Consider the following 288358-nt stretch of genomic DNA (forward strand, 5'->3'; position numbering starts at 1 on the left):
TAATAGTCAAAATTCTCACTACGCCTTTATCACCTATGTATGACTCGAAATTGAACTGGCTGACATCGGTGATGGAGTGGTTAGCACACCGAGCCAGAATGCCAGAGGTCCTGGGTTCGAATCCCAGACTGGGCATTGGTGATCTTTGTGAGTATCCCATCATCATATCATCACTCATCCTCATCTTCGCGATTAGCCAAAAGTGGCAGAAAGTGAATTGAAGACTAAAATTGGTAAACGCTGTAAGTGCCACAATAATTCAAACACCGTTTTCCACGTTAAACTGTGAAATGTGCCATGCTTTATAATGTGGTAAACGGGGAGTAAGGGGTGCTTGTTCCACGTAGTGCACCCAATAGTCAACCTCACTTCCACATAGTACACCCTGGACTGCAGACTAACGAGGCTCTGGCGACTGGCCCCATGGCCACTATAATTTTGTTTGTGTTGTCCTGTGTTTTGTCCTTATTAGTGCTGAGTGCTCCTTTACAGCCTCAGCTTTTAACGAAAGTCAGAAGATTTTAATATTTTATGATTTTAGTTATGCAACGTTAGAGTTGTTATGTGTAACGATAAGGGGCTGGACCCCGTATAATGTGACGGGTGCAAAATAGCCTTAATGCTGATGCACCCAAAATTTTAAATTCAAATTCAAAATAATGTGGTAAACGTGAAATGTGGCTGGTAGCCCTCTAAGTAATTCAAAGGGTGTGTAAAGAGATCACTAGTGTGCATGTTCTTATGGGCTGATGTTCGGAACGATGCGATTTCCCAACACTTTCGATTTTGGCACTTACAACGTTTACCACTTTTAGTCCTCAATTAAAATAAACCATATCAATCAATCGAAAAGGACTGCTCAGACTACATGAGTTTCGCAAGTCTCAGATTGCAAAGCAACGAGTTGGAATAATACGTACTAATGGCTAGGGGTGGGTGGGACAGAACATTTTTTGGTTGGGACGGGAAATATTTGAATCCCAACCTTCGGGCGGGAAAAAATTGCAATTTTCCAACCAAACCAGGAAATATTTGTGACGGGAAATATTAAAAATTTTCCGATGCTGGGGAAATCACAAATTTTACACGTCATTTTCAAGACACTTACAATGCAAAAAAATATCAAGAATTAACCACTTTCAAAAATTACCATTTGGAAGTTCCCAACTTTTCGGGATCCCGAGTCAAAAATTACCATTTGGAAGTTCTAGACTTTTCAGGATCCCAAGCACTTGGAAAATATAGAATGGTTATTTTAAAAAGTCGTTACTTCTCGAAGTTTTCTGCATTGAAAGTGTCTGGAACTTTTTGGAAAATGTTAGTTTTTATTCCAGAAATAACAAATAACCTAAGGTGAAAACAACGTGTAGAATTTGAGATTTCCAGAGCTTCAGGAAATTTCGAACATTTCCCATCTTGAAAATTTCTGGGAAATTGAGAGTTTCTCCTGTCCCGAATGTTGGGATTTAAAATTTACAGTCCAGATCCCACCCCTACCAAAAAGAAAAATGTCCTGCACACCCCTACCTACTGATGACTCAGTCCGGAAAGTGATCTTGTTCAGCTCCCAGATGTTAGGTGAGCATTGCTTGAATACTTAACGCGTCCCAAGTGATATGATGATCCTTATGTGTTTATGAAGCATATTTGCTATGGTCGATGCTATACTCTTCCCAAAAAAGGAGGACATTTACCGATTTCTATGAAATCTGCCCAGATGCCAGACAGACACCTAAAAAGGAGGACATGTCCGGATAAAAGAGGACATCTTGTAACCCTGCATATTGGGATCAGTTACCTTACATTTAAATGCTTCCAAACCACTCTACAATGGCTTTAAATACGCTAATAAATAAAGTGTTATGTCTTCAATTTTGATTGCTAAATCCACACTACACTAGTTTATTCAATATGTTGAAAGTAAGTGGTGAAAAAAGAAAATAACAATTTTACACAAAACATTTCCCAAAAATGAGACCAGTTGGGAAAAAAGAATGCTATTTGTTATCAGTTTTCAATTCTGTATCCGCATCCCAAAACTTGTGTTTTCAAATGTTTTTTCTTTCTTCTTTTGCATAATTTCCAGGTCAGTAAGATTTCTGAAATTGAGGCTAGAGTAAAGTTTTTAAAAACTGTAAAAGTGTATTCTCCCATTGAAAAAAAAAGGACAGTGCTAATAATAAACCAGGTTACAAGAAGACCAACAAGCACATGAGTGAGTATTGTACAGTTCAAGAACAAACTGAATTGATGTTAAATGAAGGGTTTATTACTTTAAAAAGAACATGATCTTAACAGACAAGTTATAAAAATTATTAATGGCAAAGCAATACCAAAGGCTGAAATAATTCATATTCTATTCTATTTATATTCACAGAAAGAAAAATATGTTTATCATTAAACGTAAACAAAGATAAGGTAAATACATAACCTGTGAATGCAAGATTCATAAAAACTAAATAAAAATACTAATTAAACAGTTTTTGTGTTCACTAAATATGAGCTCAAACAAGTGTGTTCACAAAATATTTGCAGGTGATTATCCATCTTTGCTGAAAGCTATATTTAAATTTAATGCCCTTTGTTTTAAACATGTTTGAAAAAAAAAAATCAAACTGGACAATTATTATGCCATTTTTTCAGGTCACAAAACATCATTAGGAAATATAAATTGTGATGTTACAAAAGGAGAGTGGTGAAAACTTAAAATTATCACACAAATACTCCCAAAGTTGTTCCCGTTCCATGATTATTGACAGTTTCGTAACTCATTTAATTTTGTGTTATTGTATTTATGTAACAAATGTTAATGATTATAAATTCAAATATTGTAAATGCTTTGATAAGTGTTATACAGGCAGCTAGCAAGTTATTATATATCCAATTAAAACAAAATCTTTCTTTGGTCAGTGAGTAACCTGTAAAGATGATGTGATGCTACAACCAACTGTTTCTTTACTGAATCTAGAGTATATTGCGATCTTAAAAGACTATATTCATTTCTCAGTATTTCTGTAGCCGTCTTCAGCTTCAAGAAAATGAAATGAATTGGTGATGTAAAATGGCAAAGACACTAAAAGTCAAAGTCATATGCACAAATACAATATAGAATTGGTTTCTTCAGAATTAACACACCGAGTTGTGAATACCAACATAAAACATTTTACAATAACAATGTGTAGGCCTTTTAGATGTGGTAATTTTTTTTAATTTACAATTTTGTTTTGCAACTTAAAAAGAGTGGACACTTGATTAAATGTAACATTTTATGGCATTGGTTATACCCATTTCAGGAAAATATACTTTCTTCACTAATAACTGAGCTTTCAAAAATCTATTGACTTCTAGAGTGCCTTTTTATGTGTGTAGACTTTTATACCTGCTAATGGTTTCACGAAAACATTGTTATCTTACATGCATGAAAACAATACCAAAAAAACCTAAATGTACAAACATGGAAATCAATGGCTTTTTACCACTAGAACCATCATATGTATCACCAACATCAGGACATGTAAATGTTAACATTCAGTGGTATTACAATATCATCTCTAACAGACAAATTCAGCTCTCTCATATGTGAAAATATGGATGGTTACCAGTCAGCTGACAACTGCATGTCTTCATATCTTCTTGTTCTCTTCAGTGGCCTGTGGGATAAAAGAAGTATGTTAACATTGAAAAAATCAAAATTATTTAGGTAACTTCTTCATATTACGGGAAACTTTATATTATCAGTTTTGTTTCTACATACCGTTTATAAAACTATTGATAATATCTAGACAACAGCAAAAGCAAACTACACAAATATCCATGTGCATGCTCCAAAAGGAATTATAAGCCTATCTAATTGTTCAGATTGAGGAATGTGCTGGCGGTTTTTCAATTTTTTCAGCTCTAACAGTATGCCATCTAAGAGGCACAACACATAATCTTAATAGAGTTTACAATTTTACAATTAGTTATAATAATAATACCAGTGGCAATAGAAATGACAATACTATAAATCTTTCCTGGTTCCTAGATATTACATTTTCACATAATTTACATTTTTCACCCTGGTCTCCTGAATATCATAAAATCTAGATTCCACACTCACTCACACACTGTGTGTGTGAGTGCATGTGTGTGTGTGTGAGAGAGAGCGAGAGAGAGAGAGAGAGAAATACACAAAAGCAGACACAGAAAGTGAGTAATATTTATAATTCTAGTCCACTTCTTGCTGATGGTGCTATGTAGCATCACAAATACAGAGCATTTCAAAAGTTGTGCATTCCAAACTTTATGCATTAACATACATATGATTTTATTGTAATATAATTAAGCCTTGTTTCCATATTAAAACCAATAAGTTGCTGACCAAGGCAGTTAACGTTACGTGTTAAGTGTTTTTATCTTAATAAACTGCCTTGGTCAGCAACTTATTGGTTATGATTTTATGACGAACTCAAATAATAACGTAATACACAGGGTGGCTACAGACAAGGAAAAATGAAATTCCTAACATTTCCAGATACATGTGCGAGGAATGCAGTGTAGCTTTGTGCATTGATCCATGTTTCAGGGCTTATCACACAGCCAGTAACATATAAACAATGTATTTCACGTTTAGTGGGAACACTTATACACGTTTTAGGACTAATGACAGAGTCCCTATAATATAAACAATTGTTTTCAAGTTCACTAATTAGTGTTTCAGTGCTATTTTGTGTATATTATCATTATTAAAATAACTTATCTTGATTTTTTAACAAATTCTATTAGTAATAATTTACTCATTGATAGCACGAGTATACTCAGGACTTTATTTAGAGGCTTTTCAGATGCATATATCTCATTGTTGAGTAGTCAACAATCAACATTATTATAACCATTTATAATGTTCTTAACTGATTATTTCAACTGAGTAATAAAAAAATACATTAAAATCTAAACTCTTTTAAAAAAAATTCTGTATCTTAAAGTGGTTAACATACATATGATTTTATGACCCACTCAAGTACCTATATTAGCTTCCACGAAATTGACTTTATTTCTCTATGATTTGCATTCAAACTGCAAAATAGTGAATTTGGAAAATTATTACTATTCACAAGCTAGAGAGGAATTATGGGTTTTCATATGCAGCAAGATTTTCAATAAAATATTTGATTTATTTTTAAAGTTACAACTAAATTAGATTAGAGTGAAGTGATTGATGCAAAAACAAATTTTGTAATTTTCAATCTCTTTAGCCTTTATTGATATTATATGTTGATATTTCCACTGAAGTTTGGAACCCTCTGCTTGCAAGAACCATGCATGCAGAATCATTTTTCAATGCACGAACCTACTTCTCTTTACTATGTAAAGCAAGCAACTTAACCCTTGCACACAAGTGAAACAATTGAATCATACAAAACAAAGTGTCATATTTCCTTACATTATCAATGGGACTTATCTTTCAGTACAAACATTCACAGTATATCCAAGTGAAATACTGTGAAACTGCCAACATGCAGTTATACCATTATTACTGGCGAAAATGCAAGCCATTTATGGAAGGGGAAACTACTGCAATGTAAAGGTGCCTGATTTTGCTAATCAAATATTAAAACAGGAACACGCTGATGATAACACGCTTCCAAAAGTTTATGTATGAGGAGCGTCCAGAAAAAAGTTCCAATGGTACCTGTACACGGCACTAGTGGCCGGAGCGCAACATGCATATGCAGGCAGGAAGAAGTGCCATGTGGCTGTAATCTGGTGCAGTAAAACACAGCCGTTTTATGTGTTTCAGGACAGTTCTAGGTTAAAGATGGCAGCTCTCATACAGTGTCCCACCGACTGTGAGGTATGTGTGGTAATCAGATTTTTGTATGCTCAGAATCTGGCATAGAGCCACCAGCAATCATGTAAGGAGTACAGACCAGACATCATGAGCGATAGTACAGATCAGACGATGAAAGTCAATCCAATGTGCACAACCCCATACAGCTGAGTACATGCACACTCTTTTACATGATTATGCTGAAAATTAGATTAGGAGTCACTGTAACTAATGCTTTCAATTTCTACTGATATTCTTGTTTTATTTATGCCTAATCAGTAGGGACCTTGATCTTTTGTTATTTTTCTTCCAAATTGGTGTTATTCTTTTTACTACTCAGCTTTATTTTTCCCAAAAATAACATATTCATTTTAGCACATTTTGTGGCAAATATACCTAAAATTATACCTTCATGGTGTTTTTAAACTACTGTTTTAAATTGTAGGTCATGTGGTGTACGTATTTTCTTGACAGTTTGATATGTTGAAACCGATTTTTGAGGAAGTTATTTTTCATTATTTCTCACTCGACCAATGCCGAAGTTATGACTCCCCTGTGGTGGTAGTTGAGCACTCGATCTCCACCAAAATCACACCACTTAGTTCAGTGATTCAAAACACTTCTTGTGCGACAAATACTGATGATGTGGCTACTGTGTGTACCCCGCCGTTTTGTCCTGTGGTGCAAATTGTTCTGATAGAAGTTGAGAAAATCCTGGGAAATATTTGATTGAATGATTGAATTTGATTGAATTATTTCAAGTACCTACAACATGCATTATTGTTTTCTCTTGGATAAAATGTTGGAAAACTTGTGTGTTCTAGATGCAAAAATTTGTCACATTTTTTTCTTTAAGCCTAAAAAAGACAAGAAAGTTGGATTTCGAGGCATTTTTCGTTGTTTAAGTACATTTTTAAAATTTGCGAAAAATGCCAACAATTCACATTTTATGCCAAATTCTCGTTAATTCACTATTTTGAACAGGTGAAAAATGTGTCCACACATCACTGCACATTCATAAACACTACTTCGCACATTTTTCACTGTTATCACGTTTCTGAAAAATCAAGGTCCCTACTAATTGGAACTTACATTCTGAAGGCCTTTTGTATAAATCAGTAGATGAAAAGTGAAAATTTAGCAGGTCTGGCAGAGAAACATCAATTACTGAAGAAAGTGATATGCTTTTAGGATTGAATGATTCCAGTAATTATATTAAATATTTTCGTATTTATTATTATAATTTTATTTCATAACATTGGACATTCCACGATTTTAAACAGACAGGACAGAAGGAGGTGGGGGTGACATGAATTGCAATACAAGTGTTGCAGAAAATTTGAGGTTGAGAGCATCATGCACTTGTCAAATTTATATGACGTTTACCAATGGATATTTCTGTTTTACATTTTCGTGACATTATTCAACATATATATCCCGATTTGCTGGATTCTTCTTGACATGGAATTATAGTTCCATGTCACTGTAAACGAATGTTAACCTGTCCAAAACCAGCATTACGCCTGGATGATAATAAAAAACCGTCATACACTTTTCTACATTGAATAAGATTAAGTGAGCCAGAAGAGTAATAAAATTCCAGCAGCATATTTGCAGTGGGGCAGCAGACTAAGGCTCAATTTTCGTTGGATGTTGAATCCAACAAACATCATAAATGACAAAAAGTGACATACTGGAACATCCAAGAAACGTTGGATTGATGAGAGCGCAATGCGTGTGATTTTTGTCAGATGTCGCAGAATGACAAGTATTGAACTGCTACATTCGACAAAAATCGCATTCATATAAGGAGCCAAAAAGTTTGATCAATGAAATGTTGTACCACACCAAAAAACTCGGTGTAAAAGCTATGTTTATGCATGTAATATTTGTCAGATGTTGCAGTCCGAACACATCCAACAACAATTAATTTCATAAGAATGGCATGTATGCGATTTTTGTCGCACATTGTAGTGAACATTTTGTCGAAGTTCAACATTAGTTGGATGGCGATATCCAAAAAAAATTGTATGCATCAATGGAGCCTACATGTTCATCCGACATGTACCATGACATTCAACAAATTACAAGTTTGCTTAGCACCCTTTTTGTTTCCATGTTCCTTCAGAATGTCCAGACAAAATGCCATTGTATGACGTCCAACAACTATCGGACAGTACAACAGTGATAATGTCCATCCCCATCCCCTCCACCCTCCATCTGTTAACTGTTCTGCCCAATTTACTACTTCCATACAGATAACAAAAATGATAATAATTCAATGTATTTTCCACATGATATTTAGAGGCTTATCAAATGTGTCTGCCCCTCTGGAAATTTCTCTCCCTCTCCCTCCCTCCCCTCCCCCATCAGTGGTTTCTCTTCTGGTGCTGTGGTTGTGTTGAGCATAAAAGTGACCTAAAAGTTGAAGCCAAGATTTAGCAACAAGATTTCCTGTTCCCATGCAGCACTACATAATGACATCTTTCAAAGCAAATGGCTCGCACATTCATTCCATCACCTATTAAAAAAAAGTCAATAATGGCAAAATTCCCTGACTTTTTTTGACCTCTAAAATTCCCTGACTTTTCCCGGTTTTCCAGGTATGACGCCACCCTGATTACAGTAACTTTAGTTTTACTAACAACACGTTTTAAAAAAACTACCAATGTTATTGAAACCGGATTCTGGCATTAGACTTAAGGATACAAATAGGTTGAAATTTCCATGTAATTATGACAAAACACATGTTGGGGAAAAAACGTGAAAATTTCATGAAATTCAGAAATATTCCACCCGAGTAGTGGAAGTGTATCGGATCTAAGTAATCCTTGTAGGTATGCCTAGTATTTAACCTCAGTTGTGACATATTTTGATGATTTTTTTATGGATTTTATTGCGTTCGACGATGTTCTAGCCCTATTTTTTTCTCAATCTCATTTTTTGGAGCCTCATCTTTGTAGGTATGCCATGATCTTATGTGATATAACTTAACCTATTCATTTTTTTACAGCCTTTTATGGGTTAAAATAACCTACAAAGTGTAAAAATGGGTGTTCTATGCAACCCTTGTAGGTGGACCTAGTATTTAACCTCAGTTGTGACATATTTTGATGATTTTGATGATTTTTTATGGATTTTATAGCATTTGACGATGTTCTAGCCCTATTTTTTGCTCCATCTTATTTTGGGACCTTTTTTTGTAAGGTGGTGGGCCCTCAACGTAAACGCCTACGATGTATTTGATTTTTTTTTGTAGGTGGGATGGGCCCTCAGCGTAAACGGCTACGATGTATTTTTTAATAATGTGTGCGAGCCCCCCCTTTTTTTCACGATGTATGTCGTGGCAATGGGTTCAATGCACCCCTACTACTTTTGGAGGGGTCCACAGTGGGGGCTCGCAGTGTTGGCAAGTTACTTCGCAAAAAAATTCACCATATGATATTTCACAGGCGAAGCTAACCTACAAATAGAAGTTGGCACTACTCAGTATTGCCATAAATTTCTATAGCATAGTGATTTTTTTTTTATGTGTGAAGAATGTTTGAACCTACGGTCAGTATAATTTTTATAGAATTATGCGATTTTGTTTCTTGTATTTAAAACTGTTCAGTCAATCTTTCATCCTTGACATCATACACAAAAGTTTTCTCTGCAATAAGGATGATGCTGCATAGAGAATTGGCGGGTAAGGCATCGTGGAACTCACAGACAATCTTGATGTTGGTGCGATCGTTAACAACCACCTGCTTTCTCTTCGATGTGTTAATAACGAACATGGGTCTGCAAGCTATGAACTCATTGGAGTTGTAGTACACGTCCACATTGCCGGAGGTCACTCTCTTGTAAGCTGTGTATGCTTCGTACAGTTTGAGGTAGTCATTGTTTGCAATGTCCAGGTTGTATTCTCACACGGGAATATCTCGTTCCTGCCATTTTTGAGGCAGATGTTCTTGATCTTGCAATTGTCGAACTGGCTCGAATCTTTTTCTTGGTTGTTGTCCTCCCCCGTCTGGAAGAGCATGACCACAAACTCTGGCATATCGTACCGGATGCTATTAAACTGTGTGGGCACGTCAAATTCAAAATGGTTGCCGGAAGCAGGTTTCTGCACGCACTGGAAACCGTACAATTGGATGGGTACTTGGGGATTCTTCAAAATGTCTGCTTTGTACTTGAGAGCGTAGTTAGTTTCGTATTCCACTACGGGCATGCGCAGCTCCATGGACTGGATGATGCACTTGGCAGGATCAGGTAGTGTGTTGGGAAGTGCTGAACCGTCTGCACTTAAGGTGCTGTAACGCATCAGCGCATTGTTGTCGTTGGCGCTTCTGCGAAAAGTGACACGCAAACCACCTTCCACATAATCTCTGTGTAGTCGGAGAAGAAACCAGTAAGCAGGCGAATGGGAAACAGTACTGTGTGACTTTGAGTTTTGATTTTTGTACCTGCTTCGAATCCCCCCTGCCTGGTAGTATGCTGCATCGGTCTTGGAGAGTTTCAGTGTTCCCACAGCTGTAGAGGTAATCCCGGGGTAGTCAACCCTATCGATGACGGTGCCATGCTTTCTAACTTCCACCTGCGAGAATAAGTACGGCACAAAATTATCTACAAGTCTTAAATTTGCATTGGCAAGAAATGCTTCGCCATTGTCTCTCTTCACAACATCAAACTTGATATACAAATCAGCTCTGTGAGGGTGAATGAATCCATCCCCGACGTCCACGTTGTATTCTATCTCTCAATTCGCTTCGTTAAGGTTGGCAAACGTGCGATGATTGGGAGGGAAGGACTGCAACTTGTAACTTTCGATTTGCTCCATGATGGTTATTTATTATATGTTAATCTCCACGACGGCAGTGATCGTGGCTCCTGCAAAATCAACCACCTCCCCCTTCTCGTTGGTAATTGCCAATTCTATGTTGTCTATGCGATTACGAGATACAGGAAAGTATATCGGTGGGGAGGGTGTGTAGATAATTGGCTCCATGAACTCAGAGTTTGGTTTGAACGTAGCGATAATACCTGTCTGCTTGTGACTCCCTGGGACGCCGTCCGAGGATTTGGTGATCATACCTTCTGCCACATTGCAATGTATGTTCAGAGTCTCGATGGCTAGAAATTTAGGAATGTTTCCACCAATATGCTTGATGCCAGGTTCGAGCTTTGTGTTGTTCTCGAATCCCAAAAGCTCTCCGATGGTACCCAGGTCTACGGTTTCCGTGGCAGACACCAGTTCCACCCTGTGAGTTACAGAATTTTGCGACAGCAGCACACTTCTTGGTAATTGAGCGTGCAAGGTAGACAGATTGTACTGGCCAGGGGTGATGCTGATTTTTGCGCTGCCAATTTTGATGGTATTGTTGTGTACCGTCACATTAGGTATCAGGTACATGCTGTAGAATGCACGAAGGGCAATAGATTTAGGATAGATGATATCGTCATGCAATGTGAGTTTCAGAAGCGAAGTCTCGCTTGGAGATGGAATACGCCCATAGTGCTTTAGGTGCCACAATGCTTTCCGGAAATCCTCGATTGTTGGGTTATTTAATTGCGAGAGGAAGACAAGCATGGAAACGCAGAGATGGCCACAGTTCACATCGCTGAAACCCTGAATACGTTCGTCATTGTAGTAGAGGTTGATAACACTGAGATACTTTAACAACCCAGCAGGTGGCGTGCCTCCGAATGAATCGAAAACAAATGCTTTGTCGTTGTTGGCTTTGAGGTAGCATATCCAATGGGTACCTGGATTTTCGTAACTGTCTAGGTTAACCACACGACACTCTTTTTTCTTCACAACAGAAGGTAGAGATTCAATATCGAAGTTAGACAGGGGTTCTTCTTTTTTTTAAACTTTTTCAAAGCTTCGAGGTTGTTCTTTCGCTTTTTGGTCACACCTTTCCCCTTCTTCTCCATAGCCAGGTTGTGGCGTTTCTGCTCTTCTAACTCGGCCTTGTTCTTCTTTGCATCGATGACGGTCTTGGCAATGGCAGCACTGCCTCCTGCCAAGCTGCCTACAGCACCCAATGCTGCCAAGATAGCCGGGATACTGAATATGAAACCTCCAGTCTTCTACTGCTTTCGTGAAACCTTGTAACCTCCTCAACTGAGGAATGCTAAGGAGCAATTTCATTCCATGACCTTTTGCCAAGCAGGAATGTTTCTTCTCGTGCTGCTTTTTGGTGAGCAATCCATCAAGAGCTCCGAGAGACTTCAGGTTTGCGTAGGGTATTTGGTAAACGACTCCTTTGGGCTTCATGGTGATAGTATGTTATTTATATATATCGTGAAATGGTAAGGCTTTGACCCCCTAATGCAATGAAGTGATGATAGGTTGGTTATACAAGTTGCTTTTTTTTCACAGGGTGTTATTTATTTACAGCCCCCCCCCCCCAATTTTCGTTTTGTGTTCATGGCGATGGTCGTACCCAATGCGGCAACCCGTTCACCTAGCGAGGCATCTCTGCTGACGAGTCTCCCGAAAGCTGCATGCTCCAACTTCCTGTCGGCATCATGACGTGCGTCGAGATCTGTGTGAGTATTGTAGGCAATGTTGTGATCCTTGCATGCTGCCTCCAGTGGGTTCACACCCTTGTCTCCTCTCTCCAGTCACTGTTCGAGTCTTGTACCCGGACCGCAGTACTGGTAACCTGGCAGGTGCATTTCGAAGGGTAGCTTGTTGATAATATCGTTCAGGAGACCTCGACCCTCGGCTACATTCCAGAATATGGGAGGCAGGGTGTTGATGATTTTGATGAGGTAACCTATACCTTTATTGTCGTTGACAATGAAGTTTGCTAAGCATGGTGCTAATCATGTCCATGATGCCCACCTTCTCGTTGTGGAAGTTGTGATTGCCTGCATTTTCTTCGCCTGCGATAACCAGCAATCGATCTACAAGCTTCCTTACGTCGTCTACCCAAACAAACTCTTTAGGAAGGGTATTGTAGAGTTTGACACCGCTGCCAGTCTTGAGCTGGGTCCATATTGGCTTGATGAGGTTCCTGTACTTTTCTCCACTGCTAGATTTCACGCGATTCTGTGTTGCATCGTTGTTTTGGTACAGGGCATCCGTGATGATCAAAATTTCTGTGTAACTTTGGTAATCTTCGTCTGCATAATCTTTAGGTTGCTTCTTAGTGATAAGTTCCCACAGTCCCATGGTGCCGGGATACCTAGTCCAGCTGTACTTCTTGCCCAAATTGATTTTCACGTCGTCACCCTCGAAGGTGACTTTCGATTTTCCAATCTTCCAAACCACACCCTCGTTATGTTCCATGGTCGTGTACAATCCGAATACCTCGTCTCGGAGCTGGAGCAAGTTCGAACGGAGTAGTGTGAATGCTGGATATCAGTGTGGGTATGGTATAATTTCGAGCAGTAAGTGGCACAAGCTCGTTGATTAACTCTTTGTTTTGCTCGGTGACATCTTTGATTTCTTTACCAAGTCCACTGATGGCATCGATGATAGGTTGGTCCTGATGCTTTTTCTCTTCATAAATTCCGCGATTCTCGGATTTCCAACCCTTAAACCGTTTTGCCAGGTAGCTACGCAGCTTCAGGTTGTCGTCTGCAAGTTTGCATTTCATTTTTTTTTGTATGTAGTAATTTATAATAGATCAAGACGTTTCTTGTAACGTTGCAACGTTTAGAAAATTATTAATTTTGTTTCTGTATTTTCCGTTATTGGGTTTCCTCGTCATGTCTATTGTGACAAATCCGAAATCATCTTGGTTCCAGCATGAAGAGCAAAATTTGGAAAACTGATTGTAGTTTATGTCCCCACCTACATAATCATCGTAAGCATGTTTTAAATTGGTGTAGTCTTGACGAAACAAACAAATGAAATTAGCATTGTCTCGGAGTAGCTGCTTGGGGATTTTGGAAAAAGTCTGACCAAGGTAGAAGCAGTCCATGCCTCTGTGCCGAGCCTGAGTAAAAAAATTGCAAACTTCGTTCTGGTTCTCCAGGATCACATCATCAAAAACCACCACCGAATTTTCGAGACAGCAGTCTAGTGGTATCACTTCAGAAGCAAATATAGCTATGCCTAGTCCCTCGTACAGTTTCGACAGCTGGCGATACTTCAATTGATCCAAACTTTTGGAGAAAACATACAGGTGCCTGTTCTTCCAGTTTAACCAGTTGGGTGCAAGAAGAAAATTATCAATAAGTAACGTTGTTTTTCCACATCCAGAAGGTCCAACAATAAGACAGCGAATGTTGTCGGGCAGAAGCTCGCCATTTTTCCTATCCTGACGTTCCGATGGGAAATCTGGCAGTCGCCGTACCACATCCCAAGCACCCGTTACACAATCACCTCGTTTGCGTCTATCCAACTTTTTTCCTTGAGTCCCAGCCATTTCACCAACAGTTTGTCACCTTTTCTACGTAATACTTTTTCAATAAAATACGTGTCGGGGTATTTTGTTTTAGAAAGTTCCTCTTCGTAAAATCTTCCCTTCAGAATTTCGTCGCGATTATCTTTTATTATATACGTGTGACGGTTTCCGGGTAAAACTCGAACTACGGTGAAAAGTTCCGTACTCCAATTTTTTGTGAAGTCCTTTTCGAACGCACGCTTTACTGATTCTCACCTGATCGCCAATTTTGTATTTTGGTTTCTAGCTTGTAAATTTGTACTTTTGACAATAAACCGTAGAAATTAAACGCCGCTCGTCAGATTTGTTGACATCAGCTGGTTTCATGTTTATCGTGCGATGCAAACTGTGATTATAGCTGTTAATGAGTTCCGGAAGCATGTCGTGCCACTTGTAATTCCCCTGAAGCGTGAATTGTTTCCACATCCGTGTTTTAAGAGTTCGGTTGAAACGTTCCACTATGCTGGCTTTGATGTGACTAAAGGTGGAGTAATGTTGAATATTTTGTTTTTGAATAAATTGTCGAAAGTCAGGGTTGTAGAATTCTTTTTCGTTGTCTGTTTGAAGAAATCGAGGTCGCCTGCCACTTTCATCGAAAATACTTTTGAATGCTTCCACTACACAGGTTCCTGTTTTTGCCTTGAGGGGTAAAGCCCACGCAAATTTTGAAAATGTGTCTATAACGGTGAGAAGATACTTGTATCCCTTGTTGATTTTATGTAAATTTTTTAAGTTGCCACTGCTCATTTCTATGCCGTTGGTCACTACCGCCAGTCGTTTGTAGTTTTGCCGTGCAGGTTTGTGCAGCTCGTTCACAATAGCCTGCCTAGACATTGCGGGAAAATAAGAATATAGCTTGGATGGGATTTCTGGCTGCAGACAATGCCGGGTTTTCTATGTACAACTTATCACCTATTTCTATGTCAATAATTTGAGTAGCATCTTCGGCATAGACAGTCTCGCGTGTTTCGGGGTGGGTAAAATCGACCAACTCCACTCCTCTTATTTTAGGCTCGTCACTGATGTTCGTCACGGTCATGGTTGGGTAGTGAGTTGCGTGAGGCAAAGACCAGTATGAAACCTTGACGAACTGAAGTGTGCCAGCGATGAAAAACTGGTGATAGGCTTTGGCAGGAGTCAGCATGTAGAGTTTGGCACCCGGATGGAAGAGCGAGGAAAATTCCCTGTTTGGAATTCTGTACAGTTTGATGACAACAGTGGACTCGAGATTGTTGATGCTGGCGTTCAGGGTGTTTACATTGGTTCGAACCTCGCTCTCCATATCCTCCAATCTACCGTTCACTGATTCCAGGTGTTCCTCGATAGCACGGACAACAGTGTCGTAATCGGGCTTGATCTTCACATCGACAATTAGCCTCTTGAATTTTTCGTTTAACTCGTGTAGTTGGGTACTGAAATTGGTTATGGCCGATTCCTGGCTCGCCTCGATGCTGCCAATTTGCTCTTTCACATTGGCGATAATCTGCTGTAGACTTTCCACGAGTGTCAACTTGGAGCTCTGGGTTGCGAGGTCGTGGACCTGGGTTCTAATTTCCGCAAACAAGCCATGTAGCTCGCTTATGTTTCTGGTTGGTTGGTAAGGTTGCAACAGACTCCCGAAGCAATTCAATTTCGGTTTGGATGTTTTTGATGTCGTCGGATTTGAGTATTCGGTTGAGAACCCTCTTCACGCTTTTCAGTTCCTGAAAGGTAGGCAGGGCGGCCACCGTGTTTTGGAGCGACTCCAAAGCTTTTTTCATCGCATCCAACTCCGAGGCAGCAGCAGCAGCACGTATGCCTTCTTGTAATTGTGTTATGTCATCCTGGGTGGGGGTAGATTGTTGCAAAGTTTCCAACTTAGCCTGTATGTCGTCGATGAAGTGATGAAAATGCGACAACTCTGATTCGGTGTTTAGATTTTCCAACTTGGTGATCTGCTGTTGGACGCAGGCCAGAGTATCCCTGATGCCAGGCAGTTTGGATTCCAGTGCTTCGTGAACGTTTGCCAGATCATTTTTGATGACGGCGAGAGCATCCTCAATATGGGCTATGGTACCTTGCAGCTTCCCGAAATCCTCGTAGGTCTCAAGTTGGAGTTTTATGTTGGCAACACTACGGGCAATGGCGTTCAGCTCGCTGGACGAAGGTAGATTGTCGATGAAGTCCTCTAGCGTTTGGAGTTTAGTTTTAACTTCATTAATGGCTGCATGCAAAGCGTCCGTTTGAAGCTCAGCCTTGATGCTTTCCAACGTAGGAATTTCGAACGATTGAAACTGATTGTGCAATTTGGCAATACTGGCATTCACGCGATCGTAGTCATCTTGAGTCTTGATGCTCTGGATAATGTTTTGCAGTTCAGTCTGGATGGTGGTCGTTTGGTCCTGCAAGTGTCGCTTTAGCTGTTCCACATTGGAGGTCTGCGCTTGCTGCAGCTTCAAAAATTCGTTCTGCAGCTTGCCTATGCTCAGCGCCAAGTTGTCAAAATTGTCTATTGATGCGAGGTCGGTGTACTTTTGCAGCAGCGATTTAAGCTCGGCATCAATTTTGAGTACGGGGTCCAGGCACTGAAACTGCAGGCTGGCTATCTCTGATTGGAGGCTGGAGTTGAGCGTGGACTGCAGAGCCTGCAGGTCGCTTCGCAACTTCTTGACCCTGACGTCGAGCATGAGTAGTTCGTCACCGTGGTCGTCGCGCTTGGTGTGACCAAAAATATCGTTAGGCATTGTTACCACTGTGGTTATTTATTATAGGGTAGGTGATTTTCATTTCTATGAAAAGAGGGATGAGTTTATCGTAGTCGTTCAAGAGCTCCACGTACAGGCGATCGCCAGCAGAGACATCGTATGTTGTAGTCGCATCCATCCTATCATGCTTGATGCGATAGATGTTCTTGCCAGAGGAAACCTTGACCTCCCCTTTGTTCTCGGGATTCATGTCGAACTTAAGTTTGCCAGAGATGAGGAACTGGTAATAATTCAAGTTGTTGTTGAATACATAGAAAGTTTTGCCCACATCCTCGTCGTACTGGGTCAGAATGCTATTCAAGTGTATAATTAACAGACCGTTAAGTTTAGATAGCATGGAAGGCAGGAGTTCGTTGAAACTCGACGACGACGTAGGCTGGACGGACACTTCCATAGCTTGCTTCCTGAAGCCAAACAGATTCATAGGCATGGTTATTTTATATGCTTGTGTTGATAGAAATATTGCCAGCCGTAAGATTTTTGTTAAGTGCACTGCATGCATTTCTTACTACTATCTAAACGATAGTGCCCCCAAGGCAACGTGTGGATCCCACAAGACAAAATACATCTTTTCTGATCATGTGGATCTAATGCTACTTTCCTAACTTTGTTTGTTGTAATCACATGGTCTACACTTTGGATTCTTTTTTCCATTAGTAGCTGCTTCTTCAATTCCTTCACACAATCAATATAGTCTTGAAATGAAAGTTTGTTTTGTACAGTATATTTACCAACACCTTTAGCTTTCTTCGTGATGCTGCTCTCAGTTCTAAATGTATACATTTTGGAACGCAAACCGGCAAACTCGAGAATGATGTCACCGTTACACTCGTCTTTCAATTTACCTACAACTTTTTTGTTAATAGATGGAATTCCAAATCTGTTAGGTTGAGGGTAGGAAGAAGTATCATAATAATCAAGCAAGGATGGATTCTTTACATCTTCATATAGATTGGATGTTTTAATGCTATAAATAAAACTGTCGGTGTCCATGTAAAGTAATGAAATGCTATCGTTGTAGAAAGGATGCATAACATTGTAGTGAATTTTGAAACATGTGAAGTTTCGATAAATCTAAAACTGTTGGTCCCACATAAATTGGTTTTCGGAATTTTATCACTTTTATATCTAGATTGAAAAGTGACAGATTCTCGTTGTAAATTTTTCGTGACTTAAATCTAGGATCAGCCACCCACTTACTGCATTTATTTTCATCTGAAACCAATCTCACATCCACGTGATTTCTCACGTTCTCCATTGTCTTGCCATATACAGCATTATTCATCAATTTTGAAAAAATCTTTGTCTAAATCGGAAGTGGCAACTGTTCTATGTTGTGTGTTCGTTTCAATGTATGGTTTGAGCCACTCGGAATGTTTAAACCTGAGGACTCTTCTAATATCTAATACTTTAACACCCATCACAATCAAAAACTGTAGACTTTTGTAATGGAGAACATATCTTTCTTTTTTCTCCAAAGTTAATAAAAGCTTGCGTTGATTAGAATTAGGTGGACATTTAAGTTTGGGTGCAGGTGGTAAATCGGAAAAAATATCATGCAAATTGTCTGGAAATTCAATATCCACTTCTGCAAAGAAACCAAATTCACAATCGTCAAAATCAATAATATTTATGGAAGTTGTTTCAATCCATTCGCAACCTCCATCAGGAAGTTTCTGTACCATAGCATATCCATAGAGATTATTAACGTCAATGTAAAAAATGTAATTTGATGGTTTATTTGCATCATATTTTTCTTCCATGTGCATGTTGTTGGCTTCCACATGTCTCTGTACACATTGCACCATCCCACCTCGAATTATTTCATCTTGTCCTATGACAATGTAACCAAAACTATTTGGTTCATGAAGCTGGTATGGCGTTGTGGAGGACATTTTTGGATTTGGTTTGCAGGAGGACAGTGGCTTCAGAAATGATTCCAAATCTGCAACGATAATGGCTGGATGTTCAAACAAAGCCTTGTACATTTTGAATTCTTTGACTTCGTTCTTTTTGGGCATCAACATTCGAGCTGGTTTGTTGTCACCGCAATATATTTCATGTTCGACACGTTTTTCAATAGCAATTTGCCGTGCGGTATATATTTGGTGATTGAATTTTCTTCGATCATTAAACGTGGTCAAACCTCCATGTGATTATCATATTTCGTTGCTTGACTTCTGATTAGTCGTGATAGTGAACGAATAAGGCAGTAATGGTGAATATTGTTGTTTGAAATTAAAAGAAGATTAATTATATGAGCATTATTATCGTTGATATCATTTATCCTGATGGGATGCACAAGTTTTTCTGACGTATAAGTATATACATTAATAGCAATGCGTTTTCCATCAGAATCTCGTGCGCGCCACTCAAACTTTGATATGTCTGACAATGCCACGGGGTATTCAATGCTAGCATTACATTTTCAAACTCTGTCTCGTACTGCTTGTAATGATAAACTTGCTCTGGATTATTTTTCCAATAAACAGGATACAGAGCTGCCAAGATGCACCAAAGAAAGCATTTTGAGTCGTTATTTTGAATATTTAACACTGCTTTCTTGCTTTGAATGGTCGGTGGTAGAGGAACGTAACTCGATGCAGAGAAAGGCATGAATTTGTTCACGTAAACGGTTAATGTATGAGGACTACCACATAAAGACCATCCCGACCCCATAGCCTCGAAAGTGTCATGTTTCATAATCAACTCATTTGACAGATTAGAGTAAAACTCGTCCAAATTTTCAACATCTGCCAAATAAAGAGCCTGGTTTTTGGTACGATGATAAAAAACTTCTGTTGTACCATCGACTTTCTCATATTCGGAACATAAATCAACGAATACTTTTATGGAATTATTTTCAAGATTACTTTTCCAAGTATTCAGTACAAAAGTTTTCGCTTCACGCAAGAAACTAGGAATGTCACGTCCTGCTTCCGACGTAAATGATAAATCCTGAAGTCGACCATTAAATGCAGACCTAACTGGTTTATATTTATTATTTAATTTAATTTGTTTTGGAGCAGAATAATAATTTTTTTTTACAATGTTCCTTCTCCGGTTGATGGTTTGCAAATTTTCAAATGTCTACTTAGATTTGGAATGCTAATTTCTTTTCCACATTGAACACAGGCTTTAGAAGGTAACAAACGATTTGCTCCATTACACCTTGTCTTATGTATCGATAAATTATTCTTTGAAATTAGTTTCCCACAAGTGACACATTCGATCTTATCATTCTTACGAGTAAAACAGGTAAGTGATTCCATTTTTTTATATGCTTAAAAATATGACCAAACAAACGATAGAAATTTCAGATATGTTATTTATATAAAATTTAAATTTTTTTATATAAAATTTAATGGGATATCACCAACCTGATAATACTATTCCCTATGAAAAACTCTATGACCTTACTTGGGTTTTTCCACCAAATTATATGCTTCTAGTCTCCTATACTTTGGTGGAGCCCGTTCAGGTTCTATCCCCCGCGATGTGGGTTCCTCTGCCGATCCAGCAAAGGTGAGAAATCAGCACTGTGCTCTGACATATATAGATTTATAGAGCCAATAGAAATCTTGCTTACTTAAACCAATCAGAAAACACCACGTATAAATTATTAGCCAATCAAAATCTCTGTTATTTTAGCTATCATATATAAAAAAAATGCAAAATATCCCAGTTTCAATTCGATCCATTTATCCGAATCGAAGAAACCGACAATTCACATATCCCCATATCATTGTATGCTTGCCCTATTAGCACCTCTTTTGCTGTTGTGCTCAATTAGTTTTCACTAATTGGCGATTTTCTTGAAGAGGTCTAATAGAACAAGATACGGCGGTATGAGAAATATGTAAATTAAAGATATTTTAGCGTTTTATGCCGGCTTAAGCTAAGTTCATATTGCTAGAAGGCCTTCGTCGTTGCAAGTCACCTAACCCATTCACTGGCAATAAAAGTTAAAAATGTTGACGTACTGAAAAAAATAACTTGTCCCCCTCAAGCATTCATCGAGTTCCAACATTTGCGCATAGATGGCTCTGTTATTGCAAATAAAACAACTGACTGAATTTTATTGCCCAATTCACTTAACATGAGGTCTACTGCAGTGGAGGTGTGTGAATGGAGTGCTAAAAAAGTTTTGGGAAGGTAAAAAAATCAGTATGATAATGGGAATGTTGGTGGGTTGGAGTTTAAATTTTATACATGTGCACAGGGGACACTTTTTTTTTTATCTGTGAAGGTTCTAAGGTGGGTGAACATGATGGAAAAGCACTAGTATATACATAGACCAAAGTTACATGGTTCTAGGTTCCATAGGAGTCGAGATACTCAATGTCTTATAAAATGTCTTAAGACAAATATCTTAATCTTTAAGAAAGTCGACTTCCGGTCTGTCAAGATGTTACTTCCGATCTGTCAAGAAAATTTTCTTAAGACAAATATCTTAAGACGTTTTCCAAGACATTGATTTTCTTGGCTCCTAATTGAGCTCGGGTGATGATTTTAGGTTTGTTGGATAGAGTCTGATGAAAACTTCTCGACTAGCAAACAAAATTAATTCCATCCCCTCAAGTTTCGGAAATACAGACAATTTTTTATTTTTTTAAGAAACTTGATTTGCTGGCTTAGTTTTGACCCTAATTCGAAAATTTTAATATCATTCGATAAAAAATTAGAAGTACTCTACAACCTTTTAGACAGATGATGATTAGTGCTTGCTGGTTCCGAGTTATTTTAGATTAAAATTTCAAGATGTAATTTCTAAGATGTTTTGTAATTCATAAACTATGGGCTGTAGGAAAACAATTCTTGCTTTATCTGCTATTGCTCGATGAGTTCTATAACTGCGAGCCCCGACCCCCCCCTACCCTCGCTCCACACTGTGCCAACTTCTATTTGTAGGTTAGCTTCGCCTGTGAAATATCATATGGTGAAATTTTTTGCGAAGTAACTTGCCAACACTGCGAGCCCCCACTGTGGACCCCTCCAAAAGTAGTAGGGGTGCATTGAACCCATTGCCACGACATACATCGTGAAAAAAAGGGGGGGCTCGCAAACATTATTAAAAAATACATCGTAGCCGTTTAAGCTGAGGGCCCAACCCACCTACAAAAAAAAATCAAATACATCGTAGGCGTTTACGTTGAGGGCCCACCACCTTACAAAAAAAGGTCCCAAAATAAGATGGAGCAAAAAATAGGGCTAGAACATCGTCAAATGCTATAAAATCCATAAAAAATCATCAAAATATGATACAACTGAGGTTAAATACTACGTCCACCTACAAGGGTTGCGTAGAAACACCCATTTTTACACTTTGTAGGTTATTTTAACCCGTAAAAGGCTGTAAAAAAGTTAATAGGTTAAGTTATATCACGTAAGATCATGGCATACCTACAAAGATGAGGCTCCAAAAAATGAGATTGAGAAAAAAATAGGGCTAGAACATCGTCGAACGCAATAAAATCCATAAAAAAATCATCAAAATATGTCACAACTGAGGTTAAATACTAGGCATACCTACAAGGATTACTTAGAACCGATACACTTCCACTACTCACCTGTCTCCTCCTAATTGCCATCAATTAAAAGTAACAATTCAATCTCATAGAACAAAAAAAATGTAAATGCAATTCACCAAAGTTTCATGCCCAAATCTTAATAATATTAAGTGAAAGAAGGTAAGATTTGCAGTTGGAATCAATTTTCCGGAATTCTTGCATCTCTTTCCAAAACATGCTTCTTTCTTTTTACATGATTAGTTTAAACATTTTAATCGGGACATTTAATGTACAAACTGTAATTTAAAAAAGGTAAGCATAGGGATTAAAAGGAATATACAGTCTTGACAGAATTTGTGAACTCACTCTTTCCCAATGCTCTTGCCATTCCATAACAAAAGTGTTACCATGTGCATGCAATTTTACAATTAAAAGTCAATTTTTGGTGCAAAATTATGAATTGTGTTATTTTTTATGTAAATGGATGGCAAATATTCAGGCACATCTGCTGATGAAATTTCAACCTGATAGTGTTTGGCAGTTAAGTTTATATTCCCCTAAAATAGTACTTTATCACTTAACCCATATAAACGCCAGTCACAAACCCATCAAATGCTGCACATAACTCATATTGGTCACAATTGAAAAGAGTAACAAGCAATCAGTCATCGAATAAAAAAAATAAAAAATTTATTATACAGTTTTTTAACTGAAAAGTTCATTTCTGCAAAACAAGAATAATGCTGACTTTTCCCAGTTATTAATTTGTAAACATTGAAAAATTTAACGGATCCAGTTATTAATTTGTAAACATTGAAAAATTTAACGGATGAGGTTTCATAATGCAGAAAACTTGGTTTAAATAATTCTTAAGGTGTTCATGTTACAAGCGAGCAAAGTGTGAATTGTGCAACTTTTGAAACACACAGTACTTCTACAGGCAAGTGTTCCAGAATTTTCATTCATCATAATTGCTCACAAAAAATCTAGCAAGTTTCACATACAGTCCTTCCTCCTGCATGAGCACTAAGAAGTTGAAAAACTCCCCCTCCCCTTTCCATTCAATGCATTTTCCTTATCTGCATTTTTAGGGAAAAAAAGTAAATGATCATATAGTTACATGTTGGGTCAATCATCAGTAGAAAGAGCTCTTCTTTCTTCATACATTGGGTTGCTTTGTGGAATTCTGTAACTTCATCTTCAAACACATTCCAAAATCTTCTTCCTTCAGGTACAATAAAGAAAGTCTAGAGGAAGCAAAAAAAAAAAGGACATACTATGTCAAATTCTTTCAATGCCAACTGCATGGTTAACTTGTAAAGATAGTGACATTACTCCAAATTCACATTTTCTTGCCTAGTTGAGGATTTAAATTGTACAAAGCATGCCATACACATACATGCAAGCTAACATAATACTGCTTGAATGACTTTTACATCCATTTATGAAAATAGAAAAATGTATCTCTCTGTCTCATACAAGCGAAAAGATAACCGCAGATTTAGAAGTAAAAAAAGAGATTACTTGAAAAGCAAAATTAACGAAATTGAAACAAACAGCAAAAATAAAAATATCAGAGATTTATATAAAGGTGTAAATGAGTTTAGAAAGGGGTGGCAACCTAAAGTAAACTTGATAAAAGATAAAGACTGTGATTTTCTAGCTGACCCAAGCGATATTCTAAATAGATGGAAGAACTACTTTAATGACCTTTTAAATGTCCAGGTAGGAGATAAATCAGAAGTAAATGAAGTCCACACAGCAGAACCTTTAGTTCCAGAACCTAATGTGACTGAAGTTAACCTTTTGCCGCCCAAGGCCTTTTTCCCAAAAAATGCAGAGTTTCAATTAAATGAGTGTAGACCGGAGGCTAATTGCCCTAGAGAGATGAGTGTTATACCGTTGTACGCGGAATGAACCACAGATTCAGACTATATGAATTTTTTGCAAATTCGGCATATATGTGGCGGGGGGGAGGGGGCTAACTCTCAAAATTCCAAAATTTTGGAAAAAAAAATTTGGTTCCCCCACCCTCCCCCCAAGAAAAAAGTACATGACAGTGTCGACATGCACATGGAAATGGTCGCTCACATGTAAGGAACACAAAAATATTTGCATTATTATCATATGACCAATGTAACTTGATTGATTGATTGATTGATTTAGTTTATTTTACTTCGCGTTTTGTGCCTCTTGGCTAATTTGCGAAGATGGGGATGAATGATGAAATGGATGAAAATGGACATTCACAAACAACCATACCCGACCGGGATTCGAACCCGGGACCCTTGGCATCGCAGCGCGATGTGCTAACCACTCGGCCATAGGGACTCGGCCATTGTAACTTGAGTTGTACCCCCAAAAGGAATGGCCACAGATTCAAGCTTCAAAATGCAGCGGTACCTTGAAATGACTATAGCTCAGAAACTAAATGCCCTAGAGATATGAAAGATATACCGTTGTACGCAGAATGAATCACAGATTCAGACGATATATAATTTATGCACATTCGGTGTACATATGGAGGGGGAAAAGGGGTAAATCCACTCAAAAATACTTTTCTTTAAAAAAAAATGGTGTTTCCCCCGCCCCCAAAAAAATGTCAAAATGCACAAAATACAAAATTTATGCAAATTTGGTGTATATATGGAGGGGGAAGGGAGAAAACCCCCAAAAATTATTTTAAAAAATTGTCACTTCACAAAAAAAATGTCCTCGCACTTGGGCACAAAACAACACCTACGCACAACATTCACGGACGAAAAGCTAGAACGTAGTAAAAAATGAGCGCCAATTCTTGCAGCTGCTTGAAATTCTATTTTTAGACAATGCTCGGTTGGCCGGTCTTCCTTTGTCGGCAAAAAATTGACCTTGAAAAGAGACGCAAAAGAGAGTCCCTTTTCCCGCCTTTCCCCCTCCATTTTCATGAAGACAAAAAAAAATGCAAAAAAAACATTTCTGTTAAATTCATGTGTTAGGAACAATATATAAAAAAATCGAAACTCTAGCCAAAAATAGAAAAGTTATAACGTAGAAACTACGACCTTGACACAGCATCTCGATCGAGACGCTTGCTTCTGTGAGGGTTACTTTTGGGTTTGGGTATCTCGTTCGAGACGCTTGGGCGGCAAAATGTTAAAGATGCTATTAAAAGGCTAAAGAATAACAAAGCACCTGGCATTGATTTAATACCAGCTGAGTTAATAAAATATGGTGGAAATTCATTAATATGTCAAATTCATAAATTAATTTGTTTAATATGGAATAAAGAAGAAATCCCTCAACAGTGGAAGGAATCCATAATTGTTCCTGTGTTTAAAAAAGGTGATAAAATGAACTGCAATAATTACCGTGGAATTTCTCTACTCTCAACAACATATAAAATATTATCTAACATTATTTTAACAAGACTAACCCCATATGCTAATGAAATTATAGGTGATTATCAATGTGGATTTAAACGTAACAGATCAACTACAGATCAAATTTTTCACATCAGGCAGACACTTGAAAAAAAGTGGGAATATAATCAAAATGTCCATCAGCTATTCATTGATTTCAAAAAAGCATATGATTCGGTCAAAAGAGATCAATTATATAATATATTAGTAGAGTTTGGAATACCTAAGAAGCTTGTTAGTATGATAAAAGTATGCACCAGTGAAACAGAAAGTAAAATTCGTGTGGGTATTAATATGTCTGACAAATTTACATTTCATGATGGGTTAAAACAAGGAGATGCATTATCTCCATTGCTCTTTAATTTTGCCTTAGAATATGCTGTTAGGAAGGTAAAAGAAACTAAAGAAGGACTAAAATTAAATGGTGTGACTCAGTTGGTAGCATATGCAGATGATGTAGACTTACTGGGGGATGATGTGAATACAATTAAGAATAATGCTAAAATATTTTTCAAAACTGCTAAAGAGATAGGTTTGGAAGTTAACAAAGAGAAAACTAAATATATGCTTACAGGCCGAAACCAAGTGTTAGGTAATAATCAAAATCTAATTATTGATAACAACTCGTTTGAACCAGTTTCCAAATTCAAATACTTAGGAGTAATATTAACAAATGAAAATTATATTAAAGAGGAAATAAAAAGTAGGCTTAATTCAGGAAATGCATGTTACTTCTCTCTTCATAAACTTTTGTCTTCTCGTTTAATATCTAAGAAACTAAAAGTTAAAATATACAAAACAGTACTTTTGCCTGTAGTATTATATGGATGTGAAACTTGGTCCACTACATTGAAAGAGGAACATAAATTGAGAGTATTTGAAAATAAGATCCTTAGGAAAATCTTTGGACCTAAAAGGGATGGGGAGACAGGTGAGTGGAGAAGGTTACATAATTTAGAACTACATCATTTGTATTCATGTCCAGATATTATTAGAATAATTAAATCAAGAAGACTTAGGTGGGCAGGCCATGTGGCATGAATGGGAGAGGAAAGAGGAGTTTACAGGATTCTTGTTGGGAAACCTGATGGTAAGAGACCTGTAGGAAGGCCAAGATGAAGATGGAGGGACAACGTTAAGATGGACCTAAGGGAAATTGGTAGGGAAGGAAAAAGAGTATATAGAACTTGCTCAAGATAAGGACAGATGTAAGACCTGTGTTGCTGCAGCCATGAACCTTCGGGTTTAAGAAGGCTAGGGAGTTAGTTAGTTAGTTGTCTCATACAAATAAGCAGACTGCTTTGTGAAATAAATGCATAAATATTGCCATGAGAAGCACATAAACAATTTTCCTAACCTCAAATTACCTCACATATTTTCCATTGCTTCAAATCTGTAACCACCCACATATGGACCAGTATGCTGTCCTACACCTTAAGCAGGGAAATGCAGTTTTCAATCTATTAATACACAGGAATTTTAAGTTTCCATAATTTACCCCCAAAAGTACTAGCCATGACTGCCTGCTGATGCACTTGTTCGAAAAGGGCATATCAAAAAAGTCCCTCCCCCCCATGAACGAATTTCCTTTTACAAATTCAAAAGCATTCAGTGTGCAAGAACTGCATAATGGTGCTAAAACATCCTACACAAATAATTATGGCTCTTTTGAGGAGCACTCCAAGAGGGCTCCTTATCTTGTATCAAAATAAAAGAAGTTCAGCTCTTTGCTTGACGCAAAATAATCTAACATACTCCCTCTGTCCCATAATTAATGTCCGGTACACTTTGTTTGTTGTCCCATAATAATTGTCCGATATGCAAACTGTGACATTGGTGTATATGGAAGAAGAAAATGAAACACAGGAATAAGTTTGTGGCTTGGCTCCTCTTCTCATTCAATGCCTCCCTCAATTGTCAAATTTGCCACAGAAAGGTGTGCTTCATTACAACTACTGTTTTACATTTGCAGTCCCAGGCTTGTTGACCATCTTGTTTAACAAGTGACTTGCATTGCACAAAATGTTAGGACTCCATGCAGTAATCTTACCAAAATTATGACTACTAGTGCTGTAAATACATGAACAATATACAAATATTTAAGCACATTACAGATTGTTTTCTTATCTGTGCACAATGCTTGAAGAAATTACTCTTCAAAATAATAAAAACTTATGTGTTGAAGTAGAGTATTTTAACCTTAGGAACATTCAGCAAATATCACTGTTTTCATACATCTTCAATTTGTTCCAACGAAGATATTAGGAGTGTACGTATACTCACCTCAAATTTATTGTAAATGTAATTTGCTCTAGTCCGTATCTTCTCGGCCTTGGAATTAAATACAAACTGCAAAAAATAACTAGTGTTAAAAATAATGACATTTCACTAATATGTTAATATTTAAGCATGATTTTAGTACAGTGTGAAAGTAATTTCTGTATGGAAACTAAGTGTGGCTACAGTGACGTGAAATAGGCATAATTCAAGTTTCTACAGTGATGTGAGGTGACGTCGACACTTGGGGTATGAATCGGTGGTGTGCCCAAGAGGGCCTAGTATTCCTAAAAAAAAAAGAATTTCAAAGACATGAAAAGATTGCAAAACGAGGAATGACTACTAATAAAGAGTACATGTAACTTCCACCCCCTTTTGAAAATCAAAAATAATTTGATTTGACTACTAAGCCAGAGATCCCAGGTTCAAATCTCGCCTTGGCCATGGGTGTTCTTTGTGTGTCCCTTCATCAATTTTATCGTATCATCTTCGCAATTAGCCAAAAGTGAAATAACCAAATCAAACAATCAATCAATGATTTGATTTATTTTACTTAGCATTGTTCTTCTGTCATATTTCATTAATCGTGAAGATGAAACAATAAAATTAATGAAGGAACAAACACAAAGTACATCCATGCTCAAGTAGAGGTTCGAATCTGGAACTCCTGATGTCATAAGAGAGCTGTGATAACTACAAACCCACGGGTTGGTTTATTTGGTGTTTTAAGTCCACTTAATGCACAGAAAGGCTAATCGGGACTGGATCTACAGTTTAAATTGGGATCCGATCCACTATGTGCCTCCACCGGGTATCGATCCCAGACCACTTGCACTCTCCCACTGAGGTTGGCCGACAACAAAGACAATTGAATATGTGGGTATCGGTAAAGCAAACTGCATTTTTCTTCAGTGGTAATTTTCAATTGGATTCTTGAAACACAATCTTTTACATGATTAACGTTTTTTTTTTTTTTTCAAAAAAATTGCATTGCTTGATTCTCTAATTTTTCCATCTCACGATCTCATTACTGAAGGATCAGTGCTCAAGCCCTGAAAGCACGGGCTTTCGACCATTGCAGCGGGGGTCAAGGGAGGTAGAGGCAGAAATCTTCCCTTTCCCTTCCGGTGGCTGTTCCTACCTGGAACCGGTGAGGCAGAGGAAAAAAACAGCTAGAGTATCTCCTTTCAGTCTTGCCCACTGAAAGCACAGAGGGACGAGAAGTGCAAGAAAAAAAATGTGTTGCATATTAACTGTGGCTTCAACAAGACAATAAATATTGTGATTTAAAAATAATTAGAGATGTGAGATTGAATGATCTTATTTCTGCTAGACTAGCTACTCGTCAGTGCACGTCACTGAGATTCTATTAGTGGTAAGGCAAATTTTATTACTAAGGATGTACTAACATTAAAAACTAACCATTTTAAAAAACAAAACAGTATTCTAAATGTTGAGGGCAACTAATTAAAATTCACATATTTTGGAAGTCATTACATACTGCTGACTTATCTTGTTGAAAGTTGACAATACATGATCTATAAAGTGAAATTACCATTATGTATATGACTCACAGTGGCAAATTCTTATTCAAAACAAGTTCTTCTACATCCCGAAAAAAGAAAACAAAATATTTATTAAAGTAACATCAGTGTGTAGAAAAGAAATTCAAGAGTAAATTGGAAAACACTACAGCAAAAATTGGGAAGTAGTATCAAGATTTATGAAGGCTATATTTTCCTAATATGTATAAAACAAGAATAATTTCAAGATAACGTTATGGTTTAGAGAATTTCAAATTTTTCAAATGTAGAAATGTTGTACCTGCACTGGTACTATATATCCAGAATGAAAATGTGTGGTGACTGTGGTTAAATCTGGAATTAACGATGGAATGTGAAATTGTTGGAACATGTAAGAAAGGCACTTCACACGTACAATACAGGATATGTGTCACATTAGAGTAGATGGGACAGAATAAGTTACCACAGAAGTTTATTTCTGACTTGTAAAACTTGAAGTACACTCGAGCTTGTAAAATAAAGTAGTAAGAAGCATTAGGCAGATTAACAAAGTTTGCAAAATTACTAAAGACCCTTAAAGAAAAATTACAAGTCAGCTTATTCAGTGAAGGAAATAGGGAAGTGGTAAAAAAAAGTGGCATAGTTGTCTAAGATTGTAGGTTTGAATCTCTTGTGAATCTCTATTTTTGTTTTCATTTTGAAAATATAGAAATCTTGAATTTAGTCCTCAACGTCGTTGACAACCGCCATTTGTTATTCTATGCAGATGATCTCCTGGCATGTCTGATAACATACCCACTTCCTTGAAGATATTGCATCACACTTTTGAAAGACTTAGGCTCATTGGATTAAAAGTGGCTCCTAAAAAGGCAAAATTCATGTACCATGATATTCTCTATCTTGGACACCATTTATCCGAAAAAGGATGCGTTATTTCACTTAAGATGCTAGAAACTGTACCATGATATTCTCTATCTTGGACACCATTTATCCGAAAAAGGATGCGTTATTTCACTTAGATGCTAGAAACTGTTAAGTCATATCTGACACCTACAAGCAAGAAGACTTTACATCAATTTTAGGGCCTGGCAAATTTGTCCCGTCATTATTCTCCACATTTTTCCAAACATGCATCAGCTGTTGCAAAACTGCTGAAGAAGGAGAGAAAATTTCGATGGACAGAAGCACAAAACGAACATTCAATGCTTTAAAACATTCATTAATCACGAGCCCAGTATTAGCCAGATACGACCCCTCCCTTCCTATTCACATATACATGGACAGTAGCAAAATTGCTCTAGGGGCTGTCATCGCTCACAAAGATTCCCAAGGAAATGTCAAGCTGATTGCATATGCTGGTCAAAGTCCAAGAAAGTAGCAAATTCAATGATGTACACAGGATCTTCGGTACATCTTTCAATGATGTCTTTCACAATGTCTGCGACATATGCCTCCTCTGCTGTTAAAGGAAATGGGCTACTGGCATTAAATGCCTGTATTAAAAGTGTGACCACATTCACTACATTCAACATGGTACCTCCATACAGAATGGTTATCCTTATTTTCTTCTGTGAGCCTTTATATATGGGGTCACACACACAGAATTTGGATTCATGATGTCTTATCGTGCATACTATCCCACTACAGCACACCTGATAATTATGTTTAACAGGCCTCCTGGCACCATTTCACCTTTCCTTACTCTTATCTCCTCTGCTTGTGAGGTATCTCCTGACAGCTGCTCATAGGTGATACGTCGTGGTAGGTGCGTTGCACATGATTTGTGTCAAGCATGTGTCGTGTGTTATGTAACGCATTTTGTCACATTGTATGCTCTCGCGTGGCATATTTGCATTTCTTCGTCTCGTCGGTGATAGATGTTTGCCAGTAATATGCACTCCATATCTCAAATGCTCCACTTGTATATCTTCCAGTTTTTTTTAGCCAAATCAAAGAAACACATATTTCTTCCTTTGGGCCCTCTATACACCTGCCACCTTTCATGGAAACTTGAGGGGGACAGAGGGGTCAGATCCCCACTTCAATCTGTCCTCATCTTGACATTTGAGGGGGGGTTGCCCCTAAAACAGTTTTTTAGCCGAAACAAAAAAAATGTATTTCTTCCTTTTGGCTCCTCTATACACCTGCCAAGTTTCATGGAAATCGGAGGGGTACATAAGGGTCAGATCCCCACTGCAATTTGTCCTCATCTTGACATTTGAGGGGGGTTTTGCCTTCTAAAACAGTTTTTTCGCTGAAACAAAAAACACATATTTCTTCCTTTAGGCCCTTCTATACACCTGCCAAGTTTCAATGAAATCGGAGGGGGACACAGAGGTCAGATCTCCATTTCAATTTGTCCTCATCTTGACATTTGAGGGGGGGGGGGTTCCCCTAAATCCATTTTCTAGCCGAAACAAAAAATCACTTATTTCTTCCTCTGGGCTCCCCTATATACCTGCCAAGTTTCATGGAAATCGGAGGGGACACAGGGGTCAGATACCCACTTCATTTTGACATTTGAGGAAGGGTTTTGCCCCCTAAAACAGTTGTTTAGCCAAAACAAAAAATACGTATTTCTTCCTTTGGGCCCCTCTATACACCTTCTAAGTTTCATGGAAATCGGAGGGGGACACAGGAGTCAGATCCCCACTTCAATCTGTCCTCATCTTGACATAAGAGGGGAGGTTTTGCCCCTAAAACAGTTTTTTAGCCAAAACAAAAAAAAACACGTATTTCTTCTTTTTTTTTGGCCCCTTTATACACCTGCCAAGTTTCATGGAAATCTGAGGGGGACACTTAGATAACCTCCCTTGTTAGTGGATGTGATGCAATTTGTTCTCCCTTATATGAAATTGAGGGATCAAACGGGAAAATTACCTTCCTGCAGTCTTGAAAGTGAATATGAAGAACATGATGACACAATGACTAACAACTCTGATGGCACTGACGTCAGTGTTTGCAAGTCACCAAGCGAAGTTTGGGATATTCTAAGCCAGCCAGAAACTGATCTAATAAATCAAAATTCAGATGCCTTGTCTAAAAGAGGAAGGGAACGTCTTAAGACTTCAGTACACGATCCTCTTGAAACAACAGTAATTGACTTTATATCTAAGAGAACAATTGAGAAACCAGAAAAACCAGATTTAGAGTTCTTCAAAAGTATCTTACCGGACATGACAAGTTTGAATGCTTCTCAAAAAAGAAGATTTAAATAAAGAGTGCTGCAGCTTCTGGATGATATCGCCAATGAAGGGACAGAAGCCAGACTTTCTAGTGCATTTTCTACTTATTGAAGATCCTCAGGAAATTTGGAGGCTTTCTATATCAACCATCAGCAGAACCCCGGACCATATGATGCTATGTGCAAACAAGGGACAAGGGTTGACTTTCACGGTCCAAATAACTATACCGTACCTAACCACTTTTAAAGGTATGAATTCCATGATGCATGGAAGAATTTTATTTTTGCAACAATGCACTTATTATTTACTACAGTTTCAAAACTATAGCCTATCTATATTTATGTGAATAGAAAGAGGAGAAAATTCTAGATTGTTTATGCATTATAATATAATGCATAGTTTGTACAAAAAAGTAACAGAATAATTTCAATGTTTTCATGGATTTTCTATTTTTTAAATATTTTTTAATTTAGTATCAACAAACATAACTTCTGATATTGAATATTTGATATTAACATATAGATTTCTCCAGTTTACTTCTCTACTTCAAATGGCAGCAATGATAATTTCACGATTACACAGTCCATTTACAGTCTTTACTGTTGCTGATCGCATTCTTCCATCTCGTCCGGCATGAACCTCTACCACTCTCCCCAGTTTCCATTCTTGTGGAAGGATGTTATCTTCTCGTACAATGACCATGTCACCCTCTCCGAAGTCTTGATGTTTCAAGAACCATTTGGGACGCTGCTGAAGTCTGGACAGATACTCCTTTGACCACCTCTGCCAAAAATGTTGCGTAAGTTTCTGCATTAGCTGCCACCTTGATAATTGATTAAGAGGAGTCTTGTTGAAGTCCCTTTCTGGTGCCGCAACTAAAGAATCTCCAATGAGGAAATGACCTGGAGTTAAGGCTTTCAAGTCATTTGGATCCTCCGACATTGGGGATATTGGTCGCGAGTTGAGGCACGCCTCAATCCGCGTGAGAACAGCATACATTTCTTCGAATGTGATAATTGTGTTTCCAACTACTCTCCTCAAATGGTGCTTTACAGACTTTACACCTGCTTCCCAAAGTCCACCCATATAAGGAGCTCCTGGTGGATTAAAATGCCACTCGATCCCACTGGAAGCAATGAAATGCGATGTGGTTTCATCTCGTTCTGCTTGTTTTGTCATTTCAAATAGCTCCTTCAGTTCCCTACTTGCTCCAATAAAGTTAGTACCACAGTCCCTATACATATCACTAGGTTTACCGCGACGTGAGATGAATCTCTTGAGGGCCGCTAGGAAAGCCGCTATAGATGCATTGGACACCAGCTCTAAGTGGATAGCCTTAGTACTGGAAAAAACAAATAAAGCTATGTATCCCTTGTATTTTCGAGCACTTCTTCCAACCATATACTTCAAAAGAATGGGGCCAGCATAGTCTATACCACAGTGTAAAAACGGTTGACTAACAGTCACTCTTGGCAGTGGCAAATTACTCATTATCTGTTTTGATGTCACGGAAGCATATCTGTGGCAGATGACACACCTTCACAGCACTTGACGAACCTTCTCTCGGCCATTTATTATCCAAAATGTTAGTCGCAGTGTTGACAGGACAAACTGCGGACCTGCATGTAAGTTAATGATGTGATCGTGTGTGATTAACAGCTCTGTTAATTTGTGTGATTTTGGTAGCACAATTGGATGTTTGACGTTATGCGGAAAATTACTATGCTCCAATCTTCCTCCTACTCTAATAACACCCATTTCATCAACAAATGGATTCAAGTATTGTAATTTGGTCTTTGAAGGTAAGGCTGCTCATTTTTGAGGGCTTGAATCTCACACGAAAATTCTTCTTGTTGGGCTAGTTTTACTAATGCTAACCACAGCTCTGATGCGCACAATGGACCACGAAGCTTGTTGTCCCTATGCTTTGCGTTGAATGCAATGCTCCTACACCATGCTGCACCCCGCTGGAATTTACTCAGTGACGAGTAATTCTCAAATAATGTATTTTCTGCTGTCCTCACCATTTCTACAGATGACTGTCTCTGCTCTGATGTCACTTCATCAGTATCACATGTGTAAGACTGCTCCACTGGCAACACTGATTTTTTTAAGAATGGGGGGCCAGTCCACTATAATGGATGATTAAGTAAAGCCGAAGTCGAGATTCCACGGTTCGCACAGTCTGCTGGATTTTCCTTGCTAGCAACGTACACCCACTGTATTTCTCCTTCTACTCTCAATTTAGTCGATGTGCTGCTTTCATTTGTTACACAATGATGTGGAATATAATAAGATGTGGGGGGTACCTCTGCCACTGGTGTCATGTGTTGCAAGGTGAGATATTCTTGCATAAATGCTTGGTATTGTTGTTGTTTTACTGGATCTTTGTGTAATCTTTGCTCTTGTGATAACAAACACTTTCTTGCTCTCTCTTTAGAGTACCCCAATTCTTCCCAATTGCTCTGAAATGGCAAATTTACGATGTAACGTCCATTTGTTTTGCGACGATGTGTAGTTTCAAAATGCTCTTCACATAAGCGCTCTTCTTCTGTTACGAACTCTCTCTGCGGCAATTCTTCAATCTCAGAGAATTTTCTTAATGACTGGTTTACATTATTTTCTTCAACTGACACGTGAAGAGAGGTGAATGAATGTTTTGAAGTTTGTTGCTTTACTCCTCCGCAAATAACCCAACCTAAGCAAGTTTGAATTGCAATCGGTTCTCCTTCCTTGCCTTCTCGTTTTCCTCCTCATTAGCAGTGAAAAGGAGGTCAATCTTTCCTCTTGTATGAAATGTGGGATCAGCAAGGTCAAGTCCACGTACGTGACTCCAGCACCCGGTGTTTTGAATAGTCACATGTGGCAGTGGTGACGTAATCCTTTTCACTACCAACGCAGAGGTTGTGCAGGAATGTTTACCATCTCGGGACTCAATCGTGATATCAACAGCTGAATGTGACTTCCCAAAGTTAACAGAAGAAATGCCTGTTACTGACACAAACATGCTCTTTCTTTTCAGACCTAACGTTTGAACTGCATTGGAACTAATTAACGAAATCTCACTACAACTATCCAATAATGCACGGAAAGGCTGACACTGGTTATCTTTATTCTTTATGTTTACAATTGCTGTTGGAAGTAACACTTCAGTGCTCGATTTCCCGTGATCGGTCGCTAAATGTGACGTCACAATCTGATGCGAAGTTGCCAAACTTCGTTGGGGGGAGGGGGTCACTTCACGATGAAGGGATGTATGATGTTGCTTATTGCAAATACAGCACAAACTAGCACTGCATTTACTCACCTTATGAAAAGAACTAAGGAAATTATAGCACAAGCCAATACTTTTCACAAACGCCTCTCTCTCAGACTCTGATAGGCTATTATATTGATTACACTTATACAGCGGGTGGGACTCCTGGTGACATTTAGGGCAACACACTGACACATGAAAAGAACTCACATTTCTTTTGGCACTGGAATCACTAAAGGGTTGTTTCACTGAGTATCCTTGTTGTTTGGGGAGTCTAGAAGATGCTGACAATGCTCTCGCTCTCGTATCGAGGAAGGCTCGTAGCTGCTCAAACGTCTGAAGTTGATCGGCTGACACACTAAGCTCCCACGGTATGGAAAACCCAAATTGCATCCCAATGTTGAACTGGAACTTCTATAACTCTTGAGTACACAAACACACTCGGTTGTTACGTCCTCGAGTTTCCGCAAGGCAACAGCTGATTCTGTCTGGATGCAAGGTTGTGACACGAGTCGCTTGATCATGTCATTCACAAGAATGTGCCTTTGCTGATATCTATTGTTCAAAATTTCCCATGCTTCTTTGTAATTTGTGTCTGTAATCATAATAGATTGCAGCAACAATGCAGGTTCACCACGTATACTAGACTTCAAATATTGAAGTTTCTGTGCTGGGGACAAAGAGTTATTATTATGTACAGACGCAACGAACAAATCACAAAACGACAGCCATTGCTGTAAGTTTCCCATGAACACAGGCAAGTTCAACTTAGGTAGTCTTACGTCACTACTGGCTTTAACCGACGATGCACTGGCAGCCATTGCCACGCCCTGCTGCTTTTGAGCACGATACAATGTCACCAACATCTGCTCTAATTGGTCTTGACTCGAGCTGATTTCTGCATCAAACTCCGCAAACTGCTCATCACTGCACTTGGAAGACAGATCATGTAAGAGTTTCTGAGTGTCCTCTGTTAATTGCACAGTTTTGTTGATGTACACAGTAATGCTCTCTTGTGAGAGATCGTCTGACGCAATCTTGTTTTCAACACGCGTAACTTCGCGTTTCAGAACACGTTTGCACAAAAGTATCTGCTCCATAGTTCACAACACTAATTCTAGTCCAGACACAAAAGTCAGAACACACCCGGCATGGGAGATCATGCACAAAAAGCTGCTGGTTAAGTCAATTCACTATACTTGGCATGTACTGTGCAATCCGGGTTTGGAGGACCATGAAGCGGCGTTACACCAATAAAACACCTGGCATAACTTTCCCAAGTCCAGGAGTGTGTTGATCTTGTGTTGGGTTAAAGAATGAAGTCTCTCATAGCTCATGAACACAAACATATATTATAATAACGGATATTATACACAAAGACACAGGTTATACGACGATGAAGTACCACCACTTGTGGTTGTGTCGCACTCACTCACACCACACACACACACACACACACACACAAAGACACTCGAGTTCAGTCAGTCCTATTGCATCATGCATATGACACATACTTCACGTGGCAGACCTCCCTGCCATCTAGCGAGCAACTCTAACATCATTTTTAAATTATAATTATATTACAGTACTGAACAGAATAATTTCAATGTTTTCATGGATTTTCTATTTTTTAAATATTTTTTAATTTTGTATCGTTCTTAGCTATGCATCTGTGTACAGATTTTACATTCTTTATAGCTGTATGTCATATTAAATATTCTTATTTTGAAAAGTTAAATACTGTACGTAAGTTCTATGTTGAGTCACACAAGTAATTGAAAAAACATAGATACGACTAATTAATGAATTACCATACTTTCTTCTGATTTCCATTCATTTTCAATTATTTTCTGTATGATCCTATACTTCATGCCACTGAAGTACCCAGGTTCGAGTCGTGGGCATGGGTGTTTTAGCGAGTGATCCTTCTTCAATTTCATCTAATCATCACTCATCCCCATAGTCATGATTAGCTGAAAAGTGGAAAAAAAAAACGTGAAATAACCAAAAATAAAAAAATATAAAAAAATAACAATTACAAAAGAGAATTGTTCTTACCTTAAAAAGATGAGTAGTCCTTCCTTGACACTTACAGATCTTCTGTAATTTGTATACTTCGCTACATTAATTAAAGGTTTTACAATGGCTACAAGATCACAAAAAGTATCTTGACGCATACAGTAAAGCATCTGAAATTTATCTGGATGAACTTCTAATTGTATTGACACTACATATGCACTGTGAATTCCAACATTGTTTTTGAGGTATGGATGGATCCATCATCTTTTCTTACGTTTTCTTCTCATGACTAATAAAGTGATTAGAGCAATTATATCGGTATCATCAACTGATGCCATCATCCTATGGATAGTGCAGATAATAAACAAGTGTTTATCTGCCGTGTGTTGCATGTCACGTGTCTCTTCAGTGTGAATTTCCCCTTAATCATGTGGCAGGAATTGTACAAAACCTGTTAATAGTAATCTTACCTTCTCTTCTACTGTCATGTTCCACTCTTCAGTGTTTCCAACATATTTCCTCAGCTGAAAGAGAGAATATCATATTTATACCATGAAATTGTAAAATGAAATTCCAGAACAACTGTAAAGTTATTTTCATTCTTACACATTTTAATTAAGGCTATGAGGGACAGTTTCTGTGTCTTGACTTGAGCTTCTGAAATGAATCTAAAGCATCAAAGGTTGGGGAAGGGAATACACAGCTGCTTCTCTTAACCCTTGCTCAAGAATATAATATATACAGCACACAAGACATTTACCAATAATGAGGTAACTACTCTCTTGGTGTGTGTCAATAAATCTATTAATAATGAAGTAAGTTAAATTTTTAAAAGTCATACATTCTGGCTGACCAACTCTTGTTCAAGACGATAATGTCAAACAGTAAGTCTGAGTCTTTCCTGTCTTTGGATAAGCATGCCTCATCTGTTCTTGATGTGATGCCTACATTGGAATGAACTCTGCTACAACTACAAACACATTTCAGTCTCATTTATTTCATTTTTATAAGCCACCATAGGCCATTTTATAACACAGAAATACCATACAACAAAGTATAGCTGACCTTTAAATCTACTTCAACACAGTTTGTTCACAGTACATCTCATTTCTCAAAGCTTTTCAAACATGCACTATATTAAATATATATATACAAGGTGTACAACTTTGCTTCCGCCGTTTTCCCCCAAAAATATGACGCTGTAATGAAAAACATTGCTTACCCAGGCATTATTCAAAGTATTGTCCATCGCTGGCCACTACTTTCTCCCATCTTTTGGGCAGCGTACGAATGCCGCGTCTAAAAAATTGTTCATTTTTGGAGGCGATCCACGAATCGATCCACTTTTTGACTTCTTCATAAGATCGGAAGTGTTGGTCAGCCAGTTCATGAGCCAATGATCTAAACAGGTGATAATCAGAGGGAGCGATATCTGGAGAATAAGGCGGGTGGGGTTAGAGGCCTGCACAAGACCTGGAGCAGACCCGTTCGCGAGACATCGCTCCTGAAATGCCATGCAACCTGCGCAACACCCTCGCTTGAGCACGTTGACTGACCATCTGCCCAGATCGTTCTTGGCAGGTATCGAAAACCCGCCGGGTACCCGCAGTCGTAAGATACTTAGTAGGTCTCAGTGCGTTCATTCAATCAACTGCACGCCCCTCCCTCTGCATGACGTAGTTGCTTCGACTAGAAACTGCACCGGGCGCACACCTGTCTGCAGTGTTGCCAACTGCAATATATTTTCACTACTTAGAAAAGGGAACTCAAAGCTTCGTAAGCCACATCGCCAATGAAATGAGATTTACGAATGTTGCTACTCCCCCCCCCCCACACACACAGATTGAAATAGGTTTTCCGTGGCACAGGATCCATAAGTACATGTCGTAAACAACCAATATACGTATAGATATATAGTGATATAGGGCAGGACTGAAACATGTCACGTTCGACGCTGAGGTCGCGAGTCGAACAACACACTGTTCTACTGCGAACACCAGGGCCGTAGCCAGCCATTGGCCAGGGGCATTGCCGTTACCCTCGTTTGGGGGGGGGGAAGTACTTGGATAAACGTGCCAACAACAACAATCACAATAATAGTAATAAACGTAGCATGGAAGGCATTATTATCCTCATAAATCATGCAAAAAGGGGGTGGAAGTCGGTTCTCACGCATTTGTGTTGAAACAGAGGATTAGAAATATTTTTTTCAGCACGTCAATTTCACATTAGCTAATAATGGAAAACAATCACACAAACTGTTTTTGAAAGAAAGAAAATGCATGATAAATGCATTCCAAATGTACATACATATAGCATGTAAAATTTCCATCTACAATATTTACTTTTCACATGGAGCGACGTAAAATAAGAAATACATATGATAACACTAAATTCTTTACATATTCAAAATTTCATTAAAGCATATATATTATATAAATACATTACATAATCAATTCATCCAACTCATAACAAACCAACATTAATAGCAAATAATATCACGGGCCGCCATGGCATTCTCTGTTTTAAAACTTTTCTCACTTAGATCGTTCGGCGCCAAGGGCTGACTCCCGCTACCCCCTTGCTACGGCATTGAACTTGACGAGACTGTATAATATTTTATAATATATTTCTACTTTCATAAAATTTGAAATCAAGGGGTTGCAATTACCCCTCCATTCATTAGTTTTCAGTGAGGAGATTTTTGTTTTCTCGATCATTCATTTAGTTAAATGAAGCTGTAATATTGCGTGCATTTCCTGGCAATAAGATAAAAACTGCTTACAATGAATTGAAATTGCTAAGTATATAAATTCTCCTTGGAGGAGAGAGCTCCTCCTAGGACTTCGTAGGATTTACGAGCTACGTAAGTAGGCAACACTGGCTGAAGCTGTCCACGTGGTGAAGAAACGCCTGGAGCGACACACTGCCGGAGGGCTGTTTCCTTCCAGCAGGTTTTGCAGGCGCCCGGGTCTTGTTGAATGCCCAGTTACCTTGTAAGCGCAGAGTGCCTTGAAGACCAAGAACCCGGGTAAAGACGCAAGTCGACTCGTTGCCGTGGGCAGGCGAGCAGGTATACCTGTCCTCTCATGAAAGTGGGCAGCGGGTAGGTAAAAGGCAGACTATGCTGGCCTCTGGGTGGGGTAGGACGTCCCATCTTAATGTTTCCAAGTACGTTTTCACCACTTTGGCAACGTGGGGTCGTGCGTTGTCATGCTGCAAAATCACTTTCAGAAGTTTTGAAATGGCTTGCTGTGTCACTCCCAATGATCGTGCCAATTCTTCTTGAGTTTGACGCGAGTCTTCACTCAGCAATGTCTCCAATTCTGCATCTTCGAAAACTTTCTGTCTTCCACCACCATGCCGGTCTTCGACGTTAAAGTCACCGTTCTTGAAGCGTTGAAACCACTCACGACAGGTTCTCTCACTTATAGCGTCCTCACCATACGTAGTGGAGAGCATTCGATGAGCCTCAGCCGCAGTTTTCTTCATATTGAAACAAAAAAGCACGGCAGGGTTGCAAGGAACACACAAATTTTGTGAAAAATGACAAACTACCAACCACATTATTAGCTGTAGAACGAAGTGAGAAATGTGTCCAGCAAACTGAACATCATAGCCTACCAGCCAGAAGATCAGCAGTCATCTCAGGGGAAGGAGGAAGTGAACCAACGATATGAGAAATGGTAAAAATGTATTCAAAATGAAATGTCAATGTCGGATTTTGTCTCGGCCTACATCTAAAATATCAACAACAATAAATTTTATTGGACTTACTGCTTACACGTGGCTGTTTAGGTCCAACTACATGTCAAATATTTGCAAATCTTGTAGCAAGGTTGATATCTACAGGTTTGTGTCCAGATGCCATGCGGTATTTTTGTGCTGATAACGGAAGTATCTGAGGTTCACCTTGTTATATTACGGCTAAAACATGTACAACCACAGTAACAATGTTATGATGAATCAGTAGCGAATATATTGCCCTGTTCAGAGTTGCAAACTATTACATGTGTATCCGGTGCATAGATAAACACAGTCGGCAGAGAGCTTGTATTACTACTACTTATATCCCTGTATTTTCAACCATTTTTGCCACGTGCCTCATAATGCCATGAATATACATTATATTATGTGTTGCTTACCTTTGGAATTGAGTTCTTTCATTTATATTTTATCAACTGTTCAGTGTGTCACAGACAACTACAGATCAGAAGGACGTATTGGATAGACTAAATTGTAGATGCCAACTTGTTAACTAGATTTGCAAATATTTGACATGTAAGCTGAGACAAAATTCGATATGACCACTTCCACTTGAATTCTATTTTCTTTCTACTATTTTTCGTATCGTTTGTTTACTTCCTGTTAGGTTAAAGAAAGTGTTTTCTCGTTTTGTGTTACGGTACATAATGTGGCTGATTGTAGCTATGTCATTTTTCACAGAGTATGTGTGTTCCTGGCAACCCTGGAACGCATCGCTTCATGAGGGGATATGACGTCACAAATGCAATCAAATGTTGTGTGTGGTTGCCAGCATTCGGGCAGCAAAATGGGCTTTTTTGAACAACTGTAGCACCGAAATGACGCACCAACGAGGAAAATGTTACCGAGAAAAGTTGTTAGTTTTGATGTCCTCTATACGTTTTCGTGGTCCGTGTGTGCCATTAAAATGACACCCTGTATATATACATATATACACATATGGTTAGCACATCGCGCTGCGATGCCAAGGGTCCCGGGTTTGAATCCCGGTCGGGCTTGGTTGTTTGTGAATGTCCATTCATCCATTTCATAATTTCATCACTCATCCCCATCTTCGCAAATTAGCCAAGAGGCACAAAACACGAAGTAAAATAAACTAAATCAATCAATATATACACATACATACATACATACATACATATATCAAAGTATTCTCCGTGCGCGCGGAGGCACCGTTGCCATCGTTCTGGCAGCTCCCGAATTTTTTGGCGTAGAAAGAACTTGGTTGTTGTCGTAGCCACTGGAGGACATCGCTCCGCAGTGCTTCATCTGTCGTGAATTTCTTCCCTCCCAGATGGTCTTTAAGGGGTGCAAACAAATGATAATCACTGGGGGCTAAATCCAGACTGTAGGGGAGATGGGGCAGAACTTCCCAGCGCATGTCGGCCAGAGTTGTTGTTTTCACATTGGCCGTGTGAGGGCGGGCATTGTCATGGAGAAGAATGACATTTCCAGACAACATACCAGGTCTTTTCTTGCGAATGGACTTTCGTACAGCACCACTCAACAATGTGGAGTAATACTGGGCATTAATCGTGCTCCCTTTGTCCAGAAAACCCACATGGATAACGCCCTTCATGTCCCAGAAGACACTTGCCATGACCTTTCCAGTGGGCGGCTGCGTTTTGCTTTTCTTGGGGGGCGGGGAACCTTTATGCCGCCACTCCATGCTGCGTCTTTTGGTCTCTGGGGTTGAATTGTGCAACCATGTTTCATCACACATGATGATGGATTGCAACAATTCATCACCTTCTGCTCGAAACCGATTCAGAAGCTGTTCACAGACCATCCTGCGTGTCCACTTCTGATCAAATGTCACCTAGCAGGAAACCCACCTTGCACAGATTTTGCGTAAGTGGTTGTGAATGATTGTCTCAACACTCCCGACACTGATATTCACCTTGGCAGCAATATCCCGCACTGTTACTCGCAGGTTCTCAAGAATCATTTGCTCAACACGTGTGATATTCACTGGTGTGACTGCAGTCGGGCGAATGTGTCCATGCGCTTCATTTGTCACCAGCTCCCATCCTTTGTGAAACTGCTCACACCATTCGTACACTCTTGTCCGCGACATCGTTTGTTCACCATACTTTGCTTGCAATCGTCTGAAAATCTCAGCTGGTTTCACTTTCTCCTTCACGAGAAATTTGATTACACACTGCTGCTCCACAGCCACAGACACATGCCGCCATGTTCACTGCAACTGCTGTGCATGCGCGAAATACGTCATGCCGGGTGCTAGTTATTCGCGAAGGAATACATTACGTCACCCACACGTTTCATCATGATCCGGCTATTCATCGATTTTTTACGTACGAAAATCCCAGTCAACCTTGAATGACCCTTGTATGTATGTATATATATATATATACATTGTCAAACTATAGCTTAAGTGATGCACCAAAATATTTAAGTCTCTTTTCTTAATCTCCAGAAATGTAGTTCAGGCAGAAATTTGAAAGTGTCATCAGAATTTGGAGATGCATCAACACACAAAAAATCAATATTTCATCAGCCATCTTGAAATGCTTTTCATCAAATGCAAATGCAAAACAAAATCAATTATTCGATGGGTGTATTTAGTTGAGAAATGGATTTCAGCTTAAAACTCCAAATTTACTACAGTTATTGTGGTCTCAAAATTTATGACTTACTCCCACCCTCCTAAACCATACACCATATTACAGAGTTTTAATTAACAACTTAAAGCTCAAGTGATGCCCTAACATGACTTGAGACTTGAGTAATGAACATGGAAGCTCAAATAATAGTGTAACTTTAAGCTCTTGCAAGACATGTTAAATCAGTCTGTCATCCATCATCTTCAAACATGGCGACCAATTTTTCTCAAATACCATATGACACCAATCTCTCAAGTTATCTTGGAACTCTAAATATTACAACTCAAAAGCTTTACATTTATGGTAAAATGTACATATATGATTTCACCACCACTTTTCTCCTAAATATTTTATTGTAAAATTCTGGACCGATGAATTCTACACAATAACAGAGTTCCTTGTACTCCGAAAATGCATTCTAGACAGTTATGACCATGTTACGATAAGGTGTGTAGTACATGTAAATTCTGCCATTGTGTGAGGGCAGCACTGCCAAGAGGCAACAGCTGACTGGCGGGGTCGAGTGATTCACGTCAGACACTTGATGTACAGACTGTGAGCGAAACACTATCTTTTTCTGCAATCGGTGTTTGAAGTGGACTGACTGATGATAAAGTTGTAGTATTCATGTACTATGTTCTTTTTTCCTTTCTGAAATAAATCTGTTGTTCAACATGTGGGCTTTCAGTGCAGCATGGTGATAAGTGGTGCCTGAACAACAGACTCGAACAACAAAACGCAAAGTATTTGGTCGTTGCGAATTGACCGGTGAAGGAAGAAGTTGATTTGATAAAATGAAGGTGAGCAGCTATTCCGCAACATGTAGTGTGATGGTCGCGAATGTTGAGGAATATTGCAGTCAAATTATAGTTTAATCTGGACATTCAAAAAAATGAAACCAAACTTGTTGGAGCATACAGTACTACTTGAGATGTATTTCTCACAAAAAGTTCCAAAGAATCCCATTTGTGGGTTTCAGAGATATGACATAATCAATATGGCCACGGTTAGAATTTGTAGTGCAATCATTAACCCTTTAGTGCTGGTGCGGAGTGTTGTGAACACCCCACATGTTAAAACCTAACTCTCCAAACTGAGTAAATTTCACTAACTAGCTATAATTTTTGTTACCTTCCTATTTGAATCTTATCTTAACAACTAACCTAGAATCAATTTTATCACTATCGCCACTGTTCAGTAATTACAGTAATAAGTCCTGGGTGTTCCTAACACCCCACGCCAGTACTAACATTACATAAGTATTTTGTGACACATTTTAAAAATAAAGTTCTATCTGAAATAGCCTACTACGATAATGTGAATGAACAACAATGGGTTAAAAGAATAAGCTAACAGGCGAGCCAACAATGAGCTGCAATAAAATAGAAAGATGTCAAAACAAAGTGTGTCTGCTAGTGTTGCCTGATAAAGATGTGTCTTAGTCATATGGGTACGATTTGTCATGACTGCTATAATGCTAAAGACTTAGAAACAAAATAAAATGCCACAGCAACGTCAATGAATGTACTTTCCCAAATTATTGTTACATGCATAGTGCAGTCAAAATGGAAAAGAAAAGAATGAGTTTGTTTATGTTCTGTAATCACATAAGCCTATAATGTCCTCTAAAAGAAATTTTTTTTGAGAACGAATAGAGAATAATTTAGTAAAATTTGGTTATAAAGGTTAAAATAAATATTGTAAACACACTTTAACAAACTATTTTAGTAAAATGTCATTGTAATTGTTTGAAAGTTGTGTTAAAATAACATACACATTGTAAAAACATAATGCAAGTCAATTAAAGTAATCATTTCCAGGGGGGTGTATAGAACACCCCGCACCAGCACTAATGTTTTGAAATAGAGCACAAGTAGTCAAGGGTTAAAAGTGTATAACTTTTCACAGGATAAAGATAGAACCTTTGTTTTTGCATCAAATGAAAGAAAATCGATTGGGCAATGTACTGAATAAATTATATTATAAGTACTGGATACATTGTCTGAAACATATTAACATAGATGGAGAAAATTATTTTTTCATTACTTGTTTTAACGTTTTTTTTCATAAATTACTTATTAATTATAAAGTACTATTGACCATTTTGACATTATCATTGTAGACAGTTATAAGGACTTTACAACGCTACCTGGCTCTTTTCGCTACTATTAACCATAAGGGAGTTATTTGATTTAATGTAGTGGTCGCTTGCTAGCTTATATACAGCCATACTAGTGCAGTTGGAACATAAGGAAATCACCAATATGATCAGGTTTGGAATCATTCACTGTGTTTTGGAGGTTCCAGGTTTCAACAGTGGCACCAAAATCAATGCCAGTCTTCGAGTCTTTGAAAAAAATACTAGTTGTCTTTTGACAATCTCTATATATACAGGGTGATTCAAAAGTTCGACATCATAGAGGAACTCCATTATTGGAGCAGATAGCGAAAAATGGAAAGTCATGGGAAATATGCAGTTTCCAGTCAAAGAGAAATGGTTAAATAAATGGTTAAGTTCAAGTGAAAATCAAAGGCAAAAATAGATGACCTTCGAAGAAAATGTAAGCAATATTAAGATTACCACAGCCGTATAAATGAAGCAGTAATAATGCACGTACTTACTCCAAAGACAACAAAAACGTTTTTGGAATACTACATTGTCTTCAAGCCATATACCGTGCGTTCATTTCGATCTTCAGCCGAGAGATCGGGAAAAGCGTGGCGGGCGGCGCTGACGGAGATGCCGACATTTGCGGCCTGTAATGCCCGCTTATTTTTATGGACATATGCAGACATTTATATAAATATTGCAAAACGAGCACTAACCTGTGTTATAAGAGTACGGTTTTAATTTTAGTAGCTTAGTGGCTGTATGTGCTGATGATTTTGACACGCCCATCTCCTGTGAAACACGGCGTAGAGGTTTGTTTGGAGAACGTTCTAACGCTGCACCAATTTCATCGAGTTTTGCTTTAACGATCCAGTTTCTCGTAATTTAAGGACAAGATGTCTAACCGTATCTCTATGTGAAGGTGAAACACCTGGGAATTTCTGTACAAATTGCCTACACACGTCTCGACACGAGTCTGTTTTAACGTGTCATACATAAAAATTCTTTGTTCCAACGTGAACCTTGCGGCTGGCATTCCAATTGCCTCACTGACACAACACACATACACACTGCAATAACACAATCAAGTAACGGCAAGTAACCAAGAATAACACTCTTGCGCACAGTACGAAATTAACATGCTCTTGGTTTACACCACTCTGCTCGCCACTATATTCACAGCTCTTGTCTTCAACTCGTCGCGAAGGAACAAAGAATTCGAGCTCGGAGATTTCGTATTGCAAGGAAGCTCACGAAAACCATTGACATTTAACGGTTTCGTCTGCAGCGTAATCTTGATACAGTGTTGCACATTCGAAACCTCCAAACGATCCCCATCGACACAAAACTCTTTCAAGGATATAAACTTAAGCAGGACGTTACTGGTCAAAACTATGATTAAAATGTTTTATTATTTGTGGCTCTTAACATCGCTTCTAAAGCGTATTTATTTGTGTATATAAGGGCAGAACTTCTTGCAGAATAACTTTTGCGTGTTATAACACAGGTTGGTGCTCGTTTTGCAATATTTATATAAATGTCTGCGTATGTCCATAAAAATATGCGGGCATTACAGGCCGCAAATATCGGCATCTCCGTCAGCGCCGCCCGCCACACTTCTCCCGATCTCTCGGCTGAAGATCGAAATGAACGCACGGTATTTGAAGGTTGCTGCTGAACTTAACTCTAATTGATGTGATGTTTGATGGGTATAATTTTGGCCTGATATCCGTCAGTCTAGAGAACACTTCTTGAGATAAAGGGATTGTAGCATTTTCTGTCAATTTCTTGTTTAGTATTCTAAATATGACAAAAATCCTGCATTCTCAAGACCTACGTGTTGATATGGGCTGTCCGCTCTAAACTGGAAAGTATTTGCTGTTTAGTAATTGGACTCGCAATAGATGGCAGCACCTACTTCACTACATTTGCTGTGGCTTAATCACGCCACCTGGCAAATGACGTTGTGTATGTTTCCTTGAAATGCGAGCTGAAGCAGTTCAACACACTACGATAGAACAGTATGTCTGGTGCACTAACAAGCGGCAACACGGGTTCTCCTTGTAAGATTTAGTTGCTGGTTAGTTAGCATTTGGTAATTGTGGTTGAGTTGCCTTTCTCGGCATTCACAATGCTAAGCTCAATGCACACAACAGGAACTTTGCTTCATATGCTAAGATAACACGAACATTCGACTGAGTGTTTGACTGCATAAAACGTGCAATGTTTGAAATGGTCAAATTCATGAATTGGCTATTCACGTTTTTCTTCTAACGAACTACGAAGTGCTCCTTGTATCAAGTTAAACCTATGGAAGAATCCAGTACAAGTTTGGAGGAATACATATTTCCAGTGGAATGAAGCAGATTACGAGAAGACATATTTCGTAATGTTGATAGTACCATTACACACAAAGCCACATTCAAATGGAGGATAAAGTAATCATTATATTACTACTACCAGAGATCAACTAGCACTACAATTACAGGTATGAGATTGAACTTATTACCAGGGGTCATTACCACGATGAACAGTGTTTTGAACCTACAACCTCCGACTTATCAATGATGCGTGTTTCAAAAAAGATTGTGCAAACCTCGCCGTGTAGTACTTCTCCATACTTTTCACATGCATTAAGCAATATAAGAGAGATAAAATCTAAGTACTGAAATTGTCATATAATTACACAACAGTGTGCCTTGAATTGTAAACTCAGTCTGAGAATTACGTAGTTGCAGTAACTAGTGAAAGAAACTTAAGAATACTAAAATAAATTAGTGTTGCAAGTTAATTTTGTTAAAATTACATGAACCTAAATAATGCTCAGTGTCATTGAAGTGATTAGTTGATAAAAGATAACACAGGGCCGCAAATTAAATTCAATTTAATGTCGTTTCTTGTTTAATAGGTGAACTATATTATTTGTGCCATGCTGATCACGAATATGAAATTTGGTTTTCACTATTTGGGCTTTGTCCAATATTGCATACTGTTTTATTATAATTTTTCTTTTCTTCAATCAGAATAAGTAGTTTATCACACTAAACGCATCAACATGTTTATTTTAAAATGAATATAGACAGACACAAAGGACCCATATAATATAGAAAACGACATATAGCAGTATATAATATACACACAAGAAAATCATTACACAATACATATTTTTCAGTTCTGTTTAATACGCTTTCTTCTGTAAGCTTTCCTAACTTTCTTGTGACTTTCTTCTGGCGTTTCTCTGTACAATGCCCAACAGTAGTCAGCCATCATGCTAACACTCCAATGTCCTGGATACCTTTTCTCCATATCCCTCGTGTCCTGGTGGAACCATTCACCTTGTTCCTCACTTAATTCACCGAGATTTTGTGGAAAGTTATCAAGGTGTGAATGCAAAAAATGTAATTTGAGATTCATGTTACAATCCAGCTCTTGAAATTTAAGTAACATATTCTCAACAACTTCTCTGTAATCATGACTTTTGTGGTTAACCAAGAAGTTCAACACTACACTTTTAAATGCTATCCAAGCATCTCTTTCAGCTACAGTCATTGTTTCCTCGAAGTCTTTATCATTCATTAATTTCCTAATGTCTGGTCCAACAATTGTTATGTGCCTTCACAAATTGTTTAATCAGCCCTAATTTGATATGAAGAGGGGGAAGTACAACTTTCTCAGGACTGACTAAATGTTGTTGTACGATGTTCTTTGAACCCAGGTTTAATGTTTTCCCTATTGGCCATTCTTTTCTTTCCCACTGGTAATTTCATGCCTTACTATCCCACTCACAAATGTAACATGGCTTTTTCGTATAACCACATTTTAGTCCAAGTAAAATGCTCAAAACTTTAAGATCACCACACACCAACCAACCATGGTCCTCATATTTAATTTTATTAAGAACAAGTTGCATATTGATGTAGGTTTCTTTAAGTGACACAGAATGAGCAATAGGAACTGAGGGGAACTTATTTCCATTATGTACCAGAACAAATTTTAAACTTGTTTTAATCGAGTCAATGAATAGCCTCCAATCAGTTGAAAGACAAGGAAAATTTAACTTAGTCAGCAAATCAGACACATCACAACAAAACACGAGAGAATCTTGTTTCGAGAAATAAGGCACAAACTCTTTTTCTCGGTGTCTGTACAAGGAAAATGTTGTTCCACAAGCCAGCAAGTTATTTTTGTTAAGTCTGGAACCCAGAAGCTCAGCTGATTCTTAAGATAAATTTAGGTCTCTAACTAAATCATTCAGTTCACTTTGAGTGAACGGTATAGGGTCACGAGATCCATGGGGGGGGGGGGGGGTCATAAATGTCATCTTCCATTTCACTTCCTTTCACTGAATCACTTAGTGAACCAGCATCAATTACATGCTCAAGACATGATGGAGGTGTCGGCACAGGCAAGTCTGGACCATGCAACACAGGTCTCATTGCAGAGGGAATATTGGAATACACTATCCTCTTCTTGTTTCTAATATTTCGACCTTAACAATTTCACAGGAACAGAAGTAACTATCATTGCTATGATCCTGAGGCTCGCTCCACACCATGGGTATTGCAAATGGCATAGATGGCCCCTTTCCCATGCTCCAGTTTCATAAAGATTCCACACATGATCTACATACCATGTGTGGGGCCCACAATTTATCTTGATCTCCTAGTTTCATTTTAAAGTATGCGTAACATGCTCTTCTTACAAAATATGTAATTTCCTGCCTCTGTACCTGGGGAACAAACACCACAGATGTAGCAAAATACATCTGGGCTATTCAGACAACCACGAGATGCCATGGTCACACCACAGTAATGTACCACACTGAACAACCAAATGTTAATGTAGATCAACGTATCTTACATACCATGGAAGCAAATTAGGACTTTTGACAGTTACATATAAAATTAATTTCAAATGATATATCAATGTTTTATATAGTATTATTTTCAACATTTAGGCAAGAAACATATTAATTAATTTAAATAAAACAAAACTTCTCTGTATTTAAAGCTTATTCGTCTTTATTACTTGTTGAATAATTTTGAGATGTACCAGTGACTTCTAGAATTGTAAAAAATTCTTGCGTGATGTGAGAAAACTAATGCCAGTTTCAGCATCAGCAAGTTCAAATACATGTAAAACACCCAAAATTATAAAAACAACAGAACCCATGCAGCCCTGTGTAATTCGTCGCAAATAGTTACGTAGACCAATCACGGAGATCGTAATTTTGAGACCCGGAAAACAGCTCAGCATGCTAACATGCTAAAAATACCTTCCTTACGCGAGCAACTAGTATAAATCAATATAGAATTAGAAATTAACAGAAAGGAAAAGAAACATCTAAGATATTGTTATAAAAGAGATAAAGTTAAGAAAGATTACTAAACAGGTTTGAAGAATATGTAAAACTAAGCAAGTGAAGTATGCATTATTATTATTAATTTTTGCTGGTCAAAAATACAAATGCCTTTTATGAAATATAATTATTATTATTATTGAAAAGATAGTTGAAGTGACATGTGGACGCCTATAGAAATATATTATTATTGAAGTGCAAATTAGTAATAAACTCTGTGTATTGCCAATTTGAAGTTGAATTGTTCTTGTTATTAATAATTTAAAAAGAATGGGACTATCTTAAACTGGGTATACGTCACGTACTATTGAACCACATGTGATTCCAAGTTGACCATATAAACTGTTATATGAAGGTGCACATAAATCCAGACGTGATAAGAAAAAAAACCTTCAATAAAAATTGTTAACTGTTAAACTAAAATTTTTGTATGATCATTTGACCTTGCTGCAAATCCCATTATGAAATGAGGATGACTAGATTAGTGTAGTTAGCGGTTGAGGTAAATTGCATAGTTGCCATTTATACTTGTTGCGTTTTACGCAAACTGGAAAGATTTTTTAGGATTAAACATTTCTTTTCTAGGTTGAGAAACAAATATTATTGATAGACTTGCTCGATCATCATTATATTTTTTTTTTGTAAGTCAGCATAAATTAAAAAACGGTGTACGGGGGTCTTGCACACGACTCCCCACTAATACTCGTATTCACTTAATGTTGAGGTACAGTACAAGAGGTGAGACAAGAAACTCTCCCACCGATGTGCTGGGTCGGAAACGCGGCAAGCGCATGCGCGAACATCCCTTATTGTGCACACAGGCAGGGTTGCCGAACGTCATAAATGTTGTGTGAGCACCGAGAAACAACGCGATCGACTTGCCTGTCTTCATTTAAAGGGTGTGTTTGTTTGGTGTGCAGTGTACTTGCTAGCATGGAAGCTTGCAGTTCAGAGAAAGCAAGTAAACTCGGTGGACAGAAAGTAATCCACAGCCAAGGGCAAGAAATTGTATATAATGTCAATGCATTTATGAAAGACGAGGTGGGAGTTCGTATGTCAGAAAATCAGTTGCAAAGGAGGGTGGCTCGCGCATGTGGTGTTTCATTCAGCAGTGTGAGAAGAATTGTACTAATAGAAAGTAAAGCATGCACTACGTTGAAGAAACACTTTCATACGCCCCATAAAACACGACCTCGCCGAAAAATCAAAAGTCATATAGACGAGTTCGATAAGCGTGTTGTGTTCGAATTTCACCTTTTATCCGAAGGGTTTTGAAACAAAGAATAGAGTTCCAAGGCAGTGGGTTTAAGTGGGAAAAAGCAGAAAATAATAGACAATTGCTTATAGAAAAGGACGAAATAAGAAGTTTACGTTCATCGTACCTCAAAGATATAAAAATCTTTCGTCGACAAGGACGATCCATTGTTTACGTTGACGGACTTATTTTCACAGATAGACAACAAAGAAAAAAGCTTGGGTGGATGGAACCGCGGCTGCCGTCAAAGCACCGGTGTCTAAAGGGCAACGTGTAATTGTTGTACATGCTGGCAGTTAATGTTCAAATCTGGAAAATCTTTTGGCGATTACCACCATGATATGAATGCCCAAAATTTTGATTTGATTTATCTTAGCAGAGCATGGTCATTCCGTTGTATGTTTACCACCATACCATCTAAAAAGTGAGAATCATAGAACTTAAGACCTTCTGTAAACAAAAGCACGTGTACCCTAACAGTGTTGCAAACTTATGGGAAAAAATAATCCACATAGCCTGCAAGGTGTAAAAACATTCCATTTGTCAACAGATGCGGAATAAACAGTGTATCACTGAGTGATGACCTGTTGAAAGTTATTGAATGTATGTTTTAAAAAAAGTTAAAAAATGTACATCTTGCCTGGTGGCCGATTTTCAGACTCATCACCGAAGTTCCCTGGCTCGAATCCCGGCATGGGTGTTATTTGTGAGTATCCTTTCATCAATTTCATCTGACGATCACTCATTCTCATCGTCGGGATTAGCCAAAAGTGGAAGGAAAGCAACGCTAAATTAAAAAATCAAATACAAAATGTACATCTTATCCCCCAGAAGTAAGATGGTTCCTTACCAAAGGATTAATTTTCTCTCATGTTTTACTAAAAAAACCTTGCTAGAAGAATGTGACACATGAGATAAATTACGTTTTGAAACCGGGGTTTCTTCATTAAATTTATTTCATGTTGGAAAGTGTTATGGTTTATTATTGTAGATAATGAAAGTAAGCTAATACATATGATTTCATTTACTAAATTAATAATTATGCAGCAAAGCTACCAAGGGAAATAAAACGGCAACTTAGAGAAGCATAAAAGTGGGGAACGAAGACTGTAGAATACAGAAATATTTTGAGGCAGTCACATTTTATTGTATGCTACATATAAAATAAAATGCATATTTGGGGGTGAATTTTTAAATATTGTAACATTTTTCTTCTCTCTTGTTGTGAGGTGTTCATTTTAAATCAACCTCCCTCACCCTATGGCCTGCCCTCCTTCACCCGCAAAAGTATTCCGGAGTGTGAGTATGTCACCATCCGGATGGTGAACACCTCTGTATTATAGATCGACTCCTGCGTCCCACCCCCTTCCCCATCTCCGGAGGATCATCACTGACAATGTGAAATCACACTATCATATGCCGACATCGACATGCCACTTCCGTTTCTGTACTTGACTTAGTGAGAAGTATTGTGGTTGGCAACAACCTAATAACGGATTTCTTCCGCATCATGTAGTCCGTTCTATGAAAGTACGCTAATGGAAGAAAAACGTGTAAATTACATTGGATTATACATTTTAAAATATACGAGGGTGGTTCAGCATGCTCTGCCCCTGACATAGAAGGAACCCTCATAGGAAAACCAAATCACTGCCACTTTTCAACATAGTCCCCTCCAACATTAACACACTTTTCCAATCGGCCTTCCAGTGCTTCAATCCCAGCAGAAAAAAAATATTTTGGTTGGTCCTGCAACCAAGCATTCACAACATCCATAACCTCGGAATCACTGGCAAAATGTTTTCCACAAAGGTGTTTCTTCATGTTCGGGAACAGGTGGAAGTCACTGGAGGCCAGATCTGGAGAATAAGGGGCATGAGGGACAATTTCGAACCCTGCTGCATGAATTGCAGGCAAAGCAACTTGGGAGGTGTGGGCGGGAGCATTGTCACAATGGAACAACAAACCACGGGCGAACATTCCGCGGTGTTTATCCTTGATGGCAGTACGTAATTCTTCAATTAGGGTTGCAGAATAAACACCTGTGATTGTCTTTCCCTGTTGGAGATAATCTATCAAAAGGAGTCCTTCTGCATCCCAGAACACAGATGCCATCACTTTGCCCTTTGATGGTTGAACCTTGAATTTCTTTGGGGGTGTTTCCATTGCATACTTTGGCATTTACTTTCGGGATCGAAGTGGGGAACCCACACTTCATCCATCATAACAAATCTCTTCAGAAACTTTGGCTTGTCAGCCTTTATTGTCCGCAACAGGTTCTGACTTGTCACACGCCGTGTCCTCCTTTGGTTGACCGTCAGCATTCTCGGGACCCAATGTGCAGAGATTTTTTTCATTAACAAATGATGATGAATAATTGAATGCACACTGCCAGTTGAGATGCCACGTGTGTCTGCTATATGGCGGACAGTCACTCGCCGGTCTGCCAAAATCATGTCATGCACTTTTGTAATCATTTCTGCTGTGGTCACCGTTGCAGATGAGCCACCACCATGCTAATCTTCACAGGTCTGCCGACCACATTTAAATTCACGGCACCATCTCTTCACTAGATCATATGAAAGGCTAGAGTCTCCAAGAGTTCCCACCATATCTGCATGGATATCTTTCGGTGTTAGATTTTTCTTGAGTAAATATTTTATCACTGCTCGGACCTGAGATTTTTCCATTGTTTCACATGTGGCTACACTTCTTACTGATCATCAACGTGTAACGAAAAGAGAAATTCTTGTAAATTCTTGAAACTTTGTGGATATTAGTCTAAAGAATGAACAATGTTACATATAAAATTACAGGTCTCTACTATTACTGGAAATGGGTCAGGGGCGGAGCATGCTGAACCACCCTCGTATTTTCATTAAAGGTTTCAGTTTATAAGAATAATACGTGATTATTTTATAAATTACAATCAATCACGTGAACAGCAAGAAAATAGCGCCAGTTTCGAACATGGCGACTTCCATGCATGCAGGAAGGTCTCCCGTGTTTTCAGAGTAGTCTTTCGGAAATACAGCCATTTGAAAAGTGGCAAGAAGCAGGTTGTTCTTAACGTTTATGTGACGTTGTGTCGGTGCTATCCTGAGCAAGCAGTGAAGTTGGTGTCCAAGTGTAATTGTGTGTCTGCGTCTTTGGGTTTTCGGTGTGGTGAAAGAAAGGAAAACGACCAGTCAAGTTGTGAGTCCCGCGGAAAAAAACACGTTGTTGCTCTTATAAACAAGTACAGCGATTTTGAGATAAGCACAATACAATACGAGGTGCTTTCGTATTCTTTCAATCAAAGAGCCGTCCTGTCCACTGTGGAGAAGATGTTGATAGTGATGATTGATGACGGTCTCCCCAATTTTAGCAGCTGATGTTAAATCGTCTCTTGTGCCACGTTGAGTTCCTTTTTGGCAAGCAAATTTGACAGACCGTACTCTGACAGGATGATGTCTAGCGCCGAAAATGCCTCAAGTTCAAAAAGGAAGTATTGAAGCAAGGTAAGAAAATACATTACTTGCATGAGACGTGCGTAAATAATGTGCTTATTATCGTCTTCTTGTTTTCTAATGCACGAAAAACCAAGAGACAGATAAACAATCTCTTTTTATTCCCCGGCTTATCTTTGTTTAGCTTCTGCTAAAACTGGCGGTATATTTGTTGCACAAAGGAGAAAACAATACTCCACATGTCAACAATGTTGGGCAATAATTTGGTGGAAATAAAACCAAAAGGATTGAATTACTGAAACAAATCTCTCTCTCTCTCTTGTATAACTTTGGCGCTGTCATACTGAGAGAGGAGGGGGGAAGGGGGATCTGTTAACCCAGTGTCAGATAAATTGAACTTTTGGTGTAGAAAAATATGTTCATTCTTGAACAAGAACACATATTTAATCACTTGTAGAAAATATATTCTACTTCAATGTGTAGATTATCAGTTAAAGTAAGAATACGTTTTTCCACATTACGTAAAATTAAAGGTTGCGAGTGAGCAGCATATGATGGCCGCACCATTCACGAACAGCTGGTGCGGAGTGATACGGTAATCGAAGTGAGACGGTTGTTTACAGAAGGTCGGAAGGTTCGGGATTCTTACTTTAGATCTTCTTGCTTAGTTTTCTTGTGTTCTCGTTCTGCGTAGACATTTGACTCGTATGCACTGCCAACCCTGCTTCTGTGCGTCCTTCCCCTACATATGGTTTGGGCGTGAGGCCGCGAGGAGTTTCCTGTTTTACCTATTCTACTGTACTGTGAACAACACGGTAAAAGCCTCTAAACCAGCAGTTTTGTAAGTTCTGTTACTATTGCCAAAATTTATGGGATCCCGGACCTCACTTAATATATTTGGTAGCATACTTTTATCCCTTTTCTAGTCAAGGCAAACAGAACATTACAGGATTCATGTCAAAATCACACCTTCCACGAAATTGTAATATAATTAAGCCTTGTTTCCGTATAAAAGAACACTAAGTTGCTGACCAAGGCAGTTTATTAAGATATAAAAACACTTAACATGTAATGTTTCAACCCTGTATCAGGGTCTTCCTCAGACCAAGAACAAAACTAAAGTGATGAAATAAACTACACACAGAAATATTACATACACATAGCAGGGTCACTAGCCACACAAAAATAAATCAAGTTGACAGTCCTTATCTTGGAAGATTTCTCCAAAGGAATTTAACATATCACCTCTTGACAGTTGACTAATGGGTCTACCACACTGACACGTGATTGACAGGTCAAGATTAGCAAGAGTCTGGAACCACCTGTTTACCATTACCCCACCCCTCCTGCCTCTTTGGATATGGATGAATACTTCCTCCTCTGGTCGTCTTCTTTTGTCTTCTCTTTCTTCCTTGTGCAAGCTTCTTTTTCCCCTCATTCCTTTCCTTCATCCTTTCAACTTTCTCTAACACACTCTTCCATTCCTTGTTTATCTTGAATCCTCCATTCCAATTCATGATATCTTCTCCTTTCTTTTCTATTTCTTTGGCTTCCTTCCATTTTCTCACCAGTTCTCTTTTCTCTTTTCCAATTTGCCTAGCTGAATCCCATTCTACTTCATGTCCAGTTTCTCTAGTGTGTTTGAATATGGCATTCCTGTCTCTCTTCAATCTCACATCATCCATGTGTTGCTTTAACCTGTTTTTCAGTTTCTTCTTCATTTCCCCTATATACACACTTTCACATTCTCTGCACTTCACCTCATAGATAGCCCCTTCCTCTTCTTCCTCTCTCTTTTCTTCCATCTTCTTGCTGGCTATACTTAAAACAGTGCATCCTCCCTTCCTGTAAGTTCTTATACCCACTTTCCTCAGCACCTTGCATATTTTCCCTGTGGCATCTCCCATACTTCATATTCCAAACCATCTCTCATTTTCTTTTTCTTCCTTCTCTTCCAGTCCTCTCTCTTTTATTTCTTTCCTTCTTCTGTTGATGTTGGGTCTGTCTTTCTTTTCATAGCCATTCTCTTCCAGTTGTTCCCACAGGCTATTAATCCTGATTTCTTCTTCCCCTTTCTCTGTCCATATCATCTTCATTTGGTCCATGTTCTTTTTATAAAATTATGTTTTGTTGTGTCACCCACATCACTTCTTTTCTGGCAGAACACTCCTGCCGAACACTTCCTTTCATATCATGTAGCCACAATCCCCATTCCTCTCTTCTTTTTCATCATAATATCCAAGAAATTTAATGACCCTCCCTGTTCCGTTTTGAGCTCAAGAAATATTCCTGCTCACTTATCTTTTATATCTTTAACTAGCTTACTCAGATGCCTCTTCACTCCCTTCCATATCCCAAAACAATCATCCACATATCTACATAACAGAATTAACTTATCTCCTTCTTTCACTATCACTTCCTTCTCCGATTCATTCATAACTAATTCCGCCAGCACAGGGCTCAAGCAAGAGCCTATATTCAGACCTTCACTAATCTTGATGATTTTACTCCCCACTCTGCTGTAGCCATTGTCCCAAATGGTTTCCAGTGCTTGCACCACTCTCTCACTAACCAATTCCCCTATAATGTATTTCCCCCATTTTCTTTTTCACTATATCTGCTACGGGTCCCATTTTGATGATCAGGAACATGCTTCTCATGTCTAGGCTAAACATTGTGGTTTTATCCCCAGACTCTTTCAGACCTTTTATAAGGTCCACCACCTGCTCACTGTTTTTCACGGCTCTGCTTTCTTGTTCTCTCGCTAACACTTCAATTACCTTTTTCAACTTCTCCAATGGTTCCATAATATTGTCCCTGCAATCCATCACTGGTCTCAACTTTATCTCTTCTTTATGTTTGGGAAAGCCTTTTAAACTGGGTAGTCTTCCTGCCTCCTTCCTCCTTCCTTCCTTTGGAAAAATCTTCCAAGATAAGGACTGTCAACTTGATTTGTTCTTGTGTGGCTAGTGACCGTGCTATGTGTATGTAATATTTCTGTGTGCAGTTTATTTCATCATTTAATTTAGTTCTTCATCTGAGGAAGACCCTGATACAGGGCTGAAACGTTACATGTTAAGTGCTTTTACATCTTACTAAGCTGCCTTGGTCAGCAACTTAGTGTTTCTTCCATGAGAATCCTGAGACATTTCAAAGAGTATCTATGAGTAGATGAGCTATTTCACTTCTAGGCAACACCATGGACGTCTGCTGGATTTTTTCCAGGGAGGAGTAAACAAGGTATTTTTTTTCAGGGAGGCAAAGGAGGCATATTTTCCCCCATAATAGTGATGGCCCCTCAAAATACACTGCTTCAGTCTGAAATTATCATGTTCCATCATGTGTGAAATATATATATTTTGGGTGGACATTTATTTTCCAGGGGGGGGGGGTGGCCCTCCCTTTCAGATGTCCATGGGCAACACAGTTTACAGGTGAACAGTACTGAGGAAAGATAGTCTATGCACACTTGAAGACAAAGTTTGATCTTTAAGACACAAAGAAGCAGATGGTAGCCTTCTCCTCTACATGAAATATGTAGCTGGTAATGCATAGCTACAGGTGGTGAACATTGAAACTGAAACACAGCTGATTATAATAATTGATGAACATGCCGCTGGAGGGCTCGCCTTCGCCACCTGTTGGTCATGCTCAACGTGCAGGAATTCGAGCACGTAGGTGTGTGCCTGCCAGTCACATTGGCACAATAGAAGCTGGAGAGTATATCAAATATTTGGTTTCACACAGTAGAATGAGGGACAATTCAGAGTTCCAAAGATTGCAAATTGTTGGTGCTCATTTCGCCAATGAATCAGTAACAGACACTGCGAATATTTGTAGAGTACCAAGAGGTGTATCAAGGGTCATGGCAGCATACCAGAATGAAGGACGAATTCATCCTGGAGGAGTAACTGCCGGGGGAAGTGGAAGCTATCTGATAGGGACGACAGGGTATTCAAGAGGATTGTGTCCAAAAAGTGTTAAAACAACCACTGCAAAGGTCACTGCAGAAATGAATACACACTTGATTGAACCTGTTTCTACCAAAACTAAACTATCTATCGAGAACTTCAAAGGGCCAACATCCATGGCAGGCTTGCTGTATCGAAATCCTTGGTCACTAACATCAATGTCAAAAAGCAGGTTGACTGGTGCCAGCAGCACAAAATCATAGACGTTAAATGACCTGAAATATGTCGTGTTCTAGGATGAATCCACTTTCGCTGTTTTTCCAACATCTGGAACTGTTTACGTGTGGAGAAATCCATCCGAAACATGCCAATCAGACTGCTAAGTGCCCAGAGTATAACATGGGAATGGATCTGTGATGGTGTGGGGTGCAGTGCAATATCATGGCAGTCTTTGGGACCACCGATAGTTCTAGAGGGACATGTCACTGCCAAGGACTACAGGACCATTTTGGAGGACCATTTACACCCTATGGTGTAAATATTGTTCCCGGACAGTGTTGCAGTGTTCCAGGATGATACACACTGCCAAACAGGTCACAGAGTGGTTCGACGAGCATGAACGTGAGGTTGAACATCTGTCATGACCCGTCCAGTTGCCAGACCTGAATATTATTGAGCCCTCATAAGGCTTTGGAGGATTGCATGCAGCGACGTTTCCCTTCACCAACAACATATTGCCAATTCATTGGTGTGCTTCAGGAGGAATGGCTGCAAATCCCTCTCGCTACTGTGCAGGACCTCTATCGGTCCTTGCCTTATATGCTTCCCCTGTACTAGCCACCAAAGATGGCCCAACACCATACCAATAAAGGTTAGTGTCTGCGTTTCAGTTTTAATGTGCAACACCTACCACCTCAACATCAGCATACATCGTGAACACAGATGCTGTTGTTGTGGCTCTAAAACTCTTCAAAATGAGGAAATATTCAGAAGCTTTGGATTGATTTTGGTAGGAGGAAACACAGACTAACATCTGAGATCCGCACCAATCTGCCAGTCTTTCACTCAATCACAGGATTTGATGCGGTTTCTGCGTTCAGTGGTAAAGTAAAAATGGAGCTCGGAAAATATGGATGACCTTCCATTGTATCAAGAGTAACAAGAGTATTATTTTTGGACAGTTCATTACAGAAGTGGCCAGAAGACAAATCTCTTGTTTGCATTTCAGAGATTTGGTTTTCTTCTGTGTGATAAAACATCACACCTTAACAGCGTAAATGACTGTAGAAGTGTTCTGCTCATCAAGAAGCCATTGCAAGCATACTGTCCATTGGATATGCCCTATGTCAGCATGTGTTACTCTGCATGCACTGAAGTGAATGCATTGTGTGAATGAAATCCCCTCCCCCCTCTCACATAGTCCCCTGGAGTTGTGTAAAATCTCAGTGGTCAAATATTTCAGATGCCTCTTTGACTCGAAACTGCATATTTCCAATGACTTTCGCTTTTTTGCTATCTGCTCTAATATATATATATATATAAAGAGATTATCAAAAGACAACTAGTATTGTTTCCCAGACTCAAGACTGGCACTGATTTTGGTGCCACCATTGAAACCTGGAACCTCGAAAACACAGTGAATGATTCCAAACCTGATCATATTGGTGAATTGCTTATTTTTAGATTTTGGTGGTCATATTGACCACCATATTTAATGTTATATGATAAAGTGGATCTATTAAATTCCTTACTTTATCAGTAAGAGTATTAAACTATAACTTGCATGAAAATAAGATGCCATGAACTAACTAACTAACTAACTCTCTAGCCTTCTTAAACCCGAAGGTTCATGGCTGCAGCAACACAGGCCTTCCATCTTTCCCTATCTTGAGCAAGATCTATATACTCTTTTCCATCCCTACCGATTTCCCTTAGGTCCATCTCAACGTTGTCCCTCCATCTTCGTCTTGGCCTTCCTACAGGTCTCTTACCATCAGGTTTCCCAACAAGAATCCTGTAAACTCCTCTTTCCTCTCCCATTCGTGCCACATGGCCTGCCCACCTAAGTCTTCTTGATTTAATTAATCTAATAATATCTGGACATGAATACAAATGATGTAGTTCTAAATTATGTAACCTTCTCCACTCACCTGTCTCCTCATCCCTTTTAGGTACAAAGATTTTCCTAAGGATCTTATTTTCAAATACTCTCAATTTATGTTCCTCTTTCAATGTAAGGGACCAAGTTTTACATCCATATAATACTACAGGCAAAAGTACTGTTTTGTATATTTTAACTTTTAGTTTCTTAGATATTAAACGAGAAGACAAAACTTTATGAAGAGAGAAGTAACATGCATTTCCTGAATGAAGCCTACTTTTTATTTCCTCTTTAATATAATTTTCATTTGTTAATATTACTCCTAAGTATTTGAATTTGGAAACTGGTTCAAACGAGTTGTCATCAATAATTAGATTTTGATTATTACCTAACACTTGGTTTCGGCCTGTAAGCATATATTTAGTTTTCTCTTTGTTAACTTCCAAACCTATCTCTTTAGCAGTTTTGAAAAATATTTTAGCATTATTCTTAATTGTATTCACATCATCCCCCAGTAAGTCTACATCATCTGCATATGCTAACAACTGAGTCACACCATTTAATTTTAGTCCTTCTTTAGCTTCTTTTACCTTCCTAACAGCATATTCTAAGGCAAAATTAAAGAGCAATGGAGATAATGCATCTCCTTGTTTTAACCCATCATGAATTGTAAATTTGTCAGACATATTAATACCCACACGAATTTTACTTTCTGTTTCAATGGTGCATATTTTTATCATACTAACAAGCTTCTTAGGTATTCCAAACTCTACTAATATATTATATAATTTATCTCTTTTGACAGAATCATATGCTTTTTTGAAATCAATGAATAGCTGATGGACATTTTGATTATATTCCCACTTTTTTTCAAGTGTCTGTCTGATGTGAAAAATTTGATCTGTAGTTGATCTGTTACGTTTAAATCCACATTGATAATCACCTATAATTTCATTAGCATATGGGGTTAGTCTTGTTAAAAGAATGTTAGATAATATTTTATATGTTGTTGAGAGTAGAGAAATTCCACGGTAATTACTGCAGTTCATTTTATCACCTTTATTAAACCCAGGAACAATTATGGATTCTTTCCACTGTTGAGGGATTTCTTCTTTATTCCATATTAAACAAATTAATTTATGAATTTGATATATTAATGAATTTCCACCATATTTAATTAACTCAGCTGGTATTAAATCAATGCCAGGTGCTTTGTTATTCTTTAGCCTTTTAATAGCATCTTTAACTTCAGTCAAATTAGGTTCTGGAACTAAAGGTTCTGCTGTGTGTACTTCATTCACTTCTGATTTATCTCCTACATGGACATTTAAAAGGTCATTAAAGTAGTTCTTCCATCTATTTAGAATATCGCTTGGGTCAGCAAGAAAATCACCGTCTTTATCTTTTATCAAGTTTACTTTAGGTTGCCACCCCTTTCTAAACTCATTTACACCTTTATATAAATCTCTGATATTTTTATTTTTGCTGTTTGTTTCAAGTTCATTAATTTTGCTTTTCAAGTAATCTCTTTTTTTACTTCTAAACGTGCGGTTAACTTCTCCCTTTATTCTATTATAATTGTTTAGATTTGTATCATCAGAGTTATTTAACCACGTAAGTCTAGCCTGATTTCTTATTTCTATTAGATTATGACATTCATTATCAAACCATGGATTACTTTTTCTCGGTTCATGGTATCCTATACTTTCTTTAGCTGCTGATTCTATTGCATTACGTATGTGCTCCCAATTCTTATTTACGTCTGTTTCATTTATATTTTCATCATCATTTAAATCCTGCAAAACATCAAATCTATTTGACAGTTTAATTTGGTAATCTTTCTTAATTTTTTCATCAGTAAACTTTCCTGTATCAAATTTTAGAACTTTTAGATTTTGTTGCTCATGATTTATCACTGAGAGTCTTTCTCTTAATTTAGCAATTACTAAATAATGGTCACTGGCACAGTCAGCACCTCTATGTGTACGAACGTCAATTATACTAGTATGGCTTCTCTTATCAATGAGAATATGATCTATCTGATTATGAGTTTTACCATATGGAGAAGACCATGTATATTTATGGATATCTTTATGTTTAAAAGTGGTACTTTTCACAATTAAATTCTTTGAGGTTGCAAAAGTAATCAATGTTATACCATTATCGTTACTTAATTCATGAAGATTTTCTTTACCAATCGTGGGTTTAAATGTCTCTTCTTTGCCAATCTGTGCATTACAGTCACCTAACAGAATTTTCATATCATACTGAAAAAATTTATCAAAGACCTGTTCTAACTCTGTATAAAAATCATCTTTAGTATTATCATCTTTATCTTCCGTTGGTGCATGTATGTTTATTAAAATAATTTTACACCACCTACCCTGTAAAACTGCATATGATATCCTATCATTAATAAATTCTACTGTTTAAAGAGCCGAGATAATTCTATTATTTATGAAAAAGCCTGTTCCAAAATTATGATTTTCAGTACCACCATAGAAAAAAGTATAATTTTTAGTTTTACAATTCCCTTCTCCTGGCCACCTAACTTCCTGGACAGCTACTACATCTAATTTATACTTAACTATCTCATTAACTGTACACTGAAATGCCCCAGGCCGGTAAAGGCTCAGAACATTCCAGGTGCCTAATTTAATATCCTTATTCCTAATGTAGATCTTATCCTTAGTCCAGGGACCTCCCAAAGATGCCATGAATGATAAAAAAACTGTAAAAAACTGTAATGAAGTAAAAGAGTTCAGGAATGGTATTTATTCGTCATGGCCGCCATTTTGATGACATCATTACCAAAGAATGAGAACCTAAAAACTTGTAGTCTTGAATGTTTTATTCAGGACTCCAAAGGGAATGTTCTCTGCTAGAATTGAAATAATCACAATGCCTTATGTTTGTTTCAACCACATTAGTATGGCTGTTATCAGCTAGCAAACAACCACTACATTAAATAAAATAACTCCCTTATGGCTAATGGTATAGAAAAGAGCCAAGTACCATTGTAAAGTCATTAAAACTGTCTACAATGATACATGTGAAAATGGTCAATAGTACTTTATAATTAGCATTAAGTAATTTACGAAAAAAACGTTATAACAGGAAATGAAAAATCAAATTTTCTCCACTTTTGTTATATTTTAGACAATGTGTCCAGATCTTATAACATAATTTATTTGATAAATTGCCCAATCGATTTTCATTATTTGGTGCAAAAGCGATTTTGAATGTCCAGGTTTGACTCCAAAATTACCTAATTTGAATGTACTAGAAGGTTGTTGACTACCAGTTACGTGTTTATAGTGGAAAGGATAACTAGGCCACTAGTTGCAGCAAAATGCTGGCAAAATCAGATATTGAACAGACATTAAATCAGATATTGAACAGTCATTAAAGCAGTTGGAATCTCGACTATGAGATATATTGCAGCAGCAGTTGTCTACGTTTGGATCCCAGATTACTGGCTTGCAAGAAAATGTTGCCTCTCTGAAAGAGAATGTCACAGCGAGGGAAGAAAAGATTGATTCTCAGCTGTCACCATTGGGTTCAAAGTTTTCTGAAGTGGAAAAAATTGTAAGTGCAGCAGTTGGAAGTGTAGAAGAAAATGTTACAAGGAAATTTAGGTTAGTCGAATACTGTGTTGCTAACGTGAAGGAGAAAATCGCCAATGTAGAAACGAGTGTTTCGCATGTTGATGAAAATGAGTCTAGAAAACTAGATCAAATTGAATCTAAAAGTTTAATGATGAATTTGTCCACCTTGAAGTGAAGGTTGAAAAAAGAGTTACTGATTTATGTGTTCAAACTCGTGAGTCTTTAACTGATGTAAAGAATAATTTTGTGTCTTTTCGTAATCAGAAAGAAAAATTGATGAGGTTGCAAAAAAACTGTTCCGATCAAAGTAACAAGTTACAAGAAAGGTTGAATGAACAAATTAAACCAAATGAGCTTGAACTTTGAGAACTAAAGTCCATTATCGGTGCTGACAAAGTTAGATAGGAAAGTGAAATTACTAAAATAGGTGAACAGAATGCTAGTATTGTTCAGTTACAACAAGAATTCTCAGAACTTTCAATGAAGGCAGTTCAAACAATACAGGACGTGAGTCAAAGCATTCATTCAGTGTCAAATAAAATTGCAGGATGTGAGATTACATATAAGGGTTGTGTTCAACAAGTGACCGACATTGCATCAAAAGTAGAAATATTACAAAATAAATTTGTTGGCTTTTATTATCAGTTAAGAGATTTTTCGAAAGAATTCAGAGCATTGCAGGTCATTGCTCAGCAACAAACTAGCAATAGTCAAGTGCAAAGCACCAGTAAACTTAGTGATTTAAATAAAAAAAATCCTAGTAGTACTGCTAATCATGTAAGTTTTTCAAGATCTAGTCAAATAGATGAGATATCCAGTAGAAAAACGTTCCAACATTACATTTAGAAAGAAAACTACTGGTCCAAGGTCTGATACTGAAAGATCAATAGTGTGCAAGAAAAAACAATATAGACTTAGTCATTCTTTAAGACCAAGTAGAAATAGTATTAACAAAAGAAAATCTAGTTTTAATGAAGATAGAAAATCTTATGTAGCTAGTGAGACCAAATCTGAAATTAATATAAGGTCCAAGGTGTCCAAGGTGCTAAGATATTCTAATATAGGAAAGTTGCCAAATTTCAATGCTACAAGGACAGATTACTTAGCATCTCTGTCTTTTAACCCTTCAAGCCGGGAGTTAAATACCCATCAGCCGCTGCGAGAGGCGGTAATTTTAAATCACCAAAACAGCAATTTTCGCATAATATCACAAAATTGAACATATCTTAAAAACCATTTGCTCAATTACAATGAAATTTTCAGGACTTTTAAACAAAACTTCACACTACACAAATATATATAAATGGTGACATTTATACTATAATAACAAAAATAATAATAAAAATAAGAACTTGCATGTTGCGCTTACAAAGTACTCCTTCTGTCTTGTGTTCTTCTTAGTTTAGAAGTCCAACGTTGTGTGTTGTGTTTAAAAACAACAAAAAGGGATCAAGAACATTATTGACTGCTTTTTGGGGACCGCACAATCCACAAAACGCAAGTTTATTTGCTTTGAAAGAGTCGTCAAATTCTTTCCAGTTCCAGGTTACATTTGACGACACAACAGGTGAGGATGTAATGTCATCCAATTCGCTTTCGCTATCACTGACATTATCTACTTCGTGTTCTGCATAGTTTACTTCACTTTCACTTGTAGATAGAAATGAAGAAATTGAACCTTCACTGTAACTTTCCTCTAAAAACGTACAAATTTCGTCCGCTTCGATGCCCTTTACCTGCCCATGCAACGCCAGCTTGTTTTTTTACGTAATAAAGTTATGCAATCGCACATAATTTCATGGAATTGGTAGGAAAACCAACAGATGGCAGCACATTGTAGTCTACTCTTGAGTTACATGAATTTTCGTTCATGTGGGAAAACAACAGATGGCAGAATATGCATCATTTCGTCACTACTATACGGGACGTATACGTATACGTCGAACCGCTTCTAGAAGAACTATGAAGGTCCGTACACGTGTACGTCGAACCGGCTTGAAGGGTTAAAGAAATTGAAGATATAGCCTGAAAAGTTAAGTCCCGCTATGCGCAAATCACTGCAGAGCACTTCCTATTACGTCATCCTCCCTACCACTCATCTACTCACTGGTCTGGCGTTGAGAGTACCAGTGGTGCCAACTCAGCAAAATTAAGCTAAAACAAATATGACACACGATTTTCACTGTTTAGCATGACAGTGCATGCAGGCTCCTATTATATCAGTGGTTAATTTTATTTAATCCAGCCTGTGAAAATGCATGCGGTGTGCCGATCGTAAACTGTAGTATTACGCACGTGCGTTAAGGTTTATAATGAAAAGAAACTACAGGGCGAATGACTTCATTTTCTGAATGTGACATCGAGCAGTGGCCATTTCTTTTTTTTTTTTTTCTTAACGAGTGGGGTGGTGGTTAGTTTGTTTATCGTACAACAATCACTACGAGAAGGCAATCTGATAACACACTTGCCTGTGTTCTTTTCTAAAGCATTGAAATGTTCTTGTTCTTTACTCTTGGCTGTATATTTTTGAAATGCAAGCTCCTCTTTTATATCTTATCGATATCAGTATGCGAACAATATTTCACCGTTGATTAACCCAATCTTTTTTTATCTGAACAAAAGGCAATTTTACTTAAAAATTCAAAGTGTACCTTATGCGAAACAGTATGCGATTGACACGAAATTTAGAAGCGTGGGGCACACCATAATACGACTTCTGCCTTACCACGCAGACTTAAATTTCATTGAACTTGTGTGGGGGGAAATCAAGGGTAAGGCAAGGGAATTCATTTCGGATTCACTGGATGCAAAGAAAGAATTGCTGGGAAAATTATTTAGTGAATATTCTGTACAGAAATGGATTAAATGTTGTGAACACATGACAAAAATTGAAGATTCTTACTTTGAAAGAGATGGACTTATGGACGAGCGTGACAAACTGATAATTAGACTTGGTGAAGCCGATTCAGACACGGACACAGATTCATCAGTAGACACAGACTCGGATGAGTGGGAGAGTGAAACTGAAGAAGGAGAACTGGAAAACATTTAGAAGGTGAGTTCAGTTCTATCACTTATATATTTTTCATTTTTCTATCGTTTTATTTCATACATTTCTTATGCTGGTAAGAAATATCCATAATATAACTTAATTCATTTAAGGTTTGAAGGGAAAATATCAAAATGTATTTAGAATTTAGCGTAATCAATAGGTAGCGTAGGTGAGGGGATACTAATTCAAATTTCATTGAAAATTCTCAGATGATTCTGCTCCCTCCAGATTGCAACACTGCGAACGAACGTCGCCGCAGACAATGGAGTGGGGAAATGAGTTGTGAGGTGTACAAACAATGGATTGCAGCGTCTTGTTTTTAAACTTGTCAAGTTATAGTTTTGTAATGTCAGACATTCCAATTAACCATTAAATGATGTACATTCCCATGGTTCTTAAGGGTGTGACAAAACATTGGTTTCATCAAAACAAAGAGTTGATAGATGATTATGAAACTTTTAAAGCATTGTTTCTATATGTGTTTGAAACTCCATCATGGAAGAGTAATTGTTTAACAAATGTACTATGTAAGAAAGTTTCCAAGGAAAATTGGAAACAAAGTGAGAAAACAAAGTGAGAAATGAATTGTATATGTTCTCGTATTACCAATTTTGACTATGAACAACTTTCAAAATGAAGGTTAAAATTGGTAATTTCAAAATATTTTATAACACATCCCTCTTCTAGAATGCAGAAATGTAATATCCACCTTCACAATTCCTTCATATCTGGATCTCATTGTTTTCATATACCTGTGAAAACGATCACCTTGTTCCTCACTAACGTTTCTCAAAATTTTCTGGAAAGTGATCAATATGGAAATGGATTTTTACTCTCATTCTGCATCACAATATTTGGAATGATTCCAGTATTTCATTCAGTTTCCTCATGATTTGGAGCCTTTTTGTTGCCAAGGAAAGTTTGCATTAGAAATTCGAAAGCAACACAGGCTGCTTTTAGCTGTTCATTCATTGTACAAGTGAAATTTGTTGTCAGAGCTCAAATTTCAGGACTTTTATACACACCAGCTCCTAATTTAGCCACTCTTGTTGGTTAAATTTGGTCTTTGGGTAAACAATTGCATCACTATCAGTGAGAAGGTACACATCAAATCTAGATTCATATGGAGATGGGGTAATAAATGTTTATTTGGAGAAACATGTGGTTCATGTAGTAATTTTTTCTCACCAGGCATGAGTTGTGATCATGTTGTTGGCCATTTGCTTATGTTACAGTGATGGTATTTCACCTTATTGTTCCATAAGACACATTGGTATTCAGTGAACCCAGAATGAAAGTCCTGTAAGAATGCCCAGTACTTTCAGGTAAATATATTGCACGTCTCATGTTCTCTCCCTTCTTAAAAACTGCTTTGAGATTATCATGTTTCTTTCAAAGATACTGTGTAGGCAAGTGGAATTGAAAGTATGTTGTTATCATTATTTAAAAAAACTGGTCTAGACTTATCACTGAACTATCCACAAAAACAGTCACTCTGAGGGGCTGTACTGTGTGACAATAGTACAATAAACTAGGGGCAGACAGATTAATCAGTATGCACCAATATAGGGATATCAGTGTATCGATTTACCAGTAAAATAACAGACTATTTTACCTATCCAATATATCTATAAATCGGTATCAGTATCATTTTATATTGGTACTTTATCAGTATCAGACAACATTTCATTTCAGCCCATCCCTACAATAAATAATATTTTCATGTGAAGTAAAATATGGCATGAAACTTTTTCTCCCTTCCTGTACCACCAGAAAGACAGGAGAGCATTTTTTTTACCTTTAATCATGAACATCGCAAGTCTGCCTCAATTTTTAATAAATCCAAGTCCCTCTCCAGGGAGGCGACAGGGGTGGGCATGGGTGGGCAAGCGCCCACCCAAAAATTCCTGTGCCCACCCAATTGCCCACCCATCAAATTCAATAAGTACATATTCTTGGGGTATATGAATGATTCAATATATAAGTGTATTCTGGTGTTCATAACATGTACATTTTACTTGTGAATATTATCTATGCTAGAAAGGTTCACATATTATCAACCCATAAAAAGCCAATTCTGTCATTAGAAAGTGAAAGTAATTACTAGAGCCATTGAAACAAAAAACAACTATGATCAAATTAATACTTCTATGATTAAAAGCAGCTAGTAGGCTTAGGAGGCTCAAAATTATGCATGGTATGATCAAGATTAGATCAGAATGTAGGGTGAACTTGAGGACTGCAGCTCTGGGCCTCAACATACGTATATAAATCCCACCCTGGGTATGGTTAATAAATCTCCACATAAACAAATAAAAACATCATTTTTGTGTTACTTCCTCCAGCAACACAATAAATTATTTCCACTTTTTAATTATTATTAGAATAATTTAATCAAGAAGACTTAGATGGACAGGCCATGTGACACGAATGGAAGAGGAAAGAATAGTTTACAGGATTCTTATTGGGAAACCTGATCATAAGAGACCAGTAGGAAAGCTAAGATGAAGGGATAACATTGAGATGGACCTAAAATAAATCGGTAAGGATGGAAAGATTGGATTAATCTTGTCCCAGACAGGGGTGCATGGAAGGCTTGTGTTGTTGCATCCATAAACCTTCGGGTTTAAGTATGCTACAGAGTATAATATAGTTTTATTTGGCTCTGCATTGAAATTCCAGAAGTGTCCCTTTTTTATTTCATTACAATTTTTATATACCTGTCATCTTCAAATATCAATATGGTAGGCGAAATATCAACTTTATATTCATTTTACTAATAAGACGGAATCACAATAATCAATACAATACCGAAGTGAATAAATTTTAAGTATGGGAAAAGCTATAATTATTCAATTGCTAATGAGTTGGCTTATTCTATTTAGAAATCCTTGTTCCACACATAAATTTTGCCACATGAATCAGCCAAAAATGTCAACAAAATCTGTAGATGCAGCTGAAGTAAAGAAAAAAGTTATGTCACGAAGTATATAGAAGACGATTTTGTTAGTTTGTTTTTAAATCCACTTTTATGCTCAGATAAGCTAATCAGGACCAAACCTACAATTTAACATGTAGTCCGAACCAGTGTGCATTGTTCTTCCACCAGAGGAGGGGGGAGTCGAAAACAGGAACTCTCTATTATAACAACAGCATTATGCCATTGGGGAAAAGAATATACAGAAAGAACTCCCACCAAACATGTCATTTTATCACCACAGAAGATGCATCCATTTTAAGAGGGTGATTGGCCTGAGACAAATATTTGAAAAACAACATCATTGTTCACGAAATTAGCCGCCTTGATCAAGTAATGAAACGCTCTGCAATGGAAACTACCACCTCAACTTTCTAAGAGGTATTAACTAATGAAACTCCATTTTTGGAAGAGTAAGCAGTGTTGATTTGTTATATTTTAAGTCATTTTTCTGCTAATTTTGATAATGACGATGATAAGGTTCAATGGTGATCAGATGAAAGTAACCAAGGGTCGAAAACAAACACATTCTGACACTCAAAATACAAACCCTCATAAATTATTAATTTGACAGTGGTTCCAGGCCCCAGGGACTCGTTGCTCTGAAAGGAAAAAGTTTCCAGGGTATGCTGCACAGGATAGAGGTTGACATTCTAGTGTGTTCGAAATGGTCACACCATACAACCCAAGGCATCTATGAAAAATAGATGAATTATTACTGGTACAGTGATCAACTTCGATGAATTCCTTGTGTCCTAAATCATTTTGTTACCACAGAAAATACGTTAACATAACCATATGTGTATTGCTTCTCCCACATTACTAACATGACAGTTTTGAAAACAAATATCAACTTAGCTAATAATCTCTTCAATTCTGAAAAAAATGTTCAATCTTACTTGTTTATTACTTATGAGTGATATTTTGTCAAAATAGCCTTTCATTAGCCTATGAATACTTCACGGAATTGGTTTTCAGTGTGTGTTTTAAATTATTCCTAATAAGACACTCATTTTAATCCAAACATTCAGTGGCAGCGATTAGGAGCGGGAAGTGGGGGATGCAGTACTCCCCGCCACATTTTGCCCCAGCACTATGACCTCTTTATGCTAAGCCTTTTCTACCAAGAAAACGTATATTGTCCTTGCCCCTCAAATGTTGGCACCCAATCCCCACTACTGCAAACATTCAGATAGATTTGTCAGTTTTACAAATCTTGTAAGATAGGCAAAGTGACCCCCAAGGAGTAAGAAAACTCTAATATGTTGAAAATACTAAGCTCAGGACCATGCATTTAAATTAGGTACTTCACGATTGTCTACCATCGCAATTTCTATCATTGCCGAATACATAAACTCAAGTATGTGTGCCTTGATTTTGCAACACAAGCTAAAACCTAATTCACATTTATTTCACTGTATTAACATGCATAAAAGAATGTGATTAGAATGTATGGCTGCACATGGGTAAACACTTCCTTTAAATAATTCTGTCCATCAGAGACAAAGCGAAAGGAAATGGAATAAGATGCGAGAATAGATTAGAAAATTAAAAAAAAGAGGAAAACAAGGAAAGGAAAGGAAAAAGAAGTAAGATGAAAATCGGGAGTGTATGTGTACACAAACACATATATACTATATATGGTCTTACATTTATACTGCCCACCCTAATCTATCAATATAGAGCTTCTGCCCATCCTGTCGAAAATTTCTGGTGCCGCCCCTGTCCCTCCCCAAATCACGGAACTCACCTTGACTGAATTTCTGTCATTATTGTAACTTCCATCACTGTCAGAAGAAGAATCAAAAGATATATCAGATTCCAGATTTGCAGGAGGTGCTGGTATTGGCGTGTTCTCACTGTGAGGATTTGGGTACAGAGCACAATCAACTTTTCGTTACTTCAGTGATGCTTTCTTCTTCCTGTTTATGCAACTTATACAGAAATAAAAGTCTGTTGTATGAGCTCATGTTTCCTTCCAATACATCGGAATTCCGAAACAAACTTTTCCATTTGCCTTTTAACCACTGAATTAGGTTAACTGTACATGTGTTGCAAACGATGTGTGGTGACCATTGGCTTATCTTGGTCACTGACATGCCCGATAGCCATTTTGTAGAATGTAGTAGTGCTTCTTTGTATTGTAGGAGTGTACGTGTCTACATGTGTAGCAGAACAAGGTGGGGTTATTTACAAACCTGCATTGTGATATTGGGCACTAGTCACAGAAGACTTCAATTGTAAATTTCATAACAGAATATATGCAGACCTTCCTTCAAGCAAAATGGTTGCACTGTTATAGAAATTGAATTATGTTTAAAATATGATATTTAACCTATCAAAAAGTATCCAGGGGTCCTTTCCCCCCCACCCCTCTTGGGATTCCATCAAAGAAGGAGTCACATGCATAATAATCCTTTGCGCAACAGCCTTGAAGGGCCTTGGATTACCTACCGATTGCCGGTCTCCCTCCCATGCTTTCCTTTTTCACCTCTAAGCATGGAGATCTGCAACCAGTATTGGAATAGTCGGGGGGTCAGCTCGACGTATCCCCAGCCATTATAGTAGGTTTCCGGGACCAGATTACGCTCACTCATTCGAAGCTCCCCAAATCCCTCACGATGGTGGGTTGCCAACTGCCCTATACATAGGCCGAATAAATTCCGACCAGAGCTGGATTCGAACCTACGCCATCCTACAGCGAACAAACTTAAGACGAGTGAATGCCTTAACCCGCTCGGCTACGGAGGAGGACAGTCACATGCATATGCAAGTGATATATCTGCCAATTATGTATGTCAGGAATGGGTTATTAGATAATATTTAGTTCAGTCATCATAGAGTTGCTTGCATTTGTTTTCAGAAATTACCTCAAGAATATTCACTGTGTAATGAGATTTGAAATGTCAAAATTGTGTAAACTTTAATTCAATTCAGGTTTGAAAGACAAACTAAGCGATTATCAGATAATATTAATATATTCCACAGAGACTTTATAATTTTTAACATCAGTGATCAAAAAACATATAAGTCATGAAGTATATACTAATGAAACACGTCAAGAAATCTTACTTTAGATCGACCACAAGGAAAAAAACCTTGGGACGAAAAGTCCCCGCACAGCTTTCCATTCTTCCCTCCACCTCGGGCCATAAGGAATCATGGTCCACTCTCCCTCTCCCCTACTCGTGGGAGATCAGTGCATAAGAGTCGAGGGTCTGTGCAGGTTGTATTGCTCATGGTTCCACTATAACTACAGCATTAACAAAATTTACAAGAAAATGTGCACAGTCTGTTGTTTAATCATCACCAAATTCCATCAATTTTAGAGGAAGTATATTCTCACAGCCTTTATTCTTCAAAACATGTTTATCTCTGACCATATGCATTCTAATCACCTTACTATTTTTTAGATTTGTCACAATTGTACAACCAATCAAAAGAGTCATGAGCAGAAAAAAACATATGTTGCCTTCTGTGCTCATTATTAAGTTCCAATTAAGGTACACAACACATACAGTGTTTTAAAAGTCCTGCAAGATTCTAAAAAGCTATAACTTTAAAGTAATAGGTTTACTGCAACAAAATATTGTATTTTTACACAGAGGAAAATTCAAATTACATTCTGTCCACACTGCTGAATTACCTGTGTGTAGGTGATCATGTGATTCTAAGATTGTGTCGATGCAGGAAAGATCTGAGTGTATGTTATGACTTGTGTTTTGGTGTGGAGAAGGTTCCAAACAATGTTTATAAAAAATATCTCCAGCGATGACAAGAATCAAGTGATGGTACGAAAAGTTTAAGGCTACAGGAAGCATAGCAGATTTGCCATGTAGTGGGAGGCGAAGAACAAGTCAACTGTGGTGGATGCAGTGCAGGAGAACATGCAATGGAGTTTGAAATCATTAAACAAAAATCCTTGGAATTGGGAGTGGCGAGGTTTACGTTATAGAGTATCTTAAACAAGAAAGTGAAAGCCAGACACTACAAGTTGCGATTTGTGCATGATCTGTAGAAGGGGAATGTGACATAAGGAAAGAATTTTATGAATTAATATTAACCTGATTAAATTGTGATGGTGATGATGCCCTTCAGTCTCTCATTCTTTTCTGTGATGTAACCACTAGGGTTATAACTTTTTGAAACCCCATGTTATTGTGTAACAAAACTGATGAACTTATGTTCCTAGGAAATGAAAAAGGAAATAATTCGATTTAATTTTGGAAAAAGGTTACCCCCAAACCCAAAAATCGATTTCATTATATATGCATATATGTAGTTCATCGTTATAACGTAACATACAAAATTACAAACAAATACAAAATCACAAACTTTCAAGCAGGAATAGCATAATTATAGTGTAATCATCATGTCTTGTTAGACAAAATAAATCTGGGCTGAAGGGCATGCAATACAGTCTCCACTCAACTCTTCCCAAGCTCATCCGTCCATGGCAATGTGCCAACTTAGATCTCTTGGAGACAGATCTGGCTCTTTGGTGCACTCGTTCGGCTGTGAACTGGGATGCCCACCTCCGTGCCCCACTATGGTGCCATCACTGGTTCCGGCCCACATACATCAACTTTTGTCATAATTATACATTTTACACATGACACGTTATTGTTATATTGGCTGCATCACTCACTCCCTCTTATCTCCCCAGCTACTTCTTTATAGCGCTGTGTTTCACGTGAAATTGACATAATATTGTTATCAGGGAATTCTTTATTTTCGATTTCATACGACCATCAGTGGATTATTGAGATGGGTGATGCCGCCGGATCTAGATGGTGAAAACTAAGAATAAATTGTCATCAATTTAGAGTTAACGATAATAGCAGTGCCTCATCCCTTTGACAACTAACATTACCCTTGAAGACACTTTATCCCGCCTTCATAAATCTAGCTCCAAGTCACTTTTAACTCCATTTAAGGTGAAATTTAGTTCATTTATGCACATCACGTTTGGAAACACTGCCAGAAGGCAAGGAGAAAAGCACTGATCATATGGGAGTATGATTTGATTTGTTATCTTGGGAATATACAACTTCCGATGGAATAGAAAAAGATGTAAACGAGAATAGGGCAGTTCGAAGATGCATTTCACCAGCGGAAAAGTTGAAACTTTAATTTGATTAGCTATAACTTGATGTTGAAGTTGATTCCCCATAAGGAATACATGGGATTCCGAAAATTCTTATTCATCATATGTTTTAAACATCGTGTCCAGCTTAATTATCAACATTAAAAAAAAAACGCTTCCACTTGCAACATGGAGAGAAATTCATACTCTTGGATACACCCGGTTTTTTTTTTAGTAGCAGTGCCCATTCGGGTGATATTGAAATAAATGCACAATTGGTGCGTAACTGTATCTACTTAAGTTTCTCCATTTTACAGATGTCATTAAGATCTTGAAGACACTTGATTGCCTGTTCTGCACACTGATTTGTTCTGGGAATTCCCAGTCTCAATCGTTCTCGATTCCAAAACATTTTCACACCGTTTAATGCTTTTTCATGAACCTGCAACCTGCTACATAGCTTTTGATAATCATCGTCAGTAAACCAATGGTCAGCCCATCTGTAACAGATGAATCTACAAATTTTGTGTAGTGAGTCTCTTCTCTCTGGTAGAAGAATAAATGCCACAAGAACTAGTATTGCTTGAGAATTCCATCTTTCATTACTTAATGTAGGTATTTTCTGAAACTTCAATTCAGGAAATCATCCAGTCTCTTCAATAAAGCGGAAAACCTGAGTTCAAATAAACAGAAATTTCATATCATCACACTCACCATCCTGCTGTTTCAGTAATCTCTTTTACTATTCTCGAAATTCATCTTGAGCTGCTTGTAGTTCTTTACAAGTTCCCAGATAAATGGATATTCAATATTGGACAATGTGTTGTTTCCTCCAAGTTTGTCATCTATTATTATACAAAGCACTCAGTCAAGAACATGATGCTGACAAATGAATTGTGGTTCATCCAGTTTCTTTTGAGCAAACAGTCTTTGTAATGGAAATACAATTCCATTCTTTCTTCCAATGTTCACATTCATAGTGTCCACAACAATCATCTTTATACTCTTCCATAAATTGTATTCATCGAGAACAGCTGTTATTCCTGTAGCAACAGTATCTACTTTTCTGACTGGTAGATCTGGTGCTTCCAACTTAACTTTTCTTTGTTTATTCATCAACACAAGCACTTGATATTCTCGGTCATCAATACATTTACCATCCAAATGCAACGACCAGTTCTCTAAGTGTAGTGTTCTCTTCATTTCTCCTGTAAATTTAACAGCTTCTTTAATGGTCGACCTGTAAATACTAGATTGTGAAAGTGTTGCAATGTTGATCCCATCTTGAGATAACTATCGGCAAATGGTTGCTGCTTTGCTGGTTGATAACTTTGAAGATGTTACTAATTTGGTTGCAGATTTGATTTTGTTATACTTCTTCCTTGTCCATGTAGACTGCTCACCTGAAATTTCACTCTTCATATTCACCCTCAGTCTCTGATGGTTTGAAGTTGACATAGTAGTAGTAGTAGTTGTTGTTGTTGCTGTTGTTCAAGTATGCTGCAAGGGCATATTTCTTCATTTGGATGGATGGATAGTTTTGGAACTCGCAGCCTTCCCAGTTGTATAACCAACATGTCCTTTGCTTTCGATCTGAAGATGATATAACCTTCTGTCCTCACTGCACAGCCATTCACCATTTTATTTTGTGAGGTCAAAAACTTCATTCAATTGATTATATTTTCCTCATTTTACACATTCATCACAGGTGTTCAGCACCTTATTCAGATTTGCTTCTACGACTTGAATTGATAAGATTGGGAAATTTAATTTCCCTTGCCATAAACTTGTTACTTCTTTCGAGATTTCCTTTACACAATCTTTCCTTCTTTTCACGAAAGCTCCAAGAAACAGATCGGGACCAACAATTTGGATTTTGAGTTGTATCTAGTGTGATCACATGTCCTCTTTTATCCAGACATGTCCTCCTATTTAGGTGTCTGTCCGGCATCCAGGTGGATTTTTTTAGAAAACGGTAAATGTCCTCCTTTTTTTGAAAGACCGTAGCAATTGTTCTGCATAGAGAATGCTTCCACACATAAAGATATTCATATCCCTTGGAGCACGTTAAATATTACAGTAATGCTCACATAGCATCTGGGTGCTGAACATCATCACTTTCCCGACTGAGTCATCCCGAGCAGTTCAAAACTTCCGAATGGTCGTTTTAAAAAGTGGTTAATTCTTGATGTTTTCTGCATTGTAAGTGTCTTGACACTTCTCGAAAATTGTTAGCATTTATTTCAGAAATGGAAAAAAAAGGAAATGATGTAAAATTTTCAATTTCCACAGTGCTGGGAAATTTTTATCATTTCCCATTCCTGAAAATGTCCTGGTTTGGTCGGGAAATTGCGGATTTTACCCATCCTGAACATCGGGATTTAAAAAAAAAAATTCCCCATCCCGACCAACGAAAGTTCTGTCCCATATGTACGTATTACTCTAACTCGTTGCTTCGCAATCTGAAACTTGTGAAACACATGTAATTTGAGCAGTTCCTTTTTGATTGACTGATATGGTTTATTTTAATTTGCTTTTCTGCCACTTTTGGCTAATTGCAAAGAGGAGGATGAACGATGATATGATGATTTTGATGAAGGGACATTCACAAAGAACACCCATGCCCAGGCTGGGATTCGAACCCGGGACTTCTGGTATTGTGGCACAGTGTGCTAACCACTCCACCACAGAGATCGGCCAGTTCATTTTCGATTTATACATATGTGATACAGAAACGCATAGTGAGAATTTTGATTATTAATTCATATTTACTTTTATGAAAAGTGTAAATTCATCAATGATTTTGCAAGAAAGTATCCAGCTTTCAAAGGATGGAATCAAGGAATATGAGGTAAAGTGTACGGTGGCTGTCACTTTCCCCTGCTGTTGAAAGTGTGCTAGAAATGTTTGTGGCATTAAAGTCATTTTTTTGACCCAATCTAAACTACCTAAAATTTAAATTCGTTTTTTTGGAAATAAATTAAAGTGAAGCTTACTTGTTACATTTGCATTCACTTATGGTGATATTGCATTCTAATATCAAAGAATTGTAAAAAGAGTAAAATTCTGTGCTTCAAACTATATATATTCTTAGTTATGATTGACATGTGTTAAATAACAGATTAGGAGATTGCTTTTATTGCTTAGGTAAGAGAAAATTATTTTAAAAAATCATCAATTATATGTGAGCAAAGTATAGGTAGGTTTTTTTTATATTGATTAAATTATGAGTAATGGCAAATGAGTTGCCATTTTTTGCGATGTCCTCTTTTATATGAATTTGTCCTCCTTCTTCACCATGCTCTGTCCTCTTTTTTTTTTTTTTACATGCATGTGTCTGGTCACCCTAGTTGTATCCTGCTGTAGTTTTCCGGTAATTGTTCATCTAGTGGAACAATTCTTCCTTTCGTAAGTGATTCTTGAAATCATACTAGATTCTTCGTCCAGATCTTCTGGTTTGTTTCAGTGGTAGAAGCACTTCTTATAAGGCATTATGATTACAAATGATACTTGGTGTTTGGAATTATTGCGGAATAGTTCATACTTCAACACAATAATGGCTAAGCACACAATTATACGCAACATGCCACACTGCGACATCACAAAATGACACTACACAGCTTCAGTGTTCTAAGTTCCTTTGTTCTCCAATGCGGCACATGAACAATGTTTGCTGATATGGTCAGTCTGCACAACAGTGCTCTTTCCTTACTGTTTCAAATCACAGTCACATCAACTACTGGGCTGCCTAATGTTGTCTTCTCCCTTCCTGCTTCTTCTCTTTATTCTCAGATGTCCCGCTATTGGTTGGTGCCCTAGAACATATGTGCCAGCACTGCCTACTGGCATCTTCCAATACTACATTAAGATGACTCTGAGGGCATTATTAATCGGAACAGAGATGTTTCAGAAAAACAATTACCTCTGCTCAATCGGGAAGCTTATGTACTCTAAAATAATGATTGTTCCAAAACGTTAAAGAGGCTTCTACAAAGATCTAGAAAGTTCTGTGAAGTTCCAGTAGGTTCAAAAAAGTTCTAGAAGGCTCCAGAAAGTCATAGTGCTACTACTTGCAAAATGCATGTACTACTTATATACGAGGTTAGAAATTTCATGTTAGCGGTGACATTTTTACAAAACTATACAGAATTAAACCCTTTTGCATTACCTTTGAACAAAAGTTCTTCGATTTATGACACAGGAAATCAAGTATTCTACAAAAAGTTATAAAGTCATAACTCTAGTGGACACGTTCCATGTGTTGGAATACACACACTTGCCAAATTTGGAGGGTAGAAAATCCACATGAGTTCGAGACACATAAGTGGGATAGCACCAAGTTCAATGCGTGGTGAGCAGTTTCCATGGACCACCTCTTTCGTCAATTCTTCTTTGAGGAGGACACGATGAATGGTGTCAGCTGCCTGGACATTAGGGTGGCCTTTATTTTTCAACTATTGATATTCTCTTCTCTCAACCCCTAATTTTGTTCCATGTATAGAAAAGTGTACATTGCAAAATTTCAGCTCACTTGCACTATTTTAAGGTGACCCCCAAAGGCATTAATAAAAGTTTCAAATTTCATCAAAATTATGGTGTAGCATAATTGAAAGACAAATTTAAATGTAACTGTTTTCTGTAAACATTTGTTTACAAGAAAATTCGATCAAGATATTGAGCAAACATTAAACTCCCTAATTGCATACCTCAAAATAATGTCTAAAATGCAGATCAATAATAACAATTATAAACTAATAAGATACCAGATTTTACTGCTCCATTAGGCCAGTTTTTGTAGCATCTGGGTACTTTTGTGTTAGCAATCTGAACAATGTATTAATATTATTTTACCAACTTGGTCACAATGTTCTGATATTCTTGAATTAGCTTCACTCATCTCTCAACTATGTCGTTAACCACTACAATGTTTTTCAATGTTTCCAACCCATGTTGGAGGTTGGCATCTTCTTTTAGAAAATTTGTGTTGATTGAAAATCTTGAGAAGAACACCTTCAATCCAGTGGAAATAAAATCATAGAAGTGTTTTTATTTTAACCAGTTGAGGTCTTCACTTCCAACAATGTATTGTTTTATTTCAATTTCTGCATCGATGTCTTTCTTAGTCATTTTCAGTAGCCATTCTTTGCTTAATATCAAGTGGAACTTCATCATCCAAGAATGCAAATGCTGCAGTTTCTGGTGAGATACCATACTTCATTCACATTTTTTTCTCACAGCAGCACTACTAATTTCAGGATCTATTCCTTGTACTCTATTACACCTTTCCCAGTGGTGACAGGAACCAGGCTTGTAAATAGAGTCTGATGAGAAAAATGCATATTCTTTGATTGATTCACTCTTTTATTTTCACTCTCCAGTTTATGTTGATCTCATAATAAACATATTTTAACAGGTAAAGGTAAAGTGTTCCCCTGTGCTTAACACCATGCCATGAAGGCGTATAGGGGGTGTGGGGGTAACGCCCCACACTTTCTTGATCCGGTCGTGAGTGGGGGTGATGTGATCAGCATCGTGCCCCTGACCACCTTTACCCCCCAGGGTTTCCCCCAGCTACCCATGTTATTTGATGCTGGGTGGGTGCCGGTGCCTCTTCCAACGTTAGAAAAGTTCCCAGATTTGAACCGGCCGGGGATCGAACCCGGGACCTTGAGCATGGTAGTCAGACGCGTTACCGACTGAGCCACCGCGGCTATATTTTAAAGGCATAAATAACCTTTACTATTCACCAAGTGTGCCTCAGAGCTCCAAAAAATGCACAAATGAGAATCCATTTGGAGGACAACCACACCACCAAAGAATATCCTAGCAAATTCTAATAATTCACAGTAATGATCTCTATGATGTTTCTGACATAAATGTTCTTGAAGAAATTCCAGCATGCTGACATGGGCATTTACAGTGACATGCTCTATTCCACTATGGTACTGTTTGTTGTATATGGTTGACCAGGTTTCCTGAAATCTTTTAAACAAATTCATATCTGGTCCAGAAGTTGCACCCACTACTGCACAAAAACTACTTCTCAAGACTAATTAAAAAATGTGATGTCTACATGGAAGGTAGAGCAAATCATGATCAAACATTTTCTCAAGATTTGTACAGGCACAACTTATTCGACCAGTGTTGCTTGCAGTTGCATGAAAATACAATATCTGTACTTTTTCTTCTATTTTTCAATTGTTGGTAAATGGCTGCAGCTTAATATTCTTTTGTAGATGAGATTTTGGAATTACAGGCATACTTAGTGGTTTATTCTTTGACGTGAAAAGTAACAATTATGGCTAGTCTATCAACCTTCTCTACACAAGATAAAGCTGGAAGCAGCTTGCTATACCAATGTAACACCTTTTTGTTTGCTGTCTTTCCTGAATTCTTCTGTCAATGTTGGAACGAACTATGATTAATAATAAATTTTCTGTGTTACATCTGATAGCTTCTGCTGCAGCCATTAGAATGTGAACTACACATCCGTTGGATATTTTGTATCTGTCTAGGGCTTCAGACTGACACGGAGTGAAAAAGAAATGGAAGAAACTAAGTTCTCAGTGTGTTGTATGAGAAAACACTAAAATCTTAATGAATACAGAAGTGGCAACTTGAAATCTGTGTCTGAACTCAGGAAACTGACTTACTGGCTGTAAAACTTGAACTGTATTGACTGAGACTATTCAGTGACACAGCTGGCATCTAAGTGTAGGCCCCAGAACTATCTAGATAGTTCTAGAACCTTATGGAAGATTCTACAACCTTATACGGGTGACAATTAATTAATGACCACATTTATATTGTAAGTTTTGTGGTACTAACTTAGTTTCTCTTTTTCATTTCAGGTGAATATAAAGATCGACCTTTGCAAAATTTAGTGGCGTAACATGGAAAGGTGGAGTGCACAACAGTAAGCAGCAATAGTGGAATTTTATTTCGCTAGCAATTACTTGGTGATCACTGCTCAAAGAAGGTTTGGCGGGCATGCGTGTCCTTCGAGAAAATCAATTCTGCGATATGTTGCATTCCATAGAAACAGAGGCAGTATAATTGATGCTAAACATACTGGCAGGCAGAGATCTGTGCACAATGAAGAAACAATTGAAAGGGTGAGAGTTGCAATCACAAACAGCCCAAAGAAATCTGCAAGAAGGTTGTCACAAGAAGTTGGTGTCAATAGAGAAACAGTGCGCAAAATCCTGAGAAACGATTTGCACTTGTTTCCGTACAAACTTCAGGTATCCCATCAGTTGAAACCAACTAATTTTCAAAAACTTTTAGCGCTTAGCAACACAATGATTGGACTTAACACTAATCTGAACTTTGGAGAGAGGCTCATAATGACCCTTGAAACTCATTTTCACTTATCCGGTTATGTGAATAAGCAGAATGTGAGAATATGGACTGGAGAAAACACTAATGAAATAACATGAATGCCCTACACATAGTGCAAAAGTTACTGTATGGTGTGCATTATAGAGATCATGGATCATAGGCCTATATATTTTTTTTGAAAACTCAAATGGTGTTACTGTAATTGTTAATGGCAGTGGCGTACGCAAGGGGGGAAGGGGGTTATGGGGTTTAACCAATTCCCCCCTTGAGCTTGTGAAATGTTATGAAAAATGCTGTGGAAAAAATAATTAAATGGCCAACTTACCACAGTCAAAGATCTAGTTCAATACTATTACTATTACTACTACTACTACTACTACTAATAATAATAATAATAATAATAATAATAATAATAATTTGAATATTTTTTTCCATGCAGCACGGAGAAAAGCACAGCATTCCAAACACATGCGTCTTTCAGAGAGAAAGCCTTTAAAATTAACAAGTATTCTTGAAAACAAAATATGAGGGCAACTATGATTTAAAAGAGAGAAAACTTGTTTTGTATCTCAGTTGCAACAATGTTCAATACACTGGTATATGCAGGATTTTTTTTCGGGATGGGCTGGAATAGTAAATGTGGATAGCACATGCCTTCATTTTGGAGGGCAGTATGCATAATAAAATACTTCGTATTTTTCGAGCTTTTCAGTCTATTAAAATTGTATTCAAAGGCAAAAATGGTAATCGGGACTCACTTTAAAAGAGGTTTCTCATTTACACATTTTGATTTTTTAAAGTTCTTAACAGATTTTTATTTGAAAATTCTGATTTTCTCAAATTTCGGTAGGGGCTGTAACCCCATTAGCCACCCCTCTATGTACGCCAGTGTTCAATGAACATGTATATTTTTGTGTGAACAATGAGAATTAACTAAAGAAAGTTCTTGGTTCGTTGTAAGCTGCTAATGTATAGACAAAGGCTAGGCGGACAAGAACAGTCACCAGTCCGCCTTCCCATTGTTTACCGCAGCATGTTTGAATGTCTCTCTTTTAAAATGTCTCACCTTGTTGACTAGACATTTATTCAAACGACAATAAGCTTAACTATTGTAAAATGTTTTGTTGGTAAGAACAGAGAGACAATCCAGATGTGAATTATCGGCGACATTTGTGAGGGGAAGAAGCCGGAAAAATTCCAACCAATTCCGGGAATCAAACCTGTATCTCCCGCGTGGTTGTCAGATGCTCTACCAACCAACCAGACCACCGCACCTCCTTGGATGAGTTCCATACTTTGATTATTTTAATTTATTTTAATATATTTTCTTGTTTTTATGGATTTTCTTCACACTTAAAATGTCTCACCTCGTTGACCAGACAATTATTTCGTAACAAAGAAACAAAAAAATGCTCCCAGAATTTGATAAAAATCGAATGACTAGAAAGTGATATTGTTCTATTGCTTTCGTAAATACTATATTTATGTAGATCTCTTGTACATAATAGTAGTAATGGTATTAGTAGTAATTCAGCTAATTAATTAATTATAAGTATTATTAATTAATTGTGATGATTATTATTTAATTAAAGTATAATAAAACAATGGTAATGTGAATTTGGAGAAAGTTTTAGAAATAACCCCCCCTTGATAAAATCCTGCGTACACTACTGGTTAATGGTGATCGCTACAGACAAATGTTAAGAGCATGTTTTTTTCGTCAGTTACAGTGCCGAAACCTCAATTTTGAAGACATGTTTTTTTAACAAGAGGGTGCAACAAGCCACACTAGTTGTGAAAGAATGCAATTATTGCAACAGAAATTTCCCAATCATGCGATTTCTGAGGTTTGGTGACTTTGACTGGCCTCCTCATTCCCCAGACTAAACTGCTCCAGATTTTTTTTTTTTTTTAATGGGGTTACTTAAAGTCTAAAGTCTATGACATGAAACCAAACCACTTACTGGACTTGAAAAGAGCCATAAGAAATGAAATTGACTTGATATCAAATTAAACATTTTCAAAAGTTATGGATCATGTGTTTGTTCGTATTCAGGAATGCATACGATTCAATGGAGGATACCTCAAGTCTGTTATTTTTTAAAAAAATAAGCAGTGTTTGTTATTTTCCTGTAATTTCATAAATCATACTACCTACTCCTTTACTTTTGTAGCTGCAAGTTTAACACACATAAAATTATACTCAAAATAAATGTTGTCATTAATTAATTGTCACCCTGTATAAACTTCCCAAACCATTCTTTACTGCAAATCAAATTCTCTTTCAATGATATTCTGTACTTCTTTCGAATAAAGAAGATAAAGACAGTTTAATACAAAGAAGTATCGATTTCATTAAAGTTTGAAACTTTAAGAACTTTGGGGGCCACTTTAATATTATCTGATTGAGCTAAAATTTTCTATATGGTACTTTTACAAGGATTGGAAAAAATTTAATGGTTGGTAGTTGAAAAATATTTAAGTTTAAAAAATTACATACAACCACCCTAATGGAACATCTTACATATGTTACTTGTTTTGGAACTTCAGGGGTTAGGCATCATCAATGAGGTCCACTTCCAGCACACTTTGCCCTTAAGGTTCGTAAGTTTTTCCATAAATGTCATTCTTGCAAAAAATAGTGAAAAGTACAGGCAACATAAAATCATATCTTCTGCCAGCTTTGACGGTCCAAAATAAATAGCCTACTTTTGAGCTACATGCACTGTTATATTTTTTTAAAAAAAAAAGTACCTGCTGGCACTTGGTTTCCAGTTCAGGAAACTATCAGTTTTGGAGCTGACACCACCCACTAGGCATGTGTAACAAATAAATGAGATTTTGTAGATCTTCAATTGTCATACCTTGTAGTTTTGATTTCTGGTAGCTCAAGTATTAAAATTCTATGTTACTATATCTTCTGATGTTTTTTAAACCAACTTTGAAAAATAAAAATTAAATACTACATTTTTCTAGCTATACATGTAGCTTAACCTTACTTTGCAACGTCATAGATTGGGTCACATACGTTGCCTCGAGATGAATCTGAAAGTTGAGAATTTTACTGTGAGTTGGGTTCATACAGGGCCATAAACCGACATTATGAATGTCATAATCTAATAGAAATAAGAAATCAGGCTAGACTTAGGTGGTTAAATAACTCTGATGATACAAATCTAAACAATTATAATAGAATAAAGCGAGAAGTTAACCGCACGTTTAGAAGTAAAAAAAGAGATTACTTGAAAAGCAAAATTAACGAAATTGAAACAAACAGCAAAAATAAAAATTTCAGAGATTTATATAAAGGTGTAAATGAGTTTAGAAAGGGGTGGCAACCTAAAGTAAACTTGATAAAAGATAAAGACGGTGATTTTCTAGCTGACCCAAGCGATATTCTAAATAGATGGAAGAACTACTTTAATGACCTTTTAAATGTTCATGTAGGAGATAAATCAGAAGTAAATGAAGTCCACACAGCAGAACCTTTAGTTCCAGAACCTAACTTGACTGAAGTTAAAGATGCTATTAAAAGGCTAAAGAATAACAAAGCACCTGGCATTGATTTAATACCAGCTGAGTTAATTAAATATGGTGGAAATTCACTAATATGTCAAATTCATAAATTAATTTGTTCAATATGGAATAAAGAAGAAATCCCTCAATAGTGGAAAGAATCCATAATTGTTCCTGTGTTTAAAAAAGGTGATAAAATGAACTGCAATAATTACCGTGGAATTTCTCTACTCTCAACAACATATAAAATATTATCTAACATTCTTTTAACAAGACTAACCCCATATGCTAATGAAATTATAGGTGATTATCAATGTGGATTTAAACATAACAGATCAACTACAGATCAAATTTTTCACATCAGACAGACACTTGAAAAAAAGTGGGAATATAATCAAAATGTCCATCAGCTATTCATTGATTTCAAAAAAGCATATGATTCGGTCAAAAGAGATAAATTATATAATATATTAGTCGAGTTTGGAATACCTAAGAAGCTTGTGAGTATGATAAAAATATGCACCAGTGAAACAGAAAGTAAAATTCGTGTGGGTATTAATATGTCTGACAAATTTACATTTCATGATGGGTTAAAACAAGGAGATGCATTATCTCCTTTGCTCTTTAATTTTGCCTTAGAATATGCTGTTAGGAAGATAAAAGAAACTAACGAAGGACTAAAATTAAATGGTGTGACTCACTTGTTAGCATATGCAGATGATGTAGACTTACTGGGGGATGATGTGAATACAATTAAGAATAATGCTAAAATATTTTTCAAAACTGCTAAAGAGATAGGTTTGGAAGTTAACAAAGAGAAAACTAAATATATGCTTACAGGCCGAAAACAAGTGTTAGGTGATAATCAAGATCTAATTATTGATAACAACTCGTTTGAATCAGTTTCCAAATTCAAATACTTAGGAGTAATATTAACAAATGAAAATTATATTAAAGAGGAAATAAAAAGTAGGCTTAATTCAGGAAATGCATGTTACTTCTCTCTTCATAAACTTTTGTCTTCTCGTTTAATATCTAAGAAACTAAAAGTTAAAATATACAAAACAGTAATTTTGCCTGTAGTATTATATGGATGTGAAACTTGGTCCCTTACATTGAAAGAGGAACATAAATTGAGAGTATTTGAAAATAAGATCCTTAGGAAAATCTTTGGACCTAAAAGGGATGAGGAGATAGGTGAGTGGAGAAGGTTACATAATTTAGAACTACATAATTTGTATTCATGTCCAGATATTATTAGAATAATTAAATCAAGAAGACTTAGGTGGGCAGGCCATGTGGCACAAATGGGAGAGGAAAGAGGAGTTTACAGGATTCTTGTTGGGAAACCTGATGGTAAGAGACCTGTAGGAAGGCCAAGACGAAGATGGAGGGACAACGTTGAGATGGACCTAAGGGAAATCGGTAGGGATGGAAAAGAGTATATAGAACTTGCTCAAGATAGGGAAAGATGGAAGGCCTGTGTTGCTGCAGCCATGAAAGTTCGGGTTTAAGAAGGCTAGGGAGTTAGTTAGTTAGTTAGCTGGATTGACTGCAGATGACACACACCTTGGCCCACAAGGTCACCAGAGCTTACACCTTGTGATTACTGGCTGTGGGGACATGTCAAAACCCAGGTGTATGAACGGAAACCAACAGATTTTGATGACCTGAAGATCAAGATGCATGATGTGATTCACAACATTCCTGACGCACCGTCAGAACACAATTCTCAGACTGAAACTAAGATTGCAAGAGTATTTGGATGTTAATGGTGCCCAGCTGACAATGAACCAAACCACATCAAATATTAATTCTAAAGTTTCCTCTATGTAACAAACAACATTTTGTTATAATAAACCTATTACTTCAAAAGTTATAGGATTTTAGAATCATGCAGGACACTTAAAACACACCGTATTCCTTTGTGTGTTAGGGATTAAAGTTGAATTTCTGATGTAAAAGTAGGATAGTTATATCCCCAACTTCCACAATTTGTCTAATGAAAATTCTTCTTTACTTTCAAAAAATGAGTTCATATTCCATTGTGATAACATTCTTAAGCAATTGATAAAATAAGAAAATATTTCTACACTATGTAATATTTTAAATTTATTTTCAACATTTGCATAGAGATGAATTAATTATTACAAGCTCTATAAAGAACAGAAACTTTGAGAAACTGAAAAAAAAAATTGCCATCTAGTTCCAGGTAGCTAGCTAATGTGAAGAATTCAGTACAACGAATCTTGAATTTCAGAATTTCGTACATGTACAACATAGCTAAAATAGATTTTTCATCCAACATCTTGAAACATTTTAACCGATTTCACTCAAAATGGAATAGTAAATATCCACAGGGATAGAGGGGGCTAACTGCTATTAACTGTAAGAGCATTAGGGCAGATTTTTTCATCAGTACAGGATCAGTAAGGGATTATTTTATTCCCAACATTGGGGATGGGAAAAATTTGTCATTCCCTAACAAAGTCTGGAAATTTTCTGGAGTGGAAATGTTCAAAATTTCCTGACAATCTTGAATTCTACACACAATATCCCTATCAATTAATTGTTTCTGCATTTCTGGGGAAAATTGATTGATTCATTAAATTGGTGTTTTAAGTCCACTTTGTGCACAGTAAGGCTAATTGGGACTGGACCTACAGTTTACAGTGGGATCCGAACCACTATGTGCCTCCACCAGGTATCAAACCTGGGACCCCTTGATTACAAGGTGATGATGCTACCGTTGCACCATTGGGAGGCATATTTTTGCATTTCTGGGGAAAAAAGTGATTTTCAAGTAGTTTCAGACATAGTGCTGACAATATCGAGAAATAACTATTTTGAAACATGATTATTTGGAAATTTGCGATTTGATTTGTAACTTGCATTTATCAGGTTATGTGATAGAAATAAATTGAAAAAAGAAAAAGAGAAACATTCATTGAATATAGCCTAAATATATTCTGGCGCTCATAATAATATGAGAACTTCAACCATGTCCCCTTTGTCTGTCGTCTCTCGACCAGCTCTGATGATGATCCCAAAATGGAATAGAAAGCTCGGACAAAATCTTAAAGTAGATTTAATCATGATGATTGTATGTTTTGTGTTGTTTTTAACAAGTATCCTGGTAATATTGAAGCCATACAATATACAAGCAGGGACAATTGTAATAGCTAGTAGAAGGCTAATTGCCTCATATAATTTTGAATTGGCTTGCTACAAAGTAAATTGAAAAATATCACCAAGATCGCAGAGAACACTGTAGGGTCTCAATATCAGCACAATTGCTTCCATTACAAACACATGGTATGTAAAAGGTATAGAACAATGAGCATTTGCATACTGTTATATTTTCCACAGGCATCCAGTTCTCTGTGACAAAAGGAGCAAATATTGTTAGACATATACAATCTTTTTTGTATGTGGCAAAAGCCTACTGATAGACATGGTCACTCCTGGAGATATGTGTCTACAAAGTAATTACAAATAGATTTCACTTGTTTATTGTACAGCGGAAAAAGGTGAAGGGCAAAAAAATAATAATAATTTAGAAAGTAGTGGAATCAAACTGAAGCAACTGAGTCTATTAAACATATTACAATTTCCATCTAATGAAAAGTTAAAAATACAATTTGCATAAGATTTATTAAATTAGAAATTATTTCATTTCATACTTTTAAAGTATGTTTTACACATGCAGAAACTTATTGCATTGATTGTTCATCACATATGAATCTATAATGTGCCTCTATGGTTCTCCGATGTAAGGAAGAGACTGATAACAAAAGTGTTATCACATTTCAAAATTATAAGCTTTGTTGAACTATATTATTAAAGTATGTTCTTATTATATCTGCAAAATGTCCAATTATAGAATGACTTGAGAAAAATTGTGTAGTAAAACCCAGTACATCCATTATTTGGAATCATTAGCAAAGCTAAGGCTTCTTACAAATTTTCTCAAACTCTTTACAATCGTTGAACCTGAAAACTTAAAACAATAATTTTCAAAATTTTCTGAAAAGAAAACCCGTTTGACTGTTTTCAGGTGTTTTAAAAAAAGAAAAACATGTGGGGAATAATAAGCACAGTCAAAAAAGTTTTGCATCACCCGAGAAGTGATGAAAATAGCGTCCACAACATGCCAAAGCAGACAAGAAACTATGCAGCAGAGCTCATTGTGCGAAGTAACGTGGTCGACGTGCAATACCGATCACCACAGACGACTACCAGAGTCGGCAAGCGCATGTGTGTGTTCGAGTGTAGCACCACGGTAGTCGGCGAAGGTTAGTTAGGTGTTCCTTGTGTCCAGTTAGCGAAGGCAAGCGAGTGCAGCTGTGTGCAAGGCATGCCTAGGCGTACGATAGTGCAGTTTGATCGGGCCAGGATCATCACGCTACTGCAGACTGGCATGTCACAATGGGTTGTAGCTAGGGCTGTTGGAGTGGCACAAAGCGATGTCTGTAGGACCTGGAGGCGGTATACAGACACAGGAACAGTAGCAGATCGTCAACTGACAGGTCGTCCACGGGTCACAACACCAGCACAAGACCGCTATGTACGACTGTCAGCTCAGCGACAGAATACCATGACGGCAAGGAACATCACTCATGCCCTCCAAGCAGTCTCTGGTGTGCATGTGTCAAACCAAACTGTCCGTAACAGACTCCGAGAAAGTGGTTTACATTCCAGAAGACCTCTCCGGTGCCAGTACCTGTTGCCACGACATCGGCGCGACTGTTTGCATTGGGCCCATGCATATCGAAATTGGGGACCCGGTCATTGGGCTCATGTGCTCTTCACCGATGAATGTAGGCTATGTCTAAGGACAGATTCACGAAGAGGATGGGTGTGGCGAGGCCCTGGACTCCAGGAGCGGCTTTGTGGTGCCCCAAGGGGTCCATCCATACCAAGGAGGAGGAATCATGGTGTGGGAAGGATCATGCTCGGACGTTGAACGTCCCTAATTCCAATTAGAGGGACACAAACAGCTGTTCATTATGTCAGGGGCATTCTCCAGACGACTGTGGAACCATTTCATCAGGAAATTGGTGATGAATTTGTCTTGGTAGATGACAATGCCTGTCCACACCGCGCACATATGGTGCACGATTATCTGCAGGCAGTGAATATCCGTTGCATGCTCTGGCCAGTGCAAAGTCCCAACATGAATTCCATCGAACATGCATGGGCAATGCTAAAAAATGCCATTGCAAACCATCCTGTGGCTCCCACCAATCTTCGTGAAGTTCTTCTTGCGGCACAGGATGAATGGGATCGCTTACTGCAAGATCACCTTGATCGTCTCATCCTCAGTATGCCACAGCGTGTTCAAGACCTTTTTGCAGCCAGGGGAGGACACACCAGGTGGTAGACAATGTTTCTGGAGGATCCGCTATGACGAACAGTTTTCTTGTGACAGTTCTTTGTTTTTTCGCCTCCATCATGAATTGTGCCATTTTCATTTTAAACACATTTCTAAGAAAATTGTACGTTTTTTGTTCCCTTTTCATTCAGCAAGTCTTGTTCTTCATCTTTTCTTTTGTATTCCCACTGTCATTGGCAATAAACCTTGTGTTTCATATATGTTTTGTCATTATCCATTCTGATGCAAAACTTTTTTGACTGTGTTTAGAACCACCTGGGCCAACCCTGCAGATGACTCCATAGTTATCTTCAAGAAGTAGAATGAAATGGATATCTTCATGAAGATACTCTACAACATGCACCCGAAGCTAAAGTTTACCATTGAGAAGGAACAGAGCAGTGTCACACCTTACCATTAAGAGATTCAACAATGGATTTCTCAACACAGTAAACAAGCTGGAAGATACCAATACATTCCTGCTGTATCAAATCATCCTCCAAAACAGAATTGCTTATTACTCCATGGAGGAAGATTTCCAAGACGAAATAGCCACCATCACACAGAAATGAGTATCAATAATGTCTACACTGAACACCAACTATCTACATGGTGTAGTAAGGCAGACTCACAAACTCAGAATCCTAACCACAAAAGGTTAAGACAGCAGGGAGAATAAGAAGTGTATTGATTGCCTTCCCCTACCAGCCCTACCATCCTTCTACCTCAAACCACTTCACCAAAGCCCTCCCACCCTTCAATATTAGCATAGCCCACCAACCAAATTCTAAAATAGTCAGCAGACTTAACAAGCACACATGATACATCCTTGATGCTTTGGACAACCTGGGGGTGCATGATGTGGAGTGTCAGTGCAAGGCACATTACTCTGACACATCAATCCAATGTATAAACAATAGAATCCAATAGCACTTATACAATGCAAAAAATAAAAAAAGCACCACTGGCCCAGAAAAACACATTAAATTTAAGAACCACCAAGCATGTTGTGAACACCTGTAGTGATTTTCAGATAATCATTCATTTTCAGTAATCAAATCACGATTTGAAAATCATTACAATTCTCATCCTTTGATACAATGCGCACGCATTCAGAAATCGAGAATCTGAACGACAGCATGCAGTTTGCAGAACATTCAATAGATGGCACCATGTGCCATGCATCATTGCTGTTAATGCCATCTGTGGTGAACTCTAAAAGTTAATCCATTTTTCTCTCCATTGCTTGCTTTTGTGAATCACTCTGCAACGGATTTCCACCGAGATAACTGCATGCAGCTGCAATGGTTGGGTAATGTATTGAAGTGGAATTATCCACTTGATTCGACATGCACGTAAAGTGTATTCATTCCTTAACCTCTTGAGTCCCAAGGCCATTTTCACATGTAACCCCCTTGGTCCCGAGCCGATTTTGAGCAAAATGCAGAGTTTCAATTAAATGAGTGTAGATCGGAGGCTAATTGCCCTAGAGAGATGAGTGATATACCATTGTACGCGGAATGAACCAGAGATTCAAACTAGATGGAATTTAAGCAAATTCGGCATATATGTGGTGGTGGGGAGGGGGCTAACTGTCAAAATTCCAAAATTTCGGGGAAAAAAAAAGCCCCCCTCCCCCCCCCAAGAAAAAAATACATGACAGTGCCGACATGCACATGGAAATGATCGCTGACATGTAAGGAACACATAAATATTTGCATTATCATATGACCAATGTAACGTGAGTTGTAACCCCAAAAGGAATGGTCGGCACGCCACTGATTCAAGCTTCAAAATGCAGTGGTACCTTGAAATGGCTTTAGCTCAGAGACTATTTGCCCTGGAGATATGAACAATATACCATTGTACGCAGAATGAATCACAGATTCAGATGATATATAATTTATGCACATTCGGCATACATATGGAGTGGGAAAGGGGGAAAATCCCTTGATAAATATATTTTTTTAAAGAAAATAAAGGGGTTTCTCCCCTGCCCCCCCCCCCACCCCACCTGAAAAGAAGGATATGAAAAGTTCAAAATGCACATAGAAATTATCACTGGCATGTAAGAAACAGAAAAATATTTTCATTTTTGTCATATGACCAATATTACGCGAGTTGTACCCCTGAAACGAAAGGCTTGTACGCCACTGTCTCAAGCTTCGGAATTGAGTGAACTGCACAATTACATTGAAATGACTATAGCTCAGAAACTAAATGCCCTAGAGATATGAAAGATATACCGTTGTACGCAGAATGAATCACAGATTCAGATGATATATAATTTATGCACATTCGGCGTACATATGGAGGGGGAAAGGGGGGAAATCCAATCAAAACTACTTTTCTTAAAAAGAAATGGTGTTTCCCCCTGCCCCCCCCCCCCCCTCCGAAAAAAAGAATGTCTAAATGCACTAAATGCAAAATTTATGCAAATTTGGCATATATATGGAGGGGGAAGGGAGAAAACCCCCAAAAATTATTTTAAAAAATTGTCACTTCACCCAAAAAATGTCCTCGCACTTGGGCACAAAACGACACCTATGCACAACATTCACGGACAAAAAGCTAGAATGCAGTGAAAAATGAGTGCCGATTCTTGCAGCTGCTTGAAATTCTATTTTTAGACAATGCAGGGTAACCCGTGTTGCAACTTGTGGACACTTGTGCTAAAAAACAAAGGTTTCATTCAGTACTCTTCGAAATTCCATTCTCACAACAAAAATTCAACAACCAGTCTTCCCCTTCCCCCACCCCCTGCTTGCACCCTCCTGGAAAACTTTCATTTTGACATCGGATACTGATAAACAAGCTTCCTTTGAATGCAGTTAACAGGCGGGAGTGAAAAGTATTGCTTTAGAACAACAAAGCCCGTCTTCCTTTGTTGGCAAAAATTTTCCCTTGAAAAGAGACGCAAAAGAGAAGTCCTTTTCCCGCCTTTTCACCTCCATTTTCATGAAGAAAAAAAAGGTGCAAGAAACATTTCTGTTAAATACATGTGTTAGGAACAATATATATAAAAAAAATCGAAATTCTTGCCAAAAATAGAAAAGTTATAACGTAAAAACTACGACCTTGACACAGCATCTCGATCGAGATGCTTAGGACACGAAAGGTTAAGTGACTTTAAGTGGAATGTGAAGGTGTTTAGGAACCTGCATAGCATTAGCATAATGCTAAATAACGTGTGGGTTTGATATTCGTTGAGTTAGTGAAGCACATGTTAAATTTGGATAAGCCAACGTGAAATTGCCTTAGTTTCTATTAGGTAATCGGCAGTGCATGATGGTCAAAAGTAAAGAAATGGAAAAATGGATTGTTGTTGCATGCGCGTAGAATATTACCCACCGAGTATCAGTCATTTACTAAATTAGTCAATGGTAGTTAGACAAAAATGACTAGTATCAACTACAGTTGGTCTATGTGACAAAATATAATCAGCTGATGATACCAAAAAAAGGTTAATCATAACGTGGTTCATTTTGCTTAAGTACTCGTTGTACGTAATGAACTTATGCAGTCGCCCGAATTAAACAAGTAAATAGGGGGTGAACATTATTATAAAAAAAAAGTGGTAAGGTTTTGAATTGTTGGTCCAACGTGCATTTTTTGGCAAATTGATTAAATTGTGGAGTACCACAAAGAAGGTTGTTCAGTACTGTAATATAATTAAAAATGATGTTAGAGTTGCTCGCTAGATGGCAGGGAGGTCTGCCACGTGAAGTACGTGTCATATGCATGATGCAATAGGACTGACTGAACTAGAGTGTCTTTGTCTTCGTGTGTGTGTGTGAGCGAGCACGACGCGACCAAAAGTGGTGGTAGTCGTGTAACCTGTGTCTTTGTGTATATAATATCCGTTATTATAATATATAGTTATGTTCATGAAATATGAGAGACTTCATTCTTTAACCCAACACGAAATCAACACACTCCTGGACTTGGGAAAGTTACGCCAGGTGTTTTAATGGTGTAATGCCGCTTCATGGTCCTCCAAACCCGGATTTGGGCAATACGTGCCACGTGTAGTGAATTGACTTAACCAGCAGCTTTTTGTGCATTATTTACCATGCCGGGTGTGTTCTGACTTTTGTGTCTGGACTAGTGTTAGTGTTCTGAACTATGGAGCAGATACTTTCATGCAGTGTTGTGAAACGCGAAGCTACACGCATTGAAAACAAGATTGCGTCAGATGACCTCTCACAAGTGAGCGTTAAAGTGTACATCAACAAAACCGTACAATTCACCGAGGACACACAGAAACTCATACGTGATCTGTCTTCCGAGTGCAGTGATGAGCAGTTTGCGGAGTTTGATGCAGAAATCAGCTCGATTCAAGACCGATTAGAGCAGATGTTGGTGACATTGTATCGTGCTCAAAAACAGCATAGCATGGCAATGGCTGCCCGTGCGTCGTCGGTTAAAGCCGGTATTGACGTATGACTGCCCAAAATGGACTTGCCTGTGTTCGCGGGAAACTTACAGCAGTGGCTGTCATTTTGTGATTTGTTCGTTGCGTCTGTGCATAATAATAACTCTTTGTCCCCTGCACAGAAACTTCAATATTTGAAGTCTAGTATACGTGGTGAACCTGCATTGTTGCTGCAATCTATTATGATTACAGACACAAATTACAAAAAAGCGTGGGAAATTTTGAACAATAGATATCAGCAAAGGCACATTCTTGTGAATGGCACGATCAAGCGACTCGTGTCACAACCTTGCATCCAGACAGAATCAGATGTTGCCTTGCGGAAACTCGAGGACGTAACAACCGAGTGTGTTTGTGTACTCAAGAGTTCTAGAAGTTCCAGTTCAACATTGGGATGCAATTTGGGTTTTCCATACCGTGGAGAAGCTCGACAGTGTGTCACGACAGCAGTGGGAGCTTAGTGTGTCAGCTGATCAACTTCAGACGTTTGAGCAGCTACGAGCCTTCCTCGATACGAGAGCGAGAACATTGTCAGTGTCTTCTAGACTCCCCAAACAACAAGGATACTCAGTGAAACAACCCTTTAGTGATTCCAGTGCCAAAAGAAATGCGAGTTCTTTTCACGTGTCAGTGTGTTGCCCTAAATGTCACCAGGAGTCCCACCCGCTGTATAAGTGCAATCAATATAATAGCCTATCAGAGCCCGAGACAGAGGCATTTGTGAAAAGTAGTGGCTTGTGCTATAATTTCCTTAGTTCTTTTCATAAGGTGAGTAAATGCAGTGCTAGTTTGTGCTGTATTTGCAATAAGAAACACCATACATTCCTTCATCGTGAAGTGACCCCCTCCCCCCAACGAAGTTTGGCAACTTCACATCAAATTGTGACGTCACATTTAGTGGCCGATCATGGGAAATCGAGCACTGAAGTGTTACTTCTGACAGCAATTGCAAACATAAAGGATAAATATAACCAGTGTCAGCCTTTCCGTGCATTATTGGATAGTTGTAGTGAGGTATCGTTATTAGTTCCAATGCAGTTCAAATGTTAGGTCTGAAAAGAAAGAGCGTGTTTGTGTCTGTAACAGGCATTTCTTCTGTTAACTTTGGGAAGTCACATTCAGCTGGTGATATCACGATTGAGTCCCGAGACGGTAAACATTCCTACACAACCTCTGCCTTGGTGGTGAAAAGGATTACGTCACCACTGCCACATGTGACTATTCAAAACACCGAGAGCTGGAGTCACGTACGCGGACTTGACCTTGCTGAACCCACATTTCATACAAGGGAAAAGATTGACCTCCTTTTCGGGTGTGATATATATGCATCACTGCTAATGAGAGGAAAACGAGAAGGCATGGAAGGAGAACCGATTGCAATTCAAACTTGCTTAGGTTGGGTTATTTGCGGAGGAGTAAAGAAACAAACTTCAAAACATTCATTCACCTCCCTTCATGTGTCAGTTGAAGAAAATAATGTAAACCAGTCATTAAGAAAATTCTTTGAGATTGAAAAATTGCCGCAGAGAGAGTTCGTAACAGAAGAAGAGCGCTTATGTGAAGAGCATTTTGAAACTACACATCGTTGCAAAACAAATGGATGTTACGTCGTAAATTTGCCATTTCAGAGCAATTGGGAAGAATTGGGGTACTCTAAAGAGAGAGCAAGAAAGTGTTTGTTATCACAAGAGCAAAGATTACAGAAAGATCCAGTAAAACAACAAAAATACCAAGCATTTATGCGAGAATATCTCACCTTGCAACACATGACACCAGTGGCGGAGGATGAGGCCCCCAAGGTACCCCCCGCATCTTATTACATTCCAGATCATTGTGTAACAAATCTGCAGTACGAATTCAATGGAGAAGACGTGAAGAAAACTTTCGTGGGAAACAATGTGGCGAAGATACAGGAAGAAGGAGAAATACAGTGGGCATACGTTGCTAGCAAGGAAAATCCAACGGACTGCGGGAGCCGTGGAATCTCGACTTCGGCTTTACTTAATCATCCGTTATGGTGGATTGGCCCCCCATTCTTAAGAAATTCAGTGTTGCCAGTAGAGCAGTCTTACACATGTGATACTGATGAAGTGACATCGGAGCAGAGACAGTCATTTGTAGCCATGGTGAGGTCAGCAGAAAATACATTATTTGAGAATTACTCGTCACTGAGTAAATTGCAGTGGGTTGCAGCATTGTGTAGGCGCTTTGCATTCAACGACAAGCTTCGTGGTCCATTGAGTGCATTAGAGCTGTGGTTAGCATTGGTTGCATTAGTTAAACTAGCCCAACAAGAAGAATTTTCATGTGAGATTCAAGCCCTCAAAAAAGGAGCAGCCTTACCTTCAAAGACCAAATTACAATACTTGAATCCATTTGTTGATGAAGTGGGTGTTGTTAGAGTAGGAGGAAGATTGGAGCATAGTAATTTTCCGCATAACATCAAACATCCAATTGTGCTTCCAAAATCACACAAATTAACAGAGCTGTTAATCACACATGAGCACATCATTAACTTACATGCAGGTCCGCAGCTTGTCCTGTCAACACTGCGACTAACATTTTGGATAATAAATGGCCGACAGAAGGTTCGTCAAGTGCTGCGAAGGTGTGTCATCTGCCACAGATATGCTTCCGTGACATCACAACAGATAATGAGTAATTTGCCACCGCCAAGAGTGACTGTTAGTCAACCGTTTTTACACTGCGGTATAGACTATGCTGGCCCAATTCAGTTGAAGTATACGGTTGGAAGAAGTGCTCGAAAATACAAGGGATACATAGCTCTATTTGTTTGTTCCAGTACTAAGGCTATCCACTTAGAGCTGGTGTCCAATGCATGCATCTACAGCGGCTTTCCTAGCGGCCCTCAAGAGATTCATCTCACGTTGCGGTAAACCTAGTGATATGTATAGCGACTGTGGTACTAACTTTATTGGAGCAAGTAGGGAACTGAAGGAGCTATGTGAAGTGACAAAACGAGCAGAACGTGATGAAACCACATCGCATTTCATTTCTTCCAGTGGGATCGAGTGGCATTTTAATCCGCCAGGAGCTCCTTATATGGGTGGACTTTGGGAAGCAGGTGTAAAGTCTGTAAAGCACCATTTGAGGAGAGTAGTTGGAAACACAATTCTCACATTCGAAGAAATGTACACTGTTCTCACGCAGATTGAGGTGTGCCTCAACTCGCGACCAATATCCCCAATGTCGGAGGATCCAAATGACTTGAAAGCCTTAACTCAAGGTCATTTCCTCATTGGAGATTTTTTAGTTGCGGCACCAGAAAGGGACTTCAACAAGACTCCTCTTAATCAACTATCAAGGTGGCAGCTAATGCAGAAACTTACGCAACATTTTTGGCAGAGGTGGTCAAAGGAATATCTGTCCAGACTTCAGCAGCGTCCCAAATGGTTCTTGAAACATCAAGACTTCGGAGAGGGCGACATGGTCATTGTACGAGAAGATAACATCCCTCCACAAGAATGGAAACTGGGGAGAGTGGTCGAGGTTTATGCCGGACGAGATGGAAGAGTGCGATCAGCAACAGTAAAGACTGTAAATGGACTGTGTAAGAGACCAATCGTGAAATTACCATTGCTACCATTTGAAGTAGAGAAGTAAACTTGAGAAATCTATATGTTAATATCAAATATTCAATATAAGAAGTTATGTTTGAAGTGTTTATATATGTTAGTCTACATTGTAATTTCACTCTTATAATCATTGTGTTAAAGGTTAAAAATATGTTGAAATGTATATTTCAAGGTGGGGGAGGATGTTCAGTACTGTAATATAATTAAAATTTAAAAATGTTGTTAGAATTGCTCGCTAGATGGCAGGGAGGTCTGCCACGTGAAGTATGTGGCACATGCATGACGCAATAAGACGGACTGAACTCGAGTATCTTTGTCTTCGTGTGTGTGTGTGAGCGAGCGCGACGCAACCACTAGTGGTGGTACTTCGTCGTCGTATAACCTGTGTCTTTGTGTATATAATATCAGTTATATAATATATAGTTGTGTTCATGAACTATGAGAGACTTCATTCTTTAACCCAACACGAAATCAACACACTCCTGGACTTGGGAAAGTTACGCCAGGTGTTTTAATGGTGTAACGCCGCTTCAAAGGTAGACAATGCTACAAAAGTTGAGAAAGGTTAAGAATGTGATAAATGTCAAGAAAGGTTAAGAATGTGATAAAAGTGAAAGGAAATTAAATAAAGTAAAGTGCTTGTAATTTTTACCAAATTTACATCTGTGATTTTTGAGTTATGTGTAATTGATTGATACAAGAAACATGAACATGCATGATTGATAGAGTGGATGTATTAGGGCTAAATAAATATGTACGTATTGCGAACATAACCAAAGATAAATGCTATCGCAGATATTTGTGCAAAATTTAAAAATGTTACATTTCCTCTGTAATTTGCAAAATGAACGTCTTAATTTGAGTGTCTATGTTGACGTTTGATCAACAGTACCGGTTGCACATACGAGAGTGCATTGTTACAAAGGTATTGAGCTGGTTAGATTGTTTTGTGTATAAGATCTGAGCACATGGATGCAATCTGAATATATGTAATTAAAAGAGATTATCAAACGTTATAAGATGAACAAAAAGGAAATAAATGAATGTTTGATCATTGGTTAATTAAAATTCTGATCTTTTTATTAATTAAACAAATTATGATGATTGAATCATGTGCAGTACATGGTAAGTTGAGCAAAGTAGTGGATTAGTAATTTTGGGTTTACTTACGCATACTGAAACAGTATCTTGTTTGGCATTAATCCATACAATTTGTTGTATGCAATTTCCAAGTGCAATTCTGGATTTTAAACACTGTTATTTGCATGAATATTTCTGCTGTGGCTCAGCAAGATGAAGTTCCCATTGGAACTTTGAGGTGCTTCAAAAAATGGGACAATAACCTCAGCCACGAAATACTTGTACATTCTACTGCAATAGAAAATCTAATATCCTGGCCTCTGTAATTAATTTTGAGCTTCCCCAACTTTAAACAAGTTAACAGGCAAGTAGAACGTTACACACCATAACTAACACAAAAATCAAAGAAACACACGCAATCATGCATTTTTCTCATGAGCTAAATATTGATAATGGACTGATAATGGTCTAGTTGGTAGGGCATCTGACTGACATGCAGGAGACCCAGGTTTGCTTCCAGAAGTGGGTGATATAAGGTTGGAAATTTTTTGGCCTTGTCCCCACATAAAGTGGCTCCAGGGCTCACCCAGTCTCAAATCAATGGGTACCTGAGGGCAAACTTGGGGGTACAGGTGGCCAGAGCTTGGTGATGATCACATCACCTCTAAAATGGCCGATATCAAGAATGTGTGACTTCATGGCATGGTTATGCAAGCACAGGTAAATTTACCTTTTACCTATATCTCACAATCCATCCATATCTGGCTCACCATTTTTGAGCATAAAAATATCAAACAGAAAATACAGCATCAGCAGCACACTTTGAGGCCATTGATGAAACAGTGCAGACTGGAAGCCTACCAAATGAATAACTACAAGTTCCTATGTGGATGGTGACAGTGGTCACCAAAATTAATCGAGCAAAACAGGTATGTGAATACATTTTCATGTTTCCTTCATCTGTTTATAAATATCTAACTACAGGGAGGTTATTGCAGCATGCCACCGCTTCAGCATCGGCCGCTTGCCGGCCCATTCATGCAACAGGTGCCGGCAAATTGCGTAACAGATAGCCCGTAACAGAAACCGCTTGTTTTGTAATGTTTCCACTTTTCACAATTACAGTTACAATTACAATTGAAATAAGCACGTACCTTGTCGCACGGATGCAGGAAAAGGTGTCCTCCCAAATACAAATATTTCTGGCACCTTATTTCTGACGTCTAATCTTAGATTAGTCATCGCTACTTTATTCTCAGTTGTCGCGACAGCACCTGCAGCTTATCGGGGGTTGGGTGAGTTGTCAGCCGCGAGATGGCGCTTCATACTGCACGTGTCGGCAGTGATGCCAACCGTAGGGACATGTCCCTACGCATAGGGACTTTTCACTAAATTTCGCCCGCGTAGGAACGTAGGGACAGATTTTGCCAAATGAGGGAAAACGTAGGTACTTTTTTCAATCTTGGTAAATTACATTTTATGAATTAGTTTATCTGGATACTTTAGCGAGGAGGAGAAAAAAGAACTAACTAACAGATCTCCATCAGAATTTTGGAACATGTTATCGGTTACCAAAAACTTTGAAGGCAAGTTCCTTTTTGAAAACATTTCCACTCTCGCGAAAATAGTGCTAACATTGCCGCATTCTAACGCGGAAACGGAAAGAATATTTTCAATGTTAAGTGATACAAAAACAAAAAAGGGAAATAAAATGGGACCAAAATTGTTAAAGAATGCAGGAAATACAGCATCACCAACCAACATCTATCTCTTCACAGCAGCAGCATGTATGACTTCAAATAACATAATCAACAGTAAACGACTCAACGTTATTCATTAGGGGTGTGCTGGATTCTTTACTTTAAAAAGTCGTTAATTCTCGACGTTTTCTGCCTTGTAAGTTTCTGGAACTTATCGAAAGTTGTAAGTTTTTATTCTAGAAATGCAAAAACAATCACTTAAAGTGAAAATGACTTGTAAAATTCGAGATTTCCAGTGCTTCGGGAAATTTCGAACATTTCCCGTCCAGAAAATTTTCCGACTTGGTCGGGAAATTGCAAATTTTTCAGTCCCGAATGTAGGGATTTAAAAAAATTACCGTCCCGATCCCGTCCCGACCCAAAAAATTCTGTCCAGCACACCCCTATTATTCATTAAGGCAAGAATTTACAATACCAGACCCTTCTGTAATTTCTATGCTACGTCTTATACTCACGAAATAATTATTCGTGATTATTTATCTCAAGTTAACATGTTGGGGTGAGGGGGAAAAAATGTTCATTAACGTGTAGAAGTTGTAAAATAAGCTTTTCAATTCTCGCAATGATTCTCCGTATACAAGTATGGTAGCCATATTTGTTGATATGAACAAATTAAAATTAGTTACGCTGTCTACAGCGTTGCCACACTGTTGATTTCATACTTGGAGAGCATGGATCGTGTAAGAATGGCGGAAGAGAACAGTAAAAAAGTTGTTAATGTTGTACAGATTGTTAGGTGGAGTGTGCAGGAGGATGGCTGTGGGCTAATTAATAAACTTATGGATTTCAGTATATTGCCCAAAGAACGTGCTTACATGTGACAGCGACAATCACGATGTAGAAGAACTGATTTGATTACAGGTAAATTTGGCAACAGTACATCAATCATAAAATTGCAGGATACGAAAATGGCCTTCGATGATGAACGTTTGCCGTTAAAGTGCTACGAAAATAATATTTTTTATCGGTTCGTAATCACAATTACCGCAAAACCATTCAGGAATAGCCCCACTGACCATTCTCGGTAAGTTTAGGTTAAGTTAGGTTAGGCAAACATAGTTAAAATTTGGGCTCGAAAAAAACATGCACGGGTAGCCCAACAAACCATTGACGGATAGCCCCACGAACCATTCAGGTACGGTTAGGTTAGGTTAGGATAGGCAAACATAGTTAAAATTTGGGGTCGTAGTAATATCAGGAATGTATATTTCGTTTTTTAAGTATTGGAAACACAAAATCTTCCGGTAAATAATAAGCAATCGTGCCGATCGCGGACCACTCAATGTCACTTATTTTGCAATTTCTACACGTGACCCCCCAAATTTTAACTTCAAATTCGTGATTAGGAGGCCTCAATTAGTGAGTATGCGAAATATTACAAAAAATCGGGGAGAGGTCCTGTATTGTAAATTCGCTCCTTCATTAATTGTGGAAGCACCGAGCAGAAAGATTTGGTAAGTAAATGTGTATATTTTATCTTCTGTTTGCATGCTCATGAGGTGTTTTTTTTTAGTCACTTTACTTGGCGTAGGGACATTTGGTCAGTTGTAGGGACATTTTGACTACGTCTGTAGGGACATTGCCGAAAAATGGTTAGCAACACTGTCGGCTACCAGACAGTGAGTCTACGCTCATTCATGTTCACTTCTGTTCGCGTTTATCAGTACGCGTTTTGTTTATACTGTGTTATTGAGTTGGTGTGCTAGTGCTTTATTGTGTGTTAATTGTTATTCATTCATTACTTATGTCGTTAAACAAATATAGTCTTGAACATAGAGTTTTTATGTACGATAATTACGTGAAAACGAATTCTTGCAGAAAAGTGGTCAGGGATTACGATAGACAGGATCTCTTGAACCTAAGAAACGTGTTGTATTGCTGTTGAAGGAAGTCATTTTCAACATCTCTTATAACACAGGAGGTTAGTGATCATCATTATTATTACTTTTAAATATCATTTTACGCTTTCGGTTTGCTTTATGCGCCGGGATGCTGTCTTCCCTTTCTGTCAACTGAGGATAAAGTAGCGATGTCTAATCTAAGATTAGATGTCAGAAATAAGGTGCCGGAAATATTTGTATTTGGGAGGACACCTTTTCCTGCATCCGTGCGACAAGGTACGTGCTTATTTCAATTGTAATTGTAACTGTAATTGTGAAAAGTGGAAACATTACAAAACAAGCGGTTTCTGTTACGGGCTATCTGTTACGCAATTTGCCGGCACCTGTTGCATGAATGGGCCGGCAAGCGGCCGATGCTGAAGCGGTGGCATGCTGCAATAACCTCCCTGTATGTATAAAGACCTGTAACATGAATAGAAACTATTTATTGAATAATCTGATCAGTAAAATTATCTACAACATTGCTGATGTTATGAATTTGTGAACAGTTAATTTACATACAAATAATCTATGACATGACTTTTCATGGCCTGTATATTTTGATGTCATAGATGTGCATATTTTTCAAGAGGTGCATACTTCTAATCATCATTTTATTATTCTTTCTCCTTTTGCCTCATAGTGTCGGGGTTACCTCTATCCACTCCTTCCATCTCTCCCCTTCCTTTGCCATCCTCTTCATTTCTCATTCCGCCCGACCCTGTAGCCAAGTGGTTAGCACATCACGCTGCGACGCCAAGGGTCCCGGGTTCGAATCCTGGTCGGGCTTGGTTGTTTGTGAATGTCCATTCATCAATTTCATCATTTCATCAATCATCCCCATCTTCACAAATTAGGCAAGAGGCACAAAACGCGAAGTAAACTAAATCAATCAATCAATCAAATCATTTCTCATTCCTTTTCCTTTCTTTTGTCATATTTCTTCTATTCCTTTTTCAAATGTCTTCCAGGGTGTACCTCTTGTTCTTCTTCCCTCTGTGCTAGATTTCATAAATTGTTTAAATTGTCTTTGTGTAAGTTTCTCTTCTATTGGCTTCTGATTTAATTCTTCTCTGATTCTTTCATTACGTACTCTATCTCTTCTCGTTTTACCAACTATTCTACAGAAGCATTTCATCTCAACTGTCTTACTTCTTTTCCTCTAACTGGCCAGCTTTCACTTCCATTGACATACACTTGTAGTTCAGTCTCAGTGTTTATTTATCCTTTTCCAAAAATGATCTGGCTTAGTTGGTAATATGCATTGTTAGATTTCCTTACACTATTAATCACTTCTTCTTCTATTCTTCATGTCTGGTTTATGATTGTTCCCAGGTACTCTTATCTTTGTGTCTGTGTGTGTTCTATTCCATTGCATATTGTGTGTATTCTTTCTGTTACCTCTTCCGTTCTTCCTATTTGCATTTACCATAATTCTTTTAGCCTTTAGCACTTCTGCCCATTCCGAAACTGCCTCCTGTAGCTTGTTCTCTGTATCTGCTATTAGTACCGTGCATCCATTTCGATCTTCAGCTGAGAGATCGGGAGAAGCATGTCGGGCGGCGCTGACGGAGATGCCGACATTTGCATCCTGTAATGCCTGCTTATTTTTATGGACATATGCAGACATTCATATAAATATTGCAAACGAGTGCTAACCTGTGTTATAATTCATCATCTGTAATTCATCCAAGTTCTGCCCTTATATACACAAAAAAATACACTTTAGAAACGATGTTAAGAGCCACAGATAATGAAACATTTTAATCATAGTTTTGACAAGTAACGTCCTGCTTAAGTTTATATCCATGAAAGAGTTTTGTGTCGATGGGGATTGTTTGGAGATTTTGAATGTGCAACACAGTATCAAGATTACGCTGCAGATGATACCGTTAAAAGTCAATGGTTTTCGTGAGCTTCCTTGCAATCCAAAATCTCTGAGCTCGTGTTTTTTGTTCCTTCGTGACTAGATGAAGACAGAGCTGTGAATATAGTGGCGAGCAGATGTAAACCAAGAGCATGTTAATTTCGTACTGTGCGCAAGAGTGATATTCTTGGTTACTTGCTGTTACTTGTTTGTGTTATTGCAGTGTGGATGTGTGTTGTGTCAGTGAGACGATTGGAATGCCAGCCGCAAGGTTTACGTTAGAACAAAGAGTTTGGTTTGGTTTGAGTTGGTGTTTTAAGTCCACTTTATGCACAGTAAGGCTAATCGGGACTGGTCCTACAGTTTAAAGTGGGATCCGAACCACTTGTGCCTCCACCGGGTATCGAACCCGGGACCCCTTGATTACAAGGCAATGACGCTACCACTGCGCCATGGGGGAGGCCGTTAGAACAAAGAATTCTTATGTATGACACTTACGTGAAAACAGACTCGTGTCGAGACGTGTGTAGGCAATTTGTACAGAAATTCCCAAGCGTTTCACCTCCACATAGAGATACGGTTAGACATCTTGTCCATAAATTACGAGAAACTGGATCGTTAAATTTTAAAACACATAAGCAAAAACGACGGATTCTAACCGAAGCAAAACTTGATGAAATTGGTGCAGCGTTAGATCGTTCTCCAAACAAACCTCTACGCTGTGAGATGGGCATGTCAAAATCATCAGCACATACAGCTACTAAGCTACTAAAATTAAAACCGTACCCTTATAACACAGGTTAGTGCTCGTTTTGCAATATTTATATGAATGTATGCATATGTCCATAAAAATAAGCTGGCATTACAGGCCGCAAATGTTGGCATCTCCATCAGCGCCGCCCGCCACGCTTCTCCCGATCTCTCGGCTGAAGATCGAAATGAACGCACGGTATATGCAGATGACAAGACACTAGCATTTGACAATGTATCAGTCTCATATTCCAATTACCTACTTTTGTTCTTGCTATTCTTCTTTTTATATTTTTAGAACTTCATCCATAAATACTATAAAGAGTAGCAGGCACAAGCCATCTCCCCGTTTCACTCCTTTCTCTATCTTAAATGTGTCTTGACATATTTCCATCCAATCTTACTATTCCTTCTACTCTTTTTATATGTTGATTTTATTACTCAAATGAGTTTTCCTGAGATTTTCTTTTCTCTAATATTGTCCATATTTCTTCTCTGTGTACAGAGTCAAAAGCAGCCTTCAGATCTAAAAATGCTCAGTTCATCTTCTTTCCTTTTTCTAAGTATTTATCACATATTGTTGGGATGGAATATGCGTGATCTTGTGTTTGTCTCCCAGAACGAAAAGCAGCCTGTTCATCTCTTTTCTTAGCCTTACTTCCAATATTGCTGAGTACATCTCAAGTGCCACAGTGGATAGAAATATTGCACGGTAGTTCTCACAGTTGGTTGGGTCGTCTTTCATATACAGTGGTATAATACTGTTCTTCTCCCATTATACTGGTAATTTCTTTTAACTCCAGACCTTTTGATACAGTTTAGTCATTGCCGCCGAAAGTGTATTTCATATATTCTGGAGCTCTTTCGTCTATTTCTGCTGCCTTTCCATTTCTTACTCTTTTCACTGCTTCATATACTTATCCTATTTTAATTTCCTTTACTAGCTCTCCTATCTCATTCCCATCCACTTCCTTATCTTCCTCTTGTACTCTTCTTCTACTTCTTCCCTGTTTCCTGTCTACTATGTTTTCCAATACTCCTATCTGCATTACCCCCACACCCCCTATACACCTTCATGGCATGGTGCTAAGCACAGGGGAGCACTTTACCTTTCATAAATCTTCCTTTTCAAATTTACTTTCAAAATAACCTTTCCATGTTATCAACACATTTTCAATTCGCATTTCAAGAATATTTGGTTTGCTTCTTACACATCTTACTCTTCTTCCACCTTTTCCTCTTATTCCATTTATTATGCACAAAAATCCTTTCTTGTTCTCTTTGTATTGTGATTGCACATTTTCCCCAAATTCTTCCCATGCTTTCCTCTTTGCTTCTCTCACTATTCCTTTAGATGTGTTTCTTTTTTCCAGAAAATGTAATTGGTGTTCATCTCTTCTTGTATTAATATATTTCTTCCATGTTCTCCCGTACTACCTTTATCACCTCTTCATTCCAGCATCTACTTCCTTTCCTTCCTGTATTTACTCTTTTCTTCCCACAATACCTCTTCAGCTGACAGAGACAGAAGGACACTGAGAATGATTGTGACCATGTTTTGCATGAAGAATGGTGCAAGATCCCATTGTCCACCATCCAGGACTTGTATTTGTCCATTCCTTGGAGACTGCAGGCTGTTTTGGAAGCTAAAGGTGGTCCTGCACCATATTAGCTACAGCATTCAGGCTTTTCTTCGCAGGTGTTCCATATTTCTGTACATCCCCTGTACTTTATTATGATATTCGTGTTTTTTTTCTCTTTTTTCTTCAACTCTTCTGTTTTTATTTTGTAATAGGTCTTCTTATTTTCCTTCTTCATCCCTGTGTAGAACCGTGTTTCTGCTACTAGCAGCCTAGTCTGTTTCAAGTTCTGCTCCTCTTATTACTTCATGTCTCGGATATGTTGTCTTATTTGTTGCAGGTATATTAATTATATAATCTATGATGCTCTTGGCATTTCTTCCTTCACCTTCAAACGTTATTTCATGTACTGATTTTATGTTTGTAGAAGGAGTTTCCTATCAGCACTGCATTCTCTATGCAAAAATCTATGATCCTCTGTCCATTTTCATTTCTAATAATTTCTCCATACTTTCCTAGTGTTCGAAATCCACTCAAGTAATAATTTCTTACTCTTCCGTTTAAGTCAACCATAATTATAACTTTTCTTCCTCCTCTTTCTGCTTTTTCCACTTTATTGTAACTCTTAGCATCTTTGGTTGGTGCATATACTTGAATCAGTGTAATATTTTCTTCTAAGTCTATGTCTAGAGTTATTTATTATTCGTGAATTTACTGGATGTCTGCTGATTACTCTTCTGTTATTTCTTCTGTTACTATAATTCCTACTCCCTCTTTTGCTCTGTTTCCAACTGTTACTCCTGAATATCTCAATAAATTTTCTCCTTCAAACATTTTTTCCCCATTCCCTTTCTTCTTTACTTCACTTATTCCAAGTATTTTTATTTTGTGTCTTTCCATTTCCTTCATTATTTCTACTTCTTTAACATTTAATGTTTTGATATTCCAAATTTCTATTGTAGTTTCCTTATTCTTGCATTCTCGCCTTTGTAAGATCTGTCCGGGGTTTCCGAGGCATTCATTTCTTCTCTGAATCATCATCTACCCTCATGCAGGTGACTAGCACAGTGAAAGGAGGCCTATTGGTTGTATATTCCTTTTAGCCTCAAGGCCATGGCTGGTTTTCTGTCGGAGTTTTCTCCCCTAGTCTTCTGAGGATCCTTCCTTGCCACTAGAAAGTGGGTTTCCCAATTTTAACTACTAGTGCTCCTTCCACCATCTACGCCATGCCAAAGGCCTCCTTCTCTGCCACATCTGCCTTTGGGGTCTTCACATTACCCTGGATAGAGGCCCTTATGAAGTGCTACCATCCAGAGCCAGATCGACTAAGGTTTTTTAGAGAGGTGTTACTCCTCTGAGTTTTCTGCCTTCTCTGTCATTGAGATGAACATCCACCTTCTTCTGCCTTTGGAGCCGTTAACCAGCTCGGGGTCTCGTGGGGGCCACTCCACATACTTAAGCTCACTGGGGGGCCTCTAATCAAGTTTCCTAATTCTATTCCAGATTTTTCCAGTTATTTTAAAATAATTTTAAGATTGCTGAAAAATGACTTTACATGCTATTGAAATTAATAGAATTTATTTGAAACTCTGTTGAAAATTAATGAACAAAGAAATGAAAACATTTCTAGATGAAATCTCATAAAGAAGCTGCTTGTTTGAGAAAAAATGAAATGCATTTCCATTCTCTAATCCTGACAAGTATGCCTTTATTATAATATTATATATATAATATATATTATTTTATTTATTTTATTTTATATAAAAAGCCTCTTATTTTCCATACCTTTTCCAAGTTTTTGGATATATTTTAAAAATTTACATACTTTTCCACTCAAGGTGATTTCTCTGAATTTTTCCCTATTCCCACCAAATGATGCTCAACAATATATACATATATCTAAAAAACAGCTGAAACTTTTGTGTGTAAGGTCATGCCATAGTTGTTTCAGCCTCAACTTCTTAGCTTCTTCTGGCACTTTGATATTACATTTTATGTGCAAACACGATGGTTGTGGTTAGAAACTTTTGGTCTTTGGGTTGTTCATGGTGTACTCTGGCTAAGGCCTTTAATTTGGTCTTTGTGTGGACTTGCCTTTTCCTCGACTGGGGGGAAATTGTGACAATGCGATTTTATATGTAAAATTTCGCATCAACACAGTCCATAAAAGGAACTTACGTCATAATAAAACGAAGTTCTCATGTCCGCCGTCAGAGGGTAGCTCCCTCTGCCAGCTTCATATAGTTGTGATGCCACCTGGTGGTGACATGCTGTACTCCTTTATACGTGGAAAGTTGCTCACTTTCTCCGTCTCACACTTCGTGCTTCGATGGGACCTTGAAACAACGTACTGCAAAACAGTCAGCTGTGATCGGCTTATCCAAGTGATGTTCTCATACCTTGCAGAAAGAACTAGAAACCATTGCACGCCGAGGACTAAAGCATGTGTTTAAAACATGCAATATTTCAGGCAGTTATTTAACTTACCGTGTTGTATCAAAAGCTCCTTCTACAAATGCATGTTTTGTGATTTTAAGGTACGTAGAATCAACAGGTTGGATAATAACGATAAAAGTGCAATACTGAACTTGACATATAGGTACTCACATGACTTTTGACATTTTGTGTCTCACAATTAAAGGAAGCACGAAAACCAAAATCTTTATATTATTCAGTACAAATGCTAAAGGAGAAATAGAAAGCATAAACTTGTGATAAGCGAAGTGAATATACAGTTTTTTCTAATTGCTAAATCTATCCCGACCAAAATTGCAAAAGGCTGCCAGATTGATAGCTTCCGACCGCATGTCGAAACGATCAACATTTGATTAATTACGCCTAATCAGAAATATTGCAACGAATTAAAGGACCTAATTATCACCTTTAATTACACGTCGATTGTTTGTTCACCATTTTGAACGGAACAATGAAAGTTGAGGAATATCTTACGGAACAAAGGTTACGTAAATTTCAACCGTTGACATTTTGATCCTTAATTAGTTTCACCTGCCTGATAAAATCCCAAAAAAAGGGTAGCATCAGTTAATTGGTTCGTAACGTTCTATTGTAAGCATTCCAAATGAACAACCACAAAGAGTATTAATAGTTGCTCGAGTAAAATGTAAGTTGACACATGCCCGATTGCTTTGCAAACGCAAAAACTGTGTTGTTGTAATATTAATTGTTGGTTGAGCTTTTAGTACAAAATATTGTAATTATAAAATTTGATCTTGCTGGTCGAGTTTGATTGTTACGAGAAATATGGGCACATTACACGCACCATGTAAGATATAATGTGTGAAATGAAATCGTGTTGTTAATGCAATTTGGCGCTTAATCTTTTGGAATTACGTTGTTATAAAGTATGTTGAATCTATGTAATATTGGAGTGGCAAAACTATAAATAATAAAAGTCACATTCGTTATTATTCTTGCTCTATTCTTTGGACCGACTATTATAATTAGATAAGATAAAGATTGGTAGTAGGAACACTGACTCCACTGTATGGTAGAAGCTTGGGTAATTAATCGCATTACACGAAAGGTATTAATTCATGATAAATTGAATGCATGTTGTGTTTAATTAAAATTGTTTGTAATTCAGGTATGTGCATAAAAGCATGTTTGAATTTATCATACATTACTATTGTGGGAGGACGTATTTGGCATGGTTGAACCATCAAATGAACATTCATTTGTTTTTTTGTAAAATTAATGGACGTTTAATGCACGTGATCCATTCGGACCCTATAAAAAGGGCTTTGCACTGTCGCTGCTCACATGTGATTCATGCATCTGCTTGACACATGCAGAGTAAGGACCTTTAAGATTGTGCGTTCTTGCCTAGGATGTATAAAATTTTGTTGTTATTGACTGTTACCATCTTCGGCACTGCTTCCAAATTAATCCTGCTGGGTGTCAATAACCAAAAACCAAAGGCATGCGTTACAAAATAAAGAAAAAACTCTACACATGCTGACCAAGGCAATCTATATTTCAGTAAAAAACACTTGAGTTTAGTTTCAGCCTTCAATATGGATTGCATTTTTTTGCTTTCAGAAGACCTTGATAAAGGTTGAAACATCACATTGTTAAGTGTCTTTTCTGAAATATAAATAACATTGGTCAGCATACATAGGGTTTTTTTCTTTTGTAATGGAAACAAGGTCTAAATGAAGTACAATATTTCTGAAAGTAGCAATGACAGAGTAACAAATCAGACCTTGTTTTGTTTAGAATAGATCAGGCTATGTGTTTATGCCCATAAAGAGTACACACATGTAAGTAATTAGAATTCTAAAATATTTTTTTCAAGATAATTTAAATTCGGCTCTATCCTCTGGGGCTTTAGGGACATAAGTGGTAATGAAATATAGGCTGCAGTGCTTCACTTTTCTACACTTATCTTAAGATAAAGTGGCACACTCGTTTGAGTTAATTCCAGCTTCAGTAGTGATCATGTCTGGTGATACAGCCAAAGCAAAGGTTTGCAAAACAGCATCCCAGCAGAGGTGCTTACCAATAAAGTTTTTCACCACATGACACAGAATTTTCCAACTTTCTGAGTGAAAGAAAACTGTTAAAGGAAAGCCTCGCATTGTAATCATTAATACAATGCAGTGTAGAATGTTGAATTAGCTAGACAGGGGAAGAAAAAAGTTTTTGGAAGACACAATCCTTTAACTAATATGTATAGAAAAAAAAAACTTCCTCAATTCCCTCACTTGGATTGATTTATTGATTTTCTTTATTTAACTTCGCCTTTGGTGCCACTTTTGGCTAATTTGCGAAGGTGGGGACGAGTGTTGATATGATGAAATTGATGAATGGACACTCACAAACATACATGCCTAGTCTGGGATTCAAACCCAGGACCCCTGGCACTGTAGCACGATGTGCTAATCACTCTACCGTGGGGGCCGGCAATTCCCTCAGTTAGGGAGAAGCTCATAATTGTTTGAAATCAGGTGGGAGTGGATGGTGGTTCCATTATCCCCTTCCCCTAGCAAAACGTAAGGGTCATGTCGACATTCACTCAGTGGACCTGGGTTCGAATTCTTGCCTGGGCATTGGTGTTCATTGCATGTGTTCCTTCATCAATTTTCTCCCATTGTCATTTATCCTCATGGTCGTGATTAGCCATAAATGTAAGAAAAGTGAAGATAAATTGAGATTCAAGGTGCGGACAGGAGACAATAAACAATTCAAATCAAAAAACATGTCTCTCTTTCTCTAATGGCCTGAATGACGTGACTTAAGGATCACATTCGCTTCTTTCTCTTATGTATGCATACTGCATTTCTAGCATGTCCTTGAACTCAAAAGTAGGCTAATAAATAATAAAGCTCACAAAAACAGAACGGACTGAATCAATGTCTTCCTAGATTCCTAAAGAATGACTCTCTTCGTGAAATGAACAGTTTAAAAATATAATAATATAATCGCCGTTGCCAATAAGATTGATAGTCTGGAGCACATCATTTGTGGGTTGGAAACACTAACCTTCCATAAAAGAAAGACTTCCAATCGTTTTCATTAATTTAAACCTTTACTTATATTCTGGCCGCGGTGGCTCAGTCAGTAACGTGTCTGACTACCATGCTAAAGGTCCCGGGTTCGATCCCTGGTCGGTTCAAATCCGGGAACTTTTCTAACGTTTGAAGTGGCCCCAGCGACCACCCAGCATCGAATGACATGGGTACCTGGGGGAAACCCTGGGGGGTAAAGGCAGTCAGGGGCATGATGCTGATCACATCACCCCCACTCATGATCGGATCGAGAAAATGTGGGGTGTTACCCCCACACCCCCTATATGCCTTCATGGCGTGGTGCTAAGCACAGGGGAGCACTTTACCTTCTTTTTACTTATATTCTGTCAGCAATGTGTGTACAGCATACAGAAACTATCCGAGGAAGCACATTGCTTTCAAATTAATGTAATTAGAGAGAAGCAATATCAAAAGTTTCAAGCTGGGCAGATAAAGATGGAATGTTATGGAGAAATTGCCCAAATGGTTAGGTTTCATCACTGCAGCTTGTGCCCATGTTGGTAAAATTCCAGCTTAGTAAGCTCAAATCCTACGTTCGATTTCCTGAGTGGTTAAAATAACCTTTTCTTTTTCTGCCAAATAGGTGCCACGAAAAGTGTCACCACCATAGTCACAACTTTCGAGAAATGGTGGACAGTACAGTGTGTTGTATGGCCCATTGAGTTTTTTCAGAATTTGACACAATGTAGCAGCAACGTACAGTACTTCTTACGTGACGCAAGTGTCTGTCCACCATGTGCAAAGAGTAGGTGGTTGTCAGTGCAGCCTGTTAGGAGATATTTCCTTTTATTTGTGTTGTAGTTCTCGGCATGCTGTGTCGACTAAATTTTAGGACTTTCTAAGTTGAAATATCAAAAAAGTAATTCAATATACTATACTATTAATTCTGTCTGCTATGTCTAAAATATGCCCTATTATGAGTTTTAAACAGTAACGTTTGTTTGATTCGTTAGGAGCCATTTTCTTGCTTAAAAATGTCAGTCAGGCGGTATGATCCATATTGAAGTGGGGTGGTATGGGCCAAATAATGACACATGATTTTATTTAAGGGGACCATGCCAAAGTATAGGAAGATGCCTGCAGGTTAAGGCTGTGGAGAATGGTCTGCAGATAACATGAAATTAACCATCCAACTGTTCTGGAGAACTCATTGTCACTCTGGACCTCAGTAGAACAGTATCATGTACCAGAAATTACTTTATGCAGAAAACTCATAGTGTTAAAATTAAACCACAGGTAGAAATGAAACCTCAGCTGAGTGGTTTTAAACCAACTTTCAATGAAATGTACAAGAAAAAGCTGGTCACATGTATGAAAAACTTGCATGCTCGGTTAATGCCATTCTTGAGAAATGAATTCTTAAATCTCTCCTTTGATTTAGCAGAAAGTCTGAAAATTAAATAAAGAAAAGAAAACGGCAGGTAAAGATTTTATTTAGCATTCATGATGGGGCATCCTGAACTGTCCTATAGAAAACCGGAGTCCACTAGTCTAATGCGGGCAGTAGGCTTTAATAAATAATAATTAAAAGAAAAAAAAACACTGTATTAACACTGAGTTATTAAAATAAACAATTTTGTGTTCAAAAATATGTTATGTTTCACTTAATTCCTCTTCTTAAATTGTGGGCCATACCACCTGACACCAGGAAGTTTATCATAAATGCAGATATAAACTAAAATTTTCACCAATATATTATTTCATTTTTTTTTTCAATATATATGTAAAATAAATACTTCAATATATAGTATTGCACAATTTTACACGATTCTCTTGATTCTGATAGATTTTATATGAAATTTTCCTTTAAGAGGACCTTTCCCCTGCAGTTTGTTATTGTTCATGTTAGCATTAAGAAAATAATTATTGAAACAACTAATCTTTCAGAGCACGTAACATAATTTTCAGATTGGAACATTTTTTTCTTTATTGTGTTGTTGCTTAAACTCCATGCCTACAACCACCACTGCTACAATGTTCTGGTAATAAATCTCACCAGAAAATGAAACATTAATCCTCTTTGAAAGAAAGTCACTGAAATTAAGTGTGAACATTTTGGGTTACATCGGTAAGTTTATTTTAATGTGTTCCATCATCATACACAGACTCAGTGCACGCATGCTTCTATATCAGTAATTTCTGGATGGAAAGAGGAATTTTCTGGTAAAAATTGTAAAGTAAAGACATTTCTGCATGTCCAATTAAAAGTATTTTATATTAAAACCAAATAAAAATTACAATTAATGGACAAGAAACATTGATGCTGTATTTAGAAAAAAAAGCAAATTCATTTTATTGATAATTAGATATTTAAATTATTATCAGTATGTAAATTATTATTTGTCATGCCCGTATTTTCTCATCCCTCTTACCTTTGGTGGACTTTGAGAACCTTATTCCAATTAAATTTAATTTACAACTTTTTCTAATCTTCATTTCTTATTTCCAAACCATTTTCAATTTATTCTTATATTGTATATGCAATTCTTCAAGAAAATACAAATTTATCTTTATTTAATATTTTCCAATTTTTTCTGTTCCCATTTATTATTTATACCACCGCACCTTGTGTCTGTAGGTCTTCTTATTTCCCAATTATTATCTATTTCCCTTTATCTATGCATCTTTCTTAGGTACAGTTTCTTTTCTTTCATTGATTGATTTATTAAGTGATTTGCTTTATTTTACTTAACTTTTTGTGCCACTTTTGGCTAATTTGCAAAGATGGGGATGAGTGATAATATCATGAAATTGATGAATGAACACTCACAAACATCCATGCCCAGGCCAGGATTCGAATCTGGGACCCCTGGCATCGTAGGGCAATGTGCTAACCACTCAGCCATGATGCTGGCTTCATTCGTTGATTAAATCTATTTTTCCAGTTTTGCAACCTGCAAACACAAACCCAGCTTCAAGAAACAATTTACTGGTTTTGTCCATTGTTAGAAAATGTTTCTACATGACATCAAAGTAAATTTGTGCTTGAAACTGATATGGACACCAGTGCCCAGATATGCAGAGAATTAATTCAACATAATACACACATTGATTCATCAAATAGTGCATGAGATTTACGATTATTTTTTAAAGTACGGTTTATGCAGATATGCTAATCTTCAGTGATAATAATCTTAATGTGGTAAGATAGTTACTGATGTCTGTGTATGAGGAATCGAAGCTGGGTCCTTAACTCCACAATGTGATGTACTGGTTATAGGGGAAGTGATAATGGGAAATTGCCTTGTGTGTATGGTTCAAGTTGTTTGTATTTTTTAATTGCACATGGCCTCTGTTTCACACTGAACCAGTCACAATGATGAGGATGAATAATGGCCAGATAGAGGTCTGGCTCGTCGAAATCAGTATCCAATGAACATAATAATATGGGGATGAATAAAAGATACTGGAGCCTAGATTATTTGTTGACAAAGCAAGGTGTAACGTTCAGATAGAAATTTTGTGTTTAGGATCGTGTATATTTATATAGGACCAGCCCTGGTTAACAGCTTCACACATAATGTAGATTCGTAATATTAGGGCAACATGTCTTCAAATTAAAATAATCATGAACAACCTAAGTGAAGTGAAAATTCCTTTCTGGTTTAATTTTTTTGTCATTTTGGGGCAAACAACTACACACACATAGTTATACCTACATATACATATAATACGTATAATACAGTAAACCCTCAATAACACAAACTCGCTTAAGACTAACACTCGGTTAACATGAACAAAATGTTGGTCCCAGCAGGAATGTATTATATCTTCGGTTAACGTGAATATCAGTTACCACGAATTACGGACTGTTTTTAGATCTCATTTAACACAAACTTTCAAAGTTTTTCATAATTTTATTTCTGTTGTTCCTCTGGATGGAGATGGACCTAAAGGAAATTGGTAGAGATGGAAAAAGAGTATATAGATCTTGCTCAAGATAGGAACAGATGTAAGACCTGTGTTGCTGCTGCCATGAACCTTCGGGTTTAAAAAGGTTAGAGAGTTAGTTCCTCTGCTACGTATGTAAGAAATCGCTTAACAATCATCTTGTCAACAATCAACTTATACAGTATTGTAACCAACAGATTCAGATTAACAATGTGTTCAAATGTGTTTTTTTTCTATTCTTTAAAACATAGCCAGTACAAGTAACATCAAGATTAAAACTTGGGTGCAATTGCTCGACAATCGCGATCATCACGTCAACACTGAGCTTATACTTATTTAACCAACAAATTCAGTTGTGTGTTCAGATGTGTTTTTCTATTCTTTAAGATGTAGCCAGTGCGAGTAACATCAAGTTGCAAGCAGTAAGATGGGAGTCACGGCCAAAAGGAAGCAGACAGGTAGAAATCTGCAAACAAAACTGAAAATCCTAGAGGAAGTAGACCATGGTGCATTGAACAAAGCAACAATTGCTGAGCAGTATGGAATTGCGAAACCCACATTATCTACAATACTTAAAGGTCATGAAAAAAATTCTTAATGCTGCTGCATCAGGTTTTATGTGTAGAAAGAACTGTATTGTAACAATAAAATTTTTGAGTCCCCAGTTAACACAATTTTTTTTAACATGAACTCTTGATTTTTTGGTCCCTTGGGATTCGTGTTAACGAGGGTTTACTGTATCACGATTTATAAATAAATACATAAATGTGCCCCATGTTATTTCTCCCACACATGTGTTCAATCCACAGAAATCTTGATTCGATATAAAGAATCATTCTCTGAAAAATTTATTCTTGAATTGTGAATGCAATATAACAACATTGTAATAACAATAATGAGAAGAAGACATCATTCTCAGTCTAAGAAGATCAGGATGAACAAGTTTGTAGTTCCCACCTCACACTATCTTCTATAAGATATATCTGCTGGCTTACCAATATACATACATTGATTTGCAGATTTGATACAAATGATCAGCATTTTGAATACTATCGAAACTCTGATGTCTGGACTCACAACCAGTTTAATTATGTGTGGGATTTGTGTTGCACTCATGGGCACTCCTAGGAGGGGCAAGCATGCTTTTCTTCCCAAGGGGGACAAATGAGGCTAGTTACCCCCATTATTTGTTGCCCATTCAAACAAACACCCTTTCAGTTTGAAGTTATCACATCCCTCCTGGAGTGCCCTTACAATAAAGAACACAAATTACTGCAACTGAAATGAAATTATGTATGTGAAATTTATATATTTACTGACATTTATTTTTCAAGGGGAGGAAAGCTCCTTGCTGCTTTCGGACTTGTGTGTTTAAGCCATTCATTTGTGTTTGTGTTTGCATAACTTTCCACTTATTAGCACTCATCCTCATCTTCACGATTAGCCCAAAGTAGCAGAAAAGCAAAGTAAACTAAACAAAAGTAAATCCGTCCAAAAATAACCTAATACAAATGCCCTCTTCTCATGCCATGGGCACACAAGCTAGAGAAAGATAAAAACGAATGACTTAAGTATGTCACATGTCATTCCTTGCAGGCATCAAGAGTGAGGATCCTTCAAAGTTCGCTTCGTACGCAAGAGTGCACAGAGTGCATGCATCACGAAGATGACACATATTTACTCTTACAAATTTAGAAAACTTAAAACTTCGTGACCTGAATTTGAACCGTAGTGAGAGTTATTTTATTCTCATGGTGAAGGGTGACATGTGACTGATTTTGAAAGTGGACTTAATGATTTCAGCCAAATTTGGTGATTACAATTAATGCATCACATAAATACGAAAGCCAACAACTTCCAATGCAATAGCAAACCTTCAGATGCCAAAATGTAGTGCCACAGAGAAACTTATATTTCTGCACTTTTAGGAACAAATACACAGAAAATAATAATATTATAAATATATTTTAATTTCTTTTTAAATGCCTCTGACAAATAATTTTTTTTTCTTGCACACACAATGTATCTGAAATCTGCCTATACACCACACTTCACTGTTTCAGAGTTTAAGGCCTTGCTATTACAAAATTATAGACTTGAATACGGATCTAGGCTGATAATCTTTATAGCTTCAATTTTGACTTAATTCCACTTATGCAAACATACGCTAATCGGGACTCAACTTACAGTTTGAGGTAAATATGAACCACTGATTATTGCTTACACAGGCCTGTGAAATTGAAGTTGTTGAAAAATACAAGAGACGTGTTCACTGAGTTTTATGTTATTGGGTGTGCTGATTTCGAAAATGACCTCCATTTTTTCCCATCACGTCAGGATTTTTTTGTACAATCGATATCAATATTTTTGCGAAAATCCTATGTGAAAAGGAATTTTTGCGAACAATTTTGCATGCACTATCTGGCAACAGGGGTTTTGATTCATTTAAATCTATGTAAAATTGATGCTTGGTGATGCAAATTGATTTATTACCAATTGATTTTATTTTTTATAGGTTTAAATGGAAGAAAACCACTTTTGCCAGATCGCACGAGCCGCCTCTGGTCGAGAGAAAAACACAAAGTTCCCTTGCGTTTACACTTTTAACATCCTGTTATGGTGAAGTTTCTAGAAAAAAAGCACCAACGTATTATGTTCATTTGTGTTTATTAAGGTAACGTACATAAAATAGACGATTGACCACGAGGAGCAATGTATGTGTACATGAACGTTTGACACAAATTGTAAACTGAACAAACAACAAAATCAACACAAACAAAGTTTATATTTACGTTCGTACCCTTTTGCGTTTGAAACTTCTTTTTGACGTTCTTCTTTTATGTGCAATCTCAGATCTCTCTCGTGTTAACATCCAACAGTAGTCGGCGAGCATGTTCTTGTCCCATCGTCCTTGATATTTGCACTCCATATCTTCAATATCTTTGTGGAACCTTTCAGCCTGTTCTTCGCTGACCGCTCCTAAATTTTCGGGGAAATAGTCCACATGTGAGTGAAGGAAATGTAGTTTGACACTCATGGAGCAACCCAACGCTTGAAATTTGTCCAGCATATTCATAACAATTGCTTTATAGTCAGGATCCTTGTAATTCCCCAGAAATTTACTGACCACATCTTTGAAGGCAACCCAAGCTTCTTTCTCCTTTGTTGTCATGCTAGTCTCAAAGTCTTTATCCTTCGTGAGCTTGCGGATATCTGGACCAACAAAGATTCCATCTGTCAACTTGGCTGCGGATAAACCTGGAAACTTTTTGCACAGGTATTTGAAACAATCGCCATCTTTTGGAATAGCCTTGACAAATTGCTTCATTACACCTAATTTGATATGCAACGGGGGTAACAATACTTTTTTTGGGTCAACTAAGCTGTTCCGAATCACATTCTTGGTGCCTGGTTCAAGATTTTGTCTTTTAGCCCATTCTTTCTTGACCCAATGTTGAGTCTTTGCATGGCTGTCCCACTCACAAATGAAACATGGGAACTTTGTGTATCCACCTTGTTGACCAAGAAGCATGGAGATAACTTTCAAATCACCGCAAATGGTCTAACCGTGGTCGGCATATTTTATTTTGTTGAGGACGAGAGCCAGGTTTTCATAGCGTTCTTGTAAATGTACCAAGTGTGCAACTGGTACAGATGCATACTGGCTTCCGTGATGAAGAAGGACAGCTTTCAGGCTCCTTGTCGATGAATCTATAAACAGCCTCCAATCATCTTTATCGTAGGTGATATTAAATTTGCTCATCAATCCGGGTACATCAGAACAATAGACCAGGTTCTCCACTTCCTCAAAGTACTGAACAAAGTCCTTTTCTCGATTCCTGTACCAATAAAACGTGGTTTCTATGGCCAATAAATGTTTTTCTTTCAATCTGGAGCCCAACAATTCAGCTGCCTCTTTCGAAAGGCCCAGATCTCTAGTCAGATCATTAAGTTCAACCTGAGAGAAGGGCTGAGGTGAATCGCCTCCAGAGGGCTTATATTCGGTATCGGAGTCTTGACCGTCTTGATGTTCCGAGTCTGAAGACTCTGAAGAGATGACTGGTAATTCAGCTGGAGGCAAATGCTCTGGCACATCAGGTCCATGAGGAACAGGGCATATGGCCAATAGAATGTTCTCAGGATAAGAGATTAGCTTGTGATTTTTTTGGTTATACCCACGGACATGGCAGGCACAAAAGTAACAATCATCACAGTGGTTTTTCGGCTCCCTCCATGTCATAGGAATTCTAAAGCGTAAAGCAGTCTTCTTCTGTTGAGCCATAAGCGTAGATCATTGGGACACTGCACACACACTTTATGAGGAGCCCACGATTTGTCCTGGTCTCCGAGTTTCATGCCAAAATATGCAAGATAAAGTTTTCTTACATAATTTGTAATGCTCCTCATGCAATGTTTAAGAACACTATATTCGCTGCATATGTAATAAAAGTCATCTGGCATATTTTCACAATGTCTCGAACTCGAAGCCATGGTTCATGAAACACACAGAGGAAAGCACCAGTTACAATTGTTTTTGTGATGCAGTTTCCACTTGTCACTGTATCAGCGCACGCACGACACTACACATGAAAGACAAATTGAGACGAACTTACAAATTTCCATGTCTTTTATCTTACTACGAACACGGTAAGTACACGATCTGCTGGGTTAAAGAGCGATAAACTGAGTTCCTCATGAGGACATCTGTTTTATATTGTTTCTGCTGCCTCCAGACAAGTCGCGAGAACTCAGTCTTATGAATAACACGTTCAGGATCAATCCAGATAAAGCTAGACACAACTGGAAAGCGATTGCGATGGGGAGGTAGGGATGTCGACGGGGGGGAGGGAGAGTCACAGAGGGGTATTGTTTCACCACGGTAGAATTTGAATTTTTTTAAATTTAAATTTAAAATTTTGGGTGCATCAGCACTTAGGCTATTTTGCACCCTTCACATTATACGGGGGCCAGCCCCTTATCATTACAAATAACAACTCTAACGTTGCATAACTAAAAATCTTAAAATCTTCTGACTTCTGTTAAAAGCTGAGGCTGTAAACAGGCACTCAGCACACACAAGGACAAAAAACAGGACAACACAAAAAATTATACTGGCCATAGTGCCAGTTGCCAGAGCCTCGTTAGTCTTCAGTCTGGGGTGTACTGCGTGGATGTGATGTTGACTTTTGGGCACCTACGTGGAAGGTACCCCTTACACATCCACCACGGTAGAATGATGGTCAGGCAGAGAGGAAAGATATTCCACGCCGAAACATTTATGGTAAATGTTCATAGAAATCCACGTACAATTAAATTTTTCAAGAAAACGTGACGTGATAGACATTTTTCTTTATTTTTTTTAACTCAGCATCACAAAATACATAAAGTTCACCTATCACTTGCCTTGTATTTTTTTCATCGCAGGCCTGTGTTATTGAAACGCAGACCACTCGATTGCAAGGTGACGACTTACCACTACAGCATGGGGAAGAGCCTTACTTCTATCATGAACTTTATGAATTGTTCATTGTGATTGTGGGCACGATAAAGCTATGGTATAAACTTAAAAACAACCTTAAAAAAATAAATTCCAAGTAGTCTTGAGTAACAGTCATGTTCTTTGAATGAGTAATAGTTTCAATACATATTTTCTTATTGAATAATGCTTTCTAAAAAATTCCTTAAAACATTATTTTAAAAAAAACATCTAGAAACTGTTTACTTACGTATTGGCAAGTATTTTGTTGTTTGAACATTTCGGGGTTCCTACAGCCCTCATCTTCAGGCTTCACTTGGCACTAGTTTATCCTACATGCTGTGTCACTTATTTAAAAACAAAGATTGGCTTCAAAGGTACATTTGGAAAATAGAAATCAAATAAAATGGTGGTATAAACAGTCAACTAGCAAAGGGTTGGAACAAAAAAGGAATTTTCAAAAGGGAATGTTGGGAAAATGCATCAGGGAGGCTTATGGGATGGTAAATAAACTTAAAAAATAATGCTTACAAATGCACCTGGAGCTCAGTGGAATCTTAGGCAGGGTAACATGGAATAGGATAGAGGAAAGGCATTCAAAATATGTCGAAACCACCAAAAGGAATAATAGGGACCAAATTATGAAGAAATTAATAAAGATGGGAAGAAAGGAACAAAGAGGGGAAATGAAGGAGAAAGCAAAGAGGAAGAGGAGAGGAAGGAAGATAACTTATTAAAATTAACTAATCATGAACTTTCAAAAGATTTAATAGAAATAACGGAAAAAGGGCAAAAGTTTGCAATAGGGAACAAATGGGTCACCAAAGAGGATTTCATTATTGCGGCAGAAGAAATAGGAATACTGATAGATGATAGGGACGATAAAACTGAAATCAAACAGAGGATTCACGATGTAAGAAGGACAGGTTAGAAAAGAAAATGTAAGGGAATAAAGAAAAAAGGAGGGAGAGAATAAGGAAAAAGAAGGGAAGAACGATACAGGAAAAAATTTAAAAATGCCAAAAAAATGGGTAAACTAGTACAATGTATTTGTGATCCATTCGGATAAGGAAAATAAAATGGTAGTCATTGATAAAGACGAATACAAAAATAAAATGGAAGAGTGCTTTTGTAGTAAAGACTTTGAAGAAGTAAAGCAAAACCCAATTAATAAGATCAGAAGGGAAACATAAAAGAGTACTTAAACCAGTTTTAACCATTCAGAGATCTATAAAAAAGAAAATGATAGAAGAGTGCAAAAAAGGCAACATTCCAACAGCTTTTGGGATACCTAAGACTCATAAAAAGGGAATCCCTTTGAGGCCCATTATCCCAATGTATTCACATCCAGGATAAAAATTGGCCAAAATGTTAGTAAAGAAAATTAGAGAAGTAAGGGAATCAACCAAATATAGCATCAGAAGTTCATGGGAAGTAAAAAAAAAAAGAGACTGAAAACCTCAAGATAACAACCAACGATAAAATCAGAGGTTTTGATGGTTGATGGAAAAAGGGTTAGATGTTGTAACCACATGGGAATACGTAAGATGGTTCCATCTTGTCACGAAATACAATTATTTTTGCTTCAATGGGAAAATTTGCTATGGGTAAAGCAATTTCTGGAAGTGTGTCTAACATATTTTTACATTATATAGAGAAAACAGCTATTGAACAAGTGAAAAGGGAAATTAAATATTTTGGGAGATACGTTGATGATATGCTAGTAATTGAAGAGGAAAAAGGGTTAGATACTATATTTCAGTCTTTGGGAGGGCAAGAAGATCAAATCAAGTTCACCAGGAAAGAAATGGATGAAAACGAAATTCATTTCTTAAACCTCAAAATTATAAAGACAAAAGAAGGCCTTAGAACAGGAGTTTTCCACAAGGCCTTGTCAGGAGACTTCTATATAAATAAAGAAACACGCAAAAAGAACAAAAAGTAATGTCTTCCTAAACTTTTACATTAGAGCAAAAAGACTTTGTAATCATAAAGAAGAGTTAACAAAGAAGGAAGAATGGGTTATGAGAATAGGAAAAAGAAACTGGTATGGAGAAATCTAAATGAAGAAGATACAAAAAAGAGAGTATACAATTTGCGATAAAGAGGAATGAGAAAATAACAAAGGAGGAGGAAAAGAAATAGAGTATGAGAAGAAATGGGAAGAAGAAAGGAAATACAGGTACTTGGGGATTCCGTATTACAAAGGAGTCTCCGAATAGATTGAGAAAATAACTTAGGAGTAAGGCATAAAATGTGGGATGAGAGCCCCCCGAAGTATCGAGAAACATTTCACCGAGTATAAAAGGGAAGGTACGGAAAATAAAAAAGAGGAAGACTAGAAAGGCATTTATAGAATAAAATGTAGTTGCAACAAAGAATACATCGACCAAACCGGAATGAATATGGGGATAAGTGGAACACACATGACAAGGACATAAATGAGGGAGTCCCCAGAACAGGTCTTTCGGAACATATGTTAGAAAAATCCCATAAAATAAGGAAAAGAGAGGTTATCAGGAGGGAAAACAAACCAATAAATAGGGATGTTTATGAGGCTGCCTACATTCGTAAGTAAAGACACAAGAAACTGAACAGGGATGATGGGAATGTAGACAAAATCTGGGTTAGAATGACACAGGACTTTGTGGTGGATGTGACGTAAACTTCGGCAGGGTGGAGGAGGGGGTAGACGGAAGGGAAAAACATCGTCAACTTCCTGCATTCCAAAAAGAACCAGATACCAGCATGGGCGACTGACTGTATGCGGGACGTTTTTAACAGTTTTAGGTTTTGAATTTCTTAACGTCCTTGGGGATTCTTAACGGGAGTAATACTGATTTTGAGAAACTTTTTACCAAGGCTTAGGCATGTTTTTTAAAAATATTTCTATTTTACAAATGTACCTTTTAACCTAATCCTTGTTTTTAAATAAGTGACGCAGCAAGTAGGATAAACTACTGCCAAGTGAAGCCTGAAGAAGAGGGCTGTAGGAACTCCGAAACGTTGATCAAACAACAAAATACTCGCCAATACATACGTAAGTAAACAGTTTTTAGATGTTTTTTAAAAGAATGTTTTAAGGACTTTTTAGAAAGCATTATTCAGTTTGCCAAGAGTGAGTAATTCGCACATGTGCTATTATGATATTCTTATTGCCACGCAAACAATAACAAAGTTTCAGGCTGTAATTGGTGTAATGAAATAAATACATTATGTACAAAAAAATACATTTTCGAATTTAGTATTTGTGATCACAAAGCTGATATTCATCCAACTTGGAAACAAGCCTTGGTGCAGTAAACTTGCCATTCGAGTAATTTGTCTCTAAGGTTTCATCTCTGGCTGTTCACCTGGAAACTTATATAGTATATTCTCACTCATTATATTCATTTGCAGCCAAGATATGTCTGTAATGTGAACATGTTGTTCACAAAATGAAAGTAAAAGTTCTATGTGAAGTTTAAGGAAGAAGTTTGAATGTTTTAAACTAGTGGTAAATTAGTGTTTCCAATCATCAATAATCAGTGTGCTTCATTTCCATCAGTATAGCAAATTCTGTTATGTGACTATGAATCGTAGTGACGAGCATAGAACACACACATACATATTATAACATTCATTTCGCAAAGGACGGTCATTATTCTGGAATCTACAGGGATTCAGCCAGTACTGATTTCACAAGCCTTACTATTCTATTATTGTGCTTCATTTTATGTTATGAAAGCAAAGTGCATGTGTTAAAAAAGGAAAGCCCGACAATTTATATTTTAAAAAAATATCCATGTATTGTTAAATGAAAGGACAATTATTGACTTATTGTTAATAGCCTAGATGACTGATGGGAGGGTTGGGGGGAGGGGGTGTTTCCAACACTCACATGCCTCTCTGACTGCGACAGAAACGCATCTTGCTTTATTATTTTTCCCATCGCATATTCAGTGCCAACTTTGTGATTCTGTTTGCAAAGTGGATGGGAAAAAAGAGTTGATACATTCTTCAAGCCTTCTTCAAATACTTTTTTCTGAAAGAAAAGGGAGTTTTTTGTATATCATGTGCAGGAATTACAACAGCACCTTTTCCACCTCACTTATACCAATTGTGTTTTTCATTTATTATTTTCGTTATTTAGCGTTCCTTCTTTTACACTTTTGGCCACTCATGACATTGAAGAGACACTCAAAATATATTTATTTCAAATATATTTTTCATGATATTTTTCACATTTACATTACTTTGATTGTAGACGTGGGCAGTCCAGTTCACTGATATTTATGCTGCAATTTTTCCGTTAGCTCTTTTCATTGACTCTGAGACACAAGATTCCCTGCATGTGGTTAATAATTTTGAAAGTAAGCAACATTGCCTGGTGGTGTCTTGTGAACATTTACTTTAGCTGTACCACCAGACACGATCGCCTAGGAAGCTGAACTTCAACAAAAAAATTGTGCCAATTTATCTGAACAGAAGTGTACAAATAATTACAAAATTGGTCATATTTACTTCGAGAAAAACTTTGTTATATTTATAGTAGCAGTAATATTTCATTTCAAATTTTACACATTAAATAGCCATTGTGCATGTAGATGTTGGGTTCTTCCTCTATTAAGCCACATGGTTATGAAAGGAATCATATTAGTTGTGTCATTCTTTAAATATTACATAAAAATGATAACCTGATCTTCTGAACATAATCTGACCTGGAGTGTGTTCCCAAAGTGTTATTAAAGTCATGTGACATCCACACCAGTGTTTCAGGATTAAAACCTATTAAATCTATTGCACCACAAGAATAACATTTATTTGATTTATAAAGTTGCTGTTCATGAAATGACTACTTTGATAGTAGCAAAGAATTTTGATACATATCGGCCAACACTGATGAATTAGGTTCTTTGTGACAAAATATCTGGAAATGGAACAAAAATTGTCTACTCACCTGCTTCATGGTCTTCACAAGCTCTGGATGCTTTTTGAGCATCAAAGGAGTGATTGATAGCTGGAAGAGCTCATCCATCAGCAACAGGCATTTGTCGCAGTTTGCCTTCTTCAAGAGAAGGTTGGTTTTGATGAGAACATCTAGCTCCAGGGCACGAGATTCAATTTTGAGCGACCTAATTGGGCAGGACATTTACAATAAGAAGATAGGAAACACAAATTCTGTGAGCAGTGTACACAAGGTAAGTTATTGGAGTTTACATGTGCTGAACATCCTATGAGATTTGAGAGAATCACTGTGAAATGGACTCTACACTGCACCACATAAAATGCCAAATTACCTACCTTATATGGCAAGGGTGGTTTGAAAGGGGGAGGGAGGAGGAGTCCTGCTTCTTTGAAATAGTAATGATCTAGTTAAATTTACAAGTATTATAAACCTCCAGCACCATTTTTCAATTATACTATCATTTTCTTGCTCTCATGCAAATGAAGCAGTATTTGCAATACTTGACTAATTTGAAATTTTGTGAAATGTATAATCAATTCTTGCACTTTTAAAAAAAAGATCAAAAGAAAGATAATCTAATTGTATGCTATTTCTTTGTTAGGCATGGAGTTGTTGAAAATAAATGAATATGGATAACAATGTTTTCATATGTGGGTCATGGTAAATCACACGTAAGTTACTGTATTTCTTTAGTGTTCATGAGTATATTCACTAGAATATGTTGTTGTGATTAAAAATTTTATACCTTCTTGTTATTTGCAAAATTTGCTGTGACATGGAGGAATGATTAACCAAGCAAAATGTAAAATAGCCAAGGGTTTACTACACTAGCAAAAAGGGGCGACCATGTGACATGAGTCTGAACTTAACTCATACCTCAGATCAACATTGTGAAGTAGGCATGGGATTGAAGCAAATTCTAATTGACTTTGATACTCCAGTAATTAGATATATGTAAGTTCATATTGTTAAAGAAAAGTAAAAGTATTTGAAAGATTAATCTAAATTTTATAGCAGATAGAAGAATGCTATGCAACATGAGGGTACATATCTTGGAAAATTCTGATATTCAAGATCAAGAAGTTAATGCTGATGGAAAAACTGATACGGAATGCTGTTGTGATTAAAATGCTGATTTGAAATTGGTTAATGTCACATTTTTTTCTTAAAGGTTTCTTTTCTTGTCATAAGCTGTCTGTAGTTTGCTGGTCTTATTTATTCTACCATGTAAAATAAATTCCTTTGTAAATATTGTGAACCTGGTTACAATGCTTCAGAATTGTCAGCTTACAAAAAAACTTGCTTCAGAATTGTCAGCTTACAAAGAAACTAAGTTTTTAATTTTACTAATGTTCTAGAAACAATCAAAAGCATGCAATCAGTGGTAGTTACTTCTAATAAAGAATTAAAATCTTACATTGATGTTTCCAATGAAGAATTGAAATCTTGAATTGAAGCTTCCAATTAAGAATTACACCCTAAAATTGAGCCAAATAATTCTGATTTTAATCAGGTTAATAAGTGTTTAGATATGCTGGTATTGGAAGTTGCAATAAGAATAGAATCCTTGGAGGAAATGTGTGTAAATCCAAATGAAGTACTGAAACATAAGTTCCAACAAAATATGCAAAATTATGATTGTAAAATACCAGGGGTATTTATTCCACAAGATCTACATGAAAAACAGATAAATAAAATTTAAAGTTCACAAAGTATTGAATGCATTAAACAATGCGATGATATTTTTAAACAGCTTGCATTGTGTGTTGTACTTCACAGAAATATGCATAATGTAAATTATGATGATGCTGATGCTAATGTTAGAAGTACCTCTCATATCAAAGATTCATATACAAATTTTGAAGATTGTGTTGACAATGTTGGAACCCATCGATTGAGGGGGTCAAATGTAAATCATGACTGTAACACTGCTCATATATACGATTCTGATTTGAATAGTGCAGATGAAAGTTCTACAGACACAACTGAACCATACCTTTAACACTAACACTGGAAGCAAAATCACAAACAATCTATTTTACATAATGCTAGGAAACACCAAATAAATTCTAACTGCTCTTGTGCGAATGCATCTCATGTTAAACTCAATGAACACAGAGAACAACTTTGACATTTCTAAAATACCACTATCTGTGAATGTACATATCCTGAAGCTAGAACAAATATGATCAGTAAATCAAATGACATCCACATAAATGGAGGAAACTGTAATTTGAATTACACAAAATATCCTTGCACTTGGTGTTCATCTTCTACTAATTATTCTCAAAATCAGCATGACATATCTAATAATACATATGTAACTAATTGATTAATTTGGTGTTTTAAGTCCACTTTATGCACAGTAAGGCTAATCGGGACTGGACTTACAGTTTAAAGTGGGATCTGCACCACTATGTGCCTCCACTGGTTATCGAGCCTAGGAACCCTTAATTACAGGGTGATGACGCTACCACTACACCATCGGGGAGGCCCTATTAATTGTTATTAGTTTTGTTATCCTTCTGTTACTGTTTCAGTACATTATGCATAGAGCATTTAATTTCCACAATAATATCGAAGAGTATAGAAGGAATATCTTTAAAGAGACATGTAATACAGAACATTCTAAACCTTGCACATATTTTGCAGGTAAGCAACAGTTACCAAACATTCAAGATGGTGCATTCGTGAATGGAGTGAGTTTTGTTTCAAGTCTACTTTATGCACAGTTAGGCTAATCAGAACTGGACCTACATAGGGCCTTCCCTATGGCACATAGGTAGCAATGTCACCTTGTAAACAAGGGTTTGATACCCGTTGGATGCACATAGTGGTTCGGATCCTACATTAAACTGTAGGTCCAGTCCCAATTAGCCTTACTGTGCATAAAGTGGATTTAAGACACCAAATCAACCAACCAACCAAGAACTGGACCAACAGTTTAAAGTGGGATCCGAAACACTATGTGCCTCCACCAGGCATCAGACCAGGGACCCCTTGATTACAAGGAGAGAAGACTCGTGAATTGAAGAAGGAATTGTAATGGAGGAAGCTACATGCAGGAAGATCTTAATTTAAGCTTCATTCTGATTTTTTGCCTTTGCACATGAGAAAAGATATGCAAGTAGAGCTAAATGAAATGTCCTTGTTATCAAAATTCTCAGATCAAATTGAAACATAATATGCAAGAGAATACTTGGAGCAGTTGAATTCTACGAGTGTTAGATATGCTACGAGTGCTTGTTGATAAAATGTTGCAGAGCATTAGGAATAAATATACTCATTATTAGAGGAAAATATATTGTCAAATAACATGTTCATAAATTCTACATATTATTATCCTTATCCACTATTTCAATTGCTAAGATGTACCCAAATTTTATTATTATTATTACCAAAATATTACATTGTGTATCATTTATTTGCATAATATTATGATATCCTAAATATTGTATATGGAAATATTTATTAGGAATTATCAGCAAAGGGAATTTACAGTGATTTGGGAAACGTTGAGGTAATGCGGATCAAAGAGCAAGCCTTCAGGTTTAATTCATGAACTTCTAACACTTGGATTTTACAGATTTTACAGACATGGGAATTACTGTGAACAAAATGATAGCGGTAAATCTAATGTTACGACCTGTGTGGAAGCATTATCAATTGGAAACCGAAATAAGTCTTGAATTTGCTATTTTATTTTTTGTAAAAATATAAAACACTTATGGCCAGACCCCATGGCCGAGTGGTTAGCACATCGCACTGTGATGCCAAGGGTCCCAGGTTCGAATCTTTGTGAATGTCCATTCATCAATTTCATCACTCATCCCCATCTTCGCAAATTAGCCAAGAGGCACAAAACGCAAAGTAAAATAAACTAAATCAATCAAATCAAATCAAAACACTTATGCATTTTAATTCTGTTTAAATAAGTTACTTATTAAATTGTGATTATTTACTGACACATGGTGAATGTGAGTCTTATCAAATTAATCTCTCTTCAAAATTATATTTCAACTTGCACTGAAAAATAAAAAGTTTGTAAGGGCAAACGAAATTGTAATAGTTATTAATATATTAATGAAAGTTTTACTGTCATATTTTTAAAACTGTTGGTGAACTTCAACATCATAACTTGAATTCACACCTTTAAAATTTGATGAAACACAGAATACACTAATTTTTTTTTTTAAAAAAAAAACTACAATTCTTAATATGAAATCTTTTGACTACACTACACTAACAAATGGGTGCCGGCCATACCCGGAAAATATATCCTCTGCATTTCCAAACTCTCCAGAGCACTATAAAAGGGGTTAACAACCTGCCTCAGGAGGAGACGCCAACGAGAACGACAAGACATTGAGATCGTGTAGGGAGAGCACGACAATGCCCGATACGAAGAATAGACTACAGGGCTGCCCAGAAGCCGTGGGGCCCAAGTCGGGGCCAGCTGACTATTTCAGCATCCAGGCGATCCTGATATAAGTACCTGACCCTTTATGGTGCTAACGTATCCCTTTTATTATTCTATTAAACTGCTACAGCTTACAAAATAAAGCTCAGTCAAATAGATATTCAATTTGTGTTATGTTAATTACTTGCTCTACCTCTGACTCCTTGGCCCTTGGTAAATGGGTGCTACTCTCAAATACAGAGGGTGAAATCCGGTAAGGCTAATGTTTAACAATCCCAATTGTGTCTCCGGGAACCAGCCCTGGGACAGAACCTTAGCTCTTAACATGGTGGATGGGACCTGGGTTCAAACCCAGTAGCGAGCAGAGTAACGCAGACTATAGCAAAGACATAGATTTCACTATAATACAGTATTTTCTTTTTTTTTAAAAAAAAAAGTAAGTGCTAATATTAACGTAACATAATGTAATAAAATTATAAAACCGAGCTTAAATAAGAATACAGCCATTCATGTATCTAAAAAGCTAGTGGAATATACCATAACTTAAAGAAATAAAAGTAGAGCAAGAAATAAATCGCATTAAGTTAAACTGAGCTCCCCACAAACTGAAAAAAGAAATCAGAAAACAAATTTTAACTTTGCAAGAATATTTACTACCCTTTGTATACTTTTGTAGATATAAACTCTGTGTGTGTGTGAATATATATATATATATATATATTTTTTTTTCTTGTGCATTTAAAGACTTAGAGAAATGGCGAGTCAATATAATGGAAAACATTATTTGGGAATAACTCACAGGAGAATGGAAGCTTCAACATAAAATGAACAACTTGTAAGGTCATCAAGTCAAGAGGTTCAGAAATGACAAGAGAAAACAAGCGTTGCAGCCATTTTAACTTTCTTGTCAACATAGGTACTCTTTGTGAGCATATTGTGAAGCAACAAATTCCAAGGATAGCACATTTCCATCCGGAAAAACAAAGAGCAAAATCTGAGACAGCATGGAATGTACAACTCAGCTGCAGAAAAACATTTCCGGAATAACATTTCCCCATCAAGGAAGTCTACGGTCAGAGTTTGAAGCCCGGAAATTGAGTGCATTGTGTCAGACAAAGTCCAGCATCAACTTCTTGCAGCAATCATCCTGCCGCACATGCACCCAGAAAGGCTAGAGACAGCAAGACAATGCAAAGCCAACAGGTTGGTGAGCAAGCAGAATGAAGATCTCGCAGCCATATGACGTTAAATGTAAAAAGCAGAACAGAAAAGACAATCAGGACATTAACTGTCCTGTTGGACATAACTGAAGGCAGTATAATAACAACATTCGAAAAGGGTACAATACATACAATAGTGGATACTGGGGCTACTATATCGATTGTGTCAAAACACTAAACAAAAAGGCCTGCCTAATAAATGAAATGATTGACTGATTTCGTGTTTTAAGTTCACTTTGTGCACAGTAAGGCTAATAGGGACTGGACCTACAATTTAAAGTGAGATCCGAACCACTTGTGTCTCCACCAGGTATCGAACCCAGGACACCTTGATTACAAGGCAACTACGCTAACACTGCACCATCGGGGAGGCCCTAATAATAATAAATAAAATAAAACTAATCATGAGTGCTGACACAGGGTGGCTACAAACAAGCAGAAATAAAATTCCCTGACTTTTCCACGTTTTCCAGGACAAAATTTACATTTTTCCCTGACAATTACAAACTAAACTAAATCTATGTTTTTGCAAATAGAAATAATAAACTCTCACAGATCCACGTATGATTTTGTTAAGTACCAATATTACCTTCTATGAAATTGACTTAATTTCTCTATTCTCTATAATTTGAATTCAAACTGCAAGATAGTGAATTTGGAAAATTATTACAATTCACAAGCTAGGAAAGGATTACGCAATTTTATCATACACAGTAAGTTTAAAATAAAATACTTGATTATTTTCAAAGTTACGACTAAGTGAGATACGAGTGAAGAGTGAATGATTAAGAAATGCAATTTGTAATTTATCAGTCTCCTTATGCATTCTCGGTATTATATGTTCATATTTCCACTGAGGTTTGGAACCCTCTGCTTGCAAGAACCATGAGTGCAGACTCATTTTTCAATGCATAAAGCTACTTCTCTCTTCTCTGTAAAGCAAACAACTTAACTCTTGCATATAAGTGAAACAATTGAATCGAACAAAATAAAGTGTCATATTTCCTTACATTATCAATGGGAATTCTGTTTCAGTACAGTATATCCAAGTGAAGTACTGTGAAACTGACAACATGCAGTTATACCATTATTGCTGACGAAAAGGGTATGTAGGTATTAGAAATTTAACGCAAGGAATTTATAGAATTGCGTTATATAGGTACCTGATTTAGATAACCACACATTAAAACAGGAACACTCTAATAATAAAAACTTCTGAAAGTTCATATATGAGGGGCATTCTTAAAAAAGCTCCAATGGTGCCAATACGCAGCACTAGTGGTCGGAGAGCGACACACACACATGTAGGCAGGTAGAAGTGGCATGTTGCTGTAATCTGATACAGTTGCAATGCAGTTGTTTTAGAACATTTCTAGGTTAAAGAATGCAGCTCTCATACAGTCTCCCACTGACTGTGATGTAGCCTACATTGCATGCTCAGAATTTGGTACAGAGCCACCAGCAATCGTGTGAGGTGTGCAGACTGGACGTCGTGAGTATGGTCAGACGATGGTGCAGACAATTCACGGAAGGCCAATCGAATGTTCACAACCCCATACAGCTGAGTACACACAGACCCTTTGCATCACTTCAGGTGAGAGATCTTGAACCACTCCCTGTATAGCCCTGGCCTTGAATGTACAGACTTTCATCTCTTCGTTTAACTGAAGAGGTTTCTGGCAGGGCAAGGATTTGACAGCTACTCTGCAGTAGAGATAATGCCAGTCTTTGCTGTCAGACACATATACCATGGAGATACAAAATTTAGTGTCATGATACGACCATAGGCGTAGCTAGGGAGTGTGCCCCATGTGCCTAGGCACACCCTAATGGGCTGCTTTCTCAAAGAGAATTAAAGACAGATATTTCAATAAGAGAGAAAATAAGCGACAGTTTGTAAGAAGTTGAAAATGTCATTACTTGGTACAAACGTGTGCATTATCGCTGATGAAATGAGTGTCTATAGATTTTCGATTTTTTGATGTCATTGGAGAAAGAAGATATTTACTGCATTCTACTCTGTACTGCAGTGCCTTTCTTCTATACCTGTCACAAGCTGCATGCATGAGACAGCTTTGTCCTAGCTTACCCAAGTTAAAACTAAATTAAGAGCAACTCAGAAGCAGGATAGATTGGAAGCCCTGTTCTTGCTATTTGTGGAACAAGAAAAAGCTTAGTCTATTGATGAAAATGAAGTTATTGATGAGCAGGGACGTCGTTAGGGAGGGGCACGGGCCCCCCGAAACGTTCACGTGGCCCCGGCAAACTGTTCTACATTTGCTGAAAATTTTACTTTCATGGCAAATATTGCAAAATAGTTTATCAGTATTTTTTCTTTCAGTTAGAAACACTGTACTTAATTTGAGTGGCATGAACCCAAAACCACATTTCTTTCTAGTTTTCCTGGTTCTAGCTATAGTGGATGTCAGTGTAGGAACCTAGAACTTCGTTGTTTCTCGAAATTTTGAGGGAGCTGTCTTTCCTCCTCTAGCAGTCGCAGGTCAACAACAGGCAGGGTTGGGCGTTGAGTGTTGCCGTTGCGTCCAAACAAAGTTTTGAGCTTGAGTAGATTGAAGAACGACCGCTTGTGCAGCGGTAAACCACATATATGCAAACAGTTACAACTGGTCCCGAATCAGAGTGCAATACACGCTAAATAAGTATAATGGTGGCAGGATGCCTCATATATCCGGGTAAGGTAGTATTATTCGCACCAAACAACTATTCTACTATTGAAACAGTCTAAAACACACAACGTGTTAAAAGTAATTATCTTCACAAACTGTACGATTTCTCGAGTTGCATATTTTTCTCGATATCATGAAGACCGATTTTGAGAATCCTCCTTAACCTCCCGGATTGCGCAGTGATAGCATTGTTGCCTTGTAATCGAGGGGTCCCGGGTTCGATACATGAGTGGAGATACACAGTGGTCCGGATCTTACTTTAAACTGTAGGTCCAGAACCGATTAGCATTACTGTGCATAAAGTGGACTAAAAACACCAACTCAACTCAACTCCTTAACAAACTTTTCGAAGAATCGAAAATTTAAACAAGAACAAGTAAATACATTTTTGTAATTTTGAAGTAAATTATTATTATTATTGTTATTATTTTGGGTATTTTTGGTTCGTATGAATCAGCCTCACACAGTAAGCTTATTTTGTTGAGTCAAGTATAATAAAAACCCTTGAATAAGTCACTGGAAAGACATGTGAGGTTGTACATATATTTAAGCATCTATAAATATATAATAACCCGTGGTTCGACAGCCCTGGAAGGGCCTTGGTCTATCTCCCGACTGCCAGCCCCTCCCACAATCCTACCTAAGATTTTAGAGGTGTGGACATCTTTAACCAGTAATGGGGTGACGTGGGGTCAGCACGTCGAACCCCCAACGTTATAGGGGATATCCATAAAGAATAATTATATTCTTGTGGTAATGAGGCATTTTCCTTGTGTTGCAGAGCAGGTTCAGTTTTTGGAGTATTGCAATGTTTTACACAGTCCGTTCGAAGAATTTTGAGAATATTGATGTTTTGTCAAAGGGACCACCCCCAAATAAATATATGTGGATGTTTTACAGGTTTCATCGTATTTAAGAAGGTAATTTTTCCGGTGCAACTTTCCTCCGTACAAAATGTATTTTGCCACTCAAGCTGAAGAGCCGATTAATAGGTGCAACGACCTTGGCAGAAAGAAACTCTGATTGGCACCATGTTGACAAAAGACTCAAGAAGTCCCGCAACCGACAGAACTCGAAGCGCTCGGATCCTACGGTGACATACACTTTGGTTGAACACAAACGGATGCATTGGTAGGAAATACAGTGATTTTATGGGCCGTCCCTTTCTGGGAAGTCGGGGAACTTTTGAAAACACACTTTCCCTTCATGCACACTAGGGGGCCTAAGCCAGATGCCAGGTCACCCCTTCCCACAAAATCTTCTCTTCATCTGGCTCTGGTTATCGGCAGCGTCGAAACGCACTGCAGGTAGCAGGACTTTCTGGGTTAATTACTTTATGGTTCAGCATGGACATAGGCTTTTCAAATTGCAAGAGACAAAATTCTATTGTTTGTCCTTTTTCTGGCGGGAGATGAATGACAAAGATGTCGCGGTTCCTTCAGGTTCCCACACTCAACCCTTGTGCTCATAACCTGCAATGAAGAGAAAGGCCATAATAAGCCTTTGTAATGGGCTTTATATCCTTCCTTGGTAACTTTCCACTCATTTTCAAGAAACATCTGCTTCTTTTTGCCCTACTGTGTTGATTGGTCGACAATTGATGACTGCCAGCTAGTTCGAAGAACAGTTTGATCCAAGAAGTGGTTTCATAGTTAGCTTCTGTAAACGTGAGATTCCGGTAGGATCACAGAGTGCTTGAGATCTCATTTTCATGCATTGCGAGTGAAATTTCGATTGATTTGGTTCATTTTACTTTGCTCTTTTTCCACATTTGGCTAATTGCGAAGATGGGGGTGAGTGATGATATGATTAAATTGATCAATGGACACAACAAACACCCATGCTCAGTCCGGAATTCTAACCCGGCACACCTGGCATCGTAGCACGATGTGCTAACCACTCCGCCACGGGGGTAGGCGAAGTGAAATTTCGAGTGTGAAGCTGCCAGCTTGTTTTCGTCTCGAAAAAGTTGAAGTAGGATCGACTGATCGACCAAATGTCCAACACATTAACTTTCTAAATTGGTGTCCGACTACCACACAGGAGACCGGGCTTGACTCCCAGGACGGTTGATCTCACATGTGATGAAGAATAAGTCACATTTCAATTAAGGAAGGAAACGAGGTATGTAGTCAACTTTATAAAGTAGTGTGCATGCTCTAGAAATAATATGTTTCAAAATTCTGCTTATCTTGTGATTTTTCTTCATTTAGCCTCAACCAGGGTTGTCAAAGGTCCATCTACCCATAAGTTCTATGGGTTTTATTGAGTTCCGTTGCAGGACCAGAACCTTTCTTCTCGCACAGTTTAAATTCGGTCCTAGTAGTGTATTGTTCCATTTAAAAAAAAAGTTACTGGATCGTATTTAAATTGATCCGGAAAAAATCCTGCACCGAATTTTAATTGATCCTGGAAAAAAAGGTTCTTGGACAGTGTTTAAATTCAGCTGCAAAACAAGGTTCCTGGACCATATTTAAATTTTACCGAAAAAAAGGGTTCCTGCACCGTATTTAAATTCATGCGGAAAAAAGGTTCCTGGACCGAATTGAGGCCTAGAACCCATTTACACTTGCTGATTTTCTCTCCCAGATGTGAAATGAATTTATTTACAATACCTGAACCATTAACAACTCTAGGATTGTTAAAGATTAGGGAACGCATACATTCTAATCCCATTATAGGGCCGGAACCTTTTCTCTCGCACAATCTAAATTCGTACCAAGTTGCGAATTGTTTCATTTCAATACGGAACTTTGACCCTATTTAAACTGATCCAGAAAAAAATGTTCGTTGACCGTATTTAAATTCTTCAGGAAATAAGGTTCCTGGACCGAAATTAAATTCATCTGGGAAAATATTCCTGGGCCGAATTGAAAACTTTACAAATGAAAAGGTTCATTACGGTCCAGAACCCATTTACGCTTGCTGATTTTCTCTCCTGGACCGGAATTGGGTTTATTTAAAATTCCTGGACCTTTAACAACCCTGGCCTCCACCCGCAAAAGCAGACGCTGTGGCTGCTGCTTAGGCGGAAAAGTTGACTAGACATACAAATAAAATTTATCCAAAGGTACATAGCGAATAATAGTTGCTTACATAATAATATCATGAAATATGGAGAGCCAAATTACTTATCAAGCATTTTCTGTTATTTGCCTATCCTAGTGGGAGCGAAAATCATTTGCCCTTGCTGGTGAACTCGGTTCCTGCAAATTCAAGACAGCATTTTCTAATTTATATTTCTATTTGGGCAGACAACTCCGTGTTGAATGGCCCGTGTTCGAATCCCGGCCTGAGAATGTGTCTTCTTTGTGATGGTCCTTTCATCAAGTTAATCTTAACTCATTCTCATCTTCACGATTAGCCAAAAAGAGTCAGAAAAGTGAAGTAAAATGAACCAAGTCAATCAATAATTTCTATTTCGTTATTTTACGCCGCTTTCTCCCTCTTGTTAAATGCGACGATGGGACTGAATGATGATCCGAAGGAATAGCGATGCGAGACATGATGCAACCACACCTGTCCAAGGTCCAAACCTTGGACCTCTGGTTTCGTAGTGCGTCATGCTCATGCTTCGGGAGTGGAATCCTTTGAATTAGAAACTATAAAAGTAGGGTGAAAGAAAACAGCATTGTACTGTGCAAAAAAGCCATGTTTAGTTCCTCTAAAGAAAAGTACAGTTATTCAGTACAATTAATTTTGAAGGAAAAAGCCTCCGAAGTGTTTTTCCATTCGGTGACGCGTGGTCATCACATCCCATCTAGCTTTGAGAGTGGAATTCGCTTACATATTGATTTCAAGTAGCTTCCCAATTGTTCTCACGATGTTAGGCCATCACAGAAATTTTGGAGTTCCTACCAGGGATCGAACCTTGAAAGACTAGAGTGCAATAATTTGAGCACGCGGGAATTTTGTTGTTTCTATTGCCATCATATATTTAGTTTTGCACGCGCAAAGAAGATTACTTTTAAGAAACTAGATGCGTGCATAAAATTTCATATATGTCGTCATCATTCTCCAATGTGAACAGTACGACGCCACAAAAGACTCGTGCTTGTCCCATATAATAGTAGTTAAGGGTGTCGCCTTGCAATAAAGGCCGCCGGACTCGATTCTGGTATAAGCAATATAGATGGGATGCCTATCTTGAACTCATTACACAAACATTTCATTTTCGCACCGTTGTCATACTTGTACGTACACCTCATACCAGCACCCTTTTATATCTAAACCCACGGAAGAGAGTTTTCTCTACTTCTCAATTTTCTTTGAGCAAATTTACATATCTAAGGAGTAAGGAGTAATGACATTGTTCTTGGTGTCTCAAAAATCTAACATAAGAGAAAATACATGGAATTTTAAAGACTTTCTAGATGCCATTAAGTTAATAAGTTCATTCTACATTTAGATTCCTGAATAATGGCTGTGGATTTCGCGAGTCTATATCCGTAAATTTTTGGGGGCTACAGGAGAAAATAATGTTCTCTTCCAACATGATTTTATATATATATATATATATATACATACTGTACATATACATATGTAGGTCTATATGGTATATTAATAGTTTGTTAGTTTTTAATGGTTTGATAGAAAAAAAATCTTAAGTTTTTGGCCCCCCCCCGAACTGATCAACCTAGCTACGTCCCTGTTGACGAGTTTAAGAACGTTGTACCTTTTGACAGACATCTCTTGTTATAGATTGTGTGCATTTTGATGTATTTGTTTGTAACATTTATGAACATTTTGTGTGTGTGTAATTTCTATGCAATTTGATTTTTTCTACTACATATATTCAAAAATTTTCAGCACTGTCATTTAGTGAATTTATATTCCTTTACAAACATCAGTGCAGTTAGAGCGCCAAGTGATTGTGTTGCAAAATATGCTATTAAAAAGGCACAAGACCTCATTTTTTTCTTTGTGCACACCCAAATATAAAGTTCTAGCTACGCCTATGGCTACGACAAATGCCAGAAATTTGGTTACTCGCTGTTACTAATGTAACAAATTACAACTGATATTCTTGTTTCATTTATACCTAATCGGTAGGGACCTTGATATTTTGTTATTTTTTTAAAAAAAATAGTTTATTTTCTTATTTTTTTAAATTTTTTACTATACGATGTTATTTTTTCCAAAATTCACATTTTTATTTTAGTGCATTTTCTGGCAAATATCTGAAATTATACCTTCATGGTGTTTTTAAACTACTGTTTCAAATTGTAAGTCACATGCCTTATACCTCTTCGTGAGAGTTTGATATCTTGAAAGTTATTTTGGGAAAGTTATTTTCTATACCCCCTTTTTAATTTTAAGGTAAGGAATTTAAATAATGGAATTTTCCCCGTATATACTGAAGAGTACATAATGACCATTAGTGGCGACGCACCCAAAAAATTAAAATCAATCAATCTCACGTGACAGCTACCGATATATTATGGCACCAAAAATTGGCATTTTTTTTTTTTTTTGACTTGTTAGTGTTACGTATCCCAAAATTCGTGTTTTTGTTTTAGAACATTTATTTGCCAAATATACCGAAACTTAATACTCCATTGTGCTTTTAAACTATTATTTTAAATTGTAGGTCACATGGTCTACATATTTTCGTGACAGTTTGATATGTTGGAACAAATTTTTGAGGAAGTAAAAGTAAAGTGCTCCCCTGCACTTTTCCATGAAGGTGTATAGGGGTGTGGAGTTAGGGCCCCACACTTTCTTGATCACGGCTGAAGGTAGTGGTGATGTAATCAGCACCAGGCTCCTGGCTACCTTTATCCCTCCAAGTTTCCTCAAGGTACCAGATTCATATGATGCTGGGTGGGTGCCGGAGCAGTTTGAATAGGTGGAAAACATCCTGGTTCTCCCCCGCAGGGCATCCACCCTGGGTCTCTCGCATAGTAGTCAGATGCCCTAATGACAGCTCCATTATTACTCGCTCGACAAATGCCGATGGTGCGCACTTAGCTTGGTAATTCAAAACATATCTCGTGCGACAAATACAAAGATGTGGCTCCCGTGTGATGGTAGATATGCACTCGATCTCCTGTTAAAACCCTGCCACTTTGCTCTTTGATGCAAATGGTTTTGATAGAAGTTGAAAAAATCGTGGAAAATACATGATTTAATGTGGCTGTCGGAATTATTCCATGTACGTATAACTCTATAGTTTACTCTTGAGTAAAATGTTCGAAAACTTGCATGTTCTATGTACACAAACATGGCCTAGAAAAGACAAGAATGTTGGTTTTCATATAATTTTTCGTTGTTCTAGGATTTTTCTTTAAAAAAAATAATTGCTAAAAACGCCAACAATTCGCATTTTATGCCAAATTCACATTATTTCGATATTTCGAATGGGCGAAAAATGTGTCCAGACATCACTGCAAATTCCTAAACATAACTTCGCAGCAATTACCATTTTTCACGGTTTTGGTGTTTGCGAAAAATCAATGTCCCTACTAATTGGAAATTACACTCTGGCCACCCCTCGTATAAATCAGTAGATAAAAAGTGAAAATTTAGCAGGGCTTGGCCTTGCTTTTATGACTGAATGATTTGAGTAAATATGATATTAAAATATTTACGTATTTATTATTAGTATTTTATTTCATAATATTGGACATTAACCTTACTCAGTGAGAGATTAATGACCTTCTCTCATGAGTTTAAACAGACAGGACAGAGAGTGGCATTAATTTCATTGCAATACTAGTGTTGCAGTAAATTTGAGGTTGGGAGCATGCACTTGTAAATTTTTATAACTTTCACCAATGCAGATTTGTGTTTCACTTTTTCGTGATATTATTCAATATATATCCCACTTGGTTGGATTCTTCTTGATATCTAAGAATAGTGCAATGTCATTGTAAACATATATTAACTTGTGCGACACCAGGAATACGTCAGGATGATGAAAGAAAACCTTCGTAAACACTGCTACATTAAATAAGGTGAAGTAAGCCAGAAGTAAAAAATTCGAGCAGCATATTGGTAGTCTAAAGCTCTTCTTGTTTATGCATGCGTTTTTTTTTTTTTTGGATGTTGCAGTCCATGCAATTTTTGTCTCATGTTGTAGTGAGGTACTTTGTCGGGTGGCAATATTCGACAAAAATCGTATGTATCAATGGAACCTATTTGTTTCCATGTTCCTTTAGTTTGCCCAACAAAATGCCTTACTACGACATCCGACAACTATCGGATGGCACCACCCGCCCCCATCCCCTGCATCTGTTGACAAGTCCCCTTACTACTCACATACAGACAAGAACAAATGATAAGTCAATGCATTTTCCACGTAATATTTAGAGGCTTAACCTTTACTCCCCCGATGATACCATATGGTATCATCAGAGTAAGGTCATACTCGCCCGATGATAACATTTGGTATCATGGTGCTGATTACGAAATGAATGTGCTTTTTGGACCTTCATACTCTTATGTTTGGGTGGAACTCTGACACAGGTCTGGAGCAAGCCTTGGAAATTCATATTGATGAACAACCTCCCCCCTCTCCGCAACATAACTATGCCACATTTCCGAACAGAATTTCACATTTTGGCTCATTATTCAACTTGTGTGGCACCCAGGAACATGAAACATGTTTTAATCTCTTTGGAAACGTCTATTCTTTGAAGAGAATACTAAGGTTTGCGCCTTCTCCCCAAAATAGCAGGAGAAGATGGGGCAAACTCCAGATTTTTGTTTTTTTCATTGAAATTCGGTGGTCGCGCCCCCAAACCCCCTTCCTCAGTTCGGCATTCTGAATTGTACACGGTTGCATGCTATGATGTTTTAGCTGCAAAACAAAACTTATCTGAAGTAGATTGCTCCCATAGTGCCAGAGTTATAAAAATTTTCTGAGAAATATGCAAATTACCTATTTTTCGTAAAAAACGGAGTTTCACATTTCGGCTTATTATTCAACTTGTATGGCACCCAAAAACATGAAACATGTTTCATTCTCTTTGGAGACGTCCATTCTTTGAAGAGAATACTAAGGTTTGCACCCTCTACCCAAAATAGCAGGAGAAGAGGGGGCAAACTCCAGATTTTTATGTTTTTTCCATTGAAATTAGGGGGTTGTGCCCCCAAACCCCCCTTCCTCAGTCTGGCATTCTGAATTGTACACGGTTGCATGCTATGATGTTTTAGCTGAAAAACAAAACTTATCCGAAGTAGATTACTCCCATAGTGCCAGAGTTATAACAATTTTCCTCAAATACTGCAAATTACCTTTTTTCGTAAAAAAAAATCATATTTTGGCTTATTATTCAACTTGTATGGCACCCAAGAACATGAAACATTTTTCATTCCCTTGAGAAATGTCCATTCTTTGAAAAGAATACTAAAGTTCGCTGCTTCTCTCCAAAATAGTGGGAGAAGAGAGGGCAAACTCAAGATTATTATGTTTCTTTCCATTGAAATTCGGAGGTCGTGCCCCCCACACCCTCTTCCTCGGTTAGGCTTTCTGAATTGTACACGGTTGCATGCTATGATGTTTTAGCTGAAAAACAAAAGTTATCCGAAGTAGACTGCTCCCATAGTGCCCAAGTTATAACAATTTTCCCGCAAAGAGAGTTCGAATTTAAAATTCCCGCCGAGAAGCCAGGGCGAGAGAAATTTCTCTCTCTCTCTCCTCCTGCCATCACTGGTTTCTGGCGCCGTGGTTATGTTGCGCATAAAAGGGGCCTAAAAGTTGAGGCCGAAACTTATGAACAAGATTTCTTGTTCCCGTGCAGAGTTCCATAACGATATCTTTAAATAAATAAATAATAAAAAAAATTTTAAAAAGTCAATGAAGAAGAAATTCCCTGACTTTTTTTGACACCTCATATTCCCTGACTTTTCCTGGTTTTCCAGGTTTTCAAGGTCTGTCGCCACCCTGTGACAGCACTCATGTTGCATTGAATCATCAAGTGAAATTAGGCTTTCGAAATTGGAGGAAGATATTTCCTACATCTATTCAGAATTGTCGATATGCCACTGCCACAATTTATTTTAGGCAACAACTTATGGATCCCACAAAGACTCATGCTGGACCTACCAAACAAGAGAGCGCACATCACGCATTTCAGCCGCGGAGTGGACAAAATGTCAGAAGAGATGGACAAAGGAACCCCAAAAATATCAACGCTGACCAGCCACAAATCTGAACAATTAGAACGAAAATATGTTCTGGCTAGACACGCCACAATAAAACCAAGGGCACACCAGTTTGTGATACTTAGGGTGCACAACAATTATGATAATAGAATACTTCCAGTCTCTTCTCTGAACAAAACACTAACTGTGGGAAAATAACTTTTTATCCCTCATGCATTATTGGCAATAGATAACCCAGCTGTAAAAATTACAAATTTGTTCACACAGACCATAAAAGTACTGGAAGGAGAGGAACTTGGCAAAGTGGAAGAACTGTGGCAAGTGATTACAGACACCGACACTACAGAATACTGGAAGTGTTTCAGAGCAACTGTAGAGGAAGACACATTGGGAAAGTTATTTGATCCTAATAGGAAACTAACAGGGGAAGAGAATAAGAGACTAGAAGAAGCCAGGAAAATCATGGATTTGAATAGGATAGAGATTAATAAGGAAATAGATGACTTGTACCAGGCCAGAATACATGAAACAGTGTACATATTTGTGCAAACACGTTTGCATGGGGGCCAAAACAAACTGGAAAATGTGAATTGTACGAACATCACATTCACATGAAGGACGAAAATTTAGTATTTAAGAGACAATACCACTTACCAATATCAGCACAACCTCAGATTTGCCAACAAGTTCAAGACCTATTAGATGAGGGAATAATATCAAAAATAGAATACTCTCCATTCTGGCGATTTTTACGCCAAAACTATTTACAGTTATATTTCGCCATATAAATCTCTCCAATTTAGTGTGTTCCGCCCCTTATCAGGTTTGCTATTTACTCCTTCATTTGTCGTGTAGAAGTTCAGTTAAGCAAACTCCAGATGGCAGCACCATTTATCCTGTGTTTCATATTTGAAACGACATGTGCAAACAGTCAGTGTTCGGCAGACGTTGCCTCAAGGTCTTGCGGGTTTCGAGACTAAGACCTAGTTCACTTCCCCTTTCAAAGGAGAAGACACGTACTCACAAGAATCATGTAGTTTCGAAGAACTTATGCACCAATGACCAAAGAAGAGTGAAGCCATATATGCAATATTGAAGTTACAATTCTAGCCTACTGCTGAATTCCTACCCAAAACTGAGAGTAAGAGAACTTTTTGTCGTCCAACCATCGTATTTTCATTGCGCAGCATTTACACCACAAGAAACGAGAGTGCAGTTGCTCAGTTTGCCAGCCGTCCCTCATGATGTTGCCGATGTTATGGACATAACCATTAGTACGTCGAAGAGACTAAGAAGATTTGAGAAAGGAACCTTCGAAGTGTCTACAAACATTGCAGATGATTACTGTTTGGCTGGATTGTGGAGGACAGCCAAACTGGAATCACAAGGCACGACGATCAAGTATGGGAAACCTCAACATGGCAACGTCACGTGACAACACAGGAATAGAAGGTACATGTTATGGGACGAGAACTGTTGATTTTGACCATGTTGCATTCGACGAGTATAAAATGTCAAATTAATTAGCTTGCTACGATTAAAGTTAATCTCTCTCTAAACTTTGAATACGCATAAAAATGATTGTTAATCAGTAGGCGATTGCTTCAAAAGCTTGTTGAAACGATAATCAAAATATGCTCATGCTTTGAACACTTGTAATATTTAGTTGGAACATTCTGTAATGAAAAATCATACACTTTCAATTTGTGCATGTAGTGAAATGGTACAAACTTAGCAACATGATTTTCCAGTGGCGTCTCGTGGCCTCAAATTTGGCCAGGGCTTATTTTTTAAAGAATTTAAAATATAATGACAATTCACATGAATTATAAAAAATAGATATTTTTTTTTCTTATAGACTACAAAACTGGACTTACTTTTTTGAAAGAATTTAAAATGTAATGACAAATTACATGAATTACAAAAAAACGGGTATTTATCTTCTTCTAAACTACAAAACTGGACTTAATTTTTTTAAAGAATTTAACATATAATGACATTTCACATGATTACAAAAGAAACAGGTATTGTTGCGAAACATACCTTTCTACGAACGTTGACTCCTGTTCTTCTGCTCAGCAAATTTTGTTATTACTTATTCGTTGAAGCCCTCTATGTTTGAAATGTATTCTTTCTCTATTGTAAGCAAGTGCCAAGGCATTTGGTCTGTCTTGTCCCATTGCATTTCTTAAGCAGGTTTTAATATGCTTCAACGTGCTGAAACATCGTTCAGATTCAGCTGTTGCCACTGGAGTTATTAAAACTATGTTTGTCATTTTTACTGTTTTTGAAAAGGTACCTTCTAAATAATTTTAAATAAAAAATGAATGCAATCTACTGATAGAGTTTATGTTTTTCAACTCTTCACTACAATAAAGAACACGAAGTTACCTCTTCTATGAAGGTATAATAAATCTGGGAAGATGCCTTTGTTTAAAGATTGTTCTCTTTCATTATGTCCTCGTAGAGCAAGTTCATGTCGACCACAGAATTTTAAGCAATCGATAATTCTATTTAATATATGCCTATTTTTCCGGACAAATTCATTGTGTCTTGTAATTGACAGCCTATGTCCTTCATCAATTTGTGTTCGAACATCAACCCTGCCAAACTCACTCAAACATAGCGAATGAAAGCCACCAAAACACTACAGAACAACATGCGAGATCGAACACGACGCAACGGAAGTAGCACCAAATCAGCACTCAAATCCATTGCACTCTCCCCTCCTCTCTCTGCTAGCATGTGACCTTCACTGTAGCGTAGGTGGGTGTAGGGCACGCCTTCCTTTGCGACGTGCACCGGAAAGCGATAATTGACATCAATGCCGTTAGGAGCGCTGTCATATCCGTTGCAACAGACGATGAATTTACGTGGGTAAAAATCGTCTTTTAAAAGACTGTGTGATAGTTTTGCATTATGGTGATTGATAATTATGTGAATACGTCAGTTTTTCTTTAGGGGCTAAGCCCCGGAAGCCCCAAGGGAAGAGACGCCACTGTGATTTATGCATCTAAACTTCAAAATTAAATTGCATGTATGAAAGTGGTTGATTAGCATAAAAGTAAAGAATGAGTACGTTGTTACGATTTTCCATATGTTAACTGTCATTAAAGTTCTACGTTAAAAATTGAATAAACAGAATTAGTCTGGATGCATATTGAGATTGTTTCATAATATTACCTGCTATATTATCGCAACATGAGTTATGTACAAAAACATGAATGGTGATGGTGACGTAGATTAGTGTAGTCTAGTAGCGTAGTTAGATCAAGGTGAAAATTTTGGAAGTGTTATTTCTGGAATTGTGTTTTGTCAGGATTATTTTGCCTACTCCCAATATTATTGTGTTTGTTTGTGCGCAAACTAAAGCATTGCGATTGAGGTTCAATAAGAGCCTTGAAGAGGCCCGCTACGTCGGGCCTAAAAGCTATACAACAAAAAGCTATTGTGCATTCTACATTTAAATTTCCTATTCCCAGACCTTCTGCACATCTTCCTAATTTAACGACAAGTAGAACGTCACACCTTGGAATAGTCCTAGCCAAAAAACCACCAGGCAAATTACGTTTTTTAATCAATCATCGAGTGGTGAACCTGAAAACCAATACCAATTTTTTACCAATGGAATCAATAGATACAATTCTCATGAGTGCAACAGGCCACAAGCATTACTGTATGATGGACATCCAATAAGAATTCTTCAGCGTGAAACTAGATGCAGAAAGCAGGAACAAAGCAGCCTTCAAGATCACAAATATGGGGAGATTCGCCTTCAATTTTGTTCCAATGGGCACGAAGACTTTGCTGTTCGCGACGTTGACACACTTGACATTGGGAGACACATCCCCCCGAATAACTAAGCTGTTACATCGAAAACCTCATTGTGTTTGGAAATGAACCAGACCAATTTCTTGACATGCTGAATCTAATCCTAGGGAGAATAAGACACAGTAGGCTACTCATTTCCCCTTCCAAGTCCAAATTTCTACATTCCGAAGTGATATGTATGGGTTACAAATTGACACCATATGGTTACACAATCTCACCAAAGGTTCTGGAAGCCATCCAAAACTACCAGAGACCAATCGAAGAAAAAAAAATCATCTATGGAACTAGCCTTGTACTGCAGAAAATTAATGGAAGACCTTGCAGAAATAGCATATCCTCTCACAAAATTTTTAAGAAAAACTGAAGACATTATTTGGGACACTGAACAGGAAGAGGTGTTCAACAAAATAAAACAAATCCTAACCACAAGCCACCTCCCTTGAAAATATGACACCAAAGATGAAGTTCACATCTTCAATAAAGTCTCTAAATTTGCTGTAGTCAGAATTCTGACACAAACAATGGCAGAAAAACCTAATGAGTACCAACCCATGTGATACACATCAATAATGAATGCTGTCACCATGAGAAGCTTCATGGAACTCAATGGAAGTTGAATTACTTGCACTGCTACACACCAATCACGAGCTTCTGATACTACCTTATATACAGGAAATTTTATGTTCATACAGACTCTGGTGCACTGACGCAGTTGAGAACATCACAGTCTCTTATGGGGAAGCTCTACCGATATGCCATTACCCTGGCACAATATGATTTTGACATAAGTCACATCAAGGGAAGCAACAATACAGCGTCAGATGTTATTAGCAGATTTTCCAATGTACAAGGTGACCAACAACTGGATACACCAGAAGAAGCTTTTGTAGGAGTGACACAGACCATGGAATTCAACCTAGAAGAACAAAACAAGGATCAATTCTTCAAACAAATAATTTTAAATCTCAACGAGGACCCACAAGCAGATCCACATTTCCTCAGAACATCTTACAACTTTGAGAGAGTAAATGGAATTCTGTACAGGAAAATAAAGGCAGTAAATACAACAAAGAAACTATTTACATTCCATCAATCATGAACATGGATTGGTTTCAGAATGACACAGTTCCGATAAAGGATTAGGGCACTTGGGCTTTACGAAGATGTACAGATACGTTACTAGATATGAAATGTTTTCTTCAAAAGGTGTGCAACTCATGCGATGAAAGGTTTAGCAAATAAGAAACCAAGGACCGGGAATCCAGGAGAACTGCTGACACACATGCCCACAACCAATGGATATGCTAATTTTCGATGTATCCGGACCTCACACCATGACACAGGGATGCAACAGATACATCGCAACAGTGGTGGAACAGTGTATCTGCTACATCATCACAGACGCTATTCAAGACTAGACAGCGGAGACAATCACGTCATTTTTCCAACATGAAGTATTTCAACACTACAGTTTCCCAAGATGTATTACGTTTGACCGACATCCAAGCCACAAGTCCGAATTGCTCAATCAATTGGCTAAGGAATTCAAAATTGAACTTAAATTTGCAAACGCATATGTGCGCGACCAAATTGGTCAAGTTGAACGATCTCATGCAACCATACAATCCATTCTTAAACACTTTCTAATTCAAAACAAAACAATTAGGACAAGTATTTGCCTAGTGCCTCTTGGAGATTAACATAACAGATCGTTGATCGATGGGAATCTCGCCTTTAAAACTTCTTCATGGATCCTTCTAGATATAGATCCCTAGAAATGGATAATGAGATGTGCATGAAAGATCTGGAAATATCTAATCAGGATCGTCTGACAGTGATTAAAGAAGCAAGAAAATTGGCCACTGGAAAACTCTTGAAGCACTTTCAAAAAGACAAAGTGAGGGAAGACCCAAAATTTTCAAAACTGAATTTTAAAGTGGCTGAACAAGTTTTGATATATAACTAGAGAACGGATTTTTATGAAATTTCATATTCTCTATTTTTTACAGGACAGCGAAAAAACTTGAGATCTGTATGTCCTGATAGGCATAGACTCCATTGCGCATGAAAAAAAATTGTATTTCATAATATTTTGACAAGAGCTTAATATTTTACCAAATTCTTCATATTTTGTTTATATTTTAATGTTTTATGCCGAAGTTGTCTTAATTATATTACAAAAATCTTCGTGGAAATGCTGACAATATGTTTACGGTATATTTGTTCTTATTCCTGTTGTTTGGGTTTTTTCAAGCATTTCTGGAGCAAAATGCTGCGAAAGCATGTTGGGTTAGGCCATAAATCTATGTTTATCTTCTGCGATTGCTGAGGATGACTAGTTCTCAAACCCTTGGGGATGTTTGGGAGGGAGGGGCTAGTAAATGTAATTTCACTGTCCATCAGTTTCTGTGAATCGTTGTTTGTAGTCACTTGTGGCTGTTGTAGGCAGGAAGTGGAGAATTGTATGTTAGAAATAAGTTATACGAAGATGGCGGAAGCTGGAATTCGAGATTGGTGCTCTAAAGTGCTGAATGTCTTCTCTGGAAATTTCATTTATTTATTTGTGCAACTACAGATACAACTCAGGAGGTCATTTTACATAAAATTTTGAACAACATGGAGAAATTTGTCCTTATTTATGGCAATAAATAGTAGTTCTGCATATGATGTGCAGTACATACTGAGGAAGTAATTTAGTGACCAAAGTCGTTTATTCCATTTATATTTGAAACATGTAGAAATACTTCGAAATACATTTTCATATTTCTTCATATTTTGGCATTTTCAATTTCATATTTTCCTAAAATTTCTTTTTAAAAAATCCGTTCTTTATATATAAAACACAGCAAGAAAAAAGGGCAAGTGAAAGCGTTTTTCAGGTAAATACAAGGTACCAGTCACCATCACAAAGATACTTACCCCAAAAACAGTTAAATTGGAAATTACAAATGCTAGAGGACACACATGAACAGATGTCATAGCAGTTGAGCGATTGAAATGCTACTATCCAACACTCAAAGAACCAGAAATCTCACATAATTAGGAGGAAACTGACCATGAACAAAAAGAAAACATGCATTAGAAAAGTGTAAATGTTGTAGTTAAAATAAGCAACCAACAAGCAAAACCACAATCAACAGAGGAAAACACTTTTGCAACAAATGAAAATGACCTTCCAAAACTCAAAACAGAGCAAAGAATACATCATAATACATGTAATCTAGAAAACATGGCCGTGGACATGATCAGAGTTCCAAAAGATGAATTTCTGTCCAATCGCGGCACTCTCGCAAAATCGGTTGCAGAAACAGAGGCCTGGGTTAAAGCTAAACTTGCCAAATAGCAACACCATTACCACATAGAGAAGCTATTCATTTGTCTTCATCCGATCTACCATTCAATGGCATCATACATCTATCAATACCAGAACAACAAGATCTAGATAAACTACAGGAAGGATACAAGAACGCATTACAGTTGGCTTCCAAACTCAAAGTAAAATCTATAGCATTACCACAATTAGACACCCATGTATTTCACTATGCTGCAAGTGTTCAAATTAAATCTGTAAGAAACTATTTACAAGAAAATCCTAACACCGACATGACAATCTACTTTGTTACAAATATTGAAAAAGACACAGAATGTTACAACGACTTTTTAACATTTTATTTTCTCAAACAGTTTAGTAACTAAGAAACTAACAGTCAACCAGAAACAAACAGGAACATTCTACTTTAGTAAATTTGGCTCGTAATATTTATAACATAAACTAGAAAAAAAATAAACGAAAGTCTTACAATTCGAAGTACCTTCACTCACTTAGCATGAAAAATGAAACTGCTACTTCGTGAGAGATGCAAGTGCAAGCTTTAAAAAAAATGTTGACTCTAATATTACATCACCATACATGTCATACTACAGTAACGCACTGTCAGGGTAAAATAGGACTCACTTGACACAGAAGAAATAACCGCTTGCTCAGCCGCTATCAGTAAACCCAGGTATATGTAACTATCAACAAACACGCCAAAACAAACCTGCCTGCATTAGGAATGCAAAGCAATTTTCTGGTCAGCTGAGTGGGCTGGAAATATGACAGAAACCCTCTAAAGAGATAGGCGCTTTGTTATTCTTCGGTGAAAGATATGTTTGGAGGCGCAATCTTCAAAATAATAATGTTAAGGAATATAAACATATTTTTAATACAACACTACATATCATATTCACTTAGATTAATGTAACACTCCAAATTCTACTTCCACATTTTCATCCTTACTAAATCATGAATAGCAACTTAGCACAGGCAGGTCCAAAACATCCACTAATTGAATCTCTTGACTTCTCATTCCATAATTGCGTGTGGCACATTACCGGCCATACCCGGAAAACCTCTCCTCAGCATTTCCCAACTCCTGATAGCACTATAAAAGAGGTTAACAATGTGCCTCAGGAGGAGAAGCCAATGAGAACGTCAAGGGATCAAGATCGTGTCGCAAGAGCTCGACAGTGCCAGATGTGGAGAATAAGACTACAGGGCTGCACGGAAGCCATTGGGCCCAAGCCGGGGCCTGTCCACAGGCGCAACCTCTCAAGCCAACCATTCCAGCGTCCAGACGATCAAGAGATAAGTACCTGCCCCTTTATGGTGTTAATCCTTTCAACCCTAACTTCTCCCTTATATTAATCTATTGAAGTGCTACAGCTTACTAAATAAAATTCAGTCCAATAGCACTGAGGAACAATGAAATTTGCCGCGACCGGAAAACAACCTATTTCTATGTTTTTTGACTTGCTAAACATGAAAATTATGTTCTTTTTTCTCCACCACGTCCAGTTTTTGAAATAACACAAAATTGAAGTAAACGTGACAAAGCATTTTTTTCGCCATATGATATACAGGGATTCTTCAAGAGAACACGTGTGGCTGTTTTTCCTGCGTAATATGAAGAAAGCATTGTAACGACAAAAAAAATAGCAAACATTGTTTTTATTTTTTACCAGATGAGATAAGAGTAGAGAAAAGTCTGTTAAAGAGGCAAGGTGACTTATTGTACTGTGTCTTTATCAGTTACGTTCTGTTCGCTGGAAGTGTAGGTTGTGTGCTTCATCGCGATTGATTCGTGTGGTATTTGAAAAGAGTGCAGTGATGCCTCGTAACTGTGTAAATTCACCCAATCTGTTTTGCTATATATGTGGTGAGTTCACGACAAGATCCCAATGAAACTCAATTACACCAATAGCGAAGAAAGCTTACGAGCTATATTTCGGATGCAAGATAAAGGATGGGCTCCTCATGTCTGTTGCAGTAGATGCTCACGATATTTACGAGGGTGGTTACATGGTACCCATCTATCCATGTCATTTGCTGTTCCCATGGTATGGCGCGAACATCGAGATCACGTTACTGATTGTTACTTTTGTTTAACTAATGTTATGGGATTCTGAAGAAAATCCAAAAGTATCCTATAGTATCCAAATTTACCTTCTGCGATAAGACCAGTGCAACATGATGAGACATTATCTGTTCCAAAGCCACCATTGAAATGGTCTTTGGAAGAGGAAGCAGAAACTTCCTCAGATGAACCAATATCTTCTCTCGGACATGATCCTGACTTTCAACAGTCACGGAAGACACCGCATCTTATCACCCAGCCAGAATTAAATGATTTATTACGTGATTTGAACCTTACAAATAAAGAAGCAGAACTGCTGGGTTCAAGACTGCAAGGGTGGAACCTGCTGGAACCAGGGACAAGTATTACATTCAGAAAACGTCAACTAAAATTTTCTTCTTTTTGTTCTATGGAATACTGCAACAATGTCACTGGATTATTGCAGGAGTTGGGAGAAAACTATAAATCAGACGAATGCAAGTTCTTCATCGATGCATCAAAAACTAGCTTGAAGGCAGTCCTCCTGCATAATGGAAATTAGAAACCTTCAGTGCCGGTTGCTCATGTGAGTGAAATGAAGGAAACATATGAAAACATTGCTTTGATTCTCACAAATGTTAGCTACGACAAACACCAGTGGAAAATCTGTGCAGATCTGAAGGTACTGGGAATTCTTTTGGGGATGCAAAGCAAAGGACATGCATTACAAAACTAAACACTGACCTCACAGAGAGTGTTACACACCTGGAGAAAAAAGTGTCACTCACAAACATCTTGTCGACGCCAACAATGTGTTACTTCCCCCCACTGCACATCAAGTTGGGGTTAATGAAGAAATTTCTGAAAGCCATGAACAAAGAAGGAAAAGGGTTTGAGTACTTATGAAGCAAATTTCCTGGTGTAAGTGATGCTATGGGATTTTTGTTGGCCCTCAAATCTGGCAGGTAACGAACGATCCCAATTTTAAAGAACTGTTAAGTGAATGTGAGAAAGCAGCATGGGGTGTGTTCAAGGGTGTGCGTCGCAATTTCCTTGGCAATAATAGGACACACAATTACTCTGAACCTGTAGAACGTGTGCTGGCAACATACAAAGAAATGGGATGCAATATGTCTCCCAAGATACACTTTCTCTGTTCCCATTTAGACATTTTCCCCTCTAATCTGGGTGCAGTGAGTGACGAGCAGGGCGAGCTCTTTCACCAACAAATCACAGAAATGGAAAAACGTTATAAAGGCAGATGGTCTCCCAGTTTACTAGCGGATTACTCCTGGAACACAATCTCAGATGTTGAACACGCCTGCTACAAGCGGAAATCATACAGAGATATGTTTTGAACGTGCATTACTTTTACTGTTTACTTTAATATTTACTATTTTACTGCAACTGCCAATTTTAGTAAATGTCATAACTATCATTTACAATCTTATTTGGTATTCTATGAACCCAATGTATTACTAAAATTCACATTATTACATTAAGGTTTGGAGCAAAATGCTATATTTTACCCTTCTTTTAATGTGCGGTGAACATTTTTCAAAATGGTTTCCGCCAGAAATGGTACGTCATAGAGGATTTTAGTTATGATTTTTGAAATCAGCGCACCCGGTTTATTAAAGATCACCTATTTTCATCCAGCGGCAAAACAAAAAGTTTAAATTTCTTCCTCAGTGTAGTTATTCAATTTGTGTTACGTTAATTACTTGCTCAATTTCTGACTCAGTTTGCTATTGTTACTGTTATTATTTGCAGTCCAAGAAATATAAAATAGACTAACATGAAGACTTTAACATCAACTACTCAGCTAATACTTATGGTTTTAACATGGAAGTCAACAAATTTAGCAAATTTTGCACACACTTCAATAAAAAAAATCCATAGAAACCCATTGCTGCCCCATTATGAAATTTTGCACACAAATAGTCAATTGATGTCTTCAAAACATATATTTTTTTCAAAAAAACTAAAAAATGGTGTTTTTGAGATTAACCAAAAAACTTTTTTCGAGTTTCTTAAGAATTACAAAATTCAAATACCACAGTCATGTTGCATTTCAAATTAAAGCTCATTAAAAGCAGAAAGGAACAACACCAATTTGAGCTCTCTATGTGAAATACTTTTTGATCTAGATGTGTTTAAAGATTTCAAAATTTCATCAAATTTTGGGATTCTTGCTTTTTTGAAAGCCAATAACTCAAAAACTAAGAGGTGAAAAAATCTAAAATTTGGCAGTTTTTGTCCTCTTGATACATACAATGATTTATAAACAAAAAATCTAAAAAATCTGAATCCTAAATGTTAAAAAATAACTTTTATCCGTTGATTTGACATGAAATGAGCCTAATATATTACAAATATGTCATGATGTAGACCATGGGTCGGCAAGCTATGGCCTGTGGGCCCACTGCCTCTTTTTCTATGGCCTACGAGCTAAGAATGACTTCTTTTTTACATTTGAAAATTCTTTAAAATTTCAAAGTGCGATAATATTTAATCAAACGCAAAAATGATATGAAAGTAATATTTCAGCGTTTATTGCAGTGTATGGAAACATTCCTACGCTTGTCGATACGTATTGTGTATATAGCTGGTTACGCCCTCTAACGGCTGACTTTGAGTTGAGGAGTTGCGAGAAAGGCAGTGTGTAGTGCTCCTAGCTAGCTTCCCACAGGGTCAACGCTCCCAGCTTGCCTGCCCATGAAAAGACATTTTAAAAGATGAAATATGTAAAATCTCAATACAGGTCAACATTAACAGATGAACATTGCAATCAATTTTGATGATAGGGAGTACTAACTTTGACCCCCAATTTGGTGACATGTCGTCTCAAAAAAAGCAATTTCATTCATCTCATTAGTAAAGCTGTGTTTCAAACAATAATTGTAGTCTACTGAGTATTTTTATTACATTACAGTTATATATATATCTTTGTGTAAACTTTTTTTCTTTCATTTTTAACTAGAACTATTTAAAAAAATCTCCAGTTTGCCTCTTGGCCCAGAGAGTAAAATATTTAATGTTTGGCTTTTTACAAAAAATGTTTGCCGACCCCTGATGTAGATGGATAAACATGGTACCCAGAAATGCAATGAATAATGACGTACCTGGCATATCAAGAGACAGAAAGGGGGAGGGGGAGAGAATTTTCTACATATTGCAATGCTATTAACAGCTTTTGGTCTGTTTCCTTTGTGCTCTTGCTGAGAACTGAAAAGTTACTTATTGAATACCAGATATTAAGTAAATTACAATATTAGTGATAACAAGCTTTAATCTTAAATGTGTTACCATATTTTGGATTGGATTGATTTGGTATTTTAAGTCCACTTTATGCACAGTAAAGCTAATCGGGATTGGACCTACAGTTTAAAGTGGTTTTACCATATTTGTAATCACCTCAGTATGTTCATCTTATCTGCCAATCTCTTCATCTTCTTCATATTCTCCAGTTCTTCTTTCACATGCATCTCCCTTTCTATCATATGGTTAATATCATCAGGAATGATTTCCTCACTTTCTATCTCACGTTTCAGATGCATTGCATTCTTGGCCACTTCCATGTCCCATCGGATCCTTGCCCTCTCAGTCTAAACAAAGAGAAACAGACACTTACAAGGTATCACAACAAGATATCTGACATATGGACAACTAAAATATTAGCCTTTTCAGAATGCCTACTTAGTTTGGCAAAACAAATTCCCAGAGTATGCCAGGTAATTTTAAAATACATTTACTCTGGAGTGTTTTGACATGCTAATAAGTGAGTTTTAAGTGTTAAACTGAATTGTATATTCCAGAGAATCATGTTTATTAAACTTCATACAAAGTAAAAAATAAAAATATTCTACACAGCATAGTTTCGCAGTTTATCTTCTATCAAGAAGCTGTACCAAGAAAAAAATTAACTTACTGTCTAAAATTTTGAAAATTAAAAATAAAAATACTTGACTACCCTGAATTTATTCAGGTTTTCCAGGATTTTCAAGTTAATGGTAGACACAACTCTTTACACTGTATAAGGTCCAAAAGGAAGGTTTTGAAAGTATGCACATTTAAAAGATGTAGAAATGTAAATTTTAAAAGAATTGCATTTCTTTAACCCATGAAGGACCACACATTTCGGAAGGCAAAAGTTTGATACCCTTCAACCAACAAGTGCAGTAAAAAAAAAGTACCTCTTCAAGTAGTAAATTTCTCCAAAAGTTGCCTGACTGATCTGGAATATTTCTAATATTCTGCTTGTTCAAATTGAATGCAGAGATTTGAAACACTGGAGTATGAATACAGGGCTGTAACTAGGCTGGGGCAGGCTGGGCTGTGCCCCAGAGTCCTGAGGTAAAAGGGCCCCTAAAGGCCAGAAGACTGCAATGCATTTCCCTGACTTATGTTTTTGTTAGACTAGCAAGCATATTACAGTGACATGTGAAGCCCAAAGCTGGTGGTTTTGTATAGGTGCATGTCTGCAGTAATTATGCCATGATTTCCCACTAAAGTAGGCAAAGAATGACAGTGGGTCAAAATAATGGAGGTTTTAACACAATTAAGAAAGGATTGCAATGCTGGCTAGGGAATCGGTGTACATACAAAAAAGAACACAAAATTTTGCACCTCAAAATTGTGTTGGTCATAATTTAAATTTGGTTCTTAACCCCTTAACCGCGGCGGAACTATATATAGACTCTCGAAAAACGGGACTATTTTGCGGTGCGACTATATATAGACGGTGTTTGAAAATTAACGGCTGTTGTATTGCGGCAAGTCATATTTATAGGCCCCTCTTTTTAATGCTTTTACAGGTCTGTGCACGAAGTTTGCAAGCAAACAGTCCATTTTTATGCATTGTTGGTACCGAAAAAAAACAATTTTGTATTGTGTGTTTACCATTGTTACTATATGGACTCTATTGATTATCGTATAATGCTTTGTGTTAGGTGGCTTTTCTTTTAGTTCGAGAGCTGCTTCCCAAGAGGAAGTTTCGTTAGCTAGTGGTGTGCATTGTGCAATGGTACATATTTATTTTGTGTATTACACACAGAATTTTTGCAATGGCGGGGAGAAACCTCAGACGTACTGATATTCAGCATCTACTGGAGCATGACTTAGATGATGATTTTCTGGATGAAATCTCTGATGTTGAAAGTGAAGGTACTTGCAGTGAAGATATTGTTTCAAGTGATGAAGATGCTCAAAACGATAGGACAGGAATTGAAGAAGAAGATGGTGAAACTAGCGGCAGTGAGTTGGAAGATGAAACTGCATCTGATACATGGACTGAATCTTCAATGGTAAGCAGAGACCCTTTCCCATTCACAGGTGACAGTGGTGTGAAGTTAGTGCTTTCGAATCCACAAAGTCCATTGGATATATTTCAGTCTTTTTTTGATAAAGTTCTGATGGAATATATTGTGAGTGAAACAAATAAATATGCTAGTAAAGTAGGAGATGAGAAAAGAAGATCAGGTAAAATGAGACGGAAAAGCAGAGACCTTTTATGGAAGGACACAAGTGTTGGTGAGATGTACGTCTTCCTAGCTATCATTATTCTGCAAGGGATTGTCAGAAAGCCGACAATCGAATCTTACCACTCTACCAATCCTCTGATATCCACTCCTTTCTTCTCCAAGTGCATTAGTAGGGACAGGTTCAGCTTACTTATGAAATATTTGCACTTGTCTGATAAAGTAGAACAAGATGTGCCAACCATAAAATTTCGAGATGTGCTAGACTTTCTTCTCGGAAAGTTCAAATCCCATTACATTCCAGCTAAAAATATAAGTATTGATGAATCATTGCTCTTGTGGAAAGGAAGACTCAGGTGGAAAAGATACATCCCTCTCAAGAGAGCCAGGTTTGGCATTGAATGTTACATATTAGCAGAAGCAGAAACTGGATATGTTTGGAATCTTCTAGTTTACACGGGTAAAAAAACGACTTATCCCTGTAATATTCCAGGAATATCTGAAGAAATTAGCAAAGGATTCACCAAGCCAACGAAGATAGTTTTGAGTCTTATTGAACCATTATTGAATAAAGGATACACTCTTGGAATAGACAATTTCTATGCCTCTCCTGAGCTTTATGAGATTCTTGTCACTAACAAAACAGATGCCATAGGAACAGTGCGTTTCACGAGGAAGAACCTTTGCAAGGACGTAAATGACAAAGTGTTGAAAAAAGGCGAAACTATTGTTAGGTTCAAAAGTAAGCTCATGCACATGAAGTGGAGAGACAAGAAATATGTACATATGCTGAGCACAATTTATGATGACACGAAGGAAGAAGTCCAGGTTGCAGGAAAACCCATTAGCAAACCCACAGTATGTGTACAGTATAAAAGGTGTCACATGGGAGGAATAGATCTAATGGACCAAATTACATCTGCTTCCTCGCCTACAAGAAAAGGAGTTAAGAAATACTACAAGAAGATATTTTTCAGATTGCTTGAGATAACTCTTCTCAACAGCCACATCATTTACAGGCGCAATGGAGGTGGAAAGAAATTTCTTGATTTCAAAATGGATCTCGTTGAGCAGCTCATCAGTGCTTATGGAAAAGATGTGTACTGGATTAGAAAACCAACAGGTCCCCTCAACTTAGGAACATGTCCCACAAGGCTTACAGGAAGACATTTCCCAGTCGAAATTCTTACAGGTGATGCACTGGGTCCCAAGAAGAAGCTTCAAAGAAGATGCGTGTATTGCACACTACAAAACAAAGTTAGAAGAAGTATCTATTGCTGTGACGTATGCGAGTTGCCATTGTGCATCATACCATGTTTTAAAGAGTATCATACAGTGGAGAACTTACCAAAGTAAATATGAGCCTGAGAAAAAAAAGGACTATTGAAAGTGACATATATTGAATGTAGATCACAATTGCAATTATTAGTTTTTCTTATTGTAAGTTAGGTATATACTGACTCTATAGCAACAAAAGTTTATGTGGCATTATTGTAATCAAAATATAAAAAAAATCACTAATATTAATTTTGTAATTACGTGTATTTTGTTTGTTATTGAAGAAATAAACAAAAATTTCAATAAACAAAAAAACTATTACACATTTTACCCCATGAAAATAATTAAAAGTACGAATTAAAAATGTGCATTTTAAAAATATAAAAATAAAAATAATTTATGAATCCAAAAATTAATATATAATGGTAAATTGCGGCAGAGTCTATATATAGATTGTTTTGATTAACTTCATTTTGCGGAGAGTCTAAATATAGTTATTATTTATGATGAATTCATTTTGCGGTGGCGTCTATATGTAGACGATCTTTTTTTTGTCGAACTTCTCTTCAAGGCTGCCGCGGTAAAGGGGTTAATGCTACAGGTTGTAATCAGGAAAGAACACTGTTTTTTTTCTAAATAGTTCATAATGTATGTATGTATGTATGTATGTGTATGTGTGTGTGTGTGCGCGCACAGATGCTACCTAATGGGGACACTCCTCAGTTGTGACTCCACCTTGTGGGGACCAAAATCTGGTTCCCACAAGGAAATTGTTCCGAAAATACATTTAGAAGCCTTGGATCACTGCCTTTGAATTTTTGAGGAATGATAACGAAATTACCTAATAGGAAATCCATGCAAGAACCTGATGCATAGCATTCTTACTTGGGCAAATTTGTTTTTCACGTGCCCCCAAAGGGTGGCAAATTTCAATTCAACGTGTGGGATGAGCTTACAATTTTCAAAACCAGGTGGCAGAAAAATTGAGTCCGCATTACACACCCACACGCTCTGGTTTTATCACCCTTGTTGGTACCCGGGGGTAGTGGAGTAAGGGGGGAAGCTTCGGATGGTGGTGAGGTGAGAGGGGAGCACATACACATGATTTCTTTCCGAGTAGACCTTGTTGGTACCGGAGAATCACCTCCCAGTCAAAGGCCAAGATATTTAAGTTGTATTGGCGCTCGTCAGGAGAGGTTGAGACAGTGTCTGAGTGAAGGTCACTTTTTACCCCACAGCTTTCTGGAATTCGATTTCTGAAACACTTTTAATTCTTATTATTTGGTGTCATTGCCCTCTATCTAAATCTATGTTTTGCAACCAGTGTGCCTCCACAAGGTCACGGGTATGCTACGAACTTTTGTCTGTAGTAACAAATTGAATGTAAATTATTTAATCTGACTACCATGCGAGAGACACGGGTTCGATCCCCAGCGGGGAAGAACCGGTATATTTTCCACCTGTTCAAGTGGTTCCGGTGCCCACCCAGCGTCGTATAAAGTGAGCACCTTGAGAAAACTTTTGGTGAAGGAAGGCAGCCTTGGACGTGGTGCTGATCACTTCACCCCCACCTTTGACCATGATTAAGAAAGTGTAAGGTCCAAACTCCACACCCATTTTACTCCTTCATGGCATGGTGCAATGCACAGGGAAGCACTTTATTTTTACTTTACAAATCTGTTTTCTTATGTTTGTATTTTTCAGTCTGTCATTGTCATGACTTAAATAAGATGCCCCTTGATTGCAAGGGTTGGTTTGATTTTACACATACATACTATAATCTCTACAGGTGTTTCGGATTCATATAATCAGCTGCATGAATAGTTTCAGTAATAATAATAATAATAATAATAATACCAAAAGTACCTATAAGTGCAGTGAATTGGATTATTATTATTATTATTATTATTATTATTAGTAGTAGTAGTATTAGTAGTAGTAGTATTAGTAGTAGTAGTATTTTAAACTGATTATATTGTAACTCATTCCTAAACTTCTAATTTATATCAACAGTGCAGTAATGTATTTTTTTAGATAAATAAATTTTATGATATGCCATGTTCAGTACTGGATAATTTATGGTATTCTGCCAGGACAAGAATGTTGCGGAACATTGCTCAACCTTTACTTTTACAGATGACCGAGTATTTTGAGGGGTTTAGAATTATCAGAAGGAAAAAGAGGGGAACACCATACTTTTGGAGGTATTTTCTTATGCCCTGGTACCTGAAAATTAACTCAGGGCGTGAGTTCCGCGATTTTTCTTTTACGGATTCCCTTTTTGATTCATCCTTTATTTTATTTATTTATTTTTTTGGCTACAGTAATTCACTGTAACATTGGCATGAAGAACCAAATTTGTTCGATTTTCCTGAACAATGTTGGTTTTACATCATTCTATGAGGAGATAAGTAAGATTAAAATAAACGTTAATAATAGTAGAAGGTAAATGTGTGTTAGTGTTCAACATTAATAATATTTATGAATAGAGATACAAAATTACATAAGTGTGTAATTGGTTTGGTAATGTTTTGTTAGGATAGGTTACATTGTGTGTCGTGTGCCTTAATGTTAGTGTTAGTGTCAGAAGGAAGTCATGAGCTAAAAAGACGACCGTTAAAAGTGTAAAGTTAGAGATGCCCTATCATGGGTAAATATATGTTATCTAGTTATTTTTCCCACTTATTTCTCCTTGATTCAACCTTGATAGTGAGAAAAGATTACGATTCAATTGAAGTGAAGAAACTTCTTTTGGTACTTAATTACTAAGATGTGTAGGGAGTAAAACCACAGACTAAAAAACGAGGGAAGATCAACGTTAATACCTATTTTGTTCTTTGTCTCTTGAGTGTAAACTTACTGCTCTCTAGGACACAGCCTATATATTATGAATGTTCTGTCCCAAAAGTAATTAGACAAATTCTGAAAAAATCGTTTTGTTGAAGGTACTGGTGTGTTTAAGGGAGCTATCGAATTTGAACCTTCTCAGAACATTCTCTGCATATAAATACTATCAATTAAATTCAATACCAATTTATGTGATGTAAAAATGTGAATAGAATTTATATTTTTTCACATATGCCTTTTTGAATGTAACAATGCCATGGTACGTTTAATACTGTTGCCCAGTTGCTCGATGACCTAGAGACAGTCAAAGATGACAGTTGCTACCACTAAGTTATCCAGATACCTGTACCCTGCACCCTACCGTTTCAATTTATTCATCATTGTTGCGACCTACTAGGAAGGAATCCTTGATTCTTCAAACTGTTATGGGTTTTCAGCGACGCATTTATGCGCAGCAACCATAGGTGTAACTTAGCAGGGGCAAAGGAGACACTTGCTCCCAATTGTTTTAGGTTTATGGAGATTCACGAGATAATGGTACTTTTGTTAACCTCCTGAAACCCGAGGACTAAAGTAATCAGCAATTTTATGATTTTGCAATCTAACACCTATTTAACAAAATAGTCCTGGATGATATTTCTGTGAGCTGCAAAGAAGAAAATATTCTGCTCCCCCCCCCCCCATGAGTTAAGCTCTAAGTTTATATATTATATTCTGAGCATATGAAATAAACATTGAATATTTCATTCTGTAAAATAACGTAGAGTTTTATGGTTGACATAAAGGTATGGAAGAAATCGAAGGAAAATTAAATTTAAATAAATAACATCATAAAATCGGATCGTCTTAATGTGAACGAAAGTAAATAACATCTATTTCTGCCATGAATTCAATTTCATGAAAATTAGTAAGAAGCCTAATGCTCCTTTTGCACTCTTGCAGCTGTATTTTAGCAGTATTTCATATTATTTTTGACCGAATCGAGCGGAAGTTTACGTCCACCTTATGCTCGGTCTGATCGAACTGGAGCTACAATTCAAAGTGCGACAAGGACAACTTGAAACGTGACCCCATAAGAAATCATATCCTGGAACCTATATTTACAAGATCAACGTGCTATCGGCGAAGCCCTTACATAAATTCCTCAGTGTATGTGTAAATGAAATAGAGTAAGTTAGTTAGCATATATTTTTAACCATGTTTGGAATTACAGTTTAATGTGGAATCGGTCCTGGGGACCCTTCATTGCAGCTTCAACCACTCGCTATCAATTGTATTAAGTTTTTCATTTTTCTTGGTAAAGGATATATTTATATTTGGGTGGTCACTGCTTCACATCTCATGACAGCCTAAAAAGTTCTCGCTTTGTTGAGTCTATTCAGACGACTGCCGAGATAGTGCCGCTGACGCTTTATTCCCTGCCCTTTATTTTCACTTTTTATACACTGTTATCCTCTCGTCGCTGTTCAGTTAATTGTGAGGCCTCCTCGATGGTGCACTGGCAGAGTCATCGCCTTGTCATCAAGGGGTCCTGGATTCGATACCCGGTGGAGGCACATAGTGGTTTGAATCCCACTTTAAACTGTTGATCCAGTCCTGATTAGCCTAACTGTGCATAAAGTGGACTTAAAACACCAAATCAATCAATCAATCAATTCAGCTAATTGTGAAAATAAGCAAAGAAGAGTAAAAAAAAAGCACCTCATAAAAAAAATATCCTTCAATTTTCCGCTTCTCATTAACTTCATTCATAGTTTCCAAAAACCTTTCAGCAGACGTGAATAAAAAAAAAACGTAGGACGTTCCCCGTGATGTAAGCATATCAGAATCAGCTACCTTGTGAATTGAGAAGGAAAGTAGAAACGTGACAGGTCAGAAGTTCTGATTCCAATGCCTCGACTCCTGATACCCACACATGCTTGGAACCTAAACTCTTGTGTCTCGTTGTTGATAAAAACATAGCAGCCCCAGAGAACATTTGTGGAAGTTGCTCACAGCATGTCTGTCCACTGCTCCATTTCGACCTCGAGTTCCTTTGCTCAAATAGCTTTGAACTGTATTGTGTGATTTAGGTATATTGGAAGTCAAACGTCCCATCTTGTGAACGTCGAATTACATACATCTTTTATTGCAAAGTTGATATTACAAAATATAATTACACTTTCAAAGTACTGCTAAGAATGATGGGATAAAAAATTAATGGGAGTTATTTTCCTCAGGATGTCTAACTGCCAAGCAGGAGATCTGGGTTCAATTTCCGGGTGGGGAATGATATACTTTCGGAATTTTTTCCAGCCTTCTCCCCGCATAAAGCGACTCTGGGCTCACACAGTCTCAATCTATTGCCTCTGGCCAACCCTGAGGGTAAAGGCGGCGGCAGCGTGCTGCTGATCACATCACCTCCAAAAGGCCGAGATAGAGTTCGAAAATATATCCCCTAAATGTGCTTTTATGACACGGTGTCAACTGCAACTGCAACTGCAACCCTTTACCTCACATATATCACAGTAAACAAGCTATGTTTAATATATATTGAAAAATATAGTTCTGACTGGGTAAAGGCTGTGTAATATACCACTTTATTTTTCATGATTTTCTGTAAAGTTACTAAACATGATATTTATTGCCCATGTTATATTTATATTACATTTGGGTTATTTTGCATTCCTTTTAGGACACTGATTAGCAAAAGTCCATCAGCCCGTATGAACGATCAGTGTCTCAAAGTTACAAATTCAAAAATCTGATAGACCTAACAGATAGTAGTTAAACACATCTCTATCGGATGTGCCGTGAGGGACAAGAGTGGATGCGAGGTGAGACATCCATATCACAGAATCTGTTGATGCTACATACGCAAAAATAAACACAATTTTATGACAAAGAACATTCTAAACAATCCCGGTATAAATTATCTCCAATCCAGTCCAAAAGTCGGAAACCACCCATATATTTTCTCCAGATATTATTTATTTATGCCACAGAACATTGTTCCCTTGAGACATGCATACATTTTGTGCAATATATTTGTGCATTACATATATCTGTGCATAACAAATTGTTTCAATAATTACTACACAGACTCACTCTTTTCTCCACTGACCCAGCAATGCTCCTTCGAATGATTGAAGTGACAGACTGTTTATATCAATGCTCGGATCATTTGCTAGGACTTCATTATAAGTTTTACCCATTTTCCACATTGGAGATATCTTTACATAATTTGTTTTAGATTTTGGTACATGAAACAATCCAGGTTTCGGTCTGGGTCTCATTTGAGGTACATGATTTTGTAATGCAGATACTAACTCTACAGAGTCTATTTTGTTATTTGCAATTTTATAGTGTGCTCATCAAATTAAGATTAAACTTTTCTTCAATTTTTTCAATGTTAAACTGCGATACAAGCTCAGAGTACGGATTGAATTTAGGGTATACTTTGTCTTCTCTATACTTTATAAACCTCAAGAACTTGGACTGAATCATTTCTATTTCCCCCATATGTTTTTTTTTGTCCAAGGGCTGCCATATTACTGATGCATATTCTACGAGTGAGCGTACTATAGAGACATACAAAATTATTAATATTGATGTACTTTCTAGATCTTCCCCACATATTTTTATGAATCCTAATTTCTTATATGCTTGGTTAACGATATGATGCATATGCTCTTTAAAACATAGATTTGCGTCATATGTGACACCAAGATCCGTGAATGTAGTGACCTTAGCTATTTGTTTTCCTTCCATCTGATACTGGAAGTTTCTTCTTATTTCAGCGTTTGTTATAGACATTACCTGACATGTATCAAGATTAAATGAAAGTCTATTATTTTCGCTCCATTGTAGTAATCTATTTACGTCTGCCTGAAAATCAAGGCTGTCTTCGTCAGAGCAAATTGTTCTAAATATTTTTACATCGTCAGCAAATATAAGTCAACGTGATTTCGTAATAATTTTCAGGAGGTCATTAATAAAGAGTAAGAAAATGAGTGGGCACAAATTGGATCCCTGCGGCACCCCAGAAGGCGTAGGGTATTCCCGAGATATGTATCCTCTATAATTGACAAATTCCTTTCATTCCATTAGGTAAGATTTTAGCAGCATAATTCCTTTTTTCAGAAATATCAAAATACAATAGCTTCTGAAGTAAAATGTCATGATTTACCGAAATGAACGTCTTGGCCAGGTCAGTATAGAATACATCCTGTCTCATATCATCCAATTCATAAGCTACAAAATTTGCAAATTTGGCAAGGTTTGGGATTGTCGACCTCGATGATATAAAACCATGTTACATGGGAGATATAGCCGGTCGTACGTTGGCCATTATTCTCTCGTACAGTATTTGTTGAGAGAATTTACATTGGCCTAAAGCAATCAACGTTCTCTGCATTTGCCTTTTTTTTTGGATTAACTTTATGACCATTTCCTGTTGTACAGGATTTTGTGTATCGCGCATGCGCGAGAGGTTACCTGTTTCGTTTGTACCAGTGTCAAGTGAAGAAAAATCGTTCGGTACGAAGCCAGCTACGTGCAAGGTTGCTTCGAGGTGTTGCTTGTGCGTTTGCAGAAATGTAAGTGTATGCTGTATGAAAGCGAGCTATTACATATATCTTACTTCAACTGTATTTTTTTATTTGTATAACCCGAAATGTGTTTGATAGCTTCAGGCAGGTTGGTTATACAAAGTTTGGCGTACCCGTCACAGGGACTCGAAACGAACGGGCATTACTCAGCGCGTATGGACTGTTAAGATAGAGAGCAACTGGCAGTGTAGCGATCACGTGACCTTTGCGATTCAGTTTTTTCCTCGCCAGCTGTGTGCGAAGACGTTGCAGTGCAGTAATCATGTCAGGAAAGGCGAAAGAAATGGAGCAGCTTTTAAAGCAAATGGAAACTCGTATGTTCGAAAAACTACAAGAGCAGAGCAACGAGATGCAGGGACAATTACGAGAACAAGGTAAGGAGTTAATCCAGCAAACTAAACACGTTGAAGAAAGAATTAATTCAAGTGTGTGCAAAGTTGAAACCTCGTTGAAGCAAGAAATTGATGTCGTAAAAAGTGAAATAGTGAGAATTGAATGTAACCTGAATGCAAAAGTTGAGTTACTTCAAGAAGATTTTGTGTCGTTGGAAAATAGAATAGAAAAGAAAATAGCCGACGATAAAGCAAATATGAAAGAATGTACAGGTGTGTTCAAACAACAAGTTTTAGAATTACGTAATCATTTAGAAGGTAAAATTAATGAGATTGCAGATAATTGCAATGCACAAAACATTAAATTACAAGAAGTTTTTGACAATCAAGTAAAGCAAAACGAAACTGTGTTTGTTGAAATAAAGAAAGCAATGGATAAAGATCAGGCTAAGTTTGCTAGTTTGTTCGATCTTGCTAAGAGTAATGAATATAGTGCGAAAGAATTAAAAGTAAGGTCAGATAATTATGATGTTCATTTACAAGATCTTGCTAAAGAATTGAACGAATTAAATACAAAAGTAGGTCATACTTTTCAAGATTTGAATCAAAGTGTGCAGTCTACCAAATGTAAAATTACAGAATGTGATACTACTGTAAAAGGCTGTGTTCAGCAAATTTCTGATATTACACATAAAATTGACGTAATAGAAGGGAAATGCGTTGGCATGGAATATCAATTAAGAGATTTGAGCAATGAAATAGGCATGTTGAAACTTAGTTTAAATAACATTTCGTCTAGTATGAATGTTCCTTGTAACACATACGTAGATAGAGAATCCAGAATAGATGTAAGTTCTTTATCGAAATCTAAGAATGAAAATAAGGTATCTTTTCCGAGTAAAGTATCTGAACATATTACGTACAGAAAAAAACAAAATTATGTTGAAAAGGAATATAATCCTGAAAGTATTTCTTCAGGTTCTGAATATCAAGCAAAAGTGAAAGGAAATAAAGATAAGGCTGATATAAATGTAGGATTTCCATATGGTAAAAACACTGAAAGTAAACGTGATAGTAGATTAAGTAAAGTAAATGTAACAGAGTATAATAGTTCTGATAGTGATTCAGAACGAAGGCTTAGAAGGTCAGAAAAAAAATTAAAGCAAGGAATATTAAAATATTCTGATGTAGATAGATTTCCTAAGTTTAATGCAACAAGAACCGATTATTTAGCTTCCCAGTTCCTACAGGAAGTTGAAGATAGGTTTGAAATGTTGAATGTGTCGAGAAATGAATACATGAGATACATTCCATTGTTATTAGAAGGAGTTGCTAAAAACTGGTACTTACAAGAGAAAGCACAAATATGTGGTTATGATGAATTTAAGCTTATGTTTTTAAATGTATTCGAGAGTTCTTCATGGAAATCGACTCTTTTGGCTAATATTTTGTGTAAAAGGTATTCTAAAGAGTTAAAACAGTCTCTTTTGAGTTACTTTTGGTCTCAGATTAATCTGTTAAACACAATACAGCCTGATATGAGTGATCAACAAAAGATAATTCTAGTAGCTCAACAGTTACCTGTAAAAGTGAAAGAAGCTATTTTAAATCAGCCATACATAAGTTTGAATGTAGCAGCTGAGCTTGTAGCTAGACATGAAGCATTATATACAGGGTATGAACAAGAAACAAAAAGAGATGGTAGATTTGTAGGTGTAAGACAAGTGAAAATTGTACAAGGTGATACAGTTAGGAATAAACTACCTATAAGAAATTCTTTTCAAAGAAATTATGTGAATGAAAATAGTGGCAATGTTGATAGAGATCAAAACATGTCTAACCGAAATGGGAATGTAAGACAAAGGTCATGGGTTCAAAGACCTAACCGTCCTCAATCAAGTTATGATAAACTAAATATGCTGACCAAGGCAGTAATTTATTTTATTAAAAATATAAACTAAACGTAACGTTTCAACCTTCTAGCAAGGTCTTCTTCAGACTCTGTATCAAGTACAAAAGTAACAAGATACAAAAACAGGGCCTTATATATACACAAACATTACTCCCTCCAGACTATTTAGAAAGTTGTTTGGAACTTTCTAGAAGGTGACTTTCACTTTCACCATCTTTACTTTCACCTCAAAGGCTAAACTCAATTACTTCCATATAGAATGTGGTTGGACTTTTAATCTCATGATCTTTTTCCTTCATTTTTCTTCCTTCTCCTCTCCTCTTTCTCTCTTGTCCTTTCCACTCTTTCTAACATCTTCTTCCATTCTTTGTTTAACTTCAGTCCCCCATTCCAGTTCATTGTGTCTTCTTCACCTTTCATCTCTATTTCCTTGGCTTCCTTCCATTTTCTCACTAGCATTCTCTTCTCCCTTCCTATCTGCTTAGCCTCATCCCACTCTATGTCGTGTCCTGTTTCTCTCGTGTGGCATCAGAAAAAGTGTGCAGCAGGGGTATTCTGCCACAAAAGAAGTGATGTAGGTGAGGTGACAAAAATAAATTTTATAAAGAATATGGAGGACAGAATCAAGAAAATATGCATGAAAGAATGTGAAAAAGAAGGCAAAATAAATAGCCTATGGAAACAGCTGGAAAAGAATGGCTATGAGAAGCAGGATAGACTGGACATAAACAGAAGAAGGAAGAAAACTGGCAGGGAAGAATTGGAAGAGAAAGAAAAAGAGAGATGGTTTGGAATAAGGAGTATGGGGAGGACCACGGAAAAGATATGCAAAGTGCTTAGGAAAGCGGGAATTAAAACTTACAGGAAGGGAGGGAGAAGCATCTTAGGAATAGCGAGGAATGCTAACAAGAATAAGGAAAACAGAGAAGAGGAAGAGGAAGGGATTATCTACGAAGTGAAATGTAAAGAATGTCAGAGTGTGTACATAGGAGAAACGAAGAAAAGGCTGAAAGACAGGTTGAAACAACATAGGGATGATGTACGACTTAAGAGAGAGAGAAATGCAATATTTAAACACACAAGAGAAACAGGACACGACATAGAGTGGGATGAGGCTAAGCAGATAGGAAGGGAGAAGAGAATGCTAGTGAGAAAATGGAAGGAAGCCAAGGAAATAGAGATGAAAGGTGAAGAAGACACAATGAACTGGAATGGGGGACTGAAGTTAAACAAAGAATGGAAGAAGATGTTAGAAAGAGTGGAAAGGACAAGAGAGAAAGAGGAGAGGAGAAGGAAGAAAAATGAAGGAAAAAGATCATGAGATTAAAAGTCCAACCACATTCTATATGGAAGTAATTGAGTTTAGCCTTTGAGGTGAAAGTAAAGATGGTGAAAGTGAAAGTCACCTTCTAGAAAGTTCCAAACAACTTTCTAAATAGTCTGGAGGGAGTAATGTTTGTGTATATATAAGGCCCTGTTTTTGTATCTTGTTACTTTTGTACTTGATACAGAGTCTGAAGAAGACCTTGCTAGAAGGTTGAAACGTTACGTTTAGTTTATATTTTTAATAAAATAAATTACTGCCTTGGTCAGCATATTTAGTTTATCATAATCATGGAAACAAGGCTTAATGGTGTTATAATCAATCAAGTTATAGACTACCTAATAGAAGTGGGAATGATTCAAATATAAGTAGAAGAAGTAGATATAGTTACGATGTTAGTAATGATGACATTATTAGACATGATAGTAATGAGAGAATTGCAAGTGGAACTAGTTATCGAAATAGTAGTACAAATACAGTACCGTATAACAATATTCAAGTTAGTAATAATAGTCATAGTAGATTTATGAGAGAGTCTGTATTAGGAAATTCTCAAATTAGTGGACTGAGATCTTGTTCTGAAGACACAGAAACAGTAAATGTAGATTCTTCGCCTAGAGCGAATGCACCTTTGTTCATGCAATCACAACCTTTAAACTAAGATGCGAGTCTACTGTTACGACGACACATAGTAGCGTAGATGAAGACAATGGTGTTGTGTCTGTAATTAATTCTGACATTGAAACTCATGTAAAGGAGATTTGTAATGTAATATCTAAACCGAAGATGAGTGAAGCTCAATTGAAAACTGTATGTACGATAGATATTGATTTTTACGAGGATATATTGGAAAATGAAGCACAGTATAACTCAAGTAATATGGTGTTACCTGTGAATTTAAGAAATAAGATAAGAGGTACTACATTTCTTTTTGCGAACATTAATGGAGTAAAGAATAGATGTTTATTGGATACAGGATGTGAAATTTCGCTTATGTCAGAGAAAAGATGGAGAGAAATAACGTCTGAAGTAAAGAGTCCTAAACTTGATCTTGTAGAAGACATAATTTTACTTGATTATACTGGTAAAAGAAAGCAAAAGGTGTTAGGTAAATTCTGTGTAAATCTTGAAATGGATAACATTGATTTTCTAATCCAGTTTGTTGTTGTAAAAGATTTATCAGTTGATGTGTTGTTAGGTTTAGACTTTTTATATAGTATAGAAGCTCAGATTGACTTCAGAGATAATGCTGTGATGTTTAATTCAGAAGAAAGTTCACATTTAGTTAAGTTAATTCCAATTTCATGCACCTATGTTGAATCTGAAAATAATTTAGAAAATGATTGCCTCAGAATAATGACAAAATCTGAAATGAGTGAAACTGTTGCTAGTATTAGTGATTTAAGGAATAAGACTTTGCAAGCAGAGATTTTAACTGACAATGAAAAGGAAAAATTATTTGATTTACTAGTAGAATTTCGAAGTTTATTTGATGATAAACCAGGTCATTGTAATAAATACATCCATGACATACAACTTAATACAGATGAACCTCTTGTTACGAAACCTTATCCTATACCATATCACTACAGACAAGCTGTACGTGATTATATCAATAAGTTATTGGAATGGAATATTATTGAACAGTGTGATTCCCCATATCTTAATCCTCTTGTGGTAGTACTTAAGGCAGATAAAAGTATACGCATATGTACAGATTTTCGTAATATTAATAAGCATCAGAAGATTAGCCAGATTAGACCTATAAATATTGAAGATGCAGTTCAAGGATTTATGGATAAACCTTATGTTACTCTGATTGATATGTCAGCTGGATTCCATCAGGTATTACTCTCTGAAAAATCAAGAAAATATACTGCATTCTCTTTTGAGGGGAAACAATATCAATATAAAAGACTTGTGTTTGGTACTTGCAATGGTGTGCAGGCTTTCACCATGGCAATGAGTAGAGTGCTTGGAGATACACTCTCTGATAATGTAATAATATATGTTGACGATTTATGTGTTCGTAGTAGTACATTTGAAGCTCATCTTAAGCATTTAAGAGAAGTATTTTGCAAATTGCAAGAATCTGGTATGACTATACGTCTGAAAAAGACATATTTTTGTAAAGAAAGACTACTGTACTTAGGTCATATTATTGATAGAACTGGTATTCATGTAAACCCCGAAAGAGTGAGAGCTATTCTTGATCTTCCAGCTCCAAAAAATATAAAAACACTCCAAAAAATCATTGGTAGTTTCTCATGGATGAGGAAATTTATTCCAAATTTTGCTGTTATATGTACTCCCTTGTATGAATTATTAAGAAAAGGCAAGAAGTGGGTGTGGACAGAGAAAGAACAAAGAAGTTTTGATTTACTGAAAGAAGCAATTTCAAATGATGTTAAACTTTTCCATCCAGATATTCATCAAAGATTTTATGTCCAAGGAGACGCCTCCTTACTTGGCGTTGGAGGTTATTTATTTCAAATTGTTGATGGTGAAAAAAGGGTAATAAGTTACATGAGTCGTACATTAAGAAATCATGAGAAGCATTACACTATAACAGAACTAGAGTGTCTAAGTCTATTATTCTGTATAGAAAAATGTAGCCAATATCTTCTAGGAAGAGAATTCACAATAGTATGTGACCACAAATGGCTTATTTGGTTAAATCACTCAAAGAATTGGAACCCTCGTTTGTTGCGATGGTCTCTCCAGCTTCAGAAATACCAATTTACAGTGGAATATTGTAGAGGTTCTGATAATGATCTCGCAGATCTATTATCAAGACATTTTGAAGGATCTGAACCTGTTTTGGTTCATGTTAACAATAATATGGTCTTGAGAAATGAAATTTTGGATATACCAGTAGAAATACTGGTGCAAGAACAATGTAATGATGAAGTGTTTCAACCTATCATTAATTATTTAAACAATTCTGTAGGTTTGAATATGAATTTGCCAAGACAATGTAGAAATTGGAAGAAATATTATAAAATATGTAATGGAGTTTTGTTAATGAGAGATTTTCATTTTGAAAATTCATGGAAGATATGTATACCTCAATCTTTGATTTCTGTATTATTAAGAAATTATCATGATAACATGGGCCACTTTGGTGGTGATAAAGTTCTTAGAAGAATAAGGAAAATTTATTACTGGCCTCGTATGAGAAAAGATATTTTTAGTTATGTTAAAGACTGTGAAATTTGTATGAAAACAAAACCAAACAGGCATCCGCCTAAAGGAACTTTTCAGTTACATTATAACAGAGGTGAAACTGTTTTATTTTTAGATATTCAAGGTCCTTTGGTTAGAAGCTCAAGAGGAGAAAGGTTTTTGTTAACATTGCAGGATGCTAATACAAGGTATTTATTTGCCTATCCAATGAGATCTAGTACAGCTGATAGCATTGTGAAAGTCCTCTTAGAAGGATATATAAGACATTTTGGTATTCCACATAAGTTAGTAAGCGATAATGCTGCAGTGTTCCATTCTAAGAAATATGTAAATACTTTGACTAACCTAGGTATTAAGTTAACATACACTCCTATGTACCATCCAAATTCTAATATGGTTGAACGCAGTCATTGTGAACTAAACAGACTAATGCATGTATTTTGTAAAGAAAAACATCAAGATTGGCCCAAGTATATTGATGTAATTGTGAGTTTACTCAATGATAGCATACATACTTGTTTAGGGTATGCTCCATCTGAATTACAACTTAATAGAAATCTGGAATCATGTACTCTGAATCATTTTCAAGTACCCCTCAATGAAGTTCCACAATGGAAAAATAAATTATATATGACTTCTGTTAAGGACTTAGAGATAAAAAAGAAAAGGAATGAAAGATATAATGTAAGGCAAGAGAATAGAGCTGAGATTAAAGTTTTAGATTTAGTATTTATCAAAACTCACTACCTTAGTAATCTTCTAGGGAATCGTATCAAAAAATATTGTGAAATTTATGAAGGTCCATATTTAGTAGTTTGCAACAAAGCAACTAATATCTTCAAGTTAATAGACTTAAAAACTGGTAATATTAGTGATAATCATCATAGAAATAACTTGAGAGTATGGAAATGTTCAAGTGAGAAGAGAGATTATTATTTAAAACAATTAGAAAAGTTAAACGCAGAGTTATACAAGCATTTATTCAAATGAAAGTATATATAAATATGTTGTATGCAGATATGTATTCTACATATTTTGATATTTTGTTTGTAAACACAGATATGTTATAATGATAATCATGATTTAGTTTTGGGTTGATACAAGACTTGATTTCTTTTGATGAATTAATCAATCATCTTTAAAAATTAAGAAACAAAAATTTGAGTTATTTTTTTTGTGTATCATGGAAATTTAATTTTATTTTTGAATTACCTAAGTGTGAAACATTTAGAAGTTATACATGTAATAACTATTCATGGAAGATGTCAAAAGTGTAAAATTTCACTTACTCCCTTCGTGAAATTCTTCATTGAAGGAGAGGGGTGTATGACCATTTCCTGTTGTACAGGATTTTGTGTATCGCGCATGCGCGAGAGGTTACCTGTTTCGTTTGTACCAGTGTCAAGTGAAGAAAAATCGTTCGGTACGAAGCCAGCTACGTGCAAGGTTGCTTCGAGGTGTTGCTTGTGCGTTTGCAGAAATGTAAGTGTATGCTGTATGAAAGCGAGCTATTACATATATCTTACTTCAACTGTATTTTTTTATTTGTATAACCCGAAATGTGTTTGATAGCTTCAGGCAGGTTGGTTATAACTTTAGTGATTTTTCATTTTGATGGGAAGTTGTGATGTTCTAAAATGTTATTAAATATTATACTCAATGGTTTTATTAGCGGTTCAGCGCACCCCTTGACCACATAGGGAGGAATGTTGTCCATTCTAACTGCTTCTTTGGGTTTCAACATTTTAATTCCTTCCTTGATATCGTTCAATTCGATGTGTGATATATCGAGTTGGGAAAGCACTCCAGTTTCGCACTTACTGATTCAACTATAGAGTACTGTGAAGCATCTTTGTACACCGATAGAAAATAGGTAGTAAATGGATTTACAATATCCTACCCATTGTGGAAGATTTCATTGTTGTATTCAAAAGTCTTACTACTTGAATCCCTCTTTTTATTTCTAATATAAGTCCATACATCATTTACATCTATCCTTGTTTTCCTCCGTCTCACGGATGTACACTTTGTATGATGCTATTGCCCCTTTCTTTATCTCTTTCCTAATATTCTTGTATTCCCCTTCATGCTACTCTGCGTGGCAATTAAATTTTTCCCACTTTTTGTAATGATATAATTTTGATTTTATTTTCCTAATAATGTCACCATTGAACCACACAGAATATTTAGGTACCTTGATGCATTTTAGTGGTACGCAGTCATTCAAAATATTATATAAAATATCATAAAACATATTAGTTAGTGTATTGACATCCTGAATATCCCATAGATTTACCCAGTTATAGTCTGTTAATTTTTGATATAAAGACTTGAAGTACGCTTTCTTGTAGTTTTATTAAAAATTTACATTTTCTGCTCAAGTTGAAACATGGACCATTAATGTAGCCATATGCGGTATTAGGAGATAAAGTGCTTCATCTCTGAGGCATGTTAGATACCCCGTTCGCCATATTTGATTTCACCTTTTTTCAAATGGGAATAGGTGTAAGTAGCACATCAAACATCTTTGACAGTTATTGAGTTCAGGAGAACCATGATTAAGTATGTAATTTTATATTATGCAGACACTCAAAAACGAATAAAAATCTCTTAAAAAGGATTTCAAAATGTGATATTTCAGAAATTCTCACGTTATTTCCGTATGACACAGGATCCCCTTTCCATTTACAAAAAAATAGGCAGATTTGAAGTTGGTGTTGGTATTCTTGGTGCACTCTTTAGTCCAAGACATAATGATATTATTGGTATAACATTATGCATTGTCATGAAATTGGGTGGTTCCATGTTTTTGCCTGTTTATACGTCTGTACTTTTTGACACCATGTAACTTCAAAAGTAATACAGATAGATATCAATTTCACCATTCAATTTTTCAGAAAATTTTACATGAAATTGATATGTCATTTGCCTATTCCCATTTGGAAAGGGAAAAAAACAACTTTCTATCCACTCTCATCAATTCTTTCTCATTGTGTTGCGATTAACCAAGAGAGGTAGAAATATATCGTAAAATAACAAAACAGGAGAAGAAAGTAAGGTATGGACACATAGACTCCTATATAGTGCAAGTGATTGCATTCACGGTATATAATAAGGGGTGTTTTTTTACAGGGATAGAACATGAACATGAAATAAAACACATGTAACTCATGGTACTAGCCATGGTATTGGCTTTATTGGAAAGAGAATAGTATGCCATTATTGTTTAAAGATAATTTCGGGCATATGGCTGGCACGAATAAAGTGCAATCTGGAAGTCCAATTGTCGACCACCTTTTCAAGCAGCTGCGACTGTATATCAGCAATCACGCGGCGAATGTTGGCTTCCAAGCCATCCATCGTCTCAGGTTTATTGGCGTAGACAAGCGACTTCACATATTGCCACAGAAAATAAAATAAAGGAGTTAAGTCGCACGATCTTGGAGGCCAATTCACAGGTCCATGACATGAAATTATGCGCTCATCGAATGTGTCCTTCAATAAAGTGATTGTGGCATGCGCTGTGTGGCATCTTGTGCCATCCTGTTGAAACCACAGCTCTTTCACATTGATGCCAGTCAACTGTGGAACAAAAAAGTCCAGGAGCATGGATCGATAGCTGTCTCCATTGACTGTCACATTCTGGCCAACATCATTTTTGAAGAAATAAGGACCAATGATTCCACCAGCCCATAAACAACACCAAACAGTCACTTTTTGTGGATGTAATGGAGTCTCAGGAATGGCTTGAGGATTTTCGCCACTCCAAATGCGGCAATTTTGATTTATGACATAGCCATTCAACCAAAAATGGGCCTCATCACTGAATAAAATTTTGTGATGAAACTGAGGATCACGGACAATCTCGGTTTTGGCCCAGGCACCGAACTCACGATGCATACAGTGGTCAGGCGGCTTCAATTCTTGCATGAGCTGGATCTTGTACGCTCGTAAACCAAGATCTTTCCACAAAATCTTCCATACAGTGGATGGACACAGCTCCAATTGCTGTGCACGATGGCGAATAGACTCATTCGGGTCCTCCTGAACACTACGCTCCACAGCAGCAACTTCTTCTTTGGTGCACACTGTACGCAGTCTCTGCGGATGTGTCATATCAATTAGAGTATGCGTGGTGCGAAAACGTTCCATGGTTCATCGAATAACTTGCTCGGATGGACGCTTATGTCGTCCGTAGATTAGATGTAGCGCACAGTACGTTGAGCGCTCTGAACCATGATGTTCGTAATACAGTTGCACAATTTGCAGGCATTGTTTTGGCGTAAGTCTATTCATGGTGAAATCGCACACCACACTGAGCACAACGCCACTGTCAGCTGTTCACGTGCCTGTCGTGGGCAGCAGTGTTGCTACTTCGAAAAACAAACCTATAAAAAAAAACACCTTATATCTGTAGAAATATTCTCTCTCTCTCTCTCTCTCTCTCTCTCTCTCTCTCTCTCTCCCCCCTTCCTTTCGAATCACCCTAAATTTAGAAGTGGTGACGTGACCGAAACGGTTCGAGCTATAAATTGAAATTTGGCAAACCAACCGGAAGCGTTATTATAAATCTCATTTCATTGTTGTAGTCATTCACGAAATAATTGGATAGATAGTCAAAAACCATAAAATAGAAGCGTAGATAGGTAGACCTATCAAATACTAGCATGGAGCAGTATAATGTATCTGGATGTAAGTATCCGTCTGTTTATGGGAGCCAATGAATTGAAAGTCAGCAATGAAAATATTCTTATACTTAAATATCTTGGACTCAATTAAAGCTACGAACGTGTAATTTGATAGATATGTTAAATAGCAACTTCCATGGGCATAACTTGGGACCTAACTTGCGGGGGGGGCAGGAATGAAATTTTTGCATACCATCCATAACTACTGTATTTGTAAAATTATAAAGTTATATTAATATACAATCAATTTTTAATTAAACTTTTAAAACCATTAATTATTTATTGGAAAATTAACAAGCCGAATAGAAATTGTAAACACACAGCAAACTTTTGTTGTTATACTTAATTTAAACTTAGGAGATAAAAGAGCATTCTTCTTTCTGGTTGCAAATATTAGTCCTTGGGGGCTTGTTTTAAGGTGGACTTCACGACCTGAAAATACTTGTTTCAAATGGTACATGTTAGAAATTTTAATATTGCAGGAGTTAAGGTCAAACTGTTTCAACAGTGAATACATGATGATCATGCACATTCGCTGATGCCAGAATTATTTAATAGCCTATATACCAAACTGTCCGCATTTAAGTATTCAATTTAATATTTTTAATATTTAAAGTAACATCTGGTTATTCGCGTGGGAATTTACAAATACAATTGTTGTCAATATTCTTTAAACTGTAATCAAGGGAGCCAGGTTCGATACCTGGTGGAGGCCCATAGTGATTCGGATCCCACTTTAAACTGTAGGTCCAGTCCTGATTATCCTATTAGTGTATAAAGTGAGGTTAGAACAACAACATAACAAGATAATTTAAACGTCACACATCATGAAACTTTTCAGATTCGTTGAGACATTCTGCTATCCAATGTGCACTTCCCAGCACTTCAGCCAGAGAGAACTATCAACTTGTATGGAAATTTTCACACTCAGATATCTTCCACGGTTTCATGTCATTTCCGGTGGGCGTGAGAGCAGGACTTCCTCCATGCCGTAAGGAGCACACAGTATTTCCAAAGCACTGAAAACTTGGACAATACCTACTTTATAAATTGGACATTTAACCAATGTAGTTCTCTTTTCTAAATTTTGTAGTCTTTTCTGTGAGAGGGCCCAATAGTTCGCTCTTTGTATTTCTGCCATTTTTTAAAGAACAAGAATCAGAGCTCAACCATGTATCCACGATGACGTCCAAAGTGTACCTGGGGAGAGGAAGGGGTGATTCTGAATTATTTATCATCATTTTTACCCCTGTATCCTCATTAAATAATAATATTCTTCAAGAAAACTGGTCATGTGCTTTGGCCAGAATTTCAGGCCTTTGAAAAGTCTTTGCCATGGTGTGCAAAGTATGCAGTGCGGTGTGACGTTGTTTGCATGAATTTAGTTTCATCTTGCACAGTATAGTTAAACTATTCTTTAGCATGTAAAACACGTACAGTTATTTTACAATTTATTTGCAGAAAGTTTTGTCACTCATGAATTTGATAATCTGTATTCATCACCAGATGTTATTAGAATTATTAAATAAAGACGATTTCGGTGGGCAGGTCATGAAGCACGAATGGGAGAATGAAGAAAACTTACAAAATCCTGGTTGGGAAACCTAATTGTAGGAAACTTATAGACAGGCCAAGATGAAGATGGAATGGCAATAAATAAGATGCTTATAAGGAAACTGGTAACAATGGAGAAACCTGAATTAATCTTACCCATTGTAGGAACAGATAAAACAACTAAAACTAAACAACTTTGTGTGTTGCTGGAGGAAGCAACGCGAAGAAGAGTTTTTTATTTGTTTAACAGATTACCTTAATCATACCCAGGCTGGAAGCCCGGAGTTGACAACATCAAGCAACTCCACTCCACCCCTTCTACACTCAGTTTCAGTTACAACTTTTTGGCCAAGTTATGGCAGACAGTCAATTATATTTCTATATTTTTGCCACATTTCAAGTATCTATTTCTTTTCATTATGGGGCACATTTTCAAAGCAATTTGATGCATCATCCCTGTGAAGGTCAGAAGCTGCAGCCCTCAGGCCCATAATCGTGTTCTAATCTTGATCATATTCTGCACAATTTTGCACCTCGCATAAAGCCTCCTAAACAGACTGGCTGCTTAAGCATACAAGTGGGCATTAGATCACATTTTTTGTTTCAAAAGATTTGGAAATTCCTTTCGCTTAACAATGATAAAGTTAAGGAAGTTGAAAGAAAAGCTTAAATTAATTCCATTCAACTTATTATTTACTCTGATTTTTTTAAAGAAAGCTCCCTCCTGTATTCTCTGGAGCATTGCTACATGATAGGTATAACAAAAATATTTACATTTTAAACTGTGTAAACAAAGCATATATTTTAATCTTCAAAATAACGTTTTTATAAAGCAGCAAAGTTAAACACAAACTACGAGTGTCTGGCAACCTTACATACTGATAGCAGCCTAACAAGATCGAGTACATGCAGCTACCCAGTTCTGCCTCTTGGTGTGTGACATCATCCTTTGCAAACACAAGCTGCAGAGAACAGAAGATCTTCAAAAAAAGCATGCAACACTTCTATTTTTAGACCAATCAGTTTACAAACAGAAGACAATAGCAATTTAGTAGAATGGAAGGGGGCATAGACTACCCAAATTTATGGGTAAACACCGACAAAAATTAAATGCAATATAAAGTATAGGAATATACATGTGATTTAAAAAGTATGCAATTACTAGGGTTGAGCTGATACCGATACTGATGTATTGGTTGAAATTTTCCCACCATTATCATTATTCTTGAGTTGCTAGATCCAAGCTCAAGAGCAACATTCGTCCTTTTGAAAAGTTCATTCACTCTTCCTTGTGGCAGATTGGAAAAAGTTCCACATATCGTTTGTCGGGGAATTATTGTGCACTTCTCCAAATGTTAAAGATTTCTAAGTCCAGAAATCGTTAATTTGGCAACATAGCTCTTGAGCACCAGCAGAGAGTAGCCAACTGTACTTCAGGCTCCTCTACTAGGCAACAAACACTGTGGTGAAGGATTTAAATTCTTGTTTGTAAAATGAAGTCAGAAACTATATTCACATAATATATTAATACACAACAAAATGGAAAACTGAAGTATTATGAATAATTTTAGAGAATTCCGCATGTTAAATTTAAAATCAGAGAAACTGTTGTTAGTGAAAATTAAATTAAATTAATTAAAAATTCTCACAATTTGCAGAGAAAATGTGTTTTTCACATAAAAAAGTGGCAGCTTGAACAATCATCAATGCGTTTCAAGATGTTTGCTGCCAGCGATGTTGTAGAGCATTTGGTAAAGAATTGGTGTCAGAGCTCTCTTTTTTCCATAGTAATGATGGGTCGCAGATTCAAATCCAAAGGTCTCCATTTTTTTTATGCAAGTATTAAATTGAGATGCATTGAGTATGGAGTTTATGAATTAAGTTGAAAAATTTTGTTTCAGAATGTTCACAACAATTAATTCAGTATAGAATTCCATGAATGTTTCCATTTGCTCAACACATATGTTCATTCCCCTTCATTTTGGCATTGAGATATATAATTAAGAGATGAGATTTATTTCAAAGCACTAACTTATCACTCGATCCAGGCATACTAGATGTAAAAATTCTGCAATTAGTTTGAAACTAATATGTGTAACATATCCTTCATTATTATTAGCATTTACTCTAAGCAATTCTTTCTATTATTTTTTGGAAACAGCAATAGGAACTTTCATCAATTTGTATGGAAAAATACTGAAATTGTTATCATAATCCAACTGAAAGTATTTGGTCAAACAAGGATGTGACTACATCAATTGAAAACCAAACAATCAAAATACAGGAGAAATGGTTTGACCACTTAAACCAGGATGAAAGAGGAAAGGAAATACAAGCAGAAGACAGAAGAAGGGGCAGACCAAGGAACATGTATAAGGATATGGTGGAAGAATTAGTGAAGGAAAAGAGGGAAGACACTCCAAGAAGAGAAAAGAATGGAAACAGTGGGGATCCCTGATGCTGTAATGGCATAAGAGGTAGATTAGATTGACTTGGTGTTTTAAGTCCACTTTATGCACAGTAAGGCTAATCAGGACTGGACCTACAGTTTAAAGTGGGATCCAAATCATTATGTGTCTCCACCACGTATCGAACCCGGATCCCCTAATCAATCTTTTGACAGTTACTTAATGACACTAAATACGTTAGCATCCACATGTGAATTTGGAGACCAAGAAAGTAGTCTAATTCATGACAGAATAGTGCTAGGTCTACGAGATGCTGTTCTGCAAGAAAGGTTTCTGAGGGAGCCGACCTTGATAATCTAGAAAGCAGCAGACTACGTCCGAGCAGCTGAAGCAAGTAAGCAGCTGTTCAGAACCCTGTGGAGTAACGCAGTTGATCCAGTAAGTGTGGACTCTGTTGGATGATAGAACCGAAGCACAGGAGTAGTATAATTGACCCTATTACTGGGACACAAAAGTACGACCCCCCTCAGATTGGTTTGGCTACACTTTAAACTATGTCAAGCTGCTTATATAAGCTTATTGCCTACAGCATGTAACTCTGTCGAATCCAAGAATTTAGTAAAATAGCCCTTGGGGATTTCCCGTGAAAAGTACGACCCCCCCTCAGATTGATTTGGCTACACGTACAAAAGCTGCATCTGTCAGATTGTTGTCCATAGGATCGTAAAAAATATGGCCCTCTTGGTATTGTTTTGGCTACACTTAAAACTAAGCCAAGATGCTCATATGAGCTTATTGCCTTCAGTGTAATACTCTGTAAAGTGTAATCTTATTAACTACAAAGGACACTGCTGAACCCAACTGATATTTTTTAATAAGTATATAGTTTTTGATTTGAGCCCCAAGAAATTATATATAAATACCAAAAACAAAAAATACTAACACACTAAGTATACAAAGTACACTGCTGAACCCAACTGATATTTTTTATTAAGCATATAGTTTTGATTTGAACCCCAAGAAATTATATATAAATACCAAAACCAAAAATGCCAAATTAAAAATATTGTAATCAATGCGATAAGATTATATCTAGCTCTAATTGGGCTAGGCACCAACGTAATTGTGATTGTGCACAAAAATTGTATACTCAATATAAGAAACCAAACGGCACAAAATTTACACCCCCCCCCCCCCCACATAACAGAAACTGTACCTGTATACTCAAATACAAACTTAGACGAAATACTAAGCAGGTTGATAGACTAATTGCTATGTTAATATTTCTGAATTCAGACCTCTACAAGGTTCTACATATCTGCCTTTACCTGACAATATCAAAAACAAAAAAGCTGTGGCCAACGTGGATAATACCGACCAGAAATGGTTTTTGTGGTGTATTTTGGCTGCTTTGTTTCCAGTTTTAGATCATCCAGAGCGAATAAGTCATTATAAACAGCACGAACATGATTTTGATGATGCTATGGAGGGCTTAGAATATCCAATGTCTGTCCAGAATATCGATAAATTCGAAAAAAGAGCCAAAGATAGCAATGGTATGCCTTTATCTATTAATGTGTTTATTTGTTCTGCTAGTCATGGCGATTGCTTAATAGAGCCTCTTAGAATCAGCAACCTTGATGATGACTCTGCTGTCCCGATTGATCTGCTCTTAATTGAGGGGGATGGTACATATCACTACACTCTGATACGCAATCTTCAGGCTTTAGTCAGAAAACAACAAGGCAAATCCAACGCAATATACAAGTTGTGTCGAAGATGTTTGACTGTATTTGATGGTCGAAAAATGGTAAATGGCGTTCGTAAAAAGAATATCGAAATTGATCAAAATAAGTTGGTCGAACATAAAAAATACTGTGGCAACCATAAACCTGTTCATATGGTTATGCCTAAACCAAACAAAAATGCCGAATTCAAAGAATTCGAAGCCTTGTTGGAGCACCCAGCGTATATAGTCTGTGATTTTGAATCAAATCTCAAACTGCTTGCATTCTGCAGCCCAGATCCTGAAGAATCATCAAGTACAGCGCATCAGCTACACGAGCCTTCTAGTTTTTGTTATGTTGTTGTACAGGATGGTGTTGTTAGTAAAAAATACTTATACAGGGGACCAGATGCTGTTAAAAAATTTGAACGTAAAATAGAAAAAGTGTGCCGTAGCATAGCCCTCAATGTTTTGTTAAAATCAGAACCTATGCTATCTTTAACGGAGGATCAAATCGAAGATTTCAAGAGTACAGAAAAATGACCGGTATGCAATTCTGAATTTTCGGATACAAATATCAAGGTGTGTCATCATTGCCATACGGATGGATATTCTAAGCCCTCCATAGCATCATCAAAATCATGTTCGTGCTGTTTATAATGACTTATTCGCTCTGGATGATCTAAAACTGGAAACAAAGCAGACAAAATACACCACAAAAACCATTTCTGGTCGGTATTATCTACGTTGACCACAGCTTTTTTGTTTTTGATATTGTCAGGTAAAGGCAGATATGTAGAACCTTGTAGAGGTCTGAATTCAGAAATATTAACATAGCAATTAGTCTATCAACCTGCTTAGTATTTCGTCTAAGTTTGTATTTGAGTATACAGGTACAGTTTCTGTTATGTGGGGGGGGGGGGGGGGGTGTAAATTTTGTGCCGTTTGGTTTCTTATATTGAGTATACAATTTTTGTGCATTTAGCATATCAGGATTTTTACTGTTCAAAAAATTCTTAATATCACATCTTGGCTCTGATACGAAACGGTAATCCCTTAGTTGACCGTCAAAACTACTATGAATAGGTGCATTGCATGGTCGCTTTGCCGGTCTAGTATTATCGGATGTAACAAGCTTTCTTTTTAGACCAGATGTAGATGGCTGTGTGGGCAATGTTGATGCCTGTGCAGAACAAGAGCCTATATGCCTATTGAAGCATGGCATGCTAAATTTTCTATGGCATTTTGGGCATATTTTAGTGGGCATTTTGCATTTCTCAGGATCACAATTACATTTGTGACTAGCCCAATTAGAGCTAGATATAAACTTATCGCATTGATTACAATATTTTTAATTTGGCATTTTTGGTTTTGGTATTTATATATAATTTCTTGGGGTTCAAATCAAAACTATATGCTTAATAAAAAATATCAGTTGGGTTCAGCAGTGTACTTTGTATACTTAGTGAGTTAGTATTTTTGGTTTATGGTATTTATATATAATTTCTTGGGGCTCAAATCAAAAACTACATACTTAAAAAAACAAAACTAAACACTTAAAAAAAAAACCTGCAGGTGTCTGACAAACTAAGACAGGTCGTAAAGCTAATGACCTACTACGTTGATCTACAGAAGCAACGACCTACCGCAAATGCGTGTCTGCACTAGGGATGGCCAAACGGATCTGAAAAATCCTGATCCATTCGGATCCGGATCCTAAAGTTACAGATCTGGATCCGAAAATTCTGGATCCGGATCCAGGTCTGAAAGTTTCGGATCTGAATCCGGGTCCGAAAGTTTCGGATCTGGATCCGGATCCGAGAGTTTCGTATCTCAATCCCATTATAATATTACCACACCTTAAAAGGTATTATGATCTTCGATTAAAAAGAAATTTTTCATTAGTTAGTCCTACAAGAATTTTTTCAAGTGTTGTTCCTGAAATACTTTGCTACGCATCGGCTAACACACTCGTGCACAAAAATAATCTTACTTGTTTAACATAAAATGTCAAGAGGTGATTTTGTAAATGCCATTGAAACGAATATATATTAATTCGAATGTATTGGAAATGAAAACATACATAAATGTGAGACATTCCATTCCAGGATGAAACCTTTAACACATATAACAAGATAGAAATGTTATGCAAAAATTATACAATTGTTCTACAGTTACAGTTTTACAAATTAAAATAAAACATAATATATGCAGTGTTATATAATTACAAAGTGTAAGACTAACAAGGGAGGTTATCTAAGCGTCCCCCTTCGAATTCCATGAAACTTGGCAGGCGTATAGTGGGGCCCAAAGGAAGAAATACGTGTTTTTTTGTTTCAGCTAAAAAACGGTTTCAGGGGGCAAAACCCCCTCAAATGTCAAGATGAGGACAAATTGAAGTGGGATCTGACCCCTGTGTTCCCCTCCGATTTCCATGAAACTTGGCAGGTGCGTGTACAAACGGGCCCAAATGAAGAAATACGTGTTTTTTGTTTCGGCTAAAAATCTGTTCTAGGGGCCAACCTCCCCTCAAGTGTCAAGATGAGGACAAATTGAAGTGGGGATCTGACCCCTGTGTTCCCCTCCGATTTCCATGAAACATGGCAGGTGTATAGAGGGGCTCAAAGGAAGAAATACGTGTTTTTTTTGTTTCGGCTAAAAAACTGTTTTAGGGGGCAAAACCCGCCTCAAATGTCAAGATGAGGACAAATTGACGTGGGGATCATCTGACCCCTGTGTCCCCCTCCGATTCCCATGAAATTCGACAGGTGTATAGAGAGGCCCTATGGCCCCTGTTTATGCCATTTTTACGTGGTTTCGGGGTCAGATACCCACTTCAATTTCTCCTCATCTTGACATCTGAGGAGGGGGGGCTCTATACACCTGCCAAGTTTCATGGAAATTGGAGGGGGAGACTTAGACCTCCCTTGTAAGTGTATTAATAAATTACAAATCGCGCACGAGCGCACACACACACACTATATGTATATGCGTATGTATGTATATATATATATATATATATATATATATATATATATATATATATAAATAAATAAATCCCGGTATCATTACGGCAACCACTATACTCTGCAGGAGTGTGGCAACCACTGGAAATCTTTGAGTATACTCGTTTTTTAACGTGTATATTTATATATCATATCGTACTGAGAAGCCTGTTTAACTTTATTTGTAAAATTTGGATAAATCTCTAGTAAATTCACTCCGATATCATTGTGAAGGCCATTCGCACCACTATCATTGTAACACCCAATGTATATATTTGTTATTTTGCTATCATTGTGGAACCATTGCAGCAACACTGCTACCAACTGTTGAATATCATACTTTTTGTCCCCGGCTTTGGTTATCAGTTGACATCACGTCTGTTCGTAATGAAAGACGAAGCAGCTTGACAAATATATTGTAATGATGGTCACGAAGAAGGAGAAAAAGAAGAAGAAGAAGTTAGCTGAAAGATGCTCCTATGATTTAATGTGGTGTACTTTGGTGTCAATGAAACCTTTTGAGCATAGCTGGAGTGAGTTGAAGGATGATTTGCGAAATTATTTTCCTCGCACTCGAGCATTGGAATTTTACATAGCATTAAATCGGAACAGTTCCGCATTGTGTATTTCAGGCTTGTATAAATACTGAACTTGTGTTGCAATTTGCAGGAATAAGTACCAATCGTCATGAAATGGCATATCTTATGGTGTATGGTACCTCAACAAAATCAATATCAAACATATTCAATACTTAAAAGGTAATTGTGTGGTATGTAGAGACTGTAATGTTCCTACAAATTACTTATGTTTGCAACCCACGAAACTGAAAAAGTGCCATATATTTGCAGAAATAAATATTCCGAGTGAAAAATACGGTGAAGTGCACCACGAAAGTGAAAAAGTGCAATATAATTGGAAAAATAAATATTCCGAGTGAAAAATAAAGTGAAGTGCACCATTTACATTTATTATAGAATTGAGAAGGTATGTAGTAATTTGCACAAGATAAGCATGTTAATTGCAAACAATTATGCGCAGCAATTATAATTCTACTGTACAGTTTTCGTTATCATGGTTGATTCATTCTTGTGGTTTTCATGAACGGTATTTGTACTCGGTGTTATTGAAGATCTCTTGTTCATGAAGTTTTATTAAATTATGTGCTAGTTATTTCAGAAGAAAAGGAAAATTTGTAAACATCCAAACTAACTTTTTTAAAAAAATACATATGAAGGATACTCACTGCTAAAAATCTGTAGTTTCCAATCTGTAATTATATTTATCTTGAGACTTTATCTTCCTTAAAATCCTAAATAAACTTAGTGAATTTTTTCATCCACAGTTGCATTATTTTCTCTTGTAATTAGTTCTTCTTCATACAAAAAGTATGACAATTATACACTAAAAAAGTGGGAATCAAGTGGGAAATTGTAACATTATATTTCATGTCATGTATGTAGCTGAACGTTTAAGGGAAACGTGGCCTTTCAAGGATGTTTTAATTTTGAAATCATGGTAAAATTCTGTCCCATAGGAGACGCCTGGAAATCATCGAATTTCGCGTATGTTACATTTGTACTTCCCAGGGCGAGCCTCAGCTACTGGGCGGGTCGCAGGTGGCGGATAGCGAACGGCCATCAGATATGGTGGTTAGCTGCGAATAAGGAAATACCAAATAAGCAGTCCCGGACCGAGGCGGTAGTGCTGTTGAGGTCTGGGGAGGAAGGTTTATGGCAAGATCATCCTCATAAAATCCGAGAAAAGCCCTATAACAGCACTACGACATGGCGAGAAAGTGCCCCCATTAAATAAGCACTGCCCCTGCTGCCTTGCAGGGAGGAGAGGGATCTCCAAAGGCTAGGGGAAGGTCACCCCAACAGAAAACCAAAGGGTGGAAGGAACTCTTAGGCATAGAGAAGCCGATCCTTCTAAGGGGAGTAAACCCCTATCAGAAAATCCCAGGTCCTCCAAGGAAGTGGAGGTTGGAGCATAGAGCCCACAAAAGAAAGGGGAGAAACCACCAAACCCCATTGCTGGCATAGCAGCAATAAGAAGGCAGCCCCTTCACTATGCTAGGAAGCTGCAGGCCAATCACCTACACTTCTTAAATAAAGATGATTAAAAGAAAAGACAGAGAGTTGGCCGGACGGATCTACAGGAAAGATAATTGGCGAGGACTAAGGTATACGACTTTTGGAACTTGGAACATCAGAGGCCTTAACGGAAAAGAAGTTGAAATAGTAAAAGAAATGAAGAACACCAAAGTAAAATATTTAGCCCTAACTGAAACCAAGAAAAAAGGAAATGGAGAAATTGAGTTAGATGACGGATATGTACTGATATATAGTGGAGTACCGAGAATGGAAAGAGCTAGAGGAGGGGTGGCACTTCTGATCCACGAAGAAAATAAAAACAATATAATAGATTGGGAATAGAGAATAATGATTGTTAACATTAAAGAAGAAGAAGAAAATATAGTAATGATAATAGTTTATGGTCCAAATGAAGATGATACAGTAGAGAATAAAAACATGTTCTATGATTCACTACAGAAAATTATAGATGAAAGAAAGGAAGAAGTATTGATAGTAGGAGATCTAAATGGAAGAGTAGGAAACAATACGGAAGAATGGAGACAGGTAATAGGACAACATGGAGAAGAGACATTAAATGATAATGGTACACGAATCTTAGAATTATGTGTAACAAACGACATGGTAGTGGTAAATACTAAATTCCCACATAAAGAAATCCATAAATACACCAGGGAAGAACCAACAAGAAGGGAAAAATCTATAATTGACTATTTCATAGTAGAGAGAAATACAATGAGAAAGATAAGAGATGCCAGAGTCAAAAGAGGGGCGGAAATTGGGAGCGACCATAAACTATTAATAATGGAAAGAGTAGTACAAAGAAGTAGAGTGCTAAAAACTAATGGAAAAAGAAGACAGGAAAAGCAAAATAAAATAAGAATAAAGGCATACAAATTAAAAGATACAAAAGTTAAAGAAAAATATCAGCAACTAATAGAAGCAAAGATACAAGAGAAACATGAAAAGGAAGAAAGAGACGTAGATAAATTGTGGGATGAATTTAAGAAGATTTTGCTACAGTCTGCAGAGGAAAGCTGTGGGACAACATACATTGGAAACAAAATGAAAAGAACGGCATGGTGGACAGATGAGCTGAAAGAAGAAGTCACGCATAAGAAAATACTGTGGAAAAAGTACTTATCAATTAATGATTTAGAAAGCTTCGAAGAGTATAGGAGGCAAAGGGATATAGTTAAAAAGAAAGTGTTAGAGGCTAAAAAGAACTCGTGGAGAAAATTTGGGGAAAGTATGGAAGAGAACAGCTGAGAAAATCAAAAACTATTCTACAAAGTTTTAAAGACCTTGAGAAAAGATAAAGAAAGCCCATTAAAATACATAAAAGGAAAAGATGGTAAACTAAGAACAAAACCAGAAGAAATCATGCAAAGATGGAAGGAATACTTCGAAGAATTGCTGAAGGATGAAACACAAACTAACAGGACGGAGGTTCAAGCAGGAAACGAAAGAACAGAAGATATAGAAATGGAGGATGAAGAAGAGGAAATAAATGATATCAAAGTAGAAGAATTAAAAGCAGCATTAAAGAAAATGAAGTTAGGTAAGGCTAGTGGACATGATGGTTTAACACCAGAAATGCTTAAATACATGGGAAATGCTGGAGAGCAACTGTTTTTGAACCTACTGAATGTTATATGGGAAAAGAAAACTGTACCGAAGGAATGGGAGATATCAGTAATAATCCCAATCTTCAAGAAAGGGGATAATAGAGAATGTAGAAACCATCGGGGAATCTCATTGCTCAGTGTGCCAGGGAAGATATATTCAAGAATCCTGGAGAATAGACTCAGAAAATATGTCGAAGAGCAATTGGAAGAAAGTCAAGCAGGCTTTAGACCAGCAAGAAGTGTACAAGACCATATTTTCACCCTCAAACAAATAACAGATAAGACAATAGAATACAATAAAAAGGCACATGTATGTTTTGTAGATCTACAAAAGGCTTTTGATAGAGTTCCTTGGAATGAGATATGGAAATCCTTAGAGAAGAAAGGAGTGGATAAAAACCTAATAAAAGCAATCCAAAGTTGGTACAAAGGATGCAGATGTTACGTGAGGACGAGAAACCACCAGTCAGAGGAATTTGAAATAACAACAGGAGTTAAACAGGGAGATATACTATCACCATATCTATTTATAATACTATTAGATGAAGTAATAAAGGAATGCCATATAAAAATGAAACAATTTCAGGTAGGGTACTGGAATATGAAATCAATTAAACTAACAGAGCTCATATACGCTGATGATATTATACTAATAGCTAATACACAGGCTAGTTTACAATATAATCTAAATATTCTTAATGAAGAATTAAAGAAGAAGAATATGGAAATAAATACGGAGAAAACTAAAACAATGATAATCAGCAGAGAAAAGACAAACCATAAGATAAAACTGAATAACGAACCATTAGAACAAGTGACAAATTTCAAGTATCTTGGAGTAATTATAAACAGTCAAGGAAAAGAAGAGGAAGAAATAAGAGATAGAATCATGAAGACAGGAAAGCTATATCAAATGATAAACCGAGGATTTATAGGCAAAAAAGAAATATCTACCCAAACAAAATTCACTGTATACAAAACAATTTATATACCAACACTTACATATAGCAGTGAAAATTGGACATTGACTGGAAAACACCTGCAAAGTGTACGAACAATGGAAATGAGGTACCTTCGAAGAATAAGTGGGAAAACCAGGAAAGATCGGATAAGGAATCAAACCATTCGGCAATCTTTAAATGCTCAGCCACTACAAGAAACAGTTGAACGTAATCAACTTAGATGGTTCGGCCATTTGAGCAGAATGAGTGAGACGAGACTGCCAAAGCAGATATGGGAAGCACGTCCACAAGGAACAAGACCAAAAGGAAGACCAAGAAAGACATGGAATATGAGTGTCAAAGAGATTTTGGAGAAACGAAGCATAAGATGGAAAGAGGCACAGGAAAAGGCGATGGACAGAAACGTCTGGAGAACTCTCTGTAACCCCTCGACACCGGCAGGTAGAAGAGGACGCGACTAAGTAAGTAAGTAAGTACATTTGTACTTACTTATTATGCATTGTTAAACATCGTCTGCCTGTTTTTTTTTTTGCTGTTTTCACTTCAAAAACTTCGATTTCTGACAGTATTCTTCGATGCGTTTTCACTTACGTTACGCAGAACATAGCGACCAAATTTTGACGACCGTTGTCTGTGATGGACCACAAACCATTGGTGCTAGCTCCACACACCATTGGCACTAGCCCCACACAGCATTGGCAATAGCCCCACATACCATTGGCATTAGCCACACAAATCATCTACAGGTAGCCCCACGCACCATTCGCAGGAATGAGGTATGCCTATGAGGTTAGGTTAGGTTCTATTAGCATAAATACAAAACAAAAAAATTCCTGTAACCCCCCCCCCCCAAAAAAAAACATTGGCACTAGCCCCACACACCATTGGCGTTAGCCACACACACTATTGACATTAGCCCCACAGACGATACACGGGTAGCCCCACGCACCATTCACGGGATCGAGGTATGCCTACGAGGTTAGGTTAGGCCTGTTAGGTTAGGTTCCATTAGCATAAATACAAAACAAATTTAGAGATTTTCGTGTTAATCAGAAAAAAAAACACACAGACTATGTTCAGCAATGCATAATAAGTAAGTACAAATGTAACATACATGAAATTCGATGATTTCCAGCCGTCTCCTATCGAGCAGAATTTTACCGAAATCATTTGTGAAAAACTGGAAGATTTTTTTTTTAAATGGAATTAGATGGAATGAAGGTGTTTTGATATTTTATACCGTTGACCTGTTTTGTTGTGTGTTTATTTTAGAAGGGCACATGTCACAACACCCTTTTATTTTGAAATATTCCTTTGGTAAACAATTTCAAAGTTTTACATTCTGTAAATACTAGAAGAATGCTCAACACTACTCAGCTGGCTTATGTAAATAGTATGTGTGAACACAAATGCCCAAAAAGATGAGATACATCCTTTTTACCAGTAACTGCACACTGGACCAGCATTGGAATTAACTTTTATCTGTATTAGCACTTTCAAGCAAGGCTTTGAACTCAATTTAGCCAACACTGGACTTATACCACTTTCCCTTCTCTTCTCTCCCCCAACATGATAAATTTTTTACCAATTCTCTTAGCAGGAAGACTAATTTTTGTAGAATTTTGGCAATCATTGTTACACAAAATTTGAACCTTCATCAAAGTAGTGAGCACTGTTGGGATTTCGAAAAATGGGTAAAATTATCGCAAAGTTAAAACACTTTTCAAAGACATTTCTGTACAGTTTTTAATGGTCATTGATATTTCTTCTTGTGAAAGAAACACATTCCCAGTTAATTACGATGTGTTTCTAACGCCAGAAACCATCTACGGATAGCCCCACACACCATTCACAGAGACGAGGTATGCCTACGAGGTTAGGTTAGGCCTGTTGGGTTAGGTTCCATCAGCATAAAAATACATTACGATGTGTTTCTAACGCCACAAACCATCCACGAATAGCCCCACGCACCATTCACGGAGACGAGGCATGCCTACGAGGTTAGGTTAGGTTCCATTAGCATTAAAATACATGATTTTCCTCTTAAATTAAGTTATTTTGCTTCTGAAAGTTTGCGTTCGAAAAGAATACACTTCCATAAACATAGGAGAGTCCATAGAAATGTGTTAAGGTAAGTAGTTTCTTGTGTAAAACGTAAGAAAACTGTTTTAACTCTGCGATAATTTTACCGAAAAATGTTATTGGTAAAATTCTTGATGACGGCGAACACTATTTCTACAGAAGAAATTACTTAGCAAGTTTCTGTACCATTTGTGATGTTTCTTGATGTTATTCCTGTAGAGTGTATTGTGTTTAACATGAAAATCGGTATATTTGCTTTCTATTTATGCTAATGAAACCTAACAGGCCTAACCTAACCTCGTAAGCATACCTCGTCTCCGTGAATGGTGCATGGGGCTACCCGTGGGTGGTTTGTGGGGCTACAAAATCGATTCTTGTTTCGCGATTAAACGTGATTCCCACGTTAAAGAATGTTTTGCAATGCATAATAGGCGAATTCCGATGGAAAAAAATAGAAAACTAACGTGGGAAACGTGCTCGCCGTCATCAACAGTTTTAATATGTTATTTATGTTTTAAAAAAAAAAACAACTTATAAATTACCGTATGCAAGTATGCACGCTTCCCATGGAAAATGTATTTTCCGTTGACAAGTGACTAAGTATCGTACACAAGTGGTAAATAATGTAGAAGTAAATTAAAACCTCAGTAGAATCCATTTACGGAATTTATATTGATGCTAAAGAGAATCAAACATGTCCTGCCTAACCTAACCAGGTGGTGAAGCTAGAATTTGAACTATTTTCACCAGATTTTAAAGTATGCACGTGCATGATCTACACTGTGGTCTGGCATGCTATATACATGTGTGTATTCTTCAGTTGTCAGTGTGCATTTATTTTCATGTTGGCAATATTTTTTTTCTGCATGCCATGGAGTTGGAAAAATACTGCAGGGTGTTCTGATAAATACTGGTGCTGCTAATATGTCACAAGACATTAGTATAAAGGGGCATTACATTCTTAAATTCATTGTTAGGTTAGGCCGGTCAGGTTTAGGGCTATTAGCATTAAAATTACTTCGTTAAATATTCCCAACACCATTGATGCAATTTCTGGTTTCAGTACTTTCTGCTACTGTCACTACTTGGTGACTTGTTAGCAGTAAGTTCTACAACATTGCTAATGAATATAATGAAATAAGGTAAAATACAATGTACTGTTATGATTCAGGTAATTAATTTTGCTGGTGAAAATAGCCACATATGATTTTCTCAGCACTTGGCGAAAATATTCGAGGCCTTTGTTTATAACATTATAACATTATATATATGCTTCTTTAGTAATTTTTACACATAAAATGTTTCTGAAATTGAAACGTGTGTTTATTTTTAACTTCAGGCAAGCAACCTAACCACACTAAATAAGCATTGTAAGTGTTAGATAGGGATGCATTCTGACTTGAGCGCTACGGAAAAATCTTGAAACACTAAGGGTGCTGTGAAACCATGCTCTACAGCTTGTTAGTCTATGCCTAACGATTTATTATGTGTATATTTTTTATCAATATAATGTTCCACACTTTTGCGAGTATTGGTAAATGCATAATTATTAGATTTATCATCATATGCAAACAATTTTAGGCAAAAATGTTGCCCCACCTGTAAAGTTAAAGTGTTATTTGATGCTACATGCATGTTGTGCTGTACTTTACAAATGCTTTCTTTTGTTTCATAAAGTGGCACACATTTCCACTGCTGAACTATATAAAATGTGCGACATTATGTGAACAGGAGTGTACCAAACACATATGCTTTGAATTTGAGATTTAAGTCCACTTTTATGTTCAGTTAAACTAATTGGGACTTGACCAACAGTTTAAATTGGGAGTGGGATCTGAACCATTTAAGACTCAAACGGATATCAAGCCCTTGATTACAAAGTGACGGTGTTACCAGTATGCCACTGACGAAACCCTTACATATGCTTTGATCAATGAAAATGTTCAGTGAATGAAACAAAAGAAACCTAACCTAACCTTTTCATTTGTACATCCAGTACTGTTTTGCATTTAAAATATAATTTTCTATAGTTTGACAAGTGTTGACTTTTTCCCCTCTGCGACCTTTCAATTACTAATTTAGTCAGCAATACAGGGTTATTAGAACAATGGTTGCAAATTTGACTTCATGCTGCAACACCTTTAAGGGTCAGAGTATGCCTGCCAAGCAGATTCTTGTTGGTGACACATGCATCAATTTCCATACAAGTTGGCATGTTTAAAACTACTTGTTCTAAACATTTAAAACACAAAACTTTGTTTTCTTTTAAAATACTTTAAACATTTCAAGCACACTGCTGTAAGCATGTTTTTCAACTTTGTCTTGTTTAAAACATATTTTGAAACTTGATATTTGAAATTTTGTTGTTTTACTTATCCTTAATCTCTGTTACTTAGTTTACTGTGCACAGACATTGGCCAAATATGTATCCATTTCACAAAGAAACATGCCATTATGACTACCTGTAGGTTACATTTAAAACACGTGAATAGTGTTGTTCCGCACTCATTGTTTATTGTTGTTAATGCGATTTGTTTGCATCCACAATAAAATGTGATATTTGGGAAAACAGTAAAACAACTACAGAGATTGATTTGCTTTATTTTAATTGCGTTCATGCCACTTCTGGCTAATTTGAGAAGATGAGGGTGAGTGACGATATGATGAAGGGACACTCACAAACATCCATGCCTAAGCTGGGATTCTAACCCGGGACGCCTGGTGTCGTAGCACGATGTGCTAAGCACTTCAACACATGTGTCGGCCACTAGAGTTAGAGTGGGGACTGACAACCGTGGATTAACTAAACCTTGAGCCTACATGTAAGATTTAAAAGTAATGTAAATAGATATTTTAAGAAGTTCTTCAAATGTTTTCCGTGTAACTAGAAATGCAGTCCTTCCTTGCATGATAAACATATTACTTATCAGAAATGTATTCTTGGCACTCTGTTTAAAACACATATCTATTTTTTCTTTTACCAAAGTTTAAAACACATTTGTGGGACTGATACATGGATGAACAGTTTTGTTCTGCACTCATTGTACATTCCACTTCCTGTAAAATGACACAAACTTTGTAGGGTTGTACAGTTAATGAATGTGTCACTTTATCTGAACTGGAATGTACATTATTGTTAATGTTTTTTTTTTTTTGCATTCACAATAAAATGTGTGGTATTTCCGGCAACAGAGTGGCTAGTACAGGGATAGAGTGGATCCTGGTAACTGTGGATTAGTTGAACATTCTCAACAGCCAACATGGAAGACTTAAAAGTATAACGTAATTATTTTAAGAAGGTACTCGGGTGTTTACATTATAACTAGAAACACAGTCTTTCCTTGGATGATTAACCCTAAACAGCTAAAGTGGAAAATCAGTAACAGTAACGCTAAAGCTAAGGCATTCTCATCTTGACGACCTTATTCTTTGGCTTTATTGGCTACCAACATAATTTATTTCCGATAGTAACAAACAAAAAAGTTTTGACATGATTTAACGTTCATAGTTGCATTAAAAACAGCAATTTGTTTGGTATTTTCCACATATTGCTTTGGAACAAAGACTGCAATACATTTTTGTTGTACCCTCTTTTCCTTTGATGGCTATCACAGGTTATTTGGAAGTTTGATACATTGATGCTGTGGTGTGAGTTGTCTAAAGCAACAAAACACATATTTTTAGTTTTGTTCTGAAAAACAATTTTTTTTTTACCTTGTTGAAACAAAAAATAGATATGGCAAATTTGGTTACATTAAAGCCAATGCTTCGTCACAATGACTACCCACATAAAATAATATCAAATAATTTGTCAACTAGACAGAAATTGAACCCAGACAGTATCACTCCCTCTTTCAGAGTTTAAGGTCAGTTGAAAGTATCGAGGGTGCCAAGTATATCATGTGGTAAGAAAAGGTGGAAGGGGGATACCTTTTTGTATTTACTAGTCTTCATCTTGATAAAGCTTTATCTTTTTGGGTTAACAGATAATTATCTGAATATGTTTTCTTGGCATTATGTTTTAAACATTATTTTCTTCATGGTCAAACGGCCTCCCCGATGGCGCAGTGGTAGCGTCATTGCCTTGTAATCAAGGGGTACCGGGTTCGATACCCATTGGAAGCACATAGTGGTTCAGATCCCACTTTAAACTGTAGGTCCAGTCCCGATTAGCCTTACTGTGCATAAAGTAGACTTAAAGCACCAAATCAACCAACCAACCAATCTTCGTGGTTTAAAATAATTTAAGAAAACAAGGAAAGTTGTTTCTTCATTAAAAAATGCGAACCCTGCTTTTATAGCTGCAATTATCTGGTATTCTTGACTTAAAAATGACAATTTTTGTTAACTTTTCTCTTGGAGTTTTTAAGTCTAGTCTATGTATAGTACAGCTAATTGGGACTGGACCTACAGTCCAAAGTGGGATCCAAACCACTTGTGCCTCCGCCAGGTATCAAACAACTTTAGCACTTATTGAAAACATTGAGTTACATAAAAATATGTCACTCTGTCCTACCTGTAATTATTCAATTGCTGATGGGCATTTGTTACTTCTTGTGTATTTCACAAATAGTGATTATATCGCTAATATTTGAAAAAATCTTAACAGCTGTGCCTTGATTTAAAAACTACTTTCTCCTGCTAAGACAAATTTCATAAGAATGATGTAAATTATAAATGTACATTGTTTCAGAAAATTTCAGCCACAGCACATGCTGAAAACATAATATTTTGTTAATGAAAGTAGAAACTATTCATAACTTGCAGCCACTCAACACTTCTTTGTCAGCCACCATGGATGAGAGATATTTCAGCATTGGGGATTCCTTATGGTTGTCTGTTAACCTGTATCAGAACAAGAACATTTTTGCAAGTATTCTTGTGAAAGTGATTCATTAACCATATACATAATGAACAACTATATGTACAGACTAAATTCCCTGCAATGTGTAAAACTTAGTAAACTCCACAAAGTGTGTTGTTCTACCACCTTGAGCTACCTTGAAAACAACGATACCATATGAGTGAAAAAGTGTTGTGAACATTTTCATTTTACACAAATAATTTGTATTGAAGTTTATATTTTGACTCACAATAAAGTTTATGTATCACAACACAAACCTATCTATACTTAAGTTTACACTACGACACCACAACGTGAAAAAAACAAAACAAAAAAAATGTTGGCCAAACCTTGGAAACAGCCAAAATTACCAGTGCTTTATGTTCGTATATTTGGTAAACCATTTTTAGTATGGTTGGTCGAATGTCGAGCCAACTACTTTTCGCTAGTTGGGATACCACAATATTTTGTGAATTTCTTATGATGAACACAAGAAGAAAACAACTTCAAAAGTTCCAGAACCTTTATTCCCAGAAACAAGTCGGATTAGAAGCAACCCCCTTTTTTAGCGCAGCTAGCACAATTTCAGTGTAACATAAAATTGCATTTTATCCTTAAACAAACACTGCATCCGAAGCATAAAATTTGCAATGTTTAACGTTTTTTTGTAAGTATAATATTTTCTCTTAGATATATTAACGATTTTCAATAGGCCGTAATAATTTTCAGTTACATTATTGTTGTTGAAACATTGCTTACAGAGAAAATAAGGAACTGTTGTGTGTACATAAATTATCAATTCTTGACTTGAGAAATGTTGCGAGAATGCATATCCAGTGTTTGTTTCAGAACATTCTTAATTTTGTTACAAGTGGAAAACATCAATCATTATGCAAAATTAACAGAAAATATTTAAATTGGAACAGGTGACATTACAAGTGTCGACAACATACATAATGGCTTACACAGTAGAAATTTTAATCATAGTTTCTGCAAGAAAATCACATTCTTCAATACAATATGTACTATGAAAATGATATAATGCATATTTGCACAGATATTTTCAATAATTTGTCCCTTACTTGCTACAGTTCTAATTAGAACTGATCAACAAAATTTTTATTTCAATGATATTCCAGGATATCATGTTTACAACATTCCGTACAAAGAATTATATAAAGGATAACTTACACCACATAACTGAATTCCAGTTTTGCCATGTACTTTTTTTACACAAGTTTTTACCATACCACATGCCTTTTTCAGGGGTAAGACAAGAATGGTCAAATAATAAAACTTGGGAACGTAAGTACATTTAAAAGATTAAAGTTGATGGTGAAGAACAGCAGTGACAGGGCAATCTGCTAAGGCAATCTGCCATCTAATAACTTCAATGTTGACCTTTTAAACCAACGTGCCTTCCCATATTTTAAACTTTGGCTAATATCAATGAAGTCTTACATCTTTAGATAAGTGATAATTGAGTAATTTGTTAATCAAAGTGAGAGAGGCTGTGTGCACTGTACATGATTATTTTGCTGGTATTGTAGTTTACTTTATAAGTGTTTGAAATTTCTTGGATAACTTTTTAGTGTAACAGTTCTGTACAAACACTTTTATTTTAAGCCAATTTTTATTGTTCAGTATTTCAGGATTTGCTTCAATCAACATCTCACATTCGAGTCTCCTTGGTGGCTTCTTTTTGCAAATATGGTTTTTGAAAAACTTCAAAACCACCTTCTTTTGTTCATCGGTCCAAGGTACAACCTCTCGCTTTGTGCCTTCTACATATCCTGGAGCTCTTTCCTTCCGTTTGACTGAAATCAAAGTTCTCTCAGATTTTTCATAAGTTTTTAGTGTCCTAACATTCTCATCCATTTCTGTGGCTACTTGTTCATGATTGTCTTCATTTTCATCTCCTGAACTAGCAATCTCATTCTCACTCAAGTTGGTTTCTTCCGATGCTAACAAATTTTCTTCAATGTTGACATCTATTTCATCTAGACTTTTACCTCTAAACTTAGAAGCTGCACCACTTTCCATCATCAGAAGTAACTTACTAATTTTGGCTGTTTGAAAGATATGATCAGGTAGTCTGTATTCACTCCGGTGAATGCCACCTGTATGTCCCATAAATGTAGACAACTGTTCAATGTCTTGTTCTGACATCGCTAGCAACTGGCTGATTGTTGCAAGGTGTTTCCTTAATCTTCGTGTAGTTATAGCATCAGGATTTTGGAGTCCTGCTCGTTTGGCATGATTGGTTAATACCTTGTATCCAGCAAACGGATTGGTTGATTTGGTATTGCAAAAGAGATAAGGATTATCTTCTCTAACGAATTTGCTCCTTAACTTGATCAGAAGGTCAATATGTTGCTGAACGTCCAAGCTGAACAAGACTGGCGTCGTTTTCCGTTTACCTTCTATCACAACTCGCTTAAACTTCTTAATCAATATCTTTTCAGTTTGTTTCACAGCATCTGAAAATTCTTCATACCCCTGACTGTTTCCAGTATTTTCATAAAGGTCAACTGTAAGCCCAGCAAGTTCCCCAGGTCTTTTTCGACATAGCAGCATGACTCTGCAATACACAGTTTCAAGCAAGTCTTTGTAAGCAGTCTCATCATTGTTGTTCATTTCCAAGTGGGAAAATGCAGTTCTCCCTTGATCTATTAGAAAGTCTCTAAATTTTATCAGATCACTCACCAAAGGAATTGTTGTAATTGTATTCATTTTTCTTGTGCGCAGGTTGTTTGCAGCCTGGTGCGACACTTCATATTTCCAGTTTGATTTTATGAGCAAAATCATTGTTCGAAGGTCAGCCTCGACTTCACTTCGCGTGTGTTGATCGAATTTGTTTTGTCGTTTGTAAATGTGAGAAATCGCTATCTCACAACATTCTTTTAAGGAAGTACTTATATTCATAGCATAAGTAGGGGCATTATATCTGTCTTCATCTCTGTCATATCCTGCTACAGATTTCACAGCTTCAACTATTAGATCAAAATGTTTTGGTTTTAGAGCCTGCAATAAGCTTTCTATTGTGGGATTTCTATTAAAAGTTTACCCAGCTCTCTTATTTTCCGTGACGTTACATTTATTTGATGTCTTTGCCGGTGTATTTTGAGGAAACGTGCACCAAAAGAGCATATTAATGCATCCTTTTTAGCAGCAAGTGAAACACTGTCTGCCCGCATTCTTGGGAAAACACTTTCTTTCAGCTGTAGGTCAACATGTGTACCCTTAATGAGGTAATCTTGTGCATCCAGTTGTGCAGATGTCTTTTTTGCATTGTCAGGTTTCTGTAGGCAGTGTTTTCGATGTTTCCATAGCTGTTTTCGAGAATAAAACCCAAGACAGTAAGAACATGGTAATACATTACTTGGAGAATCATTCAGTACTGATTTCCTTACTGGTTTGATATTTCCTAGGTTGCAGTTAAAGTAGTTGCCTTTTTTTCTTAAAACTGTGATTAGATGTTTCCGTTCTTTACTTTTTAATGGTTTTGACAAAATTCTTTGAACTTCAATTTCACATTTGTGATTTCTTGCAATGTGTCTGGCAAATTGTGTGACTAATGTTTCGCAAAAGAAGCAAAAATCTCTCTATCTCTTTCGGGTTTTCTTTTCTACAAAGGTATTATGCATTTCAATTGAACCTGAATTTTCATGAGCTGGAGTGATAGAATTTTCATGGATGTTGTTGTCCTCACTGCCTGTCTGAGGTGATGGAAGTGAACATGGTGATACTTCGTCTTGTAGTCCATGAAGATTTTTGTCCAAAGTTGGGTTCTCTGAGTCTGTGCTACTCTGAGGCACGTAGTCTGGATCTTTTACACTATCATGAACAGTTGAACAAGATGAAGATTCAAAATCATCATCAGTTTGAGTTTTCAAACAACCTAAACTCTGTGGTTGAAAATTTGTGAAATGATCCCCTGCGACATTATTTATGCATGAATCTGCTGTGTTACACACATCGCCCAAATCATATTGCTGCACTGTCATCATGTTATCACTCAAATTAAGTCCTTTCACGTAGTCTGGATCTTTTACACTATCATGAACAGTTGAACAAGATGAAGATTCAAAATTATCATTAGTTTGAGTTTTCAAACAACCTAAACTCTGTGGTTGAAAATTTGTGAAATGATCCCCTGCGACATTATTTATGCATGAATCTGCTGTGTTACACACATCGCCCAAATCATATTGCTGCACTGTCATCATGTTATCACTCAAATTAAGTCCTTTCACACACATGAGGAAATTGCTTTGCATGGAATGGGAATCTGTGAATGGATCATGAAGCAAATATTGCTTGCATTCGTCACCACTGTACACTGTCGAGGAAGGTGAAGGTGGAACAACTTCTTCAATTTTCACTTTTGGATCACTGTGTAATAATAGTCCATAACCTCCAGCATCTTCTAAAACTAAGCATATTGTCTCTGAACATGTTACATTACTATTTACACTCCATGACATGGGTTCGGAAACCGTATGAGGTTTATTTTCACAGGACCTTGTTTCACTGTTGCTCACATCCAGCATTTGGTAAACTAAAAATAAATACATGAGAAAAAAATAGTAAATACTATCTTAAATATCTTTAAGTGAACTACAGTGAATGACCATTACAGTTATCATAAAACTGTATTCATGAAATTTAAGCAGATTTATTAATAGGCACTATTTTGGGTGCATTCCGAAAGTCTTAACGAAACAAACGCATCCAATGAAAATAACTGGGCTTGTGAATCTGTTGAAACCTGTTATTTTACAGACTTATGGGACACTCTAGGCAAAAGCGCAGGTGCAGCATTTTGTTTAGAAAAAGTTTCCACATGGCGTCTAGCGGAAGGAATATCCTTATTGCAAAAATAAACTCTACTATGGGCACTGTTACTCACTTTACTCACATTCTAAGAACTGTTATAGTCATACTCATTTTGTGCATGTTGCTTCATATCGCTATCTGTTAAAATTATAATACATTTTCCGAACTAGTGCAATTTGAATCCAACAGCACGTACGTTGTCTGGAAGCAGCAACTATTCTCACCGAACAAACGAGCCTCCTGATCCATGGGTTTGGTGAATCTCATTCTTGCATGAAACACACGGAATGAGACTTTTGGAACAGCATAATGAAACTCACGGAAACACTTATGTGACAGCCAGTTACCATAACTCATTTAATGTGTTAAACTCGTGTGACTTTCGGAACAGACCCTTTGTTATTTTGTTTATGAATAAAAACATATAATTCATATCTCATGTTTTGTACATGTTTATATTCACTGTTTGTTTTTCAAAGGCAATCAGATTGCAATCACTTTGTCATATACATTAATTAACGATGTGAATGAACTATTCACATTTTGCTATGCATTGAGGAAAGAAATCTAAATTTCAGTTTGTGATGTACAAATTGCCATAAATAATAATAATTTTAAGTCCAGTGCATTTCAGGCAGGGCTGAAGCAGAATATCTTCCCTTAAATGAATAATTGGTGTGACATACATAATAGCTGATTTGGGGGGAGTTCATCTGTGCTTAAAATATCTGATGGTAAAATCTTGTATTTTTTTTAACTCTAGAGAAATTGTACACATGCTTGAATACTTCTATTGCCATTATTATATGTATGTTTGAGAGCAAATGCATATAACCTACATTTCACAATGTTTGCAAGATGATGGTCGGGTGGAGCATTAACAACCAAGCAAAATGCATTACAAAAAGTATTGCTAATGCAAGAAACATTGCTCAGTGGTTCTCACAATTTAGAATATTAATATTGTCGAACATTAGAAATTCCTCAGAATTAATGAAATGGTACAAATAATTTAACTGATATTGTGTCAATTTATAATATAAAGTTTTGGAGTCAGAAATAGTTTTGTTGCAATATCCAGAACTGTGGACGTACAGTATTTCGAAACCACATAATTCATTTTATTTTTTATTCAAATGTGTATCTTAATAAATATATTTTGACACTACTACGTAAGTACAGTGTTGGCAATAACTATTGAATTTGCATTATATTATGTACTGAGACATTGTACCATTATGAAGACCTAAAGACTCAATCACATCCCTCCCTCCCTCCCAGTTGGCTTGTACAAGTGTAGTTAAAGTAGCAATCGAATAATACATAACAATTTGTTTGAGGTAGTACATATCATCTTATCTGGATTTTTTTTAAAGAGGACATTATAATATTTTTTCATAGCAACATTCGAATATTATCCACAAAATGTTGTTTTCGGCTCCTCACTCTCCTTTCCTCAAGGTTCTCATTTGAAAATAATAGTTATGGCAGCAGTAATGAAACTTCTGAGAGTGCCATGAAGATTTGTACTGGTGTTCTTTTTTTCAAAACACACAAATTACACATGAACTCACAATGAATTACAATTTCTAGGAACAACCATCTGATTTGTCTGCATTGATTACTTCATGAAATACCAAATGCAAGTATACAGAAAGAGAGCTGTTTTTTTTAAAAAAAAAAAAATAATAAATGTTCATGTTTTGAACTACATCATAACGTTTTTTGTATGTACACACATTCAAGCGCCTGTTCACTAGGCAAGAATGCAATTCAACATCAACAGCATATTTTCGTGAGTAGTTTGGGTTTCATATATACAAGAAAATGAATTAGTCTGCCATACAGAAGTAATTTTGGACTGAACCTACATTTTAACACAGAATCCAAATCTCAGGACCATTTCGCACATAGGAGCAGCTTAGTTTAAGTTTCAGCCTAACAGGCAATGTGCTAACAATTATAGCAATGTGATCCTCAAAAGTGCATATCATATAGTAGCATGTAATCAAAATATTATGCAAATCCAAAATTTTCAGACTTGGTAAAAATTAACTTCTTTAGCCTTCTTGGACCTGGATAGCAAAGTAATACAGAGTCCTTATTGTGATTTCACAAATGTCAGTTATTTAGCAAATAATCGTGAACTCTATATTTATGGGATGGCATTTTTTTTTTCGATTCTGGCCCCCAAAGTTAAGCTTAAAGTAAGATTCTGCCCCTTTAAAATTAGGCCCCAAGTTACGTCCATGTAAACAATCGTATAAACAAAGCCTACAGAAACAAAGAAACTTACAATTTTGCAAAACGCAGCTTCTTCTGACAGTCCTTTTGTGCTTTCATATTTTGGTTTCCATCCAGTTAGGGTGTCTTTTCCACCACCTCTACTCTTCTGAACCATTTGTAAGATCTTTTTCGCTCTCGACACCTGGAAATAATAATAAAGTTTTTAATGGTATGTTGTTAAAGGTGTGCATGCTTCTACTGTAACACGCTATTCAATAATTTATTAGGGATCCCTGGTTCGAATTCTGGCCTGGGCATGAGTGTTCTCTGTGAATGTCCCTTCATAAATGTCATCACTCTGTCACTCATTCTCATCGTCGCGATTAGTCAAAAGTTTTGAAATGGTAAAAAAACTCATTTACATTGATTGGAAATATATTGTAACGGCATGGGAGAGATTCATATCGCAAATATAACAAGTTACAAGATAATAAAAAATTGAATTAAAAACATTTATGACAAATTTAATGTAAATCACTGCCACTTCTATTTTTACAGTGCTTCGCCATCCTAATACTATGTATCTCAGACTCTGGTCTTAGAGATTACTTCGTACACAGATCATGAAATAAATTAATTTCATGAGCATTCAGGCTACTAATGGACGGCTCTTCTATTTCTTATTTTTTTATGCAGAAATAAAGCTTTCCAGCCGCTGACAAAATAGGACAAGAAAAAGCAGCCCTAAAAATATGAGAACAAAGGCTTATCAAACAATGAGTGACAGATTTGTAGGAACAGAACATGTACCTTGGCTTTCTGATGTATTTGTTCGTTTCCGGTTTTTTTTTTAAAAAAACAAACAAAAAAAAAACGATGTTTGCAATCTGCGCATGAAATCATTTGATTTAATTTTAAACGTGGAACATACAAAAGTCCGATCTCACTGCAGTAGATTTAAATTAAATTCTCCACAGTATTACGCTAATAATTTCGGCCTCCCCCTCCTCCCCACACACATACACACAAAGTAACACCGATTTTAGCTTGATAACCTCATATTTTGTCTGAATTGAGAATATTCTAGTTACTTACATACGTGCAATAGTATGCTATTTAAATAAAGTTACTGAAACTTCAACTTACCATAGTTTTATTTGAGTTTGTACTTCTTCGTTTTCCTTTTGCAGCTAGCGCATGTCGGAACCCTGCAAGCAAGACAAAGCATTCACATTAAATATCACTCCTGCTTCTTCACGTTGGTGGACCGTGTGCTCGGTAGTCTGAAAGAAATGTATACGAACGCTCACGTGGTTTATCCAATGCTACCAACTTCGTTTTCGGTTGCCACTTTAATGAAACTATGAACAAAGTGTATAAAATCAACATATACGGCGACCGACTGTCGCGCTCCAAGCGGAGGAACCGTGAACTAAAAAAATATACAATCCAGACATTCTGCTACCAATGTGGCAACATGGTCGAATTTTCGATGACAGTTTATTGTACTATTACTTCAAAATTTCACAATTTTGACATTCTACTATCATTGTGGCATCAATGACGTATTTCCAACGACAGTTCATTACACTCTCTCGAGTATCAGGAAAACGATAAGCAGGGTTGCCTTCATGGCAACCGTATACGGTCGTCCTAAACACCCGGTCGTCACTTTAAATGGAATTTTCAAATTGACGGTAGTCACATTGGTTGTCGGATAAATATATATATATATATATGTATATGTATGTATATTAGCAGGTAACAATATGTTATAAGCACATTCTTACTTTCCAAAGAAGTGCATGTGGGATGGCAAAACTGATCCGGATCCGAAAATTCTGGATCTGGATCCAAAAGTTTTCGATCCAGACCCGAAAATTCTGGATCCGGATCTGAAAATTCCATATCCGGATCGAAAATTCAGGCGGATCCGGATACGAAAAATTTTAGGATCCGGAACCAACCGGATCCAGATTTTGGATCTGCCAGGATCCGGATCTGGCCATCCCTAGTCTGCACAGGCATGTCGTGTACATAAGAGAAGGGGGGGGGCAATGATCGCAAATGCATGTCATGTAGTAGAAGCCGTATTGATCTTGTATAACAAACTGGGACAGATATACATTAGTGTATCTGCCTGACTCTAAATATGAGTGGATTATAACAAACAAGCTGGATGTGTCAAATATCGGACTATTTTATACAAAATATAAGCCTTTCGTACAGTATACCAGAAATACATTTAATATGAATAATAAGAATTTCTGTATATCAAACCGAACAAACCTGTAGTCCAGTCTATACGAGTCTGTTATATTTTTTTGTGTTCTAGTTACAGGATATTCTATATTACTAATACTTAATTTTTAACAAAAAAATTATTAGGAGCACTGCAACAACACATCCATACTCTTCAACCACTCTCACAATACTAACTGATCTGTAATGCAAAAACTCTTTAAATAGCCTAAGCGCGGACCGCATTGAAAACATCTGAAACAGTGAGCCAATCAGAAGACACCACATCATCGCATTACGTCATAAGCAACCAATCAGAAGACACCACATCATCGCATTACGTCATAAGCAACCAATCAGAAGACAGCACATTAGATGTAGGTCATTAGCAACTAATTAGAAGACAGGGCATTAGATGTAGGTCATCAGCAACCAATCAGAAAACAGCGCATTAGATGTAGGTCATCAGCAACCAATCAGAAGACAGCGCATTAGATGTAGGTCATCAGCAACCAATCAGAAGATAGCGCATTAGATGTAGGTCATCAGCAACCAATCAGAAGACAGCGCATTAGATGTAGGTCATCAGCAACCAATCAGAAGACAGCGCATTAGATGTAGGTCATCAGCAACCAATCGGAAAACAGCACATTAGATGTAGGTCATCATAATATTGCCTAATAATAGAAGTAGACCAGAAGTAAACTTGTGTGTGTGTGTGTGTAGCTAATAAGATTACACATTACAGAGTATTACACTAAAGGCTATAAGCTCATATGAGCATCTTGGCTTAGTTTTAAGTGTAGCCAAAACAATGCCAAGAGGGCCATATTTTTTACGATCCTATGGACAACAATCTGACAGATGAAGCTTTTGTAGATGTAGCCAAATCAATCTGCGGGGGGTCGTACTTTTCACGGGAAATCCCCGAGGGCTATTTTACTAAATTCTTGGATCGACAGAGTAGCACACTGTAGGCAATAAGCTTATATAAGCATCTTGACATAGTTTTAAGTGTAGCCAAACCAATCTGAGGGGGGTCGTACTTTTGTGTCCCAGTAATAGGACCAATTATACTACTCACAGGTGAGACGGAAGGAAGAAAGTGTTCCATATGAATGTAAAAAGTGTGGTAAAATTCATGTGAAATATAAGTGTTGTGTATATGGAAAAGTTTGCAATAAGTGCAAACATCAATAAGTCGTCATTGCTCATGTCTTCATCTTCCAACAGCTGTGCAACTGTTGTGTCAGACAGCTTCCTTCCGAACATGTTGACGGCAAACTATGGAATCACATTAGTAGAGTAGACAAACAAAGAATTCTGCCTATAGAAAAATTGAAGAACAGCATGGTAACAACAATCACAGACTATGCACAGACTAACAAAACATTGTAGGCTACATGCCGTGTCTCATCTCTTGACTTTATGTGTGTCATTGCTATATTCCAACACACCTCCTCAATGACACACTAAAGTATGCAATTTTAAATAACATTCAAGTTACATCAATATCCATTAATCTACAAATTTTGTTTGTTTTTACACCTTGTAATGGTTTTGTCAAAATATCAGCAATCATAATATCTGTTGAAAAATACTTGTTATTTCACCATTTTGGACTAAATTTCAAACAAAATTATATTTTACATCTACATGCTTCGTCCTAGTGTTTACCTTTTCACTTCCAATCATTTTAATACAGATCTGATTGTCTTCATATATCACAATTGGTTCATTACAATTGTCTTTAATTTCCTTGATTAATTGTTTAATGCACTTGGCTTCTTGACAGGCTTCTGAAACAGCAATATATTCTGCTTCCGTAGAAGATAAGCTTACACATGTTTGTTTCTTACTTGCCCAACTTATTACACTACCTTTGTATTTAAATAAATATCGACTATTTGATTTTCTATCATGTAAATCATTTCCCCAATCTGCATACCCAATTAATTTACTACAGGGAGGTTATTTCAGTCGTTCACCGCCAGAGTGACGGCCGTTCGGCGGACTCTTCATGCAACAGGTCCCGGCAAATTGCGTTCAGGAAGTCCGTAACAGAAACCGCTTGTTTTGTAATGTTTCCACTTTTCACAATTACAGTTACAATTACAATTGAAATAAGCACGTACCTTGTCGCAAGGATACTGTGTATGTGTGGAAAAGGTGTCCTCCCAAATACAAATACTTCTGGCACCTTATTTCTGACAGAAAATCTTAGATTAGACATCGTTACTTTATCGTCAGTTGTCAGAAAGGGAAGACAGCATCCCGGCGCATAAAGCAAACCGAAAGCGTAAAATGATATTTAAAAGTAATAATAATGATGATCACTAACCTCCTGTGTTATAAGAGATGTTGAAAATGACCTCCTTTAACAGCAATACAACACGTTTCTTAGGTTCAAGAGATCCTGTCTATCGTAATTCCCTGGCCACTTTTCTGCAAGAATTCGTTTTCACGTAATTATCGTACATAAAAACTCTCTGTTCAAGACTATATTTGTTTAACGACATAACTAATGAATGAATAACAATTAACACACAATAAAGCACTGGCCATGAGTAGCACATTACAATAACACAGTATAAGCAACACGTGTACTGATAAACGCAAACAGAAGTGAACATGAACGTACACTGACGTCTGGTAGCCGACAGTGTTGCTAACCATTTTTCGGCAATGTCCCTACAGACGTAGTCAAAATGTCCCTACAACTGACCAAATGTCCCTACGCCAAGTAAAGCGACTAAAAAAATTATCACCTCATGAGCATGCAAAACAGAAGATAAAATATACACATTTACTAACCAAGTCTTTCTGCTCGGTGCTTCCACAATTAATGAAGGAGCGAATTTACAATACAGGACCCCTCCCCGATTTTTGTAATATTTCGCATTCTCACTAATTGAGGCCTTCTAATCACGAATTTGAAGTTGTTAAAATTTGGGGGACACCTGTATAAATTGCAAAATAAATTAAATTGAGTGGTCCGCGATCGGAATGATTGCTCATAATTTACCGGAAGATTTTGTGTTTCCAATACTTAGAAAGCGAAACATACATTCCTGATATTACTAAGACCCCAAATTGTAACTATGTTTGCTTATCCTAACCTAACCTTACCGTGAATGGTTCGTGGGGCTATCCGTCAATTGTTTATGGGGCTACCCGTGCATGGTTTTTCGACCCCAAATGTTAATTATGTTTGCCTTGCGTAACCTAACTTAACCTAACCTTACCGAGAATGGTCAGTGTAGCTATCCGTGAATAGTTTTGCGTTAATTGTGATTACGAACCGATAAAAAAAATCTTATTTTCGTAGCACTTTAACGGCAAACGTTCATCAACGAAGACGCCATTTTCGTATCCTGCAATTGCACTGTTGCCAAACTTACCTGTAATCAAATCAGACCACATTCCACATGTTCTTCTACATCGTGATTGTCACTGTCACATGTAAGCACCTTCTTTGGGCAATATACAGAAATCCATAAGTTTATTAATTATCCCATGGCAATCCTCATGCACACTCCACCTAAAAATCTGTACAACATTAACAACTTGTTTACTGTTCCTTTCCGCCTTGATTACACGATCCATGCTCTCCAAGTATGAAATCAACAGTGTGGCAACGCTGTAGACAGCGTAACTAATTGCCAAAATCAATTGTTCATATCGACAAATATGGCTACCATACTTGCATACGGAGAATCATTGCGAGAATTGAAAAGCTTATTTTATTTTACAACTTCTACAAGTTAATGAACAATTTTTTCACCTCACCCCAACATGTTAACTTGAGATAAATCATCACGACTAATTATTTCGTGAATATAAAAAGCAACATAGAAATTACAGAATGTTCCGATATTGTAAATTCTTGCCTTAATGAATAATAGGGGTGTGCAGGACAGAATTTTTTGGATCGGGACGGGAAAAAATTGCAATTTCCAGACATTTTCGGTACGGGAAATGTTCGAAATTTCCCAAAGCTCTGGAAATCTCGAACTCTACACGTCATTTTCACTTTAAGTGATTGTTTTTGCATTTGTAGAATAAAAACTCACAATTTCCGATAAGTTCCAGAAACTTACAATGCAGAAAACGTCGAGAATTAACGACTTTTAATGTGACCATTCGGTATTTCCCGACTTCTCGGGATTCCGAAAAGTCGGGAAGTAAGATCGGGACGGTAAATATTTTTCCCGATCCCGGTCTCGACTTTTCGGGTTCCCGCACACCTCTAATGAATAACGTTGAGTCCTTTACTGTTGATTATGTCATTCGAAGTCATACATACTGCTGCTGTGAAGAGATACATGTTGGTTGGTGATGCTGTATTTCCTGCAGTCTTTAACAATTCTGGTCCCATTTTATTTCCCATTTTTGTTTTTGTATCACTTAACATTGAAAATATTCTTTCCGTTTCCGCTTTAGAATGTGGCAATGTTAGCACTATTTTCGCGAGAGTGGAAATGTTTTCAAAAAGGAACTTGCCTTGAAAGTTTTTGGTAACCGATAACATGTTCCAAAATTCTGATGGAGATTTGTTAGTTAGTTCTTTTTTCTCCTCTTCGCTAAAGTATCCAGATAAACTAATTCATAAAATGTCATTTACCAAGATTGAAAAAAGTACCTACGTTTTCCCTCATTTGGCAAAATCTGTCCCTACGTTCCTACGCGGGCGAAATTTAGTGAAAAGTCCCTATGCTTAGGGACATGTCCCTACGGTTGGCATCACTGCCGACACGTGCAGTATGAAGCGCCCTCTCGCGGCTGACAACTCACCCAACCCCCGATAAGCTGCAGGCGCTGTCGTGACAACTGAGGATAAAGTAGCGATGACTAATCTAAGATTAGATGTCAGAAATATGGTGCCAGAAATATTTGTATTTGAGAGGACACCTTTTCCAGCATACTTGCGACAAGGTACGTGCTTATTTCAATTGTAATTGTAACTGTAATTGTGAAAAGTGGAAACATTAGAAAACAAGCGGTTTCTGTTACGGACTTCCTGTAATGCAATTTGCCGGGACCTGTTGCATGAAGAGTCCGCCGAACGGCCGTCACTCTGGCGGTGAATGACTGAAATAACCTCCCTGTATCTCCTTTTTCTTCTCTGCATCCAAGTTTTAGTTTGTATGACTTAGTCCCTTTCAGATAATGTAGAACTCTCTTTACTTCAGTCCAGTCTAACTGTGTTGGTTGTGTAACCTTTTGAGTCAATAATGATACACTTGCAGCTATATCTGGTCTTGAATTCACACTAATGTATAATAATGTGCCTATTGCTTTATGATAGTACTCATTATTTTTTTATAAGTCTGATGCATTTACATTTTTCAAATATCCAGTGCCTATTGGAACTTTCGATGTCCTTTCATCTTCCAATCCAAACCTTTTTATTAATTTCTCAATGTAGTTGGCTTGATGAATAAGAAGTATTCCTTCTTCATTCCTTTCAATTTGTAATCCCAAATAATGATTTAGTTTCCATAAATCCTTAACTTTAAACGTTTGGGACAAATTTCCTCAATATCAACAATTGAAGATTCATTTTCACTTGCAATCAATAAATCATCAACAGAAACTAATATATACGTATGTCGAAAAATAAAAGCAGTTTCCACCCCTTGAAATGTAGTCTTTTATTTTATAAACTCAAAAGTCCCAGATTGACTTGAATGCCCCTCGTAGTATTATTCTGAGATTAATTAAATCGAAGGAGTTTAGAAATTTAAGTGTTTGTAACTTTGCAGTAATTTTATATACAAAGGACATGAACCATTTTATGATCTAGTCATAAAACATGGTGGAATCTTATTGAGAAAAAGTGATAACAATAACAGGAAAAAAACACTTACCTCAGATGTTTCCGGAGGGACATGGTCATAATTAATCTCAACCAATTGATCTGCCTTCGTCTTTGCAAGTATCTTTTTACCTGTGAGAGAGATTTGGATATTCAATGTTTGCATCCAATCTTGTTTGTCAATTTTTCAGCATGCTACGGAACAAATCCATATAACATGCAAAAATTATGCAACATAATTTATTGACACTTAGAACAGGTCCATAATGTGAGCAATATCAAATCCAGCAAATGCTATCTGTTTAATATCTCCAATGCACACTTTACAATTTGTCCATTTTCTTCTGTGGGTTTCCTTTTTATATTTACATGCAAACTAAGTGTATACTTTTTCAACAGCTAATATGTATCGTTCACACAACTGGAATTAATTTGTGCTAAGTTAGATGCCAATTGGTGTGTAGGGAAATTGTACAGTACCCAATAAAGTTATGTTGGATTTTGATCCCTGCAAAGATCATGAAGTAAGACATATGTGGAAAATCAGAAATAGTATGAATCTGTAACAATAACCCATCTCCAACATTGAGGCAGACCACGGTGGTAGAACTCAGTGGCACCTGCACCAAATAAGTCATCCAGTGTACAGTTCACCTCGTCGAGGGTTCAGAACCATTTGAGATGCTTATCTAACAAATGGTAACATGTCCAGGTAATATTGCACCTTGTTATGCCCTTGCACATTTTCATAAAAATTCAAATAAGTTAATAATGTACAAGTCAAAAGATTAAAAGGTTTAGTATTGAGGAGAGTTCATAATGCTTATTACAAACTACTTTATAGAATGAATGTAACTTTATGATGTAAACGTGAACTCCCCAATCATGAAATTGTAGATGTTGATGAACTAACCTTTATGTGATGATCTAATGGATAAAACTTGTTTAACAAATGTAGATAACTTTGTGATGTAAACTTGCATTTGCCAATCATGAAATTATTGATGTTAACATACTAACCTTTTGTGATTAGCTAATGGTAAAATTGTAATTTCTCAATATGGAAAGATTTGTTAATCTACACGAATATGACAATTCTATTTGTATCTTTCGCAAAACTCTACTATGTATTTTCAGAATATTTGCATGTAATAACACAGAATAGTATGTTACAAAATTACTAAAGGCATGGGTTCAAAAGTGAGAGAATGAGTATAAATACGGTGGAAAATTGAGGAGTTTTGAGGGCTCCAGGGTATCATTCTACACCCTCGATTTTCCGCACATTTCAAATATTTTTGTGAAAATATTTAGTTCCTCATAACAAACAGTGTTTGTAAATAGCACAGAAGGTAATTTTTTTAATCTACGTGCTATGAAACTTACGTTTTTCTTAAAATTAAAATTCCTTGTGTAGGCCAATGAGGTTTTTCAGGGCTTCTATGATGGCAGATAATGGATTCATGTCACAGGCACAAGTTTGAAGATTTCGGATCATGGATTCATGTCACAGGCGCACGTCTGAATTTTTTATTTTTCTTATTATGATTGACTTTTGCAATGGGAACATTTGCGATTGCGATATGTTATTTGTGTGATATATTGGCGAGTTGGACATTTCAGACATTGGATTTCATTTATGCGACTTCAGAAATTGGAATTAATTATTTCCTTTTGGCACTGCAGGCCGAAAAGGGGAAGGGGATGGAATAATTTGTGACTTCTTATTTTTATGATGGGACGGGAGTGGAGGGTGGTATTCTGTAGAAAAGTACAACAAGAACTTTCAACATAGGAGTTACTTCATTTTTGGACTTTGAAATTTAACTTCGACCTGCAATTCAGTGCCTGGCCTTGGTAAACCTTCCTAGGTTTAATTTTAGCCTTAATTTTTGGTATCTTCATGTGTCAATGCGGAAAACAGTGAGAAATGGTGTTGGGGGCAGGTGACTCCAGCCAATTTCTAACATGCCTTTAAAAGGGATTCTATAGATAAAGACGGGCTGCAGTAGGTCAATTACCCCAGGGGCGGAGCCCGAAATTGGTGGGAAATTTGAACTCAATTTCAAAAGACAATATCTCAACTTCAAACTGCTGTACATTCGTAAATACTTGTTTCCGCACTCCAAATTTTTGTTCCTCATAATTAGCATCACATAATCTTCATAAAAAGAAAAACAACTTATGAAATCGAGGGTGTAGAATGGGACACCGGACCCTAGATTTGTTAATCTACAAGAACATGACAATTCTATTTGTATCTTTCGCAAAACTCTACTACAGGGTGGTTATTTCAGTCATTTATCATCAGAGCATTGGCCGCAGTGTGGCCCCTTCATGCAACAGGTCCCGGCAAATTGACTTACAGGAAGTCCGTTAACAGAAACCGCTTGTTTTGTAATGTTTCCACTTTTCACAATTACAATTACAATTGAAATAAGCACGTACCTTGTTGCAAGGATGCTGCAAAAGGTGTCCTCTCAAATACAAATATTTCTGGCACCTTATTTCTGACATCTAATCTTAGATTAGGCATCGCTACTTTATCCTCAGTTGTCACGCGAGCACCGGCAGCTTATCGGGGGTCAGGGGAGTTGTCAGCTGCAAGAGGGTGCTTCATACTGAACAAATGCAACACCTGTCAGCAGTGATGCCAACAGTAGGGACATGTTCCTACGCATAGGGTCTTTTCACTATATTTCGCCCGCGTAGTGACAGATTTTACCAAATAAGGGAAAACGTAGGGACGTTTTTCAATCTTGGAAAATAACATTTTATTGTGCAAAGGTGCAAAGCATACTCATCAGTCAGTTGCACTTTCTTCATGCTCGATTTGGAATGAATGGATTAGTTTATCTGGATATTTTAGCGAGGAGGAGAAAACAGAACTTACTAACAAATCTCCATCAGAATTTTGGAACATGTTATCGGTTACCAAGAACTTTCAAGGCAAGTTCTCTTTTGAAAACATTTCCACTCTCGCGAAAATAGTGCTAACATTGCCACATTGCAATGTGGAAACGTAAAGAATATTTTCAATGTTAAGTGATAGAAAAACGAAAAAGAGAAATAAAATGGGACCAAAATTGTTCAAGACTGAAGGAAATACAGAATCACCAACCAACATCTATCTCTTCACAGCAGCAGCATGTATGTATGACTTCAAATAACATAATCAACGGTAAACGATTCAACGTTATTCATTAGGGATGTGCGGGATCCTGAAAAGTCAGGACCGGGATCGGGAAAAAATCTCCCGTCCTGATCGCGACTTCGGGAAATCTGAAACATTTCCTGACTTGGTCGAGAAATTGCAATTTTTTTCGTCCCGAATGTCGGGATTTAAAAAAATTCCTGATCACGTCCCAACCCAAAAAATTCTGTCCCGCACACCCCTATTATTCATTAAGGCAAGAATGTACAATACCGGGCCCTTCTGTAATTTCTATGCTACATCTTATTCTCACGAAATAATTAGTTGTGATGATTTATCTCAAGTTAACATGTTGGGGTGAAGTGAAAAAAATGTTCATTAACGAGTAGAAGTTGTAAAATAAGCTTTTCAATTCTCGTAATGATTCTCAGTATACAAGTATGGTAGCCATATTTGTTGATATGAACAATTGATGACGTTCGCAATTATTTATGCTGTCTACAGCATTGCCACACTGTTGATTTCATACTTGGAGAGCATGGATTGTGTAAAAATGGCGGAAGAGAACAGTAAAAAATTGGTTAATGTTGTACAGATTGTTAGGTGGAGTGTTCAGGAGGATGGACCTGGGCTAATTAATAAACTTATGGATTTCAGTATATTGCCCAAAGAAGGTGCTTACATGTGACAGCGACAATCACGATGTATTGTAGAAGAACATGTGGAGTGTGGAATGATTTGATTACAGGTAAGTTTGGCAACAGTGCATCAATCGTAAAATTGCAGGATACGAAAATGGTGTCTTGGATGATGAACGTTTGCCGTTAAAGTGCTACGAAAATAAGATTTTTTTATCGGTTCGTAATCACAATTAGCGCAAAACCATTAATGGATAGACCCACTGACCATTCTCGGTAAGGTTAGGTAAAGTTAGGATGGGCAAGGCAAACATAGTTAAAATTTGGGGTCTTAGTAATATCAGGAATGTATATTTCATTTTTTAATTATTGGAAACACAAAATCTTCCAGTAAATAATGAGCAATCATGCCGATCGCGGACCACTCAATTTCACTTATTTTGCAATTTCTACACGTGACCTCCCAATTTTAACTTCAAATTCGTGAATAGACCTCAATTAGTGAGTATGCGAAATATTAGAAAAATCGGGAAGGGGTCCCCTGTATTGTAAATTTGCTCCTTCATTAATTGTGGAAGCACCGAGCAGTAAATGTGTATATTTTATCTTCTGTTTTGCATGCTCAAGAGGTGGTGGGTTTTTTTTTAGTTGCTTAACTTGGCGTAGGGACATTGCCGAAAAATGGTTAGCAACCTGTTGGCTACCAGGCGTACCCTCATGCTCACTTCTGTTTGAGTTTATCAGTATGCATGTTTTTTTATACTGTGTTATTGATTTGGTGTGCTATTCAGTGCTAGTTCTTTATTGTGTGTTAATTGTTATTCATTCATTAGTTATGCCGCTAAACAAATATAGTCTTGAACAAAAAGTTTTTATGTACGATAATTACGTGAATACGAATTCTTGCAAAAAAGTGGTCAGGCAATTACGAGAGACAGGATCTCTGAACCTAAGAAACGTGTTGTATTGCTGTTGAAGGAGGTCATTTTCAACATCTCTTATAACACAGGAGGTTAGTGATCATCATTATTATTACTTTTAAATATCATTTTACGCTTTCAGTTTGCTTTATGCGCCGGGATGCTGTCTTCCCTTTCTGTCAACTGAGGATAAAGTAGCGATGTCTAATCTAAGATTAGATGTCAGAAGTAAGGTGCCAGAAATATTTGTATTTGGGAGGACACCTTTTCCAGCATCCTTGCGACAAGGTATGTGCTTATTTCAATTGTAATTGTAACTGAAATTGTGAAAAGTGGAAACATTTCAAAACAAGCTGTTTCTGTTACGGTCTTCCTGTAACAAAATTTGCCGGGACCTGTTGCATGAAGGGGCCGTTGAGCGGCCTACGGTCGCGCGGTAAACAAGCTATACTTGCATGTAATAACACAGAATAGTATGTTACAAAATTACTAAAGGCAGGAGATTAAAGGTGAGAGAATGAGTATAAATACGGTGGAAAATTGAGGAGTTCTGAGTTTAATTTTATTCACAGCCTGGGTTGCTAGGCAAGTTGGTATTGCTCGACTCCCTCCCTTAAAAAGCTCACTGTCTGGATTGCTAGGCATAGGTGTTCAGATTCTCGATGCTGAGAGCTTGTCTGAGTTCAGGTCTGTGTGTCAGGATTCCTCGGCATTATCACAAGTCCTAGCTTGGACCTCAAAGTATTATTCTGCCACCAAGAAATAGTTAATCTTCGAAGTATTAATTCCCATCCACATTTACTGACTTCAAAGTACTCAAACTCCACTTCTTGAGATCTTGGCGTCCTGATGTAAGTAACCTGGTGGCAGTTATACTCATTTAGTGGTTGGACTTTCCTTTAATACCTACCCTGATGATAGGCTTCTGTGTATGCCATTAGTGTCTTCATGTTCCTGGCTACAGGAGTAGAGAGAAAGAGAGTTACCAGGAATGTAATAAGCTGCCTTAATGTTTCCCAACAAAGTTGAATAATGGTGTCACAGGTGACCATAGTAACATTACACACGATATAAAAGACATACATCTTGGGTTGCTGATTGAAAAGTATGTTCCACCTGTATCCTTCACTTATCAGATCGAAACTCAATTACGGATGCGTGGCCTGTTCATCCACCAGTCCTTCTCGGCACCTTTCATCATGCTGGTATTCATTTGTGTTCCAGTGCATTTTGTAGCAGTCCAGTCATCAGTTTGTATGTGGAGGTATCGGAGCCACTGCTGTCTCTCACAAGACAGGGACTTACTCTTAACTAGTACCTCCATCTATGCATGCCTTCTAAAACAAAATAAAACTGATTCCATTCTCAGCTTCAGCACACTGATTGAGAATAAGGGGTTGCTTGCCTATGTAGGATGAATTATATTTACATTTGGTTAGACTGACTGATTGACTTGCTTTAATTTACTTCACAATTTATGCCACTTTTGGCTAATTTGCGAAGATGGGATTGAGTGACGACATTGATGAATGGACACTCACATACATACATGCCCAGGCTGAGATTCGAACCTGGGACCCCTGGCACCATAGTGTGATGTGCTAACCACTCCGCCACAGGGGCTGGCTTACATTTGGTTAGGAGGAAGAAAGTAACACTACCAGCATTCTAAAAGCAAAAATAAGAATCATCAGATCTGATTTGTCAATCCTTCTGTTCTACTCAAATGGGCATGACAATGCCTGTGGTGGAATTGCAAAACTTGCTGGAAGGAAATAGCCCTCCGGCAGTGCGTTGCTTTAGGTGTTCATCACATGGACAGCTTCAGCCAGTGTTCCCACCTTATGTAACTCCCAAATCATGAAGTACTAGGAGAGTAAATTTATATATCCATTTTAGTGCCAGAAAAAGAACGCCACATTTACAGCATCATTTATATAAATGAAGATCAGGCATGCAGAAAACTCAGCATTGAAAACAGATTTTCTTCCATTACATGGTGTCTTAAGCTACATGTTTATAAATATACATAACATGGATATAACAAATGCACACAATTTAAAAACTTAAGAGAGATAAGTAAGTAAAGTAAGTAACAAACAGTTTTGCAACTAGTATTATATGAAGGAGGCAATGAAGTAAATGACAGTAGGTCTAGCCCTGGCTAGAATTTCTGTGAATAAAGTGGACTTAAAACTTTGACAAACTTCCTTTTGATGAAGGCACTTAGCAGAGTGGCTTGCATTACAATTGAAACTGAAAATTTGTCCGGACATGCCAATCTGAACTTAAATCAGGCTTACAATAAAATTTTCTGAAGCTTACCTCATTCATCCTCACCATTGTGATTATCCAAATTTGATAGTAAAATGATGCAATATACGAAAAATACAAATACACAGGGCTCGAAAAATCCCGGTCGCCAGGGCGACTAAAATTTTCAGCCTGGTGACTGTGATCTCTTGCTATAATATGTAGGAAATTTTGATGATTCTAAGTTCAAATTGCAGTACAGCGTAAGTTAGTAAATTATTATTTTTTTATCAACGTTGTGAACATTCCATAGAGTCCGTAACAATATCTTACCCTTTGTCCCCCAACATCCCATTTCCTGCTTTCTCAAATGATTTAGCGGTGTTTTGAATACCGAGATGCTCAGCATCTTATACAGTGTGTTTCAAAAGTCGCACAACCCAAACTTTGGAAATGTATTTCATGAAAACCGTAAGAGATATTACACCGGGTTTTCTGCATTATAAAGCCTCATCCATCGAGATATTTCTCAATGCTTAAAATTATCAGTTCACTTGGTACAGAAAATTATATAAATTAATAACTGAGGGAAAGCAGCATTCAATTTTTTCCAGAAATGAACTTCTGAGTAAGAAAAATATGTAAGAAATTATCGAAGGGTCATAATTAGACATTTGATGACTCATGCCATGTCAGTCTGTCATTTTCGACAATCTACCCTATCCTGTTATTGTTTTCTATCTTTTGTTATCTTTGTTTCTACTTTATGTTGTTTCACTGTAAAATGACCAAATAGCACTGTATCTGAAACTCTGAGTAAATAAATAAATATTGGTCATGTGCAACATTTGATCAATTTTTGTCTGGCGAATTTATGGGTTGAGTGAAAAGTGCCATTTTTGGGACATATCTCCATATATGGCAACACTAGCAGGTCGAAATATTGCCAACAGTCGCATGCAACATGTGTCTAAGTATTGGCTATACATTTACGTGAAAAATTGTAAATCAAGATTTTGTGCCGAAATTGGACTCTTGAGAGAATCCTAGGCTGCCCCTGGTTACATTAAATTCTCTTCGCTCACTACTGTGCCTGTTTTTTAAAAATTGATTCAGCATGGCGTATTCATTGAAGCAGTGTGTGTGCTTTTCTGAAGAGTATTTTACGGCTCATTCTTACACTCATGTGCAAGAGGTTTTCCAATAAAAATGACCTGCTCCTGCTGTACCTCATAAATCAACTGTTTTACAACCAGTCAAACACCAATAAATCATCCCACAAATTATTTAAGAGTTGGTATTTATTGTTAAAAATCAGTTCTCAGATGTTTTCAGGAAATTAACAATGTTTTTTAAAATAATGTAATTGCTTTTATTCAGATAAATGCTAATATAAATTTATGAACCCAGTGATAACCTACAGGATTAGTGTAGTGCAGAAAACCTGGTGTAAATATCTCTTACGATTTTCATGATATAAATTTTTAAAGTTTGGATTGTGCGACTTTTGAAACATACTGAGAATGCACAATTGCTAGTAGGTGGTTTCCTCGCGAGTGATTTTCAGAGCTAGCACCTAGCTTTGAAGACAATTTTTCAAGCTCTGCAAATACATATAAAAAAAGTTTGGATACAAAGGAGGAGAAACTAAAGTTAAGCAGGCTCATTAGCTGGTTTTATAGTAACAGGTAAATACAAAGAGAGAATATTTGAAATCTATTCATGTACAGATGAAATAAATAAGAGAAAAAAGGACAAACTCATTACCTCACACGAACATAACAATACACAGAATACTTCCCTGTAGATTTGTGGTGAAACAATTAAGGATTAGGAGTTTATTTTCATCAATAATTTTGGTGATTGATCAAAATGTAACTCTGTTTCTCAAGTTCAATTGTTGACCTCCTGTCACTTACAATTATACTTGCTGCACTGAATCATTTCTCACTCAGACCAGTTATCGCAGGTATACACAAAATGGGCTGAGCTAGATTTGCAAGCTAAGGAAAATTAAAAGCCTATGAATATAACAAAGCCAGCAAATCATGATCTGCAATGTGTGCCAGTGTTAGAGACATCTTGCAAATTCATCCTATTCCTACCATTCCCAGAAATGGTGTTATGAGATGTACCAGAACCCACTTTGTTATGTCTCTTGAGGTGAGGGGATATTCTCAGACACTGTATCACCCACCAGGATAAGAAAGTTATGTAGGACCATGGTATGTTTCACATACTCAAATTAAGATCGAATCATTAATGAGCATCTTTAGATTTTGAAATCTCGTGGGTACTTCGTGAATTGGAATGATTACTAATTTCTTCTCTTTAAGCTGCTTGGCTTGTTTTTTAAAAGTTCTGATATACTTGGAAAATGGAAACAAGTATTTATGTAATCCCTAAAGTCAACAACAGCAACCTTCATATTTCATTTAACTTTTCCCTGGAAGAAGCAAAATGTTGATGAAATTCAACTAAACCAAACTAGGCAAAATAAAAAGGATACTTTAGGAAACTTGAGATGCATAAGAGGTTTTCTGGAAAAGAACAACGATGCCCTTTGCCAGGACTCGAACCTAGGATTGTAAGTGACAAAATCGTTACTTTAACATTCATAGGCTGAGGCGACATAGCCTTCAACATGAAGTTTGTCCAAAATAGAAGTAATTGTATTGTCATAGATGTCTGGAAGAAGAGGAGAGGGATACATCTCACAAAAACGGATTTTGAGAATGTGTTTACGTCACATTTGTATGGAGGATACACTAATGAAAACTTATTTCAAAAGTGTGTGTAGGAAAGTAGCACAATTTTTAAATCTCATCGGTGGTGCTCAGAGTTCCTTTCTCTGTAGTGGAAACCTGCTGCGGTTGGCAACACTACAGTTTCTAAGTGAAGCAACTACATCACATGGTGAATTGAGTTGGTGTTTTAAATCCACTTTGTGCACAGTAAGGCTAATTCGGACTGGACCTACAGTTTAAAGTGAAAACCGAACCACTATGTTCCTCAACAAACAATGTACTGAAATTTGCTATTTAAATAAGTTTGGGTACCTAAAGGGTTTAGAAAACCTGGCAGAAACCATGTGGGCTGGTGGTAAGGCAATGTGCTCATGCAAGTTTGTTGCACAGGTTGCATGACAATTTAGGAGCGATTTCTCACAAACAGGTCTGTTCCATGTCTAGTGCAGGCCTGTGCCATGTTTGTTGCAAAGCAAGGTGACAATGTAAAAAAAAATGCTGCAAGTACTCCCGTTCGTTCGGGAACATGTTTTGCAATCGTGTTTACGAAAATTCCAAAATCCCTCCCCCCCTTTCTCGGAATATGTCACGTGTTTCAGCTCCTCAGTTGACAGACACAATAAATGCTTGGTATTTACGATGCTGTTTTCCTCCAAGCTTCCAACACTGTGATTTAGCACTGATAAGGCACACATTCATCTTTGTTGTTTGGACCTGGTGATCCAGCTGAAGTGGAGGTGGGAGGGGTCAAGGAGAGGGGGGATTCGATGACGTTTGGCGGTGTCAGCTTTCTGTCACCTCTATGTTAGAAATGCAATGAAGCTTGATGATAGCCAGAGTCCAGAAGCGTGAGTCTATCCAGAAGTATAGACAAAACAAAGGACTGCAGAGGCTCCCTCCCCTCCTCTGTTAGGAAAGGCCTCTCCATAATCGGTTCTGAGCAGTGGCTGTGAAAGACCGTCTCATCGATCTCCCTAATGCACAATCGTTACATTCCGGACATATTTCCACAAAGAGCTGATTCAACAGGGAAGAAATAGATTCACAGTAGCTACACAAGATTAAAGTGCGAATGAAAAAAAAAGCAAAAGTTCGGGTTTTCTTCCCAAAGTAGCTGGAGAAGAGGGGGCAAACTCCACATTTTTTTGTTTTTTTCATTGAAATTCGGGGGATGCAGCCCCCTCTCGTAACCCCACCCCATGGTTGGGGCATCCAAATTTTACATTGTTGCATGCACTGATGTTCTACCTGCAAAACAAAAGTTATCCGAAGTAGACTGGTCCCATAGTGGCAGAGTTATTATGATGTTTCTCCATTATGTATACAAATTCAAATTTCACGCTCAATCGCTGTTTTGAGTAAAAAAACAGAGTTTTACGTTTTGCCTTATTATTCAAATTGTATTGCACCCAGAAACATGAATCAAGTTTCATTCTGTTGCAGAAGGTCCATTCTTTGAAAGAAAAAAGCAAAAGTTCCGGTTTTCTCCCCAAAGTAGCTGGAGAAGAGGGGCCAAACGCCACATTTTTATGTTTTTTTCATTGAAATTCGGGGGATACAGCTCCTGCCAATAACACCCCCCCCCCCCCCAGTTGGGGCATCCAAATTTTATATGGTTGCATGCACTGATGTATTACCTGCAAAACAAAAGTTATCCGAAGTAGATTGGTCCCATAGTGCCAGAGTTCTTACGATTTTTCTCAATTATGTATACAAATTCAAATTTCACGTTCAAAGCCTCAGCGACACTGGGCTTACTTTTGTCAGACCGTGCGGCGTACTAAGGGTTCCTTTGTAACTTGCAAGATGGATTTAAATTTGTCATCAACATATTATTGTTAACATTTAATCACTTCATTGTAATAGATGAATATGAAGGTAGTATTTTGAATGAACAATATCAATGGCAATCTTTTTCTCAGTCTCCTTCAAGGATAACTGTCATGAATAGGGAAAGGATTTCTAGTTCAAAGCATACTTTTTCCTATGTTCTAGACCAGAGGCCTGAACAAGACCTGGAGCAGACCTGTTCGCGAGACATCGCTCCTGAAATGCCATGCAATCTGCGCAACACCCTCGCTTGAGCAGCTTGTCTGACCACCTGCACAGATCGTTCCTGGCAGGCATTGTAGACCCGCCGGGTACCCTCAGTCTTACGATACCTAGTAGGTCTCAGTTCGTTCTTTCCATCAACTGCAGACCCCTCCCTCTGCATGACGTAGTTGCTTCGAGTAGAAACTGCACCGGGCCCACACAGTTCTGCGGTGTTGCCAACTGCAATAGATTTTCACTACTTAAAAAAGGGAACTCAAAGCTTCGTAAGCCACATCACCAATGAAATGAGATTTACGAATGTTGCTACCCCCCCCCCCCCACACACACACACATTGAAATAGGTTTCCTGTGGCACAGGATCCATAAGTATATGTCGTAAACAACCAATATACGTATATATAGTGATATAGGCCAGGACTGAAACATGTCACGTTCGACGCCGAGGTCGCGAGTCGAACAACACACTGTTCTACTGCGAACACCAGGGCCGTTGCCAGCCAGGGGCATTGCCGTTACCCTCGTTTGGGGAGGGGGGTTTCAAGTACTTGGATAAACGTGCCAAGAACAACAATCACAATAATAGTAATAAAGTAGCATGAAAGGCATTATTATCCTCATAAATCACGCAAAAAGGGCACGCAAAGAGGAGGTAGAAGTCCGTTCTCATGTATTTGTGTTGAAACAGAGGATTAGAAATATTTTTTTTCAACACGTCAATTTCACATTAGCTAATAATGGAAAACAAGCACACAAACTGTTTCTGAAAGAAAGAAAGTGCATGATAAATGCATTCCGAATGTACATACATATGGCATGTAAAATTTCCATCTACAATATTTTCTTTTCACATGGAGCGACGTATTACATAATCAATTCATCCAACTCGTAACAAACCAACATTAATAGCAAATAATATCACGAGCCACCATAGCATTCTCTGTTTTAAAACTTTTCTCACTTAGATCGTTCGGCGCTCAGTGCCGACTCCCGCTACCCCTTTGCTACGGCATTGAACTTGATGAGACTGTATAATATTTTATAACATATTTCTAAAAAAAAAAGGTAAAGTGTTCCCCTGTGCTTAGCACCACGCCATGAAGGTGTATAGGGGGTGTGGTAACGCCCCACACTTTCTTGATCCGGTCATGAGTGGGGGTGATGTGATCAGCATCACGCCCCTGACCGCCTTTACCCCCCAGGGTTTCCCCCAGGTACCCATGTTATTCGACGTTGGGTGGGCGCCGGGGCCGCTTCCATCGTTAGAAAAGTTCCCCGTAAAATTTGAAATCAAGAGGTTGCATTTACCCCTCCATTCCGCCCCCCCCCCCCCTGCAGGTGACGTTGGCTGTCTGGAATGAAAATTCAAGAAAAATATGAAAATTAATTCCATCTTGAGTACCCTTTAGCCCTGCTACTCTTAAATTCTGCTAGCCTGTTTTTTCTTGTACTTTAATGTTTGACCCCCACCCTGACCCCTCCGCTAGACTTACTTTCCGTCCAAGGTTGTGAGCAATGCACCCTGCCCCCTCTGGTTGCGCCACTGCGTGCCTGGTTAAGGCACCATGCAATGAAAAACAATTAGTTTTCAGTGAGGAGATTTTTGTTTGCTCGATCATTTATTTAGATAAATGAAGCTGTAATACTGCGTGCATTTCCTGGCAATAAGATAAAAACTGCTTATGCTGAACTGAAATTGCTAAGTATATAAATTCTCCTTGGAGGAGAGAGCTCCTCCTAGGACTTCGTAGGATTTAGGAGCTACGTAAGTAGGCAACACTTGCTGTAGCTGTCCACGTGGTGATGAAACATCTGGAGCGACACGCTGCCGGAGGGCTGTTTCCTTCCAGCAGGTTTTGCAGGTGCCCGGGTCTTGTTGAATGCCCAGTTACCTTGTAAGCGCAGAGCACCTTGAAGACCAAGTACCCGGGTAAAGACGCAAGTCGACTCGTTGCCGTGGGCAGTCGAGCAGGTATACCTGTCCTCGCAGGCAAGCGGGCAGTGGGTAGGTAAAAGGCAGACTATGCAACCCTCTATTCTAGACATATGAAATTTGAGTATTTTCACGATTCATGTACACAGCACACCTCTACTGAAATTCTACAGGACATAAAATGCCAAACTAAACCATAATTCCTGTACATTCCCAAAATCCTGTTTGTACCTGAAAAATGCCTTTTAAACGTATTGCGTTAAGTTTAAAAAAACTTTTATTAAGAACAACTCATAATTTCCATTTTGAGGCCATTGAAACTTGAATGAATCCAAGCAGCAATGCACAGAAAGGGGTGTATCTCCTCTGTGCACTTGACAGGCAATTAAAGGGACTATATGTGTAGCATGTCCTCCCACAACCCCCCCCCCCCCCAAGAAAGGATGCAGGTTATTTTAGGACAGAATCCTAGCTACAAAATCATTCAATTGTTAAAACACAGATGGCATTATTCTCAACATCCAACAGTGTAAGAACATGCAGATGTCTGACCAGCTGTTCTGAGTACATGCTGTGATGAGTAGGGAAGTCTACCCTGCTAGTGACCAATCCCGTTGCCTATTTCCCCTCATTGACACAACAGTGTAAGTGAAAGGGGCAGGTTTGAATTGAAAATATCAACTGCCCTAGTTCAATGCTGTTCATTCAGGAGAGACGAGAAAAGACCACTGCCAACCTGCCTTTGGTTTGAGTTCTTTATTCTTTTAGACCACTTTATGCACAGATAGGCTAATTGGGATTGGACCTACTGTTTAAAGTGGGATCTTAATAACTATGCATTCCAGCTGGGTATCAAACTCAGAATCCCTTAATTACTAGGTGACAACATCACAGAAGGTTGTTCGCGATCTGTGGTAACAAGTTACAAAGATAACAGTTGTACCTCATGTAAACATACAGAGCCGATGCAAAATGCGGCAGTATGAGTGATACGTACAGAGTGTACAGCAGTGCATTTGCGTACTGTGCATGTAGAATGGAGCCAAAGTACAACCATTCTGGGAAGGGTACATCACTGAACTTTCCGGTGCAAAATACTCATATTGCGAGAGCAATGTAAGAGGAGTGGTTTCACCATCTCCAAGAAATGCAGCTCATGAATGCTGCATAAAGAAGGAAAGGCGAGGAGAGAACTGACTGCAGAGGGCAAGAAACATTCACATCCACAACCAGCCGGACCCAGGAGATCATTCGGAGGGTCAAATCTAGCAATGCAGAGAGCAATGGGAAGGTTTTCTAACTGAAAACTTTCATTTCTTTAGATAATAAAATTGAAAACTTTCACTAAATGTTTGCGAGACATTGAAAATTAGCTTCATGAACTTGTAACCATGACGTGTAAATACATTTAAATTGAAACATTGATTTGAATGGTGAAAAAAAATCCCTGTCTTTTTTATGTATACACACAATCAGGGAATATGCACGTGTCGAACACAATGCATATTTTATTTCTAAACTTACATTCCATATATTCGAGGAGAACATGTTTTATAGTAGTGTAACATTGTCTACTGAAATTTCAAGTTTATACTTCAGTAGCTTTTACGCACTATGTGAATACAATTGAATTGAAGCAAAATGGTAGTTTTCAATGTAACACAACTTCAAAATTAAATGATGGAAGAATATTGTCAGTCAGAGAATTAATTTTCAAGAAAGAACATGAATTTCTGCTATGAAACATTCCCACATAACACAAAACACCTTCCAGATGTCAGACAATGCTATAGGAAGTTATTATCGTAAGTAGTTTCTTGTGTAAAAATGAAAAAATCTGTCCGATGAGTAGTAAATTAGTACTGCTTTTTGACTTTCACACAAATGGGATACTTAACACACGAATAATCTATCACTTATAACACACGAATAATCTATCACTTATAAGTACTAGTACACATTTCATTTTCACCATTTTTAACTATCACACAGTCAGTAAGGCAGAGTACGTTCAGTAAGCATTTTCAAGTTCATGTATGCCATCCATCTCATTAAACACACACACATCCATGACTATTACATTACTGCACTATCAAATTCAAGAACCGAAAGCACTGTATGCTCATTCCTCAAATTATAGTGTATAAGTTGTACTCCATGCATGTTGTATCTCGTAAAGCACATAAAATGCATACACATCACAGAAATAACACACGTACACCTTTACGGTACACAATTTTGTTAGTCAAAAGCAAAAAGTCACTACGAAACTACAATGTGGGGAAATATTAAACTATTAAGACACTGGTGCACTTTTAAAATTCTGAAAATAACATTTTCATCAAGTAACATGAACATTCATAACTTATCTTTAGCATAGTTAAACATGTTTCACAGAAAAGAGTTGCGAAGCTTCTTGCAAGCAATTCTCACACATGGATAATCTGATGGAACTATGTAAGCACAGTCAAGTATTTACATGTTCCTGCCATATTTACAATATGTTCACTGTGTAATTCTGCCAATTACTAAATTATTGAAGTAAGTTATAACTCAACGGCTCCATTCCGTATGTTAAATGTAAAGATGAACTAACTTCTCTTCACTGCATGTCTTCTAAATTAGATAAACTGCATCCATGTTACTGAAATCACATGCATTAGGTATTACTACTGACTTTTACACAACCTGAAACTAAATTTTTGTGGCATCAAGTTCCACACTTGACATATACACTAAAATTGCACGTAAATGGAATGCATTCCCTTTTACGCACACGCAACACACTCGGAAACACAGAATTGTTGCTTTCCTCAGCACAAACATCAAATACTGATAGCCTAATACCTATGCCGCACATTTCTAAACACACTAAGGATCTTGACATACAGAAAGTTGTGTACACATCATTTTAAATTCACTAGAATGATGTGTTGCGTCAAAAACTTAAAAATTCCATTGAAAATAAACTCTTGTACCATAAAACGTTGCACTGAACGCATTGCCAATAACAATATTTTAGCACACAATACACATGCAATGAACTCCATGTCACTATAGCTGCTTTACACAGAATCAACGAAACATTATCATAAGCACCACACAAAACTAAGACAGAACCAAAGAACCACTCGAAGCTTCTTCACACCTCTTTCATGTCTCATTCACGAACAGACTATCACATTAATACTGATGTAGGTGTAATTTGCACACTCGATAAATGACACTAGATTTACTAAGAATCTACTGAATGTTACATATGCCATCCATTTCATTAAGTGCAAACACATGCATCAGTATTACATTACTCCACTATCAAATTCAAAAACCGAAAGCATTGTGCGCTCATTGCTCAAATTATAGTGTATAAGTTGTATTCCATGCATGTTATCTCTCGTAAAGCACACAAAATTCATGCACATCACACAAATGACACACGTACACCTTTGCAGGCCACAATTTTGCTACTGAAAGCAAAAACGATTGCACAGTCCATAATCCACACAAGGATCAGTAAGCATCTTGTGAAGTTTATATATGCCATCCATCTGATGAAACGAAAAAACATGCATCACTATTACACTACTGCAGTAGTATATTGGGTAGCAGTTTCACAGATTGGAGACACAATAAAATCGTATAGTTTGTGTTTCGCACGGTTCGTACTTACCAATTGTGTATTGCAGAACATAGTTCAAGGTGCCGTTATGCCTTTTACACGAAAAAAACACAATTTCTTTGACTACTTTTTTCGCTTCCATAACAGAGAATATGGCGGGCAAATCTTGACTACCGTATTGGGCATGCAGTGTTTCCAACATCCTTCACTGAAAAATACCTACTATCATGTTTGTCAGTTGTGCAAATTGTACATTATGCATGGGTAACTGACGGATAGCCCCACGAACCATTTCCAATAAGGTTAGGTTATGTTAGGCAAGCATAGTAAAAAAAGGGGGTTTGAAACACTGACAGGGGCTTACGCACGCAGCATCCAGTTGTCGTAGGGAAAGCAAATGAAAGCAATGGTAATTGTGTGTCGGTGAGATATGTGTCTTGAAAAATACATGATTTCCCAGTCAAATATATTCCACAATGAAAGAAAATACCTCGACGAACGTTGTAAACCTTGGAGAAACTCATTACCGTTAAGTAGTTTATTGTGCAAAATTGAAGAAATATGTCTCCGATGTATGAAACTGTTACCGTAAATTGGAAAAGCGAAAGCACCTTATGGAAACTATAGTGCACGAGATGTATTCCGTGCGTATATTATAATACCTCATAAAGCACATAAAATGCATCCTCATCACACAAATAACACACGAACAGACTATCATGGTAAAAGTTTCATACATCAGACACACATTTCTTCAATTTTACACAAGAAACTACTTACGGAAATGAGTTTCTCAAAGGTTTACAACATTCGTCGAGGTATGTTCTTTCATTGTGGAATGAATATATTTGACCTGGAAATCATGTATTTTTCAAGAGAAATATATCACTGATGCACAATTGCCATTGCTTTAATTTGCTTGCCCTACGACAACTCGATGCTGCTTATGTTGGATGACGTAAGCCCCTGTCAGTGTTTCAACCCCCTTTTTTTCTATTTACTATGCTTGCCTAACGTAACCTAACCTTATCGGAAATGGTTCGTGGGGCTATCCGTCAGCTACCCGGGCTATACGCCAGTTACCCATGCATAATGTATAAATTTCACTGGTGACAATCACGATAGAAGGTATTTTTTGGTGCAGAAGGTTGAAAGACTGCATACCCACAACATGAGTCAAGATGTGCCCGCCATATTGTGTGTTCCGGAAGAGAAGAAAGGAATAAAAAAAAAGCACTCAGAATGTGAAAAATTGAGTTTGTTTTCGTGTAAAAAGCATAATGGCACCTTGATGTTCCGCAATACACAATTGGTAAGTACGAACCATGCGAAACACAAAATATCCGAATTTAATGTGTCTCCCATCCATACTCCATAGTTTAGAAAAATATTCTGTAGAAATAACGAAAGGGATAATTCTTGAAGTCACATATAAAATTATTATTCACACACATACACTATGCACTTTAAATACCTGGTTGCAACTGATGATGCCTTTCAGGTGAACATTGACGGTCAACTTCCATCGGTGCATCAGCTAGCACCTGACCTTGTGCTAACTCCTTCTGCCTCTTGGCAGCTAACCTCTTCTGCCTCTTCACAGCCAACTCTCTGTACTTTGAACTGGAAGACAAACGTTGTCTCCTTGGCATTGTTGTTAGCGATTAGTGAAACTAAACACAGTCAAAATAAATGAAGACAATTATTAATATATTTCATTTTACTTGACAAAAAAAGTATGTAAAACATTATCCTTCCACGCTTAATACATACATAATCACAAAATAGTACAAAGGAAAAGTTATTTTTAATCTACATGAACACTAATTTTCGAAACATATGATAATCAATTGTACATTGTCAATAGCTCACTACTGAAGGAAACTACACATACGGTACTACTTTACTATACCTGAGACACCTGGGAATCATTTCTTTCACACTTTTTTACATTGCTAACGTACTATTCTGCATTCCGGAACACTTATTTAGGTGAAATAATTGAATTTGTTAGGAAAGTAATGTATATTTCTTACATTTACGAGTACTTACTGTTGTTGTTTATTTCCACACACAACATGGCGATAGCTTACCGTTGATCGTTCCTTGAGCCAGAAAAACCATTGACGTTAGCCCAAAAATTCACGATAGCCCCGCAAACCATCACGGGGACGAGGTATGCCTACTAGGTTAGGTTAGGCCTGTTAGGTTTGGTTCCATTAGCACTCCTTTCGTTCAATTTAGCATATACGGACAATACGAGAGCGTATTGTGCTCTCATGCAGGAAGCAAATGGCGGCAGCAACAATAGCACGTCGGAAATAGATTTTCGTATAAAACCACATGCATTCGCATTAAAATGAATCAAAATTACATTCCCGAACATCAACAACGCTACAGAAAATGATTTGCGTAACTACTTTCTCCTGTAAATTTGAAGAAATCTGTCTCAGGTATAGTAAAGTGTTACCAAACATATATACACAACAGCTACGTCTACAAACCTAAAACTACCAACATGCATCTCGATCTTTCAATTGCACTCGCATGTTAATAATTTCAAATAACTACACATTTAGTAAATTCAAGAATGCAATTATTGTGTACACACACACACACGTATTGAAAATTCCATTCCCCTTTCACCAACGGTTTATATAAAAAGACCAATAAATATATAAATAAATATCATATTTTGTTAAATGCATAAAACGAAAACATTACGCTACAAAAAATGCTTATGTAAATTATAATACAAACCTATTTGAACAATTTTTACCATTCGTTCATTTATCCTCATCGTAGAGATTAGCAGAAAGAGGCAAAAAACTATGTTCAAAAAAGTAAAGAAAAATATCATGCAAATATATTATAATTATGTACGTACATACCTAGTAGGCCCGTTTAGTTCGCTTCACTTTTTGACAATTTGCGCGAACAGTGTTGCCAACAACTTGAACGTAAAAGTCGCTAAAACTCCTTAGAAAATCCGCTAGAAAGTCGCTAAATCAAATGAACTAATTAAAAATAACAAAAAGGTGAAAATTTCGAAAACTTGCCTGTAAAAACAACATTTCCTTGTCACTTTCCTCTTCCTCTGAACACTGCAGTTCATGCTGATCAGCGATGTCAGATAAAATCATCGAGAAAATGCACTGCAAGAACGTTCTTTATTATTTCTGTGCACTTGGTTTTATGCAGGGTTGGCAAAATTTGTATTTTTTTTTTTAAAAAAAAGAACAAAACAAACTTTTCTTTGTTTTAAACACGAGTTTTAAGAAACATGTTTTAAACAAAACAAAAAAATCAACCTTTTTAAAGTCGTTAAAGAACAAATACTCATTTTTATGAGTACAGTGGCGGCAAGGACAGTTTACTTCCCTTTGGAGATAAGGTTTACCATACTGCGGGGTAGGGGCAGGGTTGGCATGTTTAAAACAAAAGTGTTTAAAACAATGTGTTTTAAACATGTTTTTGTTAGAAGTGTTTAAAACACATTTTGGTACTTGATATTTTATAGTCTGTGATAATTTTTTGTTTGGCAACCCTGTCTTTTAATTGAATCAGTGTTAAGCCCCTATCACACGGAACTGGATTTCTAGTAGGAACGCTCTAGTTGACGCTGGACTGGCTATCCATTTGCTAGTTTTCGCCTCACACGGTACTTGTTACATCGTACTTGTCGACAGGCCCGTAGCCAGGATTTCTTACTAGGGGGGGGGGGGCAAAGTCAATCCTAGAGGGGGCAAATTTTTAATATATTGTGTTGCATTGGCAGATATAGCAGGGTACAGAGGGGCGCTTGCCCCCTCCTCCAAAAGTGATAAGTAACAGCATAGACTAGTTAGGTTAGGTTCTAACTATTCTATGGTAACAGGAAAGGGATGATATCTTGAAAATCCAACGAACAAAAAACGTTCGAGCAACATCAAATAACAATATTTCGATAATGACCTTTCGGACTAACAAAGAATACAAAGATGAAGTTTAACATATATAGGCTAATTGGGATTTTATCTACTTTATATTTACATGTCAATAATGTTAATAAACGATTAATATGTAACTTTGGGCTTCTCTGCAGAACTGATTAAGGAAGTCCTTTATAAATTATGCTTCATAATGTACTCTAATTTCCAGTATACAATATTTTTACACACAAAGGAATCTAACGAGAATCCAACACCACCATTATGTTGTGTTATGCAAGAAAAATCAAATTAATTAAATAATAATGGTTACTGTTATCTACACTTTGATGAATTGTGTAAAAATTTGTATAATTTTTTGTAGGCTTGCTTGCTAAAACATGGCTCCTATTTGCTTCAAAGGGGAGAGACTTGCATCACTACAGACAATGTTTGCCTACTGGTTACGTTAACCATTTTGCAAAATATTATTTGCAAACATGTGTTTGACATCCAACAAACAAATAAGAATCCTCTGATTGATCAATGAATTCTTAGATTACAGTGTCATCATTCATATTTCATATCTAGTTTTATAGAGGGAAATGTTGTATCCTCTTTACGTTATGAAAAAATACCTTCCTTAATGACTATGGTACGAAACCAAATGATCTAAGGGGCCTCCTTCGCCTTACCCCATTTCCGAAAAAGCGAGGTCTCTGGGCCACTTATCGTCACCACTTTTTGAGCAGAAGCGTACAAACCCAAAATATCAGGGTTTTTTATGCTGATACTGATTTCTGCTTAAGACTTCTGCTTAAGATATATGAACAAAATTAGGAGAATCCACTCCATAGCAGAAGAGTTGACATAATTATTTGTCAAAAAATTAGGTTGTGCATGAGGTACTTTAACAGACAACGTCTGCTACAGACACAATGTAATATTATAAATATAAGAAAATAAATAGAAAATAATTTGAGAGATTTTCAATCGTATTTATTTCACTGCAACTTTTTTCTACTTGCCATTTTCTTGAACCTATATTCATAGGGTGCCGCCTGATAACATCGAAAATTTTCACAGTGTGTACAGGACATCAAAGAAGGCAACTTTTATCAATGACTATTTACTCGTCTAATTCTTCTTTCGATGTTACAAGCAATCCAAATATGGCATCTTATGACCTTAATGTAGGCTATGCAATTCCATTGTAAGCTTCGCAGTTGCAAATGTAATTTATTTTTACTGCCGTTTAAAATTCTTGAGAGCAATATATATAACTTGCTATGGAAACGATATCATGCAAACAGTCAGGGTTAAAACTTAACTTTCCCTTTATAAAATGGATATCATGACACACACCTATGTTGCTTATCATATTTAATGCGTTTGCATAGAGAATTGAAATTCACATTTACGGTGAGTCACATAATTATTCGGACAGATAAGATTTCTGAATATTTACTGACGTAGTCGTGATATAATACGATGATAAATGTTTAATATTTATTTAACAAACAAAACACAATATGAGCACACTGTTAATTATCTTCAATTATATTTCATTCATTCATTGTTTTCTGCCTAATTGGCAGGTTTTTCACTGCAATCTCCAGCTTTCCCTGTTCTCTGCCTTACGCTTCGTAATAGCATACGACCCAGTTAATTTAATATCATCCATAAGCTGATATCTCTTTCTTCCACGGACTTTTCTTCCTTCAACCATTCCCTCCAAGGCATCTCTTAGCAGGCAGTTTCTTCTTAGACAGTGTCCTAACCAGTTTCTTTTCCTCTTCTTGATGGTCTCCAGTATAGATCTTTTTTCACCAACTCTTTTCAGTACGGCTTCGTTTCTTACGGTCCATTTTTCGCCATGTCCACATTTCAAAAGCTTCGAGTCGTTTCTCTTCATTTCTTCTCAACGTCCAGGTTTCTGCACCAGATAGTGCTACACTCCACACAAAACATTTCACTAATCTCTTCCTTAGACCTATGTCCATGGGTCCACAAAAAACATTTTTTCTTCTATTGAAAGCTTCTTTTGCTATTGCGATTCTCATTTTCACTTCTTGGTTGCAGCTCATGTCACTGCTTATAGTGCATCCGAGGTACTTGAAGCTATCCACTTGCTGGATTCTTTCACTGTTTGCTCTCACATTAATATTCCTTGGTTTCCGTCCTATAACCATTGCCTTTGTTTTCTTTACATTAATCTTCATCCCATACTGCTCACAGCTGCTGTTTAACTCTTCCAACATACTATTTATGGTTATTTCATCCTCAGCGAATAATGCCATGTCATCAGCAAATCTTATGCAGTTTATTCTTCTTCCTCCTAATTTGACACCTCCTGTGCCCTGGAAAGAAGTTTTCACTATATCTTCTAAATAAATATTAAACAAAGTAGGCGATAGGCAGCATCCTTGTCGTACTCCTCTTCCAATTTCACAGCCTTCTGTCATTTCGTCTCCTGTCCTCACTTTAACTCGTTGATTCATGTATAAGTTGCTTAGAAGTCTTCTCTCTTTCCAATCTACACCAATTTTCTTCAGAATTTCTAAAAGTTTAACCCAATTCACTCTATCAAAGGCTTTCTCCAGGTCTACAAATACTACAAACACCTCCTTTCCTCTCTCTAAATATCTTTCCCCAATGGTCCTCAGTAAACCAATTGCATCCCTTGTACCTCTTCCTTTCCTGAAACCAAACTGTTCTTCCTCTAACTCGCCACTGACCTTCGAGTATAGGCGTCTGTTCAGAATTCTTAGAAGAATTTTTGCCGAGTGAGATATCAAGCTGATTGTCCTGTACTCAGAACATTTTCTGGCATTGCTTTTCTTCTGCAGAGGTACCAAAACAGTCTCCGTGAAATCTTGTGGTCAATCCCCTTTCTCATAGATTTCATTGCATAAGTGCAGTATTTCTCTTTTTCCATCTCCCAGGCATTTGATAAGTTCAACAGGAATTTCATCAGTGCCCGTTGCTTTCCCATTCCTCATTTCTTTGAGTGCTTGCTCAAATTTTTCATTCAGGATATAGTATCCTTTCTCATCGTCAGGCACGTCGTCTTCATTTTCTACATTCAGACTGTCTGGGCGATTCTCTTTCTGGTAGAGTTCTTCAACGTACTTTCCCCTCACATTCGATATTCCTTTTTTGTCTGTGATTACACATCCTTCCTCGTCTTCTATCATCCACATTGTTTTCCATTTCTTCTTTTGGAAGCCGGAGCAGTTTACTTCACGATACATCAAGTCATACCTTCCTCTTTTTTCCAGTTCTTCAATTTCTTCACATTTTTGTTTCATCCATTGTTCTTTTGCCCTGTCAGTTTCTCTTCTTAGCTGGTTATTCAGTATCTTGTAATTATGTCTTCCCTCTTCTGTATTTACATTCTTCCATTTTCTCCGTTCCTCCATTTTTTCCAGCATACTTTCAGTAATCCATGGTTTCTTTGCACTTTTCCTTTCCCTGTAGCCTATTGTTTCATCCACTGCCTTCTGTAAGCAGCTTTTTATTCCATCCCACATCTCATCCTTATTGTTACAACTAGCTTTAAACTTATTATAGTTTAGTTGGAAATGTTCTGCAAATTTTTGTCTTTCGTCTTCTTCCCTTAGCTTCTCTAAGTGGGGTTTCTTGCTCACCTGGTTTTGGGTTATCTTCTTCAATGTAAGATTGATTTCTCCTATTAGCAAGATGTGGTCTGAATTAATGTCAGCTCCTGGCAATGTCTTCGCATTTTTAAAACAATTTCGAAATCTTTCTTGTACCAGTATGTAATCTATCTGGTATATTTTACAATCTCTTGGACATATCCAGGTGTACCTCCTTCTCTTATGTTGCTGGAACAGTGTGTTTCCAACAATTAGGGAGTTTCTTTTACAGAAATTTACCAGGCTTTCCCCTCTCTCATTTCTCTCGCCTAATCCATATCTTCCAACTGTACTTCCATCCTGCCTTTCTCCTACTACAGCATTCCAATCACCCATTACGATAATGCACGAACCCTTCCTCTCTTTTTCCATCAATTCCTCTATCTTCTCATAGTTTTCCTCCACTTCTTCTTCTGACAACCCACTATGTGGCATATACACTTGAATTAACACTAAGTCTTTCTTCTTTCCTTGAAGTTTCACCATTATAATCCTGTCATCCACATAACGCACTGCTATAACTTTATGTTTCACACGTGGTCCTAGCACTATTCCCACACCACGGTTTCCTTGTTGATCACCTCCAGAATAAAACATCTTGAACTCATCACTCACTATTTCACCATTTTGTTCCCACCTCACTTCTGATATTCCCATAACATCTACTTTGTTTCTTCTCATTTCTGCCTTTAAGTTTTCTAGCTTTCCCGACTGTAACAGGGTTCTGACATTCCACGTTCCAATCCTTAATCTTACCTTCTGTTTGCTTCTCTTTTCCCCATCAGTGTCCTTTGTCATAACGTGTCCTTCCCAGACATCCCCCTCCCGGACATCCGAATGGGGGGCTAGTTTACGTCCGGAATATTTTGCCTTGGAATGACTCATCATGATTGCAGTTTTTCTAGGGAAAAGATATATGCGGTAGCTTCCCGTTGCTTTCCGCACACCACTCTCTCTTTCGCATCTTGAAAGATCCCAGGGGGCCCCAACGAGGAGGTGAGGAGAGTGGATTTGACTAAATGAGCCCTCCGGACTTCACCGAAATTCACTGCACCAAACGTATGGTGTTTGGATATAGGTTGCATATCAGTTCCATCAGGGTTTTTGACTCAAGGTCGAGAAATCCCATATTTAATATAATATATTAGTAAAATATTTTCATTAAACAAAACAAACATTTTTTGTGGGTTAAACAAAATTATTCGGACACATGGAAGGAGAAACAGGAAAACACGCTTGAAAAGCAACGAACAGAAATGTCAGTATCTGGTAGGCATCCCTTTCATTTTTAACACCTCGGATAAACGATTTGGCATACTTTCTACCAATTTTCTTTTGTACACTGACGATATGTTGGCCCATTCATGTTGAAGTCTCTCCTTGAGGCCTGCCTTCGAGGTTATATGTGTTTTCCTCACTTCTTTTTCCAACTTACACCAGAGGTGCTCAATGACGTTCAAGTCTGGAGACTGCGGTGGAGGATGGAGCACTTTTGGGCAGTTGTACAATAACCATTCTTGTACTACGCGGGAAGTGTGCTTCTGGTCATTATCTTGATAAAACATAAAGTTACAAAGAATGCCTATAATTTCAGCACTAGTCTTTAGATTTGACTTCAGAATGTCAAGGTAAAGGTACCTGTCCATTGTCTGTTCGATGAAAGCCAATTTACCAACGCCTTGGGCCGACATGCAGCCCCAAACCATTACGTGACCACCCCCGTGCTTCACTGTTGCTTGCAATTTTTTCCCTCGGAGCTCCTCATTTGGTTTACGCCACACTGTTACCCTCCCATCTGACTCACAAATATTGAATTTACTCTCGTCAGTGAAGATTACCCGATTCCACCATGTCTGATCCTTTCCTAAGTGTTCCTTTGCGAACACCAGTCTTTTTGTCCTGTTTGGCTTACTTACAAATGGCTTTCTCCTGGCTACACGGCCATGATAGTTTGCCCTTCTGAGCACTCTTCGTATAGTTTCAGGATGACTATGCTTTCCACTCCTCAGCTACCTCAGCACACACCATTGGAGCACTCACCTTTTGTTTTCTTTAAATTTTCCTCACGATTACTGTCTCTTCTCTGGGGGAAAAAATATCTTGGTCTCCCTGTATGACCGTGGGACTCGATCCTGTCTTCATCTTTAAATCGTTTAATAATATCTGCAACTGTACTTTTTTTCATTTTCAACATTGAGGCAATTGCACGGTAAGTTTTACCCTTAGCGCGGTGCCATATCACTAACTGACGTTGTTCAAATGAACTTTCCTTTTCTCTTCGCCCCATTTCTACATAGAAAATGTTCTTATATCACAACTTTGTTAAACAAAACGCGATCGTAATTGCTATAGAAACCTACAGGAAACCAGAGTTAATATATATGAACTGAGTATCAATCAATCCGTAAATCGAAATTGTCACTGTATCGCAAACTTACGTTAACATTTACTATGTGTCCGAATAATTTTGTGGCACTATTTTTGCAACAGTAGGGATTCATCCTTCGTTATATTGTTGCTGATGTTCGTTTTTTAACTTTTTATCGTCCAATTTTGTGCTAAACATGACATTTTTTAAACGAAAATCAACTTCAACGCTGTACACAGATTTCACTCCCTTCCCACTCTTAAACGTTAGAAATTTAGTGCGTGTCCGAATAATTATGCGACTCACTGTATATTTCATAAGATGCTTAGTGTAACCCGTCTCACACTACAAATTCTATCGCTTTTTAACCGAAATAATAAATGTGAAAAACTATCACATTCTCATCGTGTTTGATAATAATTTGAGCCAGTAAGCTGTCCTACATCTTCCACTAGCCGACCTCCATGGTGGGATGGTTACATAACACACTACGAAGCCAGGGGTTCCAGGTTAGAGCCTGGGCATGAATGTTCTTTGTGAGCAGAGGCGAAACCACAAATCTTTATATGGAGAGGGGTCAAGTACCATGCCAATTATAATAATAGTAATATAGTGGTGGTAGTGGTAGTAACAATAGTAGCATTAAAAGGACGTTATTATTGTCGTAAATCATGCAAAAGGGGGTACAAGTCGATGCTAAAGCATTTGTGTTTGAACAAATAATTTGAAATATTAACTAATAGTGGAAAACAAGCACACAAACTGTATTTTTGAAAGACAGAATATGCATGACGAACATTATTCTCTTTGCACATATGACACGTATAACTTTCATGTACAACATATTTTTTACACATATGCAACATGGAGAAACATAAAATAAGAAAATACATATGCAACATGTTAACTCTAAATTGTGTACGTATTCAAAGTTTCTTTAATATATATATTATTTAAATACATTACATGATCAATTCATCCGCCAAATTGTCTCTCAAATGTGCGACAACAATCTGAAGTATATATATCTGGCCTTACTTCTCTCTCAGGTAATTTAGAATGTATTACAGAAAATAATCATATTGGGATCGAAGCAAGCAGGAAAATCTTTAGATCCAAATATTTGCAAACTGAAAACAATATTGATTTAATTGGGCGCAAATAATTTCACTGGGCGCCATGGGAATCTCTTTAACATTCTTTTTTTCATTTAGATCGTTTTGGCCCAGGGTTGACTCCCGCTGACCCCTAGCTGCGGCTCTGCACTACGGACTATAAGAATAGTATATATTATGCTTGCGAGCGAAGCGAGCAAGAAAACTTTACGAAATGTACTTTTATTTGTATAAAATTTGAAATCGGGGGGGGGGGGCAATTGCCACTCTGTGCCCCCTGTAAGTGCCCTTAGCCGTCTGGAAGAAAAATGCAAGAAACACTTGAAAACTTATTCCATCTTGAGTATCCATTTGTCCTGTTATTCTTAGATTCTGCTAGTCATGTTTCTTTACTTCAATGTTTGCCCCCCTAGATTGGACTTCCCTCCAAGATTGGGGGGGGGGGACGACAATGGCCCTGCCCCCTTGTGGTTGCAGCACTGTTTGTGAGTGTCTCTTCATCGATTTCACGTCATCACTCATCTCCACGATTAGCTGAATGTGGCAGAAAAGCAATGCTAAGTAACAAAAATCAAATATCCACTCCCTCTCTCTCGTTATTACCAAAAGATAGACTTGGGAAACAAAAAAATTATGAAATTATGCAGTTCAAACTTCATAGCAACACATTCGAGAAAAAAAAACATCCAAATACATTAGACACTTTTAATACAAGACTACTCAAAGTGTCACAACTGTTCTAGATACTGAAAATTGCGAAATAATTTTCCGAAATCTGAATCTGGAAGGGAATCCCCCCAATCCTGATACGACATTATACGGAATCCGACACACCTTCGTGTTGCTAGAGTAATACAGGATATAATTGTAAAGATTAGTGAGAATTCCAGGTAGGAATGTGTTCTGTATTTTTCACAGGGGGGGCAAAGCATGCTCTCAGGGGTGGCAGTTGCCCTCCCTGCCCCCCTCTAGCTACGGGCCTGCTTGTCGATAGTCTTTCGCAGGGTTGGCAAAATTTGTGTTTTTTAAAAAAGAACAAAACAAACTGTTTTTTTTAAACATGTTTTTTTTGTTTTAAACATAGTTTTAAACATGAGTTAAAAAAACATGTTTTAAACATGTTTTAAACAAAACAAATTCAACCTTTTCCCAGTAAATTATAGTTAAAGTCGTTAAAGAAAAAAATCATTTTTATGAGTACATTGGCGACAAGGACAGTTTTTTTTCCCGATCGCGGTCCTGACTTTTCGGGATCCCGCACACCCCTAGCTTTTATGAGATTCCGAACACTGAGGCCAAAACTTAAAAAAGGGAGAGAGTGAGTCATTCATTAATTTATTTCAGTGATCAGAGCCCCCCCCCCCAATAATTTTGACAAGTCGGCGCCCGTGACTGCAGGGACAAAAGTTGTGGGTAATAGCCCCCTTTTTTCCGCCACTACTGAAGTAGGTTAGGATTTATATTCATCTAAATTTCAAGAAACTAAATATTATAGACCGTGTTAAAAATGTAAACATAAACATTGGTGAGGTCTTGCCCGGTTCCCCCGGAACTTCCGGTTTAGGCCAATCCCCGTTGTTGCCAGTGCAGATTCACCAGCATACGAAGTAAGAAATGAGCACTTGTTTTCATCAGTTCTGCGACGATAGTCAAGAAAGGTATTTGTTAAACTTCTACTATGAAGGAGTGGACGTCTAGAATCCGTCGGATGATCAACTGCAGAGCAGATTATTAAAATAGGACGTGTCTTTGTGGCCGCCAGTTGTATAGCACACTACGTACTACAGAATCTACGTACATACAAGTATCTCGTGTACACGCACGACGAACGTTTAGATATATTGAATTATTTTGTAAATGGAAAAGTGAGGGAAAGATAATTCTATAAAACAAGTGATATTATTATATTATAAAGTATGCTTAAGTGAATCTTTGCCAACAAATCTGCAGAAGTAATGACACATAACAAATGCTAGTAAATATAGCCTATGTGCTTTCAACGTCGCCTTTCCGCCTGAGCGATTTAGGGAAAACCTATGATATGGCATGCATGCCACTTTCACTTGCACGAATTTACTTCAAGCAACAAGGGAGTTTTCAGATTGAAGCAACAAGCGATATCGGGGTTTCGCACAGAAGCACTCGATCTAAAGCAAACCATTCACAAGTCACGCTTGCACAAATAACAGGTCGGGGCAACACAATGCACGGTATTGATAAAACGGCCCAGTCCGAGCGACAAGCGACACCTGCAATTTGTCGTTCGGAAGGTATTGTTTTTTTATATATTGATTTCCAAGAGACACGTATCGCTGCAGTCTGAAAGCTTCCTTACGTGTCGCTTGGACTGGACTGTTGTTTTCTCAGTACCATACATCGTGTCGCCTCGCTCTGTTGTACTCGTATGCAAGATGAATTGTTTCCTTTAGAGTAAAGGGGCTGTTGCTGTGTGTAATCTCCGTGCCACTTAAAATAAAGTGAATCCTCAGTGATCAATGAAATTTTTCTGCATGTGTCGCTCAGATTCCCAATGGCGTGTATTGTTTCGCCTGAGACTTGATTTCCCATAAGCGGTAAATGCTTATTTATAGACTAAATGGGCCTGTGTCGCTTGTCACTTCGGTACGAACCACTGCTGTTGCGTGTCGCTTCGGTTTGAAACCTCACTAAGAGGAGTGCTTTTCACCACAACACAATACGCAGATAAACGATCAACATGTTTGTAACAAAATGCAAGTCGTAAAAATTCTTTCCGGGTACCAGTCCTTTCTCGTTCTGCTTGTATCAACAGGTTTCGTCTCTCTACGTCCTTCAGAAACCTACGAAGTGATACTTGACTCAATAAATTTGTTGCCGATCGAACTGTGCAACCATATGCTACACAGCTGATACCCTATTTCCTTGTAAAAGAATCACCACTTTGCCCTTTCGTATTAACGTCCATAGCATCCTAAGCGTAACCGGATGTTCGAGGGGAACCAGACGAGTGCGCATGCTCCGCAGTAACTCCGCCTTCAACACCGTCTATAGAATTACTATCCTTGTCCTGAAAAAATCACGGTGAAATATTTCCTGCTGCCTGAACAGTTTATATAGCAGAAAACAACCTGCAGTGTCATAATAGATTCTCCAGATGAATTTATCTTTCAAAGTACAAAATTATGTTACCAAAAGTAAGCATCTGCGCTTCATTCTGTTATACAGAGTAGTTGTATTTGTGGTATTATAAACTCAGGAAAGTATGAACCCCCCTCTGGCAGATTTGTCTACACTTAAAACTTGCTCAACATGCCCATATGAGCTTTTTGCTCAAGTGTGGAACCCCGTCTAATCCAAGATTTTTGTAAAAATGCCCTCGGGAATTTCTCGGAAAGTATGAACCCCCTCAGATTGATTTGTTTACACTTACAAAAGGTACTTCTGTGAGATTGTTGTCCATAAACCTGTCAAAAATATGCCCCTCTTGATATTTTTTTTGGCCACACTTAAAATTAAGCCAAGATGCTTATAAAACCCACACCCACACACACCCACACACACCCACACCCACACACATACACCCACACCCACCCACACCCACACATATTTACTTCCGGTCCACTTCCGGTCCACTTCCGGTTATACAGTGTAACTTGCCCCTATTGGGCACTTAACATCAAGTGCAATCACGCGACTCTGTGTCAAGGGTGTGTCGCATGATCTTTCTTGCATCTTGGTCCAAGTTTATTTTTGCATCTTGGGCATAAAGTTCTGATACTTATTTCATGATAATAAATAACCCAATGAAAAATAATGCCAATGAACCTGTTTGGATTTAAGAAACATATTCAACCTGTAGAGAAAACAGCTGTAAACATGGATGTAATTAAAGAAATTCATCGCCAATTAAAAGGAATAATTATCATCCATCTGAATAGTATCTGGTATCAGGTTGATGAGGATACAGGGAAACAATTGCTTGTGTTCAATAATAATCTTGCATCTTACAGAATTCCTGTCACAGGTAAAATTCAAATATCTGTTTCTTTTAGCACGGGGGAAGGGGGGCCCCCTACGGGGGTAAATATACATATAGGTAGAAATCTGTATAGAATTAAACACAATAATATGAACCCCGACAGCACATACGATGTAGAGAAAGATGATTATCTCTATGCAGAAATTATTGGCGAGTATGATAAGCTAATCCCCTTCTTCATGGAAATTAAATTAATTTATTCTCTCATGAATATATAAAAATACCGTGAACAAAAAATAAAATTAAATAACACATATTCGAAAATTAATATACATAATGGATATATTTGGAAACAGAAGAAGACAAGAAATACCAGATAATTCAAGTGACATTGCCAGACTAGATGAAAGATTAAAAAAGCTTAAAGCTGACTTGTTAATCTTACAGAATTCACTAAGTTTAAACATACAAACAGAGATTACTAATCTCCAAACTCAATTGATTAACCCCATAGTGAAAATTGATAGTGAACTCAAATCCCTACTTGAAAAATATACAAATTTAGCATCCATAGACAACCTTCAAAGCTTGGGGGAGAGTGTAGGCAAATTGAAAATTGAACTTGAGAAATTTAGACAAATACAAACAACTGCTACAGAGCAATTAAAACAAGAATTAAACAATCAAGCGAATACTCTTAGCACAGAACTGCTTTCTATTATTCAAAATATCAAAACTCAGGGGGAATATGAACAGCTCAATGCTAGTATTGCAGAATTACAAGAGCAGTTTCAATCTTTTGAGACCCCTTCACTGGAAAATATTAAAACTGAACTCCAAACAGATCAGTTGCATACAGCTATAGCAGAAGTTCAAGCTAAACTACAAACATTAGAAAATTTTATCGATAATCTTCCTTCATCTTCAGAATTAAATGCTATCGCACACAGCGTTGCCAATATCAAGCTACAGTTAGAAACTTATGAAGATTTTGGTAAGATACAGGGTACCATAGCTCACATTGAGGATACTTTGACTACTATGAGAAATGAATTAACAAATGTACAAGAAACTCTAGAATTCAAGTTGCCAAGTATAACCGAAACTTTAAACATTATTCAAGAACAAATCACCAAATTGGAAAATCTGAATACCGAAACTGAATTATCGCATTTTCACCATCTCATAGATAACATTCAGAACAAATTGCAAATATTACAGCAATCTACACCAACCCAAGATGACTTAAAGCATCTTCAGGATGCCTTGAGCAGTGTTGCAGATGCCAGCGAGTTAAATATTGTGAAAGAAGCCTTGACCACACTTCAAAACACTGTAGCTAATTTGCCCACTTCCCAAGAGTTAAGATCTGTAAAAAGAGCAGTGAATAGAATTCTCAAGTCAGAGGACATCAAAAACATACAGGAAGAGATTGGTGTAATTCAAAATACTATTAATACTTTACCTACCAACCAGATAATCAATGAACTTCATGCATTATTTGTGGAAATCAAAAATCAAGTGCACGATCTTGCAAGCCAGAGTACCAAATTGAAACTTGTAGAGAGTTTACAAGAGATTATATCAAACATCAAGCTACAGCTTGCTACTCTGGAATCTACTCAAGAATCAGCATTATCTAATTTTACCACACAACTCCACAACCTCAAGGAAGAGTTCAAACGATTGCATGTTGATGTGAGAATCAAACCTAGCTACAGTGAAGTAGTACAAACCATAGAGGAACACCTGGAACAAATATTAAGCAGGTTGGAGGAACAAGAATTAAAACATTTTTTTACTGTTGATATTGTTAGACTACAGAGTATTCCAAATACTAGAGGTCGCTGGACATATGTCAATGCAGGCAATGTTTACAAATTGTACCCTTACAATCAGTCTCATGAATTTTTCCTCGATGGTAATATTAAATTTCTCAAATTTGGTTACTTGAAGAGTGGTAAGCATTTTGAAGTACCACAGTTCACCATACAAAGAAAAGATGGTGTTCATAGAGCACTTCAGATACCTGTTGCATACTGGGATGAATCTGCAAAAAGATATAAAGTACATGAGGATGAACAATTATCTGTTTTTAATGTAGAAGCAGGTGATCAATTATTATTTGAATTGAAACAATTATACCCAGAGGATAATCCATTTTATGTCATATTCTCTTATACCATTAGATGTCAAGACAAGATATAGTTTATGAATTACATAAGCCAGCTCGTCGCAACTACAAGCGATTGAGTGTGGTGACAAAGGGTGTAGATGATCTGTTTCAAGCAGATCTGATAGAAATGTCAACAGGAACTTTGAAAAATTTACATAAGATAAATCATAATTACAAGTACATGCTTACAGTTATCGATACATTTAGTAAGTATGCATGGGCAATTCCCCTAAAATCCAAAACAGGTGCTTGTGTTGTTGAGGCTTTTAAATTGATATTTAGCAAAGGCAGGACACCAAAATATCTACAGACAGATAGAGGAAAAGAATTTTATAATTCTACATTTAGCAAGTTAATGGAACAGTATAATATTAAACATTATTCTACATATAGTGATCTCAAAGCAAGTATAGTGGAAAGGTTCAATAGAACATTAAAACATCTAATGTGGAGGCAATTTACTCTACAGGGTAATTACAAGTGGATAGATATTTTACCTAGCCTAGTTCATAATTATAATAACTCAGTACACAGTACTATTCACATGAAACCAGCTGAGGTAACTAAAGCTGATGAGGCAAGATTGATTTCTACTGTTTACTGTAATAAATATAAACATACAATTAAGAAACCAAAATTCAGAATAGGAGAACAAGTAAGAATTAGTAAATTTAAACATTTATTCGAGAAGGGATTTACTAAGAATTGGTCTACAGAGTTATTCACTATAGTTCAAGTTTTGCCAGGGAATAGAAATACCTATATGATAAAAGATAGTAGCAATAAAATACTAAAAGGGAGATTTTATGAAGAGGAGCTCAGTAAAACAAAATATCCAGACACATATCTAATTGAAAAAGTATTACTTAAAAAGAATAATAAACTTTATGTTAAATGGCTTGGATTAGCAGAGAAAAGTTGGATAGATGCAGACAAAGTTATTCTTTGACACCAACATGGAATGTTGTACAGCGATTGCCAGATATAGCAAAAACTACTAAGAGAAATGGTGAGTTGCTGCCTGATCACATAAGATGCCTCATAGTAGGGCCTTCAGGTTGTGGGAAGACTACCTTGCATGTAGATAATTTTTTGCTGGCCCCTAACTGGTTACACTGGAAAAATAGACACTTGTATGTATTTTCAAGAAGTTTAGAACAACCAAAATACCAGCAACTCATGAAGGTGTATGAGGGACTTAACATATCTACATTTGATTCAAAAGTAAAACCTCTCGATCACTGTTTGAAGAATTCTGTTGTTGTTTTTGATGATGTGATTCTAGAAAATCAGAATGAGATAAGAAATTTCTTTACACAGGGTAGACATAGGGAAATAGATTGCTTTTACTTAGCTCAAACTTACTCCAAGATTCCCAAGCAGTTATTAAGAGATAATACAAATTTAATTTGTTTATTTCGCCAAGATCATACTAATCTGAAACATGTTTACGATGACTATGTTGGGGGAGATTTAAATTATAATCAATTTTCAAAATTCTGCTCTTCATGCTGGAACAGCGATGATTTTGGATTTGCTACGATCGACATGACAAGAAAACCTAGCAATGGGAAATTTAGAAATAAAATCAACGACTTTTTGAACGTCGAAACATTATAAATAACCATCAATCAAAAAATATAAATATGTCAAAACATAAAATTGAAGATAATTTAAAATTACATGAGTATCTTGCTAAACGCTTCAAGGGGTGGAAGGATGAGAACAGAGGCTTTTATGAGCAGCGCAAGCATCAAGATCAGCCTATTATAGATGCTATCAGTGGTCTTGGTAAGGAAATTAAAAGCATCACAGAGCAAAATAAAGATCTCATCAATGATTTGGTGCCTCTCACTGCTAAAAACTATGCAGACTTCCCTCCTACCCCCTTATCTAGCATTCACACACCTTTAGCACTAAATAACCTCCTAGACCAGCTATACAACAAGAATCAGAGAAGAAAATTGAGTTGGGGCCCTTGGCAAGGGATTATTTGAGTACAGGCAAGTTTGAGAAAGATGAGGTCTTTGGACTGTACCCTACTATGAAACCTAATGAAGGAGCAGTTTGGAAAATAGGATACCATAAACCGAGAAAAAGTAAGCCATGGTTTGATAATGAATGTCATAATCTAATAGAAATAAGAAATCAGGCTAGACTTAGGTGGTTAAATAACTCTGATGATACAAATCTAAACAATTATAATAGAATAAAGCGAGAAGTTAACCGCACGTTTAGAAGTAAAAAAAGAGATTACTTGAAAAGCAAAATTAACGAAATTGAAACAAACAGCAAAAATAAAAATATCAGAGATTTATATAAAGGTGTAAATGAGTTTAGAAAGGGGTGGCAACCTAAAGTAAACTTGATAAAAGATAAAGACGGTGATTTTCTAGCTGACCCAAGCGATATTCTAAATAGATGGAAGAACTACTTTAATGACCTTTTAAATGTCCATGTAGGAGATAAATTAGAAGTGAATGAAGTACACACAGCAGAACCTTTAGTCCCAGAACCTAACTTGACTGAAGTTAAAGATGCTATTAAAAGGCTAAAGAATAACAAAGCACCTGGCATTGATTTAATACCAGCTGAGTTAATTAAATATGGTGGAAATTCATTAATTTGTCAAATTCATAAATTAATTTGTTTAATATGGAATAAAGAAGAAATCCCTCAACAGTGGAAAGAATCCATAATTGTTCCTGTGTTTAAAAAAGGTGATAAAATGAACTGCAAAAATTACCGTGGAATTTCTCTACTCTCAACAACATATAAAATATTATCTAACATTCTTTTAACAAGACTAACCCCATATGCTAATGAAATTATAGGTGATTATCAATGTGGATTTAAACGCAACAGATCAACTACAGATCAAATTTTTCACATCAGACAGACACTTGAAAAAAAGTGGGAATATAATCAAAATGTCCATCAGCTATTCATTGATTTCAAAAAAGCATATGATTCGGTCAAAAGAGATAAATTATATAATATATTAGTAGAGTTTGGAATACCTAAGAAGCTTGTTAGTATGATAAAAATATGCACCAGTGAAACAGAAAGTAAAATTCGTGTGGGTATTAATATGTCTGACAAATTTACAATTCATGATGGGTTAAAACAAGGAGATGCATTATCTCCATTGCTCTTTAATTTTGCCTTAGAATATGCTGTTAGGAAGGTAAACGAAACTAAAGAAGGACTAAAATTAAATGGTGTGACTCAGTTGTTAGCATATGCAGATGATGTAGACTTACTGGGGGATGATGTGAATACAATTAAGAATAATGCTAAAATATTTTTCAAAACTACTAAAGAGATAGGTTTGGAAGTTAACAAAGAGAAAACTAAATATATGCTTACAGGCCGAAACCAAGTGTTAGGTAATAATCAAAATCTAATTATTGATAACAACTCGTTTGAAACAGTTTCCAAATTCAAATACTTAGGAGTAATATTAACAAATGAAAATTACATTAAAGAGGAAATAAAAAGTAGGCTTAATTCAGGAAATGCATGTTACTTCTCTCTTCATAAACTTTTGTCTTCTCGTTTAATATCTAAGAATCTAAAAGTTAAAATATACAAAACCGTAATTTTGCCTGTAGTATTATATGGGTGTGAAACTTGGTCCCTTACATTGAAAGAGGAACATAAATTGAGAGTATTTGAAAATAGGATCCTTAGGAAAATATTTGGACCTAAAAGGGATGAGGAGACAGGTGAGTGGAGAAGGTTACATAATTTAGAACTACATAATTTGTATTCATGTCCAGACATTATTAGAATAATTAAATCAAGAAGACTTAGGTGGGCAGGCCATGTGGCACGAATGGGAGAGGAAAGAGGAGTTTACAGGATTCTTGTTGGGAAACCTGATGGTAAGAGACCAGTAGGAAGGCCAAGACGAAGATGGAGGGACAACGTTGAGATGGACCTAAAGGAAATCGGTAGGGATGGAAAAGAGTATATAGATCTTGCTCAAGATAGGGACAGATGGAAGGCCTGTGTTGCTGCAGCCATGAACCTTCGGGTTTAAGAAGGCTAGAGAGTTAGTTAGTTAGTTAGTTAGTTAGTTAGAGTGACATTCGAGGGAGACAACATAAAAGTCAATTTGGGTGATGAAAACAGTTGGTCAAGGTACCCTGGTACCCCTGGTCTATGGGAGCTCTTAACCAAGAAGCAACCAAAACATTTTACTGAAGAAGACTATCAAAGTTATTCAGATATTCTTATACTATCTGATGCCTTGTATCAAAACAACGATGCTAGTCAGAACAGAGTTAAATCAAGTAGTGGAGACAAGTACAAGAACCTTATCAAGCCCATCTGGAACCAACTCAAGACTGGAAGTGGTATCAAGCAATATAACACTTTAGCTAAAGAGTTTGTGTGGATTAATGATGTAAGAAAACTTATAGACAGGCTGTTGGTGATAGCAGGGGAAGAGAATGCTGGAAACAACAATTTTTACAATGAGAAGATGGGTATTGTAGATATGATTAGTAACAAGCTAGCTACTTTTATTGCAAATGATCCTAAAGGCATAGGATACTTGATTAAAATTATCAATACTCTACCACCTAAATTCTGGAACATGGCAGAGGGTAAAGGCTTAGTTAATGATATTATTAATAAACTGCCATTTGAGGTACATGTTCCTGGCTATCAGTACTGTGGTCCAGGTACCAAACTTGACAAGCGATTGAAGAGGGGAGACAAGGGAGTTAATCCTCTCGATGCAGCCTGCAAGGAACATGACATTGCTTACAATAGACATGCAGATCTTGATACTCGACATGTGGCTGATCAAAAATTAGAAGAAGCAGCATTTGGAAGATTAACCAGCAGAGATGCTTCGTTGGGTGAAAAAATAACTGCATTGGGTACAACAATTGCTATGAATACAAAACAAAAGTTAGGGTGGGGTTTGTAATATAAATATATATAAATACCCTTAAATAATAATAATAAACAACATGAAACCTAAAGGTGTTGTCTACCAGATTCCATATCATAATCTTAAAAATTTAAAAATTAATCCAATTTTAACTAAAAAACAACAAGAGAAGAAGAGACAATGTATAGCCAAAGGGAATGGAATGAAATTATTACTTAGCTCATCACAATTAAAAAGGTTGCAAAATAGAAGAAAAAAATCACATAGTGGTGGGTTCATATTTAGCATCCCTGCCATCTTAGCTGCTCTAGGGGCTATCGGGAGCTTGGCTGGCGGGAGCGCTGCTATTGCCAAAACTGTAATAGATTCAAAAAAGAATAAAGCAGAACTAGAAGAACAGAAAAGACATAATCTAGCTATGGAGAGCCCCCTACGAGGGGGTAGTGGTGTAAAGTCTAGGGTACTCAGTGGTATGAAATCCAAAGCTCTCAGAAAATTTAAAAAAAAGAAGCACTCACCAACCAAGATATTGAATCTTTAGTTAAAATATTTAAAATTAAGTATTTCAGAGGTGTTTTCATGAGTGACGCTCTCCCTAAAAATAGTTCCCACCCCCCCTCTTGGGGGGCTCGAGAATGTGGTGTGGTTAACTTGGATATGTCCAAAAATATTGGTACACACTGGATATGCTATTATAAACAGAATAACAATGCTTACATATTTGACTCCTTTGGTGGGGTGCCCCCTACAGAATTAATTAATTATTTAAAACATGTAAACATTTATTACAATGATGAGCGTATACAAAATTTCAATCAAATTATATGTGGTCATGTTTGTGTTACCATGCTGAGAATTTTGAATAAAATACATAACATCATATTAGAAGATTTTCAAAAAGCTGTGTGGTACATTAAGCATGGGAATTTTTCATCTTTCTAGTGAGACATCGATCTTGAAACTACATCTCCATGATGATATCATATATCCAAAATCCATAGCTCTCAGAGCTTTCTACAGCATGTATCTTATTCCAAATGTAACAAATTATAATAATTCTATAGTTGTGGGCAATGAGAAAATTGTTATTCCCCCTGGACAGTATAATTTATCTACTTTACAATCAGAACTTGGCAACAGTGTACTCCTATCTCAGAATTCTGTAACACACAGAGTGGAGATTGTGTCTGCTCAAGAAACGGTAGACCTGTCTAGCATGGGTGAGATTTTAGGATTTCCCAACAACACCAAACTAGAACCAGGTATTAGACACATAGGTAAATTCATACCAAAATTCTTGGCTATAGAGACATTGAACATTCACTGCAACATTGCTAAAGGGATGATTATCAAAGCTGATGAAAATTCAGTTGGTAGACACAAGGAAACAGGTATCATAGCTACATTCAAACCAAATTCTGAATTCATGGAGCCAATTTTCTATTCCCCCATCCCACCAATCTATTTTCCAGTTTCACATGACAAAGTTAATTACATAGAGATAACAATTACAAATGAGAAGAATGAGATAGTTGATTTTGCTGGTGCCAATACCACTGCAGTAATTGAAATAAATATTTAATAAATAAATATATAAATAAATACCCAAAATGGAAAATATTGAAAGTTATGAATTACAGTCCTTCCCTCCAAACAGGAGGACCTTTGCAAACCTCAATGAACCCAACAAAGAGATCGAGTTTGAAATCACAGCAGGGGATGGGTTTATTCATCCACACAGATCAGATTTGTATATAAAATTTGATATTGTTAAGAAGAGCACTGGTGAAGAATTTCCTCCTACTGCTAATGTGAAACTTATAAATAACTTTGTACCCTTCTTGTTCTCACAAGTTGAAGTCAAGAAGCATGGCACAGTCATAGACAGAATTGATTACCCTGGTATTACATCCACTACAATAGGAACTTTGAAACTATCTAAAGCAGAAAGTGCTTACTACAAAGCTGCTGGATTCGAAGCAGGTACAAAAATTCTAACAAAATCTCACACAGTGTTGTTCCCTATGAGATTGCTATTTGGATTCTTTAGTGATTACAAAGAGATCATGTGGAAAGGAGGTCTTAGCATCATATTTTGTAGAGCACCCAATGATAACAATGCCATCATGAGGTACAAAACTTTAAATGCAGATGGTACAGCAAATGATGCTAGCTTGCCAGAGGCTGTAAAATGTGTTATACAGTCCATGGAACTAAGAATGCCAATTGTTGAATATGAAGCAAATTATTCTCTCAAGTATAAATCCAACATCTTGAAGAATCCAAAAATTCCTTTAGTTTTTTATACTTACCAGTGCATATCTAAAGCTGTAGAAGGCAAGTTTTTTGAATATGATATTACAACACAGTTTCAATCTTTAAGATATGACATGCCAGAGTTTGTAGCTGTACTGTTCCAAACAGCAAGAGATGACAATCAAGAAAAAGACAGCAGCCAGTTTGATGACTGTAAAATTAAAAACATATATTTAAAGAATGGTAGAAATGAAGTGTTCCCCCGTGAAAATTACAATTTGAACATAGCAAATCGAGATTATTTAAAATTGTATGAAGGATACTCTGCTTTTAAGAGAGTTACTGAAGGAAATATGAATATGTATTATGATCCAGATGAATTCATAGCTCATAGGCCAATGTTTCTAATAAATGCTTCAAAAAGAAAATTAGTAGTTATAAATGATAGAACTAATATTAAAATAGTATGTGAATTTCATGATGCACTACCAGAGAACACTACATGCAGTGCAATTTTAATTGTAGAGAAGTCATACATATATGATGTGAAGAATGAAAGAATAATAGAACAATTTTAATTTCTATATGTTTAACAAGTTATCAACCATCCTCCTAGCTCAATTAGGGATGGAGATATAACAATTTTTAAGTTACATCTATCTATGATGAACATTTGTTGCAAGATTTGCTTGTATTATAGTGTCCATACTCTCTTGTATGAACATTGCAATCTAATATTTGCAATTTATTATCATTGCCATTGAGTGCTATTTTGTTTTTTATAGTGGTATGGACACCATCCAATCTACTAGTAAGATGATGAGCTGACATTAATAAGGTTTCATATTTCAATAGGCACTGTTTGAAATCTTCTATTGTGAGTTTAGCAGTACAGCTTAGACTCACACCCTTGGCCTTTTTTATTTCATTTTTGCCATCTATCTTTAAGAAGTACATTTTTGGCCTGAGGCCAGCAAATTCTGATATTATGGACCCTTCCACCTCATCTTTCATTTTTCCTGGGATCATCTGATTTTCAACACTGTACAGTGGATGATCTTTTGGATAGTTACTAAAATCAAAATGTTCTCTCATAGAAAACAGATCACTGTATAAATCATCTATTTTTATTACATATACAAAAGCATCAGTATCCATGTAGGCTATTTGAATATTATTTTTGGGCCTCATAACATCATAATGGAACTTATACATCTCCAATTTAGCTAATTCTAGAACTGCAACACCCACAGCTATTGGTGCATCACATATTACACTGACAGGGTTCCTCTCAATAAGAGTTAGATCATCAGTGATGCTGTTAAAGCTCTTGTATGTGGGGTCATTAATAAGCTTCTGGATTTTTTTAGGATCAGACACCAAAGAGCATCTCACCCTATTTCTTTTATCCTCTAGACATTTCCCATAAATAGAGTTGTTTATTAATTTATACAAATTTTTCTCAACCTTGGAATTTGTCTGTATGCGACGATTTGTATTTTCTTGAATATAAGGGGCTAACCATTTTTGTTGCTCAAATTTCAATCCCTTGTGGATTTTGGTGAGTTTCAAACCATGCTTGACATAATATTGTAACAGTCGATAATGAAGCACATAATTATATTTGTTTTCAAAAGATAACACCAATTTTGTTTCCCCTGTACCCGGAATCTTCTGAGAAACTGGAGCCATAGCAAATCCATGGTGTTCATCATGAAGATCAGATGGATATTCTAAATCAACTTCTAATAGACAACCCACTGGATGATCTTCACCCCAATTTAGAAAATCCTGGTTTTCAAGTTCTGCATTAGTCATCCATTGATAGTTCCCAATTGGGAGAGATTGGGTCATGACATAACCATATAAATTGTTCATGTCAATGTATAGTATGTATGTAGAAGATTTGCCAGGATTGTAATCAGCTAGATATTTATTGTTGGCTTTTGCATACCTCAAAGGACACTGTACTATACCACCACGTTTACCAGACTCAATAAACATGAACTGCTCAATATTGTCAACAAGACCAATTTCAACTCCTGTATACTTAAACATAGCCTGCCAGGATAGACCAGGTGTTGTGTAATAATATACAGGATCTAGTTGATATATGTGGAAACACCTACTTCTAAAAGCCTCGAATACATCAGATAATAGGAGGGTATCCAGAATCAAATATTTGTCATGATAATCTCCCATTGTTCTACAATCTAGTGTTTTCCAAATTTTCTGGGCATATTGATAATCTTCCTCACTACACTCCTCATCTTGAAGATGATTATAAAATTGTTCTCGTGGTGGTAACTGTGTCTCATTAAATTTATCAAAATTATCCATGTATTGATAAGGGTAGACACCCTTTCTTCTCAGCAATTTCATGTTATCATCACCAAAATATTTCTTCGTGTGAACAAATTCACTATCGGTTAATTGTTTCACCAGAGTTGCCAAGCTACTAGATAGAAATTGGTATGAATCAAGAAACCTGAGAGAAACAATTTTTCCATTTTTTAATCTAATAGTTTTCTCTATGGTGATATATTTGTCTTTACTGCGTGGTATAATATTAATATCCTCTGCATCATATCCCAATTCTGAGATAAACAAGTGTGCATCAAAATTTTGCAAATTGTGAATAAATACTGGAATAAATTTGTATCTCTGTATTTTCAAGTTACATGGATTGCAAATACTGGCAATGAAATCCCCACTATAGTGATTGTGATGTTGAATTTTTGGGCAATGTGAATCAAACTTATTGTTACAGTATGCACACTGTGTTGCATTATTATGTTGGTCTTGTTGCTCTGGTGTAAGATCATTCATCTGTTCTGTGTTATGTAAAATTGGAGCAAGTGTTTCCACCCACTCTCGAAGAGTTTGGATAAATTTTTGGGCTGCATTTTCACCTCGATAAATATAAGGGGGTGGACTGTTTGTGTGATATGTGTTTACCAATTTCAGAGCAAAACCACAAGCGACATGTTTAGCAATATGTGTTGTGTATGATGAATTTGAATCTGGGAGGCATACTGCCATTGGTTTCTGTATTGTCTCAAAATCAGCATAGATCACAAATGGATGCTGCACTAGTGATTTAAAATTTTTGAATTTTATAGTTTTGAGTGGAAACTTATAAGTCACACAGGGGTAGAGGTAACATTTTTCAATATGTTCCTTTAATTGTTCTTCTCTTGTTTTCATACTTGTGCCATGAAATATTGATAGGCAACAATCACATATGGTAATTCTATTATGATGTAATGTTATTTGGTTTCTCACTAATTTTGGGAGATCCTGTATCAAACAATAATGCTTTTGATTTCCCTCAGAAACATACAGCAATCTAATAATATGTGCATCATTAGCTGGTGGATGGTGTCTAAGTACATTAATGTGAAATTTTTCATCATAGCCATAAACAAACACAGCTAATGGTTGATTGTGGTGCTGTTCATATTGTTTTTCAAATTGCTGGATAGCTGAAATACCTACTGGATATTGGATACCAAACATTATTTGTTCAAACTCATCAAAATATTTCATATAGTGAGAGACACGATGTTTATTATTTGGTGCTGGATAAAAATGTGCTATAATACATCAAAGAAAACACATATCATCTTCATTTTGAATATTTAACACAGCATGTTTGTTTCTAATCTTTTTGGGCAGCTCAATATAACTAGACCCACCACCAAGGGGAGTATATCGAGCTAATTTAATTTCAAGTTTATGATCAGTATTACACAATCGCCATCCTGAACCTCTGCCTTCAAATTCTTGTTGTTTTAGTTTAAGTTGTTCACACATTTTATCATAAATATCATTCAAACAAGTGATATCATCACGGTGTAAAATTGACACACGGGTACAATGAGAATATTGTTCTTGTTCACCACGAGGATTTATATACAGTGAGGATAGAGTGAAGTATATTTTGAGGGAACATTTCAAAAGCATGCTTTGAATTGCATCTATAATTTTTTGCTTCAGTTTAGCCAGAAAATTTGGAATATCTGAGAGATCATCATCTATGTCTGTTGTAGTATATTCATTTCTATACAAGATTTCTTGTTTTTGGTTTGATCTAATTATTTTGTTACTCATTTTTTCACCTATTGTTTATTTATATACAATTAGAAAAAAATGTTGGAATAACTCACACTTAACTAAAATTGTTATAATTTTATGTTAATAAAAATTATAGAAAAAACAACAAATATCATGAAATAGAGTTTATACTGGGGTATATGTTTATTTTTATAGGTTTCTTTTTCAAATTGTATAATTTCAGGCAATAAATTATTAATATACAATATACAATGTTTAAGAACAGAGCTTTATATTCACACACCTTTAGCACTTAAAAAACCTCCTAGACCAGCTATAGAACAACAAGAATCAGAGAAGAAAATTGAGTTGGGGCTCTCGACTATAGTCTACAATGATAGAGCACTTGAGTACCAGGCAGACAAAAAAAACTGCATAGCTCTATGTCAATTAGTTCTTGAGATTTTGTATTTAGGAACCACTTTGGCCCCCCTGCCAAAAATTGGCTTTTATTGTATCAGTGTATATTGTTTCTATGACCTTACTTGGGTTATTCCGCCAAATTATATGCTTCAAGTCTCCTATACTTTGGTGGAGCCTGTTCAGGTTCTGCCCCCCACTTGTGGGTTCCACTGCCGATCCAGCAATGGTGAAGAATCTGCACTGTGCCCTGGCTTATATAGATTTACAGAGCCAATAGAAACACTGCTTATTTAAACCAATCAGAATATAACACATAATCACATTATGTCATAAGCAGCCAATCAGAAAACAACACGTATCTAATAATTTATTGGATAATAATTTGTTGCACAGCATGATGCAATATATATAAACCAGAAATAGGCCACAAGTAGACCGGAAGTGGACCGGAAGTGGACCGGAAGTAGACCGGAAGTGGACCGGAAGTAGACCGGAAGTGGACCGGAAGTAGACCGGAAGTGGGGGTGGGTGGCCTCTTGCAGAGGGGTGGCCTCTTGCAGAGGGGTAGGCATAGCCTTAAGTTGCACTTCTTAAGTGCCCGATGACAAGTTACACTTGTATAACCAGTTATAACCAGTTTAGCCCAAGATGCACTGTTCCCTACTGGGAAATAACATGTTCTAACATGCATGTTCCAAGATGCAAGATGGGCACATGACACATCCCGACACAGGGTCACCTGATTGCACTTGTTAAGTGCCCGATGGCACATGACACTTGTATAACCGGTTATAACCGGTTTGTTTTTAAATGCCCGTTTTATATCTACTATACAGACCAATGAATCGTATCGCAAAAGAAAAAAAAATCACGTCATGATCAAAATCACGCATTGTGTATTTAGATATTAGATTCCATTTCCAGCTTCCACCAGTCTCAAACTTACAGGACGATACGAAACAAGGAACTGAGTTTCAATTTCTACAGTAAAGCACGGGTCTTTCTTGTCGCACAACAATTTTGCATACATAGCTAGCCTGCCTAACCTAACAACATAGGCATTTAGCCTAAAATTAAAAAGCTTTCTCCCGTGACGTCAGAACATAAGATTGCTCAAGTGTTGTGCGATAAGTGAGACTGTAAAGCACGGATAAATTGACACAGATTAATGAAAAACAGGGTTGCCAAACAAAAAAATTATCACAGACTATAAAATATCTACCACCAAAATGTGTTTTAAACACTTGTAAAAAAAACATGTTTAAAACATTTGTAAAAAAAAGAAAGCCGTGTGTTTTAAACGTTTAAAACAAAGTGTTTTAAACACTTTTGTTTTAAACATGCCAACCCTGGTCTTTCGTTCCCATAATGGCGGCCGCGCGAGATGTAAACAACGTATCACTTCACACTTTTAAAATACGATAACTATTCAACCGAGAGGAATATCGCTTCGTATTAAATGGTTTTAGGTAGAGAAGAACGGCGCTGATAAAATACATACTTTACAACGTTTACTATACACGTATGGAAGAATATTTTAGCTTTTTCAATTGTAAACATGCCTTTCGTGCTGTATGCACTCGGAAGCCACAGACAAAAAAGGCTACTTTGCAAAATCACAGATTATCTTCACATGGCCAAACTTTGCACTGATTGGCTGTTCCACAGAATCTAAAAAAACAGTCAAGCAGTAAGCCAGGCGGCCATAATTTCTACCTAGAAAGTCAGTTCATCGCCAACTAGGGCATTCCAACTACTAGAAATCCAGTTCCGTGTGATAGGGGCTTTACAGTACAAGAGGTGAGACAAGAAACTCTCCCATAAATGTTGTGTGAGCACCGAGAAACAATGCGATCGACTTGCCTGTCTTCATTTAAAGTGTGTGTTTGTTTGTGTGCAGCATGGAAGCTTGCAGTTCAGAGAAAGCAAGTAAACTCATTGGACGGAAAGTAATCCACAGCCAAGGGCGAGAAATTGTATATAATGTCAATGCATTTATGAAAGACGAGATGGAAGGTCGTATGTCCGAAAACCAGTACCAAAGGAGGGTGGCTCACGCATGTGGTGTTTCATTCAGAGAATTGTACTAATAGAAAGTAAAGCATGCACTACGTTGAAGAAACACTTTCAAACGCGCCATAAAACACGACCTCGCCGAAAAATCAAGAGTGATATAGACGAGTTTGATAAGTATGTTGTTAGGCGTGTTGTGCATGAATTTCACCTTACGGACGGGGAAGGTATCCGAAGGGTTTTGAAACAAAGAATAGAGTTCCAAGGCAGTGTCTGGTGTGTGCGCAAGATAATACATGACCTAGAGTTTAAGTGGGAAAAAGCAGAAAATAATAGACAATTGCTTATAGAAAAGGACGAAATAAGAAGTTTACGTTCATCGTACCTCAAAGCCATAACAATCTTTCGTCGACAAGGACAACAGAAGAACCAAGTCCTTTCAACCCGGAAGCAGGCCCCAGTGTCACCCACACCTCGGTGGGTCTCGCCAACCACACCAAATTTTCCAGACCCCGCCATCGGCCACACAGAAGTTTGACAACAAAGATTAGGCGTCCGGGTGCCGAACACTTGGATCGTCGGTATGCCTCCAGTTCCAGTTCGGACACTGATAACGACATAAATGTGGTAGTACATCCCTCTCAACCGATAGGAAAGGATGAAATTTGTCCTTCTTTACCCGTAGGAAAACGGGCAGTTCCTCCGGTATCTCCACGGCCGCGGAACCCCCAGCTTCCGCTAAAAAACGCTATGCCAGGAACAAGTCTCCAGTCTCAGGACGTCCATCGAAGTAGTTCTGACTATCAGACATTATCTAGCTATCACCAATCTCTATATCACTCTCTTCTGGACCTTATCCCGCACCTTTGGAATTCGGCTATTAAACTTCACGACTTCAAAGAACAAGAACACTTAATTCGCAAAATTCAAGATCTTACGACACATTTACTTTCTATTATATCGGGCCGTTAGAATGTCCCAGTATAGACCGCCTTCATGTGTTCTTTTCTCTCTCTCTCTCTCTCTCTCTCTCTCTCTCTCTCTCTCCTTCCTCCCCCATGTTATTTCCTGTCATTTTTCAATGGAACGTCCGCAGTTTTTCGGCCAGAAAATGTGAATTACAGCGACTTCTGGCGGATTATAAACCCCATATTCTTAGCCTACAAGAGGTGAAAGGCACACGATATGAGAACTACAGATTACCACATTTTATCTCCTACGGTCCTCCTTTCCCCCCAACACAACGAGGTGTTGCTATCTACGTACATGAAAATATTCCACATTCTCTTCTTTCTCTCCCCCCTTCTCTTCCTTTGCTTCAATATTATAACGTAGAAATTGTTGCTGTACGCATTCAATTCCATCACCACTTATTCACGCTCATATCCCTTTATATTCCTCCCCACCACTTTTCGCAGACCATCCAGTTATACACCCTCAATGAACTTCTTACTTTACTCCCAGGACCCTATTTAATAACCGGTGATTTCAACAGCCATCCCAGCTGTGGGGAACGTCCTGACAGATAGATTAGGTTACACCATTGAAAACTGGATCATTGAGAATGATTTTATTATTATGAATCACGGTACCCCCACCCACTATCCACACAATGGTTCCCGTCCGACCAGTATCGATTTAACATTAGTATCCCCTAACCTTTTCTCTCATATCAATTGGATCAATGATTTTGACTTACGAGGGAGTGATCACACTCCGATCTTTCTTTGTTTACCGAATAATTTCTCGAATACAGGCATGACTGACATTCCTGTCCGTCGATGGACACGTAATTCTATTAACTGGACCACCTTCCGCTCTTATTTTCTTAAATTATATTCTACGGATACTATACCCTCCCACCGGACTATGACATATACCCAATTCCTCCACATGATTACGTTAGCTCTTAATTGGAGCGGAACTCGCCAAAATTTTTTTACCATCGATCGATTTCCCAAGATTCATTGGTGGAACACTCAATGTGCCGCCATCAAAAACAGAAAAAAAGCACTCACAAAACTTTATGCCAAACACCCCACGCCCGAAACCTGGCTGGTACTACACAAAATTCAGACTATCGCAAAAAATACATATACCAAAGCAAAACGACAGGCATGGAAACTCTTCTGTCAGTCCCTTGATGTGAATCTCCCAGTCGGAGTCATTTGGCGCAAATTCAACTCTTTACGACACCCCCATGTTCCTCGTCCCCGACCGATTAATACTGCCTGGGAAGTTGAATTTATGGATCTCCTCACACCTCCTACAGTCACCTTACCTCCCCCCTTTATAGACCAGACAACCATCACATTTACAGCAGATTTCCCTGCTGTTACAATACCGGAACTTCAACATATTCTACTGCTCCCAGGATATGATGGTATCACTTATGACTTCCTGAAACATTTACCAGAACAAGGACTTAATATTCTCACTGCGATTTTTAACTGTTTATCGTAGGGGTAAAATCTCGAGAGGTTGGACCCAACATGTTGTTATCCCGATATTATAACCAAATAAACCAGCTATGCATGATAAGTCTTACCGCCCTATTGTTCTCATACCAGTTATGGCTAAACTTTTTGAAAGAACTTTACAACACCGAATATCTTGGAATTTAGAGAAACGCAATTTTTTTCCTCCCTCCCAAATGGGTTTTCGCACCGGGCTTGGCAGTCAAGATGCTATATGTACCCTTACAGTGGCACTTCAGAATAGCCACATATTGCGACAATATTGCTTTAGTTTATTCATAGATGTTGCTCACGCCTATGATTCGGTTCAAATTCCAATATTATACCAAATTCTTGATACTCTTCATATTCATCCGGTGGTAGCACAATTAATATGGCATTTATATCAAGAACGCATATTGGTTTTTTGGTTTCCCCATAATGTCACGGGACCACGATTAATCCGGAGTGGTGTCCCACAAGGTTCCCCACTCAGTCCAATCCTTTTTAATATATGTACACAATACTTACATCAAACACTAAATTCTAATCATCATATCATTCAATATGCTGACGATTTTTGTTTCTATAATAGTACATCAGATGCCACTCGAGACATCTTCAACTTACGCAAATTTATCATTCAATTACGAGATCAATTATCGCTACGCGGATTATCATTTTCCCCGGAGAAATCTCAGATCATTATTTTCAATCAGTATATGCTTACTCGTTATCCTAACAATTTAACTCATTTACATCAAATTCCGGTGGTTCAAACCTGTAAATACTTAGGGATTCATTTTGACCGTAAATTAACTTGGCAACCACATCTTACATATTTGCTCACAAGAGGGAAAAAATTGTTAAATATTTTGAAAGGGCTTGCCAATACCAAATGGGGGGGGGGGTTTACCCTGTATTATGTTATTGTTTTATAAGAATTGTTTTCGTTCACTTTTTGTTTATTCGGCTCCCGTATTGCGTGGGATGTCTGATCGATGGCTACAAAAAATGGATATTTTACAACGTCAGGCACTCCGTCTTTGTCTCGGCTTAATGGCATCTAGTCCCAATGTTAGCGTTTATGGAGAGAGTACTGAATCGCCTCTCTCCTTCAGATACCAATACTCTACCATGAAATACATATTGAAAACATGGGAACGACACACCGTATTCGCTATTCAAAGACAACTGAACGAAACTTTAACCCTCGATCGGTTTCGCCCTCGGCTTTTCTTTTTGTCTTGTTACAATCTGGATCGAGACGCTTACCATCTCAGCTTCACATTTACATCTCCTTTGATTTACACTTTACCGATACTCACAGCCCCTCTCCCTAATATTAATTATACCGATTTCGGTAGACCTGAATACTGCAAAGAACTATGGCCCGACTACACTTTTATTTACACAGATGGTTCCAAAGATGCCGACCGCGTTGGATGTGCCTTTTATGTTCCTCGATACAATGTTGTACGTCAATTTTGCTTATCGTCAGAAGCGTCTATTTACTCAGCAGAGTGCTATGCCATTTATCAGGCTTTGCTCCACGCTCGTGCAGCACACTACACGCAAACTTTAATTCTAACAGATGCCCTCAGTGTATTATTTACGATCGCTCGTTGTGGTAAGGCAGCTTATCGTTTGCAACTCTTTCCCACCTTAATTTTACAGGAGTACTTTCACCTCCACCACAACGACCAACGCGTACAGTTCACTTACGTCAAAGCGCATAGCAATCTTAATCCTTATCAAGACCTAGTGGATCTTTATGCCAAAACAGCTGCGGACGTTCCTTCCCCCTCTCCTATCCGACTTGCTTATACTGACCTTTTACCTCGGGTCAAAAAAAATCATTCCCAGTGGGAAAATTGGGTTCATGCCGCAGTGGCAAAAACCACTACTTATAAGTGGTTCATGGATAAACTCCCTATTCGACCCTGGTTTCATAATCTAAAAATGCCTCGTGAAGTGATCACTTGCATCCTACGCCTTGGAACGGGACACGTGACCACAAACGATCATCTGGCAAGAATTCACCAAACTCCCTCTCCCAATTGTACCTGCGGAGAACATAAACAAACCCCCACCCACTTATTTTTTGAATGACCGCTATGGAATACACAACGTCAGGCACTCTTGTCTTTCACAGATTCCTTCGAAAAAATGTTCCTTTTCCTCTCTCCTTGCCCTCTTTACTTTCATCACCTTCCCCCTCTACTATGTGGATTATCTATGGATTTGCTCGACAGTGTGAACTTCGCTTTTGATATCATCCCTCATCATTGCAGTGTTATAGTGACAGTGAAGTGAAGTGTAACAAAATATTGTGCTGTTCATACTAGTGCGCGAATTTCAAGCCCTCAATGTTTTCAGACCGTTGCCCAGGACTGCTACCATACAAGCTGTGAGGCGCATGAAGAAGAAGAAGAAGAATATATGTTAATAATGGGCCCGTTCCGAAAGTCGCACGAGTTTAACGCGTTAAACGAGTTATGATAACTGGCTGTCCCATAAGTGCTCCCGTGCGTTTCGTGAGTTTCATTATGCTGTCCCAAAAGTCCCATTCCGTGCGCTTCGTGCAAGAACGAGATTCACCAAACGCACGGGCCAGGAGGCTGGTTTGTTCCGTGAGAATCGTCTGCTACTTGCAGACAAAACGCGTACTGATGGATTCAAACTGCACTTGTTCGGAAAATGTATTATAATTTTAACAGAGACCGATATGAAGCAACATGCACAAGATTAGTATGCCTTGACCGTTCTTAGAATGTGATTAAAATGAGTAACAGTGTCCACAGTAGAGTTTATTTTTGCCAAAAGGACATTCCTTCCGCTGACGCCATGCGGAAACTTTCTCTAAACAAAACGCTGCGCCTGCGCTTTCGCCTAGAGTGTCCCATAAGTCTTTAAAATAACTGGTTTAACCAGATTCACGAGCCCAGTTATTTTCGTTGAATGCGTTCGTTTCGTTAAGACTTTCGAACGCACCCTATATAGATATGGGAAAACTGCTTAGCGGTAATCCCAAGTAAAACAATGTAAATGTAAAATGTTAATTATAAAGAAGTGTGTGAATAATTTGTCGGATTGATATCATTTTCAGATGAAATCCTTTTACAAACTCCCGAAAGTGAGTAGACAGTTTGAATCAATAATGAAATAACCAGGCCCGTAGCCAGGAATTCTTAGTAGGGGGGGGGCAAAGTCAATTCTCGAGGGGGCAAATTTTTAATATATTGTGTCGCATTGGCATGTATAGTGGGGTACACAATATCTGCCCCCTCTCCACACACAAAGCAATTACTAACCGGAAAGGGATGATATCGTGAAACTCCAACGAATAAACAAAAAAATAATCGAACATCAAATATCAATAAAATTTAAGATAAATAGACTAATCCGGTCTGTATCTACTTGAAATTTAAATGTGCTGCCACCGAAAATCAAATCTGAGGCAACTAGATTGCAGGTCGATAATGTTAATAGACGATTAACACCTACATTGCAGGTCGATAATGTTAATAGACGATTAACCAACTTTATAAATCGTGCTTCATAATGTTTTCCTCTAGTTTCCAGTATGCAAGATTTTTACGTATAAACGAATCTAACAAGAATTCAATAACACCAATGTGTTGTGTTAAGAGGGAGGTGGAGTTTGGCGAAGGGCACCGTGGAAAGCGCTTCAATTTAACATGGGCTTTTTTGCATTTTGTTGAATATAACGTTTTAGGACAAAAATTTGCCGGAAAACACGCAGTGGATGTGAACTTACTTTATGAAACTTTAAGTACATGACACATTTATGCAATTTCAGTTCGATAAATGTGCACAAATACCATTATTTTTTTCAATTTCCCATAAGGAAATACGTAAATAAGCACAGAATGGTTATAGGATTTGTGGGTAGCACCAACGAAAATGGCCATTATGATGCATACTAACGTAATGCTCAATCCTTTTATGACTAAGCCAGGGAGGGCTTTTTTTTCAAAAGTCACTTGCACAGCCCAAAATGATTGTTTAAAAATGTCATGTATTATCGACGGCGAAAGATACGGCCGCTTCAGCCGAATTTCATTCATCATAGTTCGCCACTTGGCCACTAGATGTCTCTGTTCGAAAATTGCCCCAGGCTGAAGGGAGGGCTGTTTCGCGCGGGTGTTTGAATCCTCTGCACAGCTGGGTTCCGTCCCCTCGTCAGAAGGTCCCGTAGCTGTCACAGCTTGATTTATTGCCTCTTTCCCAGGCAAGAAACCAAGAAAGCAGGAAGGCCATGAGTTTGTGTATGTTTGAGTGTAGAGAAGCAGAGCATATTTACCGTGAATTGGAACCAGTGACACAGTAACTTTATCTCGATTCCTACCGCGAAGAACGTATTCAGGGGGGTCCAGGAGTCCCAACCTCCCCGCAAAAGACTTACCAAGTACAAAAATTAAATAATGAGATCATAAAATAACTTCAATTAAGTAATGAAAATAAGGTTGTTGTTTAGTCGCAATTTGTTTATTTCCGCAAAAATATTGGAAAGCAATACGACTTTGAATGACAGTACCAAAGAAGATTTATTAAAGAATTATTACTACTTATAATAACATGCAAAATATTACCAGGCATTTTACTTTCGTCAACTGGATCTAACATCATTTTTTCATACTCAATAAATATTATATTCTTTATCTATTTGACATTAATTTCCTTGCCAGGGCAGTTTCTATTTATTTACAAATTTTGCCGACCTTAACTACACGTAAGCTAGATAATGAATACGTGATGTTATACTGTATCACTGTTGTTATATCGCCTTCTTATCTATTAATGTAATAAAAATAGATTAATTATTTTAATATAATTATACTTATTTTAATTTAACATTATTAATATTATTATTTTGAGACATTACGTTAGGACGCCCCTCCGAAATATATATCTCGATACGTGCCTGGTGTTCGATTTGAATGAAATGTAGAAAAGGCGGGGAGGGTGGTAGCGCTCCCTCTTTTTACATTTCGATAGTTTTACCTCACATGTAGTACTTTGTGAGTCAACGATGCAGGTAGGAAATACGTGTACACACACACACACACACACACACATAATTGATGATTCGCAAAGGAACTTCGTTAAATTCCCATGCTTGTTCCGCTCACAAATCACATCCTCTCCAAATTACAATAGCCTACTATCGTTGTTGCTTACATATGTGTGTGTGTGTGTGGTTCCTAGAACTTCACTATTTCCAAACATAAACTTGATGTGACTCTTACAAAACATTTGTTTTTGGAGTGGAAGGATCATGAAAAGGTCTACTGTTTCTTTGCAAATCTTCAATTAATCTAAAATTTAGTATAAAAACATAATTTTGGCTGACTTGCTAACTTGAGATTTAAAGACAAATTATTAATTTGAATTCTTCATTAACAATAACAAAAGTGACATAAAATGTAGAAGGACAAGACTCCTGGCTTGATTGAGAATTACATTAGAGATGTACAGGTTAGGAAAGGGGAGGGAGAATTCCGTCTTCTTCCTCTTCAGCGCGAACCCTGCCTACTACATTCTACATGTCCATTCAAAATGTCTTCTTAGTTTCAGATATTTTTGCCTCCCCTATAGCGTAATGGTAAAGATGACCCTCGTTATGTCAAAAGGTCCCGAGTTTGGTACCTGGTTGACGCCCAATAGTTCAATCCCACTATAAATGTAGGTCCAGTCCCGATTAGCCTATCTATACATAAAGAAGACTTACAGAAACTCAAACTCAAGATACTCAAACGACCGGCATAGGGTTGACGGCGCTTGGTACAGCGAGAGAGCTCCCCTTTGCCAAATTAAAATTAGGAAACAAAAACTCATCTTCAGAGGTTCCCTCACTTTTTCGCCCTTAGATGGCAGCTGCTGATTAGGGATGAGCATCCCCCCCCCCAAAAATAAAATTCTGCCTACGGGCCTGCTGTCCTGCATCGTGACCGTCCGGTCCAAGGCGTCATGCTTTGGGCTCTCCAGCTACGGGACGCGCGCAGGTTCGAGTCTCCTGGAAGAAGCGTAACAACTTTTCTCCTGATATTTCGGCCAGTCAAACTCGCGGCCCGCGAGCCGCATGTAGGCCCCAGCATCTGTTAATGCGGCCCGCCTTGGCCCCACTTAACACTTCATGCTTGAAATTATCTATACATTTGTAGTTATCGCGTTTTCTCTTTTCTCGTGATACAAGACCAGACTCATCCAAACTTGAACACATTGACCAATTTTCCCCACACAGGTATACACTCCATTATAGAGTAGGTGTTGTGTCAACTAAGCAAGCTGATGGACATGTTACTTCTGAAGTACGAAAATATCTTGCCAGCTGGGGGAGGGCAGCGTGCATACTTTCTGTCGCCTATGAGTCTGTTTCTTGATTTTCAAGGATTTACATGGAAGAAAAGTCAGTTTCTGTAAATTAATGGGGAGGTGGGTATTATCAATTTAAATAATGGGGAGGTGGGTATTATCAATTGAAATAATGGGGAGGTGGGTATTATCAATTGAAAGTAATGGGGAGGTGGGTATTATCAATTGAAAGTAATGGGGAGGTGGGTATTATAAATTGAAATAATGGGGAGGTGGGTATTATCAATTGAAATAATGGGGAGGTGGGTATTATCAATTGAAAGTAATGGGGAGGTGGGTATTATCAATTTAAATAATGGGGAGGTGGGTATTATCAATTGAAATAATGGGGAGGTGGGTATTATCAATTGAAATAATGGGGAGGTGGGTATTATCAATTGAAATAATGGGGAGGTGGGTATTATCAATTGAAAGTAATGGAGAGGTGGGTATTATCAATTGAAAGTAATGGGGAGGTGGGTATTATCAATTGAAATAATGGGGAGGTGGGTATTATCAATTGAAATAATGGGGAGGTGGGTATTATCAATTGAAATAATGGGGAGGTGGATATTATCAATTGAAAGTAATGGGGAGGTGGATATTATCAATTGAAAGTAATGGAGAGGTGCGTATTATCAATTGAAAGTAATGGGGAGGTGGGTATTATCAATTGAAAGTAATGGTAGGGTGGGGAATATCAATTGAAAGTAATGGGGAGGTGGGTATTATCAATTGAAAGTAATGGTAGGGTGGGGATATCAATTGAAAGTAATGGGGAGGTGGGCATTATCAATTCAAATTAATGGGGAGGTGGGTATTATCAATTGAAATAATGGGGAGGTGGGTATTATCAATTGAAATAAAGGGGAGGTGGGTATTATCAATTGAAAGTAATGGTAGGGTGGGGATTATCAATTGAAAGTAATGGGGAAGTGGGTATTATCAATTGAAATAATGGGGAGGTGGGTATTATCAATTGAAAGTAATGGGGAGGTGGGTATTATCAATTGAAAGTGATGGTGAGGTGCGTATTATCAATTAAAATTAATGGTAGGGTGGGGATTATAAGTTGCCAGGGCACGGATGTTCTTTGCGAGTATCCCTTCATCAATTCCATGTAATCACCATTTTATGTCGTGATTAGCCAAAAGTGACAGAAAGCGACGAAAAATAATCAACCAATCAATCAACGTATCTACACTCTCGGTGGTGTTACATTTCAATTGTTCGGTTTCCAGTAAACATTCCATCTTGACGTCATCCGTAAGACTGTCATTGTGACCGTAATACTTGTAGTTATTTCGGAGCAAGATGACCAGATATGATACGTGAATTATCCTGAGGGGTGCGAAAGCCAAAGCTAAAAACTAAACACAGTCCATAATTACCATAGCATCAGGTCTTACAAGATATATACATACAGGTGAGTCACTATTCTGTGACATCATCAGTAATAGGTCTTAATATTAAATAACACAAAAATCACGCAGCAAATTAAAGGTATTACGAATAACATTAAAAATATTTCTAGAATTGGAAAGAGCAATAAACATTTGTGCAACGACAAAGGAAATTAACAACAATAAATATTAGTTCGAGGGGAATGATACAAAATGATAACATGTAGAAAGTTTCAAATACGTTTGAGCTGTTTTTAAGATGGGTAATACATAAAGTGTAAGTTCAATGTTTACCTATTCGTTACCTTACATCATTGCTACTACTGTAGTTGTACATTTTGTTCCATTGGTTTGTCTTTCGCCTCTTCTGATTATCCCTAGGTCATTCCACATATCCAAGACTTTTTCCTTTAAATTCGAAATAGTCTCGCTCCCGTCCATCTCGAATTATTATCAGCACTGTTCGTAGTAGTTAAAATAATAACTGTTACTATTGTTTGTGCTTATTACTATTAGATACAAATTTTGTATCAACACGAAACCCCCTACAAAAAAAAGAAAGTAAATGGCGACTAGTATGCCTCTGCCTTGTTATCACTGCCACTGGTATGCTATACATTTACACAGCGTACTTTCAATTAGTTATTCTTACTTGATTCGTCGTTACTTTCAACTGATAATCTCTACCACCTTCTTTACTCTCAATTTATAATCTCAACCGCACAAAGAGAAATTCTACATAATTATAGCAGCCACTGTAATCAACAAAATTTATTCAATCCAAATCTCATTTGTGAAGGTCCTGACTTTCCAAGCAAGGGCCAGCCAGCAGTGAATATTTTGCCAGTGGAGAAATCTTGAAACAAGCCGGAACCAGAATGAAATGAAACAGGTGGTGCCCTTTCGCAGCGGTCACGAAGGAGAGGGGGTGGTGAAGGCAGGGGGGACACTTGGTGGCAAGTCTTTCCACCATGGGGGGGAGGTCCTCTGCCCTCCGGCCTGTGCTCTTCCTCTAGTTTAGGACACAACAGAGAAAAATTGCTAGTTCACTGATATGTCGCTAGGTGTCTCTGTATCGCATCGGGCCAGGAAACTACTTTCATGCCAACCTCCAGCCCACTCTTAAGCAATAAAAATCGAATAAAGTTAATAATAATGGTTACATATTATCTACACTTCGATGAATACTATAAAAATTTGTAACGTACAACGTCTGTTACGTTTTTTGTACATTAAAACATGGGTCTCTTAGGACTACCACGGGTCCTATTTGCTTCAAAGGGGAGAGACACTTACATCACTACAGAAAATGTTGGCTTATTGGTTACGTTAACCAATTTGCACAATATTGTATGAATTGTATTATTCTTTTGTTGAAAACACATTTCTTTGACACCCGACCAACAAATGGGAACCCCCTTTCATTGATCAATGACTTCTTGGATTACGGTGTCATTTCATATTTAGTTGCATACAGGGGAATTTTGAATGCTCTTTACATTATTAAAAATATGTTCCTTAATGATTATAATATGAAATCAACTATACAGTGTATAAGGGGCATCCTTCACCTTACTCCATCCTTGCTGCGTGAGGTCTCACGTGTGCCTGTCACCATCAAAGAGTACATACCCCAAATATCACGGTTCTTTTTTTATACTGATACTGATTTCTGTGAGTCACAGAATGGCTTAAGATGAGTAAAATTAGGAAAATCCACTCCACAGCAGAAGAGTTGACAGAATGTTTTGGCAAAAAATTAGGTTATAAAAAAGGCAAAGTTTCCTGTACACCGTGCCATGAAGACACATTTAGGGGATGTGGGGATAGATTCCCACACATTCTCGACCTAGGCCAAATTGACGGTGATGTGATCAGCACCATGCTCCGGCAGCCTTTACTCACCAGGGTTGCCCCCAGGTGCCCATTAATTTGAGACTGGATGAGCCCCGGAGCTGTTTTATGCGGGACAAGACCAGAAAAATTCCGATCTTAGATCACCCACCCCAGGAATTGAACCCGGGTCTCCCACGTGGCATTCAAACGCCGCACCGACCTTTCGTATTTTTTAAAGGAATACCCCTAAGCGGTAGTATGTGCTGTTATTCACTTTTTCTCAGGTTGTCATTTTTTACTACATTTTCTGTTTTTCCCATTTTTGGACAAACACAAACATCCATGTTCAAACTGGGATTCGAACCCGGGACCTCTGGCAACGCAGCATCATTTTCTTGAATCTATGAGGGACGTTCATTAAAGATTTCCCCCGATCCAGTTCTAGTTAATGTAGAATACTGAAATTGTATATGTGTAATGATACATATGTGCATAGGTCATGAGGTAATTTGCAATTCTGAACTCCTCTTAGTTTTTCTCTTACAAGTACAGTAGAGCGTCGATTATCCGAACGTCGGTCAACCGAACGACCGCTTAACCGAACTGTGTACTCGCTCACTTTCAGATATCTGTAATGAAAAAAGTACGTGACTTAGCTGCTCGTAAGCGTGTAGGCTTGCTTAGACAGACCAAAATAAAGGATTTTTTTAAACGTTAATTTTGTGTACTGTGTGTATTGTTCATGCAAAATGCGTATGTAATATGTACATATTTTTGTTTAATAAACTGTACCACATACTATATATTCCTACTAAAGTTGCCTTTGTACGTTACTTTGTAATACATACTTAAAGAGATGCCTGTTTTTATGAATAAATTTACTGTACAGTACTTCTTTTTGGCAAATAAACATGTACAGTTCGATTATCCGAACAAACCAGTTTTCCGAACACCCATGTCCCCCAATTACTTCGGATAATCGACGCTCTACTGTACTGAATTGAGACAAGGTGTAGTGATGGATCCAGTGGAATACCAAGCAGTCATAAAGTTTCTTTACTTGAGAGGCCGCACACCAAAGGAAATGTTTGATGAGATGAAAGTGACCTATGGAGAGGATGCCCCATCGTATGACGTAGTGAAGCACTGGCATTGTCAGTTCAAGCGTGGGCGGACTTCAGTAGAAACAACCCCATTCCCGGACGATCCCAGTCAGCCATTGACGAAGACGCCATTGGGCAAGTGAAAGCCGCCATCTTGGAGGAACGCCGCATAACCGTTCGCCAACTAGCTGAAGATGTCAAGATCATTGTGAGGTCTGTGGGAAAAATCGTCCAAGACCATTTGCACATGCGGAAGGTGTCTGCCCGATGGGTTCCTCGGCTACTCACACCTTTCCAAATGAAGGAACGAGTCCCGTGCTCCCAGGCTAATTTGACCATGTGCCACGAAAACCAGGAGGAATTTTTTGACACACTAATCACCCAAGGTTAAACGTGGGTCCATCACTATGACCCAGAGACCAAGGCCCAGTCAAAGCAATGGAAGCATCCTGACTCACCACCACCAAAGAAGGCCCGTGTCCAACCCTTGGCGGGCAAAGTGGTGCTCATGGCTTTTTGGGACCAGCATGGAGTAGTTACGATGGATTTCCTGGCGATGGGTACACAAATACAAGGACGTACTACGCTTCACTGCTGCAGAAATTGCGGAAGACCAACAAAACCAAGAGGTGTGGCATGCTGACCAAGGCGTCCACATCCTGCAAGACAACGCTCCAGTTCACAACTCGAATGTTGCCCAGACAGAAGCACGGTCCTGCGAATATGAAATCCTTCCTCATCCCCCGTACTCTTCAGACCTCGCACCATCAGACTTCCACCCTTTCCAACCATGAAGTCATTTCTGAAGGGGACGCACTTCCACGACGATGAAACGTTGATTTCTGAGGTCAAGTCATGGCTTCCGGAGCAACCTGGAGACTTCTACAAACAAGGTCTCCACGGGTACATAAAGCGATGGGAAAAGTGTGTGGCCATTGGTGGTTCCTATGTGGAGAAGGACTAATGTCTGTACCAATTTTCGTTTATCTCCGTCCATGGGAACTGGTTCACGGGAAATCTTTAATGAACATCCCTCGTATATACGCAGGGCAATTTTCACAGTGTGTAGAGGATATCAAGGCGAACAACTTTTCTTATATTTCCTCGTCCAGTTCTTGTTTCGATGCTACAATACAGGGTGGGAAATAACCTTTTGCTAGGGGTCCACAGTAAAAAGTAACAACAATTAAGAAATTATGGTAATACCAAATGTTTAGTACAACAATTGTGGTTACAAAAACAAAATTAAAAGTTAGTATGTCCGCCGTTTGCTTCTCTCACAGCACGAAGACGATCAGGGTAGGAGCTCAGAAGATTCGCAAACAGTCCGTATTCCATTCCATGTCACGGAGGACTTGTTCCAGATGTGCAAGGAGTGTTGGCCGGGAATAGCGGTCCGGTCCGCGTTCCACTATCATCAAGGACTCAACTGCGTCCTTCAGAGTAGCCCCAAAATGCTCCGCTGCATTCAGGTCCGGTGATGCACCCGGCCATTCAGAACTGCTGAAGAAGTCAATGCCACTTCGCCGAAGAAGGTCTTGGTTTTAGCATTTGCCTTGAAGCAAGGTGCTTTGTCGTGAACTAACTTTTAATTTTGTTTTTGTAACCACAATTGTCGTAGTAAACATTTGGTATTACCATAAGTTCTTAATTGTTGTTACTTTTTCCTGCAGACCCCTAGCAAAAGGTTATTTCCTACCCTGTACAAGCCATTGAAAAATGGCATCATCTGCTATTCTTAATGTATGCAATCCCAATTAGCTTCACGGTTTCAAATGGCATTTATTTTTACTGCCGCTTAAAATTCTAAAAGCAATAGAATACTATGGAAATGATAGCATACCAACAGTAAGTCAACACTTACCCTTTCCTTTATAATATGCATTTATCATAACACACACCCATGTTGCTTATCATATTTGATGAGTTTGCATATCATATTTGATGAGTTTGCATAAGAGAAATAATTTACAAGATTTGAAATTGATACAAAGTGTACTAGTAAAGTTTTGCAATATGGTGCAACCGAAGGTCACACGTTGTGACAAGTTGAAGCGTGTTGAGGAAAATGCAACATCTCGCTACGTCAACAGTATCTTAACAGGCGATGAAACCTGGCTTTACCTGAGAAAAAAGCTGGGTTTTTGGCGATGAAAACATGCCCGTGTCTGTTCAAGAATCTCGATCAGTAAAGAAGAGGATGGTGACCACCTTTACTATAAGAGGAGTTGTGGAACACGTTGTGCTATTAACACAGAAGACCGTCACCGCGAAGTGGTACACCAAGGAGTGCCTGCCCAGAGTAGTTCAAGCTCTCAAAAACAGCCGTCCACGCTCTAAGGCAGACGCTTAATTTTACCACCATGACAACGCTCCTGAGCACCGCTCCAAAGTTTGCATCGAGTATTTGGCACGTACGGGGCTGAATGTGCTGGAGCATCCTCCCTACGGTGCAGACCTCACTCCATGTGACTCTGCACAGTTTCCTCATGCCAATAAAAGGCTTAAAGAAATAGGTTTTTCAATGAAGAGAACCTTCTAAGGGCGTGGGATGACGAGTGTACCCACTTCCCTTAGGAAATATGGAAGAGTTGGTTCGACGAATGATTTTGAAGGATGAAGAAGTGGTGGAAAGTATTTTCAAAGATTTTGAAAATGAAAGTTGTATTGCAAAACCTTCCTAGAACCTTTTCTATTTACACTCCAAAAGATACCTGGTGTAACCCATATCACAGCACAATTTTTATTCCTTTCTAACAGAAATAATAAATGTGAAACACTATCACATTTTCGTCATGTTTGATAACTGACCCAGTAATCTGTCCTACATCTTTCACTAGCCGACCTCCGTGGTGAGTGGTTACACAATGCACTGCGACGACAGCCTGGGCATGGGTGTTGTTTGTGAGTGTCCCTAAACCAATTTCATATCATCACTCGTTCTCATCGTCGCGATTAACTAGAAGTGGCAGAAAAGAGACGTTAAGTAAGAAAAATCAAATATCCTCTCTCTCTCTCTCTCTATCACATGCATCACTATTACCAAATGGTAGATGTGAGAAACAAAAAAATTGAGCATTTCAAACTTCATAGGAATCCAAGAAAAAACATCCAAGCACATTACACAACTTTAATAATACAAGACCATTGAGAATTTCCCACGTGTTCCAGATTCTGAAAATCTGGAAATCATTTTCAGAAATCTGGATCTGGAAAGGATTTTTTTCCCAATTCTGTTCTGACAGTACGGAATCCAAAACACCTTCCTTAATAAATCACCAAATCAATGAGTGTCTTTGTTGTGTTGCTAGAGCAATATAGGATATAAGAATAGTGAGAATTCCGGATAAGAATGTGTTCTATATTTTCATAGGGGGGGCAAGGCAGGGTCTCAGGGGGGGCAGTTGCCCCCCCCCTGCCTCCCCTCTAGCTACGGGCCTGGAAATAGCTGGAGTATAAAATTACGATATTGAAAACTGCAAGAGGAGCTGTGACGAAAGAAATGTCTGTAAGAGAAACCTTAGCATTGGCGTAATCATCGTTTAGTGTACGCTTCCAGCAATATGCGACATGTTGATATGGATATGTACTGCGAGGCACTGATTTATCAGCACAAACCCCACATTTTTTCACAAATGCCCAATTTACATTTAAATTTTGGCTGTAAATTTACCCCTACACCCCTCTTAATACAATGTTAAACCTAGCCAGATTAATATTTCCAAATAAACCTCTTCTGTGAGGGGTTGTAATGCACTGTTTTTTTGGACATTAAATAGTTAATGATATTTTAGTGCAAGCTTCTTGAAATGAAATATGAGTGTGTTATGTGAGGCAGTGATATATCCTCACAACCCCAAAATTTTTTCATAAATTCCCAATTTTTAGTTAGTTTGGGGCCCAAGTTCCTTTTGTTTTATTGCGATTTCATCATGCTACGTACGTAATTTTTACATGGTTCGATTTCGAGTTACGTCTGTTAACACATACTGTGGAGTTTGGTACCCTTGACCCTGTGTACGCCCCCTATAGAATGTGAAAGGTTTTATATGGTATATGAATATTTTGTTGTTTGTGAACGTTTTCAGTTGATTTTAGCTCGCAAAAATGTGCTACTGTGAAATAAAGTGTATCTTTACCAATAAGAGCCTGAAAGCTTCACGCAATTGAATCTAGCACCCAAAACGACATTCTAGAACAGCCAGTATAATTTCACATAGTTACGTTAGATTGTTAAGTTTGGTACCAATAGTTATTATCGACGTGTTCTTTTGCTATTTGAGTGTGCATACAAAGAAAGGGCTTTAATAATAAAAAGCGGCAGAAGCACTCCAAAATGGCAGGTTTTTGCTTATGCTGGTCATACTTTATGATCGAATATCTCAGTTATTTGTGTTTTCCGTGCGCTGCAACTAATTGTATATTATGCAAGACATCAAAATCTGTCGATTAATATAAATTTCAATGTAATTCTGGAGGGGTATGGTGGGTAAACGGCCCCATGTGCTTATCACCAGCCATTCGTGTATTAAAATGTTTGAAGATTGCCAAAATACTGCAATTTAAAGGTGTTGAAAAAATTACCAAAATTGCACATTTTGCACCATACTTTCGTAGTTAGGTTAGGTGGGTCAGGTTGGTGACAGTATGATATACTGAAAACACATTTCTTCAAATTTACAGGAGAAAAGACGGGAAACTACTTACGAAATTGGGTAACGATAGTATAAGCCGGAAACGGATTTCTTAAAATTTACAGGAGAAAAGACGAGAAAGTACTTACGGAATTGCGTTCTTGAGGACTTTCTGAAGCCGGGAAATTGTTTTTTCGAATCTTGCAACTTATTTGGCCTGTAAGTAAGGTATTTTTCGTCATTCATGCATCTCCGTTGTACGATAGCTCGTGCCGCCATTACCGTGGACTACGTGATTCAAATGTTCCGTGCGTTCGATCATGTAACCCCCTGTCAGTGTAGCAACCACGCGGTAGTTTTACAAGATGACGTGTGAGCGTTTTTTTTCCAAATTAAGGTAAGACTCTAGTTTACGTCCTTTTCCTAAGGAATACGTGTCATATATCCTTGGAAAGCTTATTTTATAAGGAATTCAACAACGTAAATCCCAAAGCGAGGAAAAATTTCCACGCGGTAGTTTTACAAGATGACGTGTGAGCGGTTTTTTTTTTCCAATTTCAGGTAAGACTCTAGTTTACGTCCTTTTCCTAAGGAATACGTATCATATATCGTTGGAAAGCTTATTTTATAAGGAATTCAACAACGTAATCCCAAAGCGAGGAAAAATTTCCTGAAGGAGTGAATCGAGAAAAACCGATGTTGTCCGGATATGCGTAATTGAACGTACTGAGGAATTTTTAGATGATGAAGCACATATTTAGGGGTGAAATGGGTGCTAATGGAACCTAACCTAACAGGCCTAACCTAACCTCGTAGGCATACCTCGACCCCGTGAATAGATAGTGGGGCTATCGTGAACAGAAATTGTAAAAAGAAAAAGGTACTTACCCGCACCACGCTCGCGCACCGCGAACGCAAAGAAGCAATCACCATGCAGATAAGGACGTAAAGTAGAGTCTAGCCCCAATTTTCGCTTAAAAACCTTTTGTGAATAGTTTGTGCGGCATTTATCGGTTCATAAGTTTGGAAACACTGCACATCAGCTGACGATACTGCATATCATCTGGCGACAGACAACGTGAGTCAAGATTTGCTCGCCGAATTAGCAACGACCAATAAATGATTATAATGTTAAAAATAACGCTTTTTTCATGAAAAAAAGTGATCCCCAGCTTGAAAAATGTTCCGGTATGCATATGAGGTAAGTAGCAATGATTTTTATTTGAAAATAAACGAGTTTAATGTGTCTCCGGCTTATACTACTGTTACCCGAAATTGAGTTCCTGTGGACTTTTGGAAGCTCGAAATAGTGTTTTTTTTCCATTCGTGCAACTTATTCAGCCGGTAAATAATGTGATTTTCGACATTAATGTATCTCCGTTGCATGATAGCTTGTGCTACAATTACCGTCTACTATGTGACTCAAATGTTCTGTGCAGTTGATTATATAACCTCCTGTTAGTGTAGCAACCACGCGGTAGTTTTACAAGATGATATGTGAAGGTTGCATTGTGATTTTTTTTCCAAATTTAATTTTCTGTTTGCCTAACCTAACCTTCCGTGAATGGTTTGTGGATCAATTTTGACTTAAAAACCTTCTGTGAATAGTTTGTGTGGCATTTTTTCGGTTAATAAGTGAAGTTTGCATTGTGATTATTTTCTTCCAATTTAATTTTCTATGTTTGCCTAACCTAACCTTCCGTGAATGGTTTGTGGATCCATTTCGCTTAAAAACCTTTTGTGAATAGTTTGTGTGGCATTTTTGGTTTATAAGTTTGGAAACACTGCATATCAGCTGACGATAGACAACGTGAGTCAGGATTTGCCCGCCATATTGTGTGTAACGAAAGCAAATTAGCAACGACCAATAAATACTTGTAATGTGAAAAATTACGCTTTTTTCAGTGGAAAAAACATAATCTCAAGTTGAAAAATGTTCCGCTATACATATAAGGTAAGTACAAATGTAAATAATTTGGAAATAAACAAATTAAATGTGTTTTCACTATATCATACTGTTACCGGTCACGTTTAGTTCTTTTAGCATTTTCACATGGAATGACCCTGTTTAGAATTTGATGATAAATTACAGAACACAAAGTTAAAATGCCATTATGTCCATGATGAAATGGACCAAAAATATACTTTAGGAAATGAGTTCATGTTAATGCTAGTATAAATTCTGCTTTTTATACAGTAACGCACAGGTTTCTGAAAATTTGATCTGGTGTACCAGATATAGGCCTATGTAATAGATGTAATAAAAGAAAAACACCAATAAAGACATGCAAGTAAATAAAAGAAAATGGAAATCCAACAACTTCAAATTTTCTGATTATTTTTAAATTGTTCATAAAATTCCCTCTTTACCTACAATTGGAGCTAGGTTTCCTTGTACCAAGATAAATTTCCCTCCACATAACAACACTGCCTGTGCCAAGCACCCTGCAGGCCTCATGTTTTTAAATAACCACTGTCCTACTTTCTTTTCGTCTCCCTCGCTTACAATCTGGGAGGAAACCTGGTCATCAGAAGGGTGTGATGAAGACCAGTTAAGTTTTTTAAATAATTTACTTAAATTCTGGTTTAGAAGCTTGTTTTCATAGTTTGCAGAATATATAATGAGCAATAAACCATACTTTATATGAAATACAATGAAAAATGTTAGTTTACTAGCTGTAAACGGTGGTAATTGGAGAATTTGCCACTGTAATTTACATACACAGATATGGACATCCGAAAGGAGCCAAGGAAAATGACTGTCCACCTAAAAACTACATATTTCACACATAATTTCATTTCAGTCACGGTAATTCATGTTATTTATTATAAATTCATTGAAGAAACATGATAATTTCAGACTGAAATAGTGTTTTTTCAGGGGTAAAAATATTCCTCCCCCCACCCATCCCCCTGGAAAAGATCCTGCAGATGTCCATGTACACAGAAGTAAGATAACTTATAGTAAACTTTATTTATAAACTGCTCGCCATTAAAAATGCAACACCCAGAAGGAGTAATCGGAATCGGACTAAATGTGCACAGTGTGTAGAGAAGAGGTGCAGAAGGAAATGATTTGGTGTTCAAGGCCGTCATGCGTCATGTGCGCCTGCCACGCCATCTGGTAAGTGGTACCTGTAGCAGGTCAGATAGGTGCAGAAGAGCAGTGAAAGTGCATGGTCGTGAGTGTAGTGTGTTAAAATCAGTCAGCAATGCCACGTCGTCGAATACGGCAGCGATTTCAGCAGGTTTCCCAGTTCGATCGCGGCCGAATTGTTGCATACCGTGAATGCGGATTATCCTACCGTGAGATCGGTGCCCGTGTAGGACAGAATGCATCCACAGTGATCCGTGTATGGAACCAGTGGGTCCAGGAAGGCACTGTAGAGCGACGTAGAGGTTCACAACGTCCACGTCGGACGACGGAACGAGAGGACAGACGTCTGATACGCATGGCCCTTACAGACAGAACGGCCACGTCAACGAGGATTGCGCATGAAGTACAGGATGTTTTACAACGTCCAGTGTCCCCATGAACCGTGCTTCGTCGTTTGGCGAACCGGGGATTTTTTTCCCGGCGCCCACTGTTGCGGATTCCTCTGACGCTAGAGCATAGGCGTTTGCGTCTGAGATGGTGCCAAGACCGTCGTGCATGGATGGCGGAGTGGAATGCTGTAGTGTTCTCTGATGAATCCCGCTTCTGTATACAACATCATGATGGACGTACACGCGTGTGGCGGCACCTTGGCACTAGGCTTCATGACGCCTGCATCATGCATCATCACACAGGGCCTTCATTGGGTATCATGGTATGGGGTGCCATCGCCATAGGTGTTCGTTCGCGTCTCGTACGCATTCAAGGGACATTGGACAGCCAACGGTACATCACACAGGTTCTCACCCCTGTTGCTGTCTCATTAATCCAAGCACTGCATAATGCCACTTTTCAACAGGATAACGCGCGCCCCCATGTTGCAAGGAATGTCCTCGTATTTATGGAAGCTAACCACGTGCCCCTGCTTCCTTGGCCAGCACGTTCGCCGGATATGTCGCCAATTGAACATGTCTGGTCCATGGTGGGTCGCCGGCTGACCCAACTCAGGTTTCCGGCACGTAATGTTGAAGACCTCTGGCACCGTGTGGAAGCTGTTTGGGACGCCATACCACAAGCAGACATCGATAGACTCATTCTGTCCATGCCTCGCCATGTTGCAGCAGTTATTACCGCGCGTGGAGGCTGTACA

At 37.4% G+C, this 288358-nt stretch overlaps 1 protein-coding gene across 2 annotated transcripts; it reads right to left on the reverse strand.

The window, feature by feature from the left end:
* Positions 1-2313: 2313 nt before the first annotated feature.
* On the reverse strand, positions 2314-238396 carry LOC145984483 (uncharacterized). Of its 2 annotated transcripts, none has more exons than XM_083118139.1 (9): positions 238358-238396; positions 236941-237139; positions 218203-218282; positions 160507-160697; positions 130440-130614; positions 38579-38632; positions 28132-28197; positions 23568-23694; positions 2314-3650 (listed from the first exon to the last, which is right to left on the reverse strand). In XM_083118139.1, the coding sequence occupies exons 2-9, from the start codon at positions 237116-237118 to the stop codon at positions 3643-3645; spliced, it is 879 nt and encodes a 292-aa protein (XP_082974265.1). In that variant the 5' UTR covers positions 237119-237139; positions 238358-238396; the 3' UTR covers positions 2314-3642. The 2 variants fall into 2 exon arrangements, with proteins under 2 accessions (XP_082974265.1, XP_082974266.1); XM_083118140.1 differs by lacking the exon at positions 238358-238396 and adding an exon at positions 238246-238269.
* Between the last annotated feature and the right edge of the window lie 49962 nt (positions 238397-288358).

This window comes from Lepisma saccharinum, chromosome 2, assembly GCF_977018435.1.
Source record: "Lepisma saccharinum chromosome 2, izLepSacc3.1, whole genome shotgun sequence".
Classification (NCBI taxonomy): Eukaryota; Metazoa; Arthropoda; class Insecta; order Zygentoma; family Lepismatidae; genus Lepisma; species Lepisma saccharinum.

What these genes read in the sequence shown, in the direction of transcription:
- LOC145984483 (XM_083118139.1), bottom strand. Translation starts at nt 237,118, where the DNA reads ATGCCAAGGAGACAACGTTTGTCTTCCAGTTCAAAGTACAGAGAGTTG. An exon ending in GATAAGATGAACATACTGAG is followed by an intron (nt 130,615 to 160,506) that starts GTGATTACAAAT and finishes CTGCCCAATTAG; the next exon opens with GTCGCTCAAAATTGAATCTC. An exon ending in TTGTGAAGACCATGAAGCAG is followed by an intron (nt 38,633 to 130,439) that starts GTGAGTAGACAA and finishes TCTCTCTTTCAG; the next exon opens with CTGAGGAAATATGTTGGAAA.